General features: G+C 40.1%; 2 protein-coding genes across 2 annotated transcripts; one reads left to right on the plus strand and one right to left on the minus strand.

Moving 5' to 3' along the window:
• The first annotated feature begins 10231 nt into the window (after window positions 1-10231).
• Window positions 10232-182390, plus strand: F13A1 (coagulation factor XIII A chain). The gene is made up of 15 exons (XM_080920897.1): window positions 10232-10332; window positions 11923-12070; window positions 28025-28213; window positions 61665-61916; window positions 76391-76509; window positions 79822-79929; window positions 103026-103200; window positions 105584-105722; window positions 126412-126515; window positions 128523-128611; window positions 138951-139104; window positions 146871-147158; window positions 152112-152272; window positions 171937-172073; window positions 180696-182390. Exons 2-15 carry the CDS (start codon window positions 11941-11943, stop codon window positions 180847-180849), a joined length of 2199 nt encoding a protein of 732 aa, XP_080777023.1. The 5' UTR covers window positions 10232-10332; window positions 11923-11940; the 3' UTR covers window positions 180850-182390.
• A 14403-nt stretch (window positions 182391-196793) lies between these two features.
• On the minus strand, window positions 196794-197787 carry LOC308433879 (protein YIPF6-like). Its single transcript, XM_080934004.1, has one exon. It carries the CDS (start codon window positions 197777-197779, stop codon window positions 197069-197071), a length of 711 nt encoding a protein of 236 aa, XP_080790130.1. The 5' UTR covers window positions 197780-197787; the 3' UTR covers window positions 196794-197068.
• Window positions 197788-288358: the final 90571 nt, after the last annotated feature.

Here is a 288358-nt window from a genome sequence, read left to right on the forward strand (position 1 = left end):
TAACACACCCCTCCCAACATCATAACTTCCATTTGATAACCCACTAAGTTACTTGGCGCTGCTCATGTGGGCATGAGTGTGGGGCTCTCTGCTGAAGAAAAGGGAATCCTATTTGCAATTACACCCTGGGATTTGAACATCCATGAATGTTGGCTTTGAGAGAACTATATCAGAATCAATCTTTATAAATACCAAAGAACCATTGTAATATATACATATATATATATATATAATATATGTACATGTAGAGCATGTGCATTTATAAATGCATATATTTATATGCATATAATTTTTCTTATAGAATTCTTACATGATAAAAAGGCTATCTGTATGGAAATTAAAATATATTGTCTAAGGCAGGCAGGTAGATAGACAAGCAGATGAATACATTAGATAGATTTAGGTACATACACAGATAGATAATAAGTGGATGATAGTTGATAGATACATATATAGGTGGATGATAGGTAGATAGATAATGATAGATGGATAGATAGGTAGATGATAGATAGATAGATAGATAGACAGATAGACAGATAGATAGATAGTTTTAAATTTAGTATTATGGGAAGCTGTATCAACTGTATTTAATGGGTACCCAGAGAAATCATGCCACATTGACTCCTTTATTGGTTTTATTGCCCTAATTTCATTCATGTATGGTATGCTTTATCTTCCTTTCCCTACAGCACTGTCTGTCCTGAGCTGGTCTTGCCTTGTTTCTATGCTTATGCTGATGAACTTAATGCAGGTGGGAAGAGGAGAGGCTGGTGAGCATGGCCAAAGCTTTTGGCTAGATTTACCACATCCTTAGGTACTTAGGCCATATATCCAAGATCAATATCTGAAAGACAGTTTATTTCTTTGTCTCTGCAAATGTCTTCAGATTAAGAATACAAAGTGGGCTCCCAGGTATGGTAAATATTATTGATATAAAGAAAACATGACATAACAACTCAAAGAAGCAAGGAGAAATGAGTAGCCACAGCTGAACTGTAAATGGGGCATTGGTTACCTTTAGGTCAGTTGGTGGAATGGGCATATCTTACCTAATTTAGAATTGCTATGTAGGAATAAGGCATTTGAAAGAGCACAAACCCTTAGGTGCACTTGCGTTTCTTTTGGTATTTCCTTTCATGAGGATTTCAGCCTTGGAAATCTAAGTGTAAAACAAGCAACAGACTGTTTAAGGCAGGAGATAAAACGAAAGCCAGCCTTCCATATGTAATTCAACAAAAGCCTTAACTTTCCGTGTCTGGTCAGCAACACACTCTGCTCTCACTGAGGTCAGAGATTCTACTGACTTTAGTTCATTAATTAATTAACATGTATTTTCACACACACATTATATGGCAGATTAAGTCCATAAAAAGTTATGTGTCATGGGAGTGAAAGATGAAATATTTTGAAACCTAAGGAATTATGGGGGAAGACTTGTTGATTAAATTTCATAAAACGGCTTTTAATACAGTCTCCCCCTCTGAACTGTATGCCTTGGAGGCAGACAGCATCCCTTATTCATTACACTGCCACCCAATAGAAGATGTTAGATAAATATTTATTGAATTAATGTGTTTCACTTACCATTGATGTATAACAAAATACCCCAAAGGCTTCATGGATTAAGCAGTCATTTTATTTCATTGCTCATAGTTTTATGGATGTTTGTGTGGTGATCAGCCAGGCAGTTTATTTGAGCTCCATATATGGTTAGTGGGGCTCCTCTTTCTAGCCCCAGGGGCTTCTGTTTCTCCAAGAATCCTTTTGGCATTCTTGTCAAGTCAGCCAGGGTGCAAGAGTCAGCCTCATGAAGTTTTAGGATTCTAAGATCATGAAACAGAAACTGGTAAAACCTTCTTCAACTCAGGTCCTGAACTAGCACGTTATATCCACTGTGCACATTTGTTAGGATAGCAGGAGGGACCACAAAATAAAGTGTGACTACCGGGAGACATAGATAACTGATTTTTCATCTTCAGGAAATCAGCTAACACATGGTGAACCCATGAACACAACCACTAACAAATCATTCAGATATGAGAGGGAATGTTCTAAGCAAAACAAAATACTTCATAAAGCACCTATCCTTGTGATAGGTGCAAATAAAAGGGGCATATGAGAGGAAAATATGGTAGAGAAGGAAACACAGATCTCAGAACACCTCAGCTCCATGAAACCTAAAGGCACATGAAGTTGTAGAACTAAGCTTCCACATTACTAATTCTGTTTTCCCCAACTAGAAGGCTCTCATGTGCTCAGTGTTAAGAACTGTGGGAAACCAAGGACAATGAACTGTGATTCTCATGATTGTCACAGACCCATTTCAGCAACCAACCCCACACCATTAGCACACTTACTGAAGTAGGCACACACGCTAGAACCCTAACTTCTTACATTCTTGTCCTCTCTCCTTTAGGCACATTACATTTTCCATTGCCTGCATCTATTAATAACGAGTTAGCAATGATTTATATGCAAGATAGAAATGTGGTCAGTATTCCAGTGGACCATGGTATATGTCCATATAAGATAACTAATGTGTTAGGTGCTGTTTTCACCACTTAGGGTTAGCTTCATGAGGGGAGAGATGCCTTGTTCAGAAACAACTCTCACCAGAAGGGCCCAAGGCAGTTATTTGAAACTTCTCTGCAGAAATTGCTGAATGAGCATCAAAGAATGGAGAACTCGCCCAGTTCTTTGGTGGTGTTCTAACGCCTGTGCATGATTGTGCAATGGCCTTGGAAATTCAATAGATTGTATCCAGAAGCTCTGCTGTCAGGAAGCCCCGACAGAACTTCACATTCTCCCACTTCCTGCCAGGCCCTGCTACAAGTAACCGTTCCAGCTTCGAGGATCCAGTGCTGGTCTCTGCTCATGTTCCCACCACAAGGGTGCTGTAGGCCTGGTTCTGGTGTTCCCTGCCCAGCAAAAAGTGAACAGGAACCGGATGGTCCTAGAGAATGGAATCCCTCAACCTGTTTCCATACACCTCATTGGAGAGTTTGTTGAGATACCTGGCCAAATTTTCACAGGGGGGCTTACCTGGATGTGGGCTTCCAAACTAACAAATCAAGAGTTGTCTTGTCATTGTTTATCTGATGGGCATGGTTTATCTCTGCTCCTCTCCCCAGACAGCTTCCTTGGGAGATTCAAGAGAGAAAGCTTTTCATTTGCTTCAGGTAGAAATAAACTCATAGGGACTGTCATACATAAAGGCACACCAGCCCAGGATCAATCAACTCCCTCTGAGAAGTGTGAGCTGCAGATAAAACTCTCCAAGTGGCTTCTAAGCAAGAGATGACATGAAATGCCACCAATGAGGTGATTAGCAAGTTCAGTAGTTATTTACCTAATAACAGAAAAATAGGGGCAATACTTACTAGAAAAGAGAAGTGTGTTATTTGTGTGAGTGTAAGTTATTTGGTGCATAGCCATTCACCCCTGTACAGATTGTTTAGAGCTGGCTTCATGCCTAGCCATTGGGAGACGGTGTTGTGATGACCACATTATATGTAATGTTAAATGATGTGTTCGAGGTCATACAGATAATGGTTATTTGAACACCGGTTATTGTCTGGTTCCACTTGTAGTTTTCAGTAGCCACTATTGTTAATTAACACATGTATATCAATCTGTGAAATTACTGTTTGGTTTCCCTTTGGTTGCTTGTTTTTTCTCAAGCTTAACATTGTGTTTCCTTTTGTTCACTTGCTTACTTGAGATGGGATTCCTTGTGTCTTTGGCTGCCTTTGAACTCATACACCTCCTGTCTTACCCAATAAAGTGCTGGGAATATAGTCATGGACCATCATGCCTGGCTATGTATTGACATTTTGATTGCTATTGTTAAGCAGTCTTCATTACAATCAATGGACTTGTTTCCTCTTGCAAAGAAAGATAGCTAGGTGAGTCAGTGTGCCAGTAGTCTGAGTATAGCCAGCAGCAGGAATGGAGCTGAGAGAGAGAGAGAGAGAGAGAGAGAGAGAGAGAGAGAGAGAGAGAGAGAGAGAGAGAGAGAGGGAGAAAGCCTAGGCTACCCTCAGAGACTGGTTTCTGCCACCCAAATGTTAGAATTATAGTTGTAAGCCATCATGCTTAAAAAGTTAGAAAATTTTATGTTATATGTATTTTACCAGAATTTAAAAGAAAATGGTAGTATCTACAGTGATTATCTTGGTTTTGAGCTTTTTATTCTCCTGTTAGACTTCAGGGTGACATGCTATGGAGACACAGCTCAGTCACCAGCTAGGAAGAAAGGTGATGGAGACCACTGAAAAAGAAAAAACATGCCTAGCATAGCCAACACAATGAGTAGACTTCTAGCATGCAGAGTCGTCTCCAGCATGGATTTTCTATTTTCTGAAAAGAAAAGATGGAAAAAAATGAGAGAAGAGAAAATTTTAACAACCTTCTTGGGCTTCATTGTCAGTATGGGCCTTTGAAACCTTAAGAGCATCTTTATAAGAGAGAGTGCCTGAGGAATGTCACCGTATTAGCTGGTTTTGTTTGCCAACCTAACAGAAGCTAGAGTCAGAGAGGAAGGAGTCTCCGTAGAGAAAATGCCTTCATGAGATTCAGCTACAAGGCATTTCTCAATTAGTGATCAATGACAGAAGGAAGGCTTACCCCATGCTGGGTAGTGCCATCCCTGTGCTGGTGGTCCTAGGTTCTATAAGAAAGCAGGCTGAGCAAGCCAATAGGTAGCATCCTTCCATGGTCTCTGCATCAGCTCCTATCTCTAGGTTCTACTACTGCTTGAGTTCCTGTCCCAACTTTCTTTAGCAATGGACTATGATCTGCAAATATAGGCCAAATAAATCCTTTTCTCCCCATCTTACTTTTATTGGTCATGGTGTTTGATCTGAGCAATAGAAGCACTCTGACTTTTACCTTCACCTCATGATTGCCACTGTGGCTGGAACGCGGCTATAAACTTTTTACCCAGCCTCACTCTGATCCTCTCTGCCGTGCCACCTCCTTCTAGAGTGGAAAGTTTCCTCTGTAACTCTTTCAGCAGCAAGGACATTGGGGAGGGAAGTCCTCCCAAGAGGTGGATTTTGATCTTTCACGTTAGAGGCCAGGACACCTTTGCACAAAGGCCGTTGTTACTTATAATACTCTCTCACTTCCGTCTAGAAATCTAGCTCCAACCAATGAAGGTTCTATTCAGCTAGAAAAAAAAATAGCAGCATCCAGACATGACTGGGTTCTCTGTCTGTTTGAGATGTGAAATTTTGCATGTAAATCAAACAGTGTTTGCTGGAACATTCATTACTTGAGCAAACACAGTCCATCTTCTGTGTATTACCATGATGGAGAAAGACTAGATGGGTTCTTTAGTAAGGGAAGTGTCAATACCACAGGCATAAAAAGTCAGAATTAAGGAGTTAAGTTTTTTTCCCACCCCAAACACCTTGTGTTTGCTCATAAATTCCGCAGGTGTCTCTGTATTGCTGACGGGAACCAGAGTCCCTGAGTGATTCCATTTCTGTCTGCCCTTGGGATAGACAGGGCGGTGCAAGTGTAACTTTCTTTTTGTTTCAGGACATTGGGATCATGACCCTCTGCTGCAGAAGAATGAGAAAGTATCGGACTCACATAGGAAGAGCTATGTTAGTCTCATTGGTGGTCTCATCTGGACACAGGGATGCCCAGAAAGTGGGTCCCAAACAGACTGAATTCAGTGACTCATTGAAGTTTCCTCTTGTTCCAGGTCTCAGTAAGCATCAATGTCCAGAAAGGGAGCTTGTTGGATGGCTAGCCACTGATACAAACACTGGAGCTGCTCTCCTGGAGGGCTTCTAAGGTTCTCCTCACTCTATCCTGTTTTCCTCTGTGATGGATTCTGCAGGAAAAAAAATCTCACAGCGATCTACAAACTGGCTGCCATCTGAAAACCTGGATTTTAGGAATCTTTCTGGTGCTCCTCAAAACACTCACTGTGGTTAGTCACAACAACAACAACAAAGAACTCAACAAATGTTTATGGAGACTACCTACTTACCCAGTAGAGTGTAGAACAGAGGTTCTCAACCTTCCTAATGCTATGTTCCTCATGTTGGGGTGACCCTCAACAATATAATTACTTTGTTGCTACTTTACTGCTGTAATTTTGTTACTATTATGAGTCATCATGTAAATATCTGTTTTTCCACAGTCTTAGGCAAATCCTGTGAGTGGGTCGTTCGGTCGGCAAAGGGATCTCAAACTCAGGTTGAGAACCGCTGGTCTAGAATTTTGTGGATGATGCCTATGTGACCAATTCACAGTAAAAACCCTGGGCACCTAAGTCCATTTAGTTTTCCAGTACCACATGTGTGGTCACAGCTTATTTCTGGGGAATCTAGCACATCCTATGTGACTTGCATGGTAGAGGACCCTTGGAACTGTCCACCCGATTTCTTGTGCACCCTTTGCTGTAATAAGTCAGTTTCGAGGACAACTGAGTCTGCGGTAGCACTGAGAGCTCATAGCATCGGAGGGTAGTCTTGGGGACCCTAACACAGGGACATGAGCCTGATGCAGTTTCCTAAAACTCTTTGCCCTCTGAAGGCTAAATGAATTTCAGCTAAGTTCAGCAAATAGGAGGCAATTTAGAAATATTAGACAGGGAGAGACAAACACAAAGACAGACTGTATAGTCCTGACCTCATACCCTATTTCCAGTACTGACTGAATCACAAACTCCCTCCAGACAGACTCCTGGGATCTAGTTCCTGCCACATAGCCTCCCACCATATGCTGACACCAACAACTTGGTTTCTAATTGTGGGGTTGACTCACCTCCACTGTTTGCCCTCCTGTCTCTTCTATCACCTGTGTAAACAATTCCTCTGTGTCAGGTTCTCTCCTTAAAAAAATATCTGATGTGGTTTTCCTTTCCCTAATTTAAATTATACACTATAAATATCCTCTCCATACCAAACGAAAGGCCTCAAGATGGGAAGGACATTATGCCATCCTCGAAGACCTCAGTGCCACATAGACTGCTTCTGTACATATAAGCTTTGCTGGCTCAGCTCAATGTTCATTCTATGATTGTTTTTCTGACTCCTAAGCCATAGGACATGAGACAATGTTCTAAGCTGTATGGGTTCAGCCACGTGCTAGGATTGGTGCCTCTGACACTGGGTTACTGACCATCTTTTGAGCACAGGAAACCCATCACATTTATAATGTTATTAGATTGATGGCCCAACATTATTAAACTAATGTCTGTGCACATCCAGTGAGCTTTGAGTTTGGGGGTCAAATGTGGTACAATCATTATGGTTGTGCAGTGACAAGCATATCTTGAAGGCTCCAGTCCCTGTTTTCCATAGGACTCCAGTCAGGGAAATAATCCAAGTGTTAAGAGTATTGTCACTAAACAAGCTTTTGTAGGACAGCCGAGTCACTGGAGCCACGATCAGGGCCGTGAATGGGGACTAGTTTTCTAGCAAGTAGAGAAGGATGAGAGGAGTTTCTGGCTTAGAGCACAGAGTAGGAAGTTTAATGACTGGGGTAAGGTGTGACAAGGAGTTGGGGCAAGAGATGATATGTCCTGAGAGCATACAAGATGTAGTACTCAAAAGGAAAGTAGGGTCTAGACCATATGGGGTCTTTTTCAGTTGATGATTAGATTTACTTTGAAAGCAAAGTTAACTAACCATGTAGAAGCTTTGGACAAAGAATCTGAATCCAGACTGGAGTCCTTCCGTGCTTGCTGTGACTTCATTGTACAGAAAGAATTGGGAGGAGTAAAGGGGTAAAGATATAGGTTCAAGACTATTTAAAAGACAGAATAGGAGTTATATTATGAAGGATTAGATTTGAGGCTTGGAGTGGGAGTTGTTTGGAATTTGTAGTAACACTCCAGGCACTGATATTAACTGAGATAGGGAACTCTATGATAAACCGGGTCTTCAGAGAGTTATATTCCATTGTGGAGATGATGACTGTGAGCTACCACTGCAGTGTGACAAGAGAAGGTGACCAGCAGTCAGCTAGCTGGGGGAGTCAACAGCTCTGGATAAGACCATGGCTAGGCTCCTAGATTTGGTAGGTGCCAGAAGATACATGTAGTAAAACTATCAGAGTTGGTGGATAATCCAAGTGTGCTACATTGAAGGGAACAGCACAGTGTGCTGTGCTCCAGAGACCACAGGAAAAACCTTTAAGGACAGAGTGGGTAAGAGAACTTAGCGCACCTCAAAAGATTAAAAACTCAGTCTTCTTCTTTGCCTTAAAAACACAATTGCAAATGCTCTCCTTTCAATGTGGTTTCTCTTCTCCAAACCTCAGGTTGAAATAAGGGCCTCTGTGTGATGCCACTGACGGTTGATTAGACAGTTAAGAGGTGGTTAGGACTTTAAGAAAGATCAGCGGAGCTCTCTTGGGACTAGGTTAGTTACTATGAGGACAGCTCACTAAAAAGCAAGGCCGACCTCATGTTTTCGCCCTAATGTCAGTTTTTCCTCCTGCTTTCTGCCCCAGATAGACAGTGCCCTTCTACTCAGCCTACTACACTTCACAGCATAGAAAATAAACCTACCCTCTACCCCCTCAAAAGGAGGAGAAAGCACACGATTTTTGCTAGAAGCTAAAATATGACAACACCAAGTTCTTGGACTTCTCAACCTGCAGAGTCACTTTAAAGTGGGTTTTTTTTTTCTTTTTAAAGGTCCCAATTTCAGGCATTTTGTTACAGCAACACAGTGCACTAAAGCAGATACCTTTTCTTGGATAGTTTCAGTAGAATAATGGAGGTAGAACCCAGAAGTCAGAAGGTTGGTGACAGAGGGGAAAGGAATAATCAAAAATGACCAGAGGGCATGAATTTAAAAGAACGTTTTTAAAAAATGTTTTGGGGACTCAACTTGCAATCGTGTCAATGGTGACAGGAAACAGCTGTGTGGGAGCCTGAGCCTGAAGCCACAGGAGGAAGATGGGATAAGAGACAGAGAAAGCCCTTTAGAAAGTGACAGGAAACTAGGCAAAAGTTTGGTTTGGACAGGAGGAGAAGGAGAAGGGGGAGAAGGTTTTCATTTCAAGGGTAAGAAGGAGGAGAAACTTGGTAAAATTACAAAGTATCCAGATTTGGGGACAGAGAGGTGGGATGGGGAAAATATGATTCCTAATAGCATCTCTTGTCCTCATTTGAAATGTGAAGATTGTGTGTCAGGGTCAGACATCTGGAGACAAGGAGGGCACTTAGATGGATCTGTGGTTGGAATCAGCGATACTTAAACATGTGGCAATGTCAAGACAAAGATAGGCAAAGTTTAGGTGGAAAACTTTCTTTCCTCTCTCTGCAAGTTTTAAAGACACACTAAAATGGCTCTGGTGGGGGGAACAAAGCATTTCTAACTTGGGTGACACTCTTGAGGGTATCTGCCCTTTGGTACTGACACAGGACATCAATGTGGCTTTCCTGCAGGAAGTTTTGTGGTTTGGCTGGGTCTGGGTCCGGGGCTTGGCTGAGGCTGGGTCTGGGTTGGGGCTGGAGCTGGGGCTTGGCTGAGGCTGGGGCTGGGTCTGGGTCTGGGTCTGGGCTGGGGCTGGGGCTGGGGCTGGGCTGAGGCTGGGGCTGGGGCTGGGGCTGGGTCTGGGGCTGGGTCTGGGCTGGACTGGGGCTGGGGCTGGGGCTGGGGTTGGGGCTGGGGCTGGGGCTGGGGCTGGGTCTGGGTCTGGGTCTGGGCTGGGCTGGAGCTGGGGCTGGGCTGGGGTTGGGGCTGGGCTGGGCTGGGCTGGGGCTGGAGCTGGGGCTGGGGTTCTGTGGGGAACTCAAGGAGGTGATTTTTTTTTTTTTTTTTTTTTTTTGCACAAGATGGACTTACTGCTCTTGCTTAATGAATGGTCATAGCTGTCTGTGGAAAGGCAGATCCTCCCTCATTGCCAGATCAACACCCATTTTGTACAGGAAAAAAAATGACCCTTTAGACCTTCTGACCCAGCAGAAAGGCAGGAGAGAGGTTGGCTAACACCCCAATGCCATTTGACAGTTACTAGTAACAGCCAAAGGAGGGGAAAGGCTTACTCTGGGGGTGGGGGTGCACAGAATGGTCAGGAGGTACCAGCATGGTAACTGAGAGCACATGGGGGATGGGGGCACATGCTAGAATATCAGAGCTGAATGGCAGAAGAACATGGAAAGTCCTAGAAACAGCTCTGCCCCCTCTACCAGCTGTCAAGAAAGGGGAGGAGAGCTCCTCTGGGATGGGCAGGAGGGTGGGAGCAGTTAGGAAGTTATTTAAGAGCCAACTTTCTGGTTTCTTTGCCTGAGTCCTTTTGAGGAAGTTCCAAGAGGCACACAGGGAGACTACCAGAGCACCCTCTCAGGAGCACAAGCAGGTAAGAGACCCCAAAGCAGCACCAAGCAGCCCTGTCCCAAGCCATGGCTGTCCTCTGAACCTATATTCTGTGTCTCTATCATACTGGGAGGGGTCAGAGACAGCCCCTCTCTCTAGTTTCAGCCCTTTGCCTCTTTAAGGGGGATCTCCTTTGAACTCTACCACATGGGGACAGGAGTGAGATTGCTCCTCCAAGGCAGGTCTCCTTTTCTAAGGGAAGCCAGTTGTGGAGCTGAGACTATGGTTAGAGGAAGGGGTTAGGCCACCTGGGGGTGCCAGCCTTCCATCTCTACATAGAGCCTGTCTATACCAAGAAGGAGAGCGCCCCCTCCAGCACTCTCCCAGTGGCCTGCCCTTCCCCTTTTGACCAGCACCTGGAATGCTGTCTACTTCATTTGCTCTCTAAGGAGCTGCCCAGCACTGCTCCCCACACCCTGCTGCTGGCCTCTAATGACCAGTTAGGATGTCTTTGCTATTTGACACCAGGAGGTTGAGTTTTCTTGTCTTCTGCATCACCAAACATCTTTATTTAAACCCTTCTCCCATCTTAGTTCACCAGAGATTATCTGCAAATCCTCAAAGGCACCTATAGATACCCATTGTTGTCTCATTCTTCCAAGAACCCCATTCTCCTCCAAAGACCAAATACCCCACCAGATGGTTCTGTGCTGAGCCTTGCTTCCAGCCTTGCTTTAAGCTCTAGAATAGTCTAATCAAGTTGATCCCATAATAGCAATGTTTCATCTTTGCAAGGGTGTGCCTGGGTTTTGCAAACAGTTAGGTTGCCAGGAGTCACTGTTTGGTGAGCCAGGTGAAAAGACAAAGTCCCCCTTCATTTTGGCCAGTTGGTCAACAAGTCCTTATTGGGCCCTGAAGGTAAGGTGCGTAGTATTTAGACTGGCTGGTCGCCTGCACAAACTCCAAGGGAATCAGAAGCAGGCCAGACCAAGTTAGAGCACAGCCTACTCCCCATTTCAACTGGACATGGCTACGGCCTTCGTTCCACATGCCCTAGCAGATTCATGTATGACTCTTGTCAGGTTCACTCCTAACCCCAGTATATTGTAAGCTCTTAGGAAAGAGATGCTGTTTTCATGTCTGCTCAACCTACCTAAGAACTAAAATCATATCCCACCTCATAAGAAGTTCTCAGTAGATAGTGACCAAATTGAGTGGTTGGTGTGACTACTTTAAGGGAGCATCCTAATCTGAACATGTTTTCATGAGTCTAATCTGCACAGTGACAGGTTTGATGAGCCTCCCTGACATGAGTAGTTCCATGCACTTATAAACACAGGCTCTGGGGTTGTGAGGAAAGGAAAATTATGCTGTCTGAAACCTTTAAGAATTTTTTTTTCCAAGCAAACACTCTCTTGCTTTCAATACTTTTTGACTCTCCCTGAGATCCTGAACGGACACACTCCATCACTAGGATAATCGTCACTGCTGCCTCTTGGTTATCATTTGTGTGTGGCTTACAGTGTACTGCCTGGGAGCTGCCATCCACAGTTGCTTCTCTGTCACTACTTTAGAGTCCTGGCCACAAGGATTTCACTTTCCTGTCCCATGAACTCTTGCCTCTCTTCCCCAGGATCCAGCAAAGCTGAGAATGTCAGATACTCCAGCAACTACCTTTGGGGGAAGGCGAGCACTCCCACCCAACAACTCCAATGCAGCAGAAGTCGACCTCCCGACAGAGGAGCTGCAGAGCCTGGTGCCCAGGGGCGTCAGCCTGAGAGGTAGGAGGAGCACACCACTGTGTCTGATAGATCTGGACCCTCTTTCCCATGAGGTATCTGTCTGAGGATCCTCCTCCACAAAGATTTACAAAAATATGTTTCCTCACGGTCTCCGCTGTTCACTCTCATTCTCTGTTGCCCACCCAAGAAAGGCTCCAAAACTCAAGCTGTAGAAATGCCAGAGAACCTGAAAGACGGTCTCAGTGTGGGTATTTACTGATCTTGTCACATAGGGAAGCGACTTCCACTTCCTCTTTCTACTTCTCAGCCATTCTTTTTACACAACATGGTGCTGGATTCCCCAAGACCTCGTCCACTCCTGATGCCTTTACTTTAAAGAATATTCTTTTGCTGGAAGATTCCACATCTACAATATTGCCACTATGTCTTATTGTCTGGCTTGCAACTCCTCCCTTCTCCCTCCTCCATCCATGGCTCTCTAGCTCCGAGCTGGTGAGAGGTGCCAGATTCTGACAGTAATAGAGATGGAAGCCCTCAGTGTGTCTCCTGAGCAGCTGTGGGTGGCAGGCAAGGCAAGCTGCTTCCTCTGCCTCCTCCCGAGGGACCCACTCTGGGTACAGTGGTCACCAGATGATCTCCTTTTGGCCCTGTCAGTTATGACAGGGTCCAGGAGCAAACACTGGCTTGGTTATACACAAGTCATTATTCGCTTGGGGAATGAACAGGACATTTAGATTTTTGTCCCTGAATAGCATCTAGTTGGCAGTACATTGTGGAATATCATTTATGCACCAAAACCTAGTTTTGCTCCTGTGGGCTCTCAGTGCTGTATTTCATGGGGGATAAACATCTCCTTGCTAAGGTAGGTACAGACAGTCACTCAGCGGTTCTTAGTGGTCAAGTACTAACTCTCCCAACTAAGTGTTACATTCTGAACCCTGACATTAAAGCTACAGAACTGGAACATACAAGCAGCTAGCCTCAGTTTCCTTTGTCACAGGTTAGGGAATGGGCCTAAAACAACGAGTTGATATTCTTCACTGTTTTGCTGCCAAGACTAAAAGTTGTTTTGTTTTTTGTTGTTTGTTTTTTTAAGAATGCTAATAAAATTGGAAAGCCCACATACATCAAACTATCCCACAGGTCACTTTAGGGTGTTCAGTTTTCTTGTAAAATTCCCCTCTGGCAGAGAAGGCCTCGCACTCTGGGAGAGAGTGCATTGGCACTGGAAGAAGGCAGTCATAAGAAAAGAAAAGGAGGGGCTCAGGCCACCCCACCAGGCTCCATAAGGAGACAATGGGAACCTCTGTGCAAGGGGTCAAGGGGTACCATGAATTACTGGTCTTAAAGACAGAAAACCCAGGTTCCAATCTCAGAAAATGGCATCTAAGTCCTCAAGCCTTAATTTCCTCATCAACAGCATAGAGGCAAGTAACTCCTGTGCAGGGTGTTCCTAAGAAATGGATAAATATTGCCTATGATGGCATCTGACCCATGCCACATGACCAGTGATAGCCCGTTAGCTGGAATGAGCAGGTGACCCTTCTCCACCATGATGTCACTGATGGAGCACCTAAGAAAATTATAAATCTGAGCCAAATGTTGCCAATAACACATAAATTTTACTAAATCATTTGAGGAAGTTAGTTGATTGTTTTTTTCCTCATACCTGAGATAACTTGTTTTCTATAAATCTTCCTTTGGAAGCAGAGATGGGGGAATACCTCACCTATTTTGAAAAGGCAGACTTTATTTACTTCACAGTCATATGTCCACAGTCCACATGACATGAGATCTGTGCCCAAGCACAGCTCACACAGGAAATGGAGGGGCCGGTGGCAGTGGTGTAGTCTGAATGGATGAAAGCCTTCAGTCACTCACAAATTGAATGACTCATCATACCAAATCGCCAAATCACTACAACTTGTTAATAATGCATTTCAGTGTGCGTTTGCTCAGTGTGTTTTCACTGTGTGCTTAAGGGTGGGACCTCTGAACCAAGAGGAGTTTCGAGAAGGTTAGACAGGAAAACAGAACCAAACAAAGAAAAAGAATCAGCAGACATACTGTCTGAGCCAAGCAGACTTCAAATTTCTGTTTATTTGTCTAAAAAACACAGAGTGGGTTTGGCACTAAATATATCAAATATATTAAGCCCCCCCCCCCAATCACCTTCATAAAGCGACTAATGAATGCCAAGGAAGGCAGGCTGGGGCATTGGTTCAAGTAGTCTTTTTTGCACTTCACCCAGTGGCCACTAGTGGACCTGGGAGCACTTTCATCTCCACTGGGGATGACTCTGACACCTGGATCCCAGAGCCTTATACCCAGTTCTCCATCACCACTGTTCTCAACAGTAGTTTTTTCATTTTGAAAATTTCTCGTGTGAAACTAAAGAAAAAGAACAGAAAAACAAAATGAAAACATCAGCCTTTTCATTTTAATTAGGCCCATCACTGTGAATACTGACTGTTCCTGGGAAGCATTCATTAATTTCCAGAATAGATCCACAGATCCAGGATGTGGCTGATGTGTATAATAGCCTTTCACCATAATTGGGCATACCTGCTTAAGAATTCTTTTATTTGAGTGAAGCATGCCATATTCCTAATCACATGAAATGCTGAAGCAGAGAATCACTTCAAGGCTAGCCTGGGCAACATAGCAAGAGCCCTTCTCAAAATATTATTTTATAATGCTAAAAACAAAACACATCAAACTATATAAACTCGCAAGACATTTCCAACATTATAGTACTTAAGAAAATTAGAAATAACTGAAATTAATGTGACTTCAAAGGTAGGACCAAGTTGTAAATATGCCTGGTATCATCAGATCCCTTGCTTAAGGACTAGAATTCAAACTCTGGTCCTCATTCTTATGTGGCAAATGCTTTCACCAGATGAGCCGTCTTTGCAGCCCCATATTGGCATTCATTTCTAAGTGAAGTATCCTACATATTCAGGTGGCATTTCTGCAAAATCTGTCCATAGCCTTCCAGCTCTCAAGTTGTGTGTGGCTAGAAATGTAATGCTATATAATCCCACTTCATCCTCCTGGGCTGTGGGATTGTGTACAGAGTGGCCATTTATAGCCGTAATTAGAATAGTTACAGGGCAGGACTACTGCACTAGAGTCAAACAAGGAAGCAAGAGTGACTTTATGACCATTCAAATGGAGGCAGAGACAGGAGCTTTTAGGATAGCGGAGTCTAGGTGTTTTTCTGAGACTTTCTTTTTTCCTACCATTCTTTGTCAGAATTAAACCAATATCTTAATCTGTTAGTAATCAACTTCTCTGTGGTGCCAAGGAGACACTCTGAGTTTAGAGTTATGAAAGAATGAGAGAAGCATTCATTACACATTGGAGAACCGAAGTTGTTATGTGAAGTTCACCACCCACCCAGTTCAAACAGCTATATCTGCTGTCATTTACATGTCAGGGGTCTATTTGAGGACAGAAAGAGAAAGTCAATCTCTCACCTCAAGTGGCTTTTATTTAACCCCCCCCCCCCAAAAAAAAAACCTAAACTGAACACAAACTTAGCAAGGATCATTACAATTCAGTCTAATTGAAATTTGGGCAAACTACAGTAAAACGATGGAGAGACAAGTTTTGTAGTAGAGCAGAGAAGAGGATGAAGAAGACTTTCAGATAATGATATCTCAGCTGTGTCTTGCAAAATGACAAAGAATGTTCAAAATATGTGTGCTAAGCATAGCAGTAAAGACTTTTGAACCTAGCCTTGGGGGATGGCAGTAGAAAAATAAGCAATTCAACATCATCCTCTGCTACATGATGAGTTCAAGGATAGTCTAGAGGAATAGGAGACACTTTCTCTCAATAAAATCACAATAATGAATAAAAGCAAGAGTCACTTTTATTGTGGTAGTGCAAGCTTGTAATCTCTGTATATGGGAGACTGGGATCATAATTTTCTGATCCATCTGTACTACCTGTAAAATGAAGAAGAAATAGTGGGCAAGAAAGATTACTTCCCGGGTAAGAGAGCTTGATGGGCAATTATGGATACCAGAGCTTAGTGCTCATGCAGCTAATTAGGCATCCTACACACTCTTGTAACTCCAGATCTTAAGGTAAGGAGACAGGAGGATTGCTGAATTTGTCTGTTTCCAACCTAACTGAGAAAATTTGAACCTCAGCTTCAGGGAGAGACCCTGCCTTAAAATACATTCACAGGAATAAATACCACCACCTCCTCCCACACCCCACACCTCCACACCACCTGGCATGGAAAAGAATAAATAAATCTCTTTTAAAGTGATGAAGGAAGAAAGGATGAAGAGTACATGGAAGATCATTTTTTAAAGTGGTGTAAATTGCCTGAAGGACAAAGAAAAGATGTACCTTAAAAACTTGGTAGGAGTTATGCTACAAGAAGCATCGAAGACCCCCTCCCCTTCCTTCCATCCTACAGCACACAGGAGCCTTGCTGTGAACTCTCAATAGCAGATTTATATTTTATAAAAGTAATTCTCATAGTGAAGAGAACATTGAGAGAGGATATTTCAGGCTAGAGGATAGAGGTAGACCAGAAGGCATTTAGCCCTGGAGAAGGTGTGAGTCTCATTTCTTTGGTTCTAAGATTTCTGAAGCTTTTAAGTCTCTGGGACATTTTAGTAACAACTGTTTAACTAATAGCTGCTGAAAAGAAATGTCTTTAATTGTTCTAATTATACTTTCTCCTCCTGAGTCGCCAAAAGATGTGTGAGGAAAAGCCTTCCTGTGGCTCTTTCCACCATAAACAGACCTACTTCCTCATGCATAGCGTTAATGCCTATAGCTTAGTAATAATGTTACCAGAGATTGCAGGGAGAATTCAGCTCACCAGGGAATTCCTAGAATATGAACCTAAACATTTAACTTATTTCAAGATTCCATCTGTGACAGGTATAATCATTCTCAGAAGAATATTTTTGCAACCCAGGGAGAAGATAATTCACTTTTTTCCTATTAGGGAGAGAGTAGGAGGACAGAAAAGCAGCTGACTCTTGAGGAGAAACATTCTTTCTTTAACAGCCCATTTTCTGATGTGTTTGGAATTAGACTAAATTGTGTTAGGTAGACTTTTTGAAAGCTGTCACTTTGAAAGGGCAAGCTGCCAAGTTCCTAGCCATAATATAACTTTAAAAAGAAAGACAGAAAGAAAGAAGTGGCTTCCCAGCGAGCTGTTCCATATTGCTAGGAGCTGGGCTTGGACAGGGAGATGTGAATTCATTTGCTGCGTGTGGTGAATGAGGCCTAAGCACTAAGAAGGCTCTTTCTATCTAAATTATGTCTTACTAGGCCAATAAGCAAAGTACAATCTCTCAACCAGCCTAACAGATGCTTTCTGAGTACCATACACGTGAGGAGGGGCATAAATAGGCAAAGGAGGACTAGAGTGCCTAATGGTATTTTATACCTATGTCCATGTTTCTTGGTAACCAAATGTGTTCTTTGTTACAAGGATTCTGTTTTTGTTTTGTTTTGTATGTGACTATCCATGATCAACCAGAGAAATGTTATTCATTTAGTGACACTGGAGAACTCACCTCCTTCCCCAACAATGACTCTCAGTGCTGTGATGAAGTAGTTTATCCTCAAAGGTTTATAAACTAAAACTTGGTCTCTGGGTGGTGAACTGAGAGACAGGGCCTACTGGAAGGTTCTCATGTCACTGTGTGTATGTGGGGGAGGGTGCCAAGTCCTCCTTATGTGACCCTGAGCTAGTTCTCATGAAAATGGGTTTTTATAAAAAAGAGAACCTGGCCATAAGTCACACCCTGCGAGCCCAGCCATGAGAACACTTTCTCTTTTGTCAAGCTTCTGCCTTTATGATGCCATGTGCCACACACCATTAGGCATCGTTCGTGACCCTCACAGAGCCAGAATATGGGATTTAAACTGTGACCATCCAAACACTTCATCGCTCTTCTCTTCTTGCTCTTCTCTTTTCTCTCTCTTCTCCTCTCTTTTCCTTTCCTCTCCTCCCCCCCCCCATTTCCCTGCTTCTCTCTTCCCTCCCCTCCCCTCTCCACTCTTTCCTCCCCTTCTTTATCCTTCCCTTTCCTCCTCTCCCTCTCCTTCCTCTTTTTCTCTCTCCTCCCATTTCCCCCTCTTCCTTTTCTCCTCCCTCTCTTCCTTCCCCCTTCTTCTTCTCTCCTTTCCTCCCATCTCCTCTTTTCCCTTCCTTTTTCCTCTTTTCCTTCTTATACATGTCTTTTTTTCTTCATAAAAACCCAGCCACTGACATTTCTTACAGTAATGAGAAACAGATTAAAATACCTGGTGATTTAACTGACCTACTAGAAGGGTACTATAAAGAGACATGAACATGGCTGTCATTTTCTATTTCCAAAGAATAAGCCACCTGGTTTTATCTTTCCATGAACCTTACACATTTTACTGCTATTTTAAACATGATTGCTTTAAACCTTTCACCTATCAGAGTGGCTCTTAATCTTCCACACCTTAGCCAAGTTTCACTTTTATATCATTTTTCTCCATCTCATTTTTTTAATGAAATGTTTTCCTTCATTTAGGTAGTTTGAGGAAGGAATCTGAAAAGATTAGATTTGTATTTAACTTTGCCCTGGTTTCTCACTACTTAGAATGCAGCATTTTTCTATGAGTGTTCCACTTCCTCTCCAAAGGCACTAATTTATTAGGGTGATATTGTAATAAAATAAATAAATAAATGTAATTAAAAGCATGATTTTTTAAAAAAAATCCATGCTTAAAATGAATTATTCTCAAAAACAGTGCAATAGGTCAACACACACACACACACACACACACACACACATGTGCATGTACATATCAGGTATATGTACAAAGTGTCATGTACATACATATAATTATTTTGCATTATTATTTAGATTAAGTGAGTGTTATGGCTCTTAGGTCCTATCTATTATGCTCAAAACAAACTGTGTTTATTTTCACTAAGGAAAAAATCTCTTGCAAACCGTAAGGTAGGTGTGTGTGTGTGTGTGTGTGTGTGTGTGTGTGTCTGTGTGTGTGTGTGTGTGGTATGTGTGTGTGTGTCTGTCTGTCTGTCTATTTTAGGCTTGTCACACTTAACATTTCATTAGCATCTTAACTGACCCTTTGTTCCAAACAGCACAAAGACCTGCTACTTTATTCCAATGTAAAATAAAAGTTCTAATATGGAGGCCTCTGTTACCTCCAGTCTTCTCCAACAATCTGTGTGGCCCTCAAAATTGCTTGTCTTAAGAATAAACTGCCTGATGCACATGATATTAAAGTAACTTATATGTTTTCTTCTATAACTAATATAACAATTCATTTTAAAATGAGGGAAAAAAAATCAAGACCCATTTAAATGTTTAGTGTGAGATTCATTCACGTGGGAAGCAGCAGGTCAGCTGGGACTTTCTCTCACACTTCCCCAGGCAGGAGTAATAAGATGTCCAAGGAGTAATACGATGTCTTCTCCTCCAGGGGTTTCCAGTCCAGTATAAAGGTAAAGAAAAGTTCTTAATGGTGTTCTATACTGTCATATTAGGAGGTATTCTAACACTGGAGAAGGGAAGAACTCTTCTTCCTGTAGAGTCAGAACAAGAATATCAAAAGTGCCTGAGAACACAAGGCATGTGCACAGCCATGCCTAAGGTCAAGTTTTTTAGGGTGTGCTTCTTGATGGCATCCGGGGTACTCTTCTTTCTGGATGCCTGTGATGCCCTCCCAGATACTGATTTCTGAAGTTTAGAACCCAGAGACTGCCCAGATGTAAGTAGCTACTGTCACTGCTATTGATTTGTGAGTGACTAACGTGCCCGATCCCCAGATATACTACTCTTTCCATATCCTCTCCATTCCAACTACACTTTACAGATGAGGAAACTGAGACCCAGGAAGTTTATCCAGCTTGTGCAAGGTCATAAGGACAATGTGTGTCAGACATAAAGGGTCCATACAGTTTGGCTACAAATTCTATGTTTTCACTCATCATGGTATTAAAAGTTAGAAAGCAGTAGTTTTAAAAATCTAGTAATTCCTTTCTGAAGATTTTGTTTTGAATTTCATATACATATGTCTCTGTGTGTGCATGTGAATTTATTGTCTATGAAGGCCAGAAGAAGGCATAACATCCCCTGAAGCTGGAAGTAAATGTGGTCATGAGCTACCCAATGTGGTGCATGAAACTGAACTTGGGTCCTCTGCAAGACAGGACATACTCTTAACTTGTGAACTGTATCCTCAGAACCTTCCATGGCTGCCGACCTTGTACAATTACAGAATAGTGAAGCACTTCCATAATATTATGTAAAATGTTAATATCTAAAAAGAAGTTATGCCATGGCCACTTCAGAGCAGAGACCACTGCCCACTAGGTGTTTTACCGTGTTCAGTACCAATGCCCCAGCATTTAATCTGGACTGCCTTTGGTAAGGCCAGATTCTTCCAAACCACCAAGTTCTCTATCTTCCAGTACCCACCAGAATCACTCATAACAAGCACTGCACTATATAAGGTTCAGCTGACCTTACTCAGCCTCCCTAGATGTTCATGAGGTTCTTTAGGCTAGGGTGTGAGGTAGAAATCTGGATGAATTGTTCTTTCTAGGGCTGACATGTCATGTATAGCTTTATTTTTTTTTTTCTGCACAGATCAAACTGCTTGAAAAATCAAGGCATCAGAACTAATAAACATTCTTGCAGGCAGTCTACCAAGGAAGGAAAGGTAGTAATTATGGAGGCAAGAGTAGGAAGTGCATTAGGACATGTATATCCATTCCCTACATGGAGACGAATCTCAGCACTAATCTATTTTCCCAAATATTTGAGAGCTTTCTTTTTTTTTCTTTTCCTTTTTTCTTTTCTTTATTTTTTAGTTTTTAGCATACAATGTAGGTACTGTGTGCTAAAGGTCTGTCCCAGAGGTGGGTTACAGAAGTGGCAGGTGATCTGATCTAGCAAAAACTGATACAGAGATACTATTCTTAAGTTTTTCAAAGGTCAGAAAGCTGGGTTTTGGGAGCTTGGGAGGACCAGAGCAGATGTTTTGCAGACTCTGGTCAATCGACACAGATGGAGTAGTGAGGTCTAGAGTGAATGGCTGACCTTTAGCATTAATCTTAACCCAGAATGAGCAACAGCTTTCTCATTGGACTTCAAGACTGACACCATCTCAACAATATTCCATTTTGTCCCCAGAAGAGGTTTAGGTTCTATGTATGGACTTAATTTTCATGTCAGATTACTATTTTGGATTCTCACTGGATCCTCAGTACAAAGTCTAAACTTCTGGATATGGTCAACAAGACCTGAAGGAGCCTGTACCTTGAGATTTCATTGTGTTCCTCAACCCACTCCAGCTACCTATTGTCTTCTGACTCCTTATGAGATCACTCAGATTCCTGCCCGAGCTACCATCCTCTCTATGAACTTGTTCCCAGTTGTCTCAATCAGCATCAGCTGTCCACTTGACACAGTCTAGAATCACCTTAAAAGGGTGTCTTAATTTTTACCAGATTGATCTTTGCATATGTCTATAAGGATTGTCTTGATTGTTTTAACTGAGGGGGTGTCACCCAGCCCATTTTAGGAGTGTCATTTCCTAGGCAAGAGGTCCTTGGCTATGTAAGAAAGCTAGCTACGAATGAGTTTGTGAGTAAGCTTAATGTTCTGTGCTTCAAGTTCCTACCCCAATTTTTTTTCAATGGTGGATTGTAACCTAGTAGTGTAAGCCAAATAAATCCCTTTGTTCCCTAGGTTGCCTTTGCTCAAAGTGCTTTATTCTGGCAACAGAAATGAAAGTAGGACCCTATCTTTCTTCTGGGAAGGGGTTCTCCCACACCTCTTCCCAGAACTCTAAACCTCTCTTATTATTTATGCCCCCTTTGGTATTTACCACTGTGTTTACTTAGCTTTCAATTATGAGGCAATTGTCTCATGAATACTTGTATTACTGCCTTGGTGACAACACAAATTAATGTACTATAGAAATCTGGCTGTAGCAAATAGTAAATGTACTGAATACACACTTAAGGTCAAAAATTACTGTGAGAACACAGAACAATGAGCCAACTCTACTAGTGAATGTATTACGAGTTCATGTAAGGCCTTTAAAAGGAGCCACAAAGAAGAAACAGCAGTTGTGTAAGTAAATATACATAAATAGCTACACAGGTGAGAGATCTATGGGAGTCTGGGTGAAATTGCAAACCCCTATTGATAGAAATGACATCAGAATGTGTTTTAAGGGATTTGCTTCAGCATATGCTTAATGTAAATCTATAGTAAGCTACCAAGCCCAATAATGCCTGACCTGAAGAAACCAAAATATGTTTTTTTTTTTATTTTTACAAAATATATTGGTTTCTTTGTAGTTTATTGGGGGAACTACAGCTAGAAAAATGCACATTAGTTGATGGAAAACTCTTCCTGAGAGAAAATGACAGAATTAAATCTATTATGAAACATGATTTATAATATTCTGGGAATGACTTCTTAAAGAAGAGCGTATAAGTTGAAATGCTTATACTCAGGGGGTGCCCCAGGATGATCTCTAAACTTTAAAGTAGCAGAGGAACAGAGACTTGCTTTAGATCTGTGTAAAAGTGCAAACCAGTACTCATGGTCAGAAGCCAAGGACCATCCTAAGTTTAGAAGGGGCTCTGAAGAAGGAGTTTTCAAGAGTGGCAAAAACAAAACAAAACAAAAACAAAAACAAATAAAAACCACTCAAAGTCAAATAATGGCTATAAGCTGACAGTGTGTTCTGCTCACGACAGCTTTAGAGATTTCCAGACAGCTCATCCAGATAGCTCAACTTTCACAGACCAAAGCCCAGTCTTTTATTTACATTCAGTCATTTACTCCAAGTCCTCTTTTGATTGTCCAACAAATTCAGCAGTCTATGACCCCAGCCCCTGATTCGTAGGAAAAACAAAAGAAAAAACAAACAAAACAGCAAGCACATCTTTTTTTTTTAACACTGCAAATGAATTCAAAGATCTGCTTGCCTTTGTAAAAACAGACAATAATTTAAGTGGGTCTTATCCCACCCTTTAATTACCATTCCCACTATACCTGGGCCTGCACCTAAACTCTCTCTTTCCCAGGCTGACCTTGAACTCCAGAATCTGCCACATTTGTAAGCATAAACAATAAACTTAGCTGGGTAGGATCTTGCCCTGGAATTACTCAGGAAATTTTTTTTCCTTAGTATCTTCTGACAATCTCTATCATAATATAGCTGCCTTTGTACTTTTAGGTTCGTGAAGTTCCTTATACAGTTCATATTGCATCCTTATGTTTTGTATAGTTGAGCAATTATATATTTTTGAACTCATGTATTCAGAGTTCTTTCCTACAGCCTTAAGGACTCTTCTGAAGGCCATAAAATTTACCATTTTTGCTAAGGACATAGATACACCTTGCCTCCTAGATTTGTTTGTTCTATCTCTGATTATCATGGAGTCTTTAACCTTGGCAGAGAGAACACCCACCAATAACCTGGGCAGATATAATATTTTTAATAATTCTGGCAAGGACATATTTTCCCAAAATAACACACACACACACACACACACACACACACACACACACACACATACACACACACAAGTATTACTTACAGCAACCATCAACATTCCTGGAGGCCCACATGCTATTGGATCTGTTTCAGGGACAGAAACCATGCCACACCTTTCCTTCCATGACTATGCAGGACTTAGAAGTCAGAAATCCAACAGGAAAGCAAATATCATGCCATTTAGAATTACCATTGAGAACGGTAGAGTTGTATAAGAATAAACTGTATGTCCTGTGAGGTAAAGGGTGCCCTGTTAACTCAGAGATCATATTCCATGTATAGATATGGCTCAGCCATATCTAAAAGGTCTGCCAAATGATCCAGAAGGTGCCTTTGGCTCTGAGATTCAGTGAATTTGTGATATTGAAGGCTGTCCTTCAGTGGCGACATAACAACCGAAACTGAGGAAATTCAAGAAATCATCAGATCCTAATACAAAAACTTATACTCCACAAAATTGGAAAATCTGGAGGAAATGGATGAATTCCTAGACAGATACAAGATCCTAAAGTTAAACCAGAACCAAGTAAACCATCTAAATAACCCTATAACACCTAAAGAAATAGAAGAAGTCATCAAAAGCCTCCCAACCAAAAAAGCCAAGGTCCAGACGGGTTCAGTGCAGAATTTTATCAGACATTTATTGGAGATATAACACCAATACTCTCCAAACTGATCCAAAAGATAGAATCAGATGGAATACTACCTAACTCATTTTTTGAGGCTACAATAACCCTCGTACCTAAATCAAACAAAGACCCTACAAGGAAAGAGAACTTCAGACCAATCTCACTTATGAACATTGATGCAAAAATACTCAACAATATTCTCGCAAACCGAATCCAAGAACACATCAAAATCATCTTTCATCATGACCAAGTAGGCTTCATCCCTGGGATGCAGGGATGGTTTAATATAAGGAAATCCATCAACATAATCCACCATATAAACAAACTCAAAGAACAAAATCACATGGTCATCTCACTAGATGCTGAGAAAGCATTTGACAAAATCCAACACCCCTTCATGTTAAAAGTCCTGGAAAGAACAGGAATCCAAGGTCCATACTTAAACATAATAAAAGCAATATACAGCAAACCAACAGCCAACATCAAACTTAACGGTAGGAAACTTGAAGCAATCCCACTAAAATCAGGGACTCAACAAGGCTGCCCACTCTCCCCCTACCTATTAAACATAGTACTGGAAGTCCTGGCTGGAGCAATTAGACAGCAAAAAAAGATCAAGGGGATACAAATCGGAAAGGAAGAGATAAAAACATCACTCTTTGCCGATGACATGATAGTGTACTTAAGTGACCCCAAAAATTCCACCAGAGAACTCCTACAGCTGATAAACAAGTTCAGCAAAGTGGCTGGATACAAAATTAACTCAAACAAATCAGTAGCCTTCCTATATTCAAAGGACAAACGTAGAGAAAGAAATTAGGGAAAAGGTACCCTTCACAATCGTCACAAAAACTATGAAATACCTTGGTGTTACTCAACTAAGCAAGTGAAGGACCTGTACGACAAGAACTTCAAACCTCTAAAGAAGGAAATTGAGGAGGATCTCAGAAAATGGAAAGATCTCCCATACTCATGGATTGGAAAGATCAACATCTTAAAAATGGCCATCCTACCAAAAGCAATCTACAGATTCAATGCAATCCCCATCAAAATTCCAACCCAGTTCTTCATGGAATTGGAAAGATCAATGCGTAATTTCATCTGGAATAACAAAAGACCTAGAATAGCAAAATCCATCCTCAACAACAAAAAAACATCTGCTGGAATCACTATCCCTGACCTCAAGCTATATTACAGGGCAATTGTGCTGAAAACTGCATGGTAGTGGTACAGAAATAGGCATGTGAATCAATGGAATAGAATAGAAGATCCAGAAATGAGTCCTCATGTATATGGTCACCTGATTTTTGACAAAGGAGCAGTAAACATTCAATGGAAAAAGGACAGCCTATTCAACAAATGGTGCTGATCCAACTGGCACTCAGCATGCAAAAGAATGAAAATAGACCCTTTCTTATCTCCTTGTACAAAGCTCAAGTGTAAGTGGATCAAAGATCTCCACATTAAACAAGATACACTGAAACTATTAGATGAGAAACTAGGGAAAACCTTAGAACACATAGGCACAGGAGAAAATTTCCTGAACAAAGCACCAATGGCTCAAGCTCTAAGGTCAAAGATTAACAAATGGGACTTAATGAGATTCCAAAGTTTCTGTAAGGCTAAGGACATTGTCAAGAAAACAAAATGGCAACCAACAGAATGGGAAAAGATCTTTACCAACTCCACATCAGATAGAGGCCTAATATCCAAGGTGTACAAAGAACTCAGAAAGCTACACGCCAGAGAAACAAATAACCCTATTAAAAAAAGATCACAGATGAAAAAAAATGGGGTACAGAGCTAAAGAAAATGTTCTCAGTTGAGGAACATCGAATGGCTGAGAAATATCTGAGGAAGTGCTCCACATCCTTAGCCATCAGGGAAATGCAAATCAAAACAACCCTGAGATTCCACCTCACACCAGTCAGATTGGCCAAGATCCAAAACTCAGATGACAGCAGATGCTGGTGAGGTTGCAGAGAAAGAGGAATACTTCTCCACTGTTGGTGGGGTTGCAAACTAATACAACCACTCTGGAAATCAGTCTGGTGATACCTCAGAAAATTGGATATAGTACTACCTGAAGACCCAGCTATTCCACTTCTGGGCATATACCCCAGAGACACTTTAGTACACAACAAAGATATATGCATTACAATGTTCATAGCAGCTCTATTTATAATAGCCAGAAGCTGGAAAGAACCCAGATGTCCTTCAGAGGATGAATGGATACAAAAATTGTGGTACATTTACAGAATGGAATACTACTCAGCCACCAGAAACAATGACTTAACCAAATTTTTAAGAAAATGGCTGCATCTAGAGAATATCATCCTGAGTGAGATAACCCAGTCACAAAAGAACAGACATAATATGCAGTCACTGATAGTGGGATGCTAACCCCAGAGGCTCACACTCCCCCAGAAACAAGTCACAGACTGTATGAAGTCCAAGAAATAAAGAAAACAGAACAAAACAAATAAAAATCTTTACACAACAAGAAAACTTTGACTATTTCCATGTTACATTTTGTTTTACATGTACTTTATGCTCATTGTAACTATTAAGTTTTCAATGCATACTATCAAACCTTTAAAAAAATCAAATACTGACTAAAATATATATTCATATAGTTTTATGTAAAAATTATCTTAAAATCTGAAAAAAAGTACTGACAAAAATGTATTGCATAATTTTATGCAAAAAATTTTTAAAATCTGTACATTTATTTTTGTTTTGTAAAATAAAGTTGTAAAATAAAAAAAAAGAAGGCTTTCCTTCCACTGTTGTATATGAACAGAGAGCTGATGAAACCATTCTGACATTTTTGTTTTTTAGATGATGATTAAAAGTCATTATGCTAAGAAAAAGAAACAGGAGAATTCATAAAGTCATTTTGAAGAGGTTTTTTTCATCTTGGTGTACATGTGTGCATGTGTTTGTGTGTGTGGGGGGGGGTCATGTATAAGAGAGAGAAACCAAGACACAGAGAGAAACAAAGGTTCAGAGGTTTGTGTTTATGTGTGTGTGCTCATGTATGTGTAGGCACACTAGAGCATGTGCATGTGGAGGTCAGAGGTCAACATTGAGCATCTGCTTGAACCAAAAATTTGGAAATTTCAGCATCAAAAAGACCAGAGTCCAACACCTAGATGGCTCATTTAGGAGGCAAGGATTGTGAATATGATTCTGCCTGTGCCAGTGAATATGGTCACATGTTGTCACACAGAAATGCTGTCTCTTTTTCTAGAGCACAGTTTTTCTTCCCTCTTCCTGCCTTTGAGCAATCAGATCTACTTTTAGAATTACAGTAGGAGGACATTTGACCCTTCCTGGGGTAGGAGGAAAGTTTGGATTAATGGCTGGCTTTGTCCCTTTGAGGCTTTGTCAGATTTGATCCCTCCTTTGGAAAGAAGGGAAAATTGAAGTGGCAGTCTCACCTAGGGAGGGACAGTCATAACAGGAAGAGCCTGACTTAACAACACCCAGCATGAGACAGAGAATCTGAAGACTTGAACTCTGACCCCTGCTTCTCTGTGTCTAGATCTATAAATTAGGCACCCTTCTCTCCCAAAATGAGGATCCTGTGCTCTGAAAAGAGCACACAGGTGGGGAGAGGTTTGAAAACAATCTGTCTTCCAAAGCAAGAGGCCGGGGTTCTCGAATCTGCTGTCCCCTCCCCTCACTTGCAGTTTCAACCAGCAGACTTTCTTCTCGACAAAATCAGCTGGGTTTTCCAGCATGTTTAGGTCAAACATTGTTAATGGTTTTCTTACTTTGCTTTCTGTGTGTACAGATTACCTGAATGTCACAGCTGTTCACTTGTTCAAGGAGAGATGGGACAGCAACAAGATTGATCACCACACAGACAAATACGACAACAATAAGTTGATTGTCCGCAGAGGGCAGACTTTCTACATCCAGATTGACTTCAATCGTCCATATGACCCCAGGAGGGATCTCTTCAGAGTTGAATATGTCATTGGTGAGTGCTACCTGCCTTAGCCATGACCCTAGGGGTCACTAGGGGTCATGCAGCAGGGAGAGGTGGGCACTGGCTCAATTGTATTCTTTCCTAGAGCTGTATTTAAGGCTGGTTGGAGCAGTGGTTAAACTGGCCAAACACCAATCATTTGAAAGTCTAGCATAGAAGCACGTTTAGTGAAAAAAAAAATTTAACTGGCTGTTCTGCTTTTCTCAAATGATTTTGGCATCTTATAGTTGTGACTTGACTTTAGAGTGATTTGGTTGGGAGCATTTGCAGTCTTCAACATCTGATCTCCACATGTGGAACCTCAAAGTGAGCTCTGCATGAACGCAGTCTCTGACAGTCCTTGAGAAGAGCCTGCAGCAGGGAAACCCACTGACCACTTTGTACCCTACTCTTGACAACTGACAGTGTCCATTTCCAGGATCTTAGATAGTACCCTTCAGCTTTGTTTGTTTCATTGATTCTCAATTTAATTTGGTCTTGTTTCCCTTTTACAAAGTCACGATTATGTGGTATGTCTTAATAGACATTCCTTGGGAGTTTATGGACACTGAAGAAATACAGGCATGTAAAGCAAGAGTGGCTTGAAGTAAGGAAAGAGAGGAGAAGCCGGGCGATCATATTGTTAGCAGCTGGAATAAACACACTGATTGATCATCAGCTGGCCTTTTTAGAAAGAGATCAGGTTTGCTCCTCAAACAGCAGCCTAAGAGAGTCTAAAGCTTCCGTTACAATCAGAAATAAGACAAAAATGTCTGCTGTCACTGTTTGTTTACTAAACATCCCAAAGGAAGCATTGTATAGTTTTCAGAAAGAAACCATTCAAGAGGGGTATCTTCTATAAACAATGGGGAATAAGAAGTAAAGCTTTATAATTTTGATGCTGTTGTAGACATACATTTAGAAAACAGAACAAGGTCAAAAGAAGGAAGGGCACAGTACTAAAACTTCTTCAGCTGGCGAGACAGAGATGAATACTTGAAACCCACACCCTTTACTAAGCATTACGTACTGAGAAATAAGGACTGTTTCCTTCATGATAGTAACTGCAATGTTGGAAGGTCAAACTAAATCCAAAAAATATATGACACAAATCTGTTTATGTGACATAAATACCACGAGAAATCAGTGAAGAGGCCAAACATATCCTTAAATTTCAGTATGCTCCCAATAGTCTTCCAAGATGTTAATCAAAAGTTGTAGCATCTCAACTAAACTAAAACATGAGTTTTGTGTCCGACTATGTAACTTGGTAATGAATTATGGGCTTTGGACTGCTATGCTATGAAGAGACATTTTGTTTGATTTGGCGTTTTCAGATAGGTTCATACTATGTAGTTGTACTAAGGCTTACTTGGGCTTCTCTTGGGATAAGCAAGTGTGAAGGAACGCAGGAGTCAGTGATGAGCAAAGGGAAGAATTAAATAACAAGGTCACAGAGACTCAGTGCACTCCAAGCTGTGTAGCTGGACTAGCATTTGTAGAGTTGTCCCATTGCAAGGAAGGGTGTGAGGCCTTCTTCCTTATGCATGGCTGCTCCTTGGTTCTTGATTGCCCACAGGGAATAGCTGTGATCTTAACACAGTAAGTTTCCTGTGTGGGTTAGCTATGGAGAGCTGTGAGCCACTGCACCCCATAGAAACAGAAAGTCTGGGCAATATACCACACTATCTACCACACTGAGAATTAAAGTCTTCAAACAAGCAAAAACAAACAAAAGAGAAACAGTATTGATTTTATTTATTCAGTATAAAAGGAGAAAATACTTGCTAGCTCATCCTGCTTTTAAGATTAAAACCTATATATAATCAAACTAACATGTATTTGAAACCCTGCTTAGCTTTTTCTATTTTTTTAGCATTAAATGCTGTTCCATTGTAACCCTTATGAGAATCATTACATTAGTGTAATTTCTGATTCCAAATTTACCATCAATATAAGAAAAAGAAAGCAAAAGAATTCAAATTTCTACTGTTTAGTAGTTGAGAAATCACCTACAGGTAAAGGAGACAAATAAAGAACCAGGGATGGGGGATTTGTCTTCTGTTCTTTTATTCTAACTCCTGCCATTTGAAATGTCACAGGGCCATTGCAGCAATAGCGCTAAGACTAGGATGGGCTGGAATTTCTCCAGCCCTTATCATTTTTCATCTGGAAGGAGAGAATCTCTTCTTTTAGAAGGCTTAGGGGCTGGTGAGAAGGCTCAGCAGGCAAAGGCACTTGTTGCCAAGTCTGATGAGCTGAGTTGGATATTCAGACTTCCCATAGAGGAAGGAGATATGGGCTCTCACATGTGGCCCCACCCACTCAAGACTGCATATGAAAATGCTTACTTTTTTTTTAAATGACGAAGGCTGAAGAAATGGCTCGGAATGCTGCTCTTGGTTCAACTCCAGCTCCCCTCTCCATAGATTCACGACCACTTGTAACTGCAGGTCCAGGGAATCTGACAGCCTCTTCCAGCCTCTACATCCACCTGCACTCATGTGCACAGGCACATACAAGTGTACATAGTTAAAACTAATATTAATTTTTCAAAAATAGAGAGTTAGGCACTATTAAATACATCATCCATATTAGTTGAAGTATTCCTTTTAAAGAGTATATTTACTAGTTGTAGAATGTCATTACTATGTTAAAATTACACACACACACACACACACACACTTTGCTTCCAGTACACAGTTAATACTTTTTGTTATTGTTTCCTTCTGCTTCTGTCTACAGTGGAACAGGTTAACTCTAGGGAATGTCCCTTTGTTGCTGTTGTCAGAACCTAGCTCATAGTTTTATTTAGGAGTTATTCTGCTTTCTAACTAGTTTCCTTTCTTCTTTCCTTCCTCTCATCCTTCCTTCTCATCTCTCTTCCATCTCATCCTCCTTTTATTCTTCCTGTCTTCCCTATTTAAGTACACAGTCAATATTTAAGTGATTCCTTTAAAAAATATTTAAACAAGATGGTCCCAGATTAACCTATGTGCATTGGGTTTTCCAAGGAGGTGTCGGAACACAGGAGTTGAGGCATTTCCTCTGCCAGGGTTTTGTAAGCTTGTATTTGACAACTGCATTCATTAGTTGTATGCAGGCACAGCCAGATACAGCATTAGGTGGGAGGTGTTAGGAATTTGAAGAGGTGGGTGTGGCTTTCTCTTTTTTACCTCAGCCTGCAGCAATGATAAATCATGAAAGCTGGAACGGGGCGTTAATTGTGACTTTGCTAACCTGTGGCTGCAGCTAGGACTTGAGAGCAGCTGATGGTGTTAATTTGCTGTTAACTTTAACATACCTCCTTCTTCATATCTAGTTGAGAAAGAAAAACACATACTTTTAAAAATCACTACTATTATTAACACACATCAATTGTGCAAGCTAATAGGTTCTGCTGTGATAGTGCCACACATGCACATACTGTGACAGTCTCCTCTGTTAGTTCTTACTCTTCCCTCAGCTCCTTACCACCCTACTTTCAAGCCATCTTTCCTTTCTTTCTCTTCAGTTTTTCTTTCTTTCTTTCTTTCTTTCTTTCTTTCTTTCTTTCTTTCTTTCTTTTGTTTCCATATAGAGAAACAACATGGCACTCCTCTTGCTGTTCATAACTTATTTTTTAACATGGTGTCCTTTATCCCCATGGGTTTTCCTGCATGTTATCTGACTCCATGTATCTTTAGAGCTGAAAAATAAACACACACACACACACACACACACACACACACACACAGAGAGAGAGAGAGAGAGAGAGAGAGAGAGAGAGAGAGAGAGAGAGAGAGAGTGTTTTAAGTCAAGTCTTGGTCTAATTTCATACCTTGGCCATAGTAAATAGCATTGTAGAACATGTGGACATACAACGTTTCCTATGATTCCCTGGTTGGATTCCTTCTGGTATGTTCCTGGGAGCTAGATCTCAAATCTAATCTAGTTTTAATACTTTGTAGAACCTGCCAAAACTTTCTGCATGGGCTGTATTAATTTGTACCCACCAATAACTGGGCATTCCTTTCTTTACATCCTGTCTAGTATCTGCTTTTTTTTTTTTTTTTTTTTTTTGGTTTTGTTTTGGTGATAACTACTTGTGCTGACATGCCAAAATTACTCCAAGGCAACTTCTGACACAGGAGATGGCATTTACACAGCCTTCTGTAGTAATGCTCTGATCCACAAGCAACGTCTTCCTCCTGGGCTCAATCACAGGGTCTTACACAGTTGAGGCTAGGACTCCAGAGCCTCTCAGCCTTTCCCTCAGTCTCATCATGCCCCCTGCAGCTCCATGTTTCTTAGTTCTGTTACAGCTGAAAGAAAAGTGGGAGGGAAGACACTAGCAAAACCAGAGCCTCTTACCAGGAAAAAAAAAAACATTTTCTAGAAGCTTCCAAGAAAGCATTTGTGCCTTGCTTGCTCCTTTCTGGGAGGGTGAACCTGTAAAGAATTCTTTTCCTGGTTATATCAGTCACACTTACATGGCTGCCACCTGAACACCCAGAAAGATGCAGAGGGGGAGGGGTAGTTGTCTTCTGACACATGATTCAGAGATTTTATTCAGGTCCATTGTCTCTGCTGACTTTGAGCCCTTGATAGAACAGAATGCATGGAGGAGGTAGCAACTCTGTTTACCTATTCTAAATAGCAAGCAGAGACAATATAGGGACTGAGGACCTGGTATTACTTTTGAAGGTATATCCCTATTTGATGTTCTACCCTGTACAACTAGAACTAACCCCCTCAACTTTCCAGAACCTCCCAAAATAGCACCACCACTGGGAGACCAAGTAATCAATACATGAGCCTGTAGGGGCATTGCGGATTCAAGCCATAACACCAGGTGTCTTCAGAGGAGGGTCATGGGAAGGCTAAGAATGGGTATAATGTAGGCTGGATTCTCCTCCATCTCTGCCATCCTCTGAACACAGAAGGGCCGCCCTCCATGACAGCACCACTAAGGTAAATCATTTGTGATTGTAGCCAAGCATTTTCAGGCTAGACGTTTCTAAGGTTCCAATGCCTCTTGTCTCTTGGGTAGCATTTATAAAGAGTCAGCAGGGTATTAGGTTCTAAGATGGGCATGACATAAGATATCTCATTCATGATGATTTGCTCCTGCACACATCATGTGGGTATAAAGCATCAAAACCAGAGAAGAGATGCTCAGGGGACAAAGAATGAGAGCCCAGATGAGGGCAGCAATTGCAGAAACAAAGAAGTTTATGTCTGTGATTCGAGAAATATTGAGGAAGCAAAGCAAAGAAGGCTAGTGCAAGGTAAGAGAAAGGATGAGTCAAGTGTATCTCTGGTGTTTTCACTGTGATAATGGAGAAGCAGGAGGGAAACATGGGAAGTAGGAGTGATGACAATGGCAGTGCTTCCCATTGGTGACTCACTGGCATGAGGTACCTCAGCACAGGCTATTGTGTATTTCCTGTGTACTTCTTCCTTTCTGAAATTTGCACTATGGTCACCACTTTCCAGATGACATCAAGATCGAAATGATTAAACAAACATGCCCGGATAGATCCAAACAGTATGGAGGTTGCTCTTTGTTGTTTTTGAGTGACTTTCATGACTACAAGTTCAAAGACAGTCTGAATGTTGAGTGTAAGAGTGGTGTTTGGGTTGGATGGAATGAAATTTGGATAGCATACACATCTAGATAGACAAGTTCATTCATCAAAAGTCAACCGTGAGCAGGGGACAGGGACTCAACTATTGGAAGGAAACAGTTTTAAAGAAAGATGCCAGAAACTGTAGTCTTTGAGGTGGAAGCAAAGACCAAATAATCTGAGAAATAGGAGGAAATCAGGGTTGCACTGAGAGAGTTAAGTACCTTAAAAAGCAATAGTGACCAATGTTAGACTTTTCTACTGGACTCACCAATTAGGGAGACATTGGTCACTTGAATGAAAGAAGTGACTGTAATGATCTGAAATTAACTGAGGTGTGAGGGAATAGATGGGTCAAAAGTAGGAAAGTAAAGTCTGAATGGTAACTAGAGACACGAGCTAGAGGGAGGGAGTTTTGGATTGGTATTTGTTTCAGGATAAGGACGAGTTTTAATGCATTAGACAGAGGGGGAGGAGTCAGGGAAAAGACCCAAGAAGTTAGAGAAGCTTTGGGTTCCTGCAAAAGAAGCATAGACCATTGGCATGAATGAGAGATGAGTAGAGCACAGAATCTTTTGTGCTCACAGGATGCAGGAATAGTTAGGTAGAGTGTGGTTGCTTTATGTAAGTATATAAGGTTGCCTGGCACTGTTCTCATGACTCCAAGTTAGTCAAAGCCTTTGGAGGTGAATGGGCACTGCTGGGGCTTAGGGACACAAGTGATATTTCTCATATTTTTGTGCAAGTGCATTTTACATTATTAAAATGAAACATCCAAGGTTAGGTGCATTGTAAGAACAAAAAGAGAGAGTTGTTTGAATGTCTACCATCAGGTTGATTGGTCTGCCTCTGGTGAGGGAGCCATTCACTGTATCTCATCATTGGAGAATGGCATCATGGAGGGAAGCATATGCAAGAGGAAGAGGCCTCCTGCGAAGAAAGCTAGAGACTGGCAAGGATCAGACTCGTCAGTTCACCCTTCCAAGACCAAGTCCTCAAGAACCTAATCTCCTGGCACTAAGCATTTTGCAATGGTTCCACCTCATCCTGACACCATCACACTAGGATTAAGCTTCCAGAACATTCTTTGGGGAACACATTAACACCTTATTCAAACTATTAAAGTCGGAAAGCCAACTCTTTTAGTGTTTCCTTTTCTTAAAATCATTCAGAAATTCCAGATAAAATTATCACACTGATGTGCGCTTTTCACACATATAACATGGTTTCCCTGCAGAGAAATTTCCTGTCCCAAATCTCATAGAGGCCATGAGTCACAGGCCATGTTGTGTCTACACTTTATGCTTCATTTCCTGAGAGGGGGCTATTTCAGCATCTCGGAGGAGCACTTCCAATGGGATGTCATTTCAAATCTTTACCCCTGTGGGTTTCTGCACTGACAACCGGAGTGCTTTTTTTTCTAAGCATCTGTGTGAAGCATCAAATAATGGCATCTGAGAAAGTAGGACAGTGCTTGCCAGCCTGCCTTCCCTGTGGACAACTGTCACGAGATGCTTCCTGGGAGAAGAAAAGAGTTCTGTGGTCAAATGCTTTTGTCTCTTGCTGTGGTTTGTGCCTCTTCAGTCACCAAGCACATCTGCATGTTAGAGGCTTCACATAGGCATGCACTCAGAACACAAGCCTAGTTTAGTGGAGTATTTACTGGAATTGTTTTGCTACAAATGCTACCCTAGTATGTTTTTATTGTTATAGTACCCTTAAATAAAATGCAGACCTCATCCCTGGGAGTTCGAGTATCCAGCTGACTATTATCTTCGTTCCACAGAGCACTGAGCAGGGAGGGTGGAAGTTGCAACTCGAATGGATCTGGAGTTTGCAGATAGAACTTAATAGAATATCCCTCTTTCAGTATGACAATTTAAGATTTGTGTGACCATTACAATAAATGTTGAGTTAGCATTCATATTCAGCAATTTTCTTTTCAAAAATGATTTTTCAATATCCTCTTTATAGTCATATCTTTATCATCCACTTTTTTTCTCTTACAACTTTATTTTAAAAAAACAGAGATACATGTACAGATTTTTAAAGGCATTTTGGCATAAAACTATATGAATATATTTTGTCAGTACTCAATTCTTTTAGAAGTTTCATATTATGCATTGAAATCTTACTAGTTACCATAAGCATGAAGCACATGTAAAACAAAATGTAACATTTCTGTTCTGCTTCTTTTGTTGCAATGCTCATGTTTTTACTCCTTTGGTATATGCTTAGTAAACACTTACTGAACACTCAGCATGAGAAAGCACCAGACTGGGATCATATCAGAAAGCGATCCTCTGTCTTCACAGGGAATGTGGTCATGGCCAACATTCTGAGTGGTAAGATGCTCACTCTACCTTTGGGGAGGAGGAAGCCTGTGATCAGGGGGACCATGTGAGAAGTAGGATGCTCACTTCCTGCCTCCAAGGGGCAGACCCAGTGTCAGCAGGACAGCCTGAGAAACAGAGGTGGAGTTCAGTGCCAGCTTCTTGGGGAAGCTGTTTAGAGTTATTTTGAAGACAGTGCCTTGCTGAGCACAACTCGGAGTCCCCCAGGAAGAGCATTTGAAGATGGGTCTGAAGTGGGTGGTAGCAGCTATTCTGGGACACAGGGTGGGAAGGTCAGTGGAGCAAGGAAACTGGAACAGATAAGTTGTTTTGTGCCACTTGTTAAGAAGTTTTCATTCCGTTCTATAAATAACCAGAAGCCTTTGTAGAAAGAGTTTTAAGTAAACCATTAAGGAAGCCAAAAGCAATGGCTGAAGCAGGAGGATTGCTGCAAGTTTGAGGCCAGCTTGGTCTAGTATAGGACCAATTCTAAAGAAAAAAAAAAGATGCTGGTTTCCACAAAGACTTGGGTGCTGGACTGATGAGGGAAGGGAGGAGTTTCAGACACAGAAAGGCTGGCATCACATGGGATGTTTTCACTCTGATGGAGGCCCCCACTACAAACCTCGGAAGAATCCAGGTGTTTGTTTTATGTTGGAATTGAAGAGGACAGTTTACTGTATACAGCTGAATAAAGAGGTGAGTTTAACTAATCCTGGCAGGAGATCACTATGGGGAGGCCAAGGCAGAGAGGTCAAAGCAGTAGGGCAAACTTGGACCTGGACTACAACATCCAAACTTCCAGAGAAAGTACCCTCCCTTTTCTTTATAAGTTAATTCTCTAAGATGTTTTGTTGCGCGGGGGGGGGGGGGGAGTATGAATCTAACTAAGCCAACTGATTAAGGATTAAAGAACATAATTTACATGGGAATGGCCTTTCATGTTAACATCAAACTGGAAATTAGGAAACTGGCACCAGAAAGGACAATAATAACTGGCACTGAAATCTGGGGGTGAGGTTCACAGGGATCCAGTAACTTATCTGAGGAAATAAGCCAATGATTTCTATAGACACTTCTCAGAAAAAATGGGAATGGCCAGCAGACATGTGAAATATGTTCTTTATTTATAGTTACCAACACAATGTGATTTAAAAACACAGTCTTATCTGTCACCTGCTAGAATGTCGATTATGAAAAAGTTGACCAGTGACTAGTGCTGGTAAGGATACTGAGAGAAAGGAATTCTAGTATATTGTTGGTTGAGATGTAGATTTTTTTTTCTCTTTTTAACATTCTTCTTATTTTTATTTGTTCATTTTACATTCTACTACTGCCTCCACTCCTGGTCACCCACTCCCATTGTTTCTCCCATCCCTCTCCTCCTCTGAGAGGGTGGGGGACCCCCCTGGGTATTCCCCCATCTGCCCCCTGCATATCAAATTTCTGCAGGTCTAGGCACACCTTCTTCCACTGAGGCCAGACAAGGCAGCTCAGCTAGAAGATAATATTTTATTGACAGGCAACAGTTTTTGGAATACCCACCACTTTAGTTGTTTGGGACCCATATGAAGACCAAGCTGCTCATCTGCTACATACATGTGGGGTGGGCGTGAGGTGCCTAGGTCCAGCCAGCATATGGTCTTTGGTTGGTGTTTCAGTCTCTAAGAACCACAAGGGTCAAAGTTAGTTGACTCTATTGGTCTTCCTGTGGAGTTCCTATTCCCTTGAGGGCCCACAGTCCTTCCCCCAACTCTTCCATAAAAGTCATCAAGCTGATCCACTGTTTGGCTGCGAGTCTCTGCATCCATCTGACTCAGCTGCTGGGTGGAGCCTCTCAGAAGTCAGCCATACTAGACTCTTATCTGCAAGTACAACAGAATATCATTAATAGTGTCAGGTATTAGTGCTTGCACATGGGTTGGTCTGGTTATTGGTTGGCCATTCCCTCTGGTTGGAATGTAAATTAATAGGCCACTGTGGAAAACAGTATGGTCATTTCTCACAAAAATAAAACCATACTCATATGATCCCTGGACTCAAATTCTAGATGTTTATCCACAGGATAAAATAAATATGCTAAAGTGAAATGTGCAATCACCTGTACATTTTAACAATATTCATGATTGCTAAGATATGGAAACCACCTAAATGCTCATCAATAAACAAGGGACATGTATACAATGAAATACTGTTAAGTTCTGTCCCTTGCAACAACATGGGTAAAACTGGAGGACATTATTCTAAGTGAGATAATCCTATCACAGAAAAACAATTTTTCCCATTTACAGCTTGAACTTTTATTCGAAATTTTTATTTTTAGTTATGTGCATGTATGTGTGGGGGTAGACAAAGAGGCCAGAAAAGACCATTGGAATTCCTGGAGCTGGAATTACCACTGACTGTGAGTCTTCCATGTCAGCATAGGTGGTAGGAGCCAAACTCAAGTCTTTTGCAAGAGTAGCAAATACACTTAACCACTGGGCTGTCTCTCCAGTCCTACTTGTTAAACAGTAAAATGTCAGTTTCATAGAAACCAAAAGTGAATGGGTTCTTAGTAGAGGCAAGAGTAGGAAGACGAGTAAAGAGATGTTGATCAGAGAGGACACAATTTCTGTCACCTAAGAGAAAGGATATAGTGACCAGCTGCATTTCATAGTAGACCCCAGCCAATAACTTGCATGTTTCAAAAATGCTCAAAAACATAGATTATGGACATTTTCACCACAAGGAGTACAAATTGGCAAAGTGGCGACTATGTTAGTTAGCTAGATTAAATTTGCTTATGACACAAAGGTATATCAAAATGTCACACCGTGTCCTTACAAAGTCTATTTATTAATTCAAAGGAAATTCTCCCATGAAGAAGAAAATATTTTCCAAAGGCAAACACAAACTACTGCTGTCCTGTATTTTCTTTCTGGGGGGCAAAGATAGAAGCCCCGAGTCTCTAAACAGAAATACCCAGTATCCACACAGTGTTCATTCTGATGGCTTAATTAATCCAAGTAGGGGCCCTAACAACCCACAGAGCAACTTCTTCCTGGAATAACTTGTCTACAGTTCCAGCTTGAGAGAAGGAAGCCTCAGTTGAGAAAATGCCTCCATGAGATCAAGCTGTATGGCACTTTCTCAACTAGTGAGCAGTGGGGGAGGGGCGGATGGGCGGTGCCATCCCTGGAATGGGAATCCTTGGTTTTATGAGAAGCAGGCTAAACAAGCCATGGGAGGAGAGCAGCACCCCTCTATAGCCTCTGCATCATCTCTTGACTCCAGAATCCCTCCCTGTTTGAGTTCCTATCTTGACATTCTTTGGTGATGAACACCAATATGGAAGTGCAAGCCAAATGAACTCTTTCCTCTCAGAATTTGCTTTTGGATCATGCTGCTACATCTCAGCAATTAAAACCCTAACTAAGACAACCAGCATTCACATCTTGGTATCTAAGTCCCTATTGCACGGCTTCTCATCTGCCTTAAGAAGAGCTAGAAATCATTATCCATGCCTTTGGCTAACTCACCTCTTTCACTATCTAGGACTGCTTTCTGGTCTTTCCACCCTCTTCTGTAATGAGTAATGCTCCATCTGATCTTTCTCTGTCTATTTCTTGTTAATACCCTTATATGCATGTATACACACACACACACACACACACACACACACACACACACACAGTAGGCATACATGTCTATGACTTTCAGCCAATAAACACACGTTTCTAAGCAATGTTAAGGTCCCAGGGTATCAGAGTCACCAGTGAGTTTTATATCCCATATTTGGTATGTATAGCACTTGCAGGAAAGGACTGTGGGGGTTAGAATGAAATTTCACCTGTACCTCTCACCACCCCTCTTATTTTTCCCCTCTCCTCTCTAGTCCTCTAATCTGACTTCACCCTTGCTCTTCTCTCCATCTCTAAGCTTGAGTCATACTGGGATCTTCTGTGCTCATGAATTAATAAGCTTGGCTCATTAGTACCACAGAATTGAAACTGTAGTTGGTTAGAAAGTTGTAATCTGAACTGAGGTGTGATGTGGCGCGGGCACCACTGGATGTTTCCTACAATTTTAAGGAGTCTTGACAATATGAAGTGAGGGCTAAGAAAAGTGGGAAAAGATACCTAATGAAAACTAATGTGCCAACCATCACACCTTGGTCTTACAGCTCCCATCTGAAAAGAAGTGTCATGTAAGTGGCTAGAAAACTCACTAGAGAAAGGTACTAAGTAGACTAATTATTCTTCACCCTTGCCCTCTGGTTCCTCCCTGAGTGTGCTGCAAGGACTGATGGGGGATAACCTGAAGCTCTTTCAACTGTTTAGTGATAGTTGCTTGCTAATAAAATGACCCAATTACCAGCTTTATTCTGTATATTGCAAGGGCATAGGCAGCTGCATTTCCATGGTGTTTCTTACAGGAGAATAACTCACATAAAGTGCCACTACAGTAGGAGCCAGCCTGGCTGCCAGAGATGAGCTATAAATCATTGGGCATGTCTTTGGCTACCCTCAGCTCTCAAGATCTCATCCTTCTTTCTTGTCACTTCTCTTTCTGTATGGGGTCACTCTCCATCTCTGTCCCCCCACTCTTTTCTGTTCTCACGCTCACACATGTAGACATGTGTGTGTGTGCCAGGAATAAATGATTATGAATTTATTCACTGACTCAGGGAGGAACAAGTCGCTGCATGATGAGAGATTGAACTGTTCTGTGTTCAAAAAGATTGCTTTATTCTTCCAGGAATCCAGGATCAGGACTCTGGACCTGCTTCCCTGACTAAGGCTAACCATTCTCTTGGCCATGTCTCTTCCATTTTCCACACTAAAGGTTAAACTCTGGGCTTTGTGTGAGTTCCACCCCCAGCCCATGATTGGCCTTTTGTAAGTTTCTTAGCTGAACTACAGGAGAGCTTGTGGGGTTTCTTTAGTCTCACAATTTACTTCCCTTCCATTGTTGTTTACCAGCCTTTATAAGATCACATCTAACATATAGTTCAGTTTATTTGTGTGGCACAGGCATGAAGTCCTATGGTGTTTAGCATCCTGACATCTCATAGTGTGTAGGTATGTATAACAGAAGTTTAGCAATCCATGCTATCTTTATTTATCTTGATTGAAATTAATTTACCTTTAACTGAGAGGTAAGGATTGTACATTTTTCTAGGGGTTGGGGTAATGTTTGGGTACATCTACACATTGTTGAATATCAGCTTCACACACAGATAATCTAGCTTTTCAAACTCATTTCTTTGTGATGATAATATTTAAAACTACTCTTTGACCAATTTCATTTTCATAATACATTGACATTGGCTAATACCATCCAAAGTATTCCACCTATCTATCTGCATCTTTGTCCTTATTATTCAGTTTCCATACCTCTCCTTTTTCTACCCCTCCTTAGACGCCTTAGTATTATATGCTACTTCTGTGAGCTTAGCTTTGTCTATTCTACCTGAGTGACCTCATATCTTATCCGTATTTCTATAACTGAATAATTTATTTAAAATTGTGAATCTAAGCCCACTGGTGTTTTTGGAAATGCCAGAGTTTCACTGTTTCATCACTAAATAGTATTCCATTGTATATGTGAATTATTTTAATTTTTTCTTTCACCAGCAGTGTTATGAATGGTGCAAATGGTTTTTGGTGCAAATGGTTGTGCACACTGATCTCAAGTCCTTGAGTTCACACTGGTTTTCTAAACATGTCTTTAGACCAACGGTTCTCAACTTGCAGTTCATTCCAACCCTTGGGTGGAATGACTCTTCTACAGGGGCTACCATCTGAAAACACAGATATTTACATTATGATTCATAACGGTAGTACATTTACAGTTATGAAGTATCAACACAAATAATTTTATGGTTGGGGTCACCACAACATGAGGAACTGTTTAGGGTCACAGCATTAGGAAGGTTGAGAACTACTGCTTTAAAGTCAATTCTAGCTAGAGTAATAGGAATCCTTGAAACAGTTACTCAGCAGTTAATGGGCTGGCAGTCTGGCAGGAGACTGAAGGCAAGAGCTGAGGAGTAAAGTCTCAGACAAGGCAGGTAGGTCTAGAGAAGGAAGTTGAGGAGCTGGGAGCATTTTCTTTGAGAGAGAGCCATGACTGAACTCTAGGTGTGAAGGGATTTTTTTCTGAAAGCCAAAGCACTTGTTCTCCAATGCTCACCAGTTTCTAATAGAAACAGATTCCTTCATGGACTAAATCTCCTTTCTATATTCACCACTTAGGCACCACTCTCTCTCCAAGCACAGAGATGGGGGTCAATTCTGAACAGCCTTCAAGAATGAAGTCTCCACAATTGAGCTAGTCTGCTGTTGTTACTTGATTGGTAACTTACTTTCTGATTCTTGGTAATGGGCTGGGACATCTGAATCCTCCACACAACACATTATTATCCTCCCCAAACATCCATTTCATTGTGTTAGAGTCTAAAGCAAACCTAGAAAAATTCTTTTATTAAATGATCAGAATCGTATTAACATGATCAAATTCAATTAAGTCACCATTAGTTTCCAAGAACATTTCAAATCAGCTCAATAAAATGTGCAGACCTTTGTGGAGACAGGAGATAAAGAGATTTTACTAGGACCTGTTTCTTCTACAGACTCACCAAAGTGCCTGTGGGAAGGATCTAGAAATGAGAGATAGACAGCCCATCTAGAAATATCATAATTTCATGCTTGGTGCTGTAAAAGAAAACATATTTTCAAAATCGAGTTTTCTGGAGAAGATATGTAAAATGATAATGAGTTATAATAAAATCAAGTACTTAATCTCAAGCATTCATTTAAATGGAAATTGGAAATTATGTTCATGAGTCTTAACTTTAGTAGCTGTTGTCATATGCCTAGTCTCTGTTCAGGTAGGGATTCAGCTATGTATTTGACGAAACAGAAAGTGCTCCGAGAAGAGCAGGCTGGGTTCATCCATTGTGACTATGCTTCTGGATGGAGATGTATCGACAGCAGCTTCAATTCAAAGAGAATGCCCTGTGATGGTAGCTAGTCCTTTTGATCATACGTTTACTCAAACTGGCTCTTTCAGATGACTGGCTGTTGCTTTGGAGAGAGCAGCATCCTAAAAACCTAAGACCTACATGAGGAAATACGGAGAGACAGAGTGAAAAGTGTAGAGATCTGGCACAAAGAGCAGAAAGGATTGGGTACCATGAGTCAGTTTGGCTAGAATGATGATGCTGACAGTTGAGGCTGTAGTCAAGGCAGAAGAGAGGAGTTGAAAGAGGAGAGTATCCAGAGTCAACTGTCTGATGAATCACTAGGATTGGCCACTCCGATAAGCATGTTTCTATAAATACTTTAATACCTATAGTTGCTTATGGGTAAAGGTGATGTTACCACATTTTGTGAAATAACAACATAATACTTGTTTTATTAAAAAATTATATATACTATACAAAATTATAATAGCTTTCTTTTTCCTACTTACTTTGCATATCTAGAAATTGTCTGCACCCAATGAGGGTCTGACAGAACTGAGCGGGTCAGAATCCAAGACATAAAGAGAGAGATTCTAGGATGGGTGTGGCAAATGCTGGCTTATAAAATAATTAAAATAATTGTCCCAGGATATATGAGTTTGGAATCAGAGAAAATGTTATGAGAAAATTATGAGAAATCTACAGGAATGTGGCAGGGGATTGGTGTGAGGCAAGAGAGAATCTTACGATAGTGAACAATGTGGGCACATTTCAAAATTGTAAAGAAACTCCATTTCTATGAGAGAAAACATCAGGAGCCATTGGTTGGCCTTAGAATTCCATGGTAGCTGCATTCATCAGAGGTCAGGTAAAGCTGAGATGCTCGTTCAAGATTAAAACAGAGAGGGAGAAAAAAATCTGCCTAGAAGGACTGGCATTCTGAGCATTCGGAATGGAGCTAGGAAACAAATCCACCAACCAATGGACACAAAATATGCATCCTTTCCCACCTCTTCACTGTAGAGACAAGAGGGCTGAGCTCCTGTCAGTTCTGCCTTCTGCTAATAGACAGAGAAGCCTTTCTCTACACCTGTCTGAGATACTCGGGGTATGCAGGTTGCTATAGATACTCAAGATTCTGGGTGGAGCTAGTAGAAAACTTAAAAGATAACCTACAGGAAAAATGTGCTTCACTAGTAGGAACTACCAGAAACGAAGCAACAAGGGGATAAATGGGCCCAGTCACTATAGGTATAGTCCAGCTACAGGAGGCTATGCAATGGCATATAGATATCTAGAGATCTAGACATATTATTGTTCTAGCCTCTAAATCAGTGGTCTTCAACCTTCCTAATGCTGTGAAAGTTTTTCATGTTATGGTGACCCCAGTGATAAAATAATTTCATTGTTAATTTATAATTACCATTTTGTTACTGTTAGAAATCCTAGTGTAAATATATGATATGTAGGATATCTGATATGCAACCCCTGGTTCCTCAATCCATAGGTCAAAAACTACTACTTATAAAAAATTGCATGGATCTTGCAGAGCAGTTCAAGCCCCAAACTTCTTCTGGCCCAGCCTTCCCTTGCAAATGAATGTCTTCACATGTCATCCCCCAACTCATTCCAACGAAGTTGATGTCAGCTGACAATAGTGGCAAAAGTTTGACATATTCCTAACCTTTTAATATCTACAAGAGTAATTGTACTGACTCTGATTTGATGTTTATATTTTGTAGACAAGACTACTTTAAGCTCCTAACCTGCCATAGTATGGTTGTATTCACTATAAAGGATGTAAGGAGAACACAGGCTTCTCCACATTCTGTAAACACTGTCTTCTTCAAGGATCTTTTCAGATGTCAAGTCTATTGTCTAGCCAGGAATACTGGGATGAGCCAATGATCACTCTTTGATTTCCCATGGTTTCTCACCAAAGGGGGAAACACCATGTCATGTGATAGGCTCAGACTAATTAGAGTTCAGGCAAGGTAATAAATTGGAGATCTTTAGTGTGAGATCAAGAAAGGGTTTGGAGATAAAAGATGAGATAGATTATGGACTAAGTGTATGTGTCCCCTCCAACTCCTATATTGATATTCTATCCTCCGGTGTGATGGCATTTGGAGATGAGGTATACTGGCTGGTTTTGTGTGTCAACTTACACAAGCTAGAGTTATCACAGAGAAAGGAGCCTCTCTTAGAGAAAATGCTTCTGTGAGATCCAGCTGTAAAGCATTTTCTCAGTTAGTAATCAAGGGTGGAAGTGCCCATTGTGGGTGGTGCCATCCCTGGGCTGGTAGTCCTGCGTTCTATAAGAACGCAAGCTAGGCAAGCCAAGGGACGCAAGCCAGTAAGTAACAACTCTCCATGACCTCTGTATCAGCTCCTGGTTCCTCACCTGCTTGAGTTCCAGAGATGACTTCCTTTGGTGATGAACAGCAATGTGGAAGTGTAAGGTGAATAAATCCTTTCCTCCCTACTTGCTTCTTGGTCATAATGTTTGTTCAGGAATAGAAACCCTGACTAAGACATGGTGCTTTTGAAGATGATATCATGAGGGTGGAGTACTCCTGAATAAGGTCAGTGCCCTACTCAAAAAAGGACAAGCTCAAACATGCATATTTTATTTCTTTGCCAATCACACAAGGACATAAAGAGAAAATGCCATGAATCAGGAAGCTGATCCTCACTGGGAACTGAATGTCCCAGCACCTTGATCTTCAATATCTCAGCTCCCAGGAGTATGAGAAATATCCCTCAGTAGTTCAAGTCACCCAAGGCTATAGTATCTTGCTACAGTAGCCAAGCTGATAAAGATAGGTATGGAGGAATGGGATGTCTGTCCTTTCCTGCAGTCTGGTAGCAAAGTGTATGATACTTCTCATTGTGGGAATGAGTGTCCTGCAGAGAAAGACATTAGCAGGACTTTATTTGGGAGGAGAGAGGGTACATTCATCTTCACAAAGCTCTCATCCCCTGCAATAGAGGCACTGGACTTTCCGTTTGCACCATCATAAGAGCTGATGCTATTTTAAGTTCTGTTTCCTTGTCTTTGGAAAATAGAAAAGAAGCATACCGTTCTTTTCCAGTCTCATAACTGGCTCCCCACAGCAAAAGCCACACGTGATACTGCACACCTTAAAATTAAGTTGACAGTTCCCTCTAGGTTGAACAGAAAGTTAGTGGCCAGATAGACAAAAGCTTTTAATATTCTGAAACAATTAATTTCAAAAAAGCTATGAAAAAATGTTTCTGTGACTAAAGTGACAGAAAACAAGGTGATGGGGACAGCAAGGATGGCATTTTCCATCCAACAGCTTTCTTATTCATGCAACGTACTCCTGAGGGAGAGGAAATGACACATTGCCTCCAGGATCTCATCTCAACCATCTCAATCTTCCCTAACTCTTCTATTTGTGAAACAAATTGCTTTAAACATGTCAAAGACACTTGAGTTGAGTGTTAGCCAAATTTTAAAAATAAAGATGATTCACAAAAACCGCACTTATGTTTGTAGACTTCCAGATAAAATTTTGAAACGAGAAAAATCCACAGCCAGATTGGTTGGGATGTAGGCACAAGGTAATAAACCTCGAAAACCAAAACGGGATTCCCCTCAAACCTAATTTCTGCCAGATTTAATGACGATCCCAAATTGTGGGTGATCAGTCATCTCTGTTAGGCAGAATTGATAAGTTAACACTCACACATTGATTCTTCAGCTCCTGGGTATGGTCTGTGTTCTCCGGCTAATTCCTCACTGGGTGCTATCTTATCCACTCCTAATAGTGAACTAGAGTTCTTTCAGAGATGATGTCTCTTAAGAAAGAGTCTCCTCATGTCTTCTGGTTGAGACATGGTGATGCCTGAGGTCAGATGATAAGGTGGGTATCCCTCAAAACTGTTCTTCTGGAAGACTAGAACTCAAGTACTAGATAGAGCTCAAGTGTTATTTATCCTAAGAAATTTAGAGTTGTATCCCTGAGAGTTGGAAACAATGAAGGACATGAATGTCTATAATAATTGAACAATGAATATGCATGCACATATGTAACTGTTTTGTTGCACAACATTTTGTTAATTCTGAAGCAAATTTCATTTTGTAGAAAATTTGTAAGATAAAATGTGAAATTCTGTTTTTATCCCAGAACCATCTGAGACATTAAGCTCATATCCTGCCATCCCTGGATTTTAGCATTTTGTTTGTTTTCTTGGGTTTTTTTATGTTTTGCTTCAGACATAAGCACTCTCCTACATGAGCATGGAGATCATGACATTACCATGCGTTTCATGTAATTGCATTAGTTTCAAAACTTATTTGAGTTTCACCATTGTTTTAATAATGTCCTTTACATCATGGAGACCTGATCAAACCCAGGATCCCATAAGTCATTTACGTCATACTTTGTGTCTAGTTTCTTTAATTCTCTTAGATTTGAAACCAATTTAGGATAGGTATATTGTAGTTTGAGTGAGGAGTGTCCCTAATAGGTCCAGATATTGGACACTCAATTTTCAAGTGGCAGACTGATTGGGAAGGTTTGGGGAGGGAGGTGCTGGCTTGCTGGAGGAAGTATGCCACTGGAATGAGCTTTGAGAACTTAGAGCCTCCCACTAATTCCTGTTTGTTATCTCTGATTGACATTTGCTGTTATGTTGCTAAAGATGAGATCTCTCGGCTTCCTGTTCTTACTCTGATGCTTTCTTCTGGCTGCCAGGTTGCCATTCTACCACGTTGGACTCTTATCTCTCTAGAACCATGAGCCAGATAAACTCTCTCTTCCTTAATCTGCCTTTGGTCGTGGTATTGTACTACAGCAACAGAAAAATAGCTAATATAAGCTGTATAATCTTCCCACAATGTTTATAAGTTGATACCTGTGAGGATTACAATGTGGAAAGTTTTTAGCCAGATCATAGGGGCCAGCACAGTGGTAGCTGGTGAGCTCATCTGTTTAAAAGTGACTCTTTGTTCTCTGTGCAATTAAAAAGTACTATACCAGAAAGCAAACTATTTCACTTGCTTAGTCAAAAAATGTCTAATAATAGGACAGTGAGTGTGCATCGGTATGAATTCTTGATATTTCCATTTTACTGAGTTACTTACATCTGTTATTACCATTCCTTAAGTTGATATCCAATCCTAGATGCTGCCAGTTCTAACTGACCTCAACACTCTTAATTCCTTATTTCATGACACCATATGTCAGGCTTGTTTTGTGTTTGCCCTGCCCGAATCCTCAAGTTCCCCTTCTTTACGGTAAAAACTAGTATAGAGAGAGCAGGATATGAGTCCACATGTACCTTCTTCCAGGACATCACAATATATCTCTGGCTACAGTGTGGTTTTTACTCCTGTACCATGCCTGTGGCAAGTCCTGTATCTCAACCTCCATAATGCTTTAATCCTTAAAGTTTTTCTAGTTTCATAGCCAAACTTACCATGGTTAACATTCAATCATAGCTCCACCTGAGAACATTTGGGATCTTCACAGTGGTCCAGGTGCTCTTTGTGCTCATGTTATCATTCTGTTGCTGCGATCATCCCAAATTATCTGAAGCATAGGACCCAAAACAGCAAATATGTATTGTTTTCATGTGAAGTATAATAATCATGCTAATTGCAGTTGCTGTTGCTGATAAAGCATCATGAGCAAAATCAGTTTGGGGAAGACAGAGATTATTTGTTGTCACAGTCTGTTATCGAAGGTAGGAATGAAAACAGAAGCCTCGAAGGAATGTGATGCAGTGCTTCAATCCTCCTGTCTTGTTCAGTATGCTTCTTTATATACCTGCTCAAGAATGGCACCACCCAAAGTGGGCTGGGCCCTTTCACATCAATCATAATCAGGAATGTGCCTTACAGACTAGCCTACAGACAAATTGGTAGGGGTACTTTCTCGATTCCGGTTCCTTGTTCTTAGATATGGCTAGGTTTATTAATAATAATAATAATAATAATAATAATAATAATAATAATAATAATAATAATAATAATAACAATAAATAAACAACTAACTAACACAATAATATTTGAATGCATGAGGAAACCCTAATGATTATCTGATAGATAGTCTCTTCTTCTTGAGAAGAAACTTTAGAAATACATTGCTGTATTTCAATCAGGACCCTGGGCCTTAGATCAGGAAATGTCTCAGTAAAGCAGAGTCCACATGATGGGAATAAAGGTCAGAAACTCGGTGCCATGTGATGAGTAAGATTCTGCTATGGCACATTATTCCCTGAAGATATTAAGATATTATTGCCTATGAGCAAAGCATGGCAGTGGGTGTTTGGACAAAATTCCCTTACTGTGCCATTTTTGTCAAACAACTTGATGAGCAGACATGTCATTCATGAATTTATCAAATCATCTTTTCAAAAATACTCATCAATGAATTATATTCAAGCAGACCTTGGGAAAGTCAGTAGGTAAAAAGAGACCAAAGGGAAGAAAGGTTTTTAGGATGATATCTAGAACAATTGTAATCTTCTCAAGGCATCCCTCCACAAGTTCTACTGGTCCAGTGTAGGATGCCACTGCTTGTATGCATGGTAATCATCTCTCCTGTAGCTATGTTATTTACAAAGATCAGTGTTAGGCACTGTCCTTTGTATGATATACTTAAAAATAAGCAATGAACAACTCTTGAAATATCTTTGAATATCCATATTAAGCAACTAAGTATCCATAAATACTCACTCAAAAACCATCTGAGGGCTCTTTAAAGAAAGGGCTTGCATTAAGATGTCAGCATCCTCAAATGTCAGAGATCTCCAAAGCCATTGCCTTCTTTATGCCTAGGGACCAACTGCATTTGGAGAGTCATTGGTTATTGTCAAGGTATTTATGTCGCCACTGCATTCTTACTGCACCACAGTAAGCATTTCCATAGGACTGATAGGTTTTACAGAGTAGATGGTGGCTTGATCTTTCATATTGTTTGTGTTTTTGCAATGAGATCCAGCCATGTAAATTTCTTTTGTTAGTTCTGGGTCTGATGTGGCCAGAGAAGCTTTGGAGCAGAATTGAGACTATGTTAACAACTCTTTCACAGGGGCCTCATGTCAGACATCCAGCATATTGGCTATTTACATTATTATCCACAACGGTAGCAACATTACAGGTTATAAATGGATTAAGTGAAATAAAGTCAGGGGCACAAAGGACTCGGCTGGTGGGAAAGATGTGTGTTCTTGTCCAAACCTGGAGTAAAGGGGGTAGATTTGGGAGCGGGGAGGATGTGTGGATGAAACAACCAGACAGCCTCCCCAGGCTAGATCCAGAAGAATGTATGGGACCTTCTTATGTATGGAGGTTGGATGTGATATGGGAGAAGCCTTTGGGCTAGGGGTCGATAAAAGCCTAGAGGTTGGCTGTGGTGCAGTTGAGGTGGGCAGACTAGGATCAGCACTGGATAAGTGACTCACAGTAGGTATAGGCAGTTGGGGAGGCTTCAAATAGCCAACGACCAGGCAAACTCACTGGGATAGAGCCTAGAGAAGGATATATAGAATATGACTGGGTGGAGAGGTGGTTGTGGCATCAGAGGGTCCAATGAGTTGGGGACAAGCAAACTGGGTCTGGGCTAGACCCTGGAGAAGGGTCTCTTGGTCTTTTAATGTTTATATTTGTTCTGCCCATAATTGGTTGAGTCTGTAGCAGTGGAAACTCACTTAACACTTGCTTGTGTATATTGCACATCCACATTGCATGGCAAAGATGAATAATTGTTGTCAGTGTTGGCAGTGATTCACTTGTTCCTGTTGCTGTTGCCATAAAATATTAACAAGAATTGACTATTTTGGCTAAAATGCCATAAGTTTGGCTTGCTGCATTCAGACAAGTTTATTTGCCAAGCCTTTGATGTTATTCTTGCTGGTTAATGGTCGTTCACTTTTCAACTCAGCCACTGTGACTTAAATTAAATGAGCTTTAGTCTTAAGACCTACAAGCTGCATTCTGCTCATACAACAGACACAATGCATCCTATTCCATACCACTACATGAACCTTTGCAGACTGTTTAGGACATACTCGGGATTGGTATATCCATATAAAGTTTGCTCCATTTCTCTTATCCCTTGAATTTCTGGAGGCCAGTGTGAGAGGGGAGAAAGAAAGAAATATGGGAATGATATTTTTTTTGGTTGAAATACCTGCCTTCCAGCTGGGACCACATGAGAGGAATGTCTATGTATACAGCTCGGTTCATACTCATGGAATCAAATAAGAAACAGTAAGTTAGACCTGTGACTTTTTCCTATACCTCCATAGAATCTAAAAGATTGTGGCATTTAACAGATATGCAAAACCTCACACCATGAACCCATCCCAGGAGATGCTGCAGGCTACTCTACAGACATTGGCAAAGCAGGTGAGCTTCTGGCCACAGCATTAATGCCCCGTACCACCCAAGTGAGTTTCCATATTGCTAATGCCCGCTTCCTTCCAAGATATGAAAAACAGCTTTCATCTCATAGTATAACCATTGTGTCTAAATGGCCTTTCCTGCAGCTATAAACATTCAGCGTTCTCTCCAATGTCTCTTCTTTTGGCAGAACTTTCATTACTAGTCTGCAGTGTCAGAATACAATTAGAGGTCAAGTGATGTTCACAGCAATCTCTATTGCCTTCCCACCATCTTCACGCACCAACCCAAGTGATCATTTTAAACAACTTAAGCCAACTTTTCAATCATGATAAAAACTAAACGCTGGCCTAGAAGGCCCTGGGACCTCTCTACCCATACTTTCCTCTACTCCACGCAGAGTACCTTCTTCATCTGGGCCATTGTGCTCACAGCAACACTATTTTCCCCAATGTTTATTTGGCTTGTTATCTTCCCATTTTCATGCTGCTGTTCAAATGTCCTGCTTTCATCAAGTTAGTGCCTTCCTGTCACTCTTTGTCCCGTACACCACTCTGTTTATTCTTTATGGGTTCATCTGTGACATAGCATACCTTTGCTTATTTATTGTCTGTTTACTCTTTATATACTACACTCTCTATGGCCCTATCAGTTGATGTTACCATATTCTCAGTACCTAGAACCCTGCTGAGGTTTGTTGTGTGCCCAGAACACATGGCACAAAATAAATATGCTATGAATTGAATTGAGGGAGTCCCCAGCTCAGGCTGAATTAGCAGGCACCTCTTTGCTTCCATGTGGTTATGCTCGGACATTAATAAAAAAAAAAAAAAAAAAAAAAAGCAAAGCAAAGCAAACAAAAACGCCAGACAACAGCAAGAAAACACCATGAGTTTTGGGAGTTTCCTTTGCTGTTGTAATGTCGCTTGTTCTGTGATAATGGGGAAATAGTACAGTGCTTGGGTGCTGGAATGCTCTTCCCAGTGGTTTCAGCTGTTTTCACCTATAATTGGAATTCTGTAGGCAGAAGATACTAGTCAGATAGTTATCAGATTACAGCTCATAATTTGAATCTGAGTCCGTTTGAAACAGAACGGTGGCTGGAGGAGTTGACTCTGTAGCGTCACCAGTTTCCTGGGCCTTGACTATCTATATATAGAAAATTCATAGAATGTTTGAAGCAGATCTAAAGGGAGGTGAGGTGTAGAGTGTGAAACAAATACTTAAGATATCAGCAGCAGAAGTTTCATGGAACACAGGTCAGGGGACAATCAAATTCAAACAGGGGACATAACAAATCCACCCAGGAATTAGCGAATAGAATCAGCCTTTACATCTGGAACTAGATCACCTGGACAAGGGGGATTTGTCAGACTCTGGAGCTGTCAGCAGGAGCCATAGGACCAGCAAGTAAGAAACAGCCATAAGGGAAACTTAGCATCTTGCTTCAAAGTTAGAAAAAGGACAGATGTGCTGTGTACAAGCAGAAAACAAAAGGACCTGAAGATGTGGTTTCCTATGAAACCAAGCAGAGAGGTGGGGGCCTGGTGCAGGTGATGGCTCTGGGAGTCCTTATGACATGTGACAAGTAGTTTTCGCTCCTGCATAGATGGCAGGGACCCGGAATTCAAATTGTTCTAAACCCCTCCTTGTTTCTTAGAATCAAATCTACTCTGTGGTGTTCTGCTCTGTAGGCAACTTTGTCTAAACTGGAGGACTTTTCTGCTGAATCTTTCTTCTTTTTAAAATCATCTTTATTGAATACTCTTTATATTTGTGTTTCAAATGTTATTCCCCTTCCTCCCCTCCCATCCCCCTCCACCTCTCATTGCTTCCATGAAGATGCTCCCATTCCCAACCACTCATGCCCACCTGAGCTCCTTGGCATTCCCCTACATTGGAAAAAGGAGCCTTCACTGGACCAAAGGTCTCGTCTCCCATTGATGCCAGACAATGCTAAACTGTGCTACATATGCACTGGAGCCATGGGTCTCTCCATGTGTGCTCATTGGTTGGTGTTTTAGGGCCTAGGAGCACTGAAGGGTTTGGTTGGTTTATAATGTTGTTCTTCCCGTGGGGTTTCAGATTCTTTCAGCTCCTTTAATCCTTTCTCTACCTCCTCCATTGTGCTCCCTGTGCTCAGTCTGATGGTTAGCTGCAAGGATCCTTATCAGTATCAGTAAGGCTCTGGCAGATCCTCTGAGGAAGCATCCATATCAGGTTCCTGCCAGTAAGTACTCCTTGGAATCAACAATAGTGCTTGGGTTTGGTGGCTGCATAAGGGATGGATCCACAGGTGAGGCAGTCTCTAGATGATGTTTTCTTTAGTCCCTGATCCTGTGTTTGTCTTTGTACTTCCTCCTGTGAGTATTTTGTTCTCACTTCTAAGAAGGATTGAGGTATCCACATTCTGACCTTCCTTCCTTTTGAGCTTTATTAGGTCTGTGAATTGTTTCTTGGGTATTCCAAGCTTTCTGGGCTAGTATCTGCTTATCAGTGAGTGCATACTATATGTATTCTTTTGTGATTGGGTTACCTCACTAAGAATGACAACTTCAAGTTCCTTCCATTTGCCTAGGAATTTCATGAAGTCATTGTTTTGAATAGCTGAGTGGTACTCCATTGTATATATGTACCACAATTTCTGTATCCATTTCTCTGCTGAACAACATCTGGGTTCTTTCCAGTTTCTGGCTATTATTAATAAGGCTGCTGATGGGGCATGTGTTTTTGTTATATGTTGGAGTATCTTTTGGGTATATGCCCAGGAGTGGTATAGCTGGGTCTTTTTTTTTTTTAAGTAAGAAAAATATTGTACTTTCTTTCAAATAAGACATAAGTGTGTTTAAGGTAATTTCCCGAAAACCAACTTCTCTATCAGTAACTTTGCACTGAGTTTAACCACACCAAGTGTTTGGAGCAGACTTATGATGCAATGTGTAGGTCAATGTTTGCAGATCCATTCTTTCCCAGTTTTAGGGCTCCAGGGCCTGACTGCCTTCTCTATGGCTGTGTGCATAGTACCCATGAGCACCAAGAACATTGTAGGCACTTAAAATGTCTTTGATTGAGAATGATATGCTGACCAGGGGTAAGCTTTGGCTTTGTTGCCCTCACTCAATACCAGCATCAGTTTCAGATCAAGTGCCCATTTCAGATCAGTTCCCTCCAGAGCCAGCTGCAGCCACTCTGAAGACATCTACATGTACTGCCTGCATGTTGCTTCCATGCCTACAATCTTGTCTCCTCTAGTTACTCCATCCTGCAGGAATCTGTCTGCAGCAGAGTCTCACTGTGTCACCAGCAACATGGACAGAAGCACAGCTCCATTCCCTACCCTCTGCCCCCGACACCTGAAGTTCTCATTTCTCTTAGAAAAAAAATTCCCTTAGAGCCATGGTTTTCAATCTTCCTAATGCTGTGACCCTTTAATACAGTTCCTCATGTTGTGTGATCCCAACCCTAAAATTATTTGTGTTGCTATGTCATAACTGTAACTTTGTTATTGTGAATCTTAATGTAAATGTTTGTTTTCCAATGGTCTGCGTTGACCACTGTGAAAGAGTCATTTGACCAACTGAGGGGGTCATGACCCACAGGTTGAGAACCACATAAAGAGATATGGCTAAAGAATAAAGACTAATGGGGTTCTCTTTATTCAGTTGAAGGTAGGATCCATACAGAATTTTAATAGAGAAAAGCATTCCAGGATGAGCAAGTAAGGATCAGAGGGGGAGTTTATTAAAAGACATCTTTAATGTAGATCCTAAGCACAAGAATTAACAGAGGGAAGGGTACTTAGAGAAAGAAGAAGGAAGTAAAGCTAAGTGTAGATGAGGACTCCATATTCTACTTAAGTGCCTATAATGTTCCAGGTATTCACAGGTATGAGGCACACAGCCATAGAGAAGGCAGTTGGACTCTGTAACCCCGGGATTGTGAGTGAGTAGGCTGCAAGCACTGCGAGGGAGGGGTCCAGGTTTCATTTTGTGAACATTTCTTTTTTGTAAGTAATGCTGTAAGAAGTATGTATAAAGGGAATTGTCCAGGCTTAGGAATGAGGAGGAGTGCTCAGAACTTGAGGTTGCAGATCCCATGTAAGCACGGTTCATTTACTATGTTTGACATCCTTGTTTGAGATGTCTATAGAAAAACGGACTACCTCAGGAGGCAATATTTTATTTCATCACTGGTGCCTGAAATTCCCAGCCCTTTCCAGGGGAAAAAGCAGATTAGAAACCAGGATTCAGAGCTCTGTTCTCTTCTCCTCAGCTCCTCTTCCCATGTCATGACAATTCTCCTAACTTTTTATCCAGCCTCAGTTAGACCATAGAATGTATTTCAATGCTTTGGGGAGTCCCATTGCCAGCCCTTCCAAAGGATACAGCCCAACTGTCTTTATACATGGTCAAAGGTCCCCAGAGTCCTTACCTTTTCAGGTCAGCTGACTACTTTGCCACAGAATCTTCATTTCTTTCTTTCCCCATATGTACTGCATTTTTATTTGCCGTGGGCAGGAATACTCTTCCCTACTTTGTCCACTGTGTGAGTTTGCTTTCTTGACAAAATATCTGACATAACCAGCTGGAAAAGAGAAGGATATGTGGATTCAGAGGTTTCTGCCCATCACAATGGAGAAGGCATTGTTGGAAGGTCTGGGTACATGTATGTATACACAAAAGGAGGCCAGTGGATAACTGTGTCTGCACCCACACACCTACAGGTTGGCTGGTGTGCATTAGAAATAAAATACTATGCCATCACATCTACCTTTATTATTATGCCCCAAACCATTTCTTCTGGAGACTTTTCTTAGATGTCAGTGACATCATTAGCCACCACCTCTTCTGGGTTATCCCTTTGTCTTTCTCATTATCCCAGCAGGGTCTTGGAACCATGCTGGTTCAGGCGACATTTCACAAGATTATATCTTACTTCAAAAGAAGACTCAGTCACTTAGAAGACCTTGAAAAGAAATATAGTTAAGGAACCACTTTCTACTTCATATTTAGGCAGGGTTGGTCTCTCACAGCTTGAAGCTCACCAAGTAGCGGAGGTTGGTTGGTCAGTGAACCCTGGGTGATCTACCTGTCTACTTCCACAGTTCAGGGATGACAATTACGCACTATTATGTTTTAGGTATGTTATTGAGTGGGTTATGGGGACTGAATTCATGCTCATATCACACACACACTTTGCCAACTGAGCCAAACTTCATCTGGTACTGGACAGAACACAGGAACTGTATCTATGCTAAGCATGTATCCTAACACCAAGACGTATGCCCAAACTTTAAACAATGTGACTCCCTCCTCTTGGTTGTTACCAGCTGTAGCTTCTGTATTTTATTAATTACTTCTTTTCTGGTAGTAGTGTCTTGTCTTCATGGTGGCTAACCTGGAATCTAATTACTATTTAAAGACCTACAACATCCTGGTCCTTCAGAACTCCCTGATGGATTTGAGGCTGTTAGTTTATTTCCCTTTACAAGACTATAAGATTCAGACTTCCAGTCTGGCACATGCCTCATGCTGTCACAGTAAGACTTCTAGAGCCTATATGGGGTAGATTTATTATTTAAAATGTGAAAGATGTGTCTTGGGCAAAATAAACAAATTTGATGGGAAAATGAATTAGCTTCATGAAACTCAGCTTTCTAGCTAGAGAATGGATGCACTATTGAGTTCTTTAGAGATGACCCTTTTTAGAAAGTGGGTCTGCATGGAGGTAGAAGAGGTCAGCCAAAAACGTGCTTGTATATGAACAGAAACCAGGTCTTAAAGGGGAAAAGACTATGAATCTGTGGTTCATGTGCAGCTGGTTTGCAATGGATTGCTGGCTTGAGGTAGACACCACATTCCAGAGTTTCCACACTCCCTGCAGTGTTCTTCAAAGGTGAGATTCAGCCAAGTCCCAGTGACATTTATGGGGCCATACTTAGTGTGAAGTATTGAGGTATTTTACAGCTTTTCCACAGATGGTAAGAACACCTCATAGTTCAGTTTAATAGGAGAAATGGATGTTTAAGTAGACATCAAAAAACTAGGATTTTGCCTGGACTTTTCTTATAGTTAAAAAAGACTCATATGGATAAACATATACATTCACCAAATCCAACATAATAGAACAGTCTTAGTGGTAACATGTCAGAGAGATTGCAAGAATGTGTGTGCCCTGAGTTACTGATTTCATTCCCAACATTAGAGAAGCCAGTGATTGACAGGTGTTTTCTAGACTTGGTGAAAATTTGCAGAAGAATGCATGTGTGATATAAAAGCATAATAGGAATTTTATTTGGGGCTAGAGGAAAGCAGAGGGATATGAGAGACAGATCAAGAGTAGGCAATAGATAGGATATGGTGGAGGGTGTGGCCAAAGTACACAGTATAATATGAAATGTAATGAACTCCATTCTCTTCTGTTTTGTGGGCAATGACTATATATACTAATAATATAATAATGCACAAAGGAAGCCAACGCTTAAACATATGCTCATTTTTAGATGTCTTGAAAAGATAGCACCAATTTGAAGTGGGTGGTAAAGAATGCTATTGGTAATTATAACCCCTGCTTCTGTTTAGTAGTCTAGCTGTAAAAACAGAATCAGCATTGTTAAATACAAAATGAAGATTATTTGCAGGATCCCCTGTTTCTTGCTTCTCTTTTTCTTGCTCTCATTTTCCTTTAACATAAACTGTGCAGTTTGGGGAAGAACAGTTTCTACATGAGCAAGTCTACACTGCCAGGAAACATACGCATAAAAAGCACCTGGGTCCAGCTGTGTTTCACACGTAGGCCTGACTGTTGACAGTCGTGTGTGTTGATAGATGGATGTTCCAAGCTTGGCCCGATGGTGGTCTCTAGAACGTGCTTCCTTCTGAGGGCGAGAAGGGCTATTTAGTGCAATGAATTACTACTCTGCCACAGCTTCCTCCTTCACAGTTCGATCATGGAAAACCCTGCCCCAGTGCTGTCACTGAAATCATTACACTCAGAATTAAACATGGTGTAATGGGGCTGCTGACAAAACCCTGAGGTCCTGTTGACATGCCAGGTCTCACATTAATAATCAGCTTTTTCTGTGTAGTGGAAAGGAAAAGACCTGCAAATTGGGGGTTGTTTTTGGCCTCCTGTTGGAAGTCATGTAATCATTGCCCGTTCCTGATTCGTTTTCAAATTTTGATTTGCACCATGTGACTTACCAGGTCAACAGGGCTGCCCAGCCTTCTCCATTTTGCACCCAACACTTTAAAAACCAAAGCAAATCTGCATCAAATCAAAACTCCTGTGCCTTGCTCTCTGCCAGCTCTGTCGTCTCGTCCCTTTGGTTCATACTTCTAGCTCACCACCACAAATTGCTGTGATTTAGTGATTGTAATGCCTATGACTTGGCTTCTCCAAAAATGACATTTCAAAACTTTCTCCTATGGAAGCTTCGCTCTTTCACAGTGCTCCCTGAGCCTTGGAGGGAGTTAAGACATCTATCACTTGTTCTCAGCCCCTACCTTGTTCATTCATGATTCTCTGCAATAACCACTATGTTCACTGATAAGAGAGATTTCTCTGATTAAGGCCGTGGACAATACTTATCTATGGGTAAAAGCAGAGACATTTAAAAGAGAAGCTTGGCATTATGGAAATTTAGATCTACAACAATACTCAGTTCTCCACTATAGCCCACAATTTTTCTCAGCATGAGTTTTCAGCCAGGTTTATAAGCATATATTCCCTCCCATGGAGTGTGTCTTGAATTTAATCAGAAAGAAGTTGGTAACCCTTGTAATCATTGTACCACTATTGCAGAAGTGGGTACACCTTTAAATGCCATACATTTCAAATATAGACTGAAATTTGGTGACATCAGTTTCTGGAAACACTTTAATAACTGAATTACAGATCACACCTACCTGAAGTGAGTGCCTTTAATGTTCACACTAAGTTGAAAGACAGTGATGGTGTTTCTGGAGAGCATCAAGACCTTTGGAGAGGAGAACAACTTTACCCCACAGTCCCAGCATGCACAGGGAAGAGGGTTGCATAGGAAAATAAAGACTGGAGAGGAAAATGGGAGGCAAACAAGAATGAATTGGAATAAACACACTCTTGAGAGTAGGTTGATGCAAGAACTCCTTGGAGACAGAGCCAGTGTATCCCCAAGAGCATCTCCTGTTTAGAGAAAATCTGCAATGCTCAGATTGTTTTTTTGGCAAAGAATCATGTATAAATCTTTATTGAATTATGATCAGTATATGTGGTACTTTACTGAACTATGTTTAACTGATACTCCTGAGACAAAAACGAAAAACAAAAAAACAAAAAAAAACAAAAAAAAAAAACTTCTCCCTTGTAAAATCTCTCCTTTATAAATTATTGTTTTCAGTAACATTAAGCAACTTTTCAGAATTATACAACAGTAACCTAGGCAACTACTTCTTTTTGAGTGCTTGGATATATCCCTATCTAAGGATTCTCTTCAGACCCTGGTTACTAGACAAGCCATGGTTAGCTGTGTTTGTGGAATTGCTTGTAGGTAGCCTGTACCACAATTGAAGTGAATAAACTTGACTACTGAAGATTTTTATCTGCTTACAACACAAATAATTTACAAACTTACTAGATTTGTATCTTTCTACAAGTCAAGAAAAGAGAGATTCTTTCTCAAACTTAAAACAACTATGAAGTTGATCTTTCCTGCAGATTATATAGTAAATTAAGTTATAGGCCCAGGGGTTAAAGAATGATGTGAAGTTAACTTTCTATGTATATCTTAGGAAATCAGAGGAAATTTCATTTTCAGGTTAAAGACTATGCAATAAGAATTTGACCCAGAAATAGAAGTAATAAGAGAAACTAACGTATGCATTAAGATAGCTTATGCATAAACTATGATGAGCCTGGAGAGATTACAAAATGACCTCCTGTTTCATCTTTAGTTAAAATAACAGTTTAAGATTTTAAGATATTTGTTATACATGATTAATTATGCACAAAGGGTTTTACATAGACCTGGTTCTGGTTGTATGAGCCCAGGGTCCTAATTACTCAAGAGACATTAATGCAGGACATTTGTAAGCTTGAGGCTATTCTGGGCTATAAATCAAATTCAAAAGCATTCTAAGAGACTTAGTGAGATCCTACCAGGCAACAACAACAACAACAACCAACCAAACATATAAACAAGCAAATGGAGAATAAGTAAAATGCAGGGTAATGTCACTTTGTATAAAGCATTTTAATGCATTAGTTCATTTTGTCTCCCTGTGAACTCATTAGTATCATCATGATCGTCCCCATTTATCGATGGAGATGAAGATAAGAGGAAAGAAAGTTGTAAACATGGAGGTTGCCAGGGTGAAAAGCAGCAGAGCTAAGATTCAAACTTAGCTCACTTCCCAGGAGAACTGTGGAGCGTAGCCTGTGGTACCAGTGGGCTGGCAGAGAATACTTGCTTGAATTGAATGTACAAAAGGCTGCACATGAATAGCCTGAAAGTGTAAACCATAAATGTAGAACAAGAAAAACATATTCTAGACCCTGATAGCACAAGGTACTGTATAAACTGGGTTTTCCACCAAAATTGATATTTCTTCATCTTGTTTGCACTCATTACCTAACCAATGGTGTGGTTTAAATACAGTTTGTACCCTTCCAAATGCATGTTAACATTTAATCTACATTATGAGATACTGCAAGAGTTGAAACCTACTCTGAGTGTGGGAGCCTTTGTGAGCAGTTCGGATTAGATAGGATCATTAATGATTACCCTTAAGATTAAACGCTAGTGACTTCATAACAAGAGAAAAAGAGCATCCTTGTGATGCCCAAACCTGTGTCAGGATTCTGCAGCCAGAGGTCATTGGTGTGGCCAAACGGAAGCTTCTTTTCTTCTTAAGTAAATTAGCCAGCCTGCACTATTATATGATCAGCAATAGACAATGAGCTGAACTATGAATCAACAACAAAATCTTCCCAAAATGTGTTATCGTTGTAAATTTTTTAGTAGTCATGGTAAATCTGAGCCCTGAAGAAATTAGGAAAATTGGTTATTATCCCATCACTTGGCAGCAGAGGTGAAATTCATAACCACTCAAAAACTACAAGTCTAATAGCATTTTCCTCCTTCTGCCTCATGATTAGACTTGGAACAAGAGGTGTGAGAAACCTTTTCATTCTTGGTCCTTCCTTTGCCTCACAGGTCGCTATCCTCAGGAGAACAAGGGCACCTACATCCCAGTGCCTATAGTGACAGAGCTGCCAAGCGGAAAGTGGGGGGCCAAGGTGATCATGAATGACGACAGGTCTGTGCGGCTTTCCGTTCAGTCTTCCCCCGAATGCATTGTGGGAAAATTCCGCATGTATGTTGCAGTCTGGACACCCTACGGTATCCTGCGTACTCCAAGAGACCCTGAAACAGACACATACATTCTCTTCAATCCTTGGTGTGAAGGTAAGGGGCAAGTACTCTATTTTCTCCTCTTAAAAAGTTCCCATAAGTCAAAGCATCTCCCTTGAAGGAATAAAAGGGGTTTTCTGAAGAACATGTCTTAGAATTTCTGACAATATTAGTTACTTTTGTGTTATGAGGCTAAATATGTGACAAGAAGAAACGTGGAGGAGGACGAAGGGTTTTCTCTGGCTCATGGCCTGGGAACAAAGGCCACCACAACAGGGATGGCCTAGTAGCCAGTCCCAGCACTTCAGCAGTGGGAAGTAAAGCGAGAAGCAGACCCGTGCTCAACTGAGCTGGAGTTCTTCTGCCACTTTATTCTATTTTGGATCTCCCCCATGGGATAATGACACCTCATCTAGGGTGGGGCCGAAAATGTCTCCTAATGATTCTAAATCCAGTCAAGTTGGATTAATAACCACCCTGACATAACTGTTTTCTTAAGATTAAAAGTAAGAGAGATGCAGAATGTATCCTCAGTGCAAGTGAACTGAATGCTGCCACACACTTACTTTAGGAATTAATTAAAGATTTCTGAAAATTGCAGAGTGAGTTCCTTATGGACCTGTGGCATCATCTCAGTATGTTATTTGTTCTGTAAACAAAAATAATGACTTATTAAATTCGACATTCAAAACTAATAGAACCCAAGACTCCACTTAAAAAATTCAACTCTGTAAATAGTAGAATTAGTATCATCCTAATTCAGGAACAGAAAGTCTTTAAGCTCCCCCACTTAGGTGTTTATACTCATGGTAGGTCTACATTTTACAAGCCACTGGCCTGCAAATACAGACACATAACTATAACTATGTTTTAACATACCATTAATTAATCTCGAATGTTATTTTGAGCTATTTCCATATGCTGCTGTGAAGCTTAACCTAGTTATATCGAGATTACTCAGTTGGGCTCAGTGAGCTCCCTATTATGTCAATTTAGAACCTCAAACCACACAGGATGTTTTCCCCTTCCTCGTTTCTCCCATTCCAGACCTCTTCAATGATCTCGTACACAGTGTGAACTGGGAAGAGCCTCTATTGCTAGGTCTGTGGCAATGGGGCAGTTTGCTATCTAAGAGCTGATGGAAGAACCATTTCTATCAGACTATTGGAGTTAGACCTGCCACTCTCCAAACATTTCCCAAACATGAATCTGTGTTGTTTTCTGTTTTCCAGAACATTGCTTTGGATCTGGATTTTTTGATGTGCATCTAAACAATAGTGAAGCAGCAATATTTTCTACTTCTGTTAAATATATACCCAGATCTTTGTCCTCTGGTTAAATTCTTCCAGTAATCTTAGCCCATGGAACCAAGCTGCCCCTGCACCCCCACCCACCAGTTCTCATTTTCACCTATACAATACTTTATCTATGAAGACAAAACCCACGTTCAGGGTGGATGAGAGCAACAGATATCATTTGGGACATGTGTGGCTCAAAGATGGGAATTGTGTTTATAGAAGCCCCATCCATTGTATATTAGGTAATAGCACACCTGGGACATGACTGGGAACAGAGGTGCCGATCAGGGGGCTGATAGTGAATTGGAAATGATAGCAGAAATGACCAGCACAGTGTGTGAATCTGGAAAGGAAAATCGGAGTACATTTGGATTTGAGGATTATATAGGCCTAAGAATACACATTGCAAAGGGAGGAAAGAAAGTTAGTATAGTATAGTATAGTGTAGTACAGTATACTATAGTACAGTATAGTACAGTATAGAATAGTATAGTATATATAGTATAGTAATGTATAGCCAGCATTTAAGAGTCCAGCAGAAAATCAAAACAACCCTGAGACTTCTCCTCACACCAGTCAGATTGGCTAAGATCAAAAACTCAGATGGCAGCAGATGCTGTCGAGGATGTGGAGAAAAAGGAACACTTCTCCATTGTTGGTGGGGTTGTAAACTGGTACAACCACTCTGGAAATCAGCCTGGCAGTTCCTCAGAGAATTGGACATAGTACTACCTGAAGACCCAGGTATTCCACTCTGAGCATATACCCCAGAGAAGCTCCAACATACAACAAAGACACATGCACCACAACGTCATAGCAGTCCTATTTATAATAGCCAGAAGCTGGAAAGAACCCAGATGTCCTTCAGTAGATGAATGGATACAAAAATTGTGGTACATTTACACATTTACTCAGCTATCAAAAACAATGACTTTATTAAAATCCTAAGAAAATGATGCATCTAGAGAATATCATCCTGTGTGAGGTAACAAAAGAACAGACATAATATGCAGTCACTGATAATTGGATACTAACCCCAGAAAGCTCTGAACACCCCAGAAACAACTCACAGGCCATATGAAGCTCAAGAAAAACAAAGGCCAAAAAAAAAAAAAAGAAAGAAAGAAAGAAAAAAGAAAAAAGAGAAAGCCTCACTCCTTCTCAGGAAAAAAAAAAATGTATAGCACCCTCTCAGAGTGTGGTACACCTGGACTTTAAACCACTAATAATCCAAGAGCTAATAATATAGCCTTGTGGCAATTTTTGGTATTCAAAGACCATTATGCTCAATCTATACTCACCAAGAACTGTTTCTATGCTACGTTCTGTCCTACATGTACTTCATGCTATGGTAACTAGTGGGATTTCAGTGCATGCTATCAAACCTCTAAAAGAATTAAGTACTGACAAAAAATATTCAAATAGTTTTATGCCGAAATGCCTTTAAAAATCTGTATATGTATTCCTCTTTTTAAAAAATAAAGCTGTAATAGAGAGAGAGAAAAAAAATAGAGTCCAGCAGAGAAACTGATAAAGATAAATGAAACTGAAGAAATATGTAGAAGGGCTAAGAAAACCTTTTATTTTAAAAATTCACATTTTAAATTTAATCAGGGGGTTGTAACTGCAGAAAGACAGCCGTGAACTTTATGTAACCACCCAGGATGTGTGAGGAATGACATGATTTACCCAAAGCTCGATTTTCTCCCAGCTATGTATTATGTCATCTATGTAATATGTGGTCACTCCCCTTAAGTAAAAACTATTCTAGTGCCTTTGCCTGACTGATTTTTAACTGCCTCACTGTTCTCTTGGTCTGCTCTTGTATGCAGGATAAAGAGCTTCTAGGTACTTCTAGGTACATTGCTTTTGGAATGTTGCTTAGTGATGTGTCCTGTGCCCTAAATCCCGAAGATCTTCAAGTGATTACTGAAGCTATAGTTGAGAAATGCTGGTTCTAGAGGCAAGTCAGCCTGGACAGGGTTGGGAGTGAGGTGAAGGGTTTGAGAGAGGTAGATTGGGGCTTTCAGGGATTGGTGACCATGAAACTTGCGTGCTAATAGATGTTGAACCATTAATAGGGGTCTCACCGAGACCCTAGGAAGTGGGCCATAAGAGGGATGGACTTTGGTGCAAATGGAAAAAATAATTGAGAAGATAAAACTGTGGAAATTGAGTCAGGTGGAACAAGGTGCTCATGATAGGGCATTCACAGTGTGGCGGAGGTGACTATTGTGACAGTACACACTGGGTTGAGAAATTGCACCAGCACACACAATGTTTGAGAGAAAATATTCAGCTGTGCTCCTGGGGGTACTTTGGACTGCTTCACATTCATAGGCAATTTATCCTACTTAATCACCAAACCATTAATGGGGATCGATAGCAACGGCAGTCTGGTAGGACCGGGGGTGGATGCAAGGAGAATTCCTGCATAGTGATTTAAGTTAATGTTATGAACAGAGCTTCAAGTCTGTTCTAACAGGGAACTCTTCCCTGGAGTGTTGGACTCAGAACTGTTCCCATAAAGACAGTAGGAGTGAGTTGGGCACTTATTATGTATTTATCTTGTCTGACCACTGAGGAACTATGAATTATTGAATGTTTTGCACTATTTAAATATCAAATGTTCCATTTTAGTACTGTGACATTACTGTCAGTGAGTGAGTGCTGAAAGATTTAGACTTCTAGTGATTTTGTCCAGCACCCTGGGTCAGTTTTTAGCATCTATTTGGGTCATATTAATATTTGTGTGTTGGCAATACATTTCAGAGGGTTCTCCCTTCTTCACAACTTACCCCAATACCTGATTTTTCTCTTATTTAATTTAACCTCACATTCCCAGCATCCCACAGAGTGCCTGGATACATAGTTAATGCTTCATAAATGTTTATAGCATTTATTTAATAACTCTAAGTAAACAGATCTAGGTTCACCAAGCTATATCACCACTTCAGATCAGATGTAAATGTAATCTCAGACCTTCCCATATTGTAGAGAAAAAGAAAAGCATTGGAGGGGTTGGGCTGCATGTTTGAATAACATTTATGTAGATTCCTCTATCATTATACAACACCAAGTTAGTTTCTAGGATTCTTGTCTTATGCCATTTCCTTTAAAGCACATAAATTGAATGAATTTTAAAAAAATAATGCTTGCTATTTATCTATGTTTTGATAGAAATTAATAAATATGACCAGCCTCCATTTTATTATTAAAAATCCACTTTTCAACTATTTTCTTAGTAATTGCACATGGTCATTAGGATCCTTTGGTACAGAACAGACTGGGATTCTCAGGGGAACATGAAAAATAGCCCCTGCTCATGGGGGCTCTTGAGCCTACATTCCAAATTCAGGCCAGAGCCATTTATCCATCAAACTACAGATGCCTGTGGCCATGGCAACACAATAGCCTATGTTTATTATAACAACAGTATTCCTTATTAATTTGCAGATACTAAGGGCTTGGTGCTTAATTCAGCACTAGGGACAGTCATTACGAATGATAGAGCAGAACTTTGTCCCCATAGAGATACTAACAGGATTTTACAGGTGAGGTGTCAATAAAATCTAATTACGATTGTAAAAAAAAATAGTGCTAATCTAAGACATGGCCACACAAGAGCATAAAGCAGGGTCCTCTGACCAAGTTGGAGCTGGAGAGAGAGCAAGCAGTACCAGTCCATCTGAGTACCTCACTCAGCCCTGGGAACATGACGGCACAGTAGCACGCCAGTTACCAAGTCAGTTTTCAGTGTATGGTAATGATGTTACAGAGCCAGCACGTGGCCTGCAGATGGACACATAGCTCCAGCTCTCCATGGCAACTGTAGCAGGACCTGTGGGCACATCCTGGAACATGCAGGTAGCTTCAGTTCCCTGAGGCTTCAGACTCTACTTCAGTTACAGAAAGCCCTCCCTCTCTTTCTCACTCCTTCCCTCCTTCCCTCCCTTCATTTCTTTCTTTTTATTCTTCTCTCATAAACTACACCCTGACTGCAGACTCCAGAGTGGTACTCATGCATGCAATTTGTGTTTATGTCTGTAGGGTAATTTCCACACTCTTCAAAGTATGTGAATAGGTTATATTTGGAAAAGGTGTGACCTTTGCCTGGGTGTGGTGTTGTACATGGGTAATCCCAGCATTAGTCTTTGAATATGAAACCCTTGAGTAGAAGGCTGTAGAGATAGTAAACCATTGCCCACAGAAGTAGTTTTTGGTCACAGTATTAATCATATTAGAGAATAAACTAAAATCTGTATCTAGAGACATATTTAGATGGCCCCCAGACACAATTCTGTGCAACTATTTGTCAATACTGGAATGTCATAAAAACACACAGAAGGAAAAACAAGGTTGAAAGCTATAAGATCAGATGAAAACTCTTCTTTAGGAGAAAAGAAAAAGGAAAGAAATTAAGGCATGCCAGTACAGGCACAGGTTTCCTCAGAGGATACAGCTAAGTAAAGAATTCCTGACATTTTCTTTGTAGAATTGCTTCATGAATAATAGTTTACTCTCTGAAGGCTCACAAACTAAAAAGTCCTCAACCAGCCAAACCAACAAAGTAACACACACCAAATAAACTCACAAGCTGGTGCATGCTATAGCACCATACACCTGTTTCCAGAGAACAATAATGCCTCAGTCACTAAAGACCCTCTAGTGTCTCACTGGTCCCCTTCTATACTGGAGTTAGCAGTATAAGGCAAAAGGTTCCAGAATGGCTACAATAGGTTATCAAGGTAGAAGTGGTTTGGGACCTTCTGAGAGAAAAAGACCAGATTCTGGAAATGCCTTCCTTTATGATTCCAGTGTGTTCCATTGTCGGGAGCAAAAAGTAATCTCTAGCATGCCTGCAGGCACATGGTCAGCAGGTTGATCTCTCTTCTGATTCAACTCAACTTTCACAAAAAAAAAGGGGGGGGGGACACCAAGCAATGAAAGGGAGGTCAGCCAAAGGTGTCCTGACCCTTCCTGTGAATCTACACCTTCTCTGAAAGAGTGACTGATGCTTTTTTGAAGGACTAGAGACATTGTTATTCCTGAAGGATTAGAAGCAAGACCAACCCTTGGTAGAAATGCCTCTCTACCACCATGGTTTCTTTGATCCTTCAGCTATTGTCTTGCTAAACCCATACTCTTAGTGGTATTAGACTGGGACCTGCTTTAACTTTAACTTTAAAAGTGTAAATACTAGATTTTTTTTTCAGTGTATGCACTGATGGATGGCCTTCTTCTCCCAAAGGGGCTATATAGATACTAAAAATCAATGGGCTTGGCATTTGTCCTTATATGTCTGTCTTAAAGTCTTCCTTATTCTGGATGAGAGGCCAGTGGTAATGTCCAAAGGGATGCCAAAAATCAGGCTTCCATGTGAGTCTTAAATTTTTTGCAGCCCAATTTTCTTTTATTTTTAACTACCTCAAAATTCTCAGCAAAGGGACAGTAAAATAAATGAGGTCATCATTCTTTACTGCTGCCACGTGTGCATTGTTAGTCACCCTGGAAGGGTGGGTATTTACAGGGCGTTCGGAGGTGTCCTTCGACAAATCTGTCAGGGAAGACAAATGGAGAGACTATGTCGCATCTGCCAGTGGCTCCCTGTATAATCTGTTTACCTCCAAAGTTTAATCTCAATGATGGTCCTTTGCCAACGGTTACTTGGAACCCAGTTCTTAGTAGACCCAAGATAACATTTGATTCTCTTAGCTACCACTCCTCACTTCCACTCTCTATGTCCCCACCCAAAGCTCCCTTACACATGCACACCAGACATCAAGCAGTCCAAATGATGGGGCTTCTAGAACAAAGATTAATTGTTAGCTTGTTTTCCTTATGCACAGTGTCCACTTGGCTAAACAGAAATCAAATTTCCCTTGGAACTAATAAAACTCACTTCCCTTCTGAAGACAACCCCAAATATTAAAACAAACAAAAATAACCACCTACAGCCAAATATCTAAATATAAACATGATTATACTTTTCTATTTTTAATATCCTTTCTAAATTATTGAGTTTGGAGAGTTTCCATAGTGATATACCTTTTTTTATTATTCATTTTGAACAGCAGTATTTTAAAGGGACAGAACTGAATAAAACGGGGGATATAAAGTGCAGCCTTCTACCTTTAATCTTCTTTTAAAATCATAAATAAATTTAAAATTAAAATGGGGGTTTCCCATTGCTTGCCTTGTTGGTGATTCATGGTTATGCCTGCCTGGTTTGAGGTAAGATTTAAGTCAGGGTATCCTGGTGTGGATCATAGAACTCTGCCTGTTTACAGATCTCAGATTTATAATATCCCTTCAATAGTAACTCACAGCACAATGGTAAAGTCTTATTTTCTTGGACCTCTCTTGCAGTCTAAGCTAAAGACATTGTCTTTCTCTCTCAAATCTGCAACAGGCATTTACTCACTTCCTGCGGCATGAGTGGACCCTCCTTACCATAGTGCTGAGCGTCTGTGTGAAAATGGATCTGTGCAGTATCTTTCTCGTTGTACTAATAATCCTCATGAGTTTCAGTGAGTTAGTTGGGGTAGGGTTGGTAGTTTCTTTGTGCGTTTTGGAAGGGGTAGTCCCATATGTGACCCAATCTTAGTCTCAAATGAACAACCCTCCTGTCTCAGCCTCCTGAATGCTGGGGTTATATAGAATCTTGAAAGTTTGTTGCATATACTAAATATATATTTTTTAAGTAAATGATGAAATTTGCAGTGAGGAAGGGCCATCTTCAAGAAGTAGAAAAATGTTCCTCCAACACCACTGAAAAGTAAGAAATCAAAGCTTAGTCCAGCTTGTTCTAGAAATGACACAAGTAAACTTAAGTTCTAGTCATGTGACCGATAATAAGGACATGAAGACATTGATAACTGAAGCCTTATTGCTCTTAAAGAGAAATTGATATATCCAAATTTAGAAATTAGCAATCCAAGATTAGCAGGGTTATGTAGGCCTGGAATGTCAGTACTTGAGAGACTATGCAGTAGGATACTGAGTTCAATATCACCCAGACTACACAGAAAGACCCCATCTCCAACCACTTAATATATTGTGTTTACTTTAGTAAATAGATTATTTTAATAAATAATAAATAAAATAAATTTATTTTAATAAATAGATTGGATTTAGTTTCACTTAAATACAAATGTTTTCAGAATCGCTTTGTTTCTGATAATAAAAATTTTACAGAAAACCAATTTCCCACTGTATCGTCAAACATTAAAACAGCATTGCTTAGTGGTAAGTTCACATTTAAAATTTGCATGGATACTACCAAATTACTCCTTTGCAAAGCTATTGTATTGGTGTTAGAGAGATGTCTTAGTGATTAAGAGAACATACTGTTCTTGAAGAGGACATGAATTTAGTTCTAAGCTCCCAATGGGAGCTCATTGCCTCCACCTCCAGCTCTGAAGGCCTCCCCCTTCACACACACACACACACACACACACACACACACACAGAGAGAGAGAGAGAGAGAGAGAGAGAGAGAGAGAGAGAGAGAGAGAGAGACAGACAGACAGACAGACAGACAGACAGACAGAGGTGGGGGAAGAGAGAGATTTTAAAATATGAGCAACCCCATAATAAAAGGCATCATGTCTTATAGTACAGATACTATATGGGATAATACCTTTTTCTTCTTACCATTATTGTTATCAGGTGTTACCATTTCCTTTAAAGTTTGACAATACAGTAGGAAATCATAATTATTTTACTGCTATTTTAGCTTGCATCTCTGTGATTATTAGGGAAGTTGAGCAACTTGGCATACACTTAATATGGGGTTCGCTTCTGTATGTGGTATTATCTGGAACATGTTGAATAAGCTAAGAATTGATAGAAAGAGAGACATTCAGATCTTAAGCCTATCAATATGCTTTCATGTCACATGAATAAGATGTCACAGAAACTTCTTTCCCATGTGGACAAGCAGTAGTCACAACACCATGTAGTGATCAGGTCAATCATCTTCCATATATTTAGATCTAATTCACACCTAAGTTTTATATGTTGCCATGCCAACATTAGTTTTCATTATTACCCTGCTCCAGTTGGTTGCATTCACAATAAGACTCTGTGAGTTAGAACCAGAAAACCTGGTGGCAGGCAGAGATGACAATTTGTTCTCAAGGTCTTGGTATTAGGCTTGTCTAGATGAGGCCTCTAGACCAGTTAGTTTTCCTTCCCATGAAAGATTCTCCTCTTCTTGTACAGTTGTGAAGACTCATTGTTGGCTAGCAGGTTTGCTAGAGTACATTTCTCTAAAGAAAACAACAAAGGTATAAGGTCACATGGCTCTGGAACAAGTACAAGCAATGACCTTCTTGTTGCATTTCTGCTGAATCTCCATAAACCAAAGTTAACCAAAGACAGAAGAAATCTTCAACCTTCTCTTTACTTAAATAATAAACATTTTACTCCAACATTTTTTTCCAAATTCTTTGTTTCAGTCTCATTTTTGAATTAACATTCAGGATTTTAATGTCTGAGTGGCATGTTGGTTGAGTTCCTTTTGATTTTATTGATGAATTTAAATCTTTTGACATTTTACACCTAATTAGAACCTTTTGATTGTTTTCATTTATTTAATTTTTCTTTCACGCCCATTGGGAAAGCTTACTTTTTAATTATAAAAATTTTTCAAACAAACTCAAAAGCAAAAAAAAAAAAAAAAAAAAAAAAAACTAGTACAATGAAATCCATTCACATAGCTCCCAGACTTAATAACAACCTTGGCATACACAGATATAGGTGTATCTGTGTGCACACATACAGTCATGTGGCACACAATTGCATGTCTTCCAATGACCAACTTAATATACCATAGTAAACCCATAATGTTATATCCTAGTGACATCATAACTGTTTTAGTTTCCATAAAAACACTTTATGATGTTCAGAAAATAATAAAGATGGATAATTAACATCTCTCAGAATGTGTTCCTGGTATTGACTGTTATATGACTATATAATTACAATAATACAATAAACAAGAGTTCTTGGTTGTCCAGTCCTTACCCAAATTTTACCAATCTAAAATTTGCTTTAGAGGCTTTTTTGTTGTTCTAAACAGTGCATATAATTTGAACTTTTTGGTGTGTCTTCAACAATCATCTTTATTTATTTATTTTCTTTACCACAAACTCATTTCTGAACTAGCATTGCCATGAAGCCCATACTATGGTCTTAGTCACAGAATACTGCTTGGAACTCCCTTGGAGTTTTCTGATAAGTAGTTACTTATATCTAAACATTAGATAGAATTTAGTCTCAAACATTTGGATGTTTTCTTGGTGGTGTAAATATACTTCCTAACTCATGCCAAGCATGTATTCAATCAATAGATATGGATGTTTAGATTAATCAATAGAATATGATTTTATTGCATTAATAATCCATTATAAAGTTCTCTTCTTTAGGTTAATGATACCATCTTACTCCTATAATTTTATTGAGAATTATAAATAGCCATATATATATAGATATACATATATAAACTCTATCATCCCTATTGTATTAGCATGTTAGTTTCTCAGTATTTCCTGAATTCTCTGTGTTCAAATTAGTAAGCTGTTTCCTAGCACTTTATGAAGATGGCAAATGTACATAAAAATCAATATTAATTATGAAATATCTGAAGTCTTCTATTCTTTAACAATGACTTTTGTTTTTTCTGCCTCTGGGATCTTGGATGATTTCAGGAAAGAGAGTTTCAGCCTACTCTGATGTTTCTTCACCCAATGTTATAATAAATTGTTCTTTTATATAGCAATTTATTTTGCCTCTTGTACTAGTTACTATTACTTATTCTCAGAGTTCTATTGCTCTGAGAAGACACAATGACCAAAACAAGGCTAATAAAAAGAAAGCATTTAACTGTAACTTATTTACAGTCTTAGAGGGTTGGTGTATGATTGTCATGGTGGGAAGCAGACAGACATGATGTTAGAGTATTACCTGAGGGCTTTATATCCTGATCTATAGGCAGCAGGCACAGATAGTTAGATAGATGATAGATAGATAGATAGATAGATAGATAGATAGATAGATAAATAGATAGATAGATGAAAATATAGGCTCTAGCCTGGGCTTATTAAACCTCAAAGTCCACTTCCAGTTACAAACCCTCTAACAAGACCACACCTCATAATTCTTCCCAAACAGTTCCACTGACTGGGAACCAAACATTCAAACATGAGCTTATGGGCCATTTCTTTCAAACCATTATACCTTTTCTCATATTTATTTTGTTTTTGAACTTTCTTATCCAAGAATTTCTCAGTTCTTCTTGATAGGGTTATGGTATTCTTTATGCATTCCCCAATGATTTTCATTTGGTGTACATATATACATACACATATTTAGTCTTTTAAAGTAATATGTAGTAATAACAGAAGTATATGAATCCAGGTTTTCATACTTGACTGAACATATTTTAAGTTTGATTAGTTTCTACATCTAAGTTTGCTTTGTTACAGACATACTTCCTTTTACCATTAAAGATTTTTTTCAAGTATATTTTAATGGTCAAAATGTTTCTTATATTGGAAAATTGGAGAACATTTCAGGATTTTTGTATTTTTTCTAAATATTTTTGATGCACCTTTAAATTATTTTTACTGGATAAATGGATCCAAGCTCTATACTGAAGCTAGATTGCTACTAATGAAACAGTTGCCAAATTGTTGTTTTTAAATATTGTAACTATAATCTTATCAGTAGATTAGCAATATGTCACATATTAGCTGATACTGGGTCTTTTACGTTATAAATCTACTATTATACATATATTTATTTATAAATGTCACTTTTATTATTTTACAGTGTTAGATTACTATTTGATAAATTATTTACCTTCCATTTGTAATTCTTCCTTTATGGACTGGCTCTCATTTATTAAATTTGTTTTGTGTATTTTGGGAAGTCTTATTCAATTTACCAGGATTCTTTCCATACAGGTAAATTTTTGCCAATACTTATAAATAAGTAACAGTTACTTTGTAAGTATTTGTCTAATTTGTCACATACTTTAAATTTTATAATATATAAAAATACAAAAGTGTTTTAAGTGTACAAGTAAATATAATGTATTTCCTTTGTGGTTTTTATAATATATTGCTTTGATTTACATAAAGATGATCAGGCAGAACTGAGTGCTATAGTGCACAGCTATAGAGCTATTATGATGGTAAAGGCAGGAAGATCACAAGAGATGGGGACTGTATGGTGAGAAAACAATCGTGGAGTGAGTGTGTGTGTGTGTTTGTGTGTGTGTGCATGTGTGTGTCTGTGTGTGTGTGCATGTGTTTGTATGTGTGTGTGAGTGTGTGAGTATGTGTGTGTGAGTTTGTGAGTATGTGTGTATGAATGTGCGTACGTGTATGTGTGTGAGTGTGTGTGGACATATGTGTATGTGTGTGAATGTGTGAGTGTGTATGTGTGTGAGTATGTGTGAGTGTGTGTGTGTATGTGTGTGTGTGTGTGTGTGTGTGTGTGTACATGAAACCATTAAAATAAGAAGCAAGAGGCAAAGACTGGGAAGAAAGGCTATAAGAAATTGCTGGAGACTACTTGTAGGAATTTCCAAAGGTTTGGTCAAAGATGTCAGGAGAGGGTAGGATGGGGACCAAGCAGACCTGTCAGACATGTGTTTGTCATTCCTCCATGATCCCATTACTTGTCATGCAGACTCTGACTCTCTGAGACTAAGGGGTGTGGAAGGGGACACAAAGAGATAGAGGACTGGTATTCATCTCAGGCCACCAAGGATACTGATGTTGCTTTTCTTTCAGCCATTCTTGGAGGAGTGATGGGGTATGACTTTGGTTGCTATGAGAATCACTGTGGGAAGCTAAGAAACAAAACAAACTCCTGATCCCACCCTGGGGTTCAGACTTAATTGATGCAGAGTACTGCATGGGCATATTAACCAGTTTGCAATGCAGAAAAGAAAATGCCCAAGACAAACTCAATTTTAAAAAAGAAAGGTTTCTTATTGGCTTATGCTTTGAGATGTTTTAGTTCATGGTCACTTGGACCATTGCCTTCAGGCTGTGGTGAGGTAGAACATTGTGGCAAAAGTGTGTGGTGAAGAAACACGTGGCCAGAAAATGAAAAGAGAGAGAAATGGATCAGGGTTCAAACCCCCATTCAAATGCACATTCTCAGTGACCCCACTTCTTTCCTTAAACCCCTGACTCCTAAACACGTCACCATCTCCTGATACTGCCACAGGCCACAGACTAAGCTGGTAGCACATAGGCCTTTAGAGCACACTTAAAATCCAAGTCTTAACATCAAATAAGGAACTTTATTTATCCTTTGAGAATTTAATTGGTAAAAATTTCCAAGTGATTATAATGTTCAGCCAGAGTTGAGCATTACTACACAAGATAGAGATTTTTTAAGGGACTGAAGAATAAAGAGGACATAATTTTAAAGCCTAAATATACAAATGGAAGAAGAGCAGAAAGACATAATAAACCTTCCCCTCAATCAGACAGGATTGACCCTGTTTCAGTTAATGCAAGTTTACTTGAATATCATCTACACCAGAATGCTTCTGCCAGTGTGGAAGATGCTTTTCTAAGCCTGGGAACATGTATCAGACAGTTAGTGAAGTAGGTGGGAGCAAGACCTTGAGATTAGAGCCACCAGAAAGGCCTTGCAATGGCTGAAGCTAACTGAGCAGGCTTGTTGGGCTCACACACCTACCAATGCATCCACAAGGACTTTTCATTAAGAGATTAACTGACAGCCTTCCTCCTCCTTCAAACCAGTGGACCACACTGAGGGACAGCAAATGATGCTTGCACACTCCAACATGTCCCAGATTTATTTCAAACATCCTTTCCAGCTGAGCTACTTTTAACTTCAGTAGGTTGGAAATTTGCCTGAGTACCACCACAGAATCTGATTTTGAGTCCATGGAGCACCTGCATCATAGAATGTTTAACGAGACTTGTCAATTTAATTGTGCTTCAAGACATCCAAAGCCAGAGTTTGTCAGCATTTTGCTGACAAATGTCCTCATTTACAGACTGATCTTTGGTACTGATTATGTTCACTGTGGCTAAAAATATTGGGGAATGAGCTATGCCTTGAGAAACAGAACACTTATCTTTTCTCTGGGTATATTGACTCTCAGTCTAGTAATGTTGAGCAGGGGTTTGGAAACAGTGGTTGGTTAAAGGTCACTGTGTTCCCATCCTGATGCAGAGGATGCTGTGTATCTGGATGATGAGAAAGAAAGGGAAGAGTACGTCCTGAATGACATCGGAGTGATATTTTATGGGGACTTCAATGACATCAAGAGCAGAAGCTGGAGCTATGGCCAGGTGAGCCATTTAAAATTTGTTACTGTCAAGGTCATTTTTCCTTAATATTCTTTGTCACATTTATTACTGCCGGGTGCCAAGCATCGATATTAGAAAAGCATAATTTCCTGCTTTCCAGGATCTGAGACTCCAAGACAGAGTGCATGGAAGTGAGAACTTAGAGAGACAACTGCATAATTTATCAGCTGGAGCCACCGATCTTCCTCTTATTACAAATGTCCCAGAGATGGGGAGACTACAGATAACAAGGCAGTCACTGAGCTATACTTTGGCATCTTAGAAACCATGAAGTCTCATTACTCAACCTGAAATAGGCTGAAAGGTTTTCTTTTATTTTTTATTTTTTTGCTTATAGAGATATCTTTAATGAAAAGAATATAGCAGAAGATGTGCCAAATTTAAAGTAATACTTAAAAAAATGTATCAGGGTCCAGTAATATGGCTCAGTGAGTAAAGACACTCACCACTGAACTTAACAGCCTGAGTTCAGTACAGGACCTCACAAGGAAGATGATACCCCCAAAAGTTCCCTAAACCTACATAGGCACCACAGTACACGTGCTGTTCTTCCACACACACTCTGTTCACACACACACACACACACACACACACACACACACACACACACACACACACCAGTACATAAGAAAAAAATGTAAGGAAAGAGACTTTAAAAAGAGAAAAGAAAAGCAATATATATTTCAAAGTGTGAATGAGTCTATTAAAATTGGCGTTAAAGAAACAATATTCCAATGATGTCACCTAGATTTTTTTTCAGAAAATACCAGAGATGTTCCCAGCAGTTGAAATCAGTTCACCTTGGCTCCTAAGAATTACATTCTGTATTCAAGTTGTAAAAGTGGTTAACAGTAATTCCTTAAGATATTATAATTTGAACCATTTCAACTTAGTATTTTTTGCACTGGTTTAAATGAAGCTTTGCCCTGTTTCCACAGACACATACATGTCTTGTGATCCCGACATTAGTTACTATCAACAGGAAAGGAATGAGTATTTTATCCCTCAGAGGAGTCTGGCAGGAATGCCAGGAACTGAGCATTGCTGCTCTGAGTGTCCGGGGAGACACTTATTGGTATCTGACTACAGCAGGTCCCATAATATTGTCATGGATCCTGAGGTCCATATGAAATCTACCTGTGTCCCTCAAACAAAATAATTGTCAATCATCAGGACCTCTCACCCCCATCCACAGTTTGGTGACGAGCTTCGCCTTGACTCCTAATGATTACATTCAATATTCGGGCTTGCCCATCTGCATCTCTGATGTCCTGTCAAAATATAGTCTGTGTTAGTCGATTTGTCTTTTAATTCATGCCTGGTCCTCTGGACACCACCCTACCTCTGTCTAAGTGACACACAAATTTTGTTATTGATTGTCTGTTTCCCTTGCCACGAGTCTCCATGAACTAGCCTTTAGGTGCTGCCTTTGTTTTTTCAGTTGTACAAAAGAAAAACTGAAGCTAGATTTTTGATAAAAGAAAGGTTTATCCATCTCATTGTTTTGGAAGTTGAAAGTCTCAAATTGGACAGTTTCATTTGGTCAACTTCTGCAAAGATTCCCTTAATATCATTACAATTTACTGGAGAAAGAAAGGGAGAACTAACCATGCACATAACAGGCCAGGCCTACAGACTATCCTTGTACACCAACAGCTCTGGAGAGAAGCAGTTCACTCCTGGAGACTGTGTTCCTCCCTTCTCAAGGCAGTCGGAGCTCCTGTAACTTCAGTACCTCATGTCAACCACTCCTAAAGGTTCGACCAACTCAATGTCAGTCTCCTGAAGACCTGAGCCATTTCCAAACCACACCAGGTGTGAGGCCATTTATGATCCCAGTGTGATGCGGTATAGGTAGCTAGTGAAGGGGAATGTCATCAAAAAGGAATCAAGAAGAATTAGGATGGCATCCTGGCACAGCCAGGTTATGTTTGGCCAAGTGTGACTGAGTAAGCAAGGGCTCTGTGTCATTATTCAACAAGGCCATCAACTCAGATCATTCTGACCAAATAACACGGCAAACTCATTGTTTGCAGAGATGATGGGAAACAATAATTTCTGTGATGGTGTCATTAATGTTGTGGTTACTGGCTGACTCAACTGAGATAGGCTGTTCAGTATGACCCAAATAATGGTTATGTATATATCCATGGAATTAATTGTATGTCTAAATTACATATAATATTGTATAGCCCAGATCTCTAGGATACATCATCTTCAGCACTCTAGCTAGATTTAATGAACAATTAGATAGTAATTAGCCATTAAGATTGTAGTTTCTGCCATTGTACTTGGGTGGATAATACCCAGTGTTTCTACACTGAAGGGAATCTTCTATTATATTTATAGTACAATGGAACTAAAATGTCCTCATGCTTTCATTTTAAAAATTTTGACTTTTGTCCTGTTTTAAGAAGATTGTAGAAGCACCCATGAGAGGTGTGTCTTTCCAAGAAAATCTAACTCGCTCTTAGCCCCACCCTTACCCTCCACCATGTACTAAAATGCTTCTCTAAGATGCCTGCCCTTCCAGGCTATATAAATCACCTTGTCTCAAATCAGGGTATCAAGGACTTTGACCACATGAGGTCTCCTCCTGTTTTTCAGGCAAGAAAAAGAGCTTGGAGGTCCTTCCTGTGGCACATCAGGCAATCATTTACAGTTTTTTATTTTTAAGTTGACAATAGTTTTTTTTCTTTATGTGATGAATTCTGATTGTGGTTTCCTCTCTCTCAACTCTTTCCAGCTCTCTTCTCCTCACCCATCCAAATTCACATCCTTTCTTACAGTCTCACATTAGCAAACAGACAGTCATCTTTAAAATAACAACAACAATAACAACAACAACAACAACAACAACAACAACAATAATAATAATGATGATGATGATAATAATATGAGAGAAAATAGAAACTTGTGTTGCTTTGGAAATCCTAAGACTTCCAAGTGACTTTGGGAAATCATTGTGCTCTGGGCCATGCACCCATCTGTTGAAAGGATCTTAATGAACTTGTACATTGTCTTAAAGACTCTTGTGTCAGGGTATGTTTTTTGAGCACATTAGCTCTCTATTGGTTCTCTTCAGATTTCTGGCTTGCCTTTGGGCTCACTTTTATTTTACTGAAAAGTTTAAAAAGAAGAAGAAGGTATGCATTCTTTCATTTTCTTCACTACTTCTTGCTAAAGGTTATGGGTGGCCCCTCCACATTTCTAGGCAGCAGGCTGTGGTGGTTCTTATCTTTGCACACAGCTCACTTTGTCTTGTTGAGTGGAGCTCTCATTGTTATCTTCCAGTTTGAAGATGGCATCCTGGATGCTTGCTTGTATGTGATGGACAAAGCTGAGATGGACCTTTCTGGCAGAGGAAACCCCATCAAAGTCAGCCGAGTTGGATCAGCAATGGTAAGTGGCCGTGCTGATGACTAAATCTACTGTGTAGGCCATTGGTGTCAGAATAGTTAATTCATAGAATGATATTGGCATAAATAGTGACTTAATGTTTATGCATTAGGTTTGAGTTCAGGGTGCCTGCTGTTCTTGAATTCTCTTCCTTTTTCATATGCTACAAATAAAAAATTTCACTCAAAGCTGTGTGTGGATCTGATTCACACAGGAAATTAGATATCATTAAACGGCTAAATATCCTTTTATCATATTTTATGTATTTTGTGTGGGGGGTCATGCCTGTGTATGAATTTATGGGGCTCAGTTCTTCTCTTCCATCTTGTGTCCAGGGGATTGAACTCAGGTTGTCAGGCTTGGTGCCAGGTGCCTTTACCCACTGAACAATCTTGCCAGTCCCTGAGCAGCTAAGGATCTTTTATCTGGCAATTAAGAAATGACCATACAAAATGCTAATGACTGTAACCAAATGATCAATCAGTCAAACAAAGAAGACCACTAAGACATGACTTTTTGTGGCTAGGGCTGGAGAGATGATTCAGTATAGAGTATGTACAGAGGAACCGAATTCAATTTCTAGCACCCACATCGGGGAGCCTACAAGTGTCTGTAACTTGAGCTCTGGGAGATCTGATGCCCTCCCTTAGACCTCAAGAGCACCTGTACTGATGTATACAGCACCCTAACACATATAAAAAATAATAAAAATGAATCTTTTATAAAGAAATAAATGCTAGTTTCTTTGAAATGGGACCACACTGCAAAGCTTTACCTCTTAGGAAGTGGGTGTTGGTTCTCCCCAGAAATATTTTAAGATAAGTCAATGGCTGTTGATCATTTTCATCATTTCTCTCTTTTTTTGGGGGGAAGATAATTTTGTAATTATATTCATGTACACAAAACATAGTGTACATTTAACCCAGTTTAGTGGTTCTTTAGCCTTTGCCTTTTCCAGCTTGACAATGCAAGCCACAGACTTAGGTCCCAGGATGTTACCTCCCAATGGCAATGGATCTCATCATGTCATTATAATTGGTCCTAATAACTTCCACCAGCTTAGCCAGAGCACCCTTGTCTTCTGAGTTAAACTGTGTGAGGGCAATAGCGGTGCATGGTGCATGTCTTCCTGTGAACCAGGCGCCCCAGTCTGGCCTTTCCCTTGATGATGCAGTAAAGCACCATATCTTTCAACACATGGCAGGCAGGAAAACCACCAGCTCAGTTGGGGACACATTATGGGCATCACTGCCTGCTAAAATTGCTTATTCTCCACCAAGGTGGTGACAATATTGACTCCTACTCTGATTACAGGTGGTCTCTTGGTTGGAATGTCCCCTTTGCCAGCAGCTTTCTTCTCAGCACGAGACAGTAGCTTTTGCTTCTTCTCTTGCTTTGTCTCTGGCCTGTATTTGTGGGCAAGCTTACGCAGTCGAGTAAGTGTTGCAGCAAATATTAAATATAGTAACCCTTTATCCCGTGCTAGTGTCCGCACCAGTAGGGTCACATGGTACTATGGAGTAAATTTATTTCAGTGACTCCATGCCACCCCCAAGTACTCATAGACCCCATCTTCTTTTGACCCAGGCAGTCTACTCTGCCTGCCCTTGCTGCTTTTGATCAGGTGGCCCACAACCATCCCAGAGTGTTATTTTCACTCACTTTTCCCTGGTGGAGTGGTGGGCTTTCTGAGTCCCAACTCTTTTGAATTCAATTAAGTCATCACATCAAAGGACACATCTAAATACTCTGATCCAATTGGTATGATAAAATTTGCCTACCTAGATAAGTCAAACCATTCTGTACAATTCCATCTCTTATAAAATATTCAAAACAACCTGTATCCATATAGAGATGTGCTGAGAGAAACATCTACATCTGCTTCCATGTTGCCCTCTTGAATCTCCTCTCTTCTACCTTACCAAAACTTTGTTCCCACCCCACTCTCTACTGTCCAATAATGTATCTTCTGACCTCAACCTACAGAGTAGCTGTTTGCCTGTCCAGGGCCTGAGTGAAATAGCTAAAGGCAGGAGGTACTTTGAGCTGCTTATAGGGAATGGCTCTTTGCCACTGCAACCTGATGTAGTGGGGCCATTTGATAAAGCATGTTAGATCTCTTTTGGGCTGCACAACCATTTTCACAAACAAGAAAACAGGATGGGGAAGCTCTGTCGGTGATAACGCTTTTGCCAGTACCTAGGTCCACAAACTCCATCTGTCAGTGCATTCTCCCTTTCACACGATTCACTGTAGGGGATCCCCAAACATCTACAAGAGTGCAGCAGTCCCCTTATGGAACAGTGAAAGAGGAGCTAGAAGCCCATGGCTAAGATGGGTAGGATTAGGATAGGAAGTTAACTAAATGACTACCTGGTCCTAAGCTGTACTGTATTCCTAGCATTCAGAAAATCACTGGAGCATAAATCAGTGTCCCATCTGATCCAGAAGCACAGTATTAACTCAGTTACAGTAGGCTACACTTATTTCATAAGAAGACTGAATGTAGAACACGGTTATATTGCCAATGCCCTTACATCATCCAAAAAGAAAAAGAAAAAAAAAGAAAAAAAAAAAAGAAAGAAAGAAAGAAAGAAAGAAAGAAAGAAAGAAAGAAAGATTCTCTCTGGAAGAATTTTATCTTCAGTCTTGTTTTGTGCATCTTTTGAGCCAAATAAAATCAGTTTTGTTGACACATAATTACAAGGCCAGGGAAGATATAACATGTATATTGTGGGTAAGTGCTAAAAATAGTGATTCTGATTTTATTAAGAACTAAGTTACACGAAAATTTAAGATGTACTGGATCTTACATAATGAAAACAAAAGTTAACATCTAGGGACAGCTTGGGGCTGCAGGAGGCACAACTCAGTGGTAAGAATTTAGAGGGTTTCCTAAACACATGTGAGACCTAGTGAAAGGGTGCTCAAGCCCTAAACACATGTGAGACCTAGTGAAAGGGTGCTCAAGCCCTGACCCCACAAATAATAAGCCTGTCCATTTGAATACATAAAATAAATAAGCAGGTTTGTTTTCTGATATTTGTATGGCATGATAAAAAGAGGATTTTTCCTAAAGCCTTTGGGAATCTCCTTGTACAATTAGACCTGCATCTGTTCATTGTGTTTTCTACATGAAAAAGAAGCCACCTTTCTTTTATTTTTCCTTAATTTTTAATTATATTTTGTTCCCCTTAGAAGCAACCACAATATGTCGCTGTAAAGGGAGAAGCAATATGGAGGAGTGATGAGATATGAACTGTCTTTCTCTTAAGCATCCTAAAATGACAAGGTCTTCAACCTGAGCTTATGTGCTCCTTGTGTGTGCTTCCACCAAATTCGGAAATCACAGGCCAATCCAAAGCAGCATAGAAGGAAAGCAAAATGAGACAATCTAACCCACACTGTGACTGCCTCTGACCAGGCATAACACCAATTTAAATTGCCTCAAAATGTCATCAGCTCTAGAGAGCCTCTATCTAAGTTCCAATTTGGAAAATGATCATCACAGTTACACAGCCTGAAACCAGAGAAATAAAATCTGCATAGAGAATAGTGAGCTTAGGTGTTGGTTTGCTTTCTGGAAGGGGTGACCTTGAGTGTTACAGGACAGAGGTACTGCTCTGAGCAATTTGAAATGATATCTCCACTTCCCCTTATTTTCCCATGCCACTGTTCACAGTACAGAAAGCTCAATAGTTGAAAAACTCCCCTCACCTCTGTTATCCCCTTTAATCCTCAGAATAGCTTTTGTGAGTCTTTCCAATATCTGTTCAGCAGCAGTGAGTTTTAAAGCTAAAACACTGAGCCTCCAAAACTTACTGAAATGGTGACACATAGCAAAACAACTATTTTCTGATCATATAGACAGATCCTACATGATCACTGGAAATACAGTGGAATTTAAGCATACAGATAAGTAAAGAATGAAGATATGTATAAAGGAGGTAAACCTTCTAATTTTCCTGTTTAAGATTTACCTTAAAATGTAAAAATGTTCATTTGGAAACTACAGCAAGAGCAGATTTGAAGCTGGATGAATCCAGCCAAAATTAGACTTCACAGTTACATGGCCATGTTGTCCTTCTGAGCTGACCCCAAGCCCTGGGTAGGTTCTATGCCCATTGTCCCTGCCACTGGACAGGTGCACTAAAACAGAGGTGCATGATATTTGAAAACATTACTGGAGGACCACACAGATGATGCATGGGTTCCAAGAGATGCATATGGCCTGCAAGCCCTTCCAGAGGACCACACAGAGAATGCATAAATTCCAGTTTATACAAAGTAGAGTCATTGCAGGCAGAACCTTCCTGATGCAGCTGTTCCTAGAAGCCATGGGAGGGGCAGATCAGCTCTGTCTGGGCATCTGAAAAAATTAAGCAAGCATGAATATAGCACAGGAGCACACGACTAGAGCCCCAAAGACAAAATGGCTTTCTGTGGTCATGGTAGATAGCTTGGCAAGGAGATTGCAGGAAACTGGCTATGTGTGAGGCTAAAGGAACACAGGTGATAACAAGCTTTCAAACAACAAATAGTATGAGTTTGGCTTTTAAGTGTAAAACTTTCAGATAAAAAAATCTTTGTAGTACAGTGTATCTGTGCTCGGATGGCTGCTGTACTGATGGTGTGTGCAATAAGTTGTCCAGAAGCATCCCTGAGCCTCTATTAAAAATTTATGAGCCTGCCATGACATGTCAGCTGAAACATTGAAGAATGTCTCCGGTTATGGCCAAATGTTCCTTGGTGTAGAAATCCTCCAAAGATGGAGTCTATGCTCAGTTTCTCTATAGAATGGAGGTAACACCTTCCTCTTGCTTGCACAGTAGGCTTCATTCAATTCTGTTTTCCCTGCTTTCTGAAGAGATCAGGGAGGTTGTTTTTCACGAGAGGGCCCGTAGCTGTGTCAGGAGACAGAGCCCTGGCTCTGGTTCTGCTGTTAACCACATGAATCAGGGAAGAGCACTTGATTCCAAGACATACTTCCTCCTTTTTCAAATGAAGCTTTTTCTCTTTAGCCAAACACCTGAAATTCCCATTTACCTTAGTAAGGGCTTTTATTGCTGTGAACAGACACCATGACCATGGCAACTTTTATAAAGGAAAATGTCTAATTAGAGCTGGCTTATAGTTTTAGAGGTTCAGTCCATTATCATCATGGCAAGGAACATGACAGCATCCAGACAGGCATTTTCTTTTGCATTGGAGGAGCTAAGAGTTTTACATCTTGATCTGAAAGCAGCTATGATGAGACTATCTTCTACCCTGGTTGGCGCTTAACCATAGGACCTCAAATTCTACCCCTACAGTGACTCACTTTCTCCAACAAGGCCACACCTACTTCAACAAGGCCATACCTCCTAATAGTATAATTCCCACAGGCCAAGCATATTTAAGTGAGTTAACTTAAACACTGTTAAACATTGTTAGCAAAATCTGCTTGGTTCATCAAGTGAACTTTTTCTTTTTCCTTTTATATATTCAGTATCTCCCGTTATTTTTTTCATATTGTTTTCCTTTGATGAGAACCTGAGGAAAGTTGACAAGCATCTGGAAGTCAGGTGGTATTGACCTTCCCCAAGGGAAAGAACAACCTAGACTCCTATAATTTTGCTGTTTGGGGACTGAGCCTGAAATGCTATAGTCTCATGTGGATGAAGTTTTATTTAGAATCACATAAAAACCGAATGCTACATTTTACTAATGTTACATTATAGATTCATTTAAGAGAGAAAAGGGGGAAACAGGAAATTAGACAAAGAAATTTGTTCCAAGTTATACTTCCTTCTTTTCAAAGTCATTGTTTGCCTTGTTTCTGGTGTGACAGTCCCCTCCAAGAGAACTGATGAGAAAATTGTGAAGCTAAGGATGAGCTGTGCCATATGAAAGTGTATTTTACTCACCTGACATCCAGTTGCAACACTATGTTGTAATGAAGCATCTGGAGGTAGGCTTTGAGACCCCAAGAGACATAGGGTCTGAGACCCCAGGGAACATGGTCTCTGAGACCCTAACAATATAAACATTTGTGCTGTGATGAGATGTAGAAAGAACAGAGCAGTCTTGAAATGAGGGGACCACTGTGACAATAGCCTGTCCTTACTGCAAGTATTTGCCTGTCAAGCCTGCTTCTTCTACTCCATGACTGATTGGCTCTGGCACCTTCCCCAGGGGATGCAGCAGCTGTTGCTGCAGTGGCCTCTCTTACTGCAGATACCTGCCTGCTTAGTCACCATTAAAGCCCTCAAATGCCCTGCCTACATGCATATTGTCTTTGTCTATGGAAGATCTGAAACAAAACCAGCTCACAGGGTCTAGAAGACACTGCAAGGGTCTTTGAGATAAGAAAACAGAAGCCTTTGGAAGTGATGTCATTCATTCAAGGTCATGTGGGAAATAAGTGGCTGAGCTGGAACCAGGCAGTGTCCTTTCTCTCAAAACATATTGCTTCAGAGCATCTCTGCCAGCATATTATTGCCAATAGCACAATTACTGTATCAAATTATGTGGCTGTCACCTAGAAAAGAACAAATCTCTAAGAATAGGTGGATGTCAAAAAGTGGGAAAATTGAAAAAAAAGGCATGAGTCAGAAGATCTGAATCTTGGAGTCAATGGGAAAGAGGTCTCCAAGAGGATTAGATGCCACATGTGCTGTGGTACTAGAGCCACAATAGTGATGATGACAGCAATGATGTTGCTAATACTGTGGCAGTGGTAGTGGTTATAGTGGTAGTGACAGTGATCATGGTGATAGTGATGGTGGTAGGTGATGGTAATAGTAAAGACTGTGGTGAGGCAAGGGTAGTATTGGTGATGTGATTGGTCATGAAAATAGTGACATCGATGATGAGTGTGTGCTTAGGGTAACAGTAGTGGTGACCATGATGGATGATAATTATGGTGACATCATAGTGACAGCGCTTAAGGTAATAGCAACAACAATGTTGAAGATGAGTGTGACCATGATGGGAATGGTGGTAATGGTAGTGGTGGGGGCGGCGATGGTGATGTAATGGTGGGAGTGCTATCATGGTGGTGATAATGGATATATGGTAGTGGTAGTGCTTGTGGTAATGGTAATGGTGGGTAAGGGGATGTTGGGAGAATTTCAGTGAAGATGAGGGTTGTGGTGTAAATGTGTTGATGGTAGTGATCATGGTAATAGTGATGGTGGTAATGACGGTCATTGTGGGGAGGGTGGGAACGGCGGTTGAAAATGGTGGTGGGAATGTCTATGTGGTAATGTTACTGATACTGGTAAAACCTCAATTTCAACTCATTCATTCAACAAGTATCTGGGTGTTGGGGGAAATGCTGGTAAACCAAACAGACATTTTGCCCTCACAGGAGCTTATAATGTCATGGAAAAGACAAAAAAATAGAAAGTCATATGCAGCACAGAGAATTTTCTGATAGAAATGATCATAGGACTGGAAGGAAGCAAGGGCAGTAACAACACAACCTCTTCGGTTTAACTGCACACTTGGGCCTATGTGGAGAATCGAGCTATTGGACCAAAGGGCAGTAGGAGGACTTGACAAGGTATCCCTACTGTTATTCACTGAAAGTCTTTATCCACAGTACTGGAGGGAAATGTAGTGCGAGAGGACACTGGAATACACTTCTCCATATACTCCTCCAGGGCTGCTGGCTTTGTTAGTCAGACATCAGGACTAATGTCTAACTAACAGTTGTCCCATAGTGTTTCAACATTTATAGTCCCTTGATTCCAGGTTCTTATATTTTGATTCGATTATGTTTATTTTTTTAAGCTAAATTGATGGAAAATTTAGGAAGATGGAAAAGACAAAACAAACATTAATAAAGTTACATAGTTTGGATTCCAGTGCTTCACACCTCTGTCAGTCCAGACTGCCCAGCCTCCCTTGAGGTGTGCTCAGTTATTTTTAACCATGGTCTTTTGCTAATATCGAGCTACGATGCCATCATTAATCCCCATTAATGCCTTGCTCTGACTGTGCCTTTAGGGAATTAACTCAAGATTGAACTTTTTCTACCAATCGATGGTCTGTGTAGTCTTTAGTGCTATTTAAAAAAGAAAAAGTTGGCAGTACAGCCAGTAAATCAAACTGACCATGCTGCAGGGAGGTCTCAGGTTCTCCAGACCTTTGTGAAGGCAGCATTGCAGCTTCTGATCCTCAAGCTTCCAGCACTGTGAGGATCAACTGGAAATAAAGCCCTTTTCACCTGCTCCATCTTTCCCCTTGGCTTTTCATTTCTTAGAATATTTTTTCTATCTTGGACAAAGACACAATTACACCATCACTACTTTGCTATGTTGCCAAGCTACCCCACAGGGGATGGTGTTTTGTTTTGTGTTTGTCTTTCTTCCTTTCTTTTGGTTGGCTACTTACCCATCTTGAATAATGGCTTTATGTTGAGCAAACATTTTATAATTTTATGCAATGAACATCAATTACAAATATTCAGAATACATTCTAAGATCTGCTCAAAGCAAGGATTCCACAGCTGCCCATTCCAAATAAACCCTAAAGTCAGAAATTGATGCACAAAATCTAATCTCTGGTCATACACCCAGCCATAGTATAGCCCCTAACATATTGAGATCTGAAGTTTAAATTTTTAGGTTTGAAACTTTAGATGAGTAGAAGGAAAGACGCAAATTACTCTTTGGTCTGTAAAGCACACAAAAGCCCCTTTCTTATACTACAGAGAAAGAGTGTGGTCATTGTCCTCTACTTCCAGCCACTGAAGAGCTTTTTTTCAGTCTCCTCCTGTATCTCTTATTTCTTAAACATGCATTTACCAAAAAGCACGATTAAGTAAAAATGACTTTTTCCTCATTCTTGTGCCTCATGTGTATAGTTGCTAGTCAGTATTCCCAATGGTAGTGGAGGAAATTTCTAGCAGATTATCTGTGCATACACAGGGATTTGAGTCTATGCCACCTCTGAGAAGGGGGAGATTAAGCTTTCATTGGTGTGTTGTAAGAATCATGTCTCCCTCACTCACTATTTATCTGCAAATTCCCAGTCTCTTGACCATTGCTAGATAAAGAAAGATTCCTGGAAGGTGAGACCCTGTCCAGACTTCTCTGCCTTCAAAGCTCTTAACTCTTATCTCCAATGCTATAATCTACCTCCATGGTTCATGCACATGCATATCAGAAAAGGCATTCCTCTTTTGGAAATTCCTGAAAAATGCAGGCTCAGTCATAGTTTCTGAATCCCTACAATGAAGGCCCAACCAATTCAGTAGCCACACCCATGAGACATATTTTAAAGAACCTACTAATTGGCACTAATGAGGAACTGTACAGCAATCCAACATGGTAAGATTCTAAATTAGAATGTAAGCTGAAATCAAGGTTTTGCTTAAGGCAAAAGGCACCAGTGGATCCAGAATGACTAGGGAAATATGGGTGATTTAGCGAGATGAGGACAGATCCTTTCCCAACAAAACACCATGGGTATCTCATTGCCAGAGATCTTCATTTCTGTTTATTGAAGATTTTTAACAATGATAAATCTATTATAAAGCAGTGGAAAAGTGGAATTTTATCTGTCAGAAGTTATCTGCATAGCCACCTGTAAGAAAACATGTCTATTCCTTAAATAACCAATGTACAGATTGAACCTGGTAGGGGCATCCGGAAGGCAGTTGAACTTATCCAAGGTCACAGCACTGGATATGGGCCTCTGGCTTCCTGACCCCACAGATGGAAACAGGATGTTATACACCCCTGGATGCATCCTCATCCTGTCCCCTGTCTAGAGCACATGCCCTCCTTGAGAGTAAAGATATAATGCCTGTCACCTGCTCCTTCTGAGTCAATTCTGGTGGGGGCAAGGAGGGGCAGTAAACTGTTCGGAATTCATTTTTTCCCTCCTGGTAAAAGCCAGCAATGTAATGAAGTTTCCATTTGTGGGCAAACCGCTTGGCTTCTCAATTATCAAGGTTACATTTCTTATGCCTGTTTGTCCCATATTTTTGGAGAAAAACAGACATTTATTACAAGCTATCTCTCCAATGTGATAATCATAGTCAATCTAAATGTCTGCTTTCCTCGAATTGCTTCCTGGAATGAGTTTCAATACAGCATCTATTTTGTAATCACACAGGCTATTTCTGAAGCACGGGTGCGTGCTTTTCAGCACTCCCTCCAAGCTGTGCAGATGGGCTGTTCTCATCTCCTGGGACCAACATCTCCCGGACAGATGGGTACAGTACAGCATAGCTTGGGGGTCTCTTGAGACAGACACTTTCGGGCTTCTTTATTTCCTTTTTATCCTCTTCCCTGTCTGTCTCCTTCTCTATATTTCCCCTCTTACATCTACCCCTTTCATGTGAATAGTTTTTAACAACTTATCCTACACCAGTAGGTTTCAACCTTTGGGTCTCAACCCCTTTGAAAATTGAATATTAGATATTTACATTATAATTCATAACAGGAGCAAAAATTACAGTTATGAAGTAGCAATGAAATTATTTGATGGTTGGGGGTCACCACAACATGAGGAACTATATTAAAGATTCACAGAGTTGGGACAGTCGAGAGTCACTGCTCAATACCAGCCAACTCCATAGCACACAGTAGGGATGGAAAAGAACTCAGTTTTTATCTTTATCCTCCTTAAGTAATGTCACACATGGTTAGTAAAGAACAGTGTGGCCAAATCTCAGTCCTCAGTTACTAACATAAGAGCTAGTAATTTCCCGTAGTAATATAAAGGTTACTATGGAAAGTAAATCTAAGTGCTTACCCGTGTCAGAGTGTACAAACAAATCACACGCACACGCACACACATGTAATGGTAGTTACATCAGTTAAGTCTTTCACTGTAGAATTGTATAAATTAGGGTTAGTTAGAAACTACTTTCAGGTTAAATAACTACGTACGGTAAAACGCTAGCTATCAAATATATAAGTATAAGTGCATTTTGATGGGAAAGACACTAAGTCCTAGTCAAATATAGATGTTTCCAGGACTTCCCTGTGTTTCTCCTGGTTAGCCTGTACCCCAAAAACTTCTGCCGTGTGTCGTTGCAGTGGATTAGTCACACGTCCTCTGGAACCTCACATGAATAGGTTCACAAAGATGGAACGAGACTGGCTTCATTCACTCCGTGAATTGTTACACAAGTTTTTACCTCGGGGAACAGAATTTTGTTTCATGTATGGTATCTCTTCTGCCCATTCACCTGTTGGTGGACCTTCTAGATGATTCTAGCTTGGGACCATTACACAGAGACTATGAGCATTCTGAATAGGTCTTTTCAGTGTTTTGTTAACATATGGTGATTATATGTAACACTGGCTTCTATATGACATTCTTCTACATGTATATGGTATAGTTTGATCATACTCACCACACTATCTTCTCTTATCTTCCCAACTCCCACTAATTCCTTTCCTTGTCCCAAACAGCTCCCCTTCTAGGCTCACGTCGTTCTGTGCATGTGACCCAGGGTGTGTCATCAAGGTTGTTTACAAGAGCATGGGGGGGCATGTGTGTCTTAGCAACAGCTGGATCATATGGGAATAAAGTCTCTCTTCAACCACCGTCTGTGTAGCCTCAGGGAGAGGTGGGCTCCTACAAGGCCCTCCCCATTCCAAAACAAGATGTTGGCAGGCCCTCTTTTCTGTTTTGTTTTTATTGGATATTCTCCGCATTTAAATTTCAAGTGTTGTCCACTTTCTTATAGAGAGCACATGCAGGTAACTATAGCAGCTCAGAGTTCAACAGTACGATGGGTATACTGTGCCTGAAAATCTGTTCATCCATCGGCTCTGCCTTTTTCTTACACTTTCTGCCCATTCTCTCTTAAGGTGCACTGAGTCTTGGAAACAATAGAAATGCTCCATTTGGGGCTGATCCTGTAACGTCCACTTATTCTCTATACTCTGACCAGTTACGATTCCCTGTGGTCAACACTGACTGCTGCACAGAGAAGCTTTCCCTACTAAAGTAGACAACACTGTCTTATGGGTGTGCATAGAAGTATTTAGGTGGCAATCTGATGAACACAGTGTGTACATTTAGCAAAACAGCAGTAGCAGCTTCTTCACTGGGGCCAGTGACTTTCTCAGCCATGGGCATTCTTTTTAACTGAAAACAGGCTTTTGTCTGTTTGTTTAATCTGCTGTATTTTGATTATGGTTTACCCTCCCCAGTGCTGCCCATATCTTTTCCCACTTTTCTACCCACCCAAACTCACATCATTTTTCTCTCTCAGACATCTAAATAACAATAATAACCACAAAAATAATAAGATAAAATGAAATAAGGATATGAAAAAACAAACCAATAAACAGAAAAATAGCCAAAGAAAAAGCATAAAATACACATATAGATACTGACACACATGCACACACACGCACACACACACACACACACACACACACACACACACACATAATGCATAAAAAGAAGATGTATAAGTGAAAGATTTGTAAGGTATAGGGAAAATGTCTAGACAAAGTCTTGTGAGATTAAAAAAAATTACTTATAAGAATATCATTGATATCATTTCTTGTTGTTGGAATCTGTCCTTAAATGTAGCTTGTGTGCCCAGTGAGACTATTGGAGAACAATTCTTTTTTATTTTATTTTTTACCATCAGTTATCAATTGGAAATGGATTCTGGGTTAGGTATGGGCTTTTGACTAGACTTACAGTACCAATCATGAATTCCCTTCTGTGTAGCAGATATAAATTCAATCAGAAAATGATTCATTACCCCATATCAGGCCTGAGACTGCAGCCCCTGTGGGCACATCCTGCCTGTCTAGTCTGTATCCTTACACACAAGACCCACAGCTGAGTGAGATATTCCTGACAGTTCTCTCTCAGCAACCTCCCAGGACCTTCCATCTTTTTAGGGAAACATTCTCATGTATGGAGTAAACATCTAAAGCTGGAGTGTCTGTGTTCTAGGATCTGTATGCGTTTGATTTTGTGAGATAACCAGTTAGTCATTTATAATAGTTCCATGTTTTACATTCTTCCAGAAACTTCTAAAATTCTACTTTCCCCATAGGTTTATCTGTTCTTGGTGATTATTCCACCTTTTACATTCGCTCAATCTAGTGTGTGAACATCTACTTGCTGTTTTAAATTTATTTTCTCTGATGTACAATGATGCTGCACACACTTCCATACACCCCTGGCCATCCATATGCCTCTTTCAGTGTGATGTCTTCCCAAGCCAACCGCTGTTTTCCTGGTGGGGTATTTGAATTATAATTACAGAGGTGGGGTTGTTGTGTGTAGATTCTAAAACCACTCTTTTCTCAGATACATGTAGAGGTTATTTCCCACCAGACTATACTTTGCTCTGTGTGTTTGTGTGTGTTTGTGTGTGTGTGTGTGTGTGTGTGTGTGTGTGTGTGTGTGTGTGAGAGAGAGAGAGAGAGAGAGAGAGAGAGAGAGAGAGAGAGAGAGAGAGAGAGAGAGAGAGCAGTTTTCAGTTGTTATGTTGGTGTCAGACAGTAAACTTAAGTCTTTTTTAAAATGATATAAAGTCCAATTTTATTGTATTTATATTTGGTTTTGTGGTATTAGAGATCATCACATTTAGGACTTAGAAATGTTAGGTAAGTGCCCTACTCCCTAGTCACACTACCAGATTTAAAGAAATAGTCCTGTCTAGGACTAGGACACATGTGATTTTTTTTTACGAGCCATAAGTATATTGCCCCACATTTCTTTTGAAATACAACTTGGGTTTTATATTTTGGTGTATAGTCTATCTTGAGGTCTTTCACTGTGGTGTGAGGTAAGATCAAGGGTTTTGATTCCCCACAAATTTACCTATTTTCCTCTGAAAACAGTACTGAAAATGGTATCCTTTGTTTAAGCCGTTCATTGATGTGGTGGCTTGGTTAGAAATGGGTTCTAACCAACATGACCAGATGAGGCTGAAACAAGCATAGACTGTTGTTTGCCTTTTCTTATTCCAGAACAGCATGGTGTTAGTTACCAAGCTGTTATAGCAAATCATTAGATCAAGAACCACACCCCCATCTTGCTCTCTGTCAGTATTTTTTGGCCATTCTTGACCCTTTGCACTTCCTTTACACAGTGTGAGAAACTTGTCTGCTTCAAAATGTCATTGAGTCTTGGTATAGAAAGGAAATGTTAAACTCTGTTTAACTTTTTCACTTTACCTTCTGCTCATGGTCTCCTCCCTGTCATTCCATCCCACAATCCTTCCCACCGCCACCTCCCCTTCTCCTCTGAGGGAGTAGGAGTCCCCTGGGTATTCCCCCACCCTGACACCCCTTCAAGGTCACTTCAAGGGCAGGTGCTTTCTCTCCCACTAAGACAAGAGAAGGCAGACCAGCTAGTAGAACATATCTCACGCACAGGCAACAGCTTTAGGGACAGCCTCTACTCCAGTTGTTCAGGACCCTCATGAAAACCAAGCTGCACATATGTGCATGAAGACCTAGGTCCAGCCCATGTATGTTCTTCGGTTGGTGGTTCATACTCTGAGAGCCCCAAGGGTCAAACTTAGTTGACTCTGTTGTTCTTCCTAAACTCTTGTGAATATCACATTCATCCACCCAACTACTCCCTGTGTGTCACTTGGTGGTAGCCCTGAGAATGCAAAGTCAAGTTGACTTTCCTTCTTGCAAGCACAGGAAATGTGGTACTAGGAACAAAGATGATCAGACCAATGACAGCAAAAGGCACTGTGTAAGCAGAAATAGACCACCACGGTGACAGGGAAAATATTCCTCATAAAGCCAGGTGGCTTTTACACAAACAATAAGCATTCTCCGTAATGAAGTGAAGGGTTTAAGTGTGGAAGGGAGTTCAACATTCCAACCACACCCAGGCAGGAAACAACTAATTAGCCCCCTCCTCCATCATCCCACTCTGACTGTGAAAATCCAAGATGGCACTTGAATTTCTTTTCCTTCAGATAAAATATGACTGTGGCATTTATAAGTGCCATGAAAACCCAAGAAGGACCAAGGTGAAGGAGCCAGGCAAAGAGAATAGGATTCCTGCAGCACTATTGCTCCTTTCTTGGGTATATTTGCTGAGTTGCCTTCCCATGGGTAATCTTTTAAGAACTTTACCTTCAGCTCATCTCCCTTCCTACCCTTACCATGTAATTTGCAAAACAAAAAAAAAAAAAAATCCTGAAAAAAAAAGATTTTTATATACCCAGATAAATAGGCCTTCAGAATCCATTTCTTGATTTTTGGTGATAGTAACTGAATCCATATGTATAAATGAGAAAAGGAACAGCTGTTCTTAAGAACAGGTGATGCCTTGGCCCCCACATCAACACTTGGCCCTCTCTGCTCAATCTCAATACAGTCAATACAGTTGCTGTTGAGTTTCACTGACAAAGCCCTGGGTATATGGGACATAGGTGAGCCACTATACTTAAGGCTGGTCCCTCAGGGTTGTAACTGAGGACCTGTGGTTTACAAACCCTGGAAAAGTTTTGTACTAGGAATGATCTCTTTCCTTCCCAAATTTAACTATATATCTCTTAAGAGGATTCACATTAGCCCAAATTCATATTCACTGGTTTGAAAAACTGTTGGCAAGATTACATATAAAACTATTTTCCAAAAGAGTTACAATTTCCTAGCCTTTATGAGACCATAACTTGTAACAACAAAATTTAGCAGAATAAAACAGGTTTATAACAGAGAAAAGTCATTTCATCATAGCCATATAAAATGTGCATACTAGAGAAGAGAAATCCCTTTACATGTGTTAAAAAGGAAACAGAAAGCGAATTGTAACTGCATAAAATGGAAAATCTGGGCTGTGGGGAATAAATCACTTAAAATGCCAATACTTGTCCATATTGAAGTTAAAATCTGCTCAAACTTCATGGTTATCGTTCTAGCTTATGCATGGTGCAGAAAGCAAGCTTATTCTTACTCTAGGGTGGAGGATTGCCCAGTATGATGCTAAAGAGTAGAACAGCCCACAGTCATCAGCTGTGATTCCTCAGAACAAAGCATGGCCAGTTAGGATTCCTCACAGGAGCATGGGTAAGGAAAAGCAGCTGTATCCCACCCCAGCATGGCTGAGGACTCATGAAACTGCATCCTCAGAGTTCCCTGCAGCACTGCATGCAGCCCCTGGTAGCTCTGAGGGAGAGGGCTTGGAAATCTTGGCACTTTCTGAGCTTCTGAGGCCTGTAAGTTCCCTTAGATTTCTGAATCTTATGAGTTGTTCTACCTTCCTCTAAGACAGTGGTTCTCAACCTGTGGGTTGGGACTTTTATTTTGGTGGGGGGGGCGTCAAACAACCTTTTCAGGGAGTTACCTAAGACCATTGGAAATAACAGATATTTATATTACTATTTAACAGTAGCAAAATTTCAGTTATGGAGTAGCAATGAAAATATTTTATGGTTATGATCAATACAACTTGAAGAACTGTGTTAAAGTTCTTCATTAGATTGCAACATTAGGAAGACTTAGAACCATTGCTTTAAAGGAGAATGCTTCAGCTCAGAGAAACTAGCTACAGAAAACACATAGCCCAGCACCCTGATGGTCTACTTCTTGGATGGCTAAGTCTTCCCCCCTTATAGAGCATTGCTTCTGCCCTCTGCAGCTGAACAAACCTAGTTTAATTATTCCCTCAGACCTAAGTTATAAATTTGGAGTAATTAGCTACACTAGGCAACCTCTGTGACATATAATGGGAGCTTTAACCACCCACCCCCTTTCAGTAAATATTTTAGAAACCATAGCTATAATAATTAAGAAGAAATTTGTAACCAAATTTTTATTGAAAACTGAATTAAAAGATTTGATTGGTAAACATTCCTACTTCCAGAGTCTTTTATAAATGTTTCTCTTTGGTTAAAAAGAAGAGAGAAGTTGGTAATAAAAGTAAAAATATCCCACTTCTCTCAAAAAGGAATCCGAGTAACTTGTAACAATTTAAGGAATAAGATTGAAACAATATGTTGGTATTTTTTTCTTATTAGGAGGATAACATTCCCTTGTGTGTATGTGCTGCTCATTCCTTACCCAGCCTATCAGCTGTGCCATCCTGGCCCACGTTACAGTGAAGATGAGCTAAGATGTCTCTTTGCCAATGCTTTGGGAAACATACCCAGAAGTGGATAAATGGGTAGTCATTCTTTCAGGAACCTCCACCCTGCTTACCCAAATGGCTATGCTAATTCACATCCCACCAACACTATAACAGAGTTCCCTGAACAACCTTCAGGCACCTTACTAGAGTCTCCTCTCACCCCATGATTGTTTAATGTTTCTGCTTTGGTAATTCAGTCCCTTCTCAGTCATGGTTTTCATGACTCACCCAAACCATAGGTTGTCTCTTCAGGCCTGTGAGTCTTAAGCTCTGTGAGCCTTTCTGACAGATGATGGCTAGTCACTCGACCTGCCTTTGTTGAACCAAATCTTTTGTTTAGGACATTTCCTTTGCAGCAATGTGTGTGTGTGTGTGTGTGTGTGTGTGTGTGTGTGTGTGTGTGTGTGTGCACTTATGCTTCTTTTCTTTGCTGTGCTCCATTGATCCATTTGTTTGTATTTATACCAAATGGCATCATACTATTTAAAGAATTCTGTTTAATTATACTTAAATTCTATTTAATTATATTAAACCTTATTCGTAGCAGAACAAAAAAAATACTGAATTGTATAGAACAAAAAAAAAAAAAAAAACCTTCAAATAAATGCCTCTTCATAACAGATATTTCCTAACAGATTCTTCCAAAATTAGTTCAAATTATGGAACCAATTAGACATAAAGTAATTATGTACTTTTAAATTATATTTTAATTTTAGATAGTTTCAATTAACTATGAGAGACCAACACACTGAGGCATTAGCATTTTATTTCCTTTTATCCTTTGACTTTTTATCTCACTTTTTATAGTAATTTATGGTCTTACATTTATAGGCTTTGCAACTCCTTGTGTATTTGTAACTCTGATTCTTAGGTTCTCTGAGATCCTTTGTGACTGGATTGTTATGCTGCTTGGCCTTACTCTTGTGCAGCTTGGCTCCAACACCTATCTCCCAGGTCTATATGAATAGTAATTGACACTTTTGTCACTGTGGTGACATTTGAAGACAGCTTGATTTCCTCAATATTTTGCTAAGTTTTTATCTAGATGACCAAACAATTTTTTTCTTTATTCAAAAGTAGATCCTGACCCCAGAAAACTATCAATACCCAAGAAACAATTCACAGACCTTATGAAGCTCAAAAAGAAGGAAGGCCAAAATGTGGATGCCTCAGTCCTTCTTAGAAGGGAGAACAAAACACTCATGGGAGGAAATGCAAAGTCAAATAGAGGAGCAGAGATTAGAGAAAAGATCACTCAGAAGCTGCCTCTCCTGGGGATCTACCACATATGCAGCCACCAAATCCAAGCACCATAGCTGATCCCAGGAAGTACTTACTGGCAGGAAACAGACAGAGATGCCCCCTCAGGGACTATGTTAGAGTCATATAGACACAGCTGAGCATGCTTGCAGATAACCATCAGACTGAACACAGGGACCTCAATGAGGGTGCTAAAGAAAGGACTGAAGGAGCTGAAAGGGGTTTCAACCTCATGGGAAGAACAACATTATTAACCAACCAAACCCTACACAACTCCCATGGACTAAAACACTAACCTTTGTTCACACATTGAGAGACCTATTGATCCAGTTGCATATGTAGCTGAATCAATGTGAGAAGAGACCTTTGGTCCAGGGAGGGCATGTTTTCCCAATGTAGGGGAATGCCAAGGCAATGGGGTGTAGAGGGTGATTAGGAGGGAGTGCACCTTTGTGAAGGCAAATGGAGGGGAAGGGGGGATGGGAGGGGGGAAGGAGAATGGGAGCAGGAGCAGGGTGACGGGGGGGGGGGGGGGGAATGGCATCTCAAATGTAAACACAGAGTGTCTAATAAAAATGAGGAAAAAAGTTAAGTTGATTTGATTATGAGTTCTAGGTTAGGACTTGGGTCAAACTATGGACTGTAGATGACTCTCAGTATAGATTCATTGTTCTCATGACAAATCCATAGGCTCTAGAGTGTGGTCATATCTTTAGTTTCATTTTGAGGGCTCTCTATTTTAAGAACACCAGTTACCTTTATGTTGTGTCATCTGTGCCCTTGTGAGCTCTTAGTGTCTCTCTAACAACTTCTCTTTTTCATTGGCATGTTTTTATTATCTCATTTCTCCTCAATGTTGCTTATTTGCTTTTAGCACTATCCACACTGTATCTCAAAGCTAGTGATGCCTTGTTATTGCTGATATGATAACATTCGCTCATCCACTTGTCCTTTAGTGATCTCATTATAGATTGGGAGAAGAAAGTGCTTCGTGCCCTGTTTTCTTCTATGTATGAGTGTTGCTTTTTCTTCCTTCCTTCCTGTTTACTAGGTCTCCTGTTCTGTTTGTATGTTATTTATGCACAGTTCTTCTTTGGGTATTTTATTTGTTCTAATAGATGAACAATATGGCTCTTCTTAACCTAAGATGAACTTTGTTTCTCCCCAGACCTACAGTTCTTAGGAAAATTTATTTTCTGGTCTTCTCTGCAATGCACTAGGAGACTGGAGCAAGGATGGGCAGAGAAGGAGATGCGTGGAGGAGAGGGGTCACCTTGTTTAATGTGCTACCTTCTGCTCCTTCTTTGAGGAGTCCATCAGTTTTCATGCAGAGCCTTGGCCCCAACTAAAGTGTCTCCCATGAGGTCACACTCTTAGGTTCTCTGTCATTTCCATATGATAGTCTCGGAATAGCTGCCTCTTTTGATATGTGACCCTTTCCCATGGATTTTTTTAAAATAGAAATTGCTTCCATGTCTTTGTTTAGAACAAGATAAAGATGCCATTCTAATTCCAGATTCTGAGAGATAGATGACACACTGTTGCGCGGTGTTGCTTCAGCATTCTGGCTCAAAGAGCCCGTGGATAGATGCATTCTGAGCCCCACTGCTTCCCTGCACCTCTCACAGTCTACATCTGCTTTGGGCACTGGGTGTTGTAGTTTCCTGCAGGATCGTCTACCACGGATGTTGCTGATAGTAACTTTTGGAGTACCTTTTCATCTTTCCAGTTCTGTAGGCATTATGAGATGGAAATTTAACTTTTCATTTGTCTTTTAATTATTTTGTGTGTAGACACATTTTGCCTGCTTGTGTTTGTGTGCTACGGGCATGCAGTGCCTGCATAAAGCAGAAGAGGACTTTAAATTCCCTGGAAGGGTGCTGAAAATTAGAACCCTGTGTTCTCTAGAAGAGCAGCCAGTACTCAACTCTGAGCCATCTCTCCAGCCCCTGGAATAGGAATCTAATGCAGCCATATTAAGGTTAAAGAGCAATTCTGATCTCTAGTCCCAGATTCAAACTGTATGCTGGGGTCACCAGGGACCCAAAACCATGACAATAGGTTGTTGTAACAGCCAGTGCGTGTAAGTAGAAGCCCCAGCATGCCCTTGAATTGCCCCTCCAGCATATTTTAGTGTCTGGAAGGTACGATTTTACTTTAACCCTTTTCACCTGTCACTGAAGACACATCTCGCTCTGTGTCTGCGCTCCTTAGAAATCAATGTTCTAATTAGAACACAGTAGCTAATCTTGCCGAATGCTAATAAGTGAGAATTGTGATTTATCTAGCAAAAGTGGCAGCACTCGGCATTAACAATTAAAAGGTCTGTAGGGAAGAGGGCTATTTATTTCCTACTCTTCTCCCTAGCTGATTGGGTTCAGCTTTATGTTATTAGTAGCCCTCTATTTAATGGTTATCTATCTGAAAAGCATGCATCAGAGCCACTGTTTAGGGACTTTCATCTCTGATATCCATAAACTCTGTTTTACTTCTTAAAGATAACATACCACCACTTCACAAAGACCAAGGCATACCACAAACACTGCGGGTGTTCCATCATGGCAGGCACAAATTTTCTGATAGTTAATTCCCAGCAAGAACAAGACCCTGTCAAGAATAGGGTCTGAAGAGCTGGCTGAGGTAAGTTCACATCAAAGCCCTGAGCTTGCTGGTAGAGGTCTTTAAGAAACTTGAATGGTTTTTTATTTCTTCTACATTCAACACATTAACTTAATACTGACCAAGACTCTCCATTCTAACCTGACTGGATACAAAGTCAAAGGAGGAAGTAGCATTTCATTCATTCCTGAATACTTATGTGATAACCATACAATGGCCCCTAAGCTCATCCTGTCCTCTCATGACATCACAGTTATCCAACTTCGGATGACTTTTTCTGGACAACTTGAATGGCATCCCTTCTGCCAGACTCCAGATGATGGGACCACCCTCCAACCGATTCTCCTCTCCTTTGGCCCTCCATGCTCCCTGTGTTCGCTTCTGTCTTCATCATCATGTCAAACCACTTTTCCATGTGCTCGGCTTCACCTCTTCTGAGGGAAAGGCCTTATGTTTAGTCCATGTTCAGTGCCTTCACGGTTGTCAAATATAGACCTGATTATTGGCTAATTTTGGAGCAGCAGCTCTTTATTCAGACTTGCCAGAATTTAGAAAGGCATATTTTTATAAATTTAATCTTTGCCTTCAAAGAACATTTGAAACACTTCAGAGTAAGAGTCTTTTCCAGACAAGTTGAGAAGGTCAAATGAAGAAACTCAGCAGGTTGCTGAGGTTGCTGACACATGGAAACTCACCGTGCTTTCGTATCTCTTCTATGGGTTCTGAAATCTAATTGCCCAGCTCCAGGGCCTGTATTTGGCATCAATAGATAATTAGTGCCTTTTCACTATCATCAGGACTGGGAGGAGCTTGATATTATGCATTTCTGATAATCTCAGAGGATGTCATTACTGATGATTCATGAACCACACAATCACTGTCATGCCAGTTATGAGGCAACACCCACTTTGAAAAAAAAATCCCACTGTTTCTCACCTGAATGCTAGGTACAATTAACCTGATGAAAGCTCCATTCCAAGAGGTAGATCCACCAGTATCCAGAAAAAAAATGCAACTTTCCAGACTTCGTTTTTATTTTCTCAACATCAACTGTCTGCCCCTGAGCATTAGGTATACTAGATGTTTCTTCTCTAGTATCAAGTGTATATCAAGGATTTATCAAATATTCTAGATTGCCATTATGACAGTCTCCACAATACTAAAATCTCAGGCCTTCTAGGTAAATAGAAATACCTTGTAATATAATTGTAAAAGTAAGGGCTGAGATGTAATTTAATGGTAAAGTACTTTCCTATTACAAGGCCTTAGTTTGATCATCAACTCAAATATATATGTGTACATATATATATGCATATACATATATATTAATCACTTTAAACAATCTCTGAAGAATATTTTTATTTTATGTATTGTGTGAACGTGTGTGGCATACACATATTACATATGTGTGGTATACACATATTATTGCATATATACACAGTGGGGACACACGAGTAAAGGTAGAAGACTGAAGAGGGTATCGGGTGTCATGCTCTGTCTCCTCCTTGAACTGTTGAGATAGGATCTCAGAGAGATGCAACCAGCAAGACTGCAATCCTTCTGATTGCGCCTCCCACAATACTGGGCATTTCCCATTTTTAACATGGATGCTAGGGATTTGAACTCAAGTCCTTATGCTTATGCAGCAAGTGTTCTTATCCACTGAGCCATCTCCCCAGTCTGAAGAGGATTTTCTTGTGTGAACTTAAAAAACAAACAAACAAACAAACAATTATGGACTAACGTACCTATGGGAGTCTATTTTCCTATTGACTAGTAATGGCACCTTTGGCAATTGGAATTAACCTTTGCAGTTTGTGAGCACCCACTACTTACCACAGAAGTAAAAGCACCTCCATCACTGACTTTCCATTTGTCAGTTGAATTCACCTTTCACCAACACAAGAGTCCCTCCCAACTTCAACTAGGCTTGATAACATGCTGCTCCGGAGGTAGTCTTTGTCATCAGGTTTTTTCTTTGCATACTCTGGCCTTGCATCAATACCCTTGGTGATAACATGATCAAATGAACAGGAATAGGAAGTCTTTTCCCATGCAGGACTCACAGATGACAATAGAAGCCTCAGCTTGTCCCATACCAGTCTTCTAAATGACCTTTTTATTTCACCTCCCATGGTCTCATACAGGTGAACGCCAAGGATGACGAAGGTGTTCTTGTTGGATCATGGGACAATGTCTATGCCTATGGCATCCCTCCATCAGCCTGGACAGGAAGTGTTGACATTCTATTAGAATACAGAAGCTCGGAAACACCAGTTCGATATGGCCAGTGCTGGGTTTTTGCTGGTGTCTTTAACACATGTAAGTGTCCAATAGAGTAATGATTTTTAACATTACAGAAATTTCACTTCAAATCACTTTATCTATAAGATGGCAAGGAGACTTAATAGCTCCCATTGACTCTATAGAATTTATGGGTGACTATTCTGGGATGTAGTCAATGCATAATTAAATTGTACTGGGCCAAATATGCTCACATCTCTCTGACTACACAATCTTTATGGGAAGAATGATAAACTGCTTCCTACATGATCTGTCATCTGACACCCAGAGCAATGGAGGGTTGGAGAGGCTAAGGAAGGGAATGGGGAAAGCATGAGCCATTTTAAACATTTCTTTTAAAGATTAAAGAAAAACTAAAATAATAAAGTATAAGAAAAGATAAATTCTGATTTTTTTCTTGAACCATTATATAAATACACTTATTTGTTATTGATGAGATATTTTGTAAGTTCTTAAAAGCTTGTCCTAGATATGAAAGGAATAGTTAGGTAATCTCATATTCTTTATCTGTAAGTATCAGGGGAGCCTGGTCAGTTGGGTATCAATAGCCAATGAGCATCATCACCTCCTCAGCTTAGTCCACCCAATGTCCAATCTGCCCCGCAAAACAAATGGGAACAGAATAATTCTCCTCAGTCTTGTGTATCATTTTACCAAATGGCACTTGCCTTCATTGGCCCAGGCAATGTTACAGTTAATTCAGTGGCTATTTTAAAAGGCCATTCATTTCACTATGTCCTCACCATCAGTAATGATTTTCATTCACACAGCATTCTTGCCTTAGAGAAACATTAAGTCAGACCATCCTTTCTGCCTGCTCATTAATAAACAGTGCTTTGCATAGTTAGCATTTTAAAATGAAATTTTCAAGGAAAATGAGAGTCTGGGGGCTATAGGCTTGGGAAAGGACACTTTTTAAAATGAATGTGAGAACCACTTTTAACACAAAGTTGTCACAGTCTAGGACATAGTCCTGTTCCACACAAACAAAAATGACATTGTTTTTCATTTGTTGTGATTTCATATGGCACACCTGAATAAATATATTTTCTGAGCCTTTTGTCTATATTCATGGACTAAAGGCATGTTCATCTTCTGGGAGCAGCCTTCTTCTGGGAGGCTGCTCCTGTCAAACAGAAGCCTGAGTTTCCTGGTGGCTGAAGATTGGAAAGCATCTCTGTTCTTCAGGACTTTTAAGCCAAGGCATGGAGAGGAAGCCACTCCCTACACTCACTGCAGGAAGCCATAAGAAGCCTCAGCCCTCATACACCTAACATTTCACTGCCACAACTCAATACCTTTGGGTATGGAACCAGATAAGATAGGGAAACCTTACATCCAGGTGTGCTATCTGCATAAAGGATGTTCTCTGTGCTTGAGGATAGGCTTTGATAGCAAATTAAGCAAAGTCAGATCTTTACTATAAGGAGATCACAAACCAGAAAGGAAAGTTGGTAGTAGGAGGAACTGGTACCCCAAAGTCAACCTTTACATGTCTTAAATTACTTGAGCAAGTTCCCTTCAGTAATAATGTGATCTAGTGTCCAGCAATTCACATTAGAATTCACCAGAAATAGAACATGGGTGTCCATCATTATACTGGTAACTAGAGGTTACAGAGGAATATAGAGTGAGAAGGCAGTGGTGACTGTCACCCTGTTGTTTGGTTCTTGAGGCCAAGTCATCTGAAGGACAGAATACCAATCTCTACTAAAGTCACATTTGTACTTCCAAGGTTGTTCTGTTGAAAGGGCTGGATAGTCTTTATTTTAAAACATGCTAAATTATTCTGATGGAGAGGGGGAAAAAAGCAAGCCAAGTCATTAATCTTAAAATTGTCAGCTGAATTATTTCCAATGAGCCCTGATGTCTAGTGTCCTGGGAGTCAGAAAGGGCACTCAAATTAAGCTTAATCAATAGGTGCATATGGCAAGAGATGCACCTAGGTGATTTATTATCTAACAACTAAAATGACTCAGTGGTGTTACCCTGCATAGAATGGTGCAGGAGGAATTTTATCCTGAAGTAGCATGTCCTACTGAGGACCAGCCTTATACAATCCCCCCATGAGATAAGCTTTCTAAAAATTGTGTTTTTAGGAGCATGTCCCCTTAAGAGGATGGAGTCACTGTTACTTTGATGAGCTTGTGGGTAGAACTAAACAACACGGGGTTATTGGGTTTCTGTTAGAAATGATTTTGTTCACATCATCTGCTGTTCCAAACGTCTAACAACACAGTCCATCCCTCTGGGGACTGAGCAACACACACTGTCCCAGTATGGAACATCTGAAGAAGGGAATTTTTCACAGTGGAGAGAAAGAAAGACCCACAGATGAAAAAAATTTTTCAGTGAGTTTTCTTCTATGGGATGTGTCTCACATGATTGTTATCGCCTACAGTTTTAAGGTGCCTTGGAATCCCTGCTCGAGTCATTACCAATTATTTCTCAGCCCACGACAATGATGCCAATTTGCAAATGGACATCTTCCTGGAAGAAGATGGGAATGTGAGCTCCAAACTCACCAAGGATTCAGTGTGGTGAGTTTTACTTCCAATTGCATGGGCAGATGTCAAGTAAGGGGGCCAACCCATGTGTGCTACAATGAAGACAGTGCCAAGTGTTTTTCTCCTCCATTCTAAGGATATTTCAGTTTCATAGGCATAAATGTCTTATTGTCACAGAATTTCATTTTAAGTAGTGAATGGGAACTATTATCGGGCAGATAATTTGGGCCCTAGTGATGAAAGTCAATCATCTATCTATATGAGAACAAACATTCAAGCTAGCCATGAGCAGAGCTAATGTACATGCCTGGGTGGGTTCCTCTATATTCACATCTGTGCACAGTTTCCTATGTACCGGTTTATGTGTCTGTACAATCTTACCTGTCCTAACAGTTTTAATCAGGTGAATGACACAAGAGTGCTCATTTGCTGATGAAGAAGCTGAGGCCCAAACTGATTTACATCATGTTCAAGTATCTTGTAAACTAGCAATAAACTTCTCCAGTTCTTCACCCCATGTACTTTTACTTCTGACATACAGAATGACTTTTTGAGTATAAGATCAAACTTAGCCTTCACTATGTGCCCCGCTTTCATTTAGAGATCAAGATGAGGAAAAGAAATAGCAGTCCTTCCCAACACCAATACCATGCATCTTTGACCCTGCAATGCAGTTCCAGAAGCTGGTCATCCTATAGGGAGTATAAAAGCCCACAGAAGTTGTACACAGTGAATTCATCAGTCCAATGTGGCACACTTACCTGAGAACAACCCCTTCTGAGTCTGAATAAAAGAATATTTAGGGAACTATATAAAGAATGAAATTGGGACATAATTTGAGCAGTGACCCAGGCATTGAGTTGGGTGAAATTTCCCAACCCAAATTGTGTCCTGTGTAGTTTTTCTTCACAAGTCAGAAAGCTAAAGCGCTGTCAGTTGTAAAAGCATCCAGTGGGAGGGTACAATTGCATTCTTAAGAGGAAATTAAGGGTGAGAAGTGCCTGAAAAAACCTGTACTCTGGGCATGGATTGGCTTTGGGAGCAGCATTAACTCACTAGGACCTGTAAGTAGCCACTGGAGAATGTTGAAATGGGGAAATGGCTGAAATGTCCCCAACTCACAGTAGCAAGTTACTATGAATAAAATATAAAGCCTCTTATTTGAAGGAATGAGCTGAGTTAGGATGCTGGAGGGCCTGGGCTAGACAAAGCCTAGCCCATGGAAACTCAACAGCAATTTAAAGAACCATTTAGACCTGTGGAATTACAGCTCACAGCCCTGCCTGTCTAGAATGGCCAAAACAGATCAAAACATCAGCCCCTAAAGCCCACTGTTGATGGGAATGGCAGAAAGAGAATGATTTTGTTTTCTCTGCAACATGGCAACACACACACACAAACACACACACACACACACACACACACACACACACACACACACACACACACACACACGGTCCCTTTATATAGACAACTTTAATCACCTTGCTTCTTGATCCAAATATCCCCATGATAGGTCCCTAAGAGGAACCTGCCATAGAATATAATGAGATCCTAAATACATTTGGGATAAAGTCGTAGAGTAAAGATCTTGTTGCTAACCCATTATTGTCTTTGACATCTTGCTCTGAGTTTTTTTCCCCCGCTGGGTTTTCCTCTGATACTTCTCCTAGCACATAAGACCTTGATTATGGCCTGGTCTGCAACATGCTGAGTGTAAACAGTGCCCTGGAAAATTTTGCCCTCTCCTGATGAGGCTGGCGGGGGGGGGGGTGGAGGTGTCAGTGTATGGTGACTAGGCATCTCATTGATAGAGGCCTGTGCTCCCCCAACTCGAGATATGCCCAGACTCCAAGGAAAGGGACAAAGAGTTTCAGTGTCTTGGCTCTACTGAAGACCAGCTGTGTGACCTTGAGCAAGGCAGACTTTCTCTGTGCCTGTTTCCTCCTCTAAAGTAGAGATGACAGAAATCCCTATTTCAGTCAGTACAGAGCTGAATGTAGCAGGTGCCTAATGAACACTGGCTGCTAGGATCGCCTTCTTTATTAGATACACAGCTGGAGTCTCAGGGAGGCAATATGTTACCATCCTCCTGAGAACCTTGAGAAACTCAGAAGAAAGGGGTGCCCAGTGTCCTGAGATGACTGATACTTCTGTGACTTTTGGGTATTTTTAAAGAAAAGGCAGACACTTGTGCCTGCACACACACACTGCCATGCTTTATAAACTATGTATGTTCTAAGAACTAGACAATGTTTAGGAATTTTTTTGCTTGAGGGGTTGGTAAAGGCTTTCCAGGACAGGTCAACAGGATGTGGTCATCATACATGCACACACACACACACACACACACACACACACACATACACACACACATACACAAGCGCACACACACACATGTGCCGGACTTTGAGTTAAACTATTATTTGGGTTTGGTGTTGAGAAAATGATGTTACTTCTCTGAGTTTTGGGGTTCTCATCATCCTAGCAACTATTATTTCCTAGGGAGTGACTGAGACAAAAAATTAAATGAAACCACCCACAAAAAGCACAGGTTGACCATTTCTAACCCCAAAACCCAAAATGTGAAATATTACACAAATCCAGACCTTCAGGTGTACATGTAGAGAAGCCCATGTCCTCTCTCATGTGAGACTCACTATCAAAACAGAACACACTGTAATATGCAGAATTACCTTCTGAATGTGCGTGAGATGTAAGTTCAAGCCTAGATTTGGTTTCCACCACCAAGATACCTAGTTATGTATATGCAAACGTTCCAAAATACAAAAAGATCTAGGGCAGCCTGGTGCTGGTATGTAGTCTTCTCAATCTGTACAAAGTTATGTCAGGTCTCATGCTGATTAAAGCAATACTTGCCAGTGGTAGGGAGAAAGGCTTATCTGTGGCTTGGAGTGAGGAACTATTGCTAAGCAAAGGCTTAAGCATAGGTATAAGTGATTGCTGGGCATCAACTGAGTACCCAGAGGCCACTCTATGCCTAGTCATCAAATGAAGCTCTGAGGAGCAATCGCTCTTCTCCAGCCCCATGGACTTGCCTCCATCAGTAGGCTCCAACATTCCCATCAGAGGATTGTATCCCACCTGACTCCTCAAACTTCCATCTCATCGCTCATGGTCTGTGCTAAGCTGATTTGTCCAGTGACCCAGGACATCTTGCCTTTCAGAATTCAGCCATGTTTATGAGTGCCGAAATAGAAGGCAGACCAGCAGGACCATGTGCCAGGGGCTGTGACGTGGAGCACCAAGGACAAGTAGTTAGGTTTCTATGTCATGTTTGCTGTCCTAGGTCCCTTGTGGTGTGTCCCTTGGGAGTATCTGAAGGGTGTGTAGCATGTAGCATATCTGTGAGTCCTTGCAGGCAGTTTGCTGAAATGGCTGACCTGGCATTTCTCTGCTGGATTATGGGACTATGAGGGACAATCTAAGAGAGAGAGTCAGTTCATGCTCAAAAGACCTGACAGTTTCATTGTGCCTTACAAGAGCATTTGGCCACCTCATTATTTGCAGGTCACATTGGAGTAGAAAACAATTTTAAAAGACAGAGATGGTGGCACTTACGGGGTCATGAAAGGTACTTCATGCCAGGGCTTCCCTCGTGCTTAGTGGAAGTGTTGCTGTGTCCCTTGGCTGGAATGAATAGAGTGTTCTGGGTGGAAAAACTGTGCCCTTCTTGGCTTGTTCTCATCAGAATGTAGCTCCCACTGGGGGAACACTGTTCTCTCTCTCTCTCTCTCTCTCTCTCTCTCTCTCTCTCTCTCTCTCTCTCTCACCCTCTCTGTATGCATTCAGCAGCAGGCAGGGTATGGAGCAAGTGTAAACAGTTTCTTTTGGAAAACTAGCAAAATGCTAATCAACCTGAATAAATATTGCTTTCTCATCCTACAAACCCTTACTGCACATGACGACTGTGTCCAAACCCCAGGTGCTGAGGTTACAAGACAAGGCAATCAGGTTGGTTATTCTCGAGAAGCTCCCTAGTATTTCCCAGGAGATAGCACATGTAGAATACCCTACATCAAATGCAAGGAGGTTCATAATATGCACTGGGAAGCAGAGAGACCTGAGGAGAAGTTTCATTCTAAGTCCAAGGAAGCAGGGCTGCTCTCGTGGGAGATAGTCATGGACTGAAAGTCATTATCCTCCTGCAAGCTTTGGCTGTGCTGTTCAAAAATGGAAAGCCCCAGGAAGCATCCTTAGTCCACAGATGAAATCCAGGGGTGTGCATCATTTAAGGTCCAAGGGCTGAACAGAAATGACGCAGACATTAGCTGCTTCAGAAACCAGGCAGTCAGGCAGGTAAGGATGGCCCTGCATGCAAGGATTGTGAGTTATTAGGACCATGGGCATTGAACCTTCCGTCGACTTTCACTCTGGTTATATGGCCTTTGTAGCCCTTCTTGTATGGCAGCTAGAGCCCCTTTCTCTTCACGTCTCTAAAAGGGACAATGTCCCCAGCTCTGCATCTGCAGGATCAGAGAGTTCTCCCTGACTGACATGAGACCAAATGACATTACTCAGTTATCACCTCTTCTTCTTCCCCCATATTGCTGGCCAGTTATACCTTCTGCCTCCTCGAGGAAGACTCGGCCCTTGCTTTCTGATCTGCTTTAGAGGAAGCTGAACATCCTTCTGGAGTATCTCTTAGAGCCAACAGCTTCACTACCTCCTGACCAGTGCACCTCACTGTCCATATTTCACCCATCATGTCTGCCCCAGCCTTCTCAGTGTGCTAGAGGCAGCAGAGCCACCCCAGCTTAACTATGTCCTCAGTTTTCACCACTGACTCTAAAGGAAGTGAAAGCACTTCAAGGTAGTTCAGTGATGGTCATGTGTGGAGAATCCTACAGTTGCTGAGTCTATATATAAATCAGGATAGCCTGGTGGTCTCAGTCTGGCACTGATGGTCTGGACAGTTCCTATAGAGTCCCTGGTTCCAGTCTGTACTGGAAGGCAAAGAAAAAAGAAAGCCATATGAAAACATATTGTTTTATAAATTAAGCAATCTCGCAACCTGTTTCTCTCTCTCTCTCTCTCTCTCTCTCTCTCTCTCTCTCTATATATATATATATATATATATATATATATATATATTCTACACACACGCACAAGTACACATGCACACACACACACACAAACACACACACACACACACACACACACACACACACACACACACACACACTGTGCAAAGCAGTGTGATTTCATCCATCTTTAATTACCTGGATAACCTTGGCAAGCTGCTCAGCATCTCAAGACCTTTGCATTCTCATATGGAAATGTAATACTTCAGTATTAATGAGTTATAGAGTCCTTCCCAGCTTCAAAAATAGCTTTATTTTTAATAAGTTATACTGTTCTTCCATCCAGTACACTCCTGTAATGGTTCAGCATTTTCTGTCACTTGCTTTGTGTAAAGGCTGAAAGCATGCACACATGGCCAGGCTGTGGCCAGCCTGATCATATGAAGGGACCTCTGTATGAACTGGCTTCACATCAGTTCTCTGGAGGAAAGAAACAGAGCAGAGGGAATCTTAAGAATGGAGGGATTGCAGTTGGTTAGCTAGTTCTAGTGCATCTAAAACAGACAAAAGAAAAGAAAAGGAAAAATCACCTTTTTCAGTACTTTCTAGAAAGAGTGTGGTTGTCATCACCTCTACTATTCTTGGCTCCCAGATGCAAATCTTTCTGTGCACGGAAAGAGTTCACCATGGAGCACTTGCAAAGCAGTGCGCTCTGCCCTCTCATCTGATGGTTAATCCTCCTACAGTTCTAATGCCCACTCTCTGAATGATGTTCTACACACCACTGGCATGTTTTTAAAACCAGCCATAGCATCTTTACATTAGTTGAGATGTGCTGTATATGCCTATAGGTTGGATACTGCTGAATCACTGGAAAATAGAGTGATCTGAAAATAAATTCCAAATAAAGCTATATAAAAGAAAAGTCTCAAATATAGACTGAACTGCTTAAAGATGCTGGTGGGCTTGTAAAATTATCTCACCATGCATCCAAGTTACTAATTCTGACACTATATTCAAGATGTTTGTTTTCTAACATTATCTTCTTATCCATATTTTTGGCCAACTCACTCTTACGACTATCAGCAGGAGCTAGCCAATGAGCTTTACCATTGGCAGACTGGGAATTTACACTGAACATGTACCAGCATGTTCAACAAAGGACTCACAGTTACAAACATACCTCCAAAGAATAAAATACTGTGGGCTCCTTTCTGTACCCTATGCCTTGCCCTTCATGATGGCCTGCTTAACCTGCTCAATCCTTTAACGACCTTCCTGGGGTTCCTATTACTGTCCTCATCTAAGATGAGGAAACAGATGTAAAACTTAACCAAGATCCCAGTCAGTAAGTGTCAGACTAAATTACAACCCCATGGGCCTACACTAAGCATGCCTTCTTTTTATAGGTAGGATATCAGTATTGGAAGATAACTCAGAGATGCAAAATCTACTCTTTAGAAGTGCACAAATCAGTATTTCTGCTCTGTTCAGTGTTGGGTAACCCTCATTATCTGGCACATTTTTATCAATCTTAAAAGAAGCTTTCTCATTTCTCCAGCCCAGGATGGCTGCTCACGTTCTCTGGTCTGTCACTGTGCATAATTTGTACATTTCATATGCACAGAATCATACGCCGTGCAGTCTTTCCTGTCTGGTTCCCTCCACAGAGCCTGTTTCTCATGGCTCATCCATGTTGGAGCATGTGCCAAGACTTATTCCTTTCACCAATGAATGATAGTTCCCTATGTTGACAACACATATTTTATTTAGTCATCAGCTGTCCATTGGAACCACTTCTGCCTGCTATGAATAATCCACTCCAATCACCAGTGTCAAGGTCTTTGTGAGAGCATGTGTTTCTGGTTTTCTTAGAATATCCATAGTTAGGGTAGCTAGGTCATGTGGTAGCTTTACATTTAACAGAGAAACTGCAAAACTTATTTCCAAATCAGCCCCTCCATTCTGTATTCCTAGCAGCGGAGCATGAGGGAACCAACTTCTCCATATCCTTTTCTACCAAGGTCATCATTTTCTTGGGCTCTATTTCATTGTAAAATTGTTACAGACTTTCTAGTGAACATGAGTGGTATGGTAGATTAAATGTCCATTCCTCTGTGAACAGATAATACTGAATGACTTTTCTCTTTTACTATTTGTGGGGTTTTGTGTTGTTTTTTAAATAGCTTTTCAAACTCCTATCTAATTTTAAAATTGGGCTGTCAGTCACTACACTGTGACTGTTAGTTACACATTCTGGATGCAAATAAATATTTCTCTAATCTCTGGGCTGTTTTTTTTCACATCATTAATGGTCTGTTTTAAAGCAGAAAGACGGTTTATTTTTATCAAAACCATTTTATACTTTTCTCTATGGTTATTTGTACTTTTGTTACTACATGTGAAAGATCAAGGTCACGAGCACTTGCTCCTCTGTTTTCTTTTTGAGTTTTCTAATTTTAGATAACACATTTATCCAGGACCCATTTTAAATTAACTTTTGAAAGGAAACATAAAAGTAAAGAATAGGTTGCTAATAACTGCTTCTAGCTGTTGTTGAGAAAATAGGCTGTGGCTAGAACTGTTTGTACAAAGTGAACACTGAGTCAAAAGAGTAAGAGAAAACCCTGAGTTGGGAACTTTTCAAGTTTCTAGAAAATATAGAAACATAACAATCTTTGAGGGTATTCAACCTATTTGCTTCTCATCCCTGAGCTTTAGACTGTCGACATGCACAGTTACTGAGGCTGTTTTCAAGATTGCCATGGATATAGGGGGAGGGAGGTGAAAATATAAAACTAAGCACAGATCTGAGCCCTTAGGAAGATTGAAATGGCTTCCTTAAATAAATACCACTCAGCTTGTTGTGAGCCTTATGTTCATTGCTCGAGTTCTAGAAAAGCTAGTCTGCTTTGTTTTTTTCTAATATCATTGTTGCCCTTCTACCATTGTGCAAGTGCTTTCCAAAGTATAATCATAAACATATATGTATACGTATATATACATATATGCGCACATATACATACATAAATATATATGTATATATAATGTGCATGTGTTCTTCTCTTGCATGTATGTCTTTGTCCTGCATCTCTGTACCTGATGTCCACAGAAACTAAATGAGGTAATCAGATACCCTAGGACTGCAGTTACAGATGTTTGTGAATTGCCATACATGTGTTGGAACCCAAACCCAGATCTTCTGGAAGAACAGCCAGTGCTTTTAGCCACTGAGCCATCTCTCCAGCCCTCCTAAAGTCTATTCCCAACACTATTCGGAGGAATTCAAATGAAGAAATCCACCAGACCTTCAAAGAGGTTATGTTGTATAGAGATATTTTTACCATCTAATTTAGTTTCCTTTACATATATACCTCGAAATATGTAATGCACAGTAATGAGTCATTTAATGATAGGATTGGGAGAACACTTATATAAGCATAGACTCTGAAAGGCAATCAGTTGAAGTGGCCGTGTAGAGCAAGCAGCCATGGTGAATGAGATCTCCAGAGTCGCTGGTGTAAAACAATGTACTACTTTACAGTGAATTTTAACCCTTTTTACTTCATCTTTGAGCTTACCAGGGAGAAGTAAAGGCCAACTTCTCCCTGACAACCATTTCTACACCCACCTCCCAACTTCTCTTCTTTTTCTTTTCTGCTTTGGGTCCAGTTAATGCTGCCTGCATGCTCATGAGCATGGGGCAGTATCCTCTGGAGCATGGGAAGCCTCACAGGGGCTACATCTCTGGACAAAACTGGCTCCCCTCCCTCAGCAGCCACCAACTGCCAAGAGCATCTGAGCTAGGGGTGGGAATTTGGATGGAATGTCCACTGGTCTGGGGAGTTCTTTTGCAGGCAATCATGGCTGCTATGGCTTCCCAAGGACACCGACTTCTCAACTACTGTTGAGAAGACACTGTTTGCAGTGCTTTCTCCAAGCATCTGTGTCTTAAAATCTTTCTTCCACTTCCATCTTTTAAAGATGCCCCTTGAGCTTACAAAGGTGAGGAGTCTGATGTTGATGTCCCATTTAGGACCAAATATTCCATAGTCTCTGCACTTGGTCCAGTTGTGGGTTTTTGTATTAATAAAATGTGTAATACCTATCACAGATGTATTAATCAAAATATTGTTATAGGGCACATGACTATACACATACCTAAGACTTTGTGTCCATTCCTAATATATACCATTAAGCATTACATTGTGCTTTTAGAAATTATGTGTTCAGAAAGCTGTCTACAGATTCCACTCTAATATAGTAAATGGATGGTAGAAAGGAAACTTTTGTCTGGAGGAGGGTATTGTTCTTTAAAGTTTCTAGACTATTACATTAGACTTTCTTCCTCCTTCTACCATCCTACTGGGATATTTCCAACAAGTTCCTGTAACCTGTGTGCTGCTTATCTTCCCAGACAGTGGATAAAGAGGACTAAACACACTTCTTGTGAAATTTGGCAAGATGGGAGAGAAGTAGGGTATCATCTATATAAAACTCAAGTGGTAAGATATTTTGATTAAGAAAATTTTAGATTCTAGTTTAACCTAAGTTCTATCTAAGAGAAACTCACAACCTACACCATTCATAGTTACCAGAAGAAAAGTTGGAAACTAATAAACTATGTAATATCAAGGATAATTTTATTGGAAATTTAATAAGATGGCTTTTAAAACGTATTTCAAATTACAACTATAGATATCATGCACCAAGGCCCAGCCAGATAAGTATGTTGATCCTTCATCAAAGAAACTTCTTTTGGCAACAGAGACCAGCACAGAAAATCACAGATGCAGAGAACACATGAGCATGGGCTCCCAGCCCATGCTGTCCTATTTACCACATTCCTCCTGTGCCTAAGATTTGGGGAACATTGCATCCGAGGGAGCAGAAATATTCTAATCACCAGAGGACCAGAAAATGCCCTGTGAGATTATGTCTTCAAGAAGTGTCAGGGAAGCTTCAGCTGTGATAGCTCAGCAAAATGGCTGCCTAAGCACAAGGCCTGAAACATAGATGCTAACGTGGAAGCGTGAAGTCAGATAGGGCCCCATCTGTACACAGAAAACTACAGGTAATGAAGGAGGGCTGAGAACACAGGAAATGGTTATGCAACACCATGTGCTCATCTCTAAAGTATAATATATAAGTAATATTAAATGAACAGGTTGTAGTCATAGGTTTAGGCATATGTATGCATGCATATGTGCATATAAAAATAATTAAAGAAAAAGAGACTAGTTTCAGGAGGAAAAATGAGGATTACAGAGAATAAACTGAAGAGATGAAAGGGGGAGAGAAAATGTAATTATATTTTAATTTTAAAAAATTAAACAGAAGAAATTAATATTTAAAAAGTAAAATTAAGGGCTATCAACTTTAGAATAATTATTCATAAGCATCCTTATAATGCAAAATATGAACTTTGGAATCTACTGAGACTGTTGGCTGGTTTTTAATCCCCTCTAATAATTGTGAGAAAACTTGGATGGAATTTATTATTCAAAGTTTTTTTTTATACATTAGAGTTATACAAATACATATCTTCAAAAATCCAATCTCCTCTTCATTTTCAGCTAGGAAGGCAATTTCGAACTTGCTATGCCACAGAGCGTGATGAACTAAACAGGGTCTCGTTTCCAATCTCACTCTAGTACAGCAGTGGGGGAGGGGCTTCTGTTCACTCCGACAAATGCAAATTCTATGCACAGGTGCCACTTTCTTGAGCATTCCGGGCTTTGTTTTTATCAGGTCACTTTTCTATGGTCTGTTTAGGAGCGTCTGTGTGTCAGTGCTTGATTTTTGCTGTATTGACTTTCATCCTCGATCTCTTCCACTCACTGATAGTATGCTAAAAACACAGAAATGAGGAAAGAAGAAAAAAATGAGATATCTATGTGATCATTCCCTAACTTTAGAAAAGTATCTTTTGTGAAAACAGCTGTAAATTTTCCCTAATAAATATTCATGGTACCTCTACCTCTAAGGTTACGAGTGGAATAGTTAAATACTCTCAAAACTAATGAACAGCACGCTCCCAAATGACTTACTAAATAGACTCAGATTAAGTACTATTTTTTTATAAAGCAGTTGAATTCTGCAGTGATGTTTAATCAGTATGTCCTAGGAGAGCCATACTGGGCCTTACAGCCAGTGTCCTTATTTGGTGGTACATCTGGATCAGAACAGTTGCTAATGGTTTTGATTAATACACCAGTTTTGTCTTGGGCATCACCGCACATCCTCCACGTTCACTCCCGTATGCACTGTCTCCCTATCTGTGTCTTGTGTGACTCAAGAGAATATATTACACTTGACTTCTCAGTGAGCAGAGTAGAATTCTTGCCTTTCAGTAAAAACTACAATAGGCCCCTGCATTGTTTCTCTTTGGGGGGGGAATAATTGGTTCTTTCATGGCACCCCCACTAGCCACCTCCCAGAATCATCATACAGACTATCAAGGCTTGTCCAGGTGGCTTCTAACTGATAAAAACTAAGGCAACTGTGCTTAAAAAGAGGGGTGAGCTGGCTGGCTTCCACCTCTCTAGACCTCCGGCCTTGACCTTTGATTGACATGACCTTCACTCTACAGATCCTGCACCTCACCCTCCTGATGACAGGCCTAAGGCAGACTTGGACTACAGTTTAACTTCTGATTAAAAAACAGTCATCTGGGGCTGGTGAGATGGCTTAACGGTAAAGACACCACCAAGCCTGACAATCTGAGTTTGTTCCCCAGAGTATGGGTGATGTAAAGAAAGAAGTAACGTCTGCAATTTGTCCTCAGGTCTCTAGTGGTCTTGGACAGATAAACACACACACACACACACACACACACACACACACACACACACACACACACACACACACACATACACAGTGAGAGAGAGAGAGAGAGAGAGAGACTGAAAAAAGTATTCACATTAATTTCTGTAAAGAAAGGTATTATTTTTTCAAATAATGCAAAAATATAAAAGTGCAAGGGTCGCCCCCTTTCTAACTACTCAGGACATTTGTATTTGTATTTTTGAGCATTCTTTCATGTCTCTGTAGATCTTACATATTTTTATTGCTGCATAGTGAAGTTTCAAACTTTTCAACTTAACCCAACACGAATTTACTCGTACTTACTGTCAAGCAGTTTCCGTGAGCTGGAAATTTGGCACAGGTTGTCGGCTGGAGCATTTTCTTGGCATCTCAGATGGGCGCTCAGACTGTCTGCAGGGGCTACTGTCCAGTCTGACTCTCAGATGCAGTGACCACACACCATCATGGTGCTCTTGGGTGTTGATTCTAAACATGCATATGCCACAGGCATTACTCCTACCTACTTCGGGTTTAAAAGTGTTTGCTCACTCATTAGGCAGCTCAGTTGTTGGCATCCTCAGCTTTCTCTTCTTGTAAATCATGCAAGGATAGACATTCTATGGTCCTGAATTTTGCATTTATGTTGTGGTTTCCTTTTTGTAAATTCAAAGTCAATCGGTTTATGGGATCAAATATAAACCAAATCAGTGTTGGTAGAAACTTGTGAAACATAAATGAGGGGTTACTTGAGAAAAGATAGATAATTAGAAAGTAGCTACATCACCAAAAAGCCCATCCCAATGTGGGTAATCATGAACTGGAGTTCTTTGCTCAACTTTAGACAGCTCTAGCAAACAGGGTCTCCTCTCCCCAATAACTGATTATTGCTTTCCTAATCTTTCCAAGGGGTCTTTCAAAACTCTTAAATGTCATGAATTTCAGAAACCTTATAAGTTTATTAAATTCCTGATTTGTCCTAGTTAGGATTTCCATTGCTGTGATAACAAATACCATGACCAAAGCAACTTGGAGAGGAGAGAGTTTATAAAACTTAATCACCATCCATTGAAGAAAGTCAAGAAGGACCTCAAACATGACAGGAACCTGAAGACAGAAGCTCAGGCTGAGGCCATGGAGGGGTGCTGTTTACTGGCTTGCTCAACCTGATTTTTTTTTTTTTAAATTGAAGCCAAGACAACCAGCCCAGGGATGGTACTACCCAAAATGAGTCCTCTCGCATCAATCACTAATTAAGAAAATGACCCATGAGCTTGCCTACAGCCTGATCTTATGGTGGCATTTTCTCAGTTGAGGATCCCTCCTCTCTAATGATTCTAACTTATGTCAAGTTGACATATAACTATCCAGTACACTTACAAACGTCTCTTCTCCATTCAGGAAGTAACTACAACAAAGCCCTTTCCCAAAATGTGACAAATTCTTCTCTGGACCTGACTCCTAATTCTGCTGAGTTAGCCTGTGATATGATATGATATATGTTATGATATATATGTGATATGACATATGTAATATGTGTCATGTGTGATGTGATATGATACATATGTGTTAAGGTACATATGGAATAAAGGAAGTGACCTACAGCAGACCTTTCATCTCCATCATTCTGGTCCCCCAAGAAATTTTATTTTTGTTAGACAACTCTTGTGAAAGTTATTTTAAGTCCTGTTTATTCCTTCTTTAGAAAGGGGCAATGTAAAAACTACACAACTTTGGAGGTTTGTAAGTCTTTCAATGCTAGAGACTCTGAAACAGCAGCAAGAATTCAGGTTCCAAATATAAGATCCACAAAAATGTGGAACCATGAATCTTTGTTATTACTATTACTGTTGTTGCTGCCATGCGTTTGTTGTAAGAAATGATGGGCTTCGATGGGACATCCCTGTGTAGGCATATAAAATGCAAAAATCATTTTGACCATATTCCCTCTTCTGTTACATCTTCTCCTATCCCCACCTCTCTTCCCTTATTAAGTTTTCCCTTTTTAATATTCTTCTTACCCTGCATTCCCAGTATAAGAAAAAAAACAGGCAATTTTTATCTCTCTGAATGTGGATTTTTTCATTTGATGTGATAATGTCCAGTTCTATACATTTACTGCAAAGAACATGATTTTTTTTCTTTCTTTGTAGCTAAGTAAAACTACAGTAGAGGTTGAGCATGTGGTTCAGTACTAGAGTGTTTGCCTAGCATATTCATGGCCCCTACTTTGATCCACAACGCTTTAAGCAGCAAGTAAATAAAATGACAAATTCCTGTGTGTGTTTTGTGTGTGTGTGTGTGTGTGTGTGTGTGTGTGTACATCTTGCAGATATCCTCTGTCAACCGTATAATGGCTCTCTATCTGAGGTGTCTCTTTCCATGATTTCAGTTACCCCTGACCAACCACAGTCTAATAATTAAATGAAAAACCCCAGAAATAAGCAATTTTGACTTTAAAAAATATTTTTCTTTTTACATTGTAAAGTATGTGTTTTATATGTGTACACATAAATTATATGTGTATATTTACATTAATGTATATATGTGTATCTGCATATGGCTTTGTGCATATAAATGCAAGCACTGAATTCCATGGAACTTGACTTAGAGACCTCCATCCTATTGTGAGCCATCCAAGGGGAGTCTTCTGAAAAAGCAGCAAGTCTACTTAATTGCTGCCCATCTCTCCAGTCCCTAAAATTCATAATTTTTAAATCCCAGGTCAGAGTAGCATGATGAAATCCCAGCCAGGATATGAATGACAATATTATTGGAAATTTTGTTGGCAGTGTGTTTTTTTATTTGTCCTATTGAAACATTTAATCTTTGGTATGGCTATGTGGTGGTCTGAGCAGACATGAACCTCATACACTCACTTATCCCATAAGGAATATCACTATTCGGAGGTGTGGACTTTTGGAGTAGATGTAGCCTTGTTGGAAGAACTGTGTCATAGTGGGAGCAGGCTTTGTGGTCTCCTATGTTCAAGTTATATCCAGTGTTGCAGTCTTCTTCTGCTGCCTGAGGATTAAGATGTAGAACTCTCAGCTCCCTCTCTAGCACCATATCTTCCTGCATGCTGCCATGTTTCTCACCATGATGATAATGGACTGAACCTCTGAACTGTTAGCAGCCCCAATTAAATGTTCACCTCTATAAGACTTGCTTTGGTCATAGTGTCTCTCCACAGCAATAGAACCTTAACAAGACAGGCTACATAGCTAGGTTTGGTATTGTTTGCAGTTTTAGACATCACTTGGGACAGATGCCACATGAATAAGAGGGTCATCTGTATCCAGCGCCTCCTCACAGCAGACCTGTCTCCAGGGAGAGAGCATGAGAAAGTGTGAAACCAACAGAGCCTCAGAAGTGGATTCATGTTTACAGCTGCATTATTCACAACAAGCAGAATGTGGAGCCAGCCTTGATGTCCATCAGTAGATGAAGGGATAAAGACAATGGAACAGTGCGGTCTATATACAAAACAAAATTGTACTCAGCCGTTTAGAAAAAATGCAGTCAGGACATTTACAGGAAAAATGGATAAAAGTAGAAAGTATCATATTAAGCAAAAAGCCCAGACTCAGAAAGATAAATACCTCTTTCCTTCAGGTGAAGATCCTAGATCTTAAGAAATAACCATATATTTTAGTTCATGGGTATTTAGAGGATGTAGGTCATGAAACAGGGAAGGAAGCCGTGAAATGGGAAATGAGAACTGAAGCGGGTCTGGGGGAGGAGAAGGGGGAAGGGAGAGCAGCCTACATACCACAGAGAAGCAGACTGGAGCTCATGGAAGAGGAAAGAAATAAGCAGATTCACACCTTCTGCAAAGCCCTCAAAAGTTTCCACCCATGTCAAGCAGATCAAAACCATTTGCAATCCTACCTCCATGGGTCCAGCACCAAATTCTGAGTGTTTCAGGCACTACGCCCCCATGGACAACACCTTACATGCACATGAACTTTCACATAGATATATGTGTAAATTTTTACAGGGCTGAAGAGCTCTTTCAGCAGTAAGAACACTGGCTGTTCTTCCAATAGACCTGAGTTTGGATCCATTCCCATCACCCACATATCAGCTAAGAAGAGTTGGCTAAAATGTCTGTAACTTCAACAACAGGGGTTATGAAGCTCACCTCTGACCTTCACAGGCACTAGGAACACACACAGTGCACAAACATAAATGCAAACAAAAAGCCACAACACATAAAAGTAAAATAAATTTTACAAAATTAAAAATAGATTTAAAATCACATTTAATCCCACAAATGCATATTTAATGTGTAGTATTTTCTTATATTATTTGATGACTTAATTTTTTTTTAAAAAAATAGAAAAGAAATGTTAGTGGAAGTTTATCAGGCCAAAAAGAAATGCAATGATTTAGAAACTTCCACCCTCAGAAGTGTATGTAAATACACCAAAAAAAAAAAAAAAAAAAAAAAAAAACCCTAAACCTAAAACAGCACAAAGCATTTGATAACAGCCAGATGCAAGTTTTCTCCTTTCTATTAAGTTCTTCTATAAACCATTTAAATATTTAAAACAAAAAAATGTAAATGCCTGCAAATATAGCATCTCTCATGGGGGAGTTTAGGATAGAGCAGACCAGTAGGTGTGCTGAAAAGAGAGCACTCAGTGAGTCCCCATCCATTCTGAACAAAGAAAGCTAACTACACTGTGAGCAGAGTCCCCATGGCTGTGTAGGTGGCTTCCTCTCCCATTGTTTATGAGAAGTTGGCTGCTAAGTCACTGGCCTCACCACCCACGGCCAAACAGGAGTACAGCTATCTGTCTCCCAACTGCCTGAGAGGAAACTTTTCAAACAGAGAGCATCTTAGCAGTAAAACTAGAAGCTGAACCTCATAGGTAAGCAATTAGGTGATACACTGAGAGGTAATATTCCCCACCTCCTGGCCATTTGAAAAGAAATATCTTTAGAGAAATGTCTTTGCCTGAGATCTGAAATACAGATTATTTCTCTTGTCCCAGGCTAACTTCGTCAAGGAGATCTGCATTTAATAAGGATAACCTGGATCCTATTCATCTTGGGGGTGGGGGGGGGGTGAACAGGAAGAACCATGGAGAAAGCAAGCTACTGCCCACTCTGCCCTGGGAATGTCTTTTTGTTGTCTTTTCTGGTGCCTCTGCCTCTCTTCTAGAGCTAGACAGGCAAGGTTCCACACAAAGTGACTATCCTGAGGCAGAGGTTGTTCTCTGGTAGAACCTCACTTCTCACTCCTGCTCAGAAACCATACATCATGATCCTCACCATATCCTTACTTCCCTGGAGACCTGGCATAACTTCCTATACCTGTCCCTGACTGTCCCTGGCCTCTGCCACTTGACCCTTATTAACTGAGTCCTTATTCCTACTCCCTTCCTCCTGGCCCCTTTTCATACTGAATGAGCCAATGGGTAAGAAGTAGGCATATGACAGTCATGCTTAATGTTTCATACTCAAAGCAATCATCCTTGTACTGTGTTATACAATAGCCACCTGACTCGGGATTTTCTTCTCCACTTCACAGCTGAGAACCCTCTTCCAGAATACTGCACTGCACTTTGTCCCTTCTTCACCAATGGAGCTTTGCCCCACTCTATTTCACCCATGCACACCCCGGCTTTTTCTTTATCAAATCCTGAGTATCATATGTATGAATAAAATGCCTTTTGGGTTAAACTCCTGAGTTTCCCATCAGCAATCAAGCAGCTAAAGTGCAGAATGACTGTTAATAACGTTGATGGTTTCATACCCAGTAATGATCCATCCTCCCAAAAAGTCCTCAGTGTCAGTAGTTGTGCATGGTCCCACCTTTCTCTTGATTTTAACCATTTCTAAGTATGTCAGCGTCTTAGTCAGGGTTTTTATTCCTGTACAAATATCATGACCAAGAAGCAAGTTGGAAAGAAAAGGGTTTATTCAGCTTACACTTCCACATTGCTGTTCATCACCAAAGGAAGTTAGGGCTGGAACCCAAACAGGTCAGGAAGCAGGAGCAGATGTAGAGGCCAGGGAGGAATGTCACTTGCTGGCTTGCTTCCCCTGGCTTGCTCAGCCTGTTTCTTTATAGAACCCAGGTCTACCAACTCAAGGATGGCACCAGCCACAATGGGCTGGGCCCTCCCCACTTGATCACTAGCTTAGAAAATGCCTACAGCTGGATCTCATGGAGGCATTTCCTCAACTGAGGCTCCTTTCTCTGTGAGAACTCCAGCTTGTGTCAACTTGACACAAAACCAGCCAGTACAATCAATCAAGAGATTCTAACATAGTCACAATGCCACTGTCTCCACCACTGCCAATATAAACTTTGCGCTTTGCTTCTTCACTATGTTGGAACACACATCTTTTTTGAGGCATGGGGTGTAGCTCAGTTGGCAGAGTACTTACATAGCAAGCATAAAGCCCAGAGTTTGACTCTCAGGTGTGATGACCCTGGTTTGTAGTCCAGCCCTTCAAAGGTATACAGAGATGGACCAGAAGTTCAGGGTAATCACTGAGTATACAGAGCAGTGCTTCTCAACCATTCTTCGGCTGAGACTATTTAAGTTTTGGTGACTCCCCAACCATAAAATTATTTTTGTTGCTACTTCATAAAGGTAATGTTGCTACTGTTGTGAATAATATATACATATATACATATGTACATATGTTGTGAATAATATATACATATACATATAATCTGTGGTTTCTGATGGTCTTAGGTGACTCTAGTGAAAGATTCTGGACCCAGAGGTTGAGAACCATTGATACAGAGAGTTCACACAGGAAATGGAATTGTACTTTCAGATGGGTTTTCAACACCCCCTACACACACTCTCTCTCTCTCTCTCTCTCTCTCTCTCTCTCTCTCTCTCTCTCTCTCTCACACACACACACACACACACACACACACGGTGATGACTTTGGTATCTGTTGTAGATCTTTGCTCTAACATTCTAAATTACTGTAGAGTTCCAGTGTGTGTAGGTGTGTGTGGGGGGGGGAACTCTGCCAAATATAACAACTGAAGACATTACCTCTCTTCCACAAACACGTTTGTAAATTTCATTCTATTATTTGAGTTATTTCAATAGCTTTTAAGAGCAAGCACATAAAATGATTTGACTCACAGTATCTTACAGTTTTCTCCTTATCCATGGGACAGTTCAGTATTAAGAGCCTCCATCACCTGTAAAGCTCTACCCTTGACCTCTGTGCTCCAAGGTTAGGGTCTTACAATTCACAAAGCTTGGGGACTATCAAATGTGCTAAGATGTATCCAGATTTTTATAATGTCGGCAAGTTAGGGGTCTTTGTTAGTTGCATTTCCAAATCTAATCAGGTCTTAGTACCCCAGACATTCTGTGGTCATTTCTTTCTGCCTTCACAGACTGGCTTTTCTTTCCTCTTTGTCAATCTGTTAACCTCTCTTTCATTATTCAGGACTCAGAAAAACTGCCACCACCTCTATACAGACTTCCTCAAGGCCTGACACCAGCCATCTGTCACTCAATGATCCTATGGCATCCCCAGTAAATTTCTATTTTAGCACATGTCACTTTCATTAGTTATATTTAAAAACCTGGGTTCCGTTGTTTGAACACTTACATATGTCAAGCCCTGTTACAAATGCATCCCCACAATCTCTTAATTAAACCATGCCACAAATATACAGAATGGTTTAATAATTGGCAAGTGATGTGTATGTTGTTATTCCTTAAACATTGAGAGGTTCTTTATGGGAGACTCCACGCTCATCTTTGACTCTTTGGCACTCAGCGAGGTGCCCTGTGCTTTGTGAGCATGTGATTATATTAGAATCTCTTGATTTGGGCCCAATTAGAAATGGCTAGAATTGAGAGAGATGGAACCATGCACAAACTACTGACAATGAGGGAGTTTTCAAGAGGATAGATGATGGCTGGGCCTGAAACCATCAGTGTGATAAACAGAATGAGCTATAGCCACTATTAAACCCTTATTACTATAAGAACATTTTCCATAGTGCTCACAGGTTAATGTGCTCTCGTTTGATTCTCTACTGTCATATAATCTCAGGTCTTTCCAAGGACATAATAATACAATTCACAGTGACATTTCATTCGGTGCTCTTGCTTCAAGGGTCATATGCAAGGTTCTGGGGAGCTTCAAAGGCCTTACCTCATGGAGTGCCTGCTTTTGGTGAAGGGTAAAGACACACTGGCCCCAGTAACCTTTTCTTCTCATTGAACATCAAATGCAAATTGCCACAGGTTTAGATAATTATAATCAGGAGCTAATGTTATCATTTCTCTGATGATGGTCTAAAACCGTAAACATAAATAAATATTACTAAATTGCTATAGAATATGCTTGTGTAAATTAAAACCATGTGAAAAAAAAAGAGGTAAATGTTAACTTAAGCTGATATTTCTTCCCTACCTTTGACCATTGTAATCTCTCTCTCTCTCTCTCTCTCTCTCTCTCTCTCTCTCTCTCTCTCTCTCTCTCTCTCTCTCTCTCTCTCTCTCTCCCCTCCCTTCCTCCCTCCCTCCCTCCCTCCCTCTCTCTCTCTCTCTCTCTCTCTCTCTCTCTCTCTCTCTCTCTCTCTCTTTCTCTCAGGATGGTTAAGATCAAAACTGTTACAGTCTCTCTGAATGACCTTGAAGCTGATTTTAGCAAAGGGAAAGCAGCAGCCAATCATGTCAGAGACCCCAAGGGATGCCAATGGGAAAGCATGGGCCACAAACTCAAATCTGCTGACAGAGGCAATCTCCAAAGCCTCTAGACTGAGCTTAATCTATTCAAGTAATTGTTGCATAGTCTTGAGGTCTCTCTTTGGTTGCTAGGAGCTCAGGGATGTTATAGGGAGTATAACCTGTTCAGTGTTGTCTCCTTAGGAACTACCACTGCTGGAATGAGGCATGGATGACAAGGCCTGATCTTCCTGTTGGATTTGGAGGCTGGCAAGCTGTGGACAGCACACCCCAGGAAAACAGTGATGGTAAGCCTGCCTCTTTCCTATTCACTTGACTGTTCACCTGGGTGTGTGGGTAGCATCCTTATTAGGACCCAACACTATAAATGTGCTTGCTGGGCACGCATATAGGATTAACTGCCTGTCAATCAAATTTTAATTTGTTTCGATAGTCAGCTTTACCCAGATTGTTTTACAACTTTTCGAAAAAGAATTTAACTTATATAATTCATCTACTCTTGCTTTGATAAGCAGTTTTGAAGACAAGGGCAAAAAAAAAAATATCTGGGTAAGCATTTTTACTAGGGCTATAAAATAAACTTCAGCCCTCCCTGATCCACAGTGATGAGGTGGTAAAAGGCTAGAGAGAAAATAAAGACATTGAAAATAATTATAAATCACCCATTAAATGGTTGTTCTTTCGAAGCCTAATGTCTCCTGATATTCAGTTTCAAGACCTGAGTGGGCAGATATTTGTCTTCTAACTTTCCAAACTTAGTAATCAGCAGCAGCTGTGACCAACCCCAAATTCCTATAGAAACTCACTCATTTTAACATAATGAAATACATCAATGGACAGTAGACCCCAGATGCATTCATCTCTGTTCTCTGGTGTTCGTCCAAGGTGGTGATGTCATACATCTTCATAGATATTGAAGCATTCAGTCTACAGCCATGATTATGTCATGCTGTGTGCCTTAGTCAGGGTTTCTATTCCTGCACAAAACATCATGACTAAGAAGCAAATTGGAGAGGAAAGGGTTTATTCAGCTTACACTTCCACATTGCTGTTCATCACCAAAGGAAGTCAGGACTAGAACTCAAGCAGTTCAGGAAGCAGGAGCTGATGCAGAGGCCATGGAGGGATATCACTTACTGGCTTGCTTCCCCTGGCTTGCTCAGCTTGCTTTCTTATAGAACCCATATTTACCAGTCCAGGAATGGCACTACCCACAGTGGACCCTCCCACTCTTGATCACTAATTGAGAAAATGCCTTCTTTAAGCTGCATCTAACGGAGGCACTTTCTCACGGGAGGCTCCTTTCTCTGTGAGAACTCCAGCTTGTGTCAAGTTGACACAAAACCAGCCAGGACACTGTGAAACTGGCTTTTGTAGGGAAAGTGTCGTGCTAGCTGGACTGTATAGTACAAGGAGACTCAAAGAGACTAGTATCAGCTAATCTCTTAGAAAGTGTTCCTAGAGAGCTAGAGTTTAATATATTTTAGAAATATAAGCATGACCATACTGACTTGTTACATAAGGATCATTAGCTAATGGACATGGTTAGTGTCCAAGTTTTACAATCAAACCTGACAAACATCATAAACAAAACAACAGTCAAAGCATAGTCAATACAACTAGTGAGGAAGTATCAGATACAGTCCAAGTTAGACTTCTGTTGCTGTGAGAAACACCATGATGAAAAGGGAGGAAAAGATTAATTCCATCTCATAGTTGTGAAGCTCACATCATGATGAGAAATAAGGGCATGTGCTCCAGATATCTTGCTCAGTCTCCTTTCTTACATAACCCAGAACCTATCTGCCTAGGGATGGTACCACCTACAATGAACTGAGTGTTCTGATGTCAAACACTCATCAAGAAAATGTCCCCAGAGATTTGCCCATGGGTCAGTTAAAGACATTTTTCTAGCTGAGGTTTCCCTCTCACAAATGACTCTATCTTATGCCAAGTTGACAAAAAACTAACCAGAATAGGTACTAGTTGGAAGGGGGTTTAAATAGCTTAGTTCGTGGGGTTGTAGTCAGCCAAACAGAATTAGGAATACTATTGCCTCAATATTCCTTTCCTGGCCTTTACACTCAGGATTGGCCTTTCTGGTAGAACCATTTTGACTATACATATCGGACATCTGTCTCCTGTAGCCAGTGGAAGCATTTAGGCAAAGTCAGTGGTGAAGCTGAGGAGTACTGGTGTCTGTAGGGCTGCCTCGGTGCTGTGTGCTGTCCTGTGGATGGGCAGAATTGGAAACTACAAATTCACGCTGCCTTCCTCTCTGTTGTGTGCTACAGGCATGTACCGCTGTGGCCCTGCCTCCGTTCAAGCCGTTAAGCACGGCCACGTCTGCTTCCAGTTTGATGCCCCATTTGTTTTTGCAGAGGTAAGTGGAACGCTGGAGGCAAGTGCCATTTCCCACCACCGTCTCCTAACACATCAGTTAGACACCAGGTTGCTACTTCTCAATTTCCCAGGTACATCGAGTATGCTTCCTGTCAACCAGACATCCTTCCAGCCTCAGGTTTTTTAAATGCTAAATGCAATTCCTACTTAACACTTTCCTGCCGTGGTGTTCTGAAGTTTTATTTCTACTAAAAGCAAGAGACTTGAGTTTAGTTCTGAGCACCTAGGAACTAACACGGATAGTTCTGAAGACATTAAATGATGAACTGAGCCAGTCAACTAAAACTTGTAAAAACTGGTCTATCTGTGGATGTTTCAGAGTATCTAACTCCCACCCAAGACTGACCCACAGTACCCGTAAATCAGCACACACCACCACAGCCACCAGCAGCAGTGGTAACAGCACCAGTAGCAGCCAAAAAGATAAGGAAAGGTATGAAGTGCTATTCAAGTAGATAAATTTTGTCCACTTAAGGGATTAATAAAGATGTTAACTAAAGGATCTAAGATTCCAGAACACTAGGGCAGGAGCTAGAAGGACCGGAAACAGCTAATTAAATCAAGGTGAGAGACATCAGGTAAAAGAGAACAGTGGGAGTCAGTTGGGGGGTAAGGGTATTAAAGTCTGAGATGTAGAAATCCCTTGGGGTGTATTTACAGCAATCAACACTGGAATGGTACTGCTCCTGTAGCCAGCTCTTGCTGTGTAATCACTTTGCCTGTCATTTGATGCTGATAGCAACCCTTTTAAAATGAGTATTGCCAGTCTTCCTGTCGAATCAAAAAGAAAATCAAGGCAAAGAAAAGCACAGCACCCAATATCCTCTCCCCAGTAATGTAGCTAATAAATAGATGTGTTGCATTTTGAAACCGAGTGGGTACTTGAGTTTAGTGTGGCAGTCACTCTAGAAGGAATATGTATCTTAAGTTAGCTCACATCAGGGAAGGCTTTGGGGAGCTCAGAGGCCCAGGTCCTTGGGATACATAATCCTCAGGTGGGGAAGGGTCAGTAACTCTATCCACACAGCAATAGTGATATGTGGCAATACCACGAACACATGTAGCTTGTGTATGAACAATACAGTTGACATAAAATTGCATTCACACATGGAGATGCATTCATTGAGAAAATAGAGCCAGAAACTGAAGAATAGCAAAGACCCTAATACTCTGAGGCATGTGTAGCTTGGCAAGCATGATTCCCTGTGTAAATATAGATGTCCCTGACCCATGACATCTCCACTTATAATCTTTAAACTTTGTAATGGTGCAAAGAAATGGTACAAATTCAGCAGAAGCCTCACTGTGGATTTTGAATTGGGATGTCTTCCTGGGATAATCACACATAGTCCAATCCTCTCAGGTGATACTGGGTGGCAGTTGTAGCTCTCATTCAGCCCCATAACCACAGGGAACGTAACAGATGCCTACAGCATGCTCTGCCACTCAGCTAAAATGTCCTATAGGGGATGTATAAGAAGTGTATTTTCAGCTTATCAAATCTTCTATATACAATGAGTTTAACCAAAATGTAATCTCTTTAAAAGCCAAAGAGCATTTGCCTTTTGATATGACCATAGTTCTAAAAGCAGAGTGATATGGGCTTAACAGGGGCAATGGTTATTCAAAGGACATTGGTCAGAAGTCAGGAGAGCCTAGTGATATGGCCCAGTGGGTAAAATTACTCTCTGCCAAACCTGATAACATAGCAAGAACCAATTCCTGCAAGCTGTCTTTTGACCTCTGTGAGTACAACACAGTGCACATAGTAAATAAACAGAAAAAAGGAATTTCAGGCAGAGGGGATGACCTAAGCATCCAAGCACTAAGTGTGGCCAACTAACAGCAGTACAGACTCAGCAGCACACAAATCATGTATCAGGGTGTCAAATAAAGGCAAAAGCTAAACGATGTTCAAGTGGGAACCTTCACATCCTGAAATATTAGTCCTTTATTCTGCAAGCTAGGAAGAATTATCTATGCCAAGAGGAATCAGCCAGGATGCTGACAGCCTGTGGGACATAGGTTGGGTGGAACTGTCACTGAAGATAAGAGCTTAGCTTGTCCTTTGTGATGGAGATGAAAAAAGCTTAATGTCACTCTAAGTAAAACACAAACAAACACACCACCTGACAACAATATCTCAAGGGAAGTATGAATATATTTAGGCTAGTGATTTGAGAGCTAAACGTTTCTTGTGAAGGGGAAGATATGGCAGCTGAAGCAGGAGCATGAAGCAATTGGCTCCCTTGCCTCAGGAAGTGTACTACTGGTAGCAGGGTTGGCCTTCCTCCAGCTAGACCCCAGCTCTCTTAAAGGTTCCACAGCTTCTCCAAACAGTGCTGTCAGCTGGGAACCACATGTTCAAACACATGGTCCCATGAGGCACACTCCCATTCAAAGGATAACAAGCCTGAACTAGGCAAATGGCAATGAGGAAATGCCATGAAAGATTTGCAAAAGAGAAATGGTATTGAAAGGTATGTGGGTGGTAAGTGCCAGTGTTTAGACAGCAGAAATCACAGATGTGAAATCCACAGAAGGAGTGCACTCTACCTGCCACTGTGGTTTCTAGAAGCCTCTAGAAGCCTCCAGAGACCAGCCTTACAGTGCTTGGAGTTTTATCCATTTGATTTCACTTTGGGATTTGAAAATCTGTACAAACCTTCCCTGCTGTCATCTGACAGTTTATGACACTCTGAGAATCTCTTAATGGGAGATCGCTCTGAAACCCATGAAGCTCTCTTTTTATTCTTTCCTTGTGTTTTTTGCTACAGAGAAAGAGAGGGGATGGCCCTCCTTGCAGTAGTGAAGGTCCTAATAGCTGTTAATGCAAGCACTTTCTGCTGTTATTAAATATAGATCAGGGTGTTAGGAATGCCATCAGGCTTTGCAGATAATTGCTCCTCTCTCTCTGCAGCAGAGGCTTCTTTGCTGTTGCTTTAGCTTGGGCTGGACTCCAGGTCCAAGCTATTTGTCAGAGATATATGAGCTGCCTAAAAGCATATAAGGTACCCTCCTTCAAAAGAGGCTCACTAGGACCCCAGAGGGGTGAGCAGCAGGTGACTTTAGCATGAGTCTCAGTGACTCAGGTAGAGGCTGATGCATCTTCCCTTCCTCCACCCGTGTGTCATCCTTCCTCTTCCTACCTGAGGGATGTCAGCAGGTGGCTTGCCTGTTCTTGCTTCTCAGCATGCTGACTTCCCAGCCATTCCTCACCAGCTTCCTGACCATCCAGCTCATTGATTAATTGTCACCTTTCCTGGAGCTTTCCTTGGTATGTGAGAACCAATAAAATCTGAAAGGGGAAAGAAACATGAAAAACATCCACTTTCTTCTCTCTTACTTTTTGTAGACAGGGACAGAAAAGAACATGCCAGGCAGCCACCCCTGGGATTCTGTGCCCCTTTCTTCACATGCCTTCTTCACATTGTTGAGTTCCTCCTGGTCCAAAAAGACCCAGGTACCCCCTCTCTTCCTAGCACAGCATGGCTCAGGGATTCTGAAGAGATAAGTAAAGGGTCAAATGGTTAAATTTGCATGTTCTTCTGCCTCAGTGGTCCTCAATGAAGAATTGCTTCATAGGAAAGATCATTCTCTTCTGCCTTCACTTCTTCAAGTAGACTCTGCTGCCCTCTCTATTTCATCTCACTACAAATGGACACACACACACAGACACACACACACACAGACACACACCACAGACACACACACACAGACACACCACACACACGCACACACACACACACAGACACACAAACACAAACACACACCACACACACAGACACACACACCACACACACACACACACACACACACTCACACACACACACACCGACACACACACACAGACATACCACACACACACACATACAGACACACACACACAGACACACCACACACACACAGACACACACACACACACATACACACACCACATACACACACACAGACACACACACACACACACACACACACACACCATACACACACACACACACACACACACACACACACACACACACACACACACACTCCAGACCTGGTGTGACTTTTTCAGTAGCAGTGATGGGTTGTTTAGGCCATAGTGACTCCCTCTTCAGAGCTCTGGCTGGCTGGCTCTATACCATAAATTCTCTATAGCAACCTTACATGTGCTTCTGGGAACTGTTCTCGGTTCAAACCTATCATTGCTTTTCCAGAGTAAATCTGTTTTTTAAGTATCTCCTACTTGGATCAAATACAATTTATCCATTCATTCAAATAATTCATAAAATTCAAGGGTTATTTTGACTTATCTTCTTAACCTTCCTCATGACTTTTTCCAGGAACATCTTTAAGGGTGTCTGAAGTCCAGGCTGTCTCACAATCCCCAGCCTCTGCGCTCTGCCAGTACTGAGCTCTGTGGTGTGGCCTAATAGCTCACCGTACTCTTCCCCATCATCCTTCTGCCCTCCAAGAAACAGTCAGAATCACTCTTTGAGCTGTCAATGAAAATAAATCCTCCAGTGGATTCCTATCAGCTTTTCATTTAAGCTGAACATGAATCTTGATGAATGCTGTATGGTCCAACTCCTGGGTTCCCTCCCACCCACACTCTGTCCATTTCCCTCTAACTCTACTGAGCTTCTTTCTCTTTTGGAAACAAGTTCCTATGTCAGTGTTTCTCCAAGAAGTTCCCCACCCCATTATCCTCTCTTCCTTTGATGAAAAATCAATCATTTGAGGGCATGTGTGCTGTTTACTTCAGATCCCTGTTGCCCCTCTCCAATAAGGCCTTCACACACACACACACACACACACACACACACACACATTGAATAGAAGAGTATTTGTAAAGGTAGAGTTTCCTACATTCTCATTCATAGGAGCAATATCTGCTGCAATGAATAAATACATATATATATATATATATACATACAAACATACCTGTATACATATGTAACACATACATACAAACATACCTACATATACACATAGATATATACAAACACATATATACATACAAACATGCATGAATCATATATACATATATATTTACATGCATATAAACATATACACACATGCGAACATACATATGAACATGCATACATATAGACATACATAAAATAAACAGAGAGCACTGATTAAAAACAACTTTTTGGGGATGAGGTCCCAGCTGCATCTTATGCTGTGAGTCCTTATGGGGAACAAGGAACATGTATGACCCTGCAGAGAGCATCTACAGCAGGCCCAGCCTCCTACAATCACAAGCTACAAATATCAAGTGCAGGGTGGGTATTTGGCAGCTGTTCCAGGAGGTACCTAGCTCAGCAGGAATCCAGGGCCTCCATACGCTCAGGAGGAATTATTGCTTTCTCTACAGGGCCTGTATCCAGGTTGTTTCCACAGATTAATGGACAAAAAGAGACTTTATCCTTGGGTCCTAACCCTGAAAAGGCATCTCCATCCCCAGTTCAAAAGCACATGGAGTACACATGCTGTGGGTACCAACAATAAATTTGCAGGGATCCTCTGGCCTTCTGAGGGTCCAGCCCATCTCCCTGTGCCCCAAGGACCTAATGAACAATACAACCCGTACAGAAAGCACCATGCCTGATCGGAGGCAAGAGTGCTACTGTATGAAGGCAACACCAGTGGCTATGGCAGGATGCCTGGCTCCGTGTGGCCACAGTCCCTTTGAGTACAGAGGTCGGACTTGGATGTTCACTAAGATTGATTTCCATTCAAAACAAATGAAAGACAAGACAGGCCACAAATGTAGAGGATTCACATAGCAGGTACAAACCTGTAATTCCAGTCCTTGGGAGTCTAAGACCAAATCAGAAGCCAGTCATCGCTGCATAGTGAATTCCAGGCCAGGTCGAGGTAGACAGGATAACCTGTATCAAAAATAAACAACAGGAGTTGCCAAGATGGTTTGGTGAGGAAAGACGCTTGCTGCCAAGCCTGACCTGAGGTTAATCCTTGGAACCACATGGTGGAAGGAGAGAACTAACTCTTGCAAGTGTCTCTGACTTACACAGGTCCCCCCCCATACACACAAATGAAAAAATATATAATCTTTTAAAACAAATATCAAATCCTATGTGGTCCTCAGCCTTCCTAATACTGTGACCCTTTAATACAGTCGTAATCCCTCATGATGTGATGACCCCCAGCCATAAAATTATTTCATTGCTACTTCATAACTGTAGTTTTGCTACTTTTATGAATTGTAATGTAAATATATGATTTGCAGATGATCTGATATTTGACCTCCAAAGAGGTTACAACCCACAAGTTGAAAGCCACTATATTATGCCATGTCATGCTATACTATACTGCACAAATTATACTGAGCTACATACCAACCCTTCCATGAAAGTCATTATCAATCCCATGTTCAGAGAAAGTGGCACAGCTGGAAGTCACTATTCACAGCAGTGTGCCTGTGCATAACCATGGCTGTAGCCTAGGCAGTTGGCTGCATCTGGGGCCTATCCCCTGTACCATTTTGAGCACCTAGATTGCTCATCTTTAAGCATAGATACAGCTCAAAGCCAGCCCCACAGCAGCTGGAATGAAAGCAGGCTGATGTCACTTTGCCTCTGCCCTTAGTACACTTACAGAAATGCTACCTCGGCCTCCTGTTACTCCTCTCTTCTTCCCACAACGGGTAGTGTTGTTGGGCTGGCCTGGGGTTTTAGCTCTGTAAGTTTCTTCAGCCCATAGGTGAGCAGAGTCCAGGGACTTAATAACTTCGAATTTAACCTTGTCCTCCAGGCAAACCATGAGCTGTGGCAAGGGTTTAGATTGGGATGGCTTCTCCTCACTCTCCTGAGAGCTCGGAAGTAAGGAAACAGCCATCATGCCTGTTTTGCCTACAAAAAAGAATGTTAGCATTCTCAGGAAGCTCATTTAAACATCTCCAAAGAAGAAATGTTTCTTAGGTGGGTGTCTGCCCCTTCTTGCTCTGCTTTCAGGTGTCCCACTTTAGTCTTTCTTTCCATCAAGCCCCAAGTCTGGTGGAGCCTAGGTGGGAGAGGAAGTACGCAAAGAAGTTCAAGGGGATAGGGCTATCTCAGGGCAAAGTTCAAGGGGATAGGTTTCTGGGCTAGCCTGAGTCAAAGGTTTAGGACTAGCTATGGACTACTAGTCCAAAGTGAAGGTCAAAGGGACAAGGACTTGACCACACAAAGTGAAGGATAAGAGAAAGGCTGTAGAGCAGCTAAAGTCAAGACCAAGAGAATGACCCGTGGCTTGGCTCAGGGATTGTATCTCTCAATAGCTCCCTGACACGGGCCCACAAAACTTGCCCTGATGAGATTTGGTGCTTACATCCATAGCAAACAGAATAATACAGACTTTGGAGATTGAGTCTGGGGACTTCCATTATCACCGACAGGATGTATTGAAACACTGAGTGCATTTACCAGTGTTAACTACACTCTCCTTAGCAGAGAGCAGATCCGTGTGGATTCAGAACATTTTATAAGGAAGTATGGAAAGTCAGTCTCTTTAACCCCATGTTTTAAAGTTGGGACACCATCATCATGTTCCCACCATTAGCCCATTTAAGTCAATTGAGGACTTTTGAAGTCATGTTCACATAGATCTTACCTCACTCTGGACAAAAAGGTTCCTGTGAAACTAGCAAGACAGGGGTGATGGATTTTCATGTTACAAAACAGACCGGAAGTTCTCAGTGACTGACAGGGCGTCCTGCAGGTCCACACCCAGCAACAGAGCCCAGGTTTCCCACAGCATCTCTCTGGACCTTGGGAGGCTTTGCACCTTCCCACTTCCTCCTTCCTTCCCTCTTTCTTCAGCTCATTGTCTCCTGTGTTCCTTGCACATTTCAATCTGTTACTCTTTGCCCACCTCCACACTAGTCTGTGCACCAACAAAGAATCTTGGAGTTATCCTATCACTGTGTATATAGCTCTGTATTCCAGAAGTTCTCAGGCCTGTGTGCTCAGTAAAGTCATCTGAGACCATTTTTAAAACATAATATATTTAGAAGCCCACCCAAGCCTTCTTAATCAGACATCTACTTGTTTTTAAAGTTCCCCTAGGTGATTCTGACTCCCAAAATCTCCCCTCCCACTGTGTCAACTCTGTAATGGATGGACTAGATCTATTTTGCTCAACATTAGGGCTCTGACACTTTGGATGCTATCTGAGAAAGCTTCTAAATAATACATAATTATCGGTATCATTTACTGAGTGTTACCTCTACGCCAGGCACTATGGCAAGTAGTCCACGTGCATTTATTTCATTTAATTCTGCCAGTAATCCTGTGAGGAAGGCACTTTTATTAAAGGAACAGGAGCTGAGCTGGGAGAGAGCTGGAAAAGCTTATACCCATGACTGTTGGCAGTGTTGCTGTTTCCTACCTGATGCCCTGATGATACATAGAACTCCAAAAAGGGTAGTATATGCCCCATATTAGGTACCCATGGGATCACCTTCCAGGCAGACCTAGCACTGTCTCTAGAAACACAATGGGAACACTGGACCTTGGGAAAGTATGAGTTCTGCTTCATCCCAGGGCACTGTCTCAAATTTCTACCAACAGCCTCGTTTAGATGCTGAATTACCATGAATTGTCTGAATTCCTCCTAGATGGTTTAACTATATATTCAAACTAAAATACATAGACACCATTACTGAGACTGAAATCAATAGACTTTTTTCTCATTTAAGAAATCCTGAAGTTGTCTGTCCAAGATCGGTCCCTTTGAATGGCTTATTGGGCCTGCAAGCCTCTGCTCTCTCTGCCAACTTCTCATGGCTGACCAAGCATTTCTGTCCCAGGTAGACAATGGCTCCAAGCAGTATGTCACTCCTGATGAAGACATCTAAGGGAGAAGGGGGCAGACACTTCTATGTCCCTCTTTCCTTTGTAACTGTTAGGTTAGAATTCTTTCCAGGAAGCCATCTAGATGACATTTTTCCCTCCTACAAGGGTTGCACAGCCTTCACTAGCTTAGCAGGGTCCAGAAAGGCAAGGAATGAATGGGATGTTTCTAGCTTCCTCAAACAGGGTAGAATTTAACAGGAAGACAAAGGAAATGAAGAAATGTTCACTGATAATGTACCTGCCTTGGAATTCTCCGTCAAGTCATGACTGATCCAAAGTGGACTCCCCTCCATACATTTTAAAGAATCTTTATTATTATTGGTGTGTGTGTGTGTGTGTGTGTGTGTGTGTATGTGTGTGAGTGTGTGTCTGTGTGTGTGTCTGTGTGTGTGTGAGTGTGTGTCTGTGTGTGTATGTCTATGTGAGTGTGTGTCTGTGTGAGTGTCTGTGTGTGTGTGTGTTTGTCTGTGTGTGTGTCTGTGTGTGTGTCTGTGTGTGTGAGTGTGTGTCTGTGTGTCTGTGTGTCTGTGTGAGTGTGTGTCTGTGTGTGTGTCTGTCTGTCTCTCTCTCTCTCTCTCTCTCTCTCTCTCTCTCTGTGTGTGTGTGTGTGTGTGTGTGTGTGTGTGTGTGTGTATAAGAAAGAGAGAGATGAGGCACATACATACCATGGCATGTATATGACCATCAAAGGACTCTGTGATTTTGATTCTGTCCTCAGACTCAGGTAGTCCGGTTTAATGGCACAAACCTTTATGGGAAGAACCATCTCTCTAGCTCCAGAATGTTTTAAAAAGGAGGTTGTCCAGCAGCTTCACTACCATGGAAGAAGGGAACACAACAATTCTACACTCCAGATGCCTACAACATAGAACATTAAAGATTTTGAAGATGAGGAATTTGCTGGTTTTGGTTTTTTTCCCCTAAAACATGGTGTTTGTGCATCTCTGTGTGGTTTGAGATGGCAATGTGTGGTGAGAAATGATAATAATAATCTCTGCTCTTCAGTCAGTTTATGTGTTGGGAACTTCATACTCTTCCTACCATTCTAATATGTATCAGAGACTGTATGAACCAGAGCCATAGAAAACTCAGGAATTTCTTCCCTGCTCCGGACTGAGGTTTTTCATGTCTTCCCCTTCACTTCCTTGTCTCTAATAACCCTGTTCCAGTCTTTCCTTCTTTGAAGTCAACATTTCAGTTTCCACAGATAAATGAGAATATGTAGTATTTGCCTTTCTGTATCTGACTTATTTTACTTAGCATTGTGCCTTCCAGCAGGACCTTCACTGCTACAAATAATAGGGATGTGTGCATTTTATGGCTAAATAGTATCCTTGTCTATTTGTTCCACATTTGCACCTATTCACCCACTGATGAACATCCATGTTAATTACATGTTTTAACAATTATAAATATTGTAATTAGAAACTAAAGCATTTGGCAATGGTTAATGCTCTTCTTTTCTGTTTCCAGGTCAACAGTGATCTTGTTTACATTACAGCTAAGAAAGATGGCACTCATGTGGTGGAAGCTGTTGATGCCACCCATATTGGGAAGCTAATTGTGACCAAGCAAATTGGAGGTGACGGAATGCAAGATATCACGGATACTTACAAATTTCAAGAAGGTAATTTACTACAATCAAATGTATTTTTCCCAGTTCCTCTTTGTACTTTTTCCACTGCCAACGATGAAATATATTCCAGAGAATGCCCTGGCATCAGCAGCATCTGACTTTAAGGGCAGAAAATAAACTCTCAAAAGTAGCAGACACCTACAGTTCTGCATTATTTTGCTTGCTTGTTTTGAGCAAAATTCCCTTTCTCATGGCTTATGAAGTGAGTTTGCTTCTAATTCTATTTCAGTAGACTATCTAGTATGTATTCTTGCTTATATGAACCTTAATTTTAAGTAACCCATTAGAAAACACTATCTTCATTATATCAACTTAGTTAAATAATAGAAATTTAACTCACTACCTCACATTTGGTAAGTACTTTATACATTGTTTTTAATGCACTGTTCCACTGGGTTGTCATGGAAACCTTCTGATATATATATATATATATATATATATATATATATATATTGATAAGATAGTACAATATTACTAATTTAAGACAATTATATTGAAGACTAGTTTCAATTACAAAGTAATGTTATGGCAAAGGGCTGGTAACCTTTAATGTAGAGTACTTTTCAAACTGTACCATTGCGTTCAGTACATCTAAAACAGCATATCTCCACAATCCTAACAGTGAGCAGGACACAGTTTCTGTCCTCACACAAAAAAGTAGGATCATTGTTAGAGAAGGTTGTAGAACAGGAAAATGCCAGGTCCTATCAAAAGAATGAAATGAAGAGTGGGGGAAAAAACTCATTTAAAGAAATCAGAATGGGGCTTCAGGAAGCAGAATGACAGTCAAAGGCAGGGAATGTGAAGCAGGTCTGGAGGTTAGGATACCACAGACCTCAGCACCCCTTCTAGCTTAGAGCACCCACTGCTAGCTGGGTGAGGATGCTCGCTGTCTGGAGAGCAAAAAGACACAATATCTTTTGGAAATGTTTCGCCTCCAGAGATTCTTAAGAGTGGCATTTACTTTAGTGAATGAGTAAAAATTATGACTAATTAGCATATACTAAATACTCCCTGGCATTCCTGGAGAGCTAACGTGTGCAGGGTTGTTTTTAAATGTTTTATACTGCTACTTGTGCTTATTTACAAAGGCGATTTGCATAATAAAGTCAAAGCCTTTTGAACCAGGACAGGTGTATGGTGTTGAAACTTAGCATTTTTGTCTTCTGAACTCTTGAATTTTTCCTGTTTTCCTGAAATGCTTCAGTCTCTGCATTTGGTAATCATCCACTGCACAATAGAAACACACACACAGCAAAATGTCTCTCCCTCCTCCATGTTTTGACTTTTCTCTAGAAGGAAAGTTAAAAATTATATAAACACAATTAAAACCAACCAAGCAAGCAATGCCTTCTCATACAGAGAGGCAAGGAAAAAGATTTGGAATGCAAAAGGGAAAGTCCTTAGAGGATGGGGAAGAAAGTCCCCTGGGTCCGCTGTAGCCACTCAGCAGCCTGTTTTTAACCCAGCAGCACACTCAACCTGCATGGAGCTGGGGCACCACAGCCCTGCTATGTGTGTGTGTGTGTGTGTGTGTGTGTGTGTGTGTGTGTGTGTGTGTGCTCATGCACGAGCGGGCGAGTGTGTAGGCTTCCTGTGTGGGAAAGCATAGTCCAGTCCTTGTCATGCCAGAAGGGAGGTACTATGACAGGGCATGGACAGATGACTCAGGTGCAGAGGACATCCAAGCAGAAAGGGCCCCAAAATGCTCACAATACTCAGGCAGAAAACCATGTCTGTACCACGTTGATGTCTGAGCAGAATAAACAGAGCCATTCACTTGGTCCCGTTCTAATAAACTGGCCCCTAAATGCCATGGCATCATGATGTATCCACTTATTGGACACAATGAATTGGCACCTATGGTGTCCAGTGTGCCCCAAACCCTGAGTCTGGGCTTAGAAGGAGAGCATTTACCTTATTTTAGTGCCAGCACCACCAAAAATCCTGTCCAAAGAATAAATAAGAATTTTGGGTTTGCTGGGGAAAGTGTTCTCCAGGAAAACGGTGGTATAAACTGCTTTTCTTGTCTTCTGATGAGGTTGTAGTGAATGCGTGGTGGATGAGGGGTGAACTCACTCTCCCTGGGGGCAGTGTTTAGCACTGGGGCAGCAGTCATCGGTGCTGGAAAGAGACCAAAGCATGCAGTGCATCAGAGCCCAGCTACCATTAACTGTCAACCCCAGAGGTGACTGTGGAGGCCTGCTGTAAATATTAAAAATCTAAATGCTTACCTCTTTATCAGCCCCTGTGGTCTCACTTCGAGGACGCCACTCTAGTGTGGAGCCGAGCACATGGATTCTGTCACTCTGTCCACAAGCTACACTCTCCACCAGATTCCCTTCCCAGGCAGTTCAGTCCACCCAACCTGGTGCTTCTGCCCCAGAGTGTTTCTTTACACCACCGACCAGCACAAACATGACTCTAAGACCCAATACCGTTCATACAGGATTATATATTAAATTCTCAATTCACAAACCACTACACAGTAAGATTGCATCCAGTAGACAAAGATACAAACTGCCCTTCTATAAGAGATAAAAAGCAACCTATAAAATCCCATAACAATATTCAATTCTACCTAACTCCAACTACGGCCACCAAGTTCCAGGTCTGATTTCCCCAGCTCCATCTTGATCTACCTCCAATTCCTATTCCTCTTTCATCTTCCTACCTTTTCCCCGCCTACCTCTCCACTGTCCAATTATATATCAACTTAACGTAAATCTACAGAGGCCAAATAGGAATAGGGCAGGATTAGCCATTAAGAGCGGAAGAGACACACCTGTGAAAGAGAAGCTGAGGTTTGGCCTGTGATATACAAATGCTAAAACACATTTTCAAACTCATCATGAGAAAGGCTACTGAGGTCCATGGTCCTACTCCTTAGCAAGAAGTTGATTCTCAGGGAAAGATTGGTAGGTGTTTTGAACCAACTAGAACTTCTGATGGAGGTGATTTGTTGTGAGAAGCATTTCGACCACCTTCTGGGCTAAGGTTTGATCCCAAGTGGAGACCTCATCTCTTGATCAAGGATGACACACATACATCGCATTCTAACTGAGCAAACAACCCAGTGGAGTGCTATTCTGCGACTGTAGAAACTCCATCATCATGCAGTGGAGAAAGGGATTGATTACTGGTTTCTGCTCCAAGTGTACAATAAATACCAGCAGCATCTACTCCTGGCTGTGGATCTGCTGCTCTGGATCTCAGGAGCATCTTTTGTAACTTCTCTGAACCTGCATATAGGAAGGTTGGACACTAAAATGTAGAGATGAATAAGAACAGAAAAGAAATTATGCAAGATGACCTGATAAATTGTGGAGAGGTTATTTTTCACTTCCACTAAAACTTAATATCAGTTTTAACTTTTTTTTTCAAACTATGAGATTAAGAAATGTTAAAGCTTTATAAAACAGAACTCTGAAAATGTTCTGAGGCAATATTTTCTCTTGTGTGATGGTATCTGGACGTGTTCCCTGTTTACTTCATCTATTACTCTGCATTACTCTGCTATTGCTCCTCCCTCTCTCCCTCCCTCCCTCCTTACCTTCCTTCCCCCACTCTTTCTCTTCCTTCCACCCTCTATCCCTCTCTTCAAAAAGCAATTAGGCATCTCATATATTCAGATTATTTCTCCTAACAAAACCATTTGCAGCATTGTACCACTTAGTAAACGGGCAATTCTTTGCTCTTCCACATCTGCCATTGGACATCTTGAGAGACCTGGCAAGTGGGGTGGAGAATTATATCTAGTCTATTCCTTCCTTGTCTCTGGACTCTTTCTGCAAACAGGACACCCTTGAAGCGGTTCTTAACCACACAGCATCATGTTGGATCATAGTCTGCAGGTAGCATTCTGGTTTCCTAACTTCCTGATGATGTTCAGTTCTTTTTTGTCATTCTTCTTTTCTTTCTATAATAGAAGTTATTTTTTCTCCACCACACCTAACCCTGTTGTGTTTACTGCAGCACTCACTAAGTTTACCTTTCTCCACTCCCTTCCAAATGCCCTCTGGAGGCTCCATGCCTACAAAATTTATGTTCTTCCTGGATAGCTGTGGTTGACTCTCACAGATGTAGTGACCACTGCTAAATCAGCATCTCACCCAGGCCTTACATATGACACAAAATCCTACTTACTCTTCCTCCACTCCACTCCCCTGCCCTGCCCATTCATTCTTTACTTTCCACCCCAGTGCAGACAACCACTATGCACCCACATTTAGCTACCACAGAATTAGGTAGCAAACCCTCTACTTGCCCCATCTGAAACAGCCCTCATGTGCACCTCTTCTGGTTCCATAGCCATGCTATGAGACTAACACAGCATCCTATGTAGAAAACCTTAATAGAGAGCCTGGACCATGATGGGGTCCAGTATTCGGTAGCTTTACGTAATAGTAATGCTATCATTGCTATCATAGTGCTTGGAGTATTTCAGACTATGATTTTGGAGGGGGGGATGGATAATTAGTCGAGCTTACAAACCCCTCCTCAATGTAAACCCTTCTCTCCATAAAAGTGGTACTCCGTACATGTAAACCTGAGGCCATCAAAGCAGCGAAAATAGCCTACTGTCTTTCCGATGCCTTCAGAACAATCCACTGATAACCCAGAAAGCCTCACTAGCTGGCTATTTGGTCTTCGTGCAGTCCACCCACTGCTGCTGCCAGATGAGCCAGATGAGCAGTCATAGTCCCTGAGTAGCCGAGCTCTTGCATGACTCCCTGTCTTTACCCACTGTGCTGGAAAGAGGGCTCCTGTGCCACCCAAACAATCTAAGGGTGCTTCATAACTCATGTCTCAGGTTCCTCATGACAATGTCTGTCCCAGCACCTGTGATCTACAAACCTATACCATGATAGCATTTTACTTCTCCCTCTATGCCCATGACTGAAGGACTCTTTCTTAGTAGTGTCTGGCCCAACGTGTGTCCTCAGGACTCCAAAGTTGTGACATAGCCAAAGCATTGGTCACATGGCTGTGCTCTCATGGGTCAGCTGAGTACACTCTACAGCAGTTTTAGAGACAAAAGTTGTGCCTTGCACTGAAATTGGCATATGTGCAAGCCTCCCTCCTCCAGATCCTCAGTGCCTGCAGGAACTCAGTCCTAGTAATACAAAGGTGGCAACACAGATGGAATGCCTGCCCTCCTGGAGTCTGTGTTTCCAGAGGGAGGTAGCATAGCACTGGGCAAGTACTGCTCTGAGGGAAGAGAAAGAAAACTGGAAATTCACTGGTGTGAGCACTGGGGGCTGGGGCTACATTCTCACAGAAATGAGGAGAGGTGTTGAGAAGATGGCCAGGACAAGGAGAGGATGCTTCATTCAACACGAAAGGACTAGTTAGCAACATAGTTTCTGGGAGGATAATGTTGACCCTGCTCCTACAAAACACACAGGCATCTCAGAAAGCAAAGTCTCACTCTAGATAACTTTTTCCTGGTGTTGGGACACCAGAGCACTCATAACTGCTGCGAAGCAGGGGCAACTCTCTCGGGCCCTAAAATTCCTCGCCATTCTCTCCTGCCTGGAATGGCCTGCCAGCCTGTGACTGCCCCCACTCGCTTCACCTGGTTCTCATACCCAGGCCAGCTAAGCGCCTCTCTCCCTAGGCAGCAGCTCTCTGGTTCTTTGTTTGCTGCTCCAACAGACTTCCTGTGCTTTGGCTAAATGCATACTTGGCCTTTATCCAAAGTAATAATTGTTAATGCTCTTCTTCTCATGGACCTGCTTGCCAGTTGATCGCTCCTAAAGTAGTCTGCTGAACTTTCAAGGCTGGGCTCTCCCTCCTTCCTTCCCTTCCTGTCTTCCTTCATTGGCTTCATAAACGTATGTCTGAGCCAATTCTGGTTTTGGAACTTATTGTTTCTGGCATGTTTTTGCAGTCTTGACAGAGAAGTTTATAACACACACATACACATACATACACATACACACACATATACACATACATGCACACACATGCACACACACATACACACACAGCCTATAATGTACAAATGTACATACCCTTACATGGCTAGTGGTATTTACAGTGCCTAGCTTGTAGCTATGAGGCTTAGCAGAGCTGTTGCAAGCAAGCACATATCCCATGGCCTGCCATGTAATTAGCATTTAGTGATAGTTTATAGCACCCACTACCCTCTCAAATGCAGTTATTAATTATCTGACTTAATTTTTAGTACAGTAGAAGATAACATCTTTAAATTAGCACAATTAGAAAAGCCAACATTCTTATTTTAAAGTGCTTTTTCCCACCCCAAGCCATTCTCATACCTAGAATGTGCCTTCGTATTTCATCTGTCCTCCACCATGAAAGAAGCTATAGAGATCTTAGGGTAGAAAAAAAGAAGGGCCTCCCTATTGTACTTTCAATAGCCTGCCCCTGGAACTAAGGACTTAACACAAGCTTTGGAAGTATTGCTATGCTACAGCTTGTCAGGTAGTGAGAGTCTGAGCACAGCCCCATCTGAGGCCATATTTAGGTCTCTGTTTCCTGCTTCTTCCCCTGTTCATCCTATTTTTAATCTGTGTGTCTGTGTCTCTGTCTTTGCTCTGCTCCCTTCATCATTTTTGGTATGTTCCCTCTCTGTGTCTCTGCCATCCTCTCTCTAGCTCACTCTTTGTGTGTGTGTGTGTGTGTGTGTGTGTGTGTGTGTGTGTGTGTGTGTGTGTGTGTGTATGTGTGTTTGAAGACCTTGTTCATGCTAACAAGTGTTCATCCACTGAACTGTATTCCCAGCCCTTGGTTTTTGAGGCAGAATATTACTAGGTAGCTCAGGCTGTCCTTGAACAATCTTCCTGCCTCAGACTTCCAAGTGCAAAGATTACATATACATACCACCATGCTTGCCTCCTCTTCCTCTCTTTACTTCCCCACCATCTCTCCTTCTTTCCCTCTCTTTCTTCTCTATCTCCACTACTATCCCCCCAGAAAGTGACTGTAAGACATTTGCTCAAACCATACCTAAACATCATACTGTTAGAGCAAGGCATCATTCCAGCAGTGGGGCTACAATCCTTGTGCTCAGTGAGAAGCAACTGGAAGATTCTGAGGTAATAAAGTTGTAGAGCTCAGTCCCTTTGTGAGCTCAGGAAAGCTGTTGACCTTCAGCAGGTTAAATGAGGCTCCCTCCAAGGGTCTGACCCAGGAGTCCTTGGGAAGGGGAAGATTAGCAATTGACCTGAACCTAGTGCCTTGAAGTAGTACAGTTTTGAGGTTGATGGGCACTGCAGATGGTATAGAAGCACATAGAAGGACCCAACCCAGCCCGAAAGTCATCTCAAGAAAGAGAAAATAGAAAAAAATTAAATAGGAGGCAGATTGAAGGGCACAACATATTCAGGGGCAGAAAAGTCCATAGCTGGTGGAAACATCTATGACAGGAGGTAGCAAGCATTACAGGTGGCCACTGTCTTCTACATCTTTGATTAGATGACACTAAATGCTAACTTCCTGGCAGAGACTCAGAGATTAGCCCATTGGTGCCTTAGTAGCCTTCCAAACAGATAAATCTTGCCTGGATACCAAGTACACTCACAGCCTGGGTGGCCACTGCCTATCTGGAAATTTGGTCTTGCAGAACCTAACCCAGTGATTATGGGTACACCTAACTTTCTATGAAAGAGAGGTTAACTGGCTTTCAGAGACCATCAGTCAGTGAGGGTGCTGCAGAGTACATTTTGGGTCATTGTGTTCTCCATGGAGTATATTCCCTTCATCTTTCATTATCTGTGGCTCTCTCTTAGGCCAAGAAGAAGAGAGACTAGCCCTTGAAACTGCCCTGATGTATGGTGCCAAGAAGACCATCAACACTGAGGGTGTTGTTAAATCGAGATCTGATGTGGACATGAACTTTGATGTGGAAAATGCTGTGCTGGGGAAAGACTTCAAAGTAACCATCACCTTCCAGAACAATAGCTCCAATCTGTACACCGTCCTGGCCTATCTTTCCGGCAGCATCACCTTCTACACTGGGGTATCCAAGAAAGAGTTCAAGAAGGAGTCCTTTGAAGTGACGCTGGACCCCTTGTCCTGTAAGCTAACTAATGTGTGGGTCTCTCCAGGACTTGCTGCCTTATTCTATGTCTCACTGTCAACACTGTCAAAGCTCTGGTTCTCACCAGATCTCAGTGTTAGGGGTCACACTGAGGGGCAGGTCTAGAAAACACCTAATCCTCTTGTCTTTGTGGCACGTGAACAGAAATGAATGCTGACATCTTCTAAGCCTAGAATACCATGAGTGAGAGAGTTAAATGGAAGTGCATCTCTTTATATTTAGTGTGATCTCTGAACCTACAACACCAGCATCTCAAGCCTTAGGCACCACCGTACCTCCTGAAACAGAATATGCATTTAAGATCTGAACTTTCTGTACAGATTACATCAACCTCAGGCATCATCCGTGATTCCTCTGGACCTTATACATTAGGGCAGAGTCTCTCACTAAACCTGAAGCTCACCAACTCTACCTAGCCTATTTACTTAGTGTGCATCCCATCTCTGCTTGCAGTTACAGGCAGTCACCATGGCCAACCAGCCCTAACATGAACACTGGAGATCTAGACTCGAGTCCTATGCTGTGTGGCAAGGGGCTGATATACTCAGCCATCCCCAGATCTGCCCCAAAAGCTGTTTTTTTTTTAATCAGCCTGATCCAGTGATAACCACTGAAGAGGAAGCCTAAGAGATATTAAGTGCCATCTTCTCAGAGCTATCGCTAGTGGAGTCTCTTTCCTGTTCATTTCCCCTGCCTCCCATACAAATGTCTGAGGCTTTCATTGCCATAAGAATTTGGGATACTTGTACCAAGGCAGGACTGTCATGTCACTGCATACATTGGGGATGGCAATTTTGAAAGGTCTCGTTTTTTTTCTGAGAGTAATAGGTAGACTTCATATTCGGTATTTAGTTGAGCACAAAAAACAAACAAACAAACAAAACATAATGGGGAGAATGTCTCTAGGCAGAGCACTGATTCAGAGAAAACTGAAAAGTCATTGACAATTTGGGGTGCTGTGTCTCTGGACCCAACATGTGGTCCTGAAAATAAAAAGAAGAAAGGGGGTACAGAAGCAATAGTATTCCTAAAGCAGAGACAAGCAAGCAGGCCCACTCCACCAATGATCTAATCACACATCTCTGTTGTTCCTGAGTTCCCTGGCCCCAGCGGAACCAGAGATGTGTTCCCAGAGAAAATGAAAAACTATTCCTAAAAATTCAGATTCCAAGAAAAGTAAATTGAAAGAGCCAAATATTTCTAGCTTCAGTGATACAGCTAGCAGTGGCATTTTCTTTGGAAACTAAAGTTGGCTTTTTTTTTTTAATTCCAAGGAGAGGAAAGGCTTATCATCAAAATGGGTAGTCAGCATGAAGGACTGAAGGAATCTCATGCTTCCAGGAAACAGGCAAACACATTGATTCTGGGGATTAGACAAGTCTGAATATAAGACGTGACTGTATCGCCTCTAAGTGTCTGTCCCTGGGCAGGTTGCCAAAGTGATCTAGGTTCTTTCCCGTCATGTGTATAAGGGAGCAATATCACCCACACTACAGAATTGTTCCCTGTCAGGCCAGTGTCATGGCTACTCTTAATTGGCATACCTGGAAAGAGGAAACCTCAGCAACTGAATTGTTTACATCAGTTTGGCCTGTAAACTTGTCTGTGGGGGCATTTTCTTGGTTGCTAATTGATGGAAGAAAGCCCCACCCAAGGTGGGTGACTGATAGTCCTGGACTGTATAAGAAAGTAGGCTCACAAGCAGAGGAAGCAAGCCAGTAAGCAGCACTTCTCCTTGGTCTTTGCTTCCATCCCTGCCTCCAGGGTCCTACCTTGAGCTCCAGCCCTGTCTTCTCTTCACTATAGCCAAATATCCCTTTTCTCCCTAAGCTATTTTTGGCCATGGTATTTTAACACAGCAACAGAAAGCAAACTGGAGCAGCCAGGCTCCAGCATATGCTGGACACAGGGGAGTGCACATCTTTGCGGAGATTTTGGTCTTGTAGAGGAAGCAGGCAATAAAGAACCAAGCATGCTACAGATGTATCATTTGCTTATATGTATAGTAAGAAAATACAAAACAGACTAAGAGAGAAAGACATGTTGGCCTTGCAGGCATTACAACCACAAAATAAATCTCTCTGATAGGGTGGTGTGGAACAGAGACCTGATAGAGGTTATTCCAGACAGAAAAATCTCATTGGTATCATAGGAAATCTAATGTGCTCAATAAGACACAAAAGTTGAAGAACCATTCTTGTTATCAGTGTGATAACTGATGATGGGAAAAGGTGGAACCCTTAAGAGGCAAAGCCTTGTGGAAAATGACTAGAATATGTGATCGTAATTGACCTTGGGAGGGTTAGTACTGATGTGGGGGGTGAGTCGATTCCTGGAGAGCAGCTTCTTATAAAGGAGGGCTGGTTTGCAAGTGTGGCCCCTTGTGACCATGGACAGTTCCCTTCCTCTTATGCCAGCACCATGCTGTTTGAATACTGCAACCACTAATATTATGAGACAACTAAAGGTATTTTCTTTATAAATTTCCAAGCCTCTGTCACTCAGGTACAGTAGCAAAACCAGACTCAAACAGGAACAAAAGCAGCCAACAAAAAGCAATGGGCTTAACTCATATGATGAATAATACCCCTCATACAAACTTCAGCTTTATTTTCTGCAACCAAGCCTGACCATCTGAGTTCCATCCTCCACATGGTAGAAGAAAACAAACTCCTATAACTTGTCTTCTGATCTCTACTCATATGCTTGGTCCCACACACAATGATAATTTTCTAAATTAAAAAATAAGAAAGATCACACTGGCTGTTGTGAAGAGACCCACAGAAGCAGGGCTGAAGCTTACAGACCAGTTAGGATGCTGTAAACAATCATTCAGCTGAAATGTGGTGGTCATGGTGACAGTGCTAAGAACAAGCCTAATCTGCACATGTTCTGAAGATAGAGTCCACCTGATTGGCTGGGCACATGAGAGGAAGGAGTGGAGGAGACTCCATGAATGACAGGTGTGAAATGCCTTGGTATTCCTATTACCTTCCAACATAGTGGAAAACTCAGGCTGAGTTGATATAGTTAAAGACATGAAGGTTACAGAACCTAGATCCCCTGTGCCAGAACATTGAACCAATGTGTGTGAACTGGGTCCTGCATAGAATTGTCTATAATCCATCACATCTATCTACACCATAAATAAAGTATAGCCCCATTCTAGCCTCACTTGCACCCTTTCAATCTTTCTTGTTTCCTTAACCCAATGAAAGGATGGACTCAAGACAAGACATTTCCTGGCTGCAGAAACAATACAACCAGACACTACACCCTCATGCTTGCTCCCAGGCCTTCCCACCATGATGGATTGTGTGCCCTCAAATCATAAGCCAAAATAAACCTTTCCCCTACAAAAATTAAAAATAGGAGATAACTTTACATGAGTTAATGGATTAGAATGATGTACTTCTCTACTGAGCTATTCACGTAGGGGTCAAACATAAGCCCGCACCAACTTTAATACAGCTTCATCAGTCAGACCACCCAAGATAACTTCAAGGGAATTAGAACCTCATTCTTCTTTTGATAATTTACTAATTAATGTGGTATCAATTGAATGCAATAAAACGCATGTTGCAATCTGAAGTAAATCCTAATCTTTTGCAGAATCACACATGTCTGACCCTAATCAAGCATTCTCCCATGCCTCTATTGCAAATTAAAGTTTTCTAAGGAGAATGGGAAGCAGACTTTTCAGATTGGTGATTAAAGGGAGTGTGTGGGCTAGAGTCAGCTTGGGAAATTTGAATAACTTAAACCACCCAGTACCTTCAAAGGTGTTATCATTGTCACTTGGCTATATTTAGTCTCCCTTGCTTTTTAGAAGAGATGAGGCAGCTCCAGCCTGTGTCTCCCTTGGCTTTCCCCAGACACCATAAATGATGTTGGCAGCCTCCCATCTCCACCACTCATACAGTGAAAATCTATTCCTCCTTCTCTTGCCGCATTTAATAAACTTTATCTAGAACAATTTTTTGTGTGGTGGCAAAGCATGGCACTTATATAACAGACTATTTCAGGAGCACTGTTCTCTGGGGCTCTGATGCACAGCCCCATTTCTTCAGTACCATGATTGAGAGAATGGTCTGCCTCCAAGAAGAAAGGAGCCCCGAGGCTGAGACTATAAGTGGTGATAAGAACCTCTGCAAGGAGGGATACAAAGAAGATTGACAAATCTTGCTGCCTAAGAAAACCTAGTCACCAAACACTTTCCCCTAAGAAAGGCCAGAAGAAAACTACTCTTTACTACTATCCCTGGAAACACCAGGGGGGAAAATACACTGTCTCTAAGGAGATATATATATCTGGGCTCAGCCTGAAGAACTGTTCTTCTTTGGGCTCTAGAATCCCAGGCGATGGGAAATGGAACCACAGAGCAAATGGACCCAAGCTACAGATACACCTCTACATCCTCGGCCCCTATAAAGATGGAAAGGGGAGTGAGACTACTCCCCATCCTCCATGCTATCTGCAGGGCTTGTTCTCTACCCTGAAAGCTAGCAGTAGAGTTTCAACACAGAGGTCTTCCCAATCACAAAATAGAGAAAGGGAGCACCATGCTTCTTTTCCACCATCTTGGGATTGCCTTGGCCCAGATCGAAGCCTCTGTAGTTGAAGTTTCTAGGTTCCACCTTTAATATCTCTGTGTATACTTTCCATTTTCCAGCTGCAAAAGCAACGCTTGGAAAGTTTGACAACTCTTTTCTGTAGTCAGACCTCACTGGCTTACATTTCTAGTGTACTCTTTCTTCACCCATGAGACAGGAGAGCTCATTCCTGATTGATTCTTTATATCTGACTCTTGCAATGTTCCTAGTGACTTGTGTGCTAACATGGGGGTGGAAAGATGGGAGAGAAAAAGCAAGCCATATGTCATTGCATCCAGGTCTGATGGCAACCGTGTTGTTTTTTTCCCTCCCTCCAGTCAAGAAAAAGGAGGTGCTGATCAGAGCAAGCGAGTACATGAGCCACCTTCTGGAACAGGGCCTCCTGCACTTCTTTGTCACAGCACGCATCAATGAGACCAGGGATGTCCTGGCCAAGCAGAAATCCATAGTGCTAACTATCCCCAAGGTCACCATCAAGGTCAGTGAACATCACATCTCAGACAAGAAAGGGCAAAGTGCTTAGTCAGACTGTGTACATGTGTGTAGGGGGTAGGGGGTATCCAAAAGACATAATGGAGCTAGGATCCTCCTGTTCTTTGAAAGAAGCAAGCCATTCTATATATAGTGTTGTACATGTAACACTCCTCTTCTCTCCTTATTTAAATATATAGATGTGGCTGCAGATATAAATATACCCTGTGGTATAAACACACTTGTGGAGGAAGATAAAGATGTGTGATGGAGACAGAGACTCAGAACTCTCTGTGTCTTCAGAATAAAGTGGGTCAGGCTTGCAAACTACCTACAATGTCCCTTCTGCATTTGGGGCAGTAATGTTATTCACTGAGGTGTGACTGCACGCAAGTAGGATGTGCAAGCTGAAGTATACATCTGGGGAGCAATAGCTGAATATACATATGCCGTTATAATCACCAGATACATGGAAATATAGAGGATTTCCAGTCTTCAGAAAATACCTTCCTGCTTTTTCCTGTTCACAGTCCTCCCTACTTACCAAGATGACAAATTTTCTGGCTTCTGTCATCATGGCTTGTTTTTCCCACTTGGTTCATGGCTTTAGTTGTACAGAGAACACAGAGTAAGTTGTCCAGGTAGTACAGGGTATCTCTTCTCATGTTGCTCAGGAGGGTTGGTAAAGAAAAAAGAGGAAGAAAGGGTTGCCTGCTTCGCAGCTGCAAGGTTAGCTTCTGGTGGCATCAGTAGACAACTTTACCAAGGCACCTTCCAAGCACTGGAAGCCAAGCATCTAGTGGTTACCTTAGAGAGTGGCATTTTATGCCATCTGGATATGGTTTTAGGTTTCCCTGGTGTCTGAAGAGCATCCATCTCTTAAGAGACTGAATGATTATTATAAATACTCCTAACATAAAGTATCCTAAATAAACCAAGTAATCCAAGTGGCTCCAGAGATGGCAGGAGTGAGAAATAAGTTTTGTTTATTATGAACCACTTCTTAAGCTAATAGCTATTGTGTGGCAGTCAATATGAGTTCCCTGCTTGCTTCTATACTGCACCCTGGCAGCTGTTATCAAAGTATATTATATATATATATATATATATATATATATATATATATATATATATATATATCTGAGGTTTTAACACTCAATAACTCCTACAAATAAGCAGTACAAATGTTTCTACTTTATATGTAAGAAAACTGAAGTGCAGAGGGGCTGTAAAACTTGTGCAAGATGCCATCATCATCAAGACATAGAGCTAGGTCTCCAACCTCAGCAGTCTGGTTACAGAAGCAGGATAAAACCTGCCTTGTCCACTTCTTCTCAAAATCTGGTACTTAAACCATCCCAAGATGAGGTTTCCACAAACTTTAATATGTGTAGGGCCAGTTGAGGAACAGGATGCCAGAGCCTCTACCTCTAGGAAGGTACATGTCATCCTCTCTCTTCTGTATTTAAACTGCAGCCACTTACCATACACCTGCTGTGATTCCTACTGTTTGCACAACATGCCTTGAGAGGCAGAATGCCAATGAGGATGTATAGGCTGAGAGAGAAGCAGAATTCTGTAAGTAGAATCAGAAACAAAGGCCAAACAGGAAAACAGGGCACTTGGGTTGCTCCAGGAGTGCCATATTGCCATAAGAGCATGAATTCATTAGCTCAGGGCACAGGGGCCACAGTAGCAGGAGTCACACTGGTGCTCTTGTAGTCAGAGACCTCAAAGATGTCCCTCAGCCACATAGTAAAGGCATCTTTTGCTGCACTTAAGGCGATGTTAAAAAAGAGCCTGTGCTCTTTGTTAGATTTCTGCCTTTCCCACAAGAGGCAGTTCTCATGTTCACCTCATTATGAAGCAATGGCTTGTCCCTGCCAGGATCTCAGGAGAAAACTTTCCGAGCTATGAAGTGTTCAGACCACAGCACAAAATATAATTTAATTGCACCACTGATAATAAAATGTGTGTATAGAAGAAACTGATACTCTGATCTTTTGGGATATTATTAATTAGAAAGTTTGGATTTTTTCCACTATCTTTTATGTTTCTTTAAGAGCAACTAAACTCCCCATGGCAGAATCACAGAGGTCTGATTCCACTAGTTAGTAGACCAAGGCAGGACTTGAACCAGGGTTGGTTGGGTTCAGTTTGGGTTAATTTCTGTGACAGAAGTGAGGATGATGGTTCTGGTAGAAACAGAGTCAAGCCCATTTCCTTAGAGAGGACACCTAGTACTGTTCAGGGCAAAGCCTGTATGGAAAAACTATAGGTAAGGCATTAAACACAGTCTTAACCATTAACCCCATTAATTTCAAGAGTAAAGTAAATCCAAACAGGAAAAGAGATGTGTCAGGGGAAGGGACAATACAACCTAATGCCACAAAGCCTACAGTGGTTCAAGATGTGTGGTCCAAAATTCCCTACAACATGTCACTTCACCAAATTCTAGCCAAATGCTAGAATACTTTGATCATCCCTTTGAAGCAGGGATGGGCTGCCTGTATACAAAGCCTCTCATGCTGGGCATGGATATACCTGGCACAGGGTAAACACGAATGAGGTAGTTAGAAGGACAGATTCTTCCAGCTTCATCCTGCAGGCAAGAAGAGGATGGAGGAGGCCGGCATGCTGATAGCAGTGATGGCAGCTGAGAGATACTAAGCACTAGAATTTTAGCAAGGCCCTTGTATCACCTTATCTGAGAGGTAGGTATTACTGTAACCTTCTTTGTACAGAGAAGATAGTGCCTTATAGCATAGTGACCAAATCATGAGCCCTGCAACCAAGGGAATTTAAAGCTCTTTTCTCCACAGAACACCCATGTAACCCTCCCAAGTCACTGAGCCTCCCAGAATCTGCTTTCCCAGTGAGGAGAGAATGGCAATAGCAATCCTTACATCATGGCACCTTTACGTTGACTGGGCCAAGGATGTGTGATAATGACGTCAGAGTAAACAGTTGATACATGTCACTGGCTCTTGTCTCTAGTTGTTTCTCTTCATAAGTGATGGCCTCATGGACTAACCTGATCAGGGAAGGACAGAAGTCTCTCTCCCAGATCTCTCTTGGTGTACCTGTGGGCCACATTGTTCTTTACACTGGGACTTTTATAGGAATCAGGAGTGGTAGCAGCATAAACAGGAATGTTTGTGGGTTGCAAAGTTGGGAGATGACAGCTCTGATGAACTATCGAGAACTTAGACCAACAGAATAAACTATCATAAGTGGATGGTTATTGTTCCACGAGCAGAGATAGAGAGAGAAACATCTAGATACCAGAGGAAAGCATGGGGAATTGTGTTGGGGCAGGGAGTAGAGCACAGAAGTGGTTTTGTTCAGCATAGAGTTTGGGATCCAGGCAAGACTAAAGATAGCCTCAGAAAAGCATGTTGAGACATTTTGAGTTGAGTCTAGAATGTGTTGGATGAAGCTTTGTCATTGGCTCCATAAAAAGACTTTGGTGGAAACTCATGACTATGTTGGTAGCATAATCAACTCTGCCTCCCAAGAGTTATACAAAGTCTTGTCCCCAAAACATTGTTTTCTGGGACTCTTAGCTTAGACCCCAAGAATGGAGCTGTCTGGAAGCTAGAATACAGCTGTTCTCCCCCATCTCCCTTTTGAATACAAATCCAGACATTCTGGGATGATCTGAAGATCCTGCCCATCTGAAGCTAAGCTACTATCCACGAAACCACAAGGGATAGTAGCCAGGTTCTTACATCAGAATGGTCATATCTCAGGCTTCATTCATTCCCAAAGCAATACAGACTAGGTTTGAGTTAAATTTGTTCCCTTTTAACTATGCCCAGCACCCACCAATCATGAATCACAGTGTGTGATCCTCATATGGGAAACGGCAGGGGGAGACACTCATTAAACTTTAATGAGCATACATCTCTTTTTCTGTGCTATCAAAATATTTTGATGAGAAAAGTATATTTTATTAAAAGCAGACTTGAAATTTTTTTTTCTCTGTCTTCCCATGTGTTGATTGTCAAAAGCTGCTTTAAGTCACAGGGAAAGGGCTCCCCAGCATTTTAATTGTTAATGAGCAGCTTCCTTTTGGAGAAGAGGGGCCACAGAAGGAAGAAAGCTGGTCTGCAGAGTACACACAGTGAGAGCTAGTGACTCTCATGCTCAGGCTGGGCAGCAGTAGCTCTGCAGATAAGGAGGCAAGCACAGCGTCCGGGCAGTCCTCCAGTCCCACACTCCCACCAGAAGGCACTGAGCTAATAACAGCTTCCCAGCTGCCATGGGAATGGTAAGAATAAGTCACATGAAAAGTGCCACTGCTGACCCCCTGAATAACATCCAAAAAGGCTCCAACTCATCCAGCACTTAAACCTACGTGAGCTGTGTCCATCCAGGCTCAGAGAGACAAGCCTACCCACTCACCAAGCCCATTGTCTGATCAAACGTGTCACCGTCTATGAAAAGGGAACATTTTCTTACCTGGACAAGGTATGTCATGATTCAACTCCATGTCCATTTCATCTAGCTCTAGACACTAGCATGCTTTGTCTCAATAACTATCATGCTGTTGTGTTCCAACTAAAACTAATCATTAGATGCTATGATTCTTGCTGAAATTTCCAGACAGTCTTAGAACCCTGACTCTGCATGTCTGCATCCAGCATCATAACTCATATACCTGTGATTCAGAGAGCAAATTAAGATTGGGGGAACTACTTGGAATATAGTCAGTGTCCTGAACTACTTAATGGTGTCTAGGTAAGGAATAATAAGGTTTCCATTTGCTCTAGAGGAACCTAAATGTCCCAGGTTTTTCATTAGTGGCAAGTAGAAAAGCAAAAACTGTGTTCTTATCATCCCAGAGCCTCATGCTATAAAGGTTTGGGAGCTCTGACTACTTTCCATATATGTGTGTGTGTGTATTATGTTATATTTTGTTGTGCACATATGCATATATATTATATGATATATACTTCATATATATCAACTAAAAGGACAAAAGGGCGACTCTGGCCCACAATTTTAGAGCATCAATCTCTGGTCAATTATTTATGCTCACAATGATTAGAACATGTAGCAGAGAAATACAATATCCAGGAAGAGGTGAAAGTAGAAAGAGGCCAGGATCCTAGTATCTCCCTCAAGAACATAACCCTAGTGACATGACTGTCTTCCACAAGCCCTAATCCATAATGTTGACACCTCAGCTCACACTTGTAGCCTAAGCCCTCTGGGAGACATTTAGGATCCAAACCATATTATCCCCCATGTTCCCAATAAAGGAAAAGAAAATCTCATCAGCCTCCCTGCTCTACTGTGACTCTAGCCCAATCACCAGAACTTAGCTCTCTCCTTCAAGAGGGGCGTTCTAAGGGGAAGGGAAAGAGGAGGGTTGGAGGCCTCTTCTCTTCTCTGAAGTTGTCATCTACCGGAGAATGCCAGATGAGGGACTTCTAACGCAGCTTTCTGTGCTTTCAGCCATTTAGAGCTGTTGATCAGAGAGGATCAAAGTCGCACAGGGAAACAGTGTAAGCTGTGTCAACAGAGTGGGCCCACTCTAGACTCTGATGTGTGCACTCCTGTCTCACCTCTCAGGACAGATGTGTTTGCATAGGGAAAAAAGGAGACATCACGGAGCAGCAAGAACTCAATAGGTCAAAGTAAAAAGAATAACGGGCAGGTTCCTCATATTACCAAAGTAGAAGGCACTGTAAGTCATCTATGTTATTATTAAACAGAGCTAGGACAGAATATGGCTACGCAATGGTCTAGTACCAATTGCTTTCAGGTCTCAGTCTCCTCCTTACTGTGAGAACTCAAGTATTTGCCACACCCTAAGTACAGGTTTCTCTGTGCATTTCCTGCTTGCTCTTGTCTAAACCTTAGAAAAGATGGCATGCAAAGGAAAGCATCTAGAGTAAGCGCCCACATTTTTCTACCCTGCAAGGTACTATACACTGTGTGAGGTCCTGGATCTTTTTTGAAAAGCATATCCCCAACTTTACCCTAAATAGAAAATCCCATTATCATCCAGTAATGTACCTCAAGGCCCCAAGGCCACCTTGTCACATTTCACACTGGTGAGGGAATCAAATTCTTTCCTTGTAAAGTCAAAAAGGAAAAGGTGGGTGTGTTTTCAAATATAGTTCAGGGTCAACTTAGAACTGCTGCCCTCAAAGGATGGTTTAGTGATAACATGAAAAGCTAACACTGCAAATGATTCTTCCGAGGCTTGCTATTTTTATCTCATCTGTCAGAGATCACAGTGTGGGTGGCGTTTCAAGGAGAATATTTCAAGTCAGAAAGACCTAGATTTATATCCGGTTCAGTTCTTCCAATTTACTAGCTCTAGTTATCTTTTAAGTTTTGCTTTAATGCCAAGAGAATAGAGGTAACAATAACAATGCGGATTTCCAAGCCCATAGAGCTACAAGCATTCGATGGCCAAAGGAGAGAAAATGATGGGCAGTGTCCTCTTACTACTAAGTAAAAGCCAACGTGAGTCATCTGTTGTGTTACTGTTTTTAAACAGAATTAGGATGGGATAGGTTTAAGCAATGATCTAATACCAACTGCATTCATGTCTCCTTTTCCTCCTTACTGTATGAACTTAAATTAAGTAAGTTACATAGCTTCTGTACGCCTCCATCTCCCCATGTATCAACTCAGTGTTTATCCGTGCTTCTTGTATAGATTATTGACTTGATATCTATAATTCTTGTATAGATTAACTGACTTGACACAACTTTCTACACAGACAGATATTTTTTATTTTTATTTTTTTAACATGGAGAGAAAGTATTTATTTCAGCAAACACTGCATTTCCCAGAAACAATAAAAATAAAGGGTAACTTGACCCAGAAAAACCGTTTTGCATTTACAAACATCAAAATAAATGAAAAGTATTAAGCATAAATTTCTAGTCGATAGTGGCCATAAATAGAACCACAAAAAATTGAAGGTGTCAACTGTGTGAATGACAGAAATTATACTTAAACTATGTCACTTAGCATAATAGGTGTTTGTTCATGAAAACATGATTATGTGTGTGTTTCTGAAATTGTAAAATGACAAATATATGTTGTTGGACAGACAGATATTTTAAATCCACACTGTTGGTATAGTGTATGTTAGCCACAATGAGGTTTCTGAATCCCCCAAAACATAGAGGGCTCCACCAAAGGCAGAATTTTCCAAATTTCACTTCATTTTAATCCATTTAAGTCTAACATAAGCCACCTGAGCTAGTGACTACCATCTTTGTGGACTTTTACATGACTTGACCTTGGCAAAACTGTTGACATCGCTTAGTAAATGACAGCCTTTGTGTGCGTGGAGCTCAGTGCCTACTCTGCAGCTGGTGAGCAGTTTACAAACAAGCTACAGCTTATTTCCTACTGTGACCGTGGGGTGAGTAGGAGGAAGAAATTCAATTTCCAATGACTCGTAGAAGACATGATTGGAAGCACGTCAAATGAGGACCGTTTGGTGAATCTAACAAATCCTGTAAATCAAACTGCCAACCTAAGTCATTTTCACTTTCTGAAACGTTTCCTTCCTCTCTCCTTCTCTCTCTGTCTCTCTCTCTCTCTCTCTCTCTCTCTCTCTCTCTCTCTCTCTCTCTCTCTCTCTCTCACACACACACACACACACACACACACACACACACACACAAACATTGAAAAAGAGACACTACCAACCAGGGACCAAGTATTCCAATGCCTGAACCTATGGGAGACATTTTTATTTTCATTTAAACCACCAAGGCTGTGAAACCCCAGGGCCATTAGCTGTCTATAAAAACATAAGCCATCTTCAAAAACAACATGTCTGGACTCTTTCCTCTGGACCCTGTCATAAGCATACTCTAAACCAGTACTTATGCCTTGACCTAAGATCTGTCACCATTCATTTTTCCCAGATTGATTCATTCTGAAGTACTAGTTGGCTACCTTCTGAACTGAATATCTTTAGGATTTCCCTAAAGCCTCCCTTTAAGATTTTAAGAGGAGGATGAGAATGGGGAGGAGGAGAAGGAGGAGGAGGAGATGACAGAGAGAAAGAAAAAAGAAAGAAAATGAAGAAAAAAAGAAAAAAATTAAGTAAAAAAAAAGAAGAGCTATAGGGGGATGAGAGAAAGTAATAGTAACATGAAATGTTTCCACAACAAAAAAAAAAAGAGTTGTTCAGAACACAGGAAAAAATCCGACACAGACTCCTTCCCTCACAGAACCATTGTTCTCTGTTCCACCAATACCATCCCATCCCCGAGTAAGTAGACACCGTGCAAGTGTTTTATTTTATTCTAAGAAAAAGGAAGGAAAGGTTTTCCAAGGACTTGTTGAATATTGAAGCATTGTGTTTAAGTTGTTCTGAGATTTTATGATTCAGTATCCTCTTAAAAGTCAAGGACAGGAGTTGTAATTTGGGGGGCTAGAGACAAATATAAGAGAATAGCTACCAAACTTTGCTAGTTACAGAACAAGCGCACAACAGCCTAAACAGAGTCCTCTTCCATCACCTGCTGCTCTCCAGACTCCTGCTAATGACAATACTGATGCACCAAACATGGACACTGATTGTAGAGATAATACCTGGAAACAGAGTAATTGGGTGTGACACATGAAAAATGCCAAAAAGACTATGTACTGTGATCATAACCAGATCTAATTCCCATCTAAAAAGGCAAAAACACCAGGCAGCCTTTCAAACACATGTTGAACATTCCTAAACCCAAACTCCAGAAGCCAAAACTGTCTGAGCTCCAACTCACCATGCAAACCATGCAAAAAAAAAAAAAATAGTTTGAAGTATTTCACACTTTTTGTTTTTTAAAATTAGGGACAATTGGCTAGTAAAGTATATATGCAAATATCCTACAAATTTCCAAGCCTCTTATATCCAAACGTTTGGTCCCCAGCAATTCAGATAGAGAAACATTTCCTGTCACCGTCTTCAGTGAGATAGAAGGATATGGTTTTCCACAACCCAGAAACCTTCCTAGGAGCTAGCTCAGCAGCATAGTGCTTAATTTGGGCTCATGGATCCTGAAATAATGAATGGCCTTCATGGTTCAGAGTGGATTTCCTGCAAATACATTTAGATGGTATTGGATACACCTATGCTGTGCAGAGAAAATGTTAAAGTAGCTGGCAGTGTTATTTTTTAGATATTATCAGTATAATAATTATTATTTTTGCTATTAGTTAAATTTCCTTTTTGACAAATTCATACATGCAAACAAGGCATTCTGATTACTCTTGCCCCAACCTCTCTAATTCCCTTCCTATTCCTGTCAACTTCCCCCCTCACATTTCTGTCTTTTTATTTTCCTTTGATATTCACTGATTTGAAGAAGGGCCACTGTGTGGCTATGGGTTTGGAAGTATGCACTAGAGCATGAGAGGTTCATCTTTGGGTACACATTTTAAAACAATGGCCGTTCCAGCCCACAAATCCATCAGCAAACAATAGTGTAGCAAGGAGAGATAGCTCTCTGTGAATCCTCCTAGATCTATGATTGACTATTGACAGGCTCAATCTGTAATAGGCTGAGGACAACTTAGGTTCTTTTATTAAGAGGCTTTTGATCATCTTTATGATGATGATGATGAAGGCAGTTGTACTGAAATACTTCCCACAGAAAGAATTAGAGTCACCATAGCAGACATTCTTACCAAAGGCATTAATGTAGCTTTTTCTTAGTTAGAGAAAACTATTTTTTTAATTCCAGTGGGTTTCAAAGTTATTTTATTTATTTTTTTTGTATGCTAATTAAAACATTTTTTTTATTTTTTAAACGACTTTATTTTGCAAAACAAAGATAAATGTACAGATTTTAAACATTTTTGCTTAAAATTATACATTTTTGTCAGTACTGTTTTTTTCAGACATTAAAATAAATTTTACATAAAACCATGTGAATATGTTTTTTAGTCAGTACTTGATTTTTTTCAAGGGCTTGACAGTATGCATTGAAAACCTACTAGTTGCAATAAGCGTAAAGTACATGCAAAACAAAACGCAACATGGAAATAGTCAAAGTCTTCTTGTTTTGTGAATATATGTATATTTTTTGTTTTCTTGGACTTCATACAGTCTGTGAGTTGTTTCTGGGGGAGTGCAAGCCTCTGGGGTTAGCATCCCACTATCAGTGACTGCATATTATGTCTGTTCTTTTGTGACTGGGTTATCTCACTCAGGATGATCTTCTCTAGATGCAGCCATTTTCTTAAGAATTTGGTTAAGTCATTGTTTCTGGTGGCTGAGTAGTATTCCATTGTGTATATGTACCACAATTTTTGTATCCATTCGTCTTCTGAAGGACATCTGGGTTCTTTCCAGCTTCTAGCTATTATAAATAGAGCCCCTATGAACATTGTGGTGCATATATCTTTGTTGTGTATTAAAGTGTCTCTGGGGTATATGCCCAGAAGTGGAATAGCTGGGTCTTCAGGTAGTACTATATCCAATATTCTGAGGTATCGCCAGACAGATTTCCAGAGTGGTTGTATTAGCTTGCAACCCCACCAACAGTGGAGAAGTGTTCCTCTTTCTCCGCAGCCTCGCCAGCATCTGCTGTCATCTGAGTTTTGGATCTTGGCCAATCTGACTGGTGTGAGGTGGAATCTCAGGGTTGTTTTGATTTGCATTTCCCTGATGGCTAAGGATGTGGAGCACTTCCTCAGATGTTTCTCGGCCATTCGGTGTTCCTCAACTGAAAATGATTTGTTTAGCTCTGTACCCCCTTTTTTAATAGGGTTATTTGATTCTCTGGTGTCTAGCTTTTTGAGTTCCTTGTACACCTTGGATATTAGGCCTCTATCTGATGTGGTGTTGGTAAAGATCTTTTCCCATTCTGTTGGTTGTCGTTTTGTTTTCTTGACGATGTCCTTAGCCTTACAGAAACTTTGCAATCTCATTAAGTCCCATTTGTTAATCTTTGACCTTAGAGCTTGAGCCATTGGTGTTTTGTTCAGGAAATTTTGTCCTGTGCCTATGTGTTCTAAGGTTTTCCCTACTTAATCATCTAATAGTTTCAGTGTATCTGGTTTAATGTGGAGATCTTTAATCCACTTACACTTGAGCTTTGTACAAGGAGATAAGAACAGGACTATTTTCATTATTTGCATGTTGAGTGCCAGTTGGACCAGCACCATTTGTTGAATAGGCTGTCGTTTTTCCATTGAATGTTTACTGCTCCTTTGTCAAAAATCAGGTGACCATATACATGAGGGCTCATTTCTGGATCTTCTATTCTATTCCATTGATCCACGTGCCTATTTCTGTACCAGTACCATGTAGTTTTCAGCACAATTGCCTTGTAATATAGCTTGAGGTCAGGGATAGTGATTCCCGCAGATGTTTTTTTGTTGTTGAGGATGGATTTCACTATTCTAGGTCTTTTGTTATTCCATATGAAATTGCACATTGATCTTTCCAATTCCATGAAGAACTGGGTTGGAATTTTGATGGGGATTGCATTGAATTTGTAAATTGCTTTTGGTAGGATGGCCATTTTTAAGATGTTGATCTTTCCAATCCATGAGCATGGGAGATCTTTCCATTTTCTGAGATCCTCCTCAATTTCTTTCTTTAGAGGTTTGAAGTTCTTGTCATACAGGTCCTTCACTTCCTTAGTTAGAGTCACACCAAGGTATTTCATAGTTTTTGTAACGATTGTGAAGGGTACCTTTTCCCTAATTTCTTTCTCCACATGTTTGTCCTTTGAGTATAGGAAGGCCACTTTGCTGAACTTGTTTATCAGCTGTAGGAGTTCTCTGGTGGAATTTTTGGGGTCACTCAAGTACACTATCATGTCATCGGCAAAGAGTGATGTTTTTATCTCTTCCTTTCTGATTTGTATCCCCTTGATCTCCTTTTGCTGTCTAATTGCTCCAGACAGGAATCCAGTACTATGTTGAATAGGAAGGGAGAGAGTGGGCAGCCTTGTCGAGTCCCTGATTTTAGTGGGATTGATTCAAGTTTCTCGCCATTAAGTTTGATGTTGGCTGTTGGTTTGCTGTATATTGCTTTTATTATGTTTAAATATGGGCCTTGGATTCCTGTTCTTTCCAGGACTTTTAACATGAAGGGGTGTTGGATTTTGTCGAATGCTTTCTCAGCGTCTAGTGAGATGACCATGTGATTTTGGTCTTTAAGTTTGTTTATATGGTGGATTACATTGATGGATTTCCTTATGTTAAACCATCCCTGCATCCCAGGGATGAAGCCTACTTGGTCATGATGAATGATGGTTTTGATGTGTTCTTGGATTCGGTTTGCAAGGATTTTGTTGAGTATTTTTGCATCAATGTTCATAAGTGAGATTGGTCTGAAGTTCTCTTTCCTTGTAGGGTCTTTTTGTGGCTTAGGTACGAGGGTTATTGTAGCCTCAAAAAATGAGTTGGGTAATATTCCATCTGATTCTATCTTTTGGAATAGTTTGGCGAATATTGGTGTTATATCCCCAATAAATGTCTGATAAAATTCTGCACTGAACCCGTCTGGACCTGGGCTTTTTTTGGTTGGGAGGCTTTTGATGACTTCTTCTATTTCTTTAGGTGTTATAGGGTTATTTAGATGGTTTACTTGGTCCTGGTTAAACTTTGGAACCTTGTATCTGTCTAGGAATTCGTCCATTTCCTCCAGATTTTCCAATTTTGTGGAGTAAAGTTTTTGTAGTAGGATCTTATGATTTCTTGAATTTCCTTAGTTTCAGTTGTTATGTCACCACTTTCCTTTCTGATTTTGTTAATTTAGATACTCTTTCTTTGCCCTTTAGTTAGTCTGGCTAGGGCTTTATCAATCTTGTTGATTTTCTCAAAGAACCAACTCTTTGTTTTGTTGATTTTTTCAATGGTTCTTTTTGTTTCTATTTGGTCTATTTCTGCCCTAATTTTGATTATTTCTTGCCGTCTACTCTTTTTGGGTATATCTGCTTTCTTTTGTTCTAGGGCTTTTAGCTGTGCTGTCAGGTTGCTGATATGAGCTCTCTCCAGTTTCTTTTTGGAAGCACTTAGGGCTATGAGTTTTCCTCTCAATACTGCTTTCATTGCATCCCATAGGTTTGGGTATGTTGTGTTATCGTTTTCGTTGAATTCTAGAAAGTCCTTAATTTCTTTCTTTATTTCTTCTTTGACTCTGCTATCCTTTAACAGAGTGTTGTTTAGTTTCCATGTGTATGTGGGCTTTTTGTTGTCTTTGTTGTTGTTAAAGACCAGCCATAGACCATGGTGATCTGAGAGGATGCATGGGAGTATTTCAATCTTCTTATATCGATGAAGGCTAGTTCTGTGTCCAATTATGTGGTAAATTTTCGAGAAGGTGCCATGGGGTGGTGAGAAGAAGGTGTATTCTTTTACTTTAGGATAGTATGTTCTGTATATATCTATTAATTCTAGTTGGTTCAAAGTCTCTGCTAGTTTTGCAGTGTCCTTGTTCAGTTTCTGTTTCCCTGATCTGTCCATTGGTGAGAGTGGGATATTAAAGTCTCCCACTATTATTGTGTGGGGTGAAATGTATTTTTTGAGCTTTAGTAGAGTTTCTTTTATGAATGTGGGTGATTTTTTATTTGGAGCATATATGTTGAGGATTGAGAGTTCCTCCAGACAGATTTCCCCGGTAATGAGTAAAAAGTGTCCTTCTTTATCTTTTTTGATAACTTTTGGTTGGAAATTTACTTTATTCGATATTAGAATAGCCACTCCAGCTTGCTTCTTGGAGCTGTTTGCTTGGAAGTTTTTTCCCACCCTTTTACTCTGAGATAGTGTCTGTCTCTGTCTCTGAGATGAGTTTCCTGTATGCAGCAAAAGGCTGGATTTTGTTTATGTATCCAGTCTGATAGTCTATGTCTCTTTATTGGGGAGTTGAGACCATTTATGTTAATAGATATCAAGGAATAATTGTTTCTGTTTCCTGCCATTTTTGCTTTTTTGGGTTGAGTTGTGTCTGTGTTTTTTTCTTCTTTTAGTTTTCTTGTTTAGGAGTTTTCCTGTTTTTACTAGGCTCTATTTTCCCTCCTTGTATTGGGTTTTCCACCTATAATTCGTTGTAGTGCTGGGTTTGTGGTCAGATATTGTGTGAATTTTGATTTGTCTTGAAATATCTTTGTCTCTCCATCTATGGTGATTGATAGTTTTGCTGGGTTTAGCAGCTTGGGCTGGCACTTTTGCTCTCTTAAGGAGTGCATGATGTCTGTCCAGGCTCTTCTAGCTTTCATAGTCTCTGTTGAGAAATCGGGTGTGAGTCTGATTGGTCTGCCTTTATATGTTACCTGACCTTTTTCCCTTACTGCTTTTAGTATTCTTTCTTTACTTTGAGCACTTGATGTTTTTACTATTATGTGTCGGGAGGTATTTCTTTTCTGGTCCAACCTATTTGGAGTTCTGAAGGCTTCTTTTATGCTCGTGGTCATCTCATTCTTGAGGGTAGTGAAGTTTTCTTCTATGATTTTGTTGAAGATATTTACTGTGCCTCTTAGTTGATACTATTCTCCCTCTTCTATTCCTATTATCCTTAGGTTCAGTCTTCTCATTGTGTCTTGTATTTCCTGGACATTTTGGGTTAGGAGCTTTTTGTTTTTTGCATCTTCTCTGGCTGTTTTGTCTATGTTTGCAATGTTGTCTTCTGCCCCCGAGATTCTCCCCTCGATCTCTTGTAATCTGTTGGAAATGCTTGCTTCTGTGACTCCTGATTTCTTTTTTTTTTTTTTTTTTTTTTTTTTTTTTTTTTTTTTTTTGGTGTTCTGACTCTAGGGTTATCTCTTTTAGCGCTTTCTTTATTGTGTCAATTTCTGTTTTAATTTCCCTCTTCCATTCCTTTATTTCTTTGGTTCTGTTTTCCTCTCGTTCTTTGAGTTCTTTGAGTGTTTTTCTTGTTTCTTCTTTAAAAGCTTCTGAATCTTTTTGCTTTTCCTCCCTTTCTTGTTTAAGTAACTCTATCAGCGTCTTGAGGCATGATTTCAGGTCTGTGTCTTCTTTCTCTGGAGTGTTTGGAATTCCGATGTTTGCTACTATCGGAGAGCTGGGTTCTGGTGTTGCTAGATTGTCTTGGTTTCCTTGGGATATACTCTTTCTCTTTCCTCTTCCCATTTTGTTGTCAGTGATATGTTCTTGCTTTTCCCTTGTATCTGGTCTGTGTCCCTGGTACACTTTTCGTGTGCACTCCGCAGAGATCTCTCTACTCCCCGGCAGCCCAGGTTCCGGGTGGCAGCTGGGCCAGGCTCCGCTCTGCGTCCTGAAGTCGCCTCCGGGTGGGAACAGACGGTCCTAAGATCTGTTCCTGGTCACCGATGCTCAGCCTCTCCGAGCCACCTTTCCGGCTGGCAGGTGGGCCAGGCTCTGCTCTGCGTCCTGAAGTCATCTCCGGGTGGGAACAGAAGTTCCTAAGATCTGTTCCCGGTCACTGGATCGGGGAGGACAGGGCAGGTCAGGGCAAGGGGTGCCCTTTCCGTGTGCACTCCGCAGAGATCCCTCTGCTCCCCAGCAGCCTAGGTCTCCCACTCACCAGTTGCTCAGCCTGTAGGAGCCGCCTTTCCGGCTGGCAGTTGGGCCAGGCTCTGCTCTGCGTCCTGAAGTCGTCTCCGGGTGGGAACAGAAGTTCCTAAGATCTGTTCCCGGTCACAATTGCTCCTAAAACATTTTTGAACACCATCTCAAAATGAGTGCCACGGTCCTTGGCTCGGGTCCTCTGCCTCTTCTTCCACACCAGCAAGAAGACAGAAAAGCCTGCATCTGCCCCCCAGACTTGTCAGGCAGGTGAAATACAGTAAGGAAATGCCAACTCAGCACCAAAGTGTCTGGGACTTTACAAACCCAAGGTGTCGCTACCTTCTCAGACCAGCAGAAAAGGAGCAACACCACAGCGCTCTTCTCAAAGCGGTTTATTCAGGAACCTTACAGCATGCCAATGAAAATCTTCCTGTCCCTTTCTGTCTCTCTTTCTGTTTTCTGCCCCCAAGCACAGTCCCTTTATCCTCTCTCTACTCCACCTCCTCAGTCCATGTTGCGTGGCTCTCAAAGTTATTTTAATTAGACACACTAGAGTATTAAACTGAGGACACCATACGACACACCTGAATGGATCAAGTCAAAACACCTGGGAAAAATGTGACAGATCCAATCTTTTAGCATGTCAGTAGCCATGGCTTTCAGAGGTAAAAGTTGGGGACAAGAAAAAAACTTTGCTTCCCAAGGGATATTTGGCAATTTCTATATCTTTGTAGCTGTCATCATTTGTGAGTGTTATTGGCTGTTGGCATCTTGTGGGCAGAATCCAGAGATGTTGCTAAATACCTTCTTGGCACAAGACAACCCCCTCAGTTGAGATGCATTCAGTCCAAAATGCCACTGGTACTGAGGTTGGGAAACCTGGTCTCTAGTTGGCTCTTGGTTTTGTTACAGCCCTTAGATTGGGTTAATCCATTCACATTGCACCATCCCAGAAGCTACAAAAGTAACTTCCAGCTATGGTCTCATGTTTCATTAGTCTCCTCATTGAACCTTAGTTATATTCAGCTTTGTCAAGGCTCCAAAGCCCCCTGGCTCCTGGTGAGCCCATAAACATCAGAACACAGTAATGTTGGCTGTTTGGTTACTATTCTGTTGTAACTTCCAACACCCCTAGCCATTGTTTCCTGAGTTCTAAGTTGAGGCTCTTTCATACAAAATATTTTAATCTCATTCTGGCCAGTGGCTTCAAATTTTCTTGTTAGATACTTATTTCATTTTTTTTAAGCCAACACCAATGATTCTGCCTCAGAAGATCTTTTCCTTTTTAATGGATGATTATGATATAAATATCTTTTTCCTGTGAGCCTTGGAGCTGAAAGAAATGTAGTCCTTGTGTGAGAATTCACATGAAACATGCTTTTCAATGGAGCCTGAGTACTCCAAAAAAACAAATGATAAATTCTACTATCTGGATTTTAACTTCCTGTTCCAGAGTGGGCTGAGATCTCTGTAACTGTAAGTTCCCACTGGTTAAAGTAATGACATCTTCTAATCATACAACCCTTACCTTCAGATATGCCTACTCCTGTCTCCATAATTATTAACTTGCCCTACCCCCATGCCCCTAAACACACCCTAGGAATTCAGACATGAAATAAATATGATGAATTGGTTGAAAGGTTTATTTTTCTGATATATTTTTTTTAATCCCATAGACATAAATTTAGTCACAAACCAGAAAAGCAAAACCATAAGATTTTATTCTCAGCAGTAAAGTCAGTAAGCAAAGGTCCTCTTCTTCAGGCAATGTTCTTCCTCTTAATCTCCTTTCATAAGAAAGCCTCAAATCTCCCTGTGTCTTCATATATTATACAAGGACTGAAGAAAACAATGTAACAATGGCTTGTTGTTACATAGAAAACTCAAGAAACCAGTAAATGCCACTTTGAAATAATTTCCAAAACTTACTATTTGCTGGGCACAGGATAGTTGTTCAAGTTAAAAGCAGCACTAATGTTTGAACTGTGATCTCAGAGCAACTTGCAGGCTGGTTTTTGTGCATCACCTCCCTCCCTGCCTTTGTTACGAGGATAAAACTATCATCATCACATCATCTTCATCAAGCGAATTTGGTTTTATACAGATCCGTCTATTTGGCATTCCAGTCTCTAAGCAAAGAAATCTCAATGCCTTTTCTACCTCCAAGAGCCCATATAGCACAAATGTTATTCCATCTTTAAACAGAGAATCCTCTTTTCATAATGAACAGTAGTGATCACAAAAATTTAGGGATTTTTAAAGATGCTGAGAATAAGTTAGAATTGAGTATTCCTCTGTGAATATTATCTGTAAATGTATCAACCCTTCTAAGGATCAAGTAATTAAAGAAAAGGGGAGGAAAAAGAGCTAAGAGAAGGGCTATGAACTCCTGACCTTTGGGATACACAGCATAGCAATACAGTCATGACTCCATCATATTCCTCAACAGTCAGTCATGGAGCACAAGGTCCAATCGGGGCTCTACTTCTTCCTCTAAACTATCGGCTATTGATGGACTTTATGAGAGGGACTGTCATTATCTTCAGCTGTGTGCCCAAGTAATTGTCGTCACCAGGCCCCAAGGGATACAGGTGGGATGTTTGACTCTGAGGGTGTCAAAAAACAAAAAGGTCACAGCAAAAAAAAAAAAAAATGTGAATGTAGAAATGAGACTTATAAGAAGGGGACACAGTAAGAACCAAAGAGAGATTAAGCAGGGAGCTACATCAGTTAAAGCACATGTTATACATGTGTACAATTGTCCAATAACCAACTCAATAAACATTTTAATTTTTCAATTTTTAAGCTGCATTAGGATTTCATTTTACCCTAGTTAGAGTAGCTATCATCAAGGAAACAAACAGCAAATGTTGAGAATGTAGATGAAAAGAGACCCTTATACGCCATTGACAGAAATGTGTACTGATGCAGGCACTATGAAAATCAATATGAAGGCTTCGCAGAAATCTAAAATTAGTGTTACCATATGGCTCAGATAGACAACTTCTGGGTATATACCTGAAGGAGTTTAGTCAGCAGACCAAAGAGATGCCATAGCAATAGCAAAGTTGTGGAGCCAACAGCCTAGATAGCCATCAACAAATGAGCAGATAAGGAAAATAATGTATATATATATATATATATATATATATATATATATATATACCACTAGGCAGTTTTATTCTATCATAAAGAAGGTGCCATTTGCAAGAAAACAGATGGAGATGAGGATCAATATGTTAAATGAAATAATCCAGACTCAGAACGACAAATATTGCATGTGTTCATCCATATGAGGAATCTAGGTTTTTTTTTTTTAAGCAAGAAATTGAAAGACAATTTAATGAGAAAGTAACCAACAAGGCAAAGAACAGGTAGCAATAAAGGTACTGATAGGTGTCACCAAAGGACATTACATGTATATGTGTGTATAGAAACATGGCATAACAAATCGTGTTATTTTATGTAATTAATGAGGTTAGTAAAAATAGAGAAAAATGAATGAGTTAGTCACCCAAGACCATAACTTAAATAACTATATATATATTACTATCATCAAGCTCTATTTTATATGATGCTCTGTCAAATACCTGATAGTCTGGGTTATTGTTCTGGGTAAATGATCCACAAATAGCCTCATGTTCTCTGAACTTCTTCCCTCCTGGAATCATACATGGCTGCAGGTGAAACCTCTCACACAGATTTTAGCATGGGGGTTCCTTTTCTTCAACCCCATCCAACAAGGACACTCCTTAGAGGTTTCTAAGAAGCACATGCCTTTGCAATATTTCCCGCCTCTTGATATTTAAAATTCTTCATGACCTATGCAGGAAAGTTGAGTTCTTTCCAAAAGCAGAGTTCACTTGGCTACCCTCACTTTAGAAATCTGTTGCTCCACAGGACACACTCCTGTGTCCTGCTGACAGAAAGTAGTTGTTGGCCACAGCTATTAACCTCAGCTCTAATTAGAGGAAGTTCTCTAATGAGTAAGAGTGGGCTTGTAATTAGTACATCTTTTCCTCATTAGATATCCCTCGGTTGAAGCAATAGCATCTCTTTCTCTCACTGGTGAGTTACTGAAGAGTAACCCACACTGTAAAGGCTCAGCATCAAGAGAAAAATGCCTAAGGAGATGGCAGCAGAAATGGTGTGCTGTGTCTGATGCGCTGTGTTGTCTTCTAACTTGGTTCACAGGTCCGAGGTGCTGCCATGGTTGGGTCCGATATGGTTGTGACTGTTGAGTTCACTAATCCTTTAAAAGAAACGCTACAAAATGTCTGGATTCATTTGGATGGTCCTGGAGTGATGAGACCCAAGAGGAAGATGTTCCGGTAGGTACCAGGGCAAGGAGGGAAGCAGTGAACAGCTAATGAAGCTCTACCTGCCTACCTACCTACCTACCTACCCACCTACCTACCAACCTGCTTATTTATCTATATCTCTCTTCCTCTCCTATCTTTTAACTTGAAAGACAGACAAACAAACAGGTATATCTAATACCATTGAAAACATCTGGCAAGTTTCTCCTTGTTATGGGCTATTTCTTTGGGATATGGGAGAAACATGGCTTCCTAACACTTTTGTTAAATCCTTTAAATCACCTTACTGAAGTAGATGCAGGAATTTAAGAACTAAAGAGGTAGACTGGTGCCAGGTGGTGGTGCATGCTTTTAATCCCAGTACTCAGGAGGGAGGGACAGGCAGCTCTCTGTGAGTTTAAGACCAGTCTGATTTACAAAATGAGTTCCAGGACAACCAAGGTTACACAGTAATCCTGTCTGGAAAAAAACAAACAAACAAATAAAGGGGTAGACTGGTTTGCTCCCATCATATACATGAAAATAGAGTCATATGCTGGTATATTTCTGGAGTTCAGATTATTTCTACACTTCCTCTTCAGGAATCAGTCAATGCTAATTGAATATCTTTAATGTTTCAGAGATGACAGGGAAATCATCCCTTTTTATACATAGGTTTCTATCCTTCCAACACCAGCCTTCTGATTTTTCCAACAGTTGCTGCTTAGAACTGTTGGCTTCAGTTGCTGTTCAGTTGAGCCTGGCGAGTTCTAGACTTGGTCCAGTCTTCAAGGCCAAAATTACTTCAAGCTATGTAGTAATATGAATATAATTATGCCTTTTCAACACCAAGAACCAACAGCCTACAACCAGCAGTTCTCTCTTTGCGTTGGTTAAAAGGTTGATGCTCACACTGAAGCCCCAGCTCCAGCCAAAGAAACAGCATGCCCTTTTCTACCTTTCTGTCTTACTGGAGATCCCAATTTCTTACTGGAGCAACATAAGGCCCACTTCTCTTCATCTGGTGGCTTGAAAAATTTGCAAACAGCTTTCTCTTTTTCCTTAAGTCTCCCCCATCAGGAACCAAATACGAGTCCTTCCTTCATCTTTCCTCCCTCTAAGGGGATGCTCCCTCCCTCTCTTTATACCTCAGTTTATCAGCGATCCTCTTAAAGCGTGACATCCAGAATGGATCCCAATCTTTGAGGTTTATTACTTTCATTTCTACTACAAATAAGTCCCTGTCAACATCAATCAATCTAACACATTTCTTGGGAGTGACCTTCTAAGGCGTAGAAAAGGAGGTAGGGGACTCTGGAAATTGCCATGGGAACCTATATGCTGGGAATTTTCCCTGTGCCCTTGGCAAAAGTCATCCTTCTCAGTAAGTTGTAGTACAAGTTCCAGGTCTCACTTGGCCTTTCTGAAGCACCTTAATAGCTCATAAATGCTCTCTGCAACTGCAGAGCTTACAACCTTTACATCCCTTCATCTCAGTGTAGCCTTCTTGCAAATGCGAGACACAGTCTAGAAAATCATTTGAGTGCTTTTTTTAAAAATGCAAACACAAGCCATAACAGCCTCCCTATGCTAATAAGAAAGTTGCCAGGGAAAAAAGAAATTAAATTAGAAATCAACACCAGCCAGAAGAACAGGTCAATAGCAATGTTTCTGTCAGAAAAGAGTCTCCCTCACCCATTCTTGCACCTTCCCACTCCAATTAGATACAGGAATTGCTCAGGCAAAGTGAAACACGTTCTCTTTGCTGAACAGCCGCCTGCTGTATCCAATTTTTCCTTCTCAGTAACACAAGATTTCTCTGGGGTGCCAGAAAGTCATGTTGTACCTGCACTTTGACTGTCTTGGGAATTCTACCTCATTCAAGGCAAACATGTGTGCTAGGGTTTGTATAAGTGACTCATAAAGTTCCACATAAAACATCTGGGAGACAGGGATAGATAGGTGAATAGATAGATAGATAGATAGATAGATAGATAGATAGATAGATAGATAGATAGATAGAGAAAGAGATGTTAGAGATAGATAAGAATAGAAAAAGATGATATATGACAGATGCATGGGGAGGGAGAGGAATACGTGGAGAAACACAACCTAGGACTTGAATCTTACAACTTATGAGCAGAAGAGTTCTTAACTTCATGAGTAGCTTATGCCAGGCACTTCATTATAGTGGAAAGCTGACTAATACAAAATAGAAAGGTATGTTACATCTTATTTAAAAAATGATGATCATCATAGTTAATGACTTAGCATATGGAGGATAGGGGTCAAAGCACACAGAGTCCAAGAATTCTTTGCTTATTGTTAGTGTCAGGTATTATTAGGTAAATCAGAGAAAAGAGACATGTTGCCAGTCCCCATAAGAAAGATATCCTCCCTACACACTGACTTAAAGTACATTGAAACACATATTCCTACATTTATGGCAGATGGACCGAGGGCAGGCAGATGGGAACTTGTATGTTCATCAGACATTCTAATGACACAGAAATTATAGCATTTATTAATCAGAGTTCTGAATCCAGGGAAGTCTAAGGTCAAGAGCTAGGCCGTTGGGTTCCAGGTGAGGACTTTTTCTCAGCTGGCAGGTTTTCTCAAATGGAAGAAGTCGGTACTCTGTACCTTTCTTCTAAGGGCTTAAATCTATCACAAACATCCCATTCTCACACCTCATCTAATGACTTTGCAAAAGCTTTGTCTCTAGACACCATCATATAGAGGTGGAATTTCAACAGATATGCTTTTGAAAAAAACAATACAAATATTCAATCCATAGTAGCCCTCAATCTCTTTGGAAACTCGGACCTAGAATTTCACCCCTCCACGCTAGGAAAGCTACCCCAGAGTCAGACACAGGGACTTAGGGGGTATCAAAAGAATTTGTTTTCAAGACATGCTTGATAACCTCTGTTTCCTCCTGCCTTAGGCATATATCTTTCCAACTAAGACCAGAGGCAACTAGTGCCCACTTCCATAGGACCAGATAATTAGAAATGGCTCATTGTGCTTCATGTTGATGAAATCTAACCTAGAAGCACCAAATGCATGTAGCTAATTTAACCTCCTGTAAGTCCTTTAGGGATCTGTGTTCCTGATAGTCAGAAAATCACTACCTCCTCCCCTTCCCCCGACTTTTGTCTCCTTCATTTCTAACACAGAGATGCTCTTACCTGCAGTAGAGGGGATCTAGGGCAGGAACTAGTGAGCAGGGAATCAGAACCAGAAAGGCAGAGAGAACTTCGATGTCCCCACCCCCACCTAATGCAAACTGACATTACTACAGGGTGATTTACTGTGCTCCCCACTCTCAGCTCTTCTGCCTCTCACCTCCCTCAAGTATTCAGGGTTCCTGCCTCCTATGACCCTTGGCTTTTACATTTCTGTATTTGACACTTCCACAATATTAAATAATAACTTTTCTAGATTTGTTTTTCCTTTAAAAACATGATCAGGTTCAATGAATTAATTCAAGAGAAAAAAATCCCCAATTTGGTGATATGACATTAAACTGAAGTTCTTTGAAGCTAAACGCCAGACAGAGGATGGGCCACAAGTGCTTGCAGCTCACCGTGATGATAGCTGCTTTGCCTGCATGCGCTTGGGATGATAAATGGCCAGTACATCCTGATGGCTCAGCACATTCCTCAGCATCATTTTCCATGACATTTGTACCCAGGAAATAAGTTTATTCCAACATTATTTCACCGGCTGAAATGAGCAAACTATTTTTCTTCTTTCTGTTACACATTTATCCATAAGCAAAATACCCCACATGTGAATTTTCATATCTGAGTATCTTCGTCCATATGCATTTTATATGGATGGTTTTGCTAATAATAGCAAAGGAAGAAACAAGGCTAGAGGTTTTGTTCCTGTGGGAGGTAATTTCCTACATTGCACCAGTCAGTGATAGAGCCTGAAGCAGGGTAACTTTGTTTGCAAAGTAGGACTTTGATAGATGGAAAGCCACAGGTAAGGGAATGGGTGGATCCAGGTAACAATAGCAGAGATGTTTTGAAATAAATACCATAAACTCGCATTCACATTGAATTATTCACTATACTAGGGACTGAACACATGTACACACATAGGCAGAAGGGAATTACTTAAGCAAAAGAGGCTTGGGTAGAGCAAGCAATGACCACAAAAGGAGGTGAAGTTAATAACAATGGTATGTTTCTAACATTTCTTGCCATAAATTTAAGGGCAGAACAATTCACATTCCTGACCTGCTTCTTGTGCTATTCAGTGGTCGCTCCTCACCTTTGTAAATGAGCAACAGTGAAGTTAGTGTTTTTCCAGCTTTAAATCATAAAGTCAAATTAAAAACAATATTTATACAGAGATTATGCATGCCATAATTTGGAAACTGGTTGAAATAATGTGGAGAGCCGTATCTACAAAGAACCAAAATGAGGAAAATGTTAACTTCTACGAAATCAATTTGGACATTTTAATTATCCCTTGGAATGCAATATCTTGGGCACCAGGGGTGTTTCCAGAGTGCTTCTCATCCTCTGGCCCTGTACAGGGGGGAAAGAACATTTCTCATTCTGTGTTTGGGGATGTGTGGCCCTTCTCACTGCTATGGCAAAACACCTCACGGAAATCACTTAGAGAGGAAAAATGTTTGTGTCTCACAGTGTGAAAGTCAACAGCCCATCATGGAGGTAAAAGCATGACACCTTGGCTCAGTGGCTTTGTTCTGGGAGTTTGTGGGGGTGTTTCTCACACTGCGGTGGATTGGAAAGCAGAGAGGCAGGGACTGACCATCCCTCTCACCTCAAATGCCTCCTCAGCAACTGGAAACTGTGGAGAACATTTCACACTCAAACCATAATCAGAACTCATACCCTTCCTGTCCCAGAGCATGGGTGGCACAGGTGGCTGGAATGTACATTGTTTTTGCTGCCTTTAGGTGGTATCTTGGTGGTTTAACTTTATACTAAAAAGCATATGACACCATATGTCTCCCTTCCTTTGACCACTGTTTACTTCTGGAATCCCAAAGGCAACAAAGGAACTAATGTGACTGCTGCCTTTAGGCTACATCTGACTGTCCTTGGCAGTACCTCCTCCCACAGACACCCAGTGCCAAACTGAGCTTCACCAGAGCAATTTGTGTCTCCAGCCTGTTCCCAGTGCCCAGGAGAAAGGGCCTAACTATGGACATTGAGATCTCTCTTGGCAACTAGTGACACTGACTATAAAATCTCTTAGTGCTGTAGTTTCTTCTTTGCTGGGCACAAGCACTGTTTTTTGGTCCCCTGATGTCTCTGCTCTTGAGAGACATCCATCATCCCTTCCTCGTGCCAGATTGTCCACAACTCCAGCTCTACTCTCAAGCTTTCTGTCCAGGATACTGATGTGAACAGTGAGATTCATGTCTGGCTCAGCCAGTCTGAAAGTAGCCCCTGTGCATCTGACAATAAAACCTTCCTTTAGCTGGGCAGTGGTGGATCATGCCTATGATCCCTGAACTCAAGAGGCAATGATGGGCAGTGTTTTCTGTGAGTTGGGGGACAGCTTGGTCAGTAGAGCCAGTTCCAGCACATCCATAGCTACCCTGTTTCAAAAAACAGAAAGGGGGACAGAGAAATGCACAGAGACAGAACACTTTCCTTCCTGAATAGGTGGGTATAATGCCCAGCTCCGAATCATGCCTTGCTAACTCCCTTTTCCCTTCTTTATTCTCATTCCAACTTTTCTGTTTACCAGGATAAATGTCCTTTAAGGGAAAGTGAGGTATCTTGCTTTTTCATATGGTCAGATAAGCATTTATGCACATCCATGCTTATATGGTGCTGACCCAAGCAGCATGCTAGATTTCATACAACACTAGAAGATGGTTTGACACATCACACTCACGAAGGCCATCAAAACTCCCTTGCAGTCCCAGTTAGGAGATGTACTCATTTATAATTACTGACCCTCTAACGGTATGGTGGTGTTCCCTTCAGTTTCAGCTTAGCCCTAAGTCAGGGTAAAGCCCAAGGATTGCCCTTGCCTCAACATTACCATAACATAATAATTTGGTAAAAATTTAATTACACTATGAATTTATCTGGTAAGGATTATATACTTCTGTCTATGACTGAGCAAATCCTTTGTCGTCGTATAAGCAAATAAAAGATTCGATGCAGCTAAAAATGCCAAGTGAGACCTTCTGAATCTTCCACTGCATGCCCAGTGATGTTTGCTAAGATGTAGATTGTTTGCAAAGTTTATTTCACATAAATCTCACAGCAAGAGTTCTGTGGGATTATCACTATGTCACTCCCACTTTGCAAACAAGAGTTTCAATTCCCTAATCAAATGAGTCCAGTCTGGGACCCAAATGTCCCAAGTCCACAGTTCAGAAGCTATGATCACAAGACAGTTTTTGTGTCATCTAGACACCAGGCACTGCATATTGATTAGCTAGTAGTGTCTGAAATTTTAAGTTATTAAATTAATTCCAATTTTCTTTTCTTTCTATAGCTCCAACTGACAAGCAGCTATAATCATGGAATAAACCCTGCACACTATACTGCTGATTTGAGAACCCTATGACCAAAATGACTTTCTTTGGTATTATATAATCAAAATTTTCATTTTTCATAACATCTAAACATCCACAATTACTAAGTGTTTACAGCACCTTTGGGGCTCCAAACCCACCAGGGTAATACTAGAATGCCAGTAAGCCATTTGTAGCAGGTCTGTCCTGCGCAGCCTGTGTTAAGCCACATCCAGGTGGAATCAGTCAGCTCTTCTGCTCTGGTCTGTTGAAAGTTCCCCACTTTGCTTCCAGATGTTTAGGATTCTGTGAAATTCAGCCTAACGTGCAAACAAGGATCTATAAGGAATCCACAACTATCTCCAACTTCGGTTCTCCTCTTCTCTGGGCCAGTAGACTCTGTGATACTAGCGATTCTGTAGGTCCTTTAGAACTTCAGTTATATCATCTATAAAATAGGATATTCAATTAAGTTATTTCTGACATGCTGTACCTCTAAAAGCCCATGAAAAGAACAAGGTTTTGTGTGTGTGTGTGTGTGTGTGTGTGTGTGTGTGTGTGTGTGTGTGTGTGTGTGTGTGTGTTTACATGCACTTGTATGTGAAGGCCAGAGATTGACACAAGCATCTGCCTCAATAACTCTCCAACTTATATGTTAAGCAAGAGTCTCCCACTAAACTTAGAGCTCATTCTTCTGGCTAGTCAAGGCACCTATATAATTCTACAGATCCCCTGTTTCAGTCTCCTGTGTGCTGGGGTTGCCACACCCACAGTTTTAGTTTGTATGTGTGTATGTGTGTGTATATGTATGTATGTATTTTTGTATGTATGTATGTATGTATGTATGTTTTGAAATAGGTTTGGGAGATTCAAACTCTTCATGTTTTTATGGCAAACAGTTTTGCTTGCTTAGTCATACCCCAGCCCTCTTTTGTGGTGGTATTGTTTAGCCTCCCTTTCACTCTCTCTGAAAAACACTGTCCTGGTTTCCAAGCAATCCAATATTTGTTATCCCCAAAGGTCAGAATCCCAAACCAGGAATCCTCCTTGTATAAATTTTCAAGAAACTCTTCACAGGGAAACAATCAACATCTGCCTTCTTAGAGAAATAAAATCTGTAAAAAAAAAAAAAAAAAAAAAAGTAAGCACGGTGGTCATAAAGGCATCTACTATAGACTGTCATATAAATACAATGCTCACTTATAGGTCAGGGAATGGAACATACACTGGTCAGACCTCAACTTTTGCCCATTGCTAACTATGCAATCTTGGAAAAGTGATCACCCTGGTTTAAGTCTAAAGCATCTACCTAAGGCGCTGCATATACATGAACTCATATATATTAACTCCTTCCAGGATTCTATGGAGAGATGTGAGAGAAGCCCCCTAGAGAAATCTAAGTAGCTCCCAGCCCTCACTAACATCAGCTATCCCCAGTGGTAGATATGTTTATGAGACTTCAGGAGGTCTATGAGTATAGACTGGAGAGGAAAAGCTACTCAGTTATAAGAATAGATTAGAAATTTGGCAAAGAAAAGCAACAGAAAGACACACTGGTAGAAGGAACCCAAGCTGGTAGTTAAATTATAAATATGGATTACAGAAAATGACATTCAATGGAGGATGTCATCAAGATAGTCATGTTCAGACATTTGGTAAGGGAGCAAGGTTCATTGCAAGAGAGTTGGCAAGTGTCAGATCCTCAGTAAAGGCTGCTGAAGGTCCAAGTAGGACTTTAATCACAGGAGGGAAATGGTGGAGCAACGATTAGATAAAGCAGACCCGTCCCATGGACAAGGCCACAGGGAGGCCTTAGCACTAAACTGGCATTGACATCTAGGGATGCTCATCCAAGCTCTCACGTCTTCTAGAAGACCAGAAAATGTAGCCAGGTGAAAGAAGCCATGCTTGGTGAGGCTGGTGGCAGCCAGCTTTGCACAGACTAACAAAGGAGCTTCAAATAGGTCATGACTTGCTGAATAAGCCAACTAGGCTAAAGGACTTAATGGGTAGTCCTGTGGTCATCATCAGCTGAGAGAGAAAAGAGACAAGTGCCTCAGGCCTGAGTTTTTCTAGTCCATGGTTAAGATGAGAAACAGGGTCACTAACCCTTCTTCTGCTGTTCCCATTTTTAGTGAAATCCGGCCCAACACCACTGTGCAGTGGGAAGAAGTCTGTCGGCCATGGGTCTCTGGCCCTCGGAAGCTGATTGCCAGCATGACCAGTGACTCCCTGAGACATGTGTATGGAGAGCTGGATCTGCAGATTCAGAGACGACCGACTGTCTAAAAGCCCATGAGGCTCAAATGGGCTGGGGCACATGGCCTACTGCAGTCTTAGCTGTGGAGATTCTAATGCAAAACATAGTTAGCTCTTGCTTTAATTTGGGTGTGAAGACTGAGACAGATTCCAGTATAGATGCTATGTATTTCATAGGCATGCCTTTCCAAACAGGCTATTGGACAAGGGAGTTAGATTTGAATTGTTTCACCTTCCAAAGGATCTGAACATTAGCTTTAATTAAGGTATAATTAAGCCTTCATATCTCATAAGAGTGAAAGTCATCATTTATCATTGCAAATGGCTACAGCTCCATAGATCAGAGGGATGTGCTCGATACCTTGAACAGAGGGATGTGCGCAATACCTGGCCTCAATTAAGAATTCTAATTCTCCACTCAGTCTTTTGTGGGTAACATACTCCCCAAAGGAAAGGGCATCCACCATTGAATCCTTACAATTCTATTCCCCTTTCTTGGAATCAGGTTGAACCCTCTGTGTTAAAATATTTTTTTTCCAGGAATTAAGCACGACATCATTTTTCTTCTTGGCAAAGCCAGAGAAAGGTCTTTCATCTTGCACCTGCAGCCAAGGAACTGCCTGCCAAATTTCACAGATTACCTTGTGAGAAGATGTGGCCCCACATTAACAAATTACATTTGTGGGGAACTTAATCACCTAAGAGGAGATAAGGAAGCAGGTGCAGTGCTCAGATCTATTAAATAATATAGTTCATGGTACATTTTATAGGTGTCACACTGTGTCCTGATCAGCAAGAATGAATAACCTTATTTAACCCTTTCTCCAGTAGAGAACTAGAAAGTAAGGACACTGATTTGGGGTTGGAGAAATGAGGAATTAGCATCCTTGCTTGGTGATGATACTTCACCTGTTTCTCTGAGGTCATCACATTCATACAATTACAGTGGCAAAAACAAAAACAGCTTGAGAAACTAGCACAGTTAGTAGACATCTGGAAGATTCAACAGATTCTGACTTCCTCTTTTCATATTTCCTATATCAAACCCTTGCCTGAACCCTTGAGTTTTCAGGATTAAGACAGACTTAGTCTTGCAAATGGCCAGCATTACTCTTGACCCAAGGACAGAGGACACCAAAATCCTTTGCCTTATGTGCCAAGGCTCCAGCAGACAAGATTACTGGCACCTATTTGTTAGGCAGATTTATAGTTAGAATTTTCTATTTAAATGCCTTGGGTGTGATTTAAGTCAGGCAACTAAAATAACAAACAAATAGAAAAGAGAAGAAGAGAAAAAGGAAGGACAGAAGAGGAAAATGAAATACTGTGGGAAAGAAGTTATGTAAGAAAAGATAATAGAATGGTCTAGTCTGTACCTATGCTCTGGTTTACTTCTAAGCCACTGAGAGTTTCCTGAGAAGTCAGTACTAACCCCCGAGGTTCAGCAGATTCTATAAGCATAACTCCATAAAGTCATCTCCCAGCATTAGCATCTAATTGCAAATGAAATGCATTTTGCTAGACTTTAAAACAGTTTAACTTAGTATGTTGTTATTAATGAGAGTGTAATCGATGCCTATAATAAAGTTAATCTGATTACATGTTCCCAGAAGTAAATGGTGTTAATTTTCAACACTACATATGACTAAACTCAACGCTCTGCAAAGCTCTTTTCCCTCTGCCATGTGTATCCCAAACTGAATAGGAGGATAAGCATTTGCCCTTTAGGTAAAGCAACTAATGGTTACTGATGTTCCCATTAGCATTCCTCGCCTTCTCTCCATACTTTCTACAATTTCACTGAAGGAGAAAGTTTGCAGACTTAGCTTAAAAATCAGCTTCTAGGAGTTGAAATTTCCCCATAGCTATCTACTTATGAATTATTTCACAAAACAAAATGATAAGTGGGAAGACAGCATAGCTCATCACATAAATAAGCACCTCTTGTGGTATTAGAACAAGGACATAAAACACATAGAAAGCATTTAGGAACACCTATGGTCATGGCAAACCTTACCGAATAATTGCAACTCAGATAGGGTCTCAGAATTTTTCTCCATCCTAAGTGGCACCTGCCATCTGATCTGGAGTAGGCATTCAAGATGAAGCCTATTCATCACCAGCATGTTAGAACCAGCCATCCATGTCCACTAACAGCTTGGATATCACAGTGTACAATAATGCTATTGTAATATGATTCTTGTCTCTCAAAGGTCAATCTAGTCAAAACTTAATCCTCTGTGTGGTCCTATTAGGAGATGATAGAATTGTTTAGAGCTTAGGTCCAATCTTCACGTCATCAGAGGAAATGCTGGTACTCCTGTCCCTTAGTCAGTCTTTTACTTGTTGGTCATGAAGTGAGTAGCTCTGTGTTTGCTACATTCCCCAGCTGTTATTGACTCACCATAGACCCCAAATCAATCAATCATGGCTGACACCACTGAGAGTTGAAGAAAAACTGTAGGTTTAGATTTTTTAAAACCTACTTTTAATATGGATTCTCAAATACTTTGAGCTCCTTTCTAGGCCATCTTCCTAGGGGAGAAATGATGGTGAATAGAACAAGAAGATGTGAATCTGTTTATAAGTAGTTCTTTGGAGATGATTCCAATTTCCATTTATCAGGATACCAGAAGTTCAGTTCAGTAGTGTAAGGATGCTAAATACAAACCAGCAGTAGTAGCACAATTCAGCAAAAAGAGCCAGGCCTCCACCAAATTGGCAATGACCAGAACCAGTGAAAACACCAGGAGAAGTTCTCTGCCTTGTTTCTCTCAACAAAGTAAGGATCTGCAGACATAAGACCACTGGAGCGCTGCAAGGTTAGCTATGCAAGTGCCCCATTACTGTCCTGTGAGTTTTATTTATACTCTCTCCAAACATCATGTGTCCTCCTATGGGTCTTGCCTCAGCAAAAAAAAAACAGTGAGTCTGTATCACATGACACAACCAGAAACTTCCACTTCAAAATTGCTGCAGTATTTTGAAGCAGGATTAGAGAAACTCTGTGACCATATTTTAACAATGAAATAAAAGCAACATGTCTCTGCAAATACCAGAGACTGAGACTTCTAGCTCCTGCCTATGTTCAGCTCTAATTTTAAGCAAATCCTTTTATGAGTTCAGAGCTTCAAGGCAGAATAAGTGTAACAATATTTAAATGCCCAAAAGATTCTTCTAAGGGACATGTCAACATTAATAACATATACAATATGGACAGATAGCAAATAAGTGGATATATAGATTAATGATAGATAGATAGATAGATAGATAGATAGATGATAGATACATAGATGGATAGATGGATAGATAGATGATACATAGATAGATAGATAGATAGATAGATATGTAGATATGTAGATATGTAGATAATTAGATAAGTAAAAAATTTATGGTTTTTATATACTTCATTAATCTTGTAAAAAAAAGCAACTATAACTATTTGCAGCCTATAGTGAATAATCCAGGGAAGTGTGAATCATGACGAGTTGATCTTGGGAGATAACAAGCAATGAAAACAAACTTTGGTATCAATACAAATATTCAGTGTACACTCTTCAGTCATCTCCTTGGAGTTTTAAGAAAATAGACTGAAAACTAACTTTCATACTGAAGAGCTGCAGAATTGCACAAAGACATGTACACATATAGAAATATAAGGAGTAACTGAGTTTGTGTTAGATTCGCTGGCAACCAGAAAACAAACAAACAAACAAAAACCCCATAGCATTCCAACTAAAAGGCCATCAAGTATGGATGTATATCATATGTTACTATAAAGTCAATCAACCCAATTACCAAGGCATTTATTTACCTTTCCTGTCATCTACTTGTCCCCCTGCCAACCAGCCAAGTATTCAGCCTTCCTGGCAGCTACCCAACCTTTTCTCCAGTCACTCATGTGCATGTAATGAGAGGTACAAGCCCCTTGCTCAGAAAGTGGTTACAAGGCAAGGGAGAACCAAACAGAGATGCAGAACAAGGCAACTGTGGGAGCACAGGCATGCTCCAAAAATAAATAAAATAAACAATAAATAATAAATAGGAACAATGAAAGATGCATTCTCTTGTTTCTATAAGAACAAAAAAGGAGGGGCCTAAATTGAAACTTGAAAAACAAAATGAAGGTTTTTGGTTTTGGTTATATCTATATCTATATCTATATCTATATCTATATCTATATCTATATCTACATCTAGATAGATAGATAGATAGATAGATAGATAGATAGATAGATAGATATGAGCTTGTCTAAGGGAGGAGAAGGAAGCATGCCCACAAGTAGCTTGTGTGACAAGATGGTGAAGTAATCAAGGTAAGAAATGTAAGTATGGGTTAGAGTAGAGTTGAGCACTCCCAAGACTGACTTATTGTTCCTTCTGAGTTGTGCTTTGGGGCAGAACTATGGTGGGGTGTGGAAGTGGCATGCCTGAATCACAGAGAGAAAAAGTTATGATACTGAAGATTATGCCACAGTGGGTTTCAGGAACAGGAAGTAGAGTATACTTATGCCCTAGTATAGGACAAGACGGAGGTGATGTAGTGAGGAGGGGAGTGTAAAAAACTTGTAAAAGTAGGACACATAAGATTCTAGCAGGTAAAATTCAGACAGACAGATAAACATAATGAGCAAATACCACTCCCTGATGGCCCACAATATTGCTGATAGAGCCATGGTCCCTCTTACTTCCAGAAAGTTCTCTGCCTTGGTACCCAAGAGAACTAATTGCTTCTGAAGTATCACTATCTTGTTGTTACTTCCCAACTCTTATGTGAATCTTTACCTTCATTAAAATCTTTCTAGACTAAAGCCAAAAACCTTTACATTGTATCTATAAGAATTTACTTTTTCAAAACATATTTCAGAAGCATCTCTTTTGCTTCAGGAAAGTACCACGTTCCTGAAGATTGCCAGGATCCATGCCCAGTGTCTTCCAAAATCTTACAGCAATGGACATTTCTTCTTGATATTGAGACAGCTCAGGAATTTCCATTCATTTTCATACTAAACACTGTTCTAGAACTTAAGTTATTAATCGCCTGAGAGATGCTTTAATTGTCAGTTTTGAGTCTAACAATAGCATCCTGCTGCATATCACCTGTTATTTAAATAATTTAATGTAACTTACATTAAAAAAATACCTGTGACTCAAAATGGATTCTTTTCTAACTTGGGCACACTTATCGGAAAAGTAGAGCATGAAAAAAAAATGCAATAGGATTTAGGATTTGGTGTGTAAAGGAATCTGAGTTTAAATGACCAAAAGTTACTATTACTTTTCCCACAGAAAATGGAGCTTATACTCTCAGCAGTCATGTGACCTCAGCCTATGTTTTGGGAAAGTGGCAGCTTTTACTTTCTGTGTCAGGGTCCTTGCTGAGATAGTCGCATGGAAAAGCCAGGTATAGACACTCTAGTCCTTTTAGCAAAGCTCAAATTAGCACCATCAATTCACTATTATGACAATAAACTATCTTGAACTCCCAAGCAACCTGTCACCAATGCATGTCACTAAGTGGCTGCATTCAATGCCACTGAAAGTGAAAGAATACCCCTGTCTGATCCGCCCCAGGTCCTGTCTATTATATCATCCTAGAGGGTAGAAAGATCTTTTTTCACTAAGTGGTGAGAATATTTGTGAAATTGTGAGGCTCAGCTAAGCAATCCAAGGGCAAACAGTCTAACATTTTACTGTAAGGAAATGCCCACCCTCAGTGACAAACTTATTCCTAAAGGTCCATGCCTACTCCAGTGTGGCCAAACCTCCTAATAGTGGCATTACTTATGGATCTATGAAGGCCATTTTCATTCAAACCAGCATACCAACTACTCTTGAATTTGTACTTCATTTTTCTCCTTATGCAATCCAAACAACCTAAGTCAAACAACTGAATAAAGCAGTTTAGTTTTATGTTAGTTACACAACTTGAGTATTCCATATCTGAAAGGCTTGACACTAATTTCTTTATAATTCTGAGTAATTTAATATATGTTCTACTAGCAGAGACTTTGAACCAACTAGAATTAATAGATATATACAGAACATACTATCCTAAAGTAAAAGAATACACCTTCTTCTCACCACCCCATGGCACCATCTCGAAAATTGACCACATAATTAGACACAGATCGAGCCTCCATCAATATCAGAAGATTGAAATACTCCCATGCATCCTCTCAGATCACCATGGTCTATGGCTGGTCTTTAACAACAACAAAGACAACAAAAAGCCCACATACACATGGAAACTAAACAACGCTCTGTTAAAGGATAGCAGGGTCAAAGAAGAAATAAAGAAAGAAATTAAGGATTTTCTAGAATTCAACGAAAATGAAAACACAACATACCCAAACCTATGGGATGCAATGAAAGCAGTATTGAGAGTAAAACTCATAGCCCTAAGTGCTTCCAAAGAGAAGCTGGAGAGAACTCACATCAGCAACCTAACAGCACAGCTAAAAACCCTAGAACAAAAGGAAGCAGATATACCCAAAAAGAGTAGACGGCAAGAAATAATCAAAATTAGGGCAGAAATAGACCAAATAGAAACAAAAAGAACCATTGAAAAAATCAACAAAACAAAGAGTTGGTTCTTTGAGAAAATCAACAAGATTGATAAACCCCTAGCCAGACTAACTAGTGGGCAAAGAGAGAGTATCCAAATTAACAAAATCAGAAAGGAAAGTGGTGACATAACAACTGAAACTGAGGAAATTCAAGAAATCATCAAATCCTACTACAAAAACTTATACTCCACAAAATTGGAAAATCTGGAGGAAATGGATGAATTCCTAGACAGATACAAGGTCCCAAAGTTAAACCAGGACCAAGTAAACCATCTAAATAACCCTATAACACCTAAGGAAATAGAAGAAGTCATCAAAAGCCTCCCAACCAAGAAAAGCCCAGGTCCAGACGGGTTCAGTGCAGAATTTTATCAGACATTTATTGGGGATATAACACCAATACTCGCCAAACTATTCCAAAAGATAGAATCAGATGAAATATTACCCAACTCATTTTTGAGGCTACAATAACCCTCATACCTAAACTACACAAAGACCCTATAAGGAAAGAGAACTTCAGACTAATCTCACTTATGAACATTGATGCAAAAATACTCAACAAAATCCTTGCAAACCGAATCCAAAAACACATCAAAACAATCATTCATCATGACCAAGTAGGCTTCATCCCTGGGATGCAGGGATGGTTTAACATAAGGAAATCCAACAACGTAATCCACCATATAAACAAACTCAAAGATCAAAATCACATGGTCATCTCACTAGACGCTGAGAAAGCATTCGACAAAATCCAACACCCCTTCATGTTAAAAGTCCTGGAAAGAACAGGAATCCAAGGCCCATACTTAAACATAATAAAAGCAATATACAGCAAACCAACAGCCAACATCAAACTTAATGGCAAGAAACTTGAAGCAATCCCACTAAAATCAGGGACTTGACAAGGCTGCCCACTCTTCCCCTACCTATACCTTCCAGTACTGGAAGTCTGGCTGGAGCAATTAGACAGCAAAAGGAGATCAAGGGGATACAAATCGGAAAGGAAGAGATAAAAACATCACTCTTTGCCGATGACATGAAAGTGTACTTGAGTGACCCCAAAAATTCCACCAGAGAACTCCTACAGCTGATAAACAAGTTCAGCAAAGTGGCTGGATACAAAATTAACGCAAACAAATCAGTAGCCTTCCTGTACTCAAAGGACAAACATGTGGAGAAAGAAATTAGAGAAAACGTACCCTTCACAATCGTTACAAAAACTATGAAATACCTTGGTGTGACTCTAACTAAGCAAAGGAAGGACCTGTATGACAAGAACTTCAAACCTCTAAAGAAAAAAATTGAGTAGGTTCTCAGAAAATGGAAAGATCTCCCATGCTCATGGATTGGAAAAATCAACATCTTAAAAATGGCCATCCTACCAAAAGCAATCTACAGATTCAATGCAATCCCCATCAAAATTCCAACCCAGATCTTCATGGAATTGGAAAGATCAATGTGCAATTTCATATGGAATAACAAAAGACCTAGAATAGCGAAATCCATCATCAACAACAAAAAAACATCTGCGGGAATCACTATCCTTGACCTCAAGCTATATTACAAGGCAATTGTGCTGAAAACTGCATGGTACTGGTACAGAAATAGGCATGTGGATCAATGGAATAGAATAGAAGATCCAGAAATGAGCCCTCATGTATATGGTCACCTTATTTTTCACAAAGGAGCAGTAAACATTCAATGGAAAAAGGACAGCCTATTCAACAAATGGTGCTGGTCCAACTGGCACTCAGCATGCAAAAGAATGAAAATAGACCCTTTCTTATCTCCTTGTACAAAGCTCAAGTGTAAGTGGATCAAAGATCTCCACATTAAACCAGATACACTGAAACTATTAGATGAGAAAGTAGGGAAAACCTTAGAACACTTAGGCACAGAAGAAAATTTCCTGAACAAAACACTAATGGCTCAAGCTCTAAGGTCAAAGATTAACAAATGGGACTTAATGAGATTGCAAAGTTTCTGTAAGGCTAAGGACATCGTCAAGAAAACAAAACGGCAACCAACAGAATGGGAAAAGATCTTTACCAACACCACATCAGATAGAGGCCTAATATCCAAGGTGTACAAGGAACTCAAAAAGCTAGACACCAGAGAATCAAATAACCCTATTAAAAAAGGGGGTACAGATCTAAACAAAACGTTTTCTGTTGAGGAACACCGAATGGCCGAGAAACATCTGAGGAAGTGCTCCACATCCTTAGCCATCAGGGAAATGCAAATCAAAACAACCCTGAGATTCCACCTCACACCAGTCAGATTGGCCAAGATCCAAAACTCAGATGACAGCAGATGCTGGTGAGGATGCGGAGAAAGAGGAACACTTCTCCACTGTTGGTGGGGTTGCAAGCTAATACAACCACTCTGGAAATCTGTCTGGCGATACCTCAGAAAATTGGATATAGTACTACCTGAAGACCCAGCTATTCTACTTCTGGGCATATACCCCAGAGACACTTTAATACACAACAAAGATATATGCACCACAATGTTCATAGCGGCTCTATTTATAATAGCCAGAAGCTGGAAGGAACCCAGATGTCCTTCAGAAGATGAATGGATACAAAAATTGTGGTACATATACACAATGGAATACTACTCAGCCACCAGAAACAATGACTTAACCAAATTCTTAAGAAAATGGCTGCATCTAGAGAAGATCATCCTGAGTGAGATAACCCAGTCACAAAAGAACAGACATAATATGCAGTTACTGATAGTGGGATGCTAACCCCAGAGGCTTGCACTCCCCCAGAAACAACTCACAGACTGTATGAAGTCCAAGAAATAAAGAAAACAAAACAAAACAAAACAAATTTACAAAACAAGAAAACTTTAACTATTTCCATGTTACATTTTGTTTTACATGTACTTTAGCTCATTGTAACTATTAAGTTTTCAAGGCATACAACCAAACCTTGAAAAAAATCAAGTACTGACTAAAAAATATATTCATATAGTTTTATATAAAAATTATGTTAAAATCTGAAAAATAAGTACTGACAAAAAGTATAATTTTAAGCAAAAAATGTTTAAAATCTGTACATTTATCTTTGTTTTATAAAATAAAGTTGTTTAAAAATAAAAATATATATATTTTTTCTAATAAATCTTGGAGGTAGGATCCAAATGTAACACACATTCATTGACTTTTCTTATATGCCTTATATACATAGTCAAAAAAAAACATGAAACAGTATTTTTAATGATATTGTGCATAAAGCATTTTTTAGGTTTTGAGATCACTGCCATTATTTTTAAGTTTTCTTTTTGTTTTTAAATCAAATACAGGACCTTGCAAATGCCAAACACACACTCCCCTGCTGGAATAAACAATCCCCATAAAGCAAAATTGGGTGGTATGGAATTTTCCACCATGTTAGCCATATTTATATATATATAGGAACATTTCAGATTTTGTGGATTTTTGCATTTACTTGTATCTAAATCTAAAATTTGCAGCCTCTGAATTAAGGAAACCTGACAAAACTCCAAAACCCAGAACTTTTTTTAATAAGGATGACCCAGAAACAAGACTCAGGTGTAGAAAGCCAGTCATACCCTTAACCTAGTGGACACAATGACCCAAGAGAAGTCAGTCTTGCCCTTTGAAAAGGTGACCTCAAGATTCACTGGCAGCCATAATGAGAGACCATGCCCCTGCCCAGCCACTGACCAACAGGTCTTTATGCTGTCCATGACCTATGATCTGTAGGACAAATGATGTCCTCGTGGTCACTGGAATACGTCCTTGCATATCCCTGCAAGATCTGCTGCTCTCCTCTGCAATGAACAAACCTCGGAATGAAAGGAGCTTCTGGTCTAATATTCTGTGCACATTCTTTCAGGAGAGACAGCTTTACCCTTAAAGGAGGGCCTCTGTGTGAGGACCACAGCTCTTACCATGGATGTAGAATTTTTCTTAACAACTGCTTTTTGTTTGCATTTTTATTACATAGCAATTCTGTGTGTGTGTGTGTGTGTGTGTGTGTGTGTGTGTGTGTGTGTGCGTGTTTCTATGAGTATGTGTCCACAAACACAGAGTACAAGTAGAAGACATAGGTCAACTGCAGGTGTTGTGCCTCTGAAGTTATCCATCTAAATTTTTTGAGACAGTCTCTCATTGGGACCCTCAGTTCACCCATTTGACTATACTGACTAGTTAGGGAGCCCCAGCTATCTTTCTGTCTCTATTTCCCCGGGGTTGGAATTATAATAATAGCCCACTGCCTGATATGTTACAAGGATTCTGGGAATCAGTCCTGCACATGTTAACAAGGTAAACAATCTAACAATTTAACTACTCTCTGGCCTCTGGAAGCTCTGCTCTCCTAAGGGCATGTTATAACCATTTTCTCTTTACTGTTTCTAGTTCTAGTTCATATGGCTAATATTATCCATGCTTAAAATTTGGACATATATATTTTATAGACTATCAGATGTCAAGGACACCAAGTATTTTACAATCCCCAAAAAGGGGCATAAAGGCTGAACTATTGAGGGTTGTGGCCTGGTTCTGATAAGCATGATTCTTGCCTGTGAATTTTATTACAGATGCAAGGCTGAGATCGTGTGTATTGCTCTTTTCTATTGTCTGTAACAGTGAATTCAAAAATTATGACTCCAATAAAGGAATCTGCCATTTATGTTGATCATTACAAAGAAATGCTGGGTATTTTCAGTAATATCCCAATTAGCTTTATAGAGTGCACAATGCTAAAAGCTCATATAGATCAACCAAATATTCTTATGACACAAAGTTGACTAATAGGTATAATATAATAAAACCTCCCTGTACAATGAAAAACAATAGCTTCAATGAAGTCTCTGCTGGCAATGTTAGCCAGGAAATGCGGGCTATTTTCTGGGAAATTTAAGCTTAAGAGAAAGCATAGACTAGATACTCAAAGACTAATATAAAGGCATTACACTTCAGCCATTTTTCTTTAATAGTAACTCCCTCCTAAACAGTTTAATTTAAAAGCAATCTGGTAACTATATATTCTAAGTTCTTAATGTTTTATTCTGCCAGTGCTGGTTGCACATAAAATGAGGGACCATAACATAACACTGACTGTACCTTGGATTTTGAAAATTAACACTTCATATAATTAGATGTCCAGAAGAAAGCTTTATTCTTCTTACTTTAGCAGTACTGCTAGCAGTAAAGCACACTATTAAAACACCATGGCAGGCACAGTCCTGTGCTACACCAAGAAGCAGCAAACAATCCTGCTAAAACAATGAGTTAAAATATGGTCCTTGTTCTTTGCTGGTATAAATTGAACCAACCCCTCTGGAAGCCATTTTTGCTGTTATATTACTAATTCTCAATGTAGCCACTGATTTCACTCCTAAGTGTATGCTATAAATGAATGGATAAGTAAGCTGTGGCATACTTGCATGATTAAATTACTTATGTAGCAGCAATAAATATATAATAAAATAAACACATCCATATGAGATGTTATAGAAAGAACTGCCATATATCCTTGAAAACAAGAAGCCAGATGCTAAAACTGTGCATGCTATAGTGCAAGTCTGTTCATGCAGAGGCCAAAGACAGGCAAAATCCCATCAATCAGGCTTATAAGTCAGGCTAGGGTTTGATCTTGGCAGAGGGATAGCAACTAACCAGGGACATGAGAGAATTCCAGTGATTTTAGCACTATTCTCTTCCTTGCTTGGAGTATTGTAAAACATTCTGTTATTGTTTTACTCTTTATTTCTCTTGAAGCAAACTATCTCCCAAATTTTATTGCCTAAAACACCATTCATATCCCAAAGTCACTGTGGGTTTGAAGTTCAGCTGTGCATTTCAGTGTGTTCTCTACTGCAAGGCTTCTCACAAGTGCCCATCAAGATAGCTAGGGCATTGGGGCTCATCTGAGGCCTTGACTTGGAGATGCTTTGCTTTTCTGTTTCTTTGTGGACTCCTTAAAGACTGGCTGGCTGGTCTCTGTTTCTTTCTGGCTGTTGGCTGGATGCCTCTCCCAGAGGTATCTCCAAAGGACTGTTCAAAACTTGACATCAGGTTTACATCACAATGAAAAAAGAAAAGGCAAAGACAAGTTATGCAAAATAAAAGCCAAAATCTGTAGGCTCTGATTTTAAAAACCTATTTTAATAAGGTTTCTAAAATGCTTCAAATCCCCTTCTAGCCCACCATCCAAAGGTAGGGGTGAAAGATGCTGAATAGGACAAGGGGATATGGAGATATTTAGAAATTGTTCTTTGGGGCAATTCCAATCTCTGTTTTTCAGGATACTAGCATTTCAGTTCAGAAGTGTTACCAAAAATGAATCAGCAATGGTGGCATGAACAGGACCAGCTGGAATGCCAGGAGTTCTCTGCTTCTCAACAAAAGGAAGATCAGTGAAGATCCAAGACCAAGATAGCTAATTATGCAAGCTAGTTGTGCAAGTTCCCCCATCACTGACCACTGAGTCCTTCTTATACTCTCTCCAAACATTGCATACCTTTCATAGGTCTTGGCTCAGCAACACGTTACATAATTCTGCTTCAGGAAAACATCATAGAATGATTCTGCATCATATGACACAACCAGAAATTTCAAATTTACAAATTTACAAATTTCTGACATAATTCTAGCAAAATAAATAGACTATAATTTTTGTTATATAGCTATTGAAAATTAGTTGCCCTGAAAAGAATTTGTTGAACACTCCTTGCTAACAAACAAACAAACAGACAGAAACCATAAAGATTATAAATATACAGGTCTTCTGTCTGTTCCTTATCCATCCCTGTCTCCTCCTCTCTCACTCCTTGTGGTTTCCCTTTCCAGGAAAGGTAAAGGCTTAAAGAACATGGAAGAGAAAGGAGAGAATGCTTCTGCCAACAGAAGGCCTGAGAGGCAAGGATGAAAAGAGGTAGTTGAAGTTGGAACTCTGGTCTTTTTGTCACCAGTCCCTCTGACAACATCTTCTCTGGTTACCAAGCTCTCAAACATACCACCTACCAGCCATGGCTCCTGGGTTCCAGTCTCCTGCACTCTGTATCACATGAAAATATAAACTCTGTATCTTCTGTATGATAAGGCACCAGAAGATATTGTGTGTATTCCAGACATTTGATGGTTACAGTTTGATTTTGATTTTCACTGTGACTTTGCCCTGCTAGTTTTCCCTCATGAAGGTAGAAAGTATTTTAGTGGAGCCCAGAGTTAAGAGGCTTAAATTGTATAAAAAGACTTTCAATTTCAAAAAGATTGGCTATTTTAAAGGGATTGAAATATTAATACGTAAGAATTGTAAAGACTGAGACTTTTAACGTTATTTAGATCTTGGGAATGAATAAGAAAGTAAGGATTAAAGCTTATATGCTTGTGAGTCAAGTTGACAAGGGGCCAAGTGTACTGGCTGGTTTTGTGTGTCAACTTGACACAAGCTGGAGTTATCACAGAGAAAGGAATCTCCCTTGAGGAAATGCCTCCATGAGATTTAGCTGTAAGGCATTTTCTCAATTAGTGATCAAGGGTGGGAGGGACCACTGTAGGTTGTACCATCCCTGAGCTGGTAGTCGTGGGTTCTATAAGGAAGCAAACTGAGCAAGCCAGGGGAAGTAAGCCCTCCATGGCCTCTGCATCAGCTCCTGCTTCCTGACCTGCTTGAGTTTCAGTCCTGACTTCCTTTGGTGATCAACAGCAATATGGAAGTAAGTGTAAGCTGAATAAATTCATTCCTCCCCAACTTGCTTCTTGGTCATGATGTTTGTGCAGAAATAGAAACCCTGACTAAGACATCACGTTTTCTCAATAGTCTTCTTCCCACTCTCCCATACACAAGACAATCATCAGAAAATCAAAAATAACACCATCCCTCTATATATACTGCCAAAGTAACCTTTTTTTTTTTTTTAATTTGAGAAGCATGGTTACTTTATTTTATAATTACTTGGGCAGATTACAAAAGAACTTAGGAAAGATATTTGAATGGGAAGTTTTATATATTCAGATACTAGAAAGAAATAATATGACACATTTCAAATATTATGGTTAGTTTTAAGGTTTTCAAGATTGATATACCAGATTTATCCTCACAGGGTTTATAATTTAAGATAAATTACAATGAATTCAAATATATACCCACAAACCATTAGTCAAGGTTGGGACAGAAAGGATAACTCAGTAATGCTTTGTAACTCATCCCATAAACCCATTTGGCCTAGTGTTGCTCATTTGGTTAGTCTGAGAATGAGAAAAAGTATGTTTTTAGAATCATATATTTATATGACAGTAGTCTTTAAATACAAAATCAATAAATATTTAAATTCTATGATAAAACATATGGAATAAGAAATTTTTATCTTTACAAGTAAACTGCATATTTACAATGAATGTTTTCTGACTCCTAATCTTCCTCTATTAGACTTGGTGAATGTGAAACATACAGAGGGTATAAGTTCTTTCTCTCTTACAGGAGTCCTGTTTAGCTGAAAATCAGCCTGCCTTAGATGTTTTGTTCCCTGAAAAGCCTTCACTCTTGTGCATAATATCTTTGAGTACAGGTAGATGGACATGTGCAAAATGTACATATCTAAAGGGAAGCTAATTACCTTTACAAATAAAGACAAAAAAACCACACACACACAAAATTCCCTAGCCCCTCAACTCCTAAAAAAATCCCTCCATAGATAATGAAAAAAACAAACCTGCTGAGCCCACTATGGAAAGACAGCAGCTGTAAACTCAACTAACCCTTCACCACCCATGTAAGCATCCTTCCATTATCCCGCCTTCAGAACATTAGATCTCTATGACCATTTGACTAAGTGCATGCTTCTGATGTAGCCTTCCTGTCTAATCTGAGGCTGGGTTGTACAAAATAGTTTTTTTAGATATGTAATATCTAAGCTGTACCTTAAAGGAAGGTGCCCACATAACGATATGCATTACAAACCATAAGCCTAAATTTCTGAAACCTTCTACATAAAACAGCTCAAACACAAAACCATCAAGAACTTCAGTCAAAGGGACGTTGCATGTTTGACTGCTATCATCCTATGAAAGAATGGTAGCCGAGGTACTGTTACACATGACAGAAAGGTAACTATACAAAAATATTTTAAAAGCTGATTCTTTCAATGTCATTTGCTTAGAAACAAATGAAAAACCAAGTATAGCAGTGCCTCTGATCAAAATTAGTTAACACATTTTCTCTTCCCACATCTATATACCTCGTTCCTAACCTCTTGTCATCACCTTCTCCAGTTTGGGGGAGAAAAAAAATAAATGGATACAGACTTATTTATGAAAAGAGGCATATTCTAATAGTCATAAGGCAATGTGTTTAAGAGCCGCACCTGAACAAACATTCTCCAAGCTGAAGATGGTCACCAACTCTTTGTAATTTGTAGAGTGGATCCACTTGCTTGAGTGACTGGTTGTCACACAAATAGCTTCATCATGCCTCAAGGAGGCATGTTACTATGTATGGTATGTTCTAAGTATTTGAAAATAATAACATTAAGTGGAAAAGGACAGCCTTGCCAATATCACTTTCTTATATAAATGACAACAGTGGTATGTGGCTCCCTTTTAATACCCCAACAATTGAACAAGAGTGGGGGAGTTGTTTTGGTAACCATTATCTTTCAGGAGAGCCTTCAGTTCATTGGTATTGAATGTGTGTATCTGATTTATGGAGTGAATGTGAGTATCATCCAACTGATAACAAAGTAGAATAAGAAGACGGGATACACTGCCAGGGCTTTCCGGTTTAGAGGCTGGCTGTCAGCAAGGAATGCTGTCGATGCTACCACGGACCAAGTGAACATCACCAACACCACAAAAAGCCGAATCATGAAGTTTATTGGTCCCTGCCCTGCCAAAAGCAGCAGGCGGCAGATCAGCATTGTGATGTTCAAAGGAAGTACACAGTATCCTAATACACAGAGACTCTGGAAAAAAGAAATGTTTCCACCAAGAAGTTTGGAATTTAGTGTGATGGTAACTGCTCCAAACCAGATGATAACGAATACTTCTGCAAACTCTGGGCCTCCTCCATCGTTCTCCACATCTAGAGAACTTTTCTGTAACATCAATGCAAGTGTCACACAAAGTATCAATGGGCCCCACAAATCCCAATCTCTTAACAGGGCATTACTTTTCCTTGGATACAAAACGTGCATGAATTTCCTTCCTACAGCTTTTAGGTCTCGCATGATAGTCCAGCGAATGGATTCATTTAGTGTGGAGCTGTCACATTCTTGGGCATGAGTTCTTGTGGGGATAGTAATCTCTCCTTCTATGGGAATGTCCTGTGAAATTGACACATCGGACAACCCTGCAAACAGGGGCTTAGATGACGCTGCCTCCTGTTCTCCCGAAGAGTCCTCCGCTTCCGCCATCTTCAAAAACCTCCCCAAAGTAACCTTTAAAAAGCTGCAAATCTAGACATCCTTTGGTTGCTGGAATGGGAGTTTTTAAGCTAAGAGGTGAAGACATAAAGGGAGAACCTGAGCTCTTCTATTAGAACCAGGAACCATGTAGCAATCTTTCCATTGATGCTGTCACCAAGCATCTATCAAACTATCACTCCAGGCAGTAAATTCCCCCATTTCTGGCCATATCTAAGAAAAGCCTGGCACAGAACCCATCTTTATCCAGTGACTTCCTGATATTGATAGACTAGACTAGAGAATGGGAAAGGTGACTTTTTATGTCACTTCCAAGTCTATTCTTACAATTATGCTTTTTGATAAATACTTAAAACTTCCCCGTCAGCATACTGAACTGAAATCTTCACTGTGTAATTTCAGTCCTTCCTATGATCCCGAAAGCTATTATGACTCTGTTTACAATGTGTGACCATAAATGAGAATTATACTACCTTTTCCAGGGGACAAATCAACCCCTAAGTTGTGTCTCATTAGTATGCCCTTAAATCCAACTGTTTGTATGATATAAGACAATGTGTTTTGGGGGTGTCGATAATGGAAGATGGAAGAACTCACTTAAAAAAATAAATTTCCCAGTTCACTAGCTGAATTTTAAGGCTTTCAGAATAGTTGCTACCACCTGATTACCTTTAGTTATGATAGTTGCCTTTAATCAACAACCATGGTTGGCATAAGCAGAAAAATGAATATCTGGGCAACAAATAATATATTTAAGTCACCAAAATAATTTTAACTACCTTTATCATATTCACTGTATGAGTGCATACTTTTATGTGAGAGACAGACAGACAGCAGACACACACACACACACACACACACACAGAGAGAGAGAGAGAGAGAGAGAGAGAACTTGTGCCGTGTGTGTGTGTGTGTGTGTGTGTGTGTGTGTCAGGTCAGTGACAACCTGCCAAGGTTAGTTTTATATCTTGTGGGTCTCAGAGACTGGACTCAGGTCATTAATTATGACAGCAAATGCCTTTACCCACTCAACCGGTCCATGAAAACTAAATTAGTTGTTTAGAAAAGGTAGATTTTTTTTTCAAGAGTGCATATGTATTGGAAAAATCCATTTCTTGTAAAAGATTGAAACCTCTATGTGTTAGATACCATCGGTGGCTCACTGTCATTCAACATGTAATTGATATTTGAGATAGATAAGGAATAGAAGGTAAGGTTAGCAGGAAATGCTGTTGGGGTGAGTAAGCCAAGCCACATAAAATAGGATGGAGGCTCCCTCTGCTTACTACCATGAGAAATGGTGCTTTTCTGTAGTATGGGGAGAGCACTAAGCCAGAATGAAGATAGCAATGAAAGTACCTGGGCCCAATGGTCACTATACAATAGAAAGCAAAACTTTTAATAAGGTGTAGGGTAACCAAACTGTCCCCTACTAAATAGCTAAGCACCCATATAATATTGTTTTTAGAACTATTGAAAGGATTTGTTTGTTCTTCAACCTTGGTCCTTGGAGAGCCTGTTTCTCATGCTTTATCCACCATTGCACAGAGCCCAGCTGGTTCACCAGATCTATTGTGCTACTGAGGGTCACGGCAATGAGACTTCTGTTCAGTGAATTATAAAGCATGTAGAGTTGATAATATAAACTCCACGTTAAAGGTCCTCTATCTCCCAGAGCACAAGAATCATCAGCCCTGCCCTTAATGAGTACAGATTCAAGTTTCCTCCTGCCTTCTCTGAAAACAGCTTTCTGAGAAAGAAAGAAAGAGGACGGCATTACAGATACACAGATGCCTCGTTTGGAATGAAATGTAGATGCCTATTTCCAGGTTCAGTGTAAGAACCATAGTCTCATGGAAATACTAATTCAAAGTAATGATGCAATGATTAATAGCTTTCTAGCTGGGGAAACGGCTCAGTGAGTAAAACACACACACACACACACACACACACACACACACACACACACATGCACACACACAAAAGCTTGGCACTGAGTCCTGAGCCTATATAATCCCAGAAGAACTACAGGGAGCAGAGATGTTGAGACAGAAGAATCCTTAGAAGCTAATGGATCTGCTAGTCTGGGTTATGATGTGATAAGACAACAAAGAGACCATGTCTCAAATGAGCTGGAAGATGATAACCAATGCTCAAGGTTGTCCTGTGGCCTCCATGGGCAAAGCTGTGATGTGCTGCTACTTGCATTCTCTCACACAAATGTGGGAAGGGGAACGTAGGGTAAATGGGAAGGCAGGAGTCAAGAGAAAGAGAATAAAATTGTATTTTCTTTTTAGAAAAAAAGCTTCCTGTGCTGGAGAGATTGCTCAGTGGTTAAGAGCACTGACTGCTCTTCCAGAGGTCCTGAGTTCAATTCCCAGCCACCACATGATGGCTCACAACCATCTGTAATGGGACCTTATGCACTCTTCTGGCATCTGAAGAGAACAACTGTGTGTTTACATATATAAAAGAAATAAATTTTAAAGTAGAAAGAAACTTCCTACATCTGAAAACTAGATCTGGCACTCTTCTGTTGGATGTTAAATGCAAGGATACCACTTAATGCATACGGTCTTGCAGACTTGCTACCCTGACACATGAACTCACTGAGGTCTCTTCACTCACATTTGCTTTCTACTGGCATCCAGGGAGCCTCTGCCTCACCCACATAGTTCCTGTGGACTTTGGTGTTCTTGTGTATGCATGTGAACAGTGTTGATGGAACTCTTGGGAAGGACACTAGTATTATATACATCACCTCCATAAAAGGGACCGAGACAGACGGTGCAGAGCACAACAGTAATACCAACCAGAAAAGTCACCAAAAATGTTCTAACTTTGGACAGTAAGAAATCCTTGGCTCTGAAGTCTTTCATAGCAATATGTAATTATTTTCTTTCTTCTTTTTATAGTTTAATGATTTCTTTATTTTTGAGATTATAATGTAATTACATCGTTTTCCCTTCCTTTTTCTCTCTTCAAATCCTCCCATATATTTTCAACCTATGTTCTCGTTTTTCAATATTGTTGTTAAATGAATGTTTATATATTTCTAATATATATACACATACACAGATATATTTCTATATATAAACTGCTCAGTCTGTACAATGTTACTTGTATGTATGTTTTCAGGGCTAACAATTTGGTACTGGATGATCAATTGGTGTGCCTGTAATAACTATTCCTCATTGTCAACTTGGCTATATCTTGAGTGAACTACAATCCAGAATTTGAGGGCTCACATGTGATCCAGATCTTGAGGCTGGAAGACACAAGTTTCTGACCTGTCTCTTGGCATGAAGATCTTGAATCTTAGTGGCTATGAAGCTTAGGCTCAGGCAAGGTAGTGCATACTTTTAATCCCAGGAGACCAAGGCAAGGACAACTCTGAGTTCAAGGTTAGCCTGAAACAAAGCAAGTCTCAGATCCAGGCATGGTGGTACATACCTAAATCTGGGCCACACCTTCTGTTGGAGTCTTACATAAGGAGCTTGGAAGAAGGAAGATTTGCTCTTCTTCACCTGCTTGAATTTACTTGCCAGCACATCTGTTGGATCCTACTGAAATAACTAGCCTTGGGGGACTAAGCAACTACTAGATTTCTTGGACTTTCCAGTTACAGATGACCACTGTTGGTTAGTTCCACAAGTTCTGTGACTCTAGACAACCCTGACTAATACAGTGCCCTTCCTAGAGAAGACTATTTTTCCTGCTCTCAGCATTTATTATTAACTGTAGTTTATTATGTAAAGTTGAGGTCTCATTGTCTTTCTCTCCTCCATTTTGGCTTGTCTACTGTTGTCTTTGTTCAGCTCACTTTAAGCAGTCATACTAGTGAAACTTTATGGATATAGCTTCTGACATTACTAGGAGACGTAATCTCACAAAAAAATGGGCTGATTCTCTGGCTCTTACAATCTCTCCATCCCCCTTCCACAATGTTTCCCAAGCCTTTGGTAAGGGAGCAGTTTCATAGTTGTAGTCACCAGGACTGGAGTTCATAATTCTGAACTGTGATTGGTTTAGCTTTCTGTTTCCATAACAAACAGAAGTCTGTTCAATGAGGGGTAAGGACTACATATATCTGTGGGTATAAAGACAAATATTAAGAATGTAGATAGGAATTATACTGATTTAGTAGAGGATCGGCTACATATTTTTCCTTCAAAAACCATGATTTCTCTTTCCCTGGGTAGTTGGCTTGTCCTCAAGAAGGAGACACTCAGAGCACTTCCTTCTCTTTTTTAATATTTATTTATTATATGTAAGTACACTGTAGCTGTCTTCACACATACCAGAAGAGAACCACCATGTGGTTGCTGGAATTTGAACTTAGGACCTCTGGAAAAGCAGTCACTGCATTACCACTCAGCCCCCACTTCCTTCTTGTTTAATAAATCACTTTATTGTACTGAACTGATGGATAAAAAAACACAACCATACAGCTAGGTAAAGAGAGATGCTCTCACAAACACTTTTGGGGACCCAAAATTTATATATCTCACTTAACTTCTATAGACTAGCCATTCTGAAGCCATGGAATTTCATGTGGAGTTTTACATTGCATGTTTAAAATCTATGTTTTAATAACTCCTGTCAGATATATTTTAAGCAAGACAACATACGTCATTTTAAATCTCATGTGGCTGCTTATGGGTATATAAAGTGATAACTTAAAGGTTCTTTGGAAAATCAGTTCTGTTGGATGATGTTTTACTAAGGCAAACACATGAAGCAGACACAGGTGAAAGACTAAGTCAGACTTGTGAAGGAATGCTTTGCTGAAGCAGACACAGAAGAAAGAATATTCTGCTATAATAAGTATGTAAGAGGACATATGATGAAGAATTATTTGGTAATGAATACATGTTTTGATCCACTTTACATTGCATAGTTGAGCTCCATTTGTTGGGAGTCTATAGAAAGAAAACACACCAAAAAACAACTTCTGGTGATGTGCTGCAGTTTCTTGCCACCTCCTCAGACTTGAGCTTATTGGCAGAGTGATGTCAGCTGAGACAGTGCGGAGGCAAGACCCATGGAGAACATGTGATGTTTGCAGGGAGTATAAAAAGGACATAGCTGTTCTCGGAGAGGCTCTGCTAGCACCTGACTAAGTCAGATGCCGATACAAACAACCACTGAACTGAGCCTGGGGACCCCAATGGAAGGGTTAGGAAAAAAGCTGAAGGAGCTGAAGGGAATTGCAACCCCATAGTAAGACCAACAGTATCAATTAATGGGACCCCCTCAAAGCTCCCAGGGATTAAACCACCAACCTAAGAGTATACATGGGCTAGTCCATGGCTCCTGCTACATATTTAGCAGAGGACTGCCTCAGATGGCATTAATGGGAGGGGAGGCACTTAGTCCTGTGGAGGTTTAAGTGCCCAGAGAAGGGGATGCTAGAGGGGTAAGGCAGAAGTGGGTACAGAGAAAGCACACCTGCCAGAGAAAAAGGGGAGGGGTGGAGGTGGAGTGTTTGTGGAGGGTAGACTGAGAAGGTGGATAACATTTGCAATGTAAACAAATAAAATGATTAATAAATAAAATAAATAAATAAAATACAAAATCTCAACAGTGATCAAGGCTGATCTTGGCTTGCTTATAGACCTAGCTGTGCAACATTTGTTGATCTCCAGTCTTCACTGGTCTTCATTTCAAAGGGAGTCACAGCTGAGAATTTAAGTGCATAGCATGTGTGTTCTTTTGTAATTGGGTTGTCTTACTCAGGATGATTATTTTTCTAGTTCCATCCATTTGTCTACGCATTTTATGAAGTCATTGTTTTTAATAGCTGAGTAGTATTCCATTGTATAAATGTACCATATTTTCTGTATCCATTCCTATGTTGAAGGACATCTGGGTTCTTTCCAGCTTCTGGGTATTGTAAGCAAGACTTCCATGAACATAGTGAAGCATGTGTCCCTGTTATATGTTGAAGCATCTTTGGGGTATATGCCCATGAATGGTATAGCTGGACCCTCAAGTAGTACTATGTCCAATTTTCTGAGGAACCTCTAGACTGATTTCCAGAGTGGTTGTATCAGCTTACAATCCCACTAACAATGGAGAAGTGTTCCTCTTTCTCTACATCCTCACCAGCATCTGCTCTCACCTGAGTTTTTGACCTTTGCCATTCTGATTGGTGTAAGGTGAAATCTCAGAGTTGTTTTGATTTGCATTTCCCTGATGTCTAACGGTGTTGAACACCTTTTAAGTGCTTCTTAGCCTTGATCCCTCCTGCTTACTAATGCTGAGGCTGAGGTGTGGCTGCCTCTGCTAGGTAGTGCCACTGCTGCTGATTCACACTTGTTATCCTCACTCTACCTAACTGGATTGCTGACATATCAGTGAAGTGTTTAATAGTGGCTTGAGATGTTGCTACTGACTCCTGTGAACTGAACTTCTGATTTCATGACAACAAAGATAGTATTTGTTCCAAAGAACCATTTCTAAACAGGTCCACTTCCCCCGTATCTTTTTTTTTTTTTTTTTTTTTTTTTTTTTTTTTTTTTTTTTAGTACCTCTGAGAAATGGTGGTCTAGCAGGAAGGTTAAAACATTATTGAAAATAAGGTTTGCAAAAATGAAACTCATAGGCATACTCAAATCAGTTCTTTGCTTAATACTTAAGAATAAGGGTTGCTTGGCTTCTCTGGTCACTCCTTGAATTAACATGTCAGAAACCAACAAACCCCCAAAGTAGTGCTGCTTGTGTATTTATTCCACAGTGTTAGGAGATGAGAGAAATGTCAAATGATGCTTAATACAGACAGAAAAACTCTTGTGCTAGCCCAGTATTTTGTCTTGAATCAGATGCTTTAAAAAAATAGAATCAACATTCATCTCTTAGCAGGCCCTGGTCACATATCAAATGTGAGTATATAAACACACCCAGAAAAAACAATTCTCCACGGCAGGGACAGATTGTGGTGCTGATGCTGTATTCCCTCACTTCAAGACTATTCCTATTTAGTAAGGGACTTCAGTGCTCCTTCTGGGTCTATGGTCCACTTTACTGACCATTGGAGACTTCCTTTTCCAACTTGTTACAACTGACAACTTCACTATGTTCCTTTACATTTAGAAAGTTTGGGTGCCAGAGGTCATCTCAGACATAAACCAACCAGCAGAACTGGCATGTCCCTCATATTCAAGTAGCCACAGTGCATTCTTATGCCTTTGCCTTTCAATGATTAGAAGTATTTCCACCAATTGTGGCATGTTTGCGAGAAGTCATAAGATAAGTTAGCATTCCCAAATTCTATACTCTAATTTTTTCCAGGATAATCCCTATCATGTATTTTAAATTAGAATGAGTAAAAGCTTTCACATATTTATAGAATTTTTCATATGTAAAAATTCTTCCATAATTTTCTAATCACCCAAAGAATAAAATGTCTCCACTGTGAGTTTTAATGAAACTGCAAATAGTGAAGACTTTACACTTGCAGGATGTCTCTCCACTGTGAGTCTGTTCATGTATTCAAAAGGAACTGAGGGACATAAAATGAAAGCTTCCTCACATTGCCCATGGGATTTCTCACTACTGAATCCATTCATAATGCCAAAAGGAAGGGTGAGCACTAAGAATTTATCACATGACATACCTGCATAAAAAGAGTGCTCTTCGGTGTGACTTCATGTATGTGTTTGAAATAAATTGTAGTAAATGAATCTTACAGCAGCTATGTACATAAGGGTTAGTTCCAGTGTGAACTGCTTTAATTAGTCAAATAACTGAAGGTTTTTCACACATGTTCTACATGTGCTAAAATTTTGTTGGGTTTATCTCTATGTGAAGTTGTTCAAGTCTTTGAATGCTACTCAAAAGAAAAACCTTTTCTACATTGGTTATATATATTCAGGATCATTCTCCTGTAAAATGTTCATGATATTGAAGAGAACATGGATAAGTGACAGCATTATTATGTCACTGAAATATATGTATTTTTTGTCTAGGGTCAGCTTTTACATGTACTTTAATGGAAATGTGACTCCTGAAGGGTTTCCCACACTGCTTAGATTGATATCACTTCTTACCAGTGTATGTTCATACTAAATAGAGCTTTCAGAATAACTGAAGGCATTCCCATGGTCCCTAAACTTACAGAAATTCCCTTAGTGTTTCATATTCATAAGTCTTGTGTCCAACTATTAACAATGGTAAGCATATTTAGGCATTAGAGACCAATAAAAACTTGGCAAACCTGTCAGTCTACTGGGAGAGTTTTGCTTCACACCAGTAACTATAGCCTAACACAAGAGTTGTTCATACAGATGGTCTTTATGTTGTCTTTACCTATGTCACTTCTTTTATATCTGATGGAGATTTTATGCTCGTTTCCAGTGTTCTGATTTTTGGTCCATATAGCAACCATGTTCCTACAGGCTTCCTGCATCCCATCTTCACAAGAATTTCTTCTGGGAAGAAAGCAGCAAAGTCCGTTTTTCCAGTCATAGAAGCTGAGTACTCTGAAGCTGAGGCCAGCATATTCTACACAGTAAAAATCAAAGTTTATCTGGCTTTATACTGACTCCCTCTCATTTCTTGATGCTGGGCTTTTAGAGTCCTCTAAAGATACATTGCAGATAGTACAAATTGCAGAGCAACAGAGACTGAGTCACGTGGGACACTTCTCAGTGACTAAAGAGGTCAGAAAGTATGTCTCTTTCAAGGAGTATGGATGTTCTTATTGGCAAAAAAATGTATTCACAAATTATCAAGGTCAACTTTCAATAATTATGTAGTTACAGCCACAGAGCATCTGCCAAAGGAGAACACAGATGAAGTACCAAAGGTATTAATCTCCATCTGTTGCTCCATACCCGTAAGATTTAGGACCCATTAAACAAGGATAAAACATTTGCAAAACAATTGCACCTGCAATGGGCATTATCAGACTTTACCTCGTGTCCTTATTCTCTAACCAACACCGTATAATGACTCTTTGCATGGTATTCACTTAATATTTGGTATTATAACTCATCTAAAGATGATCTGAATACTATAGAGGGACATAAATAACTTCAATGCAAATATACACCATTTTATAGAAGAAAGTTGAGCAGAAAAGCTTTTGGAATCTTTAGGAGTCCTAGAATAAATCTCCTGGATAGTTATAGTTTAGTTAAATGTGTATTATCTAAGAATTAAGTGCATGGAAGAATATAAAGGAGAGGAATTGAGTTGAGAACGGGAAGTTGGGATCCACAGTAGAGTGAGGGGGAGGACAGTCATCGAAGGAATAGCCTAGGAAGGCCCCTATAAATAAGCAGCAATTGAGTAAATAATGAAGAAAGTGTCCACTGCTCTAGTAAGTGCGCCAAAAGCTGAGGGCATGGCAGAGGAAGTTTTAGGGGAAGTGAGCATGTGGAACATTTTAACAATCTTAAGAAAACCAAGAAGCTAGAGAAGAATACATGGGAAAATGTGAAAGATGATGTCAATGACATACTGGACATCTGACTACATGGAGCTTTAGAGCAATTCCAGGGAACTGTTTATACTATGAGGCAGACCATGGGAGGGCTTTTTTTTTTTCAGTAGAGAAGTCACATAACCTGCCTCCACTTTAATGGATAGGCCCAGACTGTTCTATAGATTAGGAAAGCAAGGCCAAGTAGAGACAATGAAGACAATATTAAATGTATACACGCATAAACACACACACACACACTTGAATGAAGCAAATCTTAAAGAAGGAAGGAAGAAAAGAAGGAAGAAAATTAAACACAGTAAGGTTCAACAAATTTCATGGGCCATCCTTGAACCCTAAGATTTATACTTCTGAGTTAGGAGAATATCAAGAAGGAAAGATCAAGGAATCAAAAAGCAAGTCTATCTCCTCCCATTTATTTATTTATTTTAACAGACAGATAAATATTGTTTTTTCTTACACAATATAATGCTTTAAATTATTGTGGAATGGTTAAATTTAACTAATTAACATGTATATTACCGACTGTAGTCCCTGTTTTGTGGTGAGGGTACTATCCTGTCAAGTTTTATGCCAATCTGATACACACTAGAGTCATCAGAAAGGCAGATGACTTAGCTGAGAAAATATCTCATAAGGTTACTAGGCAAGCATAATGGTGGGGGTCTCAGTTCATAGTGGGTGGGGGTCATCCATGGGATGGTTGTTCTGGGTTCTATAAGAAAGGAGACTTAGCAAACATTGAAAGCACTCTGGTGAGCAGCACCCCTCCATGGTCTCTACATTAGCTTCTGTCTCCGGTTTACTGTCCTCTTTCAATTCCAGTCCTGACTTTTTCAGTGATTAAACAGTGATATAGACGTGTAAGCCAAATAAACCCTTTCCTCCCCAAATTGCTTTTTGGTCTCAGTGTTTTATCACTACAATAAAACCCTTACTGAGACAGTTACATTTCATCCATTCTCTCTACTTTGTTAAAGATCACAATATTTAGGAAGTTGTATACCCAGAATGAGGACAAGATCAGGGTCAAAGAAAAGTAATCAAAATTAAAGATCCAGTAGCATAAGAAATAAGACCAATAATAACAGGCCTAATATCCAAGGTGTACAAAGAACTCAAAAAGCTAGACACCAGAGAATCAAATAACCCTATTAAAAAAATGGGGTACAGAGCTAAACAAAACATTCTCAGTTGAGGAATACTGAATGGCTGAGAAACATCTAAGGAAGTGGTCGACATCCTTAGCCATCAGGGAAATGCAAATCAAAACAACCCTGAGATTCCTCCTCACACCATTCAGATTGGCCAAGATCCAAATCTCAGATGACAGCAGATGCTGGCGAGGTTGTGGAGAAAGAGGAACACTTCTCCACTGTTTGTGGGGTTGTAAACTGATACAACCACTCTGGAAATCAGTCTGGCGATTCCTCAGAAAATTGGACATAGTACTACTTGAAGATCCAGCTATTATACTTCTGGGCATATACCCCAGAGACACTCCAATATACAACAAAGATACATGCACCACAATGTTCATAGCAGCTCTATTTATAATAGCCAGAAACTGGAAAGAACCCAGATGTCCTTCAGTAGATGAATGGATACAAAAATTGTGGTACATTTACACAATGGAGTACTACTCAGCTATCAGAAACAATGACTTAACAAAATTCTTAAGGAAAGGGATGCATCTAGAAAATATCATCCTGAGTGAGATAACCCAGTCACAAAAGAACAGACATAATATGCAGTCACTGATAGTGGGATGCTAACCCCAGAGGGTCGGACTGCCCCAGAAACAACTCACAGACTGTGTAAAGTTCAAGAAAAAAGAAAAGAAAACAAAACAAACAAACAAACAAACAAAAAGACATTGTGCTGAATTCTTACACACCAGGAAAACGTTGACTGATTCCGGGTGGCATCCTGTTTTACATGTACTTTGTGCTCATTGTAAGTAGTAAGACCTTAATGCAGAGTATCAAAAAAACAAGCACTGACAAAAATGTATTTGTATATTTATGCAAAAATGTTTAAAATTTTTTTCCTTTTATCTTTGTTCTGTAAAATAAAGTTAAAAAAAAGACCAATAATGACAAATGCAGGTAGGAGTGTAAAATACTATGTACAGTCTGAAAATAAAGCTGGGGATTTCTTAAAAAGGAACTAGGACCATACCTATCATTGTCTTAGCTATACCAGTCTGCTATACCAAAGGACTTTATAAGAGAACTTCATATCCTTGGCACATCCATGTTCATTGTAGCTCTATTCACAGCAGCGAGAAACTAGAATCAATCTAGAGGTCCATCAACAGCTAAATAAAAAAGGGAGATGTGGTGCATTTACAAAAGGAAGAATTGTGCATTTGTGAAGAAACTAAAAACATAAAATTTAAAAATAAATTAATGGGATAAGAAAAAAATACAATGAATGAGTAAATAGGGCTCGGAAAGCAGATGCCTGCATCTTATATTCAGATGTTTGATTTTTGTGTTAGGTTTGGCACAGTAGAGGAAGCCAAGAAACTAGAAAGGGGATGTTAGGGATTATAGTTAAAGCGGGAGGATAGTACATTGTAAGTAAAGCAAAGGTAGAGAGGTGGAGCATGGGGAGATGGGCCAGAAAAACACGAACAAAGAGGAACGTAGACTTTGGAAGGATGTATAAAAAACCATATAGAAGCCTACTAGCTCAGGCTCCCAACCCAATTACAAGTATAACTGGGGAGATTGTCAAAGGCATGTATGAGATATAAAAGAAGAGGAGTAAATATTCGGGTTTAGAGATTGAGAGCTGGGACAGAAAGACGGGCAGAGGAAGAATAGTGACCAAAAGTAGGGTTTCATGAATATTCCTTATGGATCACCCCCAAAAACTAGACTAATTTCAAAATAAAACCTTTTTTTCCAAAATGTATTGAATAGTCTCTGTATTTACATTTCAAATGCTATACCCTTCCCTCCCACACTCCCCTCCCTCCTCCCTCTCAACTTGATTCCATGAAGGTACTCCCTCTCCCAGTCACCCTCTCCCCCTCAATGCCTTGGCTGGTTGATGATGTTGTTCGTCCCATGAGGGTGCAAACCCTTCAGCTATTTCTGTTCTTTCTCTAGCTCTTTCATTGGGGTCCCCGTGTTCGGTCTAATGTTTAGATGCAATCATCCACATCTGTATCTGTATGACTCTGGGAGAGCCTCTGAGGAGACATCCATGTCTGGTTCCTGCCAGTAAACACTTCTTGGCATCAACAATAGTGCTTGGGTTTTGGTGGCTGCGTATGCGGAGGTTCTCCAGGTGAGGCAGTCTCTGTAGATCTTTTCTTCAATCCCTGCTCCCCTATTTGACCCTGTATTTCCTCCCCTGTTTTGTTCTCCCTTCTAAGAAGGACTGGTGCATCTACATTCTGGTCTTCCTTCTTTTTGAGCTTCATAAGTTCTGTGGATGATTTCTTGGGTATTCCAAGCTCTTTTATGGGGGGGTGAGAGGGCTAGTATCCACCTATAAGTAAATACATACCATGAGTTTTCTTTTCTGACTGGGTTACCTCACTCAAGGTGATAGCTTCAAGTTCCATCCTTTGCCTAGGAATTTCATGAACAAGTTCTTTCTAATAACTGAGTAGTACTCCATTTTGTATATGTACTACAATTTCTGAATCCAGTCCCCTATTGAAAGACATCTGGGTTCTTTCCAGCTTCAGCTATTGTGAATAAGGATTCTATGGACATGGAGAAGCATGTGTCCTTGTAAGATATTGGAGCTAAATTTGGGTATATGCTTAGGAGTGGTATAGCTGGGTCCTCAAGTATAGCTATGACCAATTTTTTGAGGAAAATTTTCTGGTATCACTATGTCCAATCTTCTGAGGAACTGACAGACTGATTTCCAGAGTGGTTGTACCAGTTTACAACCCCACCAACAGTGGAGGAGTGTTTCTCTTTCTCCACATTCTCACCAGCATCTGCTGTCATCTGAGTTTTTGATCTTAGCCATTCTGACTGGTGTGAGGTGGAATCTCAGGGTTGTTTTGATTTGCATTTCCCTGATGACTAGGGATGTTGAGAATTTTGTTATGTGCTTTTCAGCCATTCGATATTTCTCCACTGAGAAGTCTAAATGCAGCTATTTTGAAGGGTGTTGATTTCTTTCTTAGCCTGTTTGTCCTTTGAGTAGGGGAAAGCTACTGATTTTCTTGAATTAATTTTATATCAGCCACTTTGCTGAAGGTGTTTATCAGCTGTATAAGTTTTCTGGTGGAATTTTTAAGGTCACTTAATTATACTATCATATTATCTGCAAATAGTGATATTTTTACTTCCTCCTTTCCAATTTGTGTCCCTTTGACCTGATTTTGTTGTCTTATTACTCTGGCTAGTACTTCAAGTACTATATTAAATAGGTAGGGAAAGAGTGGACAGCCTTGTCTAGGCCCTGATTTTAGTGGGATTGCTTCTAGTTTCTCACCATTTACTTTGATGCTGCCTACTGGTTTGATATATATAGCTTTTACTATGTTTAGGTATGGTCGTTAAATTCCTGACCTTTCCAAGACATTTAACATGGAAGTTGTTGAATTTTATCAAATGCCTTCTCAGCATCTAGTGAAAGGATCATGTGGTTTTTATTTTCCTTTGAGTTTGTTTATATAGTGAAAGACATTGATGCATTTCCATATACTGAACCATTCTTGCATCCCTGGGATGAAGCTGAACTGATCATGGTGAATGATCACTTTGATGTGTTCTTGAATTTGGTTTGCAAGAATCTTATTGAGTATTTTTGCATAAATGTTCATGAGGAAAATTTATCTAAAGTTCTCTTTCTTTGTGGGATCGTTGTGTGGTTTAAGAATATAATTGTGGGTTCAAAGAATGAGTTGGGTAGTACTCCCTTTGTTTATATCTTGTGGAATAGTTTGGAGAGTATTGGTATTAGGTCTTCTATGAAGGTCTGATAGAATTCTGCACTAAACCCATCTGGTCCTGAGCTTTTTTTGATTGGGAGCTTTTTGATGACTGCTTCTATTTCCTTAGAAATTATGGGATTGTTTAGATTGTTTATCTGATCCTGACTTAACTTTGGTACCTGGTATCTGTATAGAAAAATGTCCATTTCCTCTATATTTTCTAGTTTTCTGGAGTATAGGCTTTTGTAATAGGATCTGATGATTTCTTGAATTTTCTCAGTTTCTATAGTTATGTCTCCTCTTTCATTTCTGATTTTGCCAATTTGGATACTCTCTCTGTGCCCTCTGTCTAAGGATTTATCAATTTTGTTGATTTTTCTCAAAGAACCAGCTCTTGCTGTTGTTAATTCTTTGTATAGTTCTTTTAGTCTCTATTTGGTTGATTTCAGCTCTGAGTTTGATTATTTCCTGCCATCTACTCCTCTTAGGTGTATGTGTTTTGTTCTATAGCTTTCAGGTGTACTGTCAAATTGTTAGTGTATGCCCTCTTCAGTTTCTTTTTGGAGGCACTCAGTGCTATGAGTTTTCCTCTTAGCACTGCTTTTATTGTATCCCATAAAGTTGGGTATGTTGCCCTTTTACTTTTATTAAATTCTAAAAAGTGTTTGATTTATTTATTTTTTCCTTGACCAAGCTGTCATTGAGTAAAGCATTGTTTAGCTCCCATGAGTATGCGGGCTCTTTGTTATTATTGAAGAACAGCCTTAGTCCATGGTGATCTGATAAAATGCATGAAATTATTTCAATCTACTTGTATCTGTTGAGTGTTTTGTGACCGACTATATGGTCAATTTTGGATAAAGTGCCATGAGGTGCTGAGAAACTATATTCTTTTTTAGAATGAAATATTCTATTGATTTCTGTTAAATCCACTTGGATCATAACTTCTGTTAGTTTCACTGTGTCTGTGTTCAGTTCTGCATCCATGATTTCTCCATTGATGAGAGTGAAGTGGTGAAGTCTCCCACAATTATTTTGTGTGTTGTAATATATGCTCTGAGCTTTAGTAGAGTTTCTTTTATGAATAGAGGTACTTTTGTATTTGGAGCATAAATGTTCAGTAATGAGAGTTTATCTTAATAAATTTTCCCTTTGATGAGTAAAATCTTGATAAATTTTCCCTTTGATGGGTCGTCTTTTTTGACAACTTTTGGATGAAAATCTATTTTATTCGATATTAAGATGGCTACTCCAGTTTGTTTCTTGAGACCATGTGCTTGGAAAGCTTTTTCCCAACCTTTTACTCTGAAGTAGTGCCTGTCTTTGTTGCTGAGATGAGTTTCCTGTATGTAGCAAAATGCTGGATCCTGTTTGCATATCCAGTCTGATAGTCTATGTCTTCTTATTGGAGAATTGAGTCAATTGATGTTAAGGGATTTTAAAGAATAGTGATTGTAGTTTCCTGCTATTTTTGTTGTTAGAGGTAGTTATGTTTGTGTGTTTTTCTTCTTTGGTGTTTGTTTCAAGAGTATTATTTTCTTGACTTTCCTAGGGTGAAGTTTCCCTCTTTGTGGCCGAGTTTTTTATCTATTATCCTTTGTAGGGTTGAATTTGTGGGCAGATATTGTTTAAATTTGTTTTTATCCTGGGACATCTTGGTTTCTCCTCCTATGGTGATTGAGAATTTTGCTGGATAACCTGAGCTATAACTTGTTTTCCCTTAGGGTCTCTATGATGTCAATCCATGATCTTCTAGCTTTCATAGTCTCTGTTGAAAAGTCTGGTGTAATTCTGATCAGTCTGTTTTATATGTTACCTGTCCTTTTTCTCTTACTGCTTTTAGTATTCTTTCTTTGTTTTGAGCATTTGATGTTTTAACTATTATGTGTCAGGAAGAATTTCTTTTCTGGTCCAGTCTATTTGGGGTTTTGTAGGCTTCTTGTATGTTCATGATCATCTCTTTTTTAAGGTTAAGCAAGTTTTCTTCTATAATTTTATTGAAGATATTTACTGGGCCTTTTAGTTGGGAGTCTTAACTCTCTTCTACACCTATTATCCTTAGGTTTGGTCTTCTCGTTGCGTCCTAGATTTCCTGGATGTTTGGGGTTGGAATCTTTTAGATTTTTGCATTTCGATTGTTGTATGAATGATTTCTATGTTATCTTCCGCTCCTAAGACTCTCTCCTCCATCTCTTGTATTCTATTGGTCATGTATGACTTCCAATGTCTTTCCTAGGTTTTCCAACTTTAGGGTTGTTTCCTTCAGTTTTTTTTTTTTTCTTCCTTGGTTCTATTTCTGTTTTCAGTTTCTTAACCTGGTTGTTTGTACTTTCCTTTAGCTCTTTAAGTCATTTTTGTGTTTCCTCTTTAAGGGCTTCAACTTGTTTGTGTGTGTTCTCCTGGCTTTCCTGTACTTTTTTAAGTGTTTTATTTATGCGCTTCTCAAAGATCTCCGTCATCATCGTGAAGTATGATTTTAAGTCTAAATCTTGTTTTACTGGTGAGTTGGGATATCTATTATTTGCAGTGGTGGGAGAACTGGGTTCTGATGTTGCCAAGTTGTCTTGGATTCCATTTCTTAGCATATTGAGCTTGCCTCTTGCCATCTTGTTATAGGTGATACTAGATGATCTTACTGTCTCTTACTGGAGCTTGTCTCTCTTGTGGGTCTGTGGCCCTGTGGTCTCCAGAGGAAGAGCGTTTCTGGGTGTTTGTTTCTTAAAGTAGGTTGTGAATTCTGATGTCAAAGCTCAGTCCTGATATACCTGGGCTAGAAGTGTGCACTCCCAGGCAGAATCTCTGCCTGCGCCTTGAAAGTTCTGGGCAGCCTCTCCCGGAGTAGAATATGGGGAGAAAAAGTTGACTCACCCTTCCAGATAGGATGGAGAGTGCTCCTGCAGCTCTTCTGAGCTCCCATGAACCTGAATATAACTTTTCTTTAAAAAAATAATTATAATAGTTCTCCAAGATCCGAGCAGCAAGGGGGCAGAGAGATCTCCGCCGGGTGCACACAAAAAAACGCGCCCCTGCCCTGCCTGACCCAAGGACCAGGAACCCAGCATTGGGACCTCTGTTACCACCCAGTCAATGGTAGGATGAGGGGAACTACATCATAGTTCCCCTAATATCTAAGCAAGAAAACCAAAAGAAGAAAGAGACACAGACACAACTCAACCTACAAAAGCAATAATAGCAGGAAACAGAAACCACTATTCTTTGATATCTATTAACATAAATGGACTCAACTCCCCAATAAAGAGACATTGGCTCTAAGACTAGATACATAAACAAAATCCAGCATTTTTCTGCATACAGGAAACTCATCTCAGAGAAAAAGACAGACATCTCAGAGTAAAAGGTTGGGGAAAAAACTTCCAAGCAAACAGCCCCAAGAAGCAAGCTGGAGTGGCTATTCTAATATCGAATAAAGTAAATTTCCAACCAAAAGTTATCAAAAAAGATAAGGAAAAACACTTTTTGCTCATTACAGGGGAAATAGGTCAGGAGGAACTCTCAATTTTTAACATATATGCTCCAAATACATAAGCACCCACATTCATAAAATTAACCCTACTAAAGCTCAAAAAATATATTTCACCCCACACAATAATAGTGGGAGACTTTAATACCACACTCTCACCAATGGACAGATCATGGAAACAGAAACTGAACAAGGACACTGTAACGAGCAGAGAGTATGAACCAACTGGAATTATTAGATATCTACAAAACATATCATCCTAAAGTAAAAGAATACACCTTCTTCTCAACACCCCATGGCACCTTCTCGAAAATTGACCACATAAATAGACACAGAACGAGCCTCAATCGATATAAGAAGATTGAAATACTCCCATGCATCCTCTCAAATCAACATGGTCTACGGCTGCTCTTTAACAACAACAAAGACAACAAAAAGCCCACATACGCATGGAAACTAAACAACGCTCTGTTAAACTATAGCAGGGTCAAAGAAGAAACAAAGAAGAAAATTAAAGATTTTCTAGAATTCAATGAAATCGGAAACACAACATACCCAAACCTATGGGATGCAATGAAAGAAGTACTTAGAGGAAAACTCATAGACCTGAGCACTTCCAAAAAGAAACTGGAGAGAGCATACATCAGCAACTTGACAGCACAGCTAAAAGCTCTATAAGGAAGCAGATACACCCAAGAGGAGTAGATAGCAAGAAATAATCAAAATTAGGGCAGAAATAGACCAAATAGAAACAAAAAGAACCATGGAAAGAATCAACAAAACCAAGAGCTGGTTCTTTGAGAAAATCAACAAGATTGATAAACCCCTAGCCAGACTAACTAGAGGGCAAAGAGAGAGTATACAAATTAACAAAATCAGAAAGGAAAGTGGTGACATAACAACTGAAACTGAGGAAATTCAAGAAATCATCAGATCGTACTACAAAAACCTATACTCCACAAAGTTGGAAAATCTGGAGGAAATGGATAAATTCCTAGACAGATACAAGATCGCAAAGTTAAACCAGGACCAGGTAAACCATCTAAATAATCCCATAACACCTAAAGAAATAGAAGAAGTCATCAAAAGCCTCCCAACCAAAAAAAGCCCAGATCCAGACAAGTTCAGTGCAGAATTTTATCAGACATTTATTGCGGATATAACACCAATACTCTCCAAACTATTCCACAAGATAGAATCAGATGGAATACTACCTTACTCATTTTTTGACGCTACAATAACCCTAATTCCTAAGCCACAAAAAGACCCTACAAGGAAAGAAAACTTCAGACCAATCTCACTTATGAACATTGATGCAAAAATACTCAACAAAACCCTTGCAAATTGAATCCAAGAACACATCAAAACCATCATTCACCATGACCAAGTAGGCTTCATCCCTGGGATGCAGGGATACATTAATATAAGGAAATCCATCAATGTAATCCACCATATAAACAAACTCAAAGATCAAAATCACATGGTCATCTCACTAGATGCTGAGAAAGCATTTGGCAAAATTCAACACCCCATCATGTTAAAAGTCCTGGAAAGAACAGGAATCCAAGGCCCATACCTAAACATAATAAAAGCAATATACAGCAAACCAACAGCCAACATCAAACTTAACAGTGGGAAACTTGAAGCAATCCCACTAAAATCAGGGACTCGACAAGGGTGCCCACTCTTCCCCTACCTATTTAACATAGTACTGGAAGTCCTGGCTGGAGCAACTAGACAGCAAAAAAAGATCAAGGGGATACAAATCGGAAAAAAAGAGGTAAAAACATCTCTCTTTGCCGATGACATGATAGTATACTTAAGTGACCCCACAAATTCCACCAGAGAACTCCTACAGCTGATAAACATGTTCAGCAAAGTGGCTGGATACAAAGTTAATTCAAACAAATCAGTAGCCTTCCTATAATCAAAGGAAAAACATATGGAGAAAGAAATTAGGGAAAAGATACCCTTCACAATAGTCACAAAACCTATGAAATACCTTGGTGTGACTCTAACTAAGCAAGTGAAGGACCTGTATGACAAGAACTTCAAACCTCTAAAGAAGCTAATCGAGGAAGATCTCAGAAAATGGAAAGATCTCCCATGGTCATGGATTAGAAGGATAAACATTTTTAAAATGGCCATCTTACCAAAAGCAATCTACAGATTCAATGGATTCCCCATCAAAATTCCAACCCAGTTCTTCATTGAATTGGAAAGAGCAATGTGCAATTTCATCTGGAATAACAAAAAACGTAGATTAGCCAAATCCATCCTCAACAAGAAAACATCTGCGGGAATCACCTTCCCTGACCTCAAGCTATATTACAAGGCAGTTGTGCTGGAAACTTTATGGTACTGGTACAGAAATTGGTAGGTGGATCAATGGAATAGAATATAAGATCCAGAAATGAGCCCTCACATATATGGTCACCTGATTTTTGACAAAGGAGCCGTAAACATTCAATGGAAAAAGGACAGCCTATTCAACAAATGATGCTGGTCCAACTAGCAATCAGCATGCAAAAGAATGAAACTAGACCTTTTCTTATCTCCTTGTACAAAGCTCAAGTTTAGGTGGATCAAAGATCTCCACATTAAACCAGATACACTGAAACTATTAGATGAGAAACTAGAGAAAACCTTAGAACACATAGCCACAGGAGAAAATTTTCTGAACAAAACACCAATGTCTCAAGCTCTAAGGTCAAAGATTAACAAAGAGAAATTAATGAGATTGCAAAGTTTCTGTAAGGCTAAGGACATTGTCAAGAAAACAAAACAGCAGCCAACAGAATGGGAAAAGATCTTTACCAACTCCATATCAGACAGAGGCCTAATATCCAAGGTATACAAAGAACTCAAAAAGCTGGACACCAGAAAATCAAATAACCCTATTAAAAATGGGGTACAGAGATAAACAAAACGTTCTCAGTCGAGGAATATCGAATGGCTGAGAAACATCTAAGGAAGTAGTCGACATCCTTAGCCATCAGGAAAATGCAAATCAAAATAACCCTGAGATTCCACCTCACACCAGTCTGAATGGCCAAGATCTAAAACTCAGATGACAGCAGATGCTGGCGAGGTTGCAGAGAAAGAGGAACACTTCTCCACTGTTGGTAGGGTTGTAAACTGATACAACCACTCTGGAAATCAGTCTGGCAATTACACAGAAAATTGGACATAGTATTAGTGAAGACCCAGCTATTCCACTCCTGGGCATATACCCCAGAGACACTTTAATATACAACAAAGTTACATGCACCACAATGTTCATAGCAGCTCTATTTATAATAGCCATAAGCTGTAAAGAACCCAGATGTCTTTGAGTAGATGAATGGATACAAAAATTGTGGTACATTTACACAATGAAGTACTACTCAGCCATCAGAAACAATGACTTAACCAAATTCTTAAGAAAATGGCTGCATCTAGAGAATATCATCCTGAGTGAGATAATCCAGTCACAAAAGAACAGACATAATATGAAGTCACTGATAGTGGGATGCTAACCCCAGAGTCTCGGACCACCCCAGAAAGAACTCACAGACTGTGTGAAGTTCAAGAAAAAAAGAAAACAAAACAAAACAAAAAAAAAGTCATGCTCAATCCTTACACACCAAGAAAATGTTGACTAATTCCTGTTTACCTCCTGTTTTACATGCACTTTTTGCTCATTGTAACTAGTAAGACCTTAATGTAGAGTATCAAACCTTAAAAAAAAAGAAAAAAAAGCCACACACTGACACAATTGCATTTGTATATATTTATGCAAAAATGTTTAATTTTTTTCTTTTATCTTTGTTTTTTAAAATAAAGTTTAAAAAAGTAGTTCTCCACATACAAGGACAATTCTACTTTTAGAAAGCATGGTGATTTTCAAACAAAAATCACAGTGCAAGTTATGGTATACCTTCCTATTCGTTATTGGTCATGGGAGTTCTAAAGGACTCCAAATGACAAGGGCTATTGCCAGTCCTCTTCTCTTTCACCATCACTACATGGTAAAACCCTGTTGACATAGATAGCTATTCACTTTGGCTGTATAATGTGGAAGTATCATAAATAGATCAGGAAACCTCTTTCCCAGTGGCTAGTTTGCACAGTGCCATAAGGTGTTATCCAGGTTTCCCAGAAAAAAAATAAATCAAAGCCCATTTAAAAAAAAACTTTCTTGAAAACATTGCGCATGCATATTATATCTATATCAACTACACTGTTCCCCACCTCTTCCAACACCTCCTCTCCATGTGCTCTTCTTCTAATTATTATTGTTATCCTTAGGATCACTATATGCATGTGTGTCCAGGCCAACACACACAGAACTCTGTCCCTAAAGAAAACTGATTCTTCCTCACTCAGCATCAATTGACAATCTGTCGCTCTTCACCTAGGAGTGCAACTTTGTGGGATTTACCCCATTCTCATTGTCACATCAACTGATGCTGTCATTATGCAGGTTTTCTTTAAGCAACCATACTGCTCAGAGTTCATAGGTATCATTTTCTTGTCAAAAAGATAGCAATGGACCTAGCATGCCAAAATATCAACGTCTTAGGCAAGATCTTCTTACTGGTGCAATGATGACTTGATTATCACTAGGTAACTTGTTGAGTGTATAGCACTAGGTCCTTGTGCTCACAGATCTGCAGAAAAAAACAGAAATGGTAAGCCATTTTGTTTCCAATAGTAAATAAAAAGAACCTGTTCTTAGATCCAGAAAGCTGAGAATTAGAAGTGATAGGCCCTGTGATCAGTTTGTCTACTGAGCCAGGCCATATCAAGCTCCTACAACCAGGAACAAAGGTATCCAGTAATCTAAATAATTCTTATAACCAGAGGTTTCTTCAAGTTCCTATAACTAGAACCAGATGTGGCTAATAGCACAAATGACTTCTATGCTATCTTATGGCTAAGAGCAGGCCAGACCCTTAGGTCCTTAAGCTAGTACAGACAATGTATCTCTAGAACTCATCTTCTTGGAAGAAATGGCATGTATCCTGACATTTCAATGTAATTACACTTCCTTGTGCACCAGAGACTGTATTGCACCAGGAAACCCTTTTCAAATTAAACTTGTTGCATTAAATAATAATAATAACCTGCTTCACAAGATGCAGAGGCCATGAAGGAATGTTATTGGATTGCTTTCCCTGGCTTGCTCAGCTTTCTTTCTTATAATCCAGGGCTATCAGCCCAGGGATGGCACCACCCACAATGGGCTGGGCCCTCCCCCCTTGATCACTAGTTGAGAAAATGCCTTACAGCTGGATCTCATGGAGGCAATTTCTCAACTGAGGCTCCTTTCTCTGTGATAACTCCAGCTTGTGTCAAGTTGACACATAAGACCAGTCAGTAAGTTTTTCTAGCTCTATCAATATGACTTTATTGACATAAATGAGCAGGTGACTTTAACTGCTAGTGATGACATTTCCAGGAACTTCTCTTTAGGCTTCCAGCCACCTTTGAGCTTTGATTCCCTATGAAGCACATTTCTTTCACAGACGCTGCTTGAGGTGGGGTGTGTGTTCTGCTGGGAGTTCAAAATCTATCATAAATGGGTTATGCATGTTGGCCAGAAGCATAAAAAAACTTCAATTACATTAGATATTGACATGAGACCATGAAGAAACTGTGAACATATTTTTATCTTGCTTCATGTTTTCGCCCAGTATGATCAAGAATGGAGGATAAAACCTCTGAACAGGGACAAAGAGGCTCATTTATCCCTGGACTCCATCTTCCTGTGAAGGCATCACTCATTACATGCTCCCACATCTAAACCTGGCAGAACAGGGGCTCACCACCGTGCTTCTCAGCCACAGTGAGATGCTCACTTTGCTCTGAGAATGTTACATATTGTTAGGAATTACTTTGTAGGACAAAAGGTTTTCATAAAATGTATCTAAACAGTGCTGGATGTTCCGGATCATCCAGTTTGGACCCTAGACATCCGTTTGTTTCCATAGTACCTCTATAACACTCTGGCTTCATTTCTGTGGGGGAAAAATTTTTACTTCAAGCTGAATTTTTCATGTTCTCCTCTCATGTGTGAAGTTCTCCCCATTTTTCTTCTAAGGTTCCTATTACCATGTATGGGGATAATAAATGACACTCTAACACATCAAGGACTAGCAGCTTCTATCCTGCTGTGATCCCTTAGAAGTGACTGTTCACACATTGTTGTGAATGGCTGAAATTATATGTTGCTGCAACAAAAGGCCTCAGTCCATGGACAGTTTTCTATCCTCTGCTTCCTTCTAGCTGTTCAAGGTATTGGCTCCCAATGGCTGCTTGGAACAGCTGCCCACTGATGACTACATTTTTATTTAAATACTGGATACAGCCTTCCTGCTGTCCCTGGCATCCTATGTGAACTGTTCACATGGGCTCAGTGATCACCTCTCATTCAACATGGTTTGTCATCTGTGTTACCTGAGTCCACTATTAGAACTCCCCTCAGGAAAGTTGTGGGTAACCTGATGGCCCTCAGCAAAGACTTTGAGGCATAGGTTTCTTCTCTTTCTAGTTACTATCTGTGGGAGAAGAATGCATGTCCTGGGTGTTTCCTAGTCCCATTTCCCTATGAGCACACTGCCTGCAGCTGTCTAGGAACTTGAAGTAAAATGAGGTTATTGTTGTTTGGCATTATCTTAGGGTTTTACTGCTGTGAACAGACACCATGATGAGGGCAACTCTTATAAAGACAACATTTAATTGGAATTGGCTCACAGGTACAGAGGTTCAGTCCATTATTATGAAAGCAGAAACTTGGCAGCATCCTGGCAGACGTGGTTCAGGAGAAGGTGGGGGTTCTACATCTTTATCTGAAGGCTGCTAGTGGAATACTGACTTCCAGGAAACTAGAATGAGGGTCTTAAAGCCACAGTGACACACCTACTTCAACAAGGCCACACCTTCTCCAACAAGGCCTCACCTACTTCAACAGGGACCTACCCTCTCATAGTGCCACTTCCTGGGCTGAGCATATACAAACCATTACAGGGATGTTTTTTTGAGTTATCACCCCTGTGTCTCTCACCTGACAGGTATGTTCAACTCACTCCTTTGTCAGGCCTTCCCTAGAAAGTAGCTGTTATGTTAGGAATAAACTAGGCACAGGCCAATTAAGGATTACAAAGACCATCTTCCAGAATAAAGTATTCTTTGGGAAAGACACTTGGGCACTGGGCTTTCTGTCATAAGAAACTGTAGTCAGTGAAACACAAATTATAAGCCCCATGACAAACCCTCAAAGCAGGGACAGGGCTTACTGCCACTTCCCAGACAGAGGCCTCTAAAGCAAACTAGATTTAGAAGAAGAGCTCAATGAAAAAACCTTCACCTAAGATGCACAAAGCTCTGAGTTTAACATTCAGCACAACAACAGCATAGTTAAAACTACAAAATACCCACAAACTCTTAGAGAAATAATACTTGTCTGAGAAAATGCACTGAGAAACAAAGCCTTGATTTTGTCCTATCTTTGGTTTGCCTCCTGGAGCGTGAACTATTACCCCAACTTCATCTTAGTAGATTTGAACAAGTAAAAGTAACAATCTCAATTGTCAAAGGGTGAAATTTATTATTTGAAAATGAAAAGATTATGAAATGGGATTTTTATCACCAGCCTGTGGTACCTTGATTATAGGAGATGCCTTGGACAAATTCAATGGTGAATCGACATGCTAATCTGTGTTCACTTATCTCAGACACTAACAACCAATTTATCTGGACCCATTCCATAGTTTCTACAAATTGAAAGTGTTGTCGCTCAAAGCTCCCAAACTTTGGTTTTCTTGAGCTTCATGTGATCTGTGGATTGAATCTTGAGTAATCTAAGTTTTGGGGCTATTATCCATTTATCAGTGAATGCATATCATGTATTTTCTTTTGTTATTGGGTTACCTCACTCAGGATAATATTTTCTAGATCCATTTACCTACAATTTTCATAAAGTAATTATTTGTAATAGCTGAGTAGTACCCCATTGGATAAATGTACCACACCTATATTTATTCCTCTGTTGAAGGACATCTGAGTTCTTTCCAGCTTCTTGTCTTATAAAATTTCAAAGCTTCTGTAAGACAAAGGACACTGTCAATAGGACAAAACAGCAACTAACAGATTGGGCAAAGATCTTTACCAATCCTACATCCAATAGAAGGTTAATATCCAATATATATAAAGAACTCAAGAAGTTAGACCCAAGAGAATAAAATAACCCTATTAAAAATAGAGGATAGAACTAGACAAAAAATTTTTAAATGAAGAATATAGAATGACTGAGAAGCACCTAAAGAAATGTTCAATATCATTAGTCATCAGGGAAATGCAAATCAAAACAACTCTGAGACCAGTCAGAATGGCTAATATCAAAAACTCATGTGACACCAGATATTGGAAAGGATGTGGAGAAAGAGGAACACTCCTTCATTGTTGGTGGGACTGCAAGCTGGTACAACCACTCTGGAAATCAGTCTGGCAGTTCTTCAGAAAATTGAACATAATACTACCTGAGGACCCAGCTATACCACTCCTGGGTATATTCCCAAAAGATGCTCCAACATATAACAGAGACACTTGAAAAGATATTTTTAATAAAAATAAATATTTCAAATGGTAATCTTACTTTATAAGATCAAAAGATTAAAAATCACTTAATATATTTTATTCAATTAAATCCAACAATACAATTATGCAACATGTAAGTCAATTCATTGGTTTATTTTGGTAACTACAACAAACTATGACCAACAGAGAGAACTAACCAAAAAAGAACAAACAGTCAAACCCTCATATTCACACCCACAATCCCATTTCTGAGTCACAAGGATCACAAGTTTGAGGTCATCCTGGGCTACACAGCTAGTCTCTAAAACAAAGAAAGTACAAATTAAAACAAGACAATTATACTAGATGGAAGTCAGAAATCTAGAACAGTCTTCACTGGGCTAAAATCAAGATGTTGTGGCTTTCTTCCTGTAAAGTCATAAAAAGTATATTTTTCTGCCTTTTCTAGCCTCAGGGGAAGGCCTGCATTTGTTGGATTATAGCTCTTCTCCTAAAAAACCATCAATGGCCATGGAGTCCTTCATCTAAGGTTAACTGATTAGCAAACCTGATTGTATTTTCACCTTTAAAAAAATCCCAGCCATATAATAGAACGTGCACACATGTTCTAGTAGCAAAATAGGTGTACGATGGGGAAAGGGCCTACCAGAGGCAAAATAAAGCTTATCGGTGACGTATTGTGTTAGTCTGCAGTCACGTGGCCTTCAAAATTTTCAAAGTTTACTGTTCTGCTTAGTCATGTTGCAAGAGCTCACAGAGCCTAGGCACTTGCATGGTCCTCAGAAGATTCCTGTGTATAGAACACTGAGAAGCTCTGGGGTAAGGCAAGAGCAAACCTATTCTTGTTCTGGATTGTTGAGATGTATCTCCAACATTTCCTCCTCTTATCTCCTCCCCTCTCTTTTCTTCTCCTCCTCATTCTCCTTCTAGTTTCTCCCCAACATTATTCTCTCTCTCTCTCTTTCTACATATAGAATGAAAGAAGAAAATATTTTCATAACAACACCACAACTAGTCTCAGTTTGTCTCCTCCTCCTCTTCTTCCCTATCCTCCTGCTCTTCTTCCCCATCATCCTCTTCTTCTCCTCTTCTTCCTCTGCTTTTTCTTCACCCACCTTGCCTCCACACCTCCACCACACCTGGTCTGTTGGAACAGCTGAACTCTGCTATCAACTGATGAGATGCTCATGTGAAACTCTTTCTTGAGTGCATCTTTTGCCTGAACTTTGTCGTTCTCACCAAGAGAATCTCTGTGAAACCATGCTTCTGTATTAATTAGTTTTCTGGTCCTGTCATCAACTACCCCGACAAAAGCCATCTAAGAAAGAAACTGTTTACTTTAGCTTACAGTTCTAGAGCAATAGAGTTCATCAGAATCAATGGCATGATGACAGAAACAAAAAAACTGGCTGATCATCCTTACACAGGAAACAGAGAAGGAAATCAGGAAGTAGTGAAGTTGTAAACCCTCAAAGTCTACCATATCCTCCAGCAAAGCTTCCCCTCTTAAATATCAGATATCCTTCCCAAACAGTGCTCCAACTGGAGACACATTAGCCTATGAGAAACATTTCTCACCCAAACCACCACATCTGAGGATGTGATCACACTGCTATCTTTATCAACCTCTATGTTAACCTGGGTTCTCCAGGAAGAAGAAAGAAACCAATAATATGGGTCTATACAGCATCCCTTGATGTCTGCTGGGCAGTAGTTCCAGAATGCACTCAGATACTTAAATCTAAGACTAATGAACTCTCTCTTGTAGGTCATCCCACTCAATGAACCCAATCAAGCTAATCTATCACAACCATGGCCAGAGACTAACCTAATCGAGATGACTGCTCAAAGCATGCCCAGAAGCTTGCCTTCTTGATCTTATTGAGTTAACAGTATTAATTGCCCACTCATGAAATGAAAATGTCATGTGTTGACTACATATCTAGGCATCATAGATCAGACAAATTGATGTAAGCTATCATGATTTTTTGAGCACTTCTAGGTTAAAAATTATTATAGTCTCATCTTACTTTCTTACTCACTATGAATCATGATAGTAAACCATGATTACCCAAGGAAAGTCCCAAGAAACATGGTCTGAGTTCAGTTACACCGAAATATATTCAAATAGACAGAAAGCATTCTGCTTCAGGCCAGACTCCATAGGGAATGCTTCCTCTCTTTTGCCATGCTTGTCTATAAGTAGTAAAAATAAATACCCTCAAAAACAATTACAGATGCTCCTTGACACTTAAAAAAAATGGTAAACCACAGCTTGAAGCATCAGAATGACCGAATACTCCTGGCCAACAAAGCCCACAGATACAAGAAGTCTATGAAAATTTATTTGGTCTCCTTAGCAGGAAATTTTCCCAGAGCTGAATCATTCCCTTTGCTTTCCACATGGAACAGAAAAAGCCCAAGACAGTGCACAAACGTACATGCAGAGACTCACATCAGGATAAAACGCTTACTAGCAAAGACAGAGATGAGCCACTTGGGGACCACATCCCAGAATCCCTGGTCAGCAGGGGAAAGATGAATAAGCAGTTGGCCAGCTAGCTCTAAAACGCTGGGGGATTGTAAGCAGGAAGAAGTGGAAAGGCAAATCAACCAGGCTTCCCCATCTGTGGAAGGCCTCCTTACTGGAAGATATACAGCTTGGAGAAAATCATTTCCTCTTTTTCTCTTCCACTAAGGCCCATATGGTTTTATAATGGCATTTTAAGCTCTGTTAATGCGGGTAATGTAGTTTGGAGAAAGCAGAAAGAATCAATAGACTGTGTGGAAGGCAAACAAAAGTCTCTATTAAATATGAAGCAGGGCTTCCATTCCAATCAGAACTAGGTCAAACAGGGAAACTGAAACTCTGGCATGAGGTTGATGGGAGGAGGAGAGAGAGGCACTGCAATTTGATTCATTTATTTCTCCTCCTATTAAGAATGCTGCAGTATCCTTGTGCAAGTAATGTTAGCTGAGTAATCCCTGGCCCAACCAGTACATATCACATGATGGTATTAGTGAAGCCATCTCAGATCCAACCAAAACAGAACATACGATAAATATTCAGTACATATTAATTAATGAATGGAGGAGAGGTATGTGTATACTTTGAGTTGCACTTCTGTCTTAGTTGGGATTTTACTGCTGTAAACAGACACCATGACCAAGGCAACTCTTAAAAGGACAAAATTTAATTGAGGCTGGCTTACAGGTTCAAAGGTTCAGTCCATTATCAAAGCAGAAACTTGGCAGCATCCAGGCAGGCATGGTGCAGAAGAAGCTGAAAGTTCTATATGTTCATGTAGAATTCTGCTAGCAGACTACTGACTTCCAGGCATCTAGGATGAAGGTCTTAGGCCCATACTCACAGTGACATACCTACTCCAAAAAGGTCACACCTCCTAATAGTGCCACTATCTGGGCCAAGCATATACAAACCATCACACCTTCTTTACCTAGTTCTTTAATTTGGTCTTTTCAAAATATGATCCCTCATTAGTTTCAGCCACTTCATCAGAGAACTTAATAGAAAAAGGGGCCACCACCCCAAACTGTGACAGTAGAATTTGGTTGTTGGTCTTGATTCTGATTCATACCAAAAAAAAAAAAGTTTAAAAAACTCTTTTTTAAGCAAATCCCAGGAATTTTAACACCCCAAAAGACACACACTCCTAGAATTATGGTAACAAACGTGTAAATCTCACATATCCCTGACCCTCATGAGGTCCTTTTCAATAACACCATAAGAATAAATGGAATTTTAATAGTACAGTTGAAAGTTGGTTCTGCCTCATCTCATGAGCTATGAGTTAGGATGTGTCATAGCTGTTAACTCATAAATAAAATCCTCAAGCTCTACCTAATAATTAAAAGGGTTGGGTCGATCTTGTTTTGGGGGTTCATATATCTAATTGAAGCCTTGGTCATCAGAGAAATGTAAGACAAAACTTTATGAGGACTATTTCATTCCAGTCAGAATGTCTATCATCAAGAAAACAACTAATTCTGGGTAGAGTGTAAGAAAATGAATCCTTATATACTGCTGCTGAGAATATAAATTAATTTGGCCATTATAGAAGTCAGTGTGGAAGTCCCTAAAGCTAATTGTAAAACTATCATGTAGTCCAACCACATCACTTTTAGGTAGATACCTGGAGGAGTTTAGAACACATATGATGGACTTTCAAATTCATGTCTATTGCTATACTAACCACAATAGCCAAATATAGAGCCAACTTACATGCCCATTTATAGTTGGGTGGATAAAAATCCATTTGGGACATTACAATGACATTTCACATAAGGAAATAAAGCTGGAGATCATCATACTAAGTGAAATAAACTCAGAAAGACAGCAGTATGTTCTTCCTCATATGAACATCTAGATTAAATATCTTTGATGCACTAAAACAAAGGAGAAGAGGCGCTATTTGGAGGGAAGTGGAGACCAATAAAAGCAGACAAAGAGGATAATAAAATGAATATGAGCAAAATACAATGCTGTCATGAGATGAATAATTTTGTACAATTAATATAAACTAAGTACTTTCGTCAAACAAATATCTGAGTATCAAAATCACCTAACTCCTTATTTGAGTCCCCTCTCACTTTCTAGTTCTCTCTGTCTCCACAGAAGCCTGTAAAGGATGAAGATAATCATCACTTCTCTTCCTTGTCAACCAAGTCCTCTTATTCATCTCCATCCAGTCACCGATGTGTCTCTGATAGATCCAGTACTGAAATGTGTGGAAGACTAGCAGGAAAGAGATGTTTTATATAACTGGGATATAAGTGATGGGCACAGCATAGTTTCAACTTTAGCCTCCTCTGCCAGGGCTACACATACTACCCTGAGGTGTTTCACCCATCCCCTGGTCCCTATTAGTACTCTCCTTCCTTGGACCCCCATTCTTGGAACTATAGACAACTCCCTGTGGTAAAATTATAAAATTGTGTCCTAGTGCACATCACTGTGAGTTAGTGGAAAAACTTTTCACTTTGGCTAAGCATCACAGAATGACCACTGCAAACTAGTCATTATAGACCACTCTCCTCATTCCAGAGCCCAGCGCTCTGCAGTTTTGTTTTGTTTTGTTTTTTACCTTCTACTGATATAAATAAACCTCAAGTAACTCAAAAGACAAGTCCAAGCTTTGCCTGGCTCCTGTCATAATCCTCCAAGTCTCTCCGAAAGAACTTGCTGACTTCTACCACTCTTCCCTAAGTTCTTAGCTTCTAGTGTTCCATCCTCAAACGTGAATCACAGATGAATTGTTAGAAAAACCTGTACACACAAATCTTCTGACTCATGCTGCCATAATAAAATATCACAGGCTATCTGATTTGAGTAGCAAGAAATTATTTCTCCGAGTTTTAGAGACTGAGAACTTCACAGCAGTTTCAGTGTTTGGTAATGACTTGTTCCTGTTTGTGCATGGCTGTCTTCTTGGTGAGTCTGCTCATTGTTGAGTGAGGAAGCATACCCTCTGGAGACTCTTACAAGAATGCTATTTCCATTCTTCTGGACTCTATCACATAGCCTCATCTAACCCTATCACTTCCAGTTATGGTACTTTTGTGGGTCGATTTAACTAGATTAAGGGATGCTTGTAGAAGTGGTAAAGGTTTTTGTTGTTTCCATAGAAGATTGGTGTGTGTGTCAACAAATTAGCTATAAAATACCCGCCACAATGTGCTATGGGCTAGATATTCTCTTTCAGAGCAGTATTCTGAAACTGTTTCTCAGTGCTGCCCTCACACACAAAATTCTAAGACCTTTGTCACCCAGGTTCTTGATTTGAGTGGCAGCTCTCTTAAAGCACCCAGGGCCTGGGCCTCTGGCTAGAAGCTGCATTGTTCCCCCCCACCTCTTGTTCTAGGGCCTCTAGATTTCTAGTGGAAGCCACATTGCTGAACTCTGATTATCTGGCTTTTGGGCAGACACTGTGTAGCTTCCACGATGCTGTCAGCTCTACCTTACTGTGACAGAATGCCTAAGCTAAATGTAGGAGCGGAGCGTGAACACGTTTCGAAAGCTTTAGTCCATGCCCAGTTGACCCTGGGCCTGTGCAAGCTGGTATGGTGCGAAGCACATGTAGATGAAGCTGTTCAGATCTGTGGATTCTGATAATCAAAGACAGAGAGAGGCAGTTTCTATATCCCTTTCAAATGCATGACTCCAGTGGCATAACTTCATCTAAATATGTTATGCCCATTGAAGTTATCACCACAGGCCAGAACCTTGAGAAATACTCACATCATATAGTGATTAAGTTAGCCAGTATATTTGTGTGCCAATATATATGCATATATACATTTTATTTCATTTCTCTGAGGGCCCTCACAAAGCCTATTAGTGCCACTACATTAAACTTAGGGTCCCAGCATATGAATTTAGAGAGTATAAGCATTCAGTTCATAGCAGGTTTTCTTTAAAATTTGCATTGGTTAAGACCTATGGGATCTCAGAAATATACGTACTATTTCTATAAATAACCAATGTTTATATTGTGCTTTCCAGTTTAATAAAGTACCCCCCCTTAAGTGTTGATGATGCAATATCTGTAATGGAAATCAATATGTTCTGTGAGAAATAGAGATATTTAGACATTGGAGATCTAAAAGAGAGAAGGACCACTTACTGATGGGGGTTGAGATGCTGTTAAGTGTGATTGCTAGTAATACAGGATTGTTGACTTTTTTTCAACAAAGAAGCTCTTGAGATAGCTACAGATATGTCACTGTTCTGCCTCCTCCAAGCCTCCCCCTCACCTCTGGTCTCTACCATCATACTACTTAGTTTTCATCAACTTTATAGAACACAAGGCTCATCTGGGAAGAGGAGATCTCAGTTAGGGAACCTCCCCCATCAGACTGGCCTGTGGGAAGGTCTGTGGGGCATTGTTTTAATTAAGTATTGATGGGAGAGCATCCAGCCCACTGTTGCTGGCACCACTCATAGGCCTGTAGTTTGGATTATATAAGAAGGATGCTGAGGAAGCTATGGAGGGAAGCGAGCTTGCCGCATACCTTCATCGTCTCTGTTTAAGTTCCTGCCTCTCGGTTCCTGCTTGAGCTTCTCTCAGTTAGGGTTTACAAGTGTAACATGAAATAAACCCTTCCCTCCCAAAGTTGCTTTTGGTGGTATTTTCTCACAACAGAGAAGCAAAATACAACACACACTATTATGGCCACCATTTCTTCCCCCATACTTGGTGCAGTATGGAGTCTACTCAAGGTCATGTTTGAGACTTTCTTGAAATGAATACCAGCTGCCAAACCATGGCTTCCAGGCTCTAAGTTGAGTGATAGGCAACAGTCTCTTTGGCCAACATCACAGCAATACTGCAGCCCCAGTTCTTATGCTGAAACAAAAGCATTAATGTGATAAAGCCATACCACGATCTCTAGCTGGGAACTACCACCGTTGCCTGGGGCACTCTGACATTTCTTTTAATTGAACAACTTTATTTTAAAAATCAAAGATAAATGTACACATTTTAAAAGCATTTTTGCATAACAGTATATGAATACATTTTGTCAGTACTTGATGTTTTTAAAGGTTTAAAAGTATGCATTAAAATCTTATTAGTTACAATGAGCATAAAGTACATGTAAAACAAGATGTAACCTGGAAATAGTCAAAATTTTCTTGGTGTGTTAAGATTAAGTATATTGATTTTTTTTGGCCTTTGTTTTTCTTGAACTTCATATAGTCTGTAAGTTGTTTCTGGGGTGTTCAGAGCTTTCTGGGGTTCATATCCAATTATCAGTGACTGCATATTATGTCTGTTCTTTTGTGACTGGGTTACCTCACTCAGGATGATATTCTCAAGATGAATCCATTTTCTTATGAATTTCATAAAGTCATTGTTTCCGATAGCTGAGCAGCACTTTGACATATTCTAAGAAAACCTCAGATCCAGTCAGGTCAAATTCCTGAGGAATATACAGGGGGACTTCTCTCAACAAGAAAGCAATCCTCCCAATAGCTAGACCCTGGATTGCTAAGCCCCCAAAACAGTGAGAAACTACTTTCTATTCTGTGTGATTATGTGTAGCCCATTGTATTTTGTTTGTGACTAAGATAAACAGATATGGTCAGAAGCCCTTGAATCACTTTTTATTCCAGAGAATACTGTTAATTCCGCCATCTGTTAAATTAAAATTAATTTTCTCATTCAGAAGGAATCCAGAAGAAACAAGCTCTGTGGACCCTGAAGGACTTCACATACCCATTTCCCTTCATGTATCTCACTGTAAACCCATCTCCAACAATGCGGTGATCCTGTGGTCTTCCCTCCAGAAGGTGTCTGCAAAAACCAATGCCCAGAATGTCTCAAGTTAACCAGAGGTTTCAAATATTGATAACAACTATCTATCACTCAGTGCACAGAAGGTCCTGGTCTGAAGACACCGAGTATTTGAGAAATGCATAAAGTCAATTGCTAAACTGCACTCTACAACTAGACTCTCCTTAAGAGGCCAATAAGTAGAGCATGTGAGTAATTTTACAGCACAAGTAAAACTCATTTTCAGTTTTACAGCATGTCTTCTGTGTCACACTTAGAGATGGTTTCATCAGGCCTCCCACAATTCCATCCTCACAATTCACCCACAACATCCCCAGTGACTGTTTTGAATGGGGAAAAATGGCCAACCTTGACCCTTGAATTAAAAGACTGATGTTTCCCCCAGGCTTAGGCCTCTCTCCACTCTGTGGAAAATACCTTAACAACTTATCTGCCCTCTCATCCTTGACTCCTTCCACCTCCTAAACTCCCTTTTCTCTACATTTCCATCTTCAGCAACTATGCTCCCTGTACTACACCCTCGAGTTGGGAAGCATGCACTTCAAGGGTGATAATGCCAACCCTCAACTTTGGTCTGTGTTTACTTCCAAAGGTGCCAAGCCTTACTGGGTACATGATCAATCTTCTTGGCTCCCTGGAATCTTACTCTTTATCTCACGTTAGGAAACTTCTGAAAACTAATGAGTTCTGGTGGAAAAGGAGTCTGCATCCCACCCCAATATATTTAAAAGCCCACATCCAATTCTCAGTGAAGACGTCACAGTGTATTCTGAAGTCACCCAAAGTTCTAAATCCTACGCACTGTGTTTTGTATTCTATTCAGATTATACTTGTACTCAGAATGGCAACTAAGAAGTGTGAATTCTTTGTTTCTGGAATTTTCTACTCCATTTTCAAGCTCTAGTTGGCCCTGGGTGATGGAAACCGCAGCAACCAACACCACAGGTAAGAAAGACTGCTGTACTCATTTTCTCAGCTGCTCTGCAGCACAATGTGACAATATGGTCTATGCCCCTCTGGGGTGGCCCTGTCCCTTGTATCAGCAATCCATAGTCCAAGGAATCAAGGATCTCAAACTTGTCATTTAATGACAGTGACTGCAAAAGAGGTCTCAGGTCCCAGGAGGTCTGGTGTGCATGCTGCAGGGTCCAAGCCTCAGAGGCAGCCAGGGTAAACTTATGATCTTGGGCTTGTTTCAAGGTAGGACTCTGGGCCTAGTTCTTCATATCTCCTCAGGACTCTCATGTGACTCTGCCATCTGTTTTAAAGCTTGATTTTTCTCTGAATTAGAAAATCCCAGTGACACAGTCTCCCATCTATCATCTCAGATCCAACTATTGTGTAATTGAGTTCTATTTCTCTTCAAAACCTGTTATATATTACAATGTCCATGTTTGCCTGGTGGCGTCACACATACTATAGCTTCAGATTGATCTCTAACTTACTACACTCTCTTTCCTCGAGCATCCGTTTATCCAGCTAAAATTGTTGATCTTTCTGGCTAATACCTTCCTCATTCATTCCTTCTTTTTCTTTGCTCAAAACCTTCTGTCATCAAGCTAACATTTATACTAATACAGCAAGCAGTGTCCTATCTCCCTGCCTTCAACTCCGTTTTTTATTATTGTTAATAATTACTAATTACAAATTAATTATGTATAGTATATTTTGCGTATGCATATAGCATTGCAGTGATCAAATCGGACCTCCCTTTTCTACCACCTTGCACAAGCATTTTCCCTGCCACCCTTCTCAATGCCTGGTAATCACTGTTCTGTTTCCAGCCTGTCTTAACTTCCACATATGAGAGAAAGAATGCCCTGGTTGTCTTTTAGAGTCTGGTTTCTTTAACTCCATATAAAGTCCTCCACTTCCTTTCAGGTTGCTAAAAAGGCATTATTCATTCTGCTTTAGAGCTAATAATATCCATGTGTAAAGTTGTTATATCTTCATACAGCCATCTCTGCTGTATCTATACTGGCTTACTCAGTGATACCACAGTGAACATGGGTACTCAGAGTCCCATTTTATATGCTCCGGTCTGGTGCCATCCCCTTTGGACCACATGATAAACATGTTCTTGGTTTGTTAAGTGAGCTCCATAACTTGTATTATAAGCAGCCTTTCATTTCATGTGTATATTCATTTAAATACCAATAACACTATTTTTCATTGTGTTACACTCTATTAAAAATTATATAGAGGATGACTAATCCCATAGGCTGAGTTCAAAGTACTGTAGCAAAACCCAAAAACCAACATTACCCTTTGATTTTTCCATTTGTATGTTGTCTCTACTCTGACCTCACATCAGACTGGATAATATTTTTACCCTTTGACGGGTCTTCTCTGAATAAATAATTCATTGCTGAGTGTAGGTGAGCAAGTCAGACCTTGGTAGCATCACAGTAGTGGTGGACCAGGTGTCCAAAATGCATGAGTCAGAGATGTAGCCCAGATGTCTCTGTTTCCTGAGTACTTTTCTGGCCATAGAGCTAGTGATACTGGCTTTTTCTTTTTATCTGACTCTTTTCTCACCCAAAACATAATCTGCCAAGCCTTATTATCTCCTTGATGCATTATGAAAATTGATATGGTTCTACAGAAGCAGCATATGATAAAGATCACAAGCATAAACTTACAGGCTAATTTAAAAGGTTTTTAAACCCAGTTGAATACCGCTTCCTGAACAGGAAAATAAGTTCATTATCTTTTTGTGTTCATTTGATATCTCCATGTCTGTTTTTCACAACATGGCAATCATAACAGAACCCATCTGCTTAGTGTCTGTGCAGACTGACTGGGTAGATAGACATACAGCACTCACACTAATACCCTAGAACTGCCCACCTGCTTATTAATATTGCCACTGGACTTGCTGTTCATGGAAGCCAAACACACGTTCAGTCCTTGCTTAACCAAGTTACAGTTGGGTTCCTACATTCTTAAACCAAAGGACACAATCGTAACAAACACAGGGAACAAAAAAGACCACAAGGGCAGGCTTCCTCTCTCTCATTTTTACACTGTGTTAGTGAATTCCTCAGCTGGAAGGCATATGGATCCCTGTGTCTCCTTGCTATTTTAACCAGAGGAAGGGGGAAACAAGGCCTACTTATGATTAGTAATAAATATTTTTGCTCCTTATATAATTCAGAAACTATACCCCCACACACACAAATGATATAATTCCTCTGAATGTTTGGTTTACCTACTTTTTTCTTAAGTACTACTTTCTTTATAAATTGAACAACTTCATTTTTTAAAAAAGATAAACGTATAGCTTCTAAGCATTTTTGCATAAAAGTATATGAATACATTTTTGTGTTTGTATTTTTTAATGATTTGATAATATGCATTAAAGTCTTACTAGTTACAATGAGCATAAAGTACATGTAAAACAATATGTAACCTGGAAATAATCAAAGTTTTCTTGGTATGTAAAGATTAAGCATAATGGTTTTTCATTTTCTTTTGGGGGGCTTTGTTTTTTCTTGAACTTCATATAGTCTGTGAGTTGTTTCTGGGGTGTTCAGAGCTTTCTGGGTTTAGTATCCAATTATCAGTGACTGCATATTATGTCTGTTCTTTTGTGACTGGGTTATCTCACTCAGGATAATATTCTCTAGATGCATCCATTTTCTTAAGAATTAATAAAGTCATTGTATCTGTTAGCTGAATAGTACTCCATTGTGTAAATATGCCACAATTTTTGTATCCATTCATCTACTGAAGGACATCTGGGTTTTTTCCAGCTTCTGGCTATTATAAATATGGCTGCTATGAACATTGTGGTGCATGTGTCTTTGTTGTATGTTGGAGCTTCTTTTTGCACTGTGAAATGTATTAATAATGTAAAGGTGTTAAAAACAAGGCTGGACATGGTAGTGTGTGCCTATAAACCCTAGAGCACATGAGACAGAGGCAGAAGACATGTACACGTTGAAGACAAATTTGACCTACACAGTGAGTTACAAACCAGCAAGGGACTTTATCTCAAAAAAAAAAAAAATGGGGGGAAATTACCACAAATTACAAACATGCTGCCCTTCTTCCCAGCATGCTTACAGTTTGTTTCATGCAGCAGGCCTTTAAGCCATCGGGGAATTTGTCTGTGTGGATAGTAAGAAAAAGGCATCTGATTGAATCTTTGCCCATCTAACAATGAGTCACAGCTACTTTCTTGATTAAATAAACTGCAACTTTATTTAGCCTGATATAACTGTCAGCTTGAAGACCTACTGGCTCTGTCTGCTAACCTAGGCTTAGTCCTGTAAGCTTCTAGCCTTTTGTACAATCTTATCTAGATCTAGAATGTTTTCAGCCTCTGATACTTACAGCTGCATAAACTCACCCTTTCTAGCTCTTTCTGAATTCTGTCTAGCTGGTACAAAAAAAATGGCTCAAACTTCTCTCTACAATAACTGATTCTGTATGAAATTTTTGCAGCCTCTGACTAAATTGCTCTGCCTGGCCTCAAACTAACTCTGGCAATTTGTTCTAATCTTGTGGCTCCTTCTCATTCTCTGGCACCTTCTGTTGTCACCTGTGTCTAGCATGTTCCCTTTTCAACCTGTCAGTAAAAGCTCTCTAAGAAAAACTGCCTTCTTCTCCATTTATCTTTCTGCACTGCTTTTTCTTACTTAGCTTCCTTTTTGTTCTCATGACAAATCTGTCTATGATCTATTACTCTGTCTGCTGTTCAGTTAGACACCCCTTTTCAAATATGCCTGCTTTCTTCTACAAACTAACTTTACCTTCATTGTTTGGGATTAAAGGTGTGTACTATGCGTTTGTCTGTATTCCAGCCAGATGACTTAAAAGTGTGTGCTAAGACTGAGCCACACCACAACTAGAGACAGTATTTTTTACCAATAATCAACACAATCACCGGGTTCCCAGTGTGATCAAATATTCTGCAACAGTAAGCAATCTTTATTTCCCTTGACAATTTGGAGCACTTGTTTGTCATTTGAATTCCACGATATTTGCATCCTATTTCCAGATTATTCACTATGAGATTTGCCAGCAATTGTCCTTTTTATATATTAGAGCCCTCAGTGGTGGGGATGGAGCAGTGAGTTCTCAGCACCACTAATGTCATGGACACACTTTCAGAGAAAACACTTCCTTGGGTGACTTTATCATTGTGTGAACACCAAACCATGCTGAAATAAACCAGAACCAACTGCATGCCAAACCCATTCCTTCCCACCTAGGCCTTCCTTACAGAACTACACTTCTTCTTGTTGCTCTGGCAATCACTCAGTACAATAATTGACAGAACCTCAGCAAACAGCATTACCTTCCCACTATGAGCAAAATGTGCCATTGTAGGGAAGTTCTTGGATTTCTACTTTCTCCCATGTTGTTACCTTGAATGACTGCAGGGTTTGTTTTTCTTTTTTGTCATTCCAGTTTGCTTATTTGTTCTATCTACTTATTGCAGCACTGGGCAGTGAGCCCAGGGCATCACACTTGCCAAGCAAATGCTCTATCACTGGACTTCTTCACCAAACTCAGATGATTGGATTTTAATATGTATCCTACCTTGAGATGGTCACATAATTTCTTTATAATCTGTGTGCATCAAGACATATGTTCTGTGAGATTATTAATGTCAAATCTTGTCCATTCTTTGGTTTGGAGGTACTTGTCACATTATTTAGGACTTTTCTTTGCATGCTTAGATTTTTGTAATGTGTTATAGCTTTACATACTTCCCTTGTGCATAGTGCCCTTGGCCAATCTTTATAACAAGATCATCCCGGCCTCATAAAAGGAACTGGAGAACTTGCCTTCTATTTTAGTCACCAGAACACATTATATAAGGCAAGAATTATCAGTTCCTCAGTATTTTATAAGAATAATTAATGAAATCATTTGGGCCAGTGTTTTTAAGGGGAAATCGCTTATTCTTTTCTCAGAATTTTAAAGTCACAGGACTGGTTATATCTGTTCCTGTGTGCAGATTGGCAGAAGTTATATTTTTCTAAGAATTTACTTCAACTGAACTTTCAAACTTATTGACAAGGATGATCCTAAATCTTAAAATGCACAATTACTACACTTAATTGTTTTATTTCTAGTGTCACTTTTGGTGACATTGTTATTTATAAGGCTCTATATTATCAAAAGCTGCTTTTTGCTTCAAAGAAATTATTTCACAGATCAATTGTTTTTTATTCTAATTTCTGGTTTTAATTTTTTTTAATTCTTTGAAATTATTCTGTTCTTATTTTTCTAACTCATTGAATTGTGTGCTATTTTTTGAATTTTTAATTTTTTTCTTTTAAACTTCATCTAAGAATATGATTAAATCTCATAAATACTGCTCTGGTGTTTTGAATGAGAACAGGACCCATAGCCTCACTGGTTTAAGTATGAAGTGCCTGATTAGTGAGACTGTTTGGAAAGGATTCGGAAGTTGGCTTTATTGAAGGAGATGTGTCACTGGAGGCAAGATTTGAGGCTTCAATAGGCCACACCCATTCCTAATTTTTGCTCTCTCTCTCTCTCTCTCTCTCTCTCTCTCTCTCTCTCTCTCTCTCTCTCTCTCTCTCTCCTCACTTCCTCTCTCCTTCCCTCCCTCCCTCTTTCCCCCCTTTTGCTTCATCTTTCCTTAAATGTGTACTTGTTAAAACAAATTCTCTCTTCTTCTTGAGCAAACCAAGGGCCTTGTATAACCTAGTCTGTACCATCTGACAAATAGTCAAAAAAAGAGAGAAAGGAAGAAAGCAGAAAGTAAATCTTAAACTGATTCATTTGGAAACTCAGCGATCTGAGAGAGCAGTAGATTAACATCTTGGCATCCAATCTCTAACTATCACATTGTACAGCTAGAAACCTAGTGGTATCTTCTGGTCAGTTGTTCACTCTAAGATTTCCAATACTGGTCCTTTATCTTATCCTTTTCTTTCTGTAGCAGAGGGAGAATTTGCAAATACTAAGACCACTGAGTCTTGCATTCTTGATCTCCTCCTGTAGATGACATCTAGATTGAAAGTAAAACTCAAAACAAGACATTAACATCACGTACATGTAGATTCTACCTACCAAAATAACTACAAATAAACCCTTATAACGAAATGCCCTATCGCTTACACCATTTCAATTCTGATCCCTTGTTCTTGCTGCTTTTCTGTTGACTATACATTTCATTGCATTGTCTTTGCATTCCCCTGAACAGTTAGCTATTATTTGTGTTGTGTTTATTGGGGCTGTGGTAGAGATGATTTGAATCTAACCTTGCATTGTCCAATCCCCAACTCATCATCGCTCTCATATTCAGCTCCTTCATTCTCCGTTAGTCATTTCTTTCCCACAAATCATCTCACAGATACTCATTTGTTTAGTTTGTTTTAGTTTGACAATATCTTCATTCTTGTCCACACATTTTAGTGTTTACCTTTACATGTGTGGACCTCTATGTTAGTCCTTAGTTCCTTTTGTCCCTTTGATTTTTCTTTCTTTTTTTTTCCTTCATTTTTATTGCATATTTTCTATATTTCTATTTCTACTTTTATCACCTTCCCTCAATCCCATCCCCCTACCCCTCTCATTACCTCCATGAAGGTGCTCTGTCTCCCAGCCACCCTCTCCCATCTCAGTGCCTTGGCATTCCCCTACATTAGGAAAATGAGCCTTTACTGCACCACAGGCCTCTCCTCCCATTGATGCCTGAAAATGCCATCCTCTGCTGCGTATGCACCTGGGACATGAGTCTCTCCATGCGAACTCATTGGTGGGTGTTTTAGTCCCTGGGAGCTGTGGTGGATTTGGATAGTTGATTATTTTGTTTTTCCCATGGGGTATCAGACACTTTCAGCTCCTTAATTCCTTTCTCTAGCTCCATCATTAAGGTTCTCGTGTTCAGTCTGATGGTTAGCCACAAGCATCCTCCTCTGAATCAGTATGGCGCTGACAGAGCCTCTGAGGAGGCATCATATCAGATTTCTGCCAGCAAGCACTAGTTGGCATCAGCAATAGTGCTTAAGTTTAGTGGCTGCATATGGGGTGGATCCACACATGAGGCAGTCTCTGAATGATTTTTTCTCTAATACTTGTTCCTATATTTGTCTCTTTATTTCTTCCCATCAATGTATTGGTCTCCCTTCTGAGAAGGACTGAGGCATCTATCTTCTGGCCTTCCTTCTCTTTTAGCTTCATAAGTTCTATGAATTGTTTCTTGGGTAAGCCAAGCTTTTTGGACTAGTATCCCCTTACAAGTTAGTACATACCATGAGTGTTCTTTTAAGACAGGGTTACCTCATTCATGATGATAACTTCAAGTTCCATCCATTTAACTACAAATTTTATGAAGTCATTGTTTTTAATAACTGAGTAGTAGTCCACTGTGTAAATGTACCACAATTTCTGTATCCATTCCTCTGTTGAAGAACATCTGGGTTCTTTCCAGCTTCTGGCTATTATAAATAAAGCTGTTATAAACAAGGTGAAAAATGTGTCCTTGTTATATGTTGGAGCTTCTTTTGGATATATGCCCAGGGGTGGAATAGCTGGGTCCTCAAGTAGTATTATGTCCAATTTTCTGAGGACTAATTTCCAGAGTGGTTGTACCAGTTTACAATTCCACCAACAATAGAGGAGTGTTCCTCTTTCTCCACATCCTCACGAGCATCTGCTGTCATCTGAGTATTTGATCTCAGCCATTCAAACTGGTATGAAGTGGAATCCCACCATTGTTTTTATTTGCATTTCCCTGATGACTAGGAATGTTGAAGTGCTTCTCAGCCATTTAATATTCCTCGGGTGAGAATTATTTGTTTATCTCTGTAGCCCATTTTTTAAAGATCTATTTATTTTATATATGAGTACAATGCTGTGGTTCATTCATACACACCAGAAGCGGGCAACATATCCCATTACAGATGACTGTGAGCCACCATGTGGTTGCTGAAAATTGAACTTAGGACTTCTGGAAGAGTCCTATCCCATCTCTCCAGCCCTGTACCCCATTTAATAGAAGTTTTTGAATCTCTAGAATCCAACATCTTGAGTTCTTTGTATCAGATGTAAGAATGGTAAAGATCTTTTTCCAATCTGTTCATTGCCTGTTTGTCTTTTTGACAGTGTCCTTTGCCTTACAGAAGTTTTGCAATTTCATGAGGTCCCAATTATCGATTCTTGATCTTAGAGAATAAGCCATTGATTTTCTGTTCAGGAAATTTTCCCCTGTGGCTATGTGTGCCAAGCTCTTCCCCACTTTTTGTTCTATTGGTTTCAGTGTACCTGGTTTTATGTGGAGGTCTTTGATCCACTTGCATTTTAGCTTTTTACAAGGAGATAAGAAAGGACCAATTTTCATTCTTTTGCATGCTGACTACCCATTGAACAGGAACCATTTGTTGAAGAAGCTATTCTTTTTCCATTGAATGTTCTTAGCTCCTTTGTAGAGATCAAGTGACCATAGGTGTGTGGGTTCATTTTGGGTCTTCGTTTCTATTCCATTGATTAACCTGCCTGTCTCTGTACCAGTATCATGCAGTTTTTATAACAATTGATCTGTAGTATAGCTTGAGGTCAGGATGGTGATTCCTCCAGAATTTTTTTTTATTGTTGAGAATTGTTTTTGCTATCCTGGATTTTTATTATTTCAAATGAATTTACAATTGCTCCTTCTAACTCTATAAAGAATTGAGTTGAAATTTTGATTGGGATTGCATTGAATCTATAGATTGCTTTAGGCAGGATGAACATTTTTAATATGTTAACCCTTCCAAACCATGATCATGGAAGATCTTTCAACCGTTTTTGTTGTTATTGAACACCAGCCTCAGTCGATGGTAATCTGATAGGTTGCATGGGATTATTTCCATCTTCTTATATCTGTTGAGGCTTCTTTTAAGACCAAGAATATGGTCAATTTTGGAGAAGGTGCCATGAGGTGCTGAGAAGAAGGTATATTCTTTTGTTTTAGGATGAAATATTCTATAGATGTCTGTTAAATCCATTTGGCTCATAACTTCTGTTATTTTAACCATGACTCTGTTCAGTTTCTGCATCCATAATATGTCCATTGATGAAAGTATGGTGTTAAATCTTCCACTATTATTGTGTATGGTTCAATATATGCTTTGAATTTTAGTACTTTCGTTTATGAATCTTGGTGCCCTTGTATTTGGAGCATATATGTTCGGGACTGATAGTTCATCTTGATAGATTTTTTTTTTTGATGAATAAAAGGTTCTCTCTCTCTCTCTCTCTCTCTCTCTCTCTCTCTCTCTCTCTCTCTCTCTCTCTTTCTCTCTCTCTCTCTCTCTCTCTCTCTCTCTCTCTCTCTCTCTCTTTCTCTCTCTCTCTCTCTCTCTCTATGATGATGATGACTTTTGGTTGAAAACCTTTTTTATTCAATATTAGGATGGCTACTTCAGCTTGTTTCTTGGCACCATTTGCTTGGAAAGTTTTTCCCCTACATTTTATTCTAAGGTAGTGTCTGTCTTTGTCACTGAGATGAGTTTCCTGTAGGCCAAAAAATGTTTAAGTATCCAGTTTGTTAGTCTTTTAATTGGGGAATTGAGTTCATTGATGTTAAGAGAGATTAAGAAATAATGATTGCTGCTTTCTCTTATTTTTGTTGTTAGAAGTAGAATTATATTTGTTTGCTTTGGGGGAGGAGTTGCTGCAAGAAGATTAATTTCTTGCTTTTTCTAGGGTGAGGTTTTCCTCTTGAGAAAGTTCTTTATCAATTATCCTTTGTAGGACTGTATTTTTGTATACATATTTGCTTTTGTCCTTGGTTTCTTCATCTATGGTAACTGCAAGTTTTGCTGGGTATAGTAACCTGGGCTGGCATTTGTGTTCTCTTAGGGTTTATATGACATTGATTCAGCAATTTAGAGCTTTCACAGTCTCTTTTGAAAATTCTGGTGTAATTCTCATTCATTTGACTTTATATGTTACCTTTCCCTTTTCCCTTACTGCTTTTATTATTCTTTCTTTGTCTTGAACATTTGTTGTTTTGACTATTATGTGTCAGAAAGAATTTTTTTTCCGGTCCAAACTATTTGAGGTTCTGTAGGCTTCTTGTATGTTGGTTGTCATCTCTCTCCCTCTCTCTCTCTCTCTCTCTCTCTCTCTCTCTCTCTCTCTCTCTCTCTCTCTCTCTCTCTATTATTTTTAGGTTAGGGAAGTTTTCTTCTATAATTTTGTTGAAGATATTTACTGGGCCTTTTAGTTGGGAGGTTTAACTCTCTTCTACACCTATAATCCATAGGTTTCATCTTCTCATTGTGTCCTGAATTTGTTGGATGTTTTGAGTTAGAATCTTTTTGATTTTTGTATTTTCTCTGAGTGTTATATCAATGTTTTCTATGGTATCTTCAGCCCTTGATATTCTTTCTTCCATCTCTTTTATTCTGTTGTTGATGCAGGATTCTAGGACTCCTGAACACTTTCCTAGGTTTTCCAACTTCAGGGTTGGCTCCTTCTGTGATTTCTTCATTATTTCTATTTCTGTTTTTGATTTGTTGACCTGTTTGGTTGTGCTTTCCTGTAGCTCCTTAAGTGATTTTTATGGAGTTTGTGTGGGGGGGGGGGGGTCTCTGTAAGAGCTTCAACTAGTTTGGATGTGTTCTCCTGGCTTTTCTGTACCTTTTATTTTTATTTTTATTCTGCCAATGGGAATGGTTTATATGATGTTGGATTTTTTTTCTTGTGTTACCAGTTGCACATGCCAAAAATATGCCTTCTGCAGCATTTTCTGCAAAACAGAGCATTACATGGAGGGTAAAAATATTTACTTACCTTAAAATAATTTTATTTTCTTTTCTTTTAAGTTTTCCAAAATTTATTTATTTATTTAATTGAGCAACATTATTTTAAAAAACAGAGAAAATGTACATATTTAAAAGCATTTTTGCATAAATGTATATGAATACATTTTGTCAGTACTTGATTTTTTTAAAGTTTTGATAGTATGCATTAAAATCTTACTAGTTACAATGAGCATAAAGTACATACAAAACAAGATGTAACCTGGAAATAGTCAAAGTTTTATTGGTGTGTAAAGATTAAGCATAATGGTTTTTCTTTTTTTTTTGGGGGGGGTGCTTTGTTTTTTCTTGAACTTCATATAGTCTGTGAGTTGTTTCTGGGGTGTTCAGAGCTTTCTGGGGTTAGTATCCAGTTATCCGTGACTGCATACTATGTCTGTTCTTTTGTGACTGGGTTACCTCACTCAGGATGATATTCTCTAGATGCATCCATTTTCTTAAGAATTTCATAAGGTCATTGTTTCTGACAGCTGAGTAGTACTCCATTGTGTAAATATAACACAATTTTTGTATCCATTCATCTACTGAAGAATATCTGAGTTCTTTCCAGCTTCTGGCTATTATAAATAGGGCTGCTATAAACATTGTGGTGCATGTGTCTTTGTTGTATGTTGGAGCGTCTCTGGAGTATATGCCCAGAAGTGGAAGAACTGGATCTTCAGGTAGTACTATGTCCATTTTTCTGAGGAATCGCCAGACTGATTTCCAGAGTGGTTGTACCAGTTTGCAACCCCACTGACAGTGGAGAACTGTTTCTCTTTCTCCACATCCTCACCAGCATCTGCTGTCATCTGAATTTTTGGTCTTACCTATTCTGACTGGTGTGAGGTGGAATCTCAGGGTTGTTTTGATTTGCATTTTCCTGGTGACAAAGGATGTATTCTTTTGTGTTAGGATGATATGTTCTATAGATGTCTATTCATTGCAATTGGTTCATAACCTCTGCTAGTTTTATTGTGTCCTTGTTCAGTTTCTGTTTCCATTATTTGTCCATTGATGAGAGTGGGGTGTTGAGGTCTCCCACTATTATTGTGTGGGGTACAGTGTATTTTTTCAGCTTTAAAATGGTTTCTTTTATGAATATGTGTGCTCTTCTATTTGGAGCATATATATTAAGGATTGAGAGTTCCTCCTGACAAATTTTCCCTGAAATGAGTAAAAAGTATCCTTCCTTATCTTTTTTGATATCTTTTGATTGAAAACCTACTTTATTCAAAATTAGAATGTCCAGTCCAGCTTGTTTCTTGGGGCCTTTTGCTTGGAAGGTTTTTTACCAACCTTTTACTCTGAGATAGTGTTTGTCTTTGTCTCTGAGATGAGTTTCCTGTATGTAGCAAAATGTTGGATTCTGTTTATGTATCCAGTCTGATAGCCTACGTCTTTTTATTTGGGAATTGAGTCCATTTATGTTAATAGATATTAAGGAATAGTGGTTGCTGTTTCCTGCTATGTTTTCGAGATAGAATTGTGCCTGTGTGTCTTTCTTCTTTTGGTTTACTTGCTTAGGTATTTTCTTGTTTTTACTAAGATGTAGTTTCCCTCCTTGTATTGGGTTTTCCCACCTATAATTCATTGTAGTGCTGGGTTTGTGGTCAGATAATGTGTAAATTTAGTTTTGTCCTGGAATATCATGATCTCTCCATCTATGGTGATTGAGAGTTTTGCTGGGTATAGCAGCTTGGGCTGACACTTGTGTTCCCTTAAGGTCTGCATGATGTCTGTCCAGGATTGTATAGCTTTCATAGTCTCTGTTGAGAAGTCGGGTGTGATTCTGATTGGTCTGCCTTTATATGTTACATGACCTTTTGCCTGTATGCTTTTAGTGTTCTTTCTTTGCTTTGGGCACTTGGCATTTTGACCATTATGTGTAGGGAAGAATTTCTTTTCTGGTCCACTTTATTTGGAGTTCTGTAGGCTTGTTTTATGCTCATGGTCATCTCATTCTTAAGGGTAGGAAAGTTTTTTTCTACTATTTTGATGAAGATATTTACTGGGCCTCTTAGTTGATATTCTCTGCATTCTTCTATTCCTATTATCCTTAGGTTCGGTCTTCTCACTGTGTCCTGGATCTCCTGGATCTCTTTTCGGTTAGGAGTTTTTGGCTTTTCATCTTCTCTGTTTTGGCTGTGTTTTCCATGTTGTCTTTGGACCCCGAGATTCTCTCTTCCATCTCTTGTAGTCTGTTGGAGATGCTTGCATCTGTGACTCCTGATTTCTTTTTGAAGTTTTATACCTCCAGGGTTTTCTCTTTTAGTGTTTTCTTTATTGTTTCCATTTCCATTTTAAAGTCCTTCTTCCATTCCTTCATCTCTTTGTTTGTGTTTTCCTTTAGTTCTTTGATTTCTTTGAGTGTTTTTTGTGTTTCCTCTTTAAAAGCTTCTGTTTCTTTATATTTTTCCTCCCATTCTTGTTTAAAGATCTCCATCATCATCTTGAGGTATGATTTCAGGTCTGAGTCTTCTTTTTCTGGAATGTTTGGCATTCCGCTGTTTGCTGTGATCAGAGAGCTGGGTTCTGATGTTGCCAGGTTTTCTTGGTTTCCATTGGCTAAGTTCTTTCGCTTCCCTCTTGCCATCTTGTCTGTGATTATACGTGGTCTTGTTTTCAGTGATTGGTTCCTGTCTCTCCTGTGTACCTGGTGTGTGTTCTTGGATCTCCACTGTTTTAGGTGGCGAATGGCTTGAGCGTTTTGTCCGCACTCAAGGGCCTTCCGGGGTGAAGCAGAGTCCTTATAGCAGAGTTTCTGCCCCCTGAACCAATGGGAAGGGGCCTGCTTTCTGTGCACCAGACCTAACCCTCTCTGTGCCCTGGCTACTAACCGTGCAGTCTCACCAGGCCTGTGTTTCTGGATCTCCGCTGTTCCTGGTGGCCTTCTGTACTTCAAGTGTATATTATCATCTTATTTTTCTGATGAGTTGGGATATCCACTATTTGCTGTGTTGGGAAAACTGGATTCTGATGTTGCCAGGTTGTCTTGGTTTCCGTTTCTTAGATTCTTGTGTTTGCCTCTTTCCATCTTGTTATCAGTGATGCTAGGTTATCTTGTTGTGTCTGACTGGAGCTTGTCTCTCCTGTGGCTTTGTGAGTCTGTGGTCTCCAGAAAAAGATTGCTTCTGGCTGTTTGGCTCTCTGGGTAGGCTGTGAGTTCCAATGGGAGTACCCAGTCTAAAGCAACTAGGCCAGGTCTCACCTTGGGCTGGAAGTGTTTGTTCCCAGGCATTACTACTACCTTCACCCTGACAGTTCTGTATGGCCTCTCCTGGGATAGTCAGTAGAGAGCAAGCGTGGAAACACCCCTGGGCTCAGGAGTGAAAGCCCTCCTGTGGCTCTTCCAGGACCCAAAAATCTGTGGCAGGCTGCCAATCCTGATGCAACTGGGCTGGATCTGGCCTTGGGGTGGAAGTTACTGTTGTCCTTTTCAGCCTATTAGTAATTGGTTACCGGCTTCTATTCTTATAATGAAATATCTTTTGAAACTCTGCTATTGTTCTTTCATAGGAATTTTTCTCTGATGCTCTAGTTCTCCCCGTCTTTGGTTTTAGCACAAGTGAATAATTTTACTATGGTATGCTATGGACAGACTTATTTTGATTTCACCATCAACATGAAGCTTATTTTTCCTAATTTCAGAGAAAAATACTTTCCACCATTATTATAGGAGAGGCCTCGTTCTGTTTATCCCTTTTTTCTAGAATGCCTCCCAGATACATGTTTAATTCTTTATTCTATCCTCTGTACAATTGTTTATTTTCCTTTATATAATCCAATTTCTCATCTTTTTGTTACACCTGGCAGTTTTAAAGTTTCTTTGTTATTGTTTCAGAAAATTGATTTTTTTCATATAATATATTTTGATTATGGTTCACCTCCTCCATTCTTCCCAGGCCCTCCCCACCTGCCCTCTGTATCCACACTGTTTCTATTTCCCATTAGAAAACAAGCAGGCATCTTAGAAATAGTAATAGATTAAAGTATAATACAATAAAACAAAAATGAATGCATGTTTGGAATCCTGTACATGCATATATTATCTTCTGATCGAATTTACTTCCTGTTTCCGCTCTTTCAACTCTTTCCCTATCCCTCCACCACTTTTCCTCCCAACTTCATGAGTACTGTTTTAAAAACTCAGACAGTCCCCTTATACATGTGCATTCGTTTTGTGTGTTCTGTCTTTTGCTTTATTTTTGGTAATATCTTTTGTCTTATGGGGGGGTTGTTTGTTTTGATTTTTATATTTCATTTTGTCTTTCTGATGGATTTTTTTTTGATAGAGCTTCAGACTCAGAGAGTGAATGAAGAAGAGAGAAAGAAAGTTGAGTGGATAGAAAAGTGTGAGGATCTGGGAGAGGATTGGGGTAGAAGGAATGCAATCAAAATCGAGTATATAAAGGTTTTTTTTTTTTTAATAAGTGGTGTGCCTGTAATCCCAGCTTTCAGGAAGTAGAGGCAGGAAGATCTCAGAGTTTGGGGTTAGTCTGGTCTGCAGAGTGAATTTTAGGACAGCCAGAAATACATAGAAAAACCCTGACTTGAAAGATAAATAAATAAAATACTAACAAAATTACAAATAAAAATATTTTATTATTGTTAATTATTTTTAATTGTAGATGTGTGCACATGTGTATGGGCGCTTATGGGAGTCAGAGGTATAGAATCCCTCAAGATCTAGAGCTATAGCAGTTGTAAGTCACTCAGTGTGGCTAGAAACTGAATGGGGCCCTCGGCAAAGGGACAACATTCTCTTAATCCCTGAACCATTCCTTCAGCCCTCTCTGTTCTTTTACTGCATCAGAGGCCATGTCAAGAGATTGACCCAGACCTTCTAGGCTCAAGTAAATGCACCCCATGATGAGTACTCAATGAAAATTTACCTAGTTTAAATTTCTTAGGACACTGTCCTACTATTAAGCAATAGAGGCTGCACATAGTTTCCCTTTGTGGCATTTGTACTCTGACCTGCATGTCTCTCAAATCTGATTTAAATCAGTCTCAGTTGCTGTGATGATTAAGCTTAGTAGTTAGTTCTGGGTGTGTCTCTAACTGTTTACACGAAGCTATGTGTGAACATGGAAGACCTGCCCAGAATGAGGGCTGCCATGGGACATTGGCTGGAGGCCAAGACTGAAACCCAAACATGAACAGCAGGGTTAATTCCTGGGTTGTTAAATTACATGATCCCACCATTGTGAGTGTTTCAGTGAATTCTGAATACATTAGTTTTTACTTGGTAAAACATAGGTTGTTTTAAAAAAACATTAATAATATATTGTGGCCATCAAAAAATGTGTGTCACAATGCTGCTTTAACTGTGTGTTGTTCCTTTCTTGCAGCAGATACCAAATGAGTAGCTGCTTCACGCTGCTGCTGCCATGAGTCCCCACCATGGTGGACTATGCTGAAACTACAAGCCAAAACTCTTCTTCCATCGGTTGCTTTTAATGGGTATTTTTGCAAGAATGAGAAAGCTGACATGAGTAACATTAAAACAGAAGCTCTAAGCATTATGTGTAGTACATATCATATGATATGTAATGCACATAAAATATAAAGTAAACACACATATAATTATATTAAAAAGTAAATATATATACATATAATACATAAAATACTTCTTTACAAGCACACTTTTATGCACAGCATTGTATTATTTCATCAGAAAAAATACACCTGAAAGTCTAATTTCTAGAAAAGGCATTTACAAATATGACTTTCACTTCCATTCATGAAAATGTAGCTTCACAATCCAACTAAAATCAGGGACTTGACAAGGCTGCCCTCTCTCCCCCTACCTATTCAACATAGTATTGAAAGTCCTGGCCGGAGCAATTAGACAGCAAAAAAAAAAAAAAAAAAAAAAAAAAAAAAAAAAAAAAAAAATCAAAAAGATACAAATTGGAAAGAAAAAAGTAAAAACATCACTATTTGCAGATGACATGATAGTGTACTTAAGTGACCCCACAAATTCCACCAGAGAACTCCTACAGCTGATAAACAAGTTCAGCAAAGTGGCTGGATATAAAATTAACTCGAGCAAATCAGTAGCTTTCCTATATTCAAACGACAAACATGTGGCAAAAGAAATTAGGGAAAAGATACCCTTCACAATAGTCACAAAAATTATGAAATACCTTGGTGTGACTTAACTAAGCAAGTGAAGGACCTGTATGACAAGAACTTCAAACCTCTAAAGAAGGAAATCGAGGAAGATCTCAGAAAATGGAAAGATCTCCCATGTTCATGGATTGGAAGGATAAACATTTTTAAAATGGCCATCTTACCAAAAGCAATCTACAGATTCAATGCAATCCCCATCAAAATTCCAACTCAGTTCTTCATTGAGTTGGAAAGATCAATGTGCAATTTCATATGGAATAACAAAAGACCTAGAATAGTGAAATCCATCCTCAACAACAAGAAAATATCAGCAGGAATCACCATCCCTGACCTCAAGCTATATTACAAGGCAATTGTGCTAAAAGCTCATGGTACTGGTACAGAGATAGGCATGTAGATCAATGGAATAGAATAGAAGATCCAGAAATGAGCCCTCACATATATGGTCACCTGATTTTTGACAAAGGAGCTGTAAGCATTCAATGGAAAAAGGACAGCCTATTCAACAAATGGTGCTGGTCCAACTGGCACTCAGCATGCAAAAGAATGAAAATAGACTCTTTCTTATCTCCTTGTACAAAGCTCAAGTGTAAGTGGATCAAAGATCTCCACATTAAACTAGGTACACTGAAACTATTAGATGAGAAAGTAGAAAAAACCTTTGAACACATAGGCAAAGGAGAATATTTCCTGAACAGAACACCAATGGCTCGAGCTCTAAGGTCAAAGATTGACAAAAGGGACTTAATGAGATTGCAAAGTTTCTGTAAGGCTAAAGACACTGTCAAAAAAACAAAGCAGCAGCCAACAGAGTGGGAAAAGATCTTTACCAACCCCACATCAGATAGAGGCGTACTATCCAAGGTATACAAAGAACTCAAAAAGCAAAACACCAGAGAATCAAACAACCCTATTAAAAAATGGGGTACAGAGCTAAACAGAACGTTTTCAGTTGAGGAACACCGAATGGCCGAGAAACATCTGAGGAAGTGCTCCACATCCTTAGCCATCAGGGAAATGTAAATCAAAACAACCCTGAGATTCCACCTCACACCAGTCAGATTGGCCAAGATCTAAAACTAAGATGACAGCAGATGCTGGCGAGGATGCGGAGAAAGAGGAACACTTCTCCACTGTTGGTGGGGTTGCAAGCTAATACAACCACTCTGGAAATCTGTCTGGCGATTCCTCAGAAAATTGGACATAGTACTACCTGAAGATACAGCTATTCCACTTCTGGGCATATACCCCAGAGACACTCCAATATACAGCGAAGACATATGCACCACAATATTCATAGCAGCTCTATTTACAATAGCCAGAAGCTGGAAAGAACTTAGTTGTCTTTCAGTAGATGAATGGATACAAAAATTGTGGTATATTTACACAGTGGAGTACTACTCAGCTGTCAGAAACAATGACTTTATGAAATTCTTAAGAAAATGGATGCATCTAGAGAATATCATCCTGAGTGAGGTAACCCAGTCACAAAAGAACAGACATAATATGTAGTCACTGATAATGGGATACTAACCCCAGAAAGCTCAGAACACCCCAGAAACAAGTCACAGAGTGTGTGAATTTCAAGAAAAAAAATTAGGTCAGCTTTTCACCCTGCGTACACATTAGTTCAGCTACACTGCTTTGTGGGATTGTGTTGCTTTGTTTATGATCTGAGAATGGTGCCTTTATTTCATTTTTGTGGGCCAAGAATTTACTTTCAAGATAACAACTATGCTTCCAATATTGTTTCAGCTTTTAACAGTGTTTTTATATTTTAAGGTCTCTGTACTCTGATTAGCTTTTAATTTTCATCAAACTCCCCTAATTTCACACCTGTTTTTGTTCAAAGGGGTTTCTGATAAAGAACAGCTAAGAACACAGACAGAGAGAAACAAATTATACATTGGAACTATTTGTCTGAACCTCCCAGATGTGGATTAAATAAATAAAGGAAAAAAAAAATAGTAAGCACTTTTGAAAAACATAGCGCTAAGGAGCAAAAAATTCCATAGGAGAATTATAGGGATTGAATTATGTAAGTTCGCTGAAATAATTTGATCTTGTGACATTTAGGCACATAAATGAGAATTGAGACATAGCTTTCCATATATTTGCTAGTTCTGAGTTTATGAGAAATACAATCCTTCCTACATATGTAAGTTTTATTGGCTTTATTTTATTAAAGAATATTCACAACCTATTTTTGACATCAGCAAGCATTGATTTTGATGCCACTGCCTTATTGTAATACCTTGTACTGAGTATTTCTAACAAAACAATTTCAGTGTAAAAAAATTAAAAAATAAAATAAAATTTAGTCTTTCTAAAAATAAATAAATAAATAAATAAATACTACATGACTGTATATAAAACATAACCAATATGAAAGCTGCAACTTTAACTTGAGTTTTACTGAAAAAAAGAAAACATTTGAAAAAAAGAATAGATAAATGGCCCAGGGGTAATAAAGGCTAAAATACAAATAATTAAGAAGGTTATGAAAATAATTTTTGTTTTGACTGTGGGAATGGCTTTACAGATTTCAATAATAAAAAATCTCATAGGAAAAAAAAAAGAAAATGTAGCTTTAGACCATCTTTCAAGGAAAACTTGCCTCAAAACCAGCTTCCACAACAATGGTTGAGAGCATCACCTCTCCCTGACAGCACCCTATACCTGAAAGACAAAAACAACACTCAGTTATACCAGCATTGGGGCAAAAATTATGATGGCCACAGTATGTCATTTATGTTTTTTTTTTAAATACTATGTTTCCTTAAGTAAAAGCGAACATATTCAGAATACACAGAAATATAATACTAGGACCAAGTATAATTTAACAATCCAGGAACCCCTGCTGTTAATGTTTGTGTTTCTGTCTTCCCAGATTTATGTTTTACATCTTACAGATATTTAAATTCAAACGGCATCACACTATTACAAAAATGCAAACATATAAAATTAAAAATGAGAAAATGCCAAGCATAAGTATGGAAGAGATTAAAAATTATAATAAAGCATAATGTATAGCATCCTATTTTTAAGCTAAACTCACAACAAAAAGGCCACTGTGTGCAAAAAAAAAAAGTACTGAAATTTCTCATGAAGAAATTAAAGCTGGCATAAAGTAATAACTGTAGAAAATATGAGAGACAGAAGTTTCACTCCAAAGGTTCTGGGCTTCAAATGTTTTTGAAACAAGCTCCTCAGACTTTTAAGGAACAGAATCACCAACCCAAACAGTCTCAGAATCTAAAAAAAGAAATAGTGGTTAAATCAAGTGGCTTGCACAGAGAATGGAGAGGCTGTCAGGGATGGGAATAGAACATATAAGGAGAAGGAGGGAAATGGAATGATGAAGGTGGAGGAGGAAAGCAAGAGAGGTGAGCAAAGAGGGGAGGAGGGAAAGGCAAGAACCAAAATCAAGTCTGAAAATGCTGTTTTAAAAAAGTTATTTACGATCTGCCACCTCGAACGGCGGCTCGTAGAGGCTGAGCAACTGGTGGGTGAGAGACCTGGGCTGCCAGGAGCAGAGAGATCTCTGCGGAGTGCACACGGAAAGTGCACCCCCTGCCTTACCCTGCACTGCCTTGCCAGATCCAGCGACTGGGAACAGAAAATTAGAACTTCTGTTTCCACCCGGAGACGACTTCAGGACACAGAGCGGAGCCCGCCCCATCTGCTACCTGGAACGGCAGCTCGTAAAGGCTGAACAACTGGTGAGTGGGAGAACTAGGCTGCAGGGGAGCAGAGAGATCTCTGTGGAATGCACACAGAAAGTGCACCCCCTGCCTTGACCTGCCCTGCCATGCCTGATCCAGCGACCAGAAACAGAACTTTGGAACTTCTGTTCTTAACCGACGACTCTGAGGCATAGAACAGGGCTCAGCCCATCTGACAACTGGACCAGGAGAGATCCAGGGACACAGACCAGATACAAGGGAAAGGCAAGAACATATCACTGACAACAACATGGCAAGAGGAAAGAGAAAGAGTATATCCCAAGGAAACCAAGACAATCTAGCAACACCAGAACCTAGCTCTCCCATAACAGCAAACATCGGAATTTCAAACACTCCAGAAAAAGAAGACACAGACCTGAAATCATACCTCAAGATGCTGATAGAGATACTTAAACAAGAAAGGGAGGAAAAGCAAAAAGATTCAGAAGCTTTTAAAGAAGAAACAAGAAAAACACTCAAAGAACTCAAAGAACTAGAGGAAAACAGAACCAAAGAAATAAAGGAATGGAAGAGGGAAATTAAAACAGAAATTGACACAATAAAGTAAACGCTAAAAGAAATAACCCTAGCGTCAGAACACCAAAAAAAGAAATCAGGAGTCACAGAAGCAAGCATTTCCAATAGATTACAAGAGATCGAAGACAGAATCTCGGGAGCAGAAGACAACATTGCAAACAGAGACAAAACAGCCAGAGAAGATGCAAAAAACAGAAAGCTCCTAACCCAAAATGTCCAGAAAATCCAGGACACAATGAGAAGACCAAACCTGAGGATAATAGGAATAGAAGAGGGAGAAGACTATCAACTAAGAGGCAGAGTAAATATCTTGAACAAAATCATAGAAGAAAACTTCCCTACCCTCAAGAATCAGATGACGACAAGCATAAAAGAAGCCTTCAGAACTCCAAATAGGTTGGACCAGAAAAGAAATACCTCCCGACACATAATAGTCAAAACATCAAGTGCCCAAAGCAAAGAAAGAATACTAAAAGCAGTAAGGGAAAAAGGTCAGGTAACATATAAGGGCAGACCAATCAGACTCACACCCGATTTTTCAACAGAGACTATGAAAGCTAGAAGAGCCTGGACAGACATCATGCACTCCTTAAGAGAGCACAAGTGCCAGCCCAAGCTGCTATACCCAGCAAAACTATCAATCACCATCGATGGAGAGACGAAGATATTTCAAGACAAATCAAAATTCACACAATATCTGACCACAAACCCAGCACTACAACGAATTATAGGTGGAAAACCCAATACAATGAGGGAAAATACAGCCTAGTAAAAACAAGAAAACTCCTAAACAAGAAAACTAAAAGAAAAAGAAAAAAAAACACAGACACAACTCAACCCAAAAAAGCAATAATGGCAGGAAACAGAAACAACTATTCCTTGATATCTATTAACATAAATGGTCTCAACTCCCAAAGAAAGAGACATAGACTATCAGACTGGATACATAAACAAAATCCAGCCTTTTGCTGCATACAGGAAACTCATCTCAGAGACAGAGACAGACACTATCTCAGAGTAAAAGGGTGGGAAAAAAACTTCCAAGCAAACAGCTCCAAGAAGCAAGCTGGAGTGGCTATTCTAATATCAAATAAAGTAAATTTCTAACCAAAAGTTATCAAAAAAGATAAGGAAGGACACATTTTACTCATTACCGGAGAAATCTGTCAGGAGGAACTCTCAATCCTTAACATATATGCTCCAAATAAAAAAGCACTCACATTCAAAAAAGAAACCCTACTAAACCTCAAAAATACATCTCAACCCACACAATAATACTGGGAGACTTTAATACCCCACTCTCACCAATTGACAGATCATGGAAACAGAAACTGAACAAGGACACTGCAAAACTAGCAGAGACTTTGAAACAACTAGAATTAATAGATATATTCAGAACATATTATCCTAAAGTAAAAGAATACACCTTCTTCTCAGCACCCAATGGCACCTTCTCGAAACTTGACCACATAATTGGACATAGAACAAGCCTCCATCAATATAAGAAGATTGAAATACTCCCATGCATCCTTTCAGATCACCATGGTCTATGACTGGTCTTTAACAACAACAAAGACAACAAAAAACCCACATACACATGGAAACTAAACAATGCTCTGTTTAACAATAGCAGGGTCAAAGAAGAAATAAAGAAAGAAATTAAGGATTTTCTAGAATTCAACGAAAATGAAAACACAACATACCCAAACCTATAGGATGCAATGAAAGCAAGTATTGAGAGAAAAATGCATAGCCATAAGTGCTTCAAAAAAGAAACTGGAGAGAGCCTACATCAGCAACCTGACAGCACAGCTAAAAGCCCTAAAAAAAGGGGAAGCAAATATACCCAAAAAGAGTAGACGGCAAGTAATAATCAAAATTAGGGCAGAAATAGACCAAATAGAAACAAAAAGAACCATTGAAAAAATCAACAAAACCAAAAGTTGGTTCTTTGAGAAAATCAACAAGATTGATAAACCCCTAGCCAGACTAACTAGAGGGAAAAGAGAGAGTATACAAATTAACAAAATCAGAAAGGAAAGTGGCGACATAACAACTGAAACTGAGGAAATTCAAGAAATCATCAGATCCTACTACAAAAACTTATACTCCACAAAATTGGAAAATCTGGAGGAAATGGACGAATTCCTAGACAGATACAAGGTCCCAAAGTTAAACCAGGACCAAGTAAACCATCTAAATAACCCTATAACACCTAAAGAAATAAAAGAAGTCATCAAAAGCCTCCCTACCAAAAAAGCCCAGGTCCAGACAAGTTCAGTGCAGAATTTTATCAGACATTTATTGGGGATATAACACCAATACTCTCCAAACTATTCCAAAAGAGAAAATCAGAAGGAATATTACCCAACTCATTTTTTGAGGCTACAATAACCCTCGTACCTAAACCACACAAAGACCCTACAAGGAAAGAAAACTTCAGACCAATCTCACTTATAAACATTGATGCAAAAATACTCAACAAAATCCTTGCAAACCGAATCCAAGAACACACCAAAATCATCATTCATCATGACCAAGTAGGCTTCATCCCTGAGATGCAGGGATGGTTTAACATAAGGTAATCCATCAATGTAATCCACCATATAAACAAACTCAAAGAACAAAATCACATGGTCATCTCACTAGATGCTGAGAAAGCATTTGACAAAATCCAACACCTTTACCTGGTAAAAGTCTTGGAAAGAACAGGAATCCAAGTTCCATACCTAAACATAATAAAAGCAATATACAGCAAACCAACAGCCAACATCAAACTTAATGGAGGGAATCTTGAAGCAATCCCACTAAAATCAGGGACTTGACAAGGGTGCCCACTCTCTCCCTACCTATTCAACATAATACCGGAAGTCCTGGCTGGAGCAATTAGACAGCAAAAGGAGATCAGGGGAATACAAATCGGAAAGGAAGAGATAAAAACATCACTCTTTGCCGATGACATGAAAGTGTACTTGAGTGACCCCAAAAATTCCACCAGAGAACTCCTACAGCTGATAAACAAGTTCAGCAAAGTGGCTGGATACAAAATTAACTCAAACAAATCAGTAGCCTTCCTATACTCAAAGGACAAACATGTGGAGAAAGAAATTAGGGAAAAGGTACCCTTCACAATCGTCACAAAAACTATGAAATACCTTGGTGAGACTCTAACTAAGCAAGTTAAGGACCTGTAGGACAAGAACTTCAAACCTCTAAAGAAAGAAATTGAGGAGGATCTCAGAAAATGGAAAGATCTCCCATGCTCATGGATTGGAAAAATCAACATCTTAAAAATGGCCATCCTACCAAAAGCAATCTACAGATTCAATGCAATTTCCATCAAAATTCCAACCCAGTTCTTCATGCAATTGGAAAGATCAATGTGCAATTTCATATGGAATAACAAAAGATCTAGAATAGCGAAATCCATCCTCAACAACAAAAAACATCTGCGGGAATCACTATGCCTGACGTCAAGCTATATTACAAGGCAATTGTGCTGGAAACTGCATGGTACTGGTACAAAAATAGGCATGTGGATCAATGGAATAGAATAGAAGATCCAGAAATGAGCCCTCATGTATATGGTCACCTGATTTTTGACAAAGGAGCAGTAAACATTCAGTGGAAAAAGGACAGCCTATTCAACAAATGGTGCTGGTCCAACTGGCACTCAGCATGCAAAAGAATGAAAATAGACCCTTTCTTATCTCCTTGTACAAAGCTCAAGTGTAAGTGGATCAAAGATCTCCACATTAAACCAGATACACTGAAACTATTAGATGAGAAAGTAGGGAAAACCTTAGAACACATAGGCACAGGAGAAAATTTCCTGAACAAAACAACAATGGCTCAAACTCTAAGGTCAAAGATTAACAAATGGGACTTAATGAGATTGCAAAGTTTCTGTAAGGCTAAGGACATTGTCAAGAAAACCAAACGGCAACCAACAGAATGGGAAAAAATCTTTACCAACACCACATCAGATTGAGGCCTAATATCCAAGGTGTACAAGGAACTCAAAAAGCTAGACACCAGAGAATCAAATAACCCTATTAAAAATGGGGTACAGAGCTAAACAAAATGTTTTCTGTTGAGGAACACCGAATGCCCGCGAAACATCTGAGGAAGTGCTCGACATCCTTAGCCATCAGGGAAATGCAAATCAAAACAACCCTGAGATTCCACCTCACACCAGTCATATTGGCCAAGATCCAAAACTCAGATGACAGCAGATGCTGGCGAGGCTGCGAAGAAAGAGGAACACTTCTCCACTGTTGGTGGGGTTGCAAGCTAATACAACCACTCTGGAAATCTGTCTGGCAATACCTCAGAAAATTGGATATAGTACTACCTGAAGACCCAGCTATTCCACTTCTGGGCATATACCCCAGAGACACTTTAATACACAACAAAGATATATGCACCACAATGTTCATAGCGGCTCTATTTATAATAGCCAGAAGCTGGAAGGAACCCAGATGTCCTTCAGAAGATGAATGGATACAAAAATTGTGGTACATATACACAATGGAATACTACTCAACCACCAGAAGCAATGACTTAACCAAATTCTTAAGAAAATGGCTGGATCTAGAGAATATCGTCCTGCGTGAGATAACCCAGTCACAAAAGAACAGACATAATATGCAGTCACTGATAGTGGGATGCTAACCCCAGAGGCTTGCACTCCCCCAGAAACAACTCACAGACTGTATGAAGTCCAAGAAATAAAGAAAACAAAACAAAACAAAAAAATTATTTACAAAACAAGAAAACTTTAACTATTTCCATGTTACACTTTATTTTACATGTACTTTATGTTCATTATAACTATTAAGTTTTCAAGGCATACTATCAAACCTTGAAAAAAATCAAGTACTGACTAAAAAATATGTTCATATAGTTTTATGTAAAAATTATGTTAAAATCTGAAAAATAAGTACTGACAAAAATGTATAATTTTAAGCAAAAGAATATTTAAAATCTGTACATTTATCTTTGTTTTGTAAAATAAAGTTGTTTAAAAAAGTTATTTGCATGCTAATTAAAATAAACAATTGAAAAAGAATGAGCTTTGAACATGGACTGTGTAGCTGTCCTTTTAATATATGTGCTGTTGCTGTTATTGTGTGTAAATTACTGATAAAGATGTTGCAGAGCATCTGTGAACATAGCTCGGTAAGGAAGCACTGCTACTGTAAATGTGCGCTGGGTTCCACTCCAGCAAAAGATAAGAGCCCAGGTATGTTTTTCAAAGGCCTATTTTCTGTTTCACTGGTAGTTTCTAACTCTATGACCTGACTCTTGAAGACCGAGCATTACTCAAATACAAAGATGGTTTTGGAGTGGCTTTGTAGCTCAGTGGGAGGAGGAGTTCTTGGAGTTCTATACACAACACAGACACACCTCCATGACCACCAACAACCATATATGTACACACACATTCACCACACATACACTCACACACACACACACACACACATGCATTACCAGATACAAACACCAACAACAACCATATGTATACACTCACTACACATACACACACCACACACACTCTCACAAACACACATACACACATTACTCAACACCACACACACACTACACACATACACTAACACACATACACACACATTATTCCACACAACATGTACACATACACACTTGCCTCACATATATACATACAGACATATACTATACACCCACGACACACACACACACAAACACACACAGATGCACTCTCCCCAAATTCACCTTTCAAAGGTCACTGTAGTCCCATGTCACACTACACATTGAAAGAGACGGTAGACTTTTATTGAAAAATAATTGTTCCGGATAGGATATACATGCATGACAAATCTTCCTGTGACCTCTCAGTAGTTACAGGCGTCTTGTCATTTTTTCACTCCCTTATTTTCAGGTCCTAGATACCCAGTGGAAATGTTCAGATGAGTCTGTTCAGAGATGATTAGTCAAGATTATGAAGCCTGTTTTCATTACTTCTCATTTTAGAATCAAGACTTCTTACACATTATGTAATGATTTGTCTCTGCTCTCTGGAAGTGGCCCATGGAACTGCTACCTCCTCAGATGCCCACGGCTCTAACTCATGTCATTCACCCTGGGCAGGTAGATATGGCATTCATATAACCTTAAAATGTCTATCATCAGAAATAACTCCAAAACTGCAAAGAATTAGTCTTCTCTGAAAATACAACACTTGAGTATTAAAAGAGAAAATGTTATAAAGAATAAAAGATCTTATTCCTCAAAAACCCTAAAAAATTATACTGCTTTTACTTCAAAAGCTCTTCATAAAATTAACGTTTCTATCTTAAAATTTAAAAATTAAGTTTCACGCATATAATAAATACTAAGTCTATTAAGGCATTGATGTTATGATAATATAGGCTCTTTGAAATCTAAAACTGAAAATCATTCAGCAGAACAAATTTTATTGTCTTTTTTTTTTTTTTTTTTTTTTTTGCACATAGTACTGCTCTTACCAATTCTTCTAAGAATGGTTTGAAACACTGAGATTAAATTTTTAAATAAGGATATATGCAAAGAGTCAAGAGTTATCATCTCTCTGGCTTTTTCACATCTATCTATAAATCTTGGGTTCACTGTGTACCAGCACTTGTAGACCTACTCAGCACAGCTCCAGAGCACGGAGTAGTTCTGAGAGAACATTGCCAGCTTCCACTGTGAAAAACAGATACACACAGGTTTTAGATATGTGTGTATTTCTACCATTCACATTTCTAGTAGACTTATTGATTCAACTGGCATATGAATTCCTCTTATGATAGATATTGCCAAAAAGTTTATAATGAGGCTCCATAAGGTAAATAGTATATAAATTCAATAAAACACAGGAAAAAAATGTTATTCAATTACTTGGTTAATTAGGACTCTAAATGTAAAGAAAATACACAAAGAAAAAGAAATTATGGAAAAATGAGACTGTTGCCTTAAAATGGTATCTCAGCTGAGTTTTACTCGCAGAGTGTTCACCAAACACTTGCCATCTTACCTTGTTTTCAGACTTATGTGGATCATGGGAAACAAGTATAAAACCAAAGGTCTCACCAACATGTGAATCAAATGGAAACTACAGCTGAGGCCCTGAGGCCCTGACTCTTTGACAGATGTCAAAACAAATTATTCTGTTAATTTAAAATAACAAATTGTGTCACATAAAAGTCTGGAATTCAGGGTCATAGTACCTGTGCAAAATAAAAGCAAAACTCTCAAATGTATTGTCTAATTTGCTGCTGTCTAAATAGCCCCAGGAAATATAAAAGAAAATATAATTTTAGTGGAGGTTTTAAAACATTTCTAGAAAAAAAAATTAAGAAAATGAGCTCATAGTTCAAAGTCTTGCATAAACACACACATGTATACAAATGAGCACACTATACACACATGTATACACACAAGCACACCCACATGTACATAAATGAGCACACATGCACAAACACACACAGCTGTGTGTTATGGTACTGATGTAGAATCCCTGCACTTGGAAAACTGAGGCAGGAGGATTACCACAAATTCAAAGTCTGACTTGTGTACATTTTGAATTTCAAGCCTAAGGGGCCTGTGCAGCTAGTCACTGACTCAAAAAGGGGTGGGGTGGAGAAAGGGAAAATATGCAAACATGGAAAAAAAGCAGTGTGGGCAAGAGACCCCAGAAAAACAAAATAGGCAACCAGCTCAAATGTATAATAATTGCAAACAATGTTTAGTATGTAGCAAGAGGTTAAATGGAGTCTTCTAGTATGAGCAAAAACTATAGGATCTAAATACAAAAAAAAAAAAAAAAAAAAAAACTTGGGGAAATGAAATACTTGCATTGGAAACATAAAGCCCAAAGGTAACTTTAACTGGAAAATGAAGGGACTGAACTGGGAAAGGACCCAGAGGGTGCTCTGAGGAGATTCTGAGAGGAAATGCAGCATGGAGCACAAGATACACTCCATCTTATACTCCACGGAAATCCCAGAACAGTGACTGATTGGTGCTCCTTAGGAAGCTGATGTCCATGAAGATTGTAACTGCTCATTTCTAGAGGCACTGAAACAGTTAAGTCTCAGATCTCACATGTTGAAATAATTGTAAAGTAGGCAAGTCTAAAGGAGTGAACTACTTTTGCCAGGGCTTTGAAACTGCAAAACACCAAGGACAAAGAGACAATGTTAGAAGCAGCCAGAGAGATTGGGGGGGGGGGGGGGCTTTAAAAAGGTCAGACTGGAAAAGTAACAGAACACAGACATTGTCTTGAGTGACCAACATAACAGTCAACATGCAGTTGGACTTTCAATGTCATGTGAAGCTGTCTTGCAACACTCAGAATGCTATAAAGATAACTTTGAAATAAAATCTCAGAGAGCTTACCTATCACCAACAGACCTTCACCAAGGGAAATAAAAGTATTCATGAGAAAAACTTCATACTTAAAGCTATAAGGTACTGAATAAGATCATCTGTTAAGCCTGGTAGCATATATCCTGTTAAATGGGAAGTAACTTAAGAACAAATGATACAAAAACCACACACTGTATGAACGATGGCATCGGAAATACAGGAAGCATTAATGTTTTAAAGATGTCTGCTGAGATGTGTAGGGAGGAGATGGAAAGATAAATGAGATTTTTCTATATGTCAGAGAAGAGAGGGGGAAGTCAATGAGCACAAAGAACATGGTGTGTAAGTGTGAAAATATTAAAACACTTTTGTTATTTTATACACCATATAGGTACTAACCAAAAAGAGACAGAAGAGATAAAGCAAATGTTGGGAGACATCTTTACTATCCTACTTTTCTTTTGATTTTTCAAAGTTCTTCAATATTTTTGAGGATTTTGTACATGTACACAGTAAACACGATCATTTCTACCTCCTTTCAATTCCGCTCACGTTCTCCCGCCACACCCCCTCTCAACTTCACGTATGTTATATTTTTACAACTCCTCAAGTCTTAGAGTTGTGCATGTGTGCCTGGATGGAGCATTCACTGGAGCATGGGAATCCTATCGGTGGTCATTCCTTAGTAAAGAATAATTTGTCATCTCCCAGCAACTCCCCAATAACTCCTCAGTATGAGGTGAGGCCTGTAGATCATGTGTGTTAGAATTTTTGGTTGGCTCGATCTTATATAGACCTTGTGAAGGTAGCCACAGCTACTGTGACTCATGTCTGTACAATAACGCTGCAGAGCACTCCTCCTCATCCTCTGGCTCTTCCATTCTTTCTGACTCTTCTTCCATGAGGTTCCCTGAGCCTTGTGGTGGAGGTGTGTTAATATAGCCATCTGTTTAGAGATGAGCACTCAGGTTCTTCTCACTATGTGAGCAGTTATCCATCTTGTCACCAGCTGCTGCCCATTGGGAAGGGAAGCTTCTCTGAGAGGTGTTGAGTATCTCAGGTCTATGGTCTAACCATAAATATTTAGACGGCAACTTGACAAAAAGCAACCAATTAAAAAATATGCTATTTACAAAAAAACAATAGCAGGTTCTGCCCTTGGATTCTTTCCAGCCATGAGAGGAGTTTTTGTTTCTATAAGGATCACAATAGCAAGCCTGAAATTTCCTCCTTGGAGTAGGCTTCATATACAATCAGATTGCAGTTGGGTACTCCTGTAACTTATAAACCACTATTGCTCCAGCAGGCACATCTTGCCTGGCAGGTCAAATTATTGGCATGCAGTGTCCAGAGTTGGGTAAGATAGCCTTTGTTTTTTTCTCCTCCAGCAGTCTACATAGCACTTTTTAGTACTCTGCAAGCTAGCCTTTATTTGGTTTGAGACTGATTTCTTTATGCCATGTAGCCAAACATATGACATCTCCTGCAACGGTGTCTTACTGTATAGTTATGGTGGTGGACCAAATGTAATGCCAATGGCTTGTGTTGTTTCAGAGGCCTCTGGAGCCTCCCTAACCAATAGCAAGTGGGGAGATTCCTTGTATTGTGATTATTATATAAGTGTTCCCAGGAGCAATGTCAACCACTCATGCAGGGTAAGTCTGTTCACGGGTTTTTCAGTTGAAGTTTGAAATTAGCTCCCTTACTAGTGGACATTTTTTATACATCCTCTCCCTTGTCCTCCCAACCACATCTTTGCTTAATTTTTAGAATTCCTCTCTCTGCTTTCTTTCCCTGGTGTATGTTTTTAAGTTGTGTTGTGAGCAAGTAGAATTCTACATGGCTTTTCATGTAACCTTCCTTTGGATTAGTCCTGTCCTTTACCCTCTGATCCCCTCCACACTCCACCTCCTCCCCATTTAAGCCTCTCATCTTTCAGTATACCACTCCACTACTCCGTTTTGTCTATACCCGACTATCTCCCTCCCTTACATGCCCCGATAAGAAGACCCTTTCTATTTTCTTGGCTTCCACTTGTGCTTCAAATTAAATAAACAAAACAAAATTTGAAACTAGCATCCACATATGAAAGGAAACATATGACATTTACCTTTTCGAGCCAGAGTTACTTCATTTGGTATAATTTTTTTTTTCAGTTCTACCCACTCCCTTGCAAATTTCATGATTTCATTTTTTACAGCTGAATAATATTCCACTGTGTGTATATACCACATTTTTCTTATCCACTAATTTGTTAATGGACACTTAGGTTGAGTCTATTTTCTAACTATTGTGAATAAAATAGAAATGAACATGATACTCAACTGTCTCCACATTAGTATAAAGTCCTTTGAGCACATGCCCCAAAGTGCTACAGATAAGTCATTTGGCAGTTCTAGTTCTAATTTTGGAGGAACCTCTACACTGATTTCCAAGCCACTGCCTGACTCTATATTCCCACCAGTACTACCTACGAATTTCTTTTCCCCCACATCTACAACAGCATTTGTTGTTATTTGTGTTCCTGAAGATGGCCATTCTGACTGGGGTAAAGCTGGGATTTTAAAGTAGTCTTAATTTCCATTTCCCTGACAGCTAAGAATGTCAAGTACCTTGAGATGCCAAAATTCAACACTGGAAAAAGGCAGCATCTTCCAAAAATGGTGAAGGAAAAACTGGGTTTTAATCCTTATATCTCATCTTGCACCAAACTTAGATCCAAAAAAGACCAAGGATCTCAACATAAGACCAGATGTTCTAAAACTTCTGGGGAAAATAGTTGGGTGTAAGAAGAGTGCTTCAACTTACAGGCACAGGTAAAGACTTTCTGTATGAGACTCCAGAAGCAAAGAAAATGTGGTGGATAATCAAAAAATGTGGCCTCATCAAACTAAAAGCTTCCGTGCAGCAAAGGAAACTGAAGTGAGTAGAGAAGCAGCCAATAGCCTGGGAGAAAATCTTTATCAGCTATTCATCTGATAAAAGATCGCTGTCTAGAATATACAATAAACTAACAAAAAAGCAACCAATTAAAACATGGGGCTAAGAGAGTTCTCAAGAGAAGAAATGTTTAAAATTCTTATAATTTTTCTCAATTCCACGCCTACTGGCTGTTGGAACATGGTACAGTAATGTGAGCAGACTTCTGAATTCTTGAGAGAAAACTCCAAGAAACCAAGACGAGAGTCTTAAGACCTCAGTTTCTTCAAAACATGGAATTGTTCTTGGACTGTGGTTTTGCACCCCTCCAAAGTGTAATGAACAAGAGTGAGCTGGCTTCAGATGATTCATTATAACTGGCTGTCATTACTTGTTCATATGCCTTTATGGAAAGACTTTTATTATTGTTTTTGCTCTATGCAGCTTGTCCACCATGTGAGGTTTCTCATTGTGTCATGAACACCTTCTAATGTAACTTCAATAAAGTTGGCTATGGCATGAGACTTTAGTCTGCCTCATTTATCAGCTCCATTCTCTCAGGACCCACTACCTCTAGGACAGTAAAACAACGGATCCTCCAACAAGCATCTTGCATACATTTAATCAGACATAATAGGGACCAGGACAGGACTTGCTTGTGCAAGGTAAGTTCCATTCATTTCCTACTCAACATCTAACCTAGCCAAGACACACTGCCAAGATAGCTCTCTAGTAAGAGTGGAGCCCATACCATCGTTCACTTTCTTATGAAAAAAGCATTGAAGAGTAATTCCTGAGCCACACTGATTGCTTTTCGGCAAAGCCAAACCAGGAATGTTTCATCCAGTACAGGCAGGATGTTCTTTTACCATATGACTTGTCTTTTGTTGCTGTTGTTGCTATTGCTGTCACTTTCATTTGCTCTTTTGTTTTTGTTTTTTATTTTGTTTTGTTTTGTTTTGTTTTTCGAGACCAGGTCTTGCACTGTATCCCAGGTTGGCCTAGAAGTCACTACATATAGCCCAGGCTAACCTCCAACCAGCCAGGCTCCTCCTACTCTATATTACCAAGTGCTGGTCTTATAGGTGGTGAGTTACCATGTCCAGCTGAGTAGTCAGAGTTCTTGTTTGTAACTAATCTTTCATAAGTAAATTGTGGAAAACTTGCCTTGGCTCAGTAAAGGGGGAAGGATGGCCAAGGCAACAAAGACGACCTTAGCAAAGCAGAGTTACGGGAATCCTTAAGTTCTGTGTGGCCAGAATTTATTCATTCATAACTATTCATGTGCCTAGTCTCTCAATTTATTACATTTTATGTATCTATTATGTGCATGACCATTTTGCCTGTATGTATATCTATGTACCAAGAGCATGTCGGATGCCCAAGGAGGCCAGAAGAGTCACTGGAACTGGGATTGCAAAAGGTTATCAGGCACCATATGGGTGCTGGGAACCAAACCCTGGTCTTGTGCAAGAGCAGCCAGTGTTCGTATATCCTGATCCTTCTCTTTGTTCTCCAGTCTCTGTATTGAAATGATTGTTAATTATATTAGAAGTAACAGACATGTAACTGTAATGGTTAATACATGATGCATTACTGTGAAATGAGCCTTTCTTGGTTGAGGAAGAAAAAAAAAATAGAGGAGGATGAGCAACAGTTTCAGAGGTGTGAACATCGCTTTCAGGTGTTAGTTTTCCTGAGCCCTTCCTCTCACACAGGTCAGCCCATATATTCCTTTTCCTCTGGTTTTCTCTACTGCAGTTTGATTGCTTAGAGTCTAGGCCTCTAGAGAGATTTTATCTCCATACACTTCAAGTGTGCCACAGTAGCAGAATTCATCAGCTCTTGCAAACTTTTTTATTATTATTATTTTATTATTAAAAAGAAAGCCCCATCCCCTTTAGTAAAGACTGAGTGAGTCCCTGACATTTCTTCCCAGCTGAGCTGGACTTTGCAGGGTTGCCAAGCTTGTTTTCCAGCCTGCAGGAGCCTGGTGTTCAAGAGGAGAGAGATTTGTTTCTTCCTAATCACTGCAGCGAAGTTGTCCCTACCTTGGAAAGTCTCGTGGGTCTGAGATCTGCGTTGGACCTAAAACCCAACTCTATCAGCTTTAACGATCTGCCTTGCAGTATCTAACTCCCCCTTGCTCAGACCAGCTGGTGAGTGACTGGGTATAAAAAGCTGTGGGCACCCAGCACTAAGCAAAGAGCATGCACGAAGCCGAAGTGGCCTTCCTCTCTCGGCGCCATCCCATAATCATTTTAATGTGGTCATTTGAAATAAACTAACTTCATGGAGAAACTCGAGTGGGACCTTCATGAGTAGGGACAATACATAAAGACCAGAGGGGGCCAGAGCACCTTCATAGAGCCAGGGACTCAGACTTGATCCACGGGCTTTTCTTTCCAGGCATCTCCAACTCCAGGCTCTGGGGACAAGCACAACAGAAAGCAATCTAAAAGCAAGATTTCTGTCCTGGTATTGGAGCTATGGAAGTTGTTTCGAGAAATTTCTCTCCTAGGAGAAAAGGGTAATGCAGTAACCTCTTCCCTTAAGGTCTAGAGTGTGGACTAAGACTGTTACTTTTTAAAATAATTCTCTACTTTTCTCATTTACCATGTTTGTTGATAAAGAAGACAAATATTTTTGTCTAGTTCACATACAAAAACAGCATCACAAATATCACCAAGGCACATCATGTTTTCCCTCATAAGCAATTCCCCTTCTATAAAAAGGCAAGAAAGGAAATTTTCAAGAGAGTGTTAAATACATTAATGTGCTGTGCTCTGTTATAATATAAGTTGTTATAGTCCATATGTAATGGTATAGAACATACAGCTAAATACATAGGCAAGTACAGCGATGCAGTGCCCTCTACTGGTTAAACTGGATTGCTTTTAACCGCTTCCTGGAAAATGGGTAGGTAAACTTTGCTTCAAGGGGCCATGGAAGCCAGAGCACAGCCTGCTATGTGGCTCTGCTTTGGGCTAAGTGGCCCCCCTCAAGCTCATGGCAGTAAAGAAAGCCTCTTTGCACAGGTGTTGTCTTCATAACACCTGCTCACTCTGCTTGCCTTCCTGTCATTCGTGTTCAAATTCACTCTCCAGCCGTCTGCACATGAGCTGCTTTCCATCGTATTGAGAAGACCACACACAACACAAATGAAAGGCAAACTTGACTTACCGAGCTAAGCAATTCCCAAATAGAAGGCAAACCTCCCTTATTGTATACAATTTGAACTAATCAGATCTAATTTTGAAAACCAGACAGTGTCCTCATCCAAAAAGACAGTTAAGGAGTTTATGCAAACTGAGAAACACTTGTCTAGAACCAACATGACAAGGCTGATTTATCAGTGTAGAAATCACCAACCTAAATACTAAGACTCTACAGAATCATGCATTTAGTAATAAAAGCTCTTGTGTCGATTTTCTTGAAATCCTTGAAATATAATACTTAGGTACCAGAGGTCGGAGGAGATTGAGGCTGGCCCTGCCTGGTAAAGTCTTCTCTATGGCCTGAGAATGTCAGCATTTGCTGTTCCCTGGGAGATTGCATATTTCTTTTGGTCCTGACTTGCATTTCCTCTGCTGGCCACGAAATGCAAAAACCCACTAAATTAACCTTCTCCCGATTCTTAGAAGCTGAACAGAGCTTGCTATGGAAGTCCACAGCACATCCTCAGAAAGCTACCAGGAAAACAAATGTCTGTCTCCTGGCTTATGGAAATTCAAAAGGATGTTAGAGCAATTGTGATCCCATCCCACCCTCTGCTTCATAGATAAATTGAAAAAGAATTTTCTAGAATATCTTAGCTATCCCTATCAGCAATATGAAACCTCAAGGCCCTTGCCTGACTAAAGAAACAGTGAAGGCAAGGCAGGGCTCTGGGATCCACAATCCATCTGTTCAATGAAAGCATTGTTTCTACAGAGCTTATTCTTGTGGAAGGTAGAAGGTAGTGAGCCAAGATCAGGAGCTTGTCACTGGGAGTAATCACACGGCACAGAATATGTGAAAAATCTACAGTTCAGTAAGTCTGGGGAAAATCCTAAGAATCTGCATTTTAATAATAATGAAGAACCTGGTGACTCAGATGCAGAGCATCCTTAGGCAATATTCAAGAGGCACAGCCTGTAAAGTCCCACGTCCAGCCCAATGCACTGATACCTTAAAGCCTTCTTTATATGTGCATCCACGCTTTAATGAGATCCTCACGGAATAAAATCTCCTTCGTGCTGATTTCTGTCCTCACGTAAACAGCATTAAAGCAAATGCAGCTGTGACTTTGAAGTTCAACTGCATGATGTCATTCAGGACTCTACATGTGTAGACACTTCTGGGACATACTGCTATCACAGGCAGGCCCCTTACCATATCTGTTTTTATTTTATCCATCAGTTCCAGGAAACCATTGTGGGCTTTTTGTTTGGTTTGTTTTGTTTTGTTTTGTTGAAATTGCTTCCCCTCCCCCCTGAGGCACTACAGAATAAACTGCCACATTGCTCTTGCTCACCTATTCTGTCTCCAAAAGTACACAAGACATTTTAGGCATTCCTTGAGGCTTTATTACAAGCAATGAAGAAAGACAAGAGGAAAATCAACATGGACACAGACCTAAAGAAAAATCTCATGTTCTGGTACAAAAACCACTTTCCACTTTTCCCTCCAGCAGCGACTGGCCCTGGAGCAATACCTCTGTCAACCCCACTTCCTTTTTTCCTTCCTTGCCCCTCTGTCCTCTGCACTACTTTGTTTTGGGTGTCCGCCACATTTGTACTACCTGGGCTCAAGGGTGGAAACCGTTTTCACTCAAGGGTGTCTCAAAGATTTAGAAGACACTAAAAAGGGAGCTGTCTTCCAAGTGGCTGGGGTGCTGAGTCCAGATGAAAGAAGAGTTGTCTGGAAATGTTATAAAAGGAATAAATTGATTTCAATATGCTGGGCCTCTGCTCTCTGTTATTTCAGAAGCAGGAAGAGAAAGGGTCATGGGAACTCAGAAGCGAGAGACTAGCCTCAAAAATAAATAAATAAATAAATAAATAAATAAATAAATAAATAAATACATACATACATACATACATACATACATACATACATACATACATAAATCACTCCTTCCCAAAAGAAGAAACTAATTGAAAACCACAAGAATGGCGTATTCCCGCATCTCCAGTAATTCAGTGGATTTGGATCTACATTGGTAAATATTGGGAATTGGGCTGAAATGGTCGGCTGAGGCAACCGTCTAAGGGGTCTCACAGTCTACAGGAGGAGTACTATTTGATTATTTTTCTATTTGATCATTTTTTATAACAGAGCTGACTATTAATAATAACTTAATGTCTAAACCATGTCAAGAAGGGAAAAAGAAGAAAGCAGATAAAGGTAACAAGACCCATACTGACGGGCTCCATTGGCTTGGGCAACTAGATGACCAATCTAGCCACTCCCTGGCCAGGCTAGAATGGCACAGGGCCTTGAGACTTCATCTCACGTTTTACATAATGGCAATAACATGTGCAGAGATGCTCTGAGACAATCGCAGGACCTTTGGTGCCTTTTCTTTCCTCAGGGGAAGTCACAACTCCAGTCAAGGGCTTGGTGACAGAAGCTATGCTGTGCACTGGTTTTTGCAAAACAAAAGAAAAATGCGATTTTGAATTAATATAAACAGAATAGTTAAATTATGTTCTAATCTACTACCCTAAAAACGTATCAGGAAGGACTTAGGCTGCTCACCTGGGGTCTAGGAACAGCCACACCTGTATGGGATAGGGTTAGAGTTTTAGGTGCAACTTGTGGATACTATGTAATTGGGGGAACTTTAGTCTCTGAGTTCTTACCATTCAGCTTGCAACTCTAGTCAGCCCCCCTTGCTTCCAATATAAGTCAGAGGCTACATTGTCATTGTTCAGGGCCACTTGGTTTTGCCTGGCTCCTCAGGTCATTTTAAAGCCAGGTCTTACAGTTCTGAGTCCATGGAAACTGTTTGCAGAACAGGAAAGCTGCCATTTCACAGCTCAGTTCCAAGTTTCCTAGGCTGTTCAGGGGTGAAGTTATAAAAAAAAAAAAAAAAAAAAAAAAAAAAAAACATGTCTTACACATGTCAGCCAAGTACTTTGCTATGGAGCCACACCCATATCTTAAAGATATTCTCTTTCATTGTACAGGAGGAAAAGTATCCCAGAGCCAGTGAAATGGATTGTCAGGTAGAGGTACATGGAGTCAAGCCTGGTAACATGAGCTCAAACCCAGGACCCAAGTGATAGAAGCAGAACTAACTCCCACACAGTGCAACTACCACGTGTGTGCTGTAGCATACATGTACACATACAACTACACACAATTAATTAATTAGTTAATTAATTAATTAATTAAAATGGTCTCTTCAGTAAGTGTGTGGTGGATGCCTGTAACTCCCTCACTCTGGAAGCTGAGATAAGAGGACTGTTAGTTCAAGGTCAACCAGAGATATCTAGTGAGACCATTCTGCAAAACAAAACAAACACAGTATCTTCTGGAAAGCAAAACTGTATGGTTCAATGAATAGTAATGACACTGACCACAGTTTAACCCATTCATGGCCTTTCCTCATCAAAAGTAAACAATAGCTGTCCCATTTAGAGCTGAGCACTTCACAGCCAAGCATTCTCTGCACCAAGTATAGAGCCTTATATTTATATCCAGCCACAAAAATAAAGAGCGCTTCTCTCTATGGGTATAAAGGAAGCAAATATAGAGTATAAAGTTCTTGCACGGTCAGTAGTTGTAACTCCTAGAGCAGTGGTTCTCAACCTGTGAGCCATAATCCCTTTGAGAGTTGCACACCAAATATCCTGCAAATAAAATATTCACATCACAATTCATAAGAGCAGGAAAATTACAGTTATGAAATAGCAACAAAATAATTTTATAGTTGGGGTCACAATAGTATAAGAAACCATACTAAATGTTCACAACATTAGGAAGGTTAAAAACCACTGTCCTGGACTTCACAGCTGTGGAAGACCGTTGTTCTGCCCTAATATCATTCATAGAACCCCAACACTTTAAAAGTTACCCAGTGACGATCAGACTTCCCGGTCACTACCAGATAGATTTCTCCATCCCCTATGACTCAACCATGTGGTTCCTTCAGAAATAAGGTCTTAACATCAAGTTTTGAAGGATACCCAAGAGCAATGGCAATAATGTTTGGGGGTCAGTGGGACCCCACTAAATGATAGTTAGGAAAGAGGTAACCTATACCTGGCAAGAGATTCTTATTTGCTAGCCTGTGGTGTCTAGTTAGAGAACTATTCTCTTTGTTAGAAGGAGGTTTCATTTAAACTCCAACGTGTTTACATTGAAAAAAAATTCACAGTAGTTAGTTTTCATATGGATTTTCCCATGTCTTTATTAGCTATTCACTCCCTTATCCCCTCCCTTACCTCCACTCCCCAAACCCTATTTAATTAACCCTTCTTGGTCCTATATTACAACTCCTTCCCACAAGGTCCAGAATCACAAGGGGAAAAGAGACAGAAAGATTCAGAGGTAGCAGATACCTGCAGTGAAACAGTGTTTTTCCAGACGTCACAGCCCAGTTGCCCATATGAGCTCAGTGTCTGTACCTGTAATGCATAAGACCTGTGGCAGATCCAGCCGGTCAGAACACTATTATGGACAGAGGAGAAGCTCAAGAAGTCTCACTCTGAACAGGAAAAGCTTCTGGAGGAAAGAGCGAGAGAAAGAGAAAGGTTGTTTCATGGATGTGGGCTCTAAGAGACTACTCGTGTTCCAGGGGTAATGCTACACTCATACACATTTGTGGTGTGATGTTAGGATCAGAAGGCTCTGAGGGGTAGGCAAGAAGAGGAAACTGAGCAAGGAGTATGGAAAAGTATAACTAACCCCAAAGACCTTAGAAAAACCATAAGGTAACACTTTCTATATGTGTATAAAATCCTCAAGCAATAGAAATTGGCGGCAAGGCGGAACAGTGGCTCATAGAGGCTGAGCAACTGGTGAGTGGGAGACCAAGACTGCAGGGGAGCAGAGAGATCTCTGCGGAGTGCACACGGAAAGTGCACACCATAACTTCCCCTGCCCTGCCCTGCCCGATCCAGTAATTGGGAACAGAAAATTAGAACTTCTGTCTCCACCCGGAGGCAACTTCCGGACTCAGAGTGGAGCCTGGCCTACCTGCCACCCAGATCGGCGGCTCATGGAGGCTGAGCAACTGCGATTGGGAACAGAAAATTAGAACTTCTGTTTCCACCCGGAGGCGACTTCCGGACGCAGAGCGGAGCCCGGCCTACCTGCCACCCGGAACGGCGGCTCATAGAGGCTGAGCAACTGGTGGGTGGGAGACCTGGGCTGCAGGGGAGCAGAAAGATCTCTGTGGACTACACAAGGAAAGTGCACCCCCTGCCTTGCCCTGCCCTGCCTTGCCTGATCCAGCAAACAAAAACAGAACTTTGGAACTTCTGCTCAAACCCGACGACTCTGAGGCATAAAACAGGGCTTGACCCATCTGACACCTCAACCAGTGAAGAACCAGGGACACAGACCAGATACAAGGGAAAGGTAAGAACATATCACTGACAACAACATGGCAAGAGGAAAGAGAAAGAGTATATCCCAAGGAAACCAAGACAATCTAGCAACACCAGAGCCCAGCTCTCCCATAACAGCAAAGATCGGAACTCCAAACACTCAAGAAAAAGAAGACACAGACCTGAAATCATGCCTCAAGACGCTGATAGAGTTACTTAAACGAGAAAGGGAGGAAAAGCAAAAAGATTCAGAAGCTTTTAAAGAAGAAACAAGAAAAACACTCAAAGAACTCAAAGAACTAGAGGAAAACAGAACCAAAGAAATAAAGGAATGAAAGAGGGAAATTAAAACAGAAATTGACACAATAAAGAAAACACTAAAAGAGATAACCCTAGAGTCAGAACACCAAAAAAAGAAATCAGGAGTCACAGAAACAAGCATTTCCAATAGATTACAAGAGATCAAAGAGAGAATCTCAGGGGCAGAAGACAACATTGCAAACGTAGACAAAACAGCCAGAGAAGATGCAAAAAACAAAAAGCTCCTAACCCAAAATGTCCAGGAAATCCAAGACACAATGAGAAGACCGAACCTAAGGATAATAGGAATAGAAGAGGGAGAAGAGTAGCAACTAAGGGGCACAGTAAATATCTTCAACAAAATCATAGAAGAAAACTTCCCTACCCTCAAGAATGAGATGACCACGAGCATAAAAGAAGCCTTCAAAACTCCAAATAGGTTGGACCAGAAAAGAAATACCTCCCGACACATAATAGTAAAAACATCAAACGCCCAAAGTAAAGAAATAATACTAAAAGCAATAAGGGAAAAAGGTCAGGTAACATATAAAGGCAGACCAATCAGACTCACACCCGATTTCTCAACAGAGACTATGAAAGCTAGAAGAGTCTGGACAGACATCATGCACTCCTTAAAAGAGCACAAGTGCCAGCCCAAGCTGCTATACCCAGCAAAACTATCAATCACCATCAATGGAGAGACGTAGATATTTCAAGACAAATCAAATTTCACACAATATCTGTCCACAAACCCAGCACTACAACGAATTATAGGTGGAAAACGCAATACAATGAGGGAAAATACAGCCTAGTAAGAACAAGAAAACTCCTAAACAAGAAAACTAAAAGAAGAAAAAAACACAGACACAACTCAACCCAAAAAAAGCAATAATGGCAGGAAACAGAAACAACTATTCTTTGATATCTATTAACATAAATGGTCTCAACTCCCCAATAAAGAGACATAGACTATCAGACTGGATACATAAACAAAATCCAGCCTTTTGCTGCATACAGGAAACTCATCTCAGAGACAGAGAAAGACACTATCTCAGAGTAAAAGGGTGGGAAAAAAACTTCCAAGCAAACAGCTCCAAGAAGCAAGCTGGAGTGGCTATTCTAATATCGAATAAAGTAAATTTCCAAACAAAAGTTATCAAAAAAGATAAGGAAAAACACTTTTTACTCATTACCGGGGAAATCTGTCAGGAGGAACTCTCAATCCTTAACAAATATGCTCCAAATAAAAAATCACCAACATTCATAAAAGAAACCCTACTAAAGCTCAAAAAATACATTTCACCCCACACAATAATAGTGGGAGACTTTAATACCCCACTCTCACCAATGGACAGATCAGGGAAACAGAAACTGAACAAGGACACTGCAAAACTAGCAGAGACTTTGAACCAACTAGAATTAATAGATATATACAGAACATACTATCCCAAAGTAAAAGAATACACCTTCTTCTCACCACCCCATGGCACCTTCTCAAAAATTGACCACATAATTGGACACAGAACGAGCCTCCATCGATATAAGAAGATTGAAATACTCCCATGCATCCTCTCAGAACACCATGGTCTACGGCTGGTCTTTAACAACAACAAAGACAACAAAAAGCCCACATACACATGGAAACTAAACAACGCTCTGTTAAAGGATAGCAGGGTCAAAGAAGAAATAAAGAAATAAATTAAGGATTTTCTAGAATTCAATGAAAACGAAAACACAACATACCCAAACCTATAGGATGCAATGAAAGCAGTATTGAGAGGAAAACTCATAGCCCTAAGTGCTTCCAAAAAGAAGCTGGAGAGAGCTCACATCAGCAACCTGACAGCACAGCTAAAAGCCCTAGAACAAAAGGAAGCAGATATACCCAAAAAGAGTAGATGGCAAGAAATAATCAAAATTAGGGCAGAAATAGACCAAATAGAAACAAAAAAAACCATTGAAAAAATCAACAAAACCAAGAGTTGTTTCTTTGAGAAAATCAACAAGATTGATAAACCCCTAGCCAGACTAACTAGAGGGCAAAGAGAGAGTATCCAATTTAACAAAATCAGAAAGGAAAGTGGGGACATAACAACTGAAACTGAGGAAATTCAAGAAATCATCAAATCCTACTACAAAAACTTATACTCCACAAAATTGGAAAATCTGGAGGAAATAAATGAATTCCGAGACAGATACAAAGTCCCAAAGTTAAACCAGGACCAAGTAAACAATCTAAATAACCCTATAACACCTAAAGAACTAGAAGGAGTCATCAATATCCTCCCAACCAAAAAAAGCCCAGGTCCAGGCGGGTTCAGTGCAGAATTTTATCAGACTTTTATTGAGGATATAACACCAATACTCTCCAAACTATTCCAAAAGATAGAATCAGATGGAATATTACCCAACTCATTTTTTGAGGCTACAATAATCCTCATACCTAAACCACACAAAGACCCTACAAGGAAAGAGAATTTCAGATCCAATCTCACTTATGAACATTGATGCAAAAATACTCAACAAAATCCTTGCAAACCGAATCCAAGAACACATCAAAACCATCATTCATCATGAGCAAGTAGGCTTTATCCCTGGGATGCAGGGATGGTTTATCATAAAGAAATCCATCAATGTAATCCACCATATAAACAAACTCAAAGACCAAAATCACATGGTCATCTCACAAGACACTGAGAAAGCATTCGACAAAATTCAACACCCCTTCATGTTAAAAGTTCTGGAAAAAACAGGAATCCAAGGCCCATACTTAAACATAATAAAAGCAATATACAGCAAAACAACAGCCAACATCAAACTTAATGGCAAGAAACTTGAAGCAATCCCACTAAAATCAGGGACTCGACAAGGCTGCCCACTCTCCCCCTACCTATTCAACATAGTACTGGAAGTCCTGGCTGGAGCAATTAGACAGCAAAAGGAGATCAAGAGGATACAAATCGGAATGGAAGAGATGAAAACATCACTCTTTGCCGATGACATGATAGTGTACTTGAGTGACCCCAAAAATTCCACCAGAGAACTCCTACAGCTGATAAACAAGTTCAGCAAAGTGGCTGGATACAAAATTAACTCAAACAAATCAGTAGCTTTCCTGTACTCAAAGAACAAACATGTGGAGAAAGAAATTAGGGAAAATGTACCCTTCACAATCGTTCCAAAAACTATGAAATACCTTGGTATGACTCTAACTAAGCAAGTGAAGGACCTGTATAACAAAAACTTCAAACCTCTAAAGAAATAAATAGAGGAGGATCTCAGAAAATGAAAAGATCTCCCATGCTCATGGATTGGAAAAATCAACATCTTAAAAATGGCCATCCTACCAAAAGCAATCTACAGATTCAATGCAATCCCCATCAAAATTCCAACCCAGATCTTCATGGAATTGGAAAGATCAATGTGCAATTTCATATGGAATAACAAAAGACCTAGAATAGCGAAATCCATCCTCAACAACAAGAAAACATCTGCGGGAATCACTATCCCTGACCCCAAGCTATATTACAAGGCAATTGTGCTGAAAACTGCATGGTACTGGTACAGAAATAGGCATGTGGATCAATGGAATAGAATAGAAGATCCAGAAATGAGCCCTTGTGTATATGGTCACCTGATTTTTGACAAAGGAGCAGTAAACATTCAATGGAAAAAAGACAGCCTATTCAACAAATGGTGCTGGTCCAACTGGCACTCAGCATGCAAAAGAATGAAAAAAGACCCGTTCTTATCTCCTTGTACAAAGCTCAAGTGTAAGTGGCTCAAAGATCTCCACATTAAACCAGATACACTGAAACTATTAGATGAGAAAGTAGGGAAAACCTTAGAACACATAGGTACAGGAGAAAATTTCCTGAACAAAACACCAATGGCTCAAGCTCTAAGATCAAAGATTAACAAATGGGACTTAATGAGATTGCAAAGTTTCTGTAAGGCTAAGGACATCGTCAAGAAAACAAAACGGCAACCAACAGAATGGGAAAAGATCTTTACCAACACCACATCAGATAGAGGCCTAATATCCAAGGTGTACAAGGAACTCAAAAAGTTAGACACCAGAGAATCAAATAACCCTATTAAAAAAATGGGGTACAGAGCTAAACAAAACATTTTCAGTTGAGGAACACCAAATGGCCGAGAAACATCTTAGGAAGTGCTCCACATCCTTAGCCATCAGGGAAATGCAAATCAAAACAACCCTGAGATTCCACCTCACACCAGTCAGATTGGCCAAGATCCAAAACTCAAATGACAGCAGATGCTGGTGAGGCTGCGGAGAAAGAGGAACACTTCTCCACTGTTGGTGGGGTTGCAAGCTAATACAACCACTCTGGAAATCAGTCTGGCGATACCTCAGAAAATTGAATATAGTACTACCTGAAGACCCAGCTATTCCACTTCTGGGCATATACCCCAGAGACACTTTAATACACAACAAAGATATATGCACCACAATGTTCATAGCGGCTCTATTTATAATAGCCAGAAGCTGGAAGAAACCCAGATGTCCTTCAGAAGATGAATGGATACAAAAATTGTGGTACATATACACAATGGAATACTACTTAGCCACCAGAAACAATGACTTAACCAAATTCTTAAGAAAATGGCTGCATCTAGAGAATATCATCCTGAGTGAGATAACCCAGTCACAAAAGAACAGACATAATATGCAGTCACTGATAGTGGGATGCTAACCCGAGAGGCTTGCACTCCCCCAGAAACAACTCACAGACTGTATGAAGTCCAAGAAATAAAGAAAATTAAAAAATATACATATATTTACAAAACAAGAAGACTTTGACTATTTCCAGGTTGTGTTTTGTTTTGCATGTACTTTACGCTTATTGTAACTATTAGGTTTTCAATGCATACTGTCAAGCCCTTGAAAAAAATCAAGTACTGACTAAAAAAATATATTCACATGTTTTTATGTAAAAATTATTTCAATGTCTGAAAAAACAGTACTGACAAAAATGTATAATTTTAAGCAAAAAATGTTTAAAATCTGTACATTTATCTTTGTTTTGTAAAATAAAGTCATTTAAAAAAAAAGAAAGAAATTGGCATAACCCTAATATAAATAAATAAATAAATACTAGATAGTTCTGAAGAGAAAGTAACAATAGGAAGGACTGTCTTCCTCGTGACTGAACAGACCCAGAACACATCACCTCTTAAATACCAACAATGTACTGATTGCTTTTTTGTTTTTTGGAGTATTTCTGAGATGATGGTCATTTAAACAGCCAGCAGGGACAGGTCGGCGCCCAGACATACTCCCCCAGTTGTGAGACTAAGGGGCAGAGGAGCCACATGGGCTGAGCCACTTTTCTGCTCCCAGAAAAAAAAAATCACAAATTAAACAAGTATTTAGTATTGCTCCAGGGTTTCAGATAAAATATCTTCATCCAAGGACTAAAGAGTTTCAGTAGCAGAAATATCATGATGTTGTTTCTCTCTCAGAGCTCTTAATCCTCCCTACCAGGGAGGCCAGATGTACACTAAATGAACATTAACCCCGTCCCACTCAGGGCCACGTGAAGCAGTTTGGTTCCACTGGTGAGAAAATACAACCTCATCTGGTTCTCACTACAAAGGTCACTTTGTCCTGCCCTAACAAATAATTATAAGAGGTGGTCTAGAATAGTGATTTGTGACCTGGATGTTTTGTTGATTGGTCCATGAAGAGACCCAAATTTATGCATTTCTAATATATTTCATGTGGTGCTGATGCTGCAGGTCTGAACTACATTCAGAGTAACAAAAACATGTTGTTAAGAAGAACTAAGACACATTTTGAGATATTACAAACATAGACATCAAAGCACAAGAATTGAGATGTTAAATCAATCCAGAGTATCGTAGACACACGATTCTCTCTGTATCCAGAGTCCCTTTGAGCCATAGAATTGCATGTGGGTAATAAAATAATATATTTTCTCCAGTAGTTCAGATGAACCTTCTGGATCCTAACAGGGCCTCTCATAGGCAAGCTGGTAGCATCGGGCTTGTTGTCAGTGGCACACTTGTTCATAGTCTGTGTGTCCCATCTCATACTGGCCATTGAGCATCTTCAGCCATTGTCCCCTCCACTCACTGTTCTCGGTTCTGGTTCTCAGTGTCTTACTCATGGAAACAGGAGGAAAGCTTGCTCTCTTACCCACTTGAGGTAGTTAGGGACAACTCATTGTGGTGCCAGCCTCAGCTACATTGATGGCTGTTCAGCAATAGAATTCAAAACACCATCAAGACACAAGAAAATATTTGAAAGCTCAAAAGTCTTTTCTGAAGCAGTCCAAGAAGGTCCCAACATAGGCTTACTCCTAGTTCTCTTGTGGCCTTGGATTCCTCTGATCCAACCCTGAAGTGCTCACCTTCAGAATGACCCTAGAGCCTGAGTAAGGGTAAGCAGGTCTTCTAGTAAGGTGATTGACATTTCTGATCTTTAACTCAAGGTATGTAAAAGGAGGAACTTTTCACTTCAAATTTATTTATACATGTTCAAAGAAACAGTGGATGGTGTTAAATCCTCACTCTTTGACACTGGTGACACCATCCAGGCACTCTACAGTATGGATTTTGCTATAGCTAAAAGCAGAGGATTTCATATTTACTCCTCATCTTTAAGTACATGACTTCAGTCAAATGTCAGAAACTGGATGAAGAAGAAACAAATGGTAGATCTTTGGCTCCTCGCCTCTTTCTCTGACCAGTGTCCTCAAAAGCCAGGCTAAATTCTGACTCAATGGAAAAGTACCACAATCCATCCATCCTGGGGTTGGGTGTCTGGGGGTAGAACCTCTTTGGCTTAGTTCCAGGGGTTGCTCTTGGGAACAATGTTTAGTGGTAGTCCTAGCTGTCTTATCATGTCCTTTAGGAGGTAAAGAAAATGTCAAGTTAGGCTCCAGGAAGATGATGAATCCAGATGCCCAGTCCTGTGGAAAGATCCGTAATGAGAAAACAGAGCTGACCTCTTTCAGCAACGCTGGGAAATGGCAGGGGACGCAGGAAGCAGCTGCTCACTTTTGGCAGCTGCAGTGAAGGGCAATGTTATGGAATGTCAAAAAACAGCATATATCACTGCAGCCTCTCCGCTGGCCTTTAATGACTCAGGAGCACAGCCATCTTTAAGGACACTTGGCATGCTGTCTGGTTTAAAGGCAAATGAAATGCCCTGATTTCATCAGCCTTTCCAGAGAAGAAGAACTCAAAAACCCAAAAAGGAAGGATGATGATAAAAGTGTGCTCTTCTCATGTGCCAGGCTGAGAACTAGGAAGAAGAGGGTCCACTCTCCATCTCTACCTGTGAAATAATCCCCTAGTTTGCCCTGAGAACATCCACTAAGCCATTCTTAGAGTTCTGTCTTGCCATCATGGTATCTAAATAGGTAAAGTAATCTGGATCATAATCTAGAGATATCACACCAGAGCTTACCATTTCCATAACCACAGTAAACAACTCTATTACATGGACGCCAGCCCAAAAGATCCTCACCAGAAGTCACTAAATGATATGCCCATTTTTCTTGTAGTTCAGCTTTGCAATGCTCTGGAGGAGACCATGAGGATTATCACATTTGATCAGATACAAAGTAATTCTGTCAATATTATTAATTCAATCAACAAAAGGGCCACAGCTTGGACATTTTGTTTAAGGGTTATTGTGGCCAGTCCATCCGGAAAAATAGTAGGTGTTCTTTCATTAACAGCATTTCTAACATGATGATGAACAATGTAAAATGTGTAAGAGGAAATAGATTGTGTTGTGTGAAACCATTGGTTTCAAACTCTGGGGGTGTGGCTTTAAAAAACAACTGTCCCATCGATATCAATTCTGAGGTATATCTCAATGAATCTGTCACATCTAAGTACTAATATACTTGAGTGCTTAAATAATTGCATTTCATTTAAACTATTAAAATATGTGAATATATCTGCCTGAAAAGAATATCAACTTTCATATTTGTGTTAAAGATCCTATCTTGTTTCCCCAGAGTTTACAGCTGTTGAAATCTTTCTAGTGATAAGTCTGGAAGCCCAGTGAAGTAAACATGTATGAGTCTTGCTTAAATTGTGTGTACTAATAGTCAGTTAATATAGAATTTTTAGTGCTTTAATTCAAATAATATAACCTCTGTTTATTGGGAAAAAATAAATAATTGCCTTTTATATTGATGACATAAATATCTGTGTGTGTGTGTGTGTGTGTTTGTGTCTGTATGTCTATGTATGAATATGTGTGAGTGTGTGAGTATCTAGTAGTGTGTGATTCTTTATCTGAGTGTGAGTATAAGTGTATTGTGTGTATATGCATGTGTGTATGGATGTGTGTGCAAGTGTGTATGTGTGAGTATGAATGTGTGTGTGCATGTGTATGTATGAAAGTATGCTAGAAGAAATTCAACATTATATTCCTAGCATGGCTTTATTTTTGCTCACACTCTGATTAGTTTGAGGGAGGGCAGTTGTTGTAGCTTTGTTTTCTTTGACATTTTTCAATGCTGATGACTGAACCTGGATAAGCCCTGACACTGAGCTATTTCTCAACCCTTGTTTTGCTTCTTATCTTTGAAACCAAAGTTTCCCAGGCTGCCTTTGTCTTGTTCTCTGAAGCCCAGACAGACTGTGCCCTTGCAACCCTTCTGCCTTAGCCGTGCAAGCAGTAGTCATAGTTACAGGCCTGTACCAGCAAACTTGCTTCAAACCCAAATGAAGAAGAAAGAGGGAAAAGAGAAAGAAGGGAAGGATGGACAGAGGGAAAGAATGATGGAGACATAATTGGTATCCACACTGTGAATAAGCACTAGCAAGAAATTAAAATCACATCACCAGGTTTGATGGAGCCTCTGGTAGTTCCCAGACCACTGACCAGGTGTCTCCCAAGTGGTTCCCAGCTGGTGTATCTCAAAGAAGGTAGCTGCAGAGCCCTTCTTACAGCCAACCCTGACCTAAGTTTCCCTCAGCAGCTACTGGACACTGCCAAGCAGGAGGAGAAATAAAAAGACCACCAGGAAGTCAAAATGACCCAAGAAAGTGATTGACAGGAGCCACCGCATCTTCTCACACTGATCAGCATGCATTTTTATTGAAAGAATGCAGACAGAAAAAAAATATCTGAGCAATCTAAGCAGTTGACGTGCATTGAAATGAAATGGAAAAGAAGAAAACATTGAATATTACTACTAGAATCTTCAGTTCTTCAGTGAAATGGGAGAAGTTTGGGACTGCAAGACATGCTCAGCAACAAAACAATATAAGGATGAAACAGAGCCCAGGAATGAAAAACAATGTAAGGAACAGATGGTATGATCTTCCCATCTCTAACGAAGTCTGTAAGGCTCAACTGAAACCTTCTTTAACTACACATTTTGGTTAAGTTAAGAAAAACAACAGCTATGGTTCTTCCAGAATCCCTGCATAAATACAGAAATAGAATCAGAAACAAATTAAAAGGTATAGGTGTGTTAAACCATCGTAATTTTTACTGAAGATAGTGTTCCTTTCCAAGCACAGACAACCCACTAAACACACACACACACATACAATAAGCAAAAACATCAGGAAAGTGGAGGCCTAAAACTAAGGAATACACTCATCCCAACAAATCCAGACACCATAACACATATAAGCACACAAATGCGCGCGCGCGTGCGCACACACACACACACACACACACACACACACCACAGTGCTCACTACTACACCATACAAGCTCACAGCTTCTCAGTGCAAGGAAGCAAAGATAATGAGCTAGATTATATGCTAGAAAACTATTTAGAACTCTGCTTCTAAAACAAGATCAACACAATGTAATGAATTTAAATACATAGGTAAGGAAATCAAGTCATCAGCTCCAAAAAATTGCCAACGTGGGTAAAATAATCAATAATTTGGGAAAAAATATTGAAACATGGAAGAAAATGTCAGCAAGAAAATTTAGACACTAAAAAATGAACAGAAATAAACAAATGAAATAAAAAATAATGGAAAGAAAGCATCATCAACAAACAAAGGCCAAATCAAAGAATGAATTTCAGGGACGGGATGTAGTAGTAACTTATTATAGTAGTAAATCATTAAAATAGAACACAAATTTAATATGATAATATATAGACATACATTTTTAAAATTAATGAGGAAAACCAAAACTTCTAAGATAGATATTTCAAAGACCAAACCTAAAGGTCAATAAGGTTCAAGGAGCTGATATGAAGTCTGTAGGCTGACACGAGGGTTTGTCAAGCTTGCTGATCTTTTCTAAGAACGAATTCTTCACTTAGTTCTATTTTGTAACTCTCGATTTTATTAATTTTTATCTTAATCTTTGTTGGTCCTTGTCATCTACTGAATTTGAGTTAGGATTTTTCTTGACAAACCCTTAGTCTAAATAATCAACACAAAGAGAAAGAATGCAAATTCGTGAAAGTAGTGCTGAGAATAGAGATTCTACTATGCACTCCAGTGGTTCCCAGATCACTGAAAAATAGTTTGACAGACCAGGTGGTGGCACACACCTGTAATCCCAGCACTCAGGAGGCAGATACATGCAGATCTCTCAGAGTTTACGGCCAGACTGATACACAAAGTAAATTTCAGGATATCCATGGCTACACAGAGAGACCCTATCTTGAGAAAATAAATAAATAATGAAATATATATATATATATATCTGCATATATATGCAGAAAATTTATAAGAACTAGACATATTTAGGAAGAATGCATGACCTACCAACATTAACGTCTTAATTTACAATAATTTTAAATAGAGTCATACTAAGCAATGACAGTGAAACAGTAATGAAACTTTTCACACTGAGGCTCATGAAGCCCTGCCCCTATCTGAGGAGCCATTGGCAGTTGATGGCCGCTGTGAGAGAAGCAGTTTCCTTCATGGACCCAGGCTTTGAGGGGGCTACCCATGCTTCCACTGACGGTTCCACCCTGTGTACATCCAGGGAGTACTGTTCCCCACACTGACCTTCCTGCCTCTGCCTCCTGAATACTGGGAATAAAGGCATGTGCCACCACCTCCCAACCAACAAAAAGAACGTTTTAACTTACAGACAATAGAGGTTATGTCTGTCATGAATATATTTGATGCTATCAAGAAATTGTTGCCACCATTATTCAGCCTGATTTTAAGTTATATTTATACTTTAAGAGATGGTCAGTATCTCTCAGAAATGCATACTGAAATGGAACGCCTAGGTCTCACAGCCTAGACTTGGAGGGGAACAGCAAAAAAATTGGTTTGGAGTGATGGTTATTTGTGTGAGCAAAAGCTTGAGGATGCATTGTGCATTATGGTTTGTGCATGCACTTGTTTTGGAATATCCTTTAATAAAAACTAAAACAACCAGCAAAAGTAAATTATAATCAGCAAGGTGTATAATGAGGACACAGGAAAACAAATCTCTAAAATAGATTCAAAAAAATACTTGAGGTGCTTCAAAATTAATCTATAGAGAAAACAGAGAAATTACACAGCTGGACCAAAAACTGTCAGTTGGTAGACATTTTATATTCCACATAGAAGCTAGCATAAGGACACAATTTATTCATGGTTTTTCCTGTAAATTTAATGCAACTCTAACATTATAACAAAAGATTTTTGACCTTGACTAATTAGTTGTAAAGTTCACCCATAAGATAAAAGACAAGAAAGTAATAAAGAAATTTTGGAAATAACTAAGAAGAAAAGGTCATTTTCCTCACTGGCTAACAAAATCCATTTGAACAGTGGGAAAATTAAAAGTTTACAGTGCCAGTCTGGCCCAGACAAATCAATCAGTGAAACAGAATAGAGACTTTCTTCAAACAGACATGGTGTTTATAAGAATTTATTCTGGAGTAACATGGCATTTCAAATAAATTGGAAAAAGATGGATTATTCTCTAAACACTGTTGAGGCAACTGGTTCCCCACTTGGGAAAAAAATGTGAGAGTTAAGCTTCACAGAAATACTCCTCTCTGACCTGATGAAATGCATCCAGTAAAAATTAAAACTATATAAACAGAAGACATATAGAAAGTTAGTTTGATAATTTTAAATGGTGAGCAGTTGTTTTTTTTTTTTTTTTTATCAAGACCCTTTGTAGGTTTAGAGATGATAAAAGTCACTAAGTACTGCAGTGGGAAGAACTCTCAAATATTAAATAAAAGTACTCAATGTCTGCTCTTGAGAGGCTAAGGCAAGAGGAGGCTAGCCTGGGCTGAATGGGGAGTTTCAGGTCAGTCTGAGCTACAAAGGCAGATGTCATCTTAGAACAAAAGCAACACACACAAGAGAAAACAAGATACAGAAACTGTGTGCAACTTCCCACATTTTATGAACAGGAAAAATAAAGATAGGCATGTGTGTTTGCATTTGCTTCCGCAGATAAAACTAAAGTCTAGAAACATGTATTGGGCATCTGTGACGGCCACAGTTGGGAGGCAGGAACTAAGAGGACAGTCGCCGAGGGAAGCCAGAGAAAGGTGTTCACTCTACAGATATTTTTAATGTTTGACTTTATATAGAATCCATACACAGGTTTAAAAAAAAAACTGGGAAAGTAAAATTTGTTTAAAATGAAAATGTTTGCAAGGAAGCATATGCAAAGAAACTGAACCAAAAGGACCAAGGAGGAAAATCAGAGAAAAGACAACGAGATGAGGAAACATGAGCATCAGGATAAAAAAAGACAAAGCGCCGGACAAGACCATCCACAACTGCTGCGCGCTTCAGATTCCTATCCTGACACTGTTGGAAGCTGATGATTGCTTTAGGAGGTGGAGCCTTGTGGTCATTTTGGAAAAGCTCTTGAAGGGGATTGTGGGACTCCTCTTCCACATCCTACCCATGAGACAAATGGCTCTGAACCACCTCATCGTGATGTCTTGCCACAGCACAAAAGCCACGGAATCTCAAAAACTCTAAACCAAAAGGAAACTTTACTTTTCAGAAATACCTCATTTTATTATAACATGAGGCCAACATATACGTATACACCTACAAAATAACTGACCGTGACCTCCCAAAATTGCTCAATACTTGACAGAAATTCAAAAAATGTATCCTTCTGAAGAACAGGTAATACCTAATGTTAATGAGGGCCTGAAAGAACAGCACAGCCATTGGTACTGAAATGCTAACTCCACCCTCTGTAACACTAAACTCAAAAGCACTTTTCAGTATGTCATAAGGACAAAATTATATGTGTAATAAAACTGTATATCTAGGTCACCTGTAACAGTGGAGATCCAGGGACACCGACATGGTGATACTGTGTTGTGAGTAACCAAAACACAGAGAGGGCTAGGCAGAGCATGTGAGAAAAGCAGCCCTCCGGTTCAGTGGAACCGGACCTCTGGCATAGGGAATCAGGATCCACCCGGAAAGCCCTGGCTCAAAGTCTAGACACACAGGCCCACAGTAAGGCACAGGCCATTGTCAGTGAGAGCCTGGGTTTTCCCAGGAAAGGCAGGGCTTGAAATTCAACTCTACAGACCCTCTTACAGCTAAA

Source organism: Micromys minutus (genome assembly GCF_963924665.1).
Source record: "Micromys minutus genome assembly, chromosome: 1".
Lineage (NCBI taxonomy): Eukaryota > Metazoa > Chordata > Mammalia > Rodentia > Muridae > Micromys > Micromys minutus.

Excerpts from the sequence above, each read along its gene's own strand:
- F13A1 (XM_080920897.1), top strand. The coding sequence starts at position 11,941 with ATGTCAGATACTCCAGCAACTACCTTTGGGGGAAGGCGAGCACTCCCA. Across the intron at positions 76,510-79,821 it reads GAAGCTGGAGCTATGGCCAG|TTTGAAGATGGCATCCTGGA; the intron begins GTGAGCCATTTA and ends GTTATCTTCCAG. Across the intron at positions 103,201-105,583 it reads TGCTGGTGTCTTTAACACAT|TTTTAAGGTGCCTTGGAATC; the intron begins GTAAGTGTCCAA and ends TATCGCCTACAG.
- LOC308433879 (XM_080934004.1), bottom strand. The coding sequence starts at position 197,779 with ATGGCGGAAGCGGAGGACTCTTCGGGAGAACAGGAGGCAGCGTCATCT.